We start from the raw sequence: 239,990 nt of genomic DNA, 5'->3' as shown, positions 1-239,990 counted from the left end.
ACAATGTAGATTCAACTGACAGTCCATTGAAAGACATCTTGGGATTAAATGAGCATGAAGACCAAATTGCCCTCTCACCCCAGAAAAGGGTGGTCCCTTGTAATCACACGAACACTTCATTGGCTAAGCAGTGTGACCAATCTTAAAATGAACCCTGTGGTAGCATCTGTAGGTTAATAGCAGCTCTTTGTCTCCGCTGCTTTCTGCCTTTAGTCTTTTCCCTGAATTCCATCACAAAAAGTTCTACAATTAAAAAATGTCCTGACAACCATTTTTTGTAAATTGACCTTAGCATCTAATCTTTCCTTATTCAACATGGGTGACAAAAATGTGAACTTCTCATGAATGAGCCAGCTGTCTAAATCTGTCACATAGCACGGTTTTATTACACTCTTCATAATCAGCAAGGCAAGAAAGTCGCTGAAGTATTTTAGCAACGTTTAAATATCTGACAGAGATAACATCTTTAACACTTTCTTCAATGAAATATATTTAAAAATAAACCCAACTTTAACTCTACTGTGACACTTTGTTTTCAACAACCAGCTGGGGAGATGTGATAGCTCTTTTCTCACTGCTTAGTGCCTTAAAAAATACCACAGATGGCACCTAAATTGGAGGTTCACAATAATATATACATGCCACAGTCATGCAGAGAACAGAAAACAATGCTATTGGAGTTTAGATCTTAATAATAATGAAAATTTAGTTTACTAGTGAAATCTGAAAATAAAAATTCAGTAAGAGCTAAGAATTAAATCCAGGCCTCATTCAAATCAACAGCAAAAACTCACATCGACTGTGCTGCACCCAGAAAATCAATTTCAAATTTAAGCAAAATTCTTTAGTTTATTTTTAAAAAAATCTGCTCTGAGTCATTCCATAAAAAATTCAAAATTAAGAAATAATCTAAGTGAAGGTTTGAGGGAGAGGGAGATAGTTTGTGAAACTGTTTTGATTCATTTTTAAATCATCTTTTATATTGTGTGAAAGCAGGCATCTGCATTAAGCCCACATGTTCATAGGAAGTCCCAGTGGAAAAGAAGTATTCTCATTTTTCAAAAAAAAAAAAAAAAAAAAAAAAAAAAAAAATCCTAGCTGCTTATTTATCAAAAGAAATTATACTATTAAAAAGAGTGAGCAAACCCCAGGCCTAGCCACCCAAGATGCTGATATAAAAAGGGCAACTGCAGTAATTGCCCTGAGAATTGGTATACAAAAAAAAAAAAAAGGGTCTGTAGAAAGCCTGTTGCCAGTTAGGTCATTCTGCAGCCATTCTCACACAACCTCCGAGAGTGTCCCAGAATAAAACTGAGCTTATAAATGAAACTAGATAAATGAGGCAATTAGATAAGGGCCTCCAGAAGGGATCTTATGTATGTGTTCAAGTTGTCTCTGTCTCTGTGTCTCTCTCCCCTAATCTTTTATTCCATTCATTTCTTCCTTTATTCAAAGATACTGCCTCTCTGTTCCCAACACATTGTACATTCTTTCAGCCTTTCTGCTGCTGAAGGAGAACAAACCTACCTGTTGCAAGAAACATGACTCTCCCTGATGCCTGCTAGTGTTAAACCCCTGCTTTATTATTTTGGGACAGGAAATTCATCTTTCTCTTTTTACATGCCTCTGGTCAGAAAGAAGGCATATTACGGGAATATAAGGAGAAACATCTTTACTCCATAGATAAGTAGGGAGACAAAAAGATGTTATGCAAAATCAGCTCCAAATCATTTCACTCCATTTCAGAAAAACAGTAAACTCATTTTTCTACTGTGTCCCATAAGAAATACTAACTCAAAACCTCCCCTTCTGGGAATAAATTTCTTCTGTTAACAGACAGGGACTCAGATCCAAACCCTTTTTACCTTTAAATCCTCACACGTTATTCTATTTCATGCAAACAGAGTGTAAGTTAGGTATAAATAAGAACATCAATTCTGTGTCACTGACAAGACCCCTCTGTTTATCTCCTTCTTTCACTCACTTGTCCACATTTAGTTTTGCAGCTTCTTCCTTTCTAGACCCACAGAAAACATCAGCAATCCCTGGTTGCTGCAGGTGCTTATTAATTTTGGAAGTGCCTGACAGATGTGTGCATCAACATCTTCCCAGCAGGCTGAGGCTTTTATCTTTTGGTCATTGCACAGAATGTTGTTATTTTATGGTGACTTCTAGCACTGTGTCTTAGCTGGGCATTTACAGTCCCGGAGTACCAGCCTCACACAGCTCAGGCACAAACAGACTGAAGCTGGAGGAAGGCAGAAATCCCTTCAGTCACTGTGCTTATCACAAATTTACCCATTGCAATCCAGAGATCAGGTGCCTTAACTGAAAACCAGAATGATAGCCCTCGCGTGATGAAATTTAGCTTTTCAGTACACATTTTCTCTAATTTGGCTTGAGAAACAAGGCCCTTTTCCTGTAAAATTATGCAAAATGGAGACACTGAAAATATGAACAAGTAATTCCACAGGTGTAAAGTTGCACTCTGGTGAAAATGAGTTTTCATACATCTAATTCTAATTGCATCCATGAAATAGGCATTTATAAGATTAGTTCTGCATGGAAAAATCAAGTCCAAAGACAGCCTGTTCTGCTAATTTCTCCTTAATCCCGTACATTCTTAAAAGACATTAATGCATTTTAATTTGCTATCCTTTATATTATCTGTGTACTATCCTTTCGATTATCTGTGTATCACTTTAATTAGGAATTTTGCCATTTTGATCTTTTGTCCAACTTAAAAGGTGCACTTTGTCTTGGAAAAAAACAGAAGGAAGCCAAGGGGTAAATAAAAACTAATTATTTTCATTTTGCAATATTTAAAAAAAATAAAATGTAACATACTCATAAAAAATGCAGCCAACCCTTTAAATTTATTTCAATTCAAATTTGCAGAAAATTTGTACCAAATAATCTGCATTCTGGCTACAAAAACCTGTTAAATAAATATTTCCCTAAGTAGTTTCAGGACAAAATGTTTCAGAAACACTAAAAAAAATTAAGACTTTTGCTGAAAAGTTTGTTGTTTCAACAACAGAGTTATTCAGTAAAATAAGGCACGTACTTTTTAGGATATAGGTGTGAAACCGCAGAAGCCACCTGAAAGCTTAGTACAGGATTACTTTAATCTTTGAGGACGTGACTCCAAGCCCATTGATGTCAGATGATAATCTCCTATTGACTTCATTAGTTACAGGATTAAGTCCTTAAAAGATATCCACTTAGCTGGCAGAAGATCTTAGCTTCAGACACCAGTGCACACATGACCTCTCCGTGTCTGCATCTGCAGCATTGCACCCATGTTTTGGGGAATAAGAGTGCAGCCCCAGCCCTGCAGGGAGCCCTACAGAGCTTTCCAGTCCTCCTGGCTTTCCTCATAGGTGTTGCCAGCATTTACACAAAATCTGCCTGGCTTCTTGATGCCCTTTACATGTCCAGCCATCAGCTGATGTGAAAGCCGAGTGAGTCTCCTGCTTCCCTGAGCTGTCAGTACTGAGAAGGTATCATCTAGTGATCATTCTGAGCTACAGACATTCACAAACATTGAATATTCTGGTTTATATGCAAATAATTTGTGTCTTTGCCTATTCTCTACTGCACACAGACAGGCTTCTATAAATGAAATTGTCAGACTTTCTTTCACAGACAGCAAGCATTACTTTACAGACATCACATTATTGGAGAAAAGATTTACTTCTACTGATAAAAAACAACTTTCCATCTGTTACACACTACCAAGAGGGTCCAGGGTATCATATAGTAAAGGTCCTTCTACGGTCTACGAGATTTTCTTACTTATTTTCATTTTGTGATGAAGTAAAAAATATTTTAAGTGAATAACTGCTTAAATTCCCAGGAAATTTCAGAAAGGCAGGATCAGCTAAAGCATGTGCATATACACAGTGGCAGTGCTCACAGTATTCTTGGAAAGAAGGCAGAGAGAGTTGGCTGCTTTGGAGACAGGATTTTTTATGTAGGATACATTTTACAGTAGGACAAAAGGCTGTTTTGCATCACAAGGCTGTAACAAACAACCCCATTTTCTGAATTTTCTTAGGAGAAGCTGCTAAAAAGAAAATGTTGTAAGCACTCAGAACTGGTGTGCAGAATGACCTTAATTCATATCAAGACATACTGAGACCAGAAACCACCTGGTATTAAGTCACCAGATGTAGCTTGTAGTGGTCTCCATTAGTACCAGGAGCAGTAACCCTACCCTGTGAATTATCCAGAAATGCTATTAGCTGTCCCCCACAAAATATACTGCAGAATTAAAACTTCAATTCCCCTTTGAGAACAATTAGATTGTAATGGGAGCCAAGCAGAAAAGGAAATAAAAAACTTCTGTCACTTGAGAACATTTCTGTAGTGGCATTCCCCTGTTCAACTAGTTTTATTTCATAGTAGCTGTCAGGTGCTGTATGTACGTTTGAAATCTGGGAAAATAGCTTAGAAAATATCACTCAAACTAGGTTTAAGCATCTTCTGTAAACTGAATTCTACTACTAAGCATATGCAGGCACCGATCTAGCTGGGAGCACACAAGTGATTTTAAGCATATGAGCCTCACTGAAGTCATGTGCTTAACATTATTAATATAATTAATGTTTTCTTGGTTTGAGACCTTACAAGTCTTTGCAAGTCTACCTACACAGACTCTCTATGCATTATGTGCATTTCTTTTTAGGGAGACAGCAGGACTGAAGTTCCCAACAAGAGAATTCAGTTGCTGTCTGTCACAAATTCTGCATAACCTGAAATAATTGCATCTTTGTGCCTCCACTTCCCATCCAAAAATTAGTGAAATCAATCCTGGTAAAAGCGCTTTGAGCTCTTCAGATGAAAAGTGCTATAAAAACTACAAATTATTATTATATTATTGAACACCATGTATGTATACACGCTATTATGTAATATATAATATATGTATAATGCATATAAATTCTAACAAATGTATTTGTGTAATATCTGAGAAATGGAACAGTTGTATCTGGAAGTGATAAATACATAGAGTTGGATTTATTGTTAATCTGTGGATTTAATGATTTTTTTTAGACAAAAGGATGTTTAAGTGTATAATTGCTTTTCTTAATTTAATATATTTATGTAAATGCATGCCTGAAGTTTTGATTAGATAGTTATTCTGTGTCCCTTAAGCTAATAAAATATATTAAACTTTATCTTACTATATAAGGTACACCTGCTGCTTTAATTTGTTTTTAATATTTTTATGAGTAAATACATAATTTAAAAATGCATAATTTAAAGTTCATTAAATTTTAATATTAATCAGCTCTTTGATCTTTGCAGTAAAAGAAAAACACCAGCCTTTTATATATTCTTTGAAATGTACACTAGTTTTATTTATATAAATTCTAAGATGCTTTCATAAAACGTGACTGAACACTGCTATTATTTTTGGAATGGGAAGTTTGGAATGGCATTCCCTGGACAGAAAATGAAGACATCCATGTTGAAAAGATACCTGCTGCATGGCAAGCAGCATGTGAGTGGACATGCAGCTGGAGCAAGGGGACAGGCTTTGGAAGTACAGATATCTTGGAGAATTAGTTCAGCAGCAGAGGGAGAAATGTTGGGGTCTTTTTTTTTGTTGTTTATTTCATATCTTCAGAGGAGCACGTCATCGAATCAACGTGTGTTAAATCCAGAGGTTCCATTTCCAGTGGTTTAAATGAGGGCCATAAAACATGGATGCAGTGTGGAATTCTTTCCTTTTCTTCCCATCTTAAGTAACAGGTTCTGTTCCATTGAACTCAACACCTGAGCACACACATGGGAGCAGGGCCAGCTCCATGGATCAGCCCTGTGGTTTATGATACAAGAGAACAGTTAACCACCACAACACATCAATGCAAGCTACACTTGCATCTGGGACAGCAAAAACCAGTTGGGACAGGGAGCTCTAAAGAGCCAAGGGCTTCTTCATACACTAAGTTTGCTTTAGTAAAGTGAAATGCTGTTGAATTAGTCTTGCACATTTAACTTAACTAAAGCCTTTATCCTGTCCTGTGTTTATTTCTTAAACTAAAGAATGAAGCATTACCAACTCTACGATATTGATGCTATCTCTATGTGTCAGATTGAAGCCAAAATAACCTTGAAATTTTCATGAAATTGTTTTTCCATTTTTCAGCTAGCTATACCATTAGTGATACGGGCTGGTGGCCAGCCAGAGAGCTAGGATCCAAGGAAAATTTGAACTTCACCCAAATTTGAGGATATTTGGAAACTGTATTTTATTTCAGCTTTTCTATGAATAAATACAGCAGTTGCAGCAATGTTCTTTTAAACACATTTTCTTGAAAATTTTCTTCATTTGAAGAACTGCTCAGAACAAGAAAACAGCTGAGAGATGGCAAATAAATAATGAAGAAATCCATGAGGATTGTTTTGATTTTTTAGTGGGACCTATATATTCATGTAGATAGTAAAATGAATTCTGTGGGTTTTGTACATAATTACAAGAAATACAGTGCAGCGTCTAGTTCTGGTGACATCATGAGTCACTGAGTTTATTCTTGTAATTTATTAAGACACTGTGAAAACCCACTGACATATTTATAAGCCTTGGAATTAACAGCTACCTTTCATTCCTTTTACAACACATAAGACATGAATTTTACATAGAGAGCTATATACACTCAGCTCTGTACAGCAGGTCTGTAATTCTACCTAGAGCTTCTGATGGTATCCTAGACCTGAAGGACCAAATTCTGAATCTGCTTTTGGATTTACCAAAGGAGGTGTCCTTGGCCTCTTGAACAACGCTTGTGTGGTCTGCCGAAAGTCATCAGAACTTTCAAAGGGAATTCCAAGACTAAATGCACAATTCAGGAGCATTTCATGTTAGTAATAAGGTTACTAGTAATATATTTAAGTATTTAATCACTATTCCCAAAATATATACTTTGAACAATCTTTTTATTGCCTTCTTTTTATTTCCACATACAGCTCTGTTCCTTAAGTCCTTGGTTTTTTATTTGTTTTCTTATGGATATGTTGCTTCTCCCTTCTATTGCACTAAATTCAGTACATATTTACAGGTGTTTCAAGGGACTGATTATGGCACAAGTGCTTTTTTCTCTTTTACTTTAATGAAAACACTAAGTAATGGATCAGCCCCTGGTTTAACTGTAAATTAAAAATTCACCACAAGTAAGTAGGGTAGAATCTTTAGGATGCCAAAGAATCATTTCGGTCTATGTGGTTGGATTTATTTATTTTGGGGGAAGGGTTGGTTTGAGTCATATTTGATGACATTTCTACAGATGACATATGTCTCTGGCAGAACTGGGCAAAGTGGGACATAGCTTTGGTTTGGGAAACCTCACTCAACAGTGGCTTCCTTGTTTGCTTGTTTTGGGGTGGTTTCTGGGGTTTTTTTTAAGTTCTTTTTTTGTTTATTTTTTTGTCTTTCAGAGCTAAGACTACACCTGGATTTTGCATGAATTCCAAAATTTTGGGCTAAAACAGTTGATTGAATGGCTCTAACACTGGTTCAGCATTCAATATTCAAAATCCAGATATTGTCAATGTTTCAGTCGTCTTCAACTCTTGCTTATCTTCCGTTAGCACAAATTCACTGATATCAGTGCTGTCAGGAGGCGAACCAGGCTCAGCAGTGGTTTTTCCTTTTCAATAATTTATCACTTTAAATACATTTCACTCAGAAGTATCTGACACATTGTCCCACAATGAAACTGGTGTCATTATCCTAGCACAGTTTGCTCCAGTTGCACACACTGGAGCCACTTCTACTTGTCTCAGCGTTCACCCTGCACGTCTGATTACTCAGATGTAGGCTGAGGGAGGGAATGTGGGAGCAGTATGCCTGCCCTTCGTTAGAACAGGAGGTGTGTTTTCCTTTCAGTATGAGAAAATTTGGATTCTGTGATAGATATAGATATAGATAGATAGATAGATAGATAGATAGATAGATAGATAGATAGATAGATATGCAAGCTATTTCCACTTCAGGGAAGGGGAGCATGCATGTGAAGCAAATGGCTGCCTTTGGTTCAGGAGATTTATAAAGAAGAGATCCAAACTGCACAAACCCTCCTGCAGTGGAATTCGTGCTTTCCTGGTCGGATGAATAGAACAGGTGCAGACACAGCTTTCAGGCCTTTAAACTACACCAAATAAATTACAGCCACAGAGCATGTTTAGCAATTTCAGGCAAACATTAGAAATGCAATGCCCATGGTGCAGATAAAGTGCTTATGAAAAAGGTGGACATAACATCTGTACTGGCACAGAACGCCTGTTCTAAAGTAATAGCTGCAAAATGCCTCCTATAAAGCATAAGACTGTTAGTACAGCTGCAGCTTTTAATAGCTATTGAATTTCTTGATCAGGGAAGCAGGTCCAGAGCAAGGGAAATGGACAAGTGAAACTATAAACTGCTATTTTACACCTATGAATGTAATATCAAATAAATGTGGCCGAACCCACTTTTATTTTTTTAAGAAATTCATCCCCAGAGAGCCTCGTGCTAGATCTTAGCTAGCAAGCCATCAGAAGGCACTTATGTCAGCCTAACCCTGAGGTTTCCAAGATGTAGAGCTGTGCAGCCTACACACGCACACATATATGTACCTCTTGCTTATTATATCTGTAACACAAACCTGCAGCCACACATGTTAATACCTCATGCATCATTTCTGCACTTACTCACAGCTATTTGGTTCTAGATAGATGCAAACAAGCAGTGAAAAGGTAAAACAATAGGCAGTTTTTAAGATGGTTCTGCAAGAAAAAATTGCAGCGAAGTGACTGAGTTGCACAGACTTCAGTATGGGCAACAGGATGCAACCAGTAAACTCATTACCATGTTAGCTTATTAAAATTATTCCAAAAAATACAGCTGTCTGGCATTTTCTCAGGTTTCTTATTTAAATACCTTAGTAGTAAGATGAATTCATGTCTAGGAGGCCCCTGTAAATTACTAGAATAATTTTTACTTTGCATTTATAATTACAGCTTTTTGTTCTGATGGGACTTCTAGGGAATTATCAGATTTTCAGTATACAGATAAACTGCATTTTAATATGTTTTAAGCTTATTGTCTTACAAATTCTTCATGCCTTCTATTAGCCTGGAAATGAAATCCCTCACATAATACTCAGGCAGCAGCGGTTGCTGAAACTGCAGATTCACCCAAAATTACCCCAGATGGAACATTCTGGATATGCACAGAATATTCTGACTTGGACCCACAAGGATCATCAAGTCTAACTCTTCAGGAAAAGGCCCATATGGGATTGAACCTACAGCCTTGGTGTTGATGTCTCCCAAACACAGATTAGACAGGACTGGTTTGGTTGTTTAGTTGTGTTTAGGACCACTTTTTCCTCCAAAAGACAGCAATTTTCAAGCTACATGCTATTAATATCTGCCCAAAGTGTGGCCCAAGCCTAAACCCTTCTGGGTAAACCCTTCTGAGTCCCAAAGAGCTTCATCTACCCAATTTCCAGTACTTCTTAAATATCCTGGCACCTGAACTCACTACGTTTCTTTTAATATGGCTTAATTTTTTTTTCTGGCTGGCATATATGCTCAGAAGTACCCGAACAATATGGAGATAGATAATTATCTCCTTCTAAAAGCAATACAACTGCCAAAGCTTGCTTGAGACCTTGGAGAATCCTGAAAAGTTAGTCATAGCCAGCACCTCAATTAACTTCATGGGTGGTGGTGCCAGTTTAATGATAAGAACACCACTAGGATTCACAAAGAGGTGGATCTAACTTCTGATTCCTTCCCAAGAAATTGTTTTGACTGTAGTCTTTCTGGTTGAATCCAAGGTAGAGTGAAGCCAGAAGTGATAAAAAGCAGTGGATCAAAAGAAGAGAAGGAAGAGTCAGAATCTTCTGGCCTAGAAATCTCCTTTGAAAGTGTGAATTAGCCCACTAAATTAGTCCTGCTAAGCAATTTAGATATACACACTCTAGGAAGCAAGACTGAGTGCCCCAGTGAGTGCTTCCAGGTGAGTCAAACTCCCTTTTCTTCCTCTGTGCTCTGCTTTTCCAAGTGGTCTGTTTGCAGCAGGCAGCATTGACAAGGCTGCCTCTTCCACACTTCTTCACTTAGCCCTCACTGGGGCAGAGCATCTCTGAAATCTCCAAGAGGTTTTGTAAAAGAATAAAGGGACAAAACTCAAAGTGTTTGTTTATATTCAGGGAATATTAAGGGATTTTTAAAATTATTACTATTTCACAAATCATAAAAGCCCCATTTCATAGCACAGGCAGAGCATCTCATCCACTCTAGTAAGAGCCCACCTGCAGTGCTGCATCCAGCTCTGGGGAGCCCAGCACAGGAAAGACAGAGAGCAGGCCCAGAGGAGGGACACAGACATCACTGGAGGGATGATTTTCCTATGAAGAAAGGATGAGAGAGCAGGGGTTGCTCAGACTGGAAAAGGAAAGGCTCTGGTAAGACCCTTGTGGAGTCTTTGAGTTCTTGAAGGGGACATGTAACAAGGATGGGAACCAACTGTTGAGCGCAGCCTGTTGTGACAGGAAAAGGGGCACTGGTTTCAAATGGAAGGAGGATTTCGATGAGATATAAGGAAGAAGTTTGTTTACAAAGAGGGTGATAAAACTCTGGCACAGGTTGCCTGGAGAAGTTGTGAATGCCCTATCCCTTGAAATGGTCAAAGCTGGGCAGGGCTCTGAGCAGCCTGATGCCGTTGAAGACATCCCTGCTCATTGCAGAGTGGTTGGGCTGGATGGCCTTTAAAGGTCCCTCCTAACCCAGACTATTCTGTGACTGTGATTTACAGAGTGGAGAAGACTAAACAGAAAAAGCACAAAGCCATCACACAAACAGTGCCAACATAAAAATTACCACCTGAGAGCTACAAATTTTTGGTTTTCAAAATCCACCTGCCAGAGGAAAGTCACAGAGGAGATCCAGATCTGTTGATGTCCACAGGAGCTCTGCCTGTCCTTTCAGAGGTGCCAGCACACCAACCCAAGAGCTTAAAATCTGATGAAGCTGAACAGAGACTTCAGCAAGACAAGTTCAGACAGCAATGGGCTTCAGTGGAGCACATGATTATCTCTGTGGTTTGAGCTTCAGTCCTCTGACAAATAAATACTCAAATGAAAAGCTCAAAAACAAAAGATTTGCCAAATTATGGCAATGAGATGTTAAAACCCCACAGGATTACATGAATCCTTTCATGCATCTTCTGAACAAGTAACAGAAAGCACTGAAGTGTTTTCTACATTAGAAAAGGAAATGAAAGTGAAGACAAGTGTTTGCTGAAGTTTTGAGTGACTACTGAGTAGAACAGAGGTCTGGGACACAGCTTTGAGTCAGCTGGAGTATGAGCAGGAGCCCAGTGATGGCATCAGAAAGTCTGTGGCACAAAGAGACATCCCAGGTAAGGCTGTGAAACTCTACAAGACTGTTTTAAGTGCAACCTGTATCCTAAAGTGCTTACAGACACCTCATTCAGAAATGTATTCTGCAGTCCCTGTTAACTGCAGCACAGGCACAGCAGAGGGCTCATCCTCAGTATCCTTACTCTGTTAAGCAGAACCTTTCAGGGATCAGAAAATGATCACTCAAATTAATAAGGATGAATTAATAATTCATATTAACCTTTTTATAAAGAGTAAAGAGAAGCAAATGAGATTCTGTACTCTGACTGTTTTGAAAGCTGCCTGCTCAGAAAGAGCTTTCTTTCAATTATCTGTAATGGGATTATTAGCACATTTTCCTCAGTAATATATATCTTAATAGAAATAGATAATGCTGATAAACTTTCCACAACAGCTATAAGAGACGAGCAATTTTAAACAAACTAATATTCTCTGCATTGCAAATATTTAGATTAACATAATCAGGGTAGTGATCAGCACTTCTGTAAAATGACAGTGCACTACAGGATTTTGTTTGAAGTAAATAAACTGTATTTTGCCCATACAAAATATTTTCACTGATTTCAATTAAGTGTAAAATTCTCCTGCATTTTCTGCCTCTGTTCCCTACACAGTTGTTATAAAACAACTGCTACATTGCATTTCAACCACACAGATAGGTTAACTATTAGTACTTACCTCCTGCTTTTTATGTGGTCACAAAAACATAAGGTTTGACCTTCTTTCTGTTGCTTCTTGGTGACCAAATATTTCAAGTATTATTTTGGCTACAGCACAGTTTTGCACACACAGCATGTGAGCTGCTTAGCACAAAAGAGAAAAGGGATCTGCAGGCCCAAATCCTGCCACCAAGTGAAAAGAAATGAAGTTTGATCCCAAAAATCAACCAATGTGCTGTATCAGATGTGCACACTTATGCCCACCAGTGTATTTAACTCAAAATTTTTGCATGCACAGAAATGATACTTATTTGTAAACTAGAGGATCTTTAATCATCAGCTATATAAGTACAAAATACACAGTTATTAAACTATATTAAAGCGATGCCTCAGAAATGTAGATGGTTCGACACATAAAGTCTAAGTATACATCTGGAAGGGGTAGTTCCATCTATCAAAAACTAAATATGTGTGAAAACATCTGGGAGTTGCTATTCAAACTGAAAAAATTACAAGACACATTGCAGAAGATGCTACCTGCAATGTCCCATTCTCAGCATCAACCAGCCATTACATCACAGACAAAAAATGAAAGAACATGGACCAGAGGGTTTCACATCCTAAAAAAAGATTAAGGCTCAAACTAATTTTTCAGCTTGCTTCTGTCAAGGAATGACTGTAAAAATTTCCAAGCAATATACAGGGGAATATTTGGATAACATGAATGGGATAAAACTCTGAGAAAAGGAATTAGAACCTGATTTTTTAAACCCTTTGCACAGAAAAATGATGTCTGAACAACCTAGAATGTCGGGCTTTTATTTCCTGATCCTGCAAATTGCCCTACTTGCCAGCTTTACAAGTATAAGCCATTGGAATGAACACAGAGCATCTGCTTATGGATTTTTAAATTTCACATATATGATATTTTCAGAATCATATCTTGACAATAAAGATTCTTTTCATTCCTGTCTTCCTATGATATAACATGACAACCTCTCCAAAGTTCAGGATACAAGAGTATCCTGAGTTATTCAGCAGAAATGTGTTTACATTTTTTTAGACATATCAGTCACTTGCAGTAGTTTTTTCTTTCTCTCTCTTGATTAGTACATACCCTAATGCCTCAGCAGCCCAAACATAAATGTGAATAGATAAGCTAAAACCTGGGAATTTCAAGAGCAGTGAAGTGCACGCTTTCACTTCTCCCCCTTTTAAAAGTGTCAAATGCTTCCTGACATGCTTGGGTCCATGGAAATGGAACATATTTTCTCATTACGTTAATTAATGGGTCTGCTTGGGTGGTATAATTCAGTATAAATTTCCTTTAGTATTCTGTCATACTTAAAAAGGATCTTATTTTTGTGATGTCTTTAAATTTTTATGACTTCTACTCTGTTTAGTCTGCGTGTAATCCTTCTTTTGAAACCTAATGTCCTAGAAAATCTGCAGGTTTCTCTCAAAACTGGCACACTCTGTAGTTTACAGTCATTTCTTTTTCTTGCCTTCTTAGAACTCCCTGCGAGTCCTTAAGGGGTAGTTCACAGCTCAGGGAATTTATGATTCCATCTTCCACGTGAACCCAAGCGCCGCAATGTATTAAAGCTGACAAGATGCCGTTCATTAATCTCTGAAATACAGCCAGGTGTGATGTAATGAGGAGAGGCTTCCAGCTCAGAGAAGCCCAGCACAGCTCCCAGCTCAGCTTGATGGTGGCTTTCTTTACCTCATCTGGGAGAAGAACTGCCTGGGTGGGGACTCTTCTGGAAGCGTAATTCCAGAAAAATGTGGTTTGGGGAAAACGAGACAGGGTAATCTCTTGCCGTGCCAGTGCTTCTCAAGCAGCTCAGCTTCTGCTTTCCTTTCATTTCCAGGTTAGAAGACTAACTTGGTCATGCTGTCATGAACCACAACTTCCCAAGGAAATGGTTTGATGGGCTGGAGGTACATTTTTATGTACGAAAAAAAAGGAGCATTTTAAACACTGGAGTCTCAGCTGGTGGAGAAAGTAACAGCAGAACACGGAGCAGCAAGTGCTACAGTTTACACACACATTCTCTCTTAATCAAAACAAAGCTTTAATTTGGTTGTGACAATTTACCTTTTTTTTTTTTTTTATGAACAATTTCATCATTTCGACGCAAAAAAAGGGTAAAATTAAACCAGAGCAAATATAAGGAAAAGCTCAATATTTCCACATCATTAATTCCAATCTCAAAATAAATTGATAAATGTTATTATCCAATTTTACTTCATTAACAGCACATGGGGAATATATATTGAGTAAAAGTAAGACTTTGAAACTCATCCCTGTCATGGCAACAGAAGAGACTTTGTGAATGAAACTCATACTCCTGAGTTGAAAAACAAACACAAAAGATGTGCTCCTTAAATATGGAAAGAAAGTGTGGAAATGAGTTTTTATACAGTCCATGATGTAGCATTTTGCATCCATTAAACTTTGAAATCCACATCCTAAAACACAAGTTAGGCCACTAAGTAGATTTGCTCTTTGCAAATCACAACCAAGTTGGTTATTGCAGCAGTGCAAATCTAGTTAATTTTCTGAGGTTACTTGATTTGATTAATTTTATGCAGCCACGAAGATAAATTTTAAGAACAAAGATAACTCTTACTATATCTACCCAGGGAACAAAAGACAGATCTTCTCAGAAACATAAGAATTTGGGCAACCTTTGTACTACCTTTTGAAACTTCTAGGAAAGAATGCAGAGCAAGACTAGCCCTGCATTTTCTTCTGACCATGGTAAAGTTATGAGGAGAAGGTTCCTTTTTCAGCTTGTCTTTCCAATTTTTTTTTTTTTTATTTGCTGTTATTATTGCTGTATTAAATTCTCTCCTGTTTATTTCAGATGAGACTCTTCCTAGCTCTTCCTGACCTTCTTATCCATGGACAAAGTGAAAAACACAGAACAGAATAGAAAAAATGTTTGTGGAACTGGAAACAGAGAGATCGGATAGCTGGGATTTCTATTCTAACATGCACAGACCCAGTCACTGAACACTGTCTTTAGAAGATAAATTACATCAGTAAATAGATAGGAGTACACTGGGATTAGTCTGCAGAAAACTATTGTACCCAAAATTTTAAATGTCTAAAGGATTTACTGTATTCATGCTCATGACATTCAACTATTTCTGGCAAATATTCTGGCAATTTACTTTCAGAACTGATCAGGCAGATACTGATGGACATTCCCATAAAATGAATAATGTATTTAACAAGAAACCAGATTTTTAGAATTGTTTTCATCCATTATATTGGAAAAATCTATTTTGGCTATGATGTCTATCAAGCTAAGTTTGAATATGATATCAAGTAACTACAGCTGATTAGTTGGGTGATTATCACAGAATCCCAGAACAGCTTGTGTTGGAAGAGACCTTAAAGATCATCCAGTTCCAACCTCTGTGCCATGAGCAGGGACACCTTCCACTAGACCAAGGTGCTCAGAGACCCATCCAGCCTGGCCTTGAACATTCCTTCAAGGAGATGGGATGGGTCATCCACAGCTTCTCTGGGCAACCTGTGCCAGTGCCTCACCACCCTCACAGCAAATAGTTTCTTCCTATTATCTAATCTAAACCTGCCTTATTTCAGTTTGAAGCCGTTCCCCCTCTGCCTGTCATTCCAGCCCTTTTGAAAAGTCCCTCTCCAGCCCTCTTGCAGCCTCCTTTAGGCATTGGAAGCTGCTCTGAGGCCCCTCTAGAGCCTTCTCTTCTCCAGGCTGAATAGCCCCAGCTCTTACCATTAATTTAACTATATATCTCTTATTTAACTACATTAATTGAATTAAACATATAAAAATATTTAATGACTCACTCCAACCACTTGAGAATATCTTAAATCTTCAGAATTACTTTGAACTCGCTCACAAAGAGAAGAAAAGGTGATGCACATCAAATTAAATATCCCACAAGAAGAATTAATTTAGCAACGGTCAAGGTATGTTGCAACTTCCTCAGTTAAGATTGCATTCCTGCCCTGAGTTAACATTACATCAATTCTGGATCAATTCCTGTCTTGCCACATAATTTGACACAAGAGTTCTTGTTTTTGCTAGAGGTGTGCCACCAATGCTTTATCCTGATCTGTCTCGGCCTATCCAGACTGTTCTCTATTGCAGGAAAGGCATTTGGCAAAGCAAGAAATGTTTCTTGTTAAATAAATATTTAAGAAAGCAATAATTGTGAAACAAAAGTACTCCAAATCTCACATAATATTCACCACATATGGATGCTTTTTTTTTCCCAGCTATAGCCAGATTTATCATATTTCAAGATTCTCTTGATGCCTGGCTTACAATCTTCACTTAATTGCTGAATCCTGTAGGGCTCTTTCTGTACTAAATCTACATTTTTATAAAAATTCACCCAAGCATGATGTACATCTGTGGTCAACCATTTCAGGTAAAGGTGGGCCCAAACTCACTAGTGAATTAGTTACTTAATCCCAGGCTGTGTAAAAACTTGGATCCATCATGAAAACAACTGGTAGAACAAATCAAGAATACATACTCATACTTCAGGAAAACATTAAACTGAAAATTTTGTCCACAAGAATGACAATTACAGAAACTGGCTGCAGCCTTAGCCTTGCAAATCAGGAACCATTTATGGTTTCAAGCTGAAAGAGAAAGCAGGTTTAGATTAGATATTAGGAAAACATTTTTGACTGTGAGGGTGGTGAGGCACTGGATCAGATTGCCCAGAGAAGCTGTGGCTGCCCCATCCTTGGAAGTGCTCAAGGCCCAGTTGGATGGGGCTTTGAGCAACCTGGTCTAATGGAAGGTGTCCCTGCCCATGGCAGGGGGCTGGAAATGGGTGATCTTTAAGGTCTCTTCCAACCCAAGCCATTCTGTGATTGATTCTGTGATTCCATTCCATTCCAAATGATACTGAAGGAATTTGAAGGCTTAGATTCCTTTTAATGTTTTAAAAACATTAAGATTTATTTATGCTTTTTGAGACATTTATCAAATTACTCACATAAGAAATAATGCAAGAGCTACTCTGAGCCAGGGTTTCCTCTCAAAAGTTCACCAATACATGGAGAATGAAATCTACAACTGGAATTTTGTCTTTCCACAGTCTTTATGCTTCCCCTGCAGCAAAATAATGTTCTGGCACCTGTGTATTTAACATCAACTATCTTAAAATAAATAATTAGTCAATAACTCAGAATATAATCAATCATTGTAACAATTTGGGCTACCAGTCAGGAAATGGTCTTGGAGACTGTCAGAAATACCCTTCATCACTTAAAAATGCAACTGTTATTCCAGATTCCAGAAGCAAAAAGACAAAAGCTCCGTGAATTCTAGGTCTCTTGCAAGAGCAAGTGACAAGAGTTCTAAAAATCCTTCCAATGCTACAGTTTTTGTAGTGCCATTGGCCAACAAACCTAAATCTCAGCTACAGACAGAAATTAAGCTTTAACTAATTACCTTTCAATAGCTACTAGAGCTGTTGTACAGATGCTTTATTCAGATAAATTAATAGCAAGTCAATGCTGCCTTCTGCACATAGAATCTGCTGTTAATACCAGAAATAAACAATATTCCCTAAGAGTATTGACATCAAAACTATTATCTCTTTTTTTTCTTCTTGGTGCTTGGCTAAAAGTTCTGGGCCAAATTTTATGTTCTAAAATTAAATGTATACGTTTATGTCACCTTCTACCCAAAGTTTTAGATAACTTCAAAAAGGTCAATAATTCTCTAAATATATAATGAATATTAGTTACATCTTACAGAAAAGGAAGCAAAAATAAAGCTGGCACAATGAATCTGATTTTTAATGCTGACTAGTCTAAGGTCTGGAAACAAACCATTTCTGTTACTGGAAGACTATGAATAAAGATTCGGAATAATACTCACTAGGTTCAAAAAATATACACTAAAATAGTGCTCAACACATGTGGAAAAAACACGATTGGTATTATCCAACAGCTACTTCTTTCTCTGCATTGTCTCAATCGTTACTCTGTCCTCAGTTCTGTAAGAGCATCCACCACTCACAGACATATTTTGTGGAACAACTTCTCTTTACCTGAAACAAACCCTGCTCTTTGCAGAAGCCTGTCCCGTTCCACTCTGCAGATTCCCCAGAGCACAAATGCATGACTTACAGAAAAAAGTTTGAGATATTTATTCATTTGTGCTGGCACACCTGACCACACTTCTCAGTAAGTTTAATACAAAAGTCCAGGTGAAGCAGAAGGCTTTTCCAAACATCTGTGGGAGTCTGTCATACCCATGCCCACAAACTATGTGCCCGTTGAGATATCCAAAAGCTGTCACGGTCTTTAAAAAGTCAGCCTCTCCTGAAACAGAATCCTTCTCTAAACAGAGTGGGAGGTTAACTGATTTCATTCTATCTGCTTCTATTCTTAGATTTTATCTTTTAATATTCATATCCTTGAGACCACCCATCAGCTAACCTGATTAACAAAACTTACTGCCCAGTTATCTGATCAACAATTGCAGTGAGGCAGAACTCCCTAAAAAGATGCATAAGGTAATTATTTAATTACATTCTTATATCATGGATAATTCAATTTAATTTTTTTAATCTAAATATTCAAAACAATATAGTGGATATAAGTTGATATTTAAGATGGTGGGACACTTTAGCGCTGAGATTTGATTCAACAAGATACTTAAAGCCAAGTAGGTCTACTCAGATTAGTTTTCAAATAGTAAGCCCCAAATTTCTTACCTTTAGAACCCAGTAAAAAAAAAAAAAAATCATTCTCTTTAAATTTTGAAAATGATGTGATATAAAAATAATTCCTATGCAATATACAAGATTTACTGAATGACCTAATGTTAAAGGAGAATGAGAGGACTATTTGTTGTGGGCTTGGTAGTGTTAATGTTAAAGTTTGATGATCTTAAGGGTCCTTTCCAATCTAAATGGTTTCATTATTCTATTTGTAAAAACTCTAAGGGGAAAACAAACCAAGAACCATTGTTGTATCTCTTTATCGTAGATTGCATGTGCCATTTGTTTCAAACAGATTCTAAATGAAGGAAAGCTAAAATGGAGCATTGCTAAAGTTCTATGAAGCCTCAGAATATTGTAAAGCAAAAGAGGTTTGCATTACAGATATTGAAATAGCTGACTTTTCCATTTGGACAGCATATTACAGTCCAAAGCATAGGAACACATTCTGAATGCATGGCTGCTCTGGAAGTGCACCTCTGTTGCAGGGAAGGAAATATGGGATTAATCACGTTTGCTCCAAGAGCAGGATTTATGACTTGTAAAAGCACAGAACACATGCTATATATTGATTAAAGGAAAAAAGGTCCATCCAGTTTCATTGAAGTGTTGTCAACACCATGTCACCAAGTCCCGAAAACGTGCCACCTAGTGGAGCCTGTGCCCACCTCCTGCAATCCAGGAGCAGCCAGATCTGCTCTGGTGCCTGGGAGAACTGCTCCATATTTTCCGTTCCTCCCACTGCAAACCACCCATCCTCCTCTGCCCTCCCTGCAAAACTTGCTCTGCTTGCAATTTAACCAGAAGATTTCTAGGGTATCTACTACTCGTGATTAAAAACACCTAAATAAACCCTGACCCAATGCCAAAATTAGTGGAGCACAGAAAATGTGCAAATAGGAAAAATCAAACACAGCATTTTCTCTGCTGTCTGCCTAAGAGTGGAACCTGCATGAGACATCATTCCAGTATAAAAAAAATTTTCCAATATGAGATATTCCTGATTCTTTTCCCCTTACCAGAAATAAAGGATTGAGATGATGAGGAGAGAGCTTTTCACTGCTAAACAGGAAGACAGACACATGCATAACCCACATCCCTGTGGAAAGAGCTGGGAAAATTAATCTGGAGACTAAAGAAGGCAGATGAGACCAAATAACATCCAACTTCAGCTACCTAGAAGAGAGTAACTTCTGAGTCTAAATTCTACATTAATATGTGATTTTCCACAGACAACCTTATTTTCCAAAGATCCCGAGCACTTCTGATGGCAATACTATAATTGCTCCTACAAATTTATAACACAAACCTAATCACCTCCACCTTTCACCAAAAACTGATTGAATTTTTTTCCTGAATTTAAATACTAAAATATGTAGATTCTTTCAATCTTATGTTATCATTAAAGAGTGGATTTTTTTTTTTATGAAGCATAATTGTATTAGTTACAGGAATTGTCCATGACAGAAGGCACTATGCCAGGACCCTAGCTTGTAGATTGGAAAGGTAAAATGCTTTCACCTTAGGCAGGTGCAAAGATTAATAAGTTATTCTATAATATCATGGCAGCTGCAAATTACTTAACTAGTCTAGTGAAGATTAATTTCCTTTGTTCCCACATTGTCAAATGGTGATTTTCTGGTGTTCTGGTCAAAGTATAAGCAGAGCCACAGTATTTCAGAATTTTGTGCAACTCAATTTTCTCTCATGAGAAACGACAGATTCCTCAAGTTTGTGTCAGCTGGGAAAAAAAAAATCTAATCTAAAATGAAGAGCCAATTTTAACGAGAAAGAATAATCAAATTAGTCATCACACCTCTAATGGTTTCTCCACAGATATATTCCCTGTGTTGCCCAGCACTGTCTATGCCCACAGCCAGCCTGTGCTGTGACACAGAGTTCCACTGCAGTGAGCCTGGACCAGAGCATCCACCAGGAATTAACGAGGGATGAGAAAAGCAACTGGTAACAGTTAAAGCAAGTGTTCACAGGCTGCTCTGAATGGGTTGCTCTGCATTCTTTTGCAATGAACAGGGAAAGCTGTGATTGGCTCCATATGACTGGCAAAGGTGATGAAAACATGACTTATGAGCAACCTGCCACGAAAAGTATTTATCTTGCGACATATGAGGTGTGCACGAGGAAAGATGCTGCTCTAGAGGCACATCACACAGTAGTTAAACACACCATTTAGTCAGGTGATTTTATAATCACCTCAATACTCATGTAAGCAAAGAACTCTTGCAGCCACAAGGCAATCACAGGTATCAGAGCTGTGAAGAAAGTAGTGGATTGTACTCAATTCCCGCTTATAGAAACAAATCCCTATTAAATAATCTCAGAGCTTGGAACCAGCACAACGTGCCAAACTAATGACACAGGTATGTATCCTACTTGGAGAAAGTGGCAGAACTTTCCAAGACAAAAGGAACAATCATGTTCGCTTCCTGCTGTGTGACACATTACCACAAAGATCTCCTCTTGGCTTCTTCTGCTCTTTTCCAATCTCTTGTAGTCTGGATTTCTCTTACTCATTGCAATCTTGGTTGTTTCCTCTTTCAAGTTAGCTTTCCAGATGTTGCTTACCCAATTTTTCCCTGCCACACAGCATCCTTTGCCTGAACTTCTCCACCATTCCTTTCTGTGTTTCCCCCCACTATTCAACTCACAATCTAAGTCAGGATTTTGAAACGTTGTAAATTACATTAATTGGCAGTCCTTTCCTGCAGCTGTGTGCATTTCTTAAGACCACATACTTATAGGGCTTGGGGGGGTGGTTCTTTTTTACCTTCTTTGGACACATTTTATACTAAACCAAATTGCACCTGGTTCCAGCACCATCTGAATAATCAGGCTGGTAACTTTCAGGGGTCCTAGCAGGGATAGGTTTATAATTATTTTGTTCAGTATTCAAATGGGAGAGAGTTGTACCAGCAACTTATGAGGAAAACTGGATTATGCAGAACGGGCTTGAATACTTCATGTTATCTTAGGTAGCTCATCTATTTTTTTCCTATGTGCTAAATGCAAAAAATACATTAATTAATAAAGGGCTTTAAAAAACATGAGTTATGAGGTTCCCTGTTAAAATGTGAGGCTGCATGACTATGGGCAAAGAGTTTTATTAGCCCTGCTAATAAGGAAAGTTTCTATTTTTATTTAGAATCAATTTAAGCCACATAACTTAGAAAATAATTATTTAGAAAATAATTTAGGTTACCTTAAAATTACGGTATTAATTTCCACAGTTCATTTTATAATATGGCCTCATAAATTGAAAACAAAATCCTGAAATTATTCAAAGAAAATATGAATAAAACCTACAAGTCAGACCACAGCACTCTGGTATGCCAAAGTAAAACCCTGAATCTGTCCAATATCTTTGATTCCTAACAAAATCATTCAAGAAAAGGTACTGTTTGTTTGCATATGCACTAGAAAATCAGTAAGGAAAAAGTAACTAGGAATAGAAAATTCAAGGGAAACACTTTGGGCTCAGACATTATTGTGACTTTTCCATTTAAAACTAGGGGAAAAAAAAACCCTAATTTTGTTGAAAAATGAAAAAGTCATCTATATATGTGATTTATAGATATAGCTGAATCAGAAAGCTCAAAACCACTGTAGTCTTTAGAAGACACATTCACTCTGACCTCCAATACCTCTTCCCCAGTAGAGTTGAGTCTAAAATCTCAATTGCAAATCCAAGACACACCTGGAGTCAGACAGGGAAACTAAAATTGCCTGCATCAGGTGTATCGTGATGTATCCTCCCCTGTTCAGTGATCAGTGATGGAAGTGAAGCCCTGCTCATTCCCACCTCTGTGTCCCTGTCCCTGCTGCCCTTTCCCTATACTTGCAGTACTCTGGCTCTCTCCTGTATCCTTTCCCCTCTTTCCTTCATCACTTTCTTCTCACCCAAATAATACAAATGGTAATTGAGCTCCAACAAATGCTGTTCCTTCAACGAGAGCACTAATGGTGGTCTCCATGCAGTTACCAATCTCCCCAAGGATTGGAGGAACAAGGTATCCCTTAAATGTCTCTCCTTCTGCCAAACAGATTTTAAATTAGTCAGTGTTTTTAAAAAATACCACATGTCAAATTGTGAATAGAGTGAAAAGTGTAGTAAGTAGTGACTGTCTTCATGCATAGAAAAATAAATTTCAAATACTTTCTGGCTGCATTTTAATTTCTGTTGGCGTTACTGGACACTGGAGGCTAAAGAGGTTGACAAATAGCTTTCTTTTCATGTCTAGTAGAAGAATGATGCCACCTACCCCAAATCCCGCAGCTCTGTGAGCTATGAGACTCTATTGGCAACTTTTGAATGGCAGCATACTGACCAATTTACAGATGAATACTAAAACTCATACAAAATAAAACAAGTTAATCTTATTTGTTTTCATCTGTTTTAGCAATAGATTCTGTTCACATTTCCTCCAAGAATATACATTATTAAATTAGGCCTATAAATACACTGTCAAAAGAAGTACACGTCACTGATTTAAATTTTCCTACACATTTTTTCTGTATCTTGCTGTGCTGCCAGGTTTCTAATACAGAGTTTCTGAAAACAAGGAGCTTGCTCAGGGTTTAAATTGATGAATATTTGAATGCAGTGAAGCTCCACAGCATTAGACCAGCAGGTCTGGTGATGCTGTGCACAAAATAATGTTCTTTAAAAGAAACCCTGTTACAATTAAATTAACGTGTAATAATAGAGAAATTACATGCATTTTTTTAGGATTACATACAAAACCCTGACAAGCCAAACTTATCTGAGGTTTGTCAGTGCCCCAACATGGCTTTACAATGATTCACCAGCCTGCTGGCCAATCTATAATGAATTAAGAGAGCTTCAGCTGCATCCAGGGTTCAAAACCACTTGGGTTCAATTATCTTCCAATCAACTAATAAAAATATAAATATTTTTATTTTTAAAAACAAACTTGCACTATCAATTGGGCTGTGTGGTTTAAATCAGCTATGGAATTTGGACAAAAAAATAAGAACCATTTTACATAGCCAGCTGCCCATCAAAAGTAATTTTGCAACTCAAAAATTTTCTGGCCAGACCTGCCTTTCAGACAGTTATAGATCCCAGTGGAGGCATGGGAAGACCAGAGTTCAAATTCAGTTTACTATGGCAGTTCTCCCAGCTCTGAATCTCAGCCATGTGACTGGCAATGCTTACTGTCACCACAGGGGAGTCTTAAAAGGGAAAAGTGGTAGCTCTGACATTCAAAGAAAAAGCAAATACTACCACACAAAACTCGTGTAAGAGTAGAATGTTTCTCAGTAGAATTTCAAGCTGTTTCTCAGCATTGTGCTGGTACCTCATTGTTGCTTCAGAATGACTGCAGACATGGAATAAATACTATTCACCCAGGAAAATGCATTAGTCACCTTATCTGCCTCACTGAGCACACCCTGAATAAAGTGGATACACCATGAGGAAAAGGTAGGAGACACAATAACTGCATCTACATCAGCAAACAGGGTTACTGGAGCCACTGCCCTACTGACAGAGCAGTCACTGGCAGCCTGGAGGACCTGACATCCTTGTACAAATATGCTTCTTGAGACTTTCTCTTTCAGCATTGCTTTAGTTTGGGGTTGTGGATAGAACAGCAGTAGACTACGGAGCAAGCACTCCTGGAGTACAAGTTTCTCTTGGAAGGAATCCAGGTTTTATCCTCTGGGACTTCACTGTGACACAAACCAAAAATGCAGCAAGTGGAGACTACTGCAAGGCTTGTTTCAAAAGCACATCCATGATCTGTAATGAACATGTACCTGAGGTTTAAAAGCATGGAAAAGTGTTCCAGGGAAACAAAACAGTACTTATTATGATCATCCTCAAATCAAAATTATTTATCATCACAGCAACATATCCAGGTAATGAATTTAATACTTCTGTGCCTATCTTAATGCAAATGCAATATTTGGAATGCATATGTGGCATTTGAAAATTTTTTTGCAAACTTTTCAAGTCCCTTCTTCCCAAATCCAACATTATACCTGTTCTAACTATCACTATTCTTTTGTATTTTTCACATTAATGGCAATTTAGTGAGACTTCTTTCACAGAATGACAGATTAGTTAGGGTTGGAAGGGACCTCTGGAGATCATCCAGTCCAAGCCCCCTGCCAAGGCAGAGGCACCTGGAGCAGGTGACACAGAAACACATCCAGGTGGGTTTGGAATGGCTCCAGAGAGGGAGACCCCACAACCTCCCTGGGCAGCTGTTCCAATGCTCTGCCACCCTCAATGTAAAGTTCTTCCTCAGGTTTAGGTGGAACTTGTTGTGTTTGGGTTTGTGGTCATTGCTCCTTGTCCTGTCACTGGGCAGCACTGAAAAGTGTCAGGCACTATCCTCTTGGCACCTGCCTTTGAGATATTGCTGTGCATGGTGAGATCCCTTCAGTCTTCTCCAAACTAAACAGGCCCAGCTCCCACAGCCTCTCCTCAGGAGATGCTCCAGCCCCCCCATCGTCTTTGTGGCCCTTCCCTGGAGCCCCTTGCCTTTCCTGTGCTGAGGAGCCCCGACACAGCATTCCAGGTGTGACCTCACTAGGGCTGAGGAGAGGGGCAGGATCACCTCCCCCATCCTGCTGGCCATGCTCTTCCTGCTGCTCCCCAGGATAGCAGTGTCCCTCCTGGCTGCGAGGACACTCTGCCAGCTCGTGGTCAACTTGTCATCCATCAGAAATCCCACATTCTTTCCTGCAGAAATGCTCTCTTTTTCTTTTCTTCTTCTTCTGTTAGTTTCTTTCAGTGAATTATGTATATTGCATTCAGCACCATGAACTTAAACATACAAACTACATGTTTATATCAATATAACTTGAGTATTGTTAATCAATCTGAAGTCAAATAAGAAAAGGGAGGCCAGGCATTGTAACTTACCCCTACAAAACATTTCTTATATCCCTATACTCCCAGAAGCAACCGTAACACAGAGGTTGAGAATTTTAAGGGACCAGACATAGACATAGCATCTCTTCACTATTGAGAATTTCACAGATGGGAAGTGACAGTAAATCTAAATTCAGGATACTGACATTAAGCTAGTCTATGTAAGTAGAGTACCTAAATCTGGCCAGTGCACAATAACAGCCAAGATGTGTATAAATGCTATTGTCATAGAAGCTTGTTGAGAAATCAAAATACAGCATAATAATGCACACAGAGTCGTTTGTGAGGAAAACCTGCGCAATTGTAGTTGATTTATATTTCAATATTTGAGGGAGTTAAGTATCCAACTTTCTATGCCAAAAACACATCAAATATGAGCAGATGGTCGAGACACTTATTTTGAGGAGCAGTTTTGAGGAACAGTCACCAGTACTGACCCAGTACTGACACAAACAACCTCTCTTTAGATGTCTTGGCTTTACTCATTTGTACAACTGGAAGTAATGACCTCTTCTCAGTTTTAGCATAATGGTGATTAAGCATTTAATCCAAACCTCTGGCAAGATAATAAGCATTGCTAATCACAGACTGGAGGAACAGGCTGACCCTGCAAAAAGAAACATTGTATTCTACCTCTTCTGTCACTTCTGAAAATCTGTAAACTCATAAATGCAGAGTCATAAACTATAATAGAAGATTACTGTTAGTGAACAAGAAAGATCCTTCCATCCAACAAATTATTGAGATTTTGTGCAGTTCTTTTCATTGCAAATTTTTCTCTGGATAATTTAAAAACAAATGGAAATAATGTTGTCATATAGCTGCCAATTTGTACAGCATACACACAGCTTTGAAAAACTTTCTCTGCAACTATCTTCAGCTTTGTAATTTTTCAATAATTCAGCATGATTCTCCACCAACAATAAAAATGTCACTGACACATCCCTTTGTAAAATGTGTCTCCAACTCTGTATTATAGTCAGTGACAGCTATGACAATATGGCTTTGGCATTTAAAGCATTTGGCATAGTTTTGCTATCAAAAGTGCACAGTGGAACAAAATGGTTCAAGAGTATCAAACAATGCAGGAATTTTTCATCTTTAGGTCGTGTGTGACCTCCAGTCAGGCCGTCCCTAGCTGGTGTGACAGTGACTCCCATAGAACAGATTGGTGTTTTAACAGTAACTATCAGGTAATCAACCATATCAGTAGAATTACTGCAATAGTTGCTAGCTTCTGTGAAAAAGCCAATCAAGAGTTCAAAAATCACATGAGCATTAAAAACCTACCAGACATTGTATTTTTTTCAAATTACTTTTATAATTTATTTTAAATCTTCCCTGCTGACGGCACTGCAGCTTAAGGACAAGAACATTGAAACTTGTTTCAACAAGCTAATTCCAGGGGGAGAAACAATTCTGTGGAGGTATCAGCGAGCACGCTATTTGGTTAATTATCCTGCCAAAAGGCCGAGTGATTAGCTTAGCTAAGTGCCAAACGTAGGGAACATTGTACAAACACTGCTAAGGGTGCTGAGCCAGTGCTGTGCAATCACCAGATTACAGGGCTGAACTGGGTTTGTGTGCCAAGGCTTTGGTACAGGGGTGGTTTCTGTGAGGAGCTGCTGTGTGATGCAACCAGTGCCAGCCTGGCTTTGGGATGAACCAGCTGCTGCCCAAGGCTGCCATGGTGGTAATGCCTCTGGGAGAATGTGTTTAAGAAGGGGAAAGAGCCACTGAGCAGGAGCAAACTGCAGCCAGAGAAGAGAGGAGTGAGAACATGTGAGAGGAGCAGCCCTGCAGACAGCCATGCCTTGAAGAAGGAGGGGCAGGAGGTGCTCCAGGTGCCAGAGCTGAGGTTCCCCTGCAGCCCATGGTGAGGCAGCTGTGCCCCTGCAGCCATGGAGGTCCACAGCCACGGAGAGATCCACCTGCAGCCCATGGAGAAACCCAACTGGAGCAGATGGGTGCCCGAAGGAAGACGTGACTTTGGGGCAAGGCTGCACTGGAGCAGGCTCCTGGCAGGACCTGTGCAGAGAGGAGCCCACGCTGCAGCAGGTTTCAGGCAGGACTTGTCACCTTGGGGACCCACACCGGAGCGGTTCTTGAAGAACTGCAGCTGGTAGGAAGGATTCAAGCTGGAGAACTGTCCCCTGTGGGAGGGACCCCACACTGAAGCAGAGGAAGACTGTGGGGATTCCATCCCTGAACAGGAAGGAGTGGCAGAGACACAGGAGTGCTATGAACAGTCTGCAATGCCCCTTCCCTGTCCCTCTGCACTGCTGGATGGAGGGGAAGCTGAGAATCAGAAATAAAGTTAAGCCCAAGACAGAAGGAAGGTTGGATTGAAGGTGTTTCTAAGATTTTATTTTACTTATCCTACTCTGATTTGCTTGTCAGTAAATTGAATTGACTAACACAAGCCTTATCTGTTTTGTCCGTGACAGCAGTGGGTGAGCGATCTCTCCCTGTCCTGATCACCATTCACCAACCTTTTGTTATATTTTCTGTCCCCTGTCCTGCTGATGGAGTGGCTTTGGTGGGCATCTGGCATCCACCTGGGATCAACCCACCAAAAGAGCCTAAATTCATATGCCAAATGTTGGAAAATTGGTCTACACAAGATACGTGCACAGAACAAAATAATGAAGTGAAGGACATAATTGCAATTGCTGAGTCAAACCTGTAGTCATACTTTTTAAAACCATTTCGGACACATATTTCTGATACATAGCTTGTAGATAAAATAATAATTAAGCTATTGCTCTCCCTGCATTATTGTCACTTATTTTTAAGACAGCTGCAGAATTTCTTTTCAAAGAGAAAAGCAGTGTGCCATTTTTACCCCTCAGATTGGGAAAGTTCTGATAAATATAACAAACACATCAAATGATTTTTTGCATGTTTTTCATCTAAATGAAATTTTCAACATACAAAAATTGCAAAATTTAGAAGGCAGTAGGTTCACTTGAAGACTTCTTCAAGTACTTCCTAGCTCCAGCTACTTGGATTCCATGTGGTACAAATTTTTATCTCTGATGAGATTATATTTCAGTGATAAAGCCTGGCAATTGCACTAAAAAAAAAAAAAAAAATACAGATAAGAATATATGTCACAAGATTGTAGCCCTCAGAAGGAATGGGACTATTATTCTACCACAAGTAGACAACTACCAATCTGATTGCAAAATAAATATTGCTGTTATTTTGAACAAATTAAAAATGGCCCACTGAAACTGATTTTTTAAAAAAAATTTTGTTAGGGTATTTTCTTTAAAGAAAAAATTATGTATAGAGAAAAAAAAAATTTCTTTCACAAGATATGAAGAGTATCTCATTCTCCACATTATTTTAGATTCTGTTTTTAATGGGCAAAAAAAAAATAGTTTATATAGAGTGTACTTAATATTCTTTTAGATTAGGAAAGTCCCTCCTTGGCATTGGGTCTTCCTAGTACAATTGCAACAGTTAAACTAAGCCTCCATGGGAGCAATCAGGCTCACCAAGTTATTCATAAAGGCAGGAAAGTCAAACTTGTTAAAAGGTTAACAAAGTTATAAGGAGGAGAATATATTCTGATTCATTCCCCTGGCTGCACCACAGCCAAAGGCACTGCTGTCCTCATGGGGAGAGTCAAAAGACACCAGGCTTATAAAAGCCCAGAGGGCTAAAAGTGGATAACAACCAAAAGTAATGGCTTGAAGCCATCAGTACATTTCCTTCATTTGCAAAAAGGACTTCAATATGTGCTTGAAATGCTTTGTTTTAATTTGTTAGCTGTTCTGCAAAGGTCTCTTGATAATACAGAGTTTTTCCACAATAAATGTTGGCCAGAACAAGTTTACTCTAGAGTTTTACTCTATCATTGAGCATTTACAAAATAAAATAAATTTTAAAAAGTCAGGTTGGCCAAATGCAAACCACAAATCAAAAAAACCACCAAGTAGAACCATCCTCCCTGCCAAAGCTTAATGTGACCTAATGGGAGAGCTGTAAGAGGTTAGAGTTGGTTTTTTATGTAGCTTCATGTAATATTTGGCAAACCAAACAGGCTGGGTCAGGACTCCTGATCCTTAAGCAAACATTTGATGTAATTTTTTTTTCACTTTTTCACTATAATAATACTCTGCATTCTGCCCTCCTATGACCTCAGCCCCTTTTCCCCAGGGTGGGTCGGATTTAGAACCTCCTTCTTCACTTACGAGTGCCATTTGAATCGCTCCCTTCCAGATGTGCTTCACCTCCACCCACACCAGGCCCTGCAGGTCCAGCGAAGTGCAGAGGGGGAAAGGAGCACAGGGAGAAGGAGCTGTGCCCTGGCAGCACATCAGTTGGCTCCCAGCTTCTGCCTGAGTTTATTATTCATAGCACTGGTGGGAGGGCAGGGGGCAGGGTGACTCACACAAACATCTTGTCTAAATTGAAAACCAACACCAACCCACACCCCTGCAGCCGAGCTGTGGTGGGTCACTGTGGTCAGCTCTGCTTCCAGGGGGTGTCTGGGCCTCAGGGATTTTCTGCTCCAGGCTGAGCAGGTCACTCAATATCACTGAAATGGGAGAGGACAGCAAGTTTCTCTTTCCCTCCAACCCCTTCAGAGAAGTGACCTCCACTGCCTGTTCTCTCTGAGAGAAGCTACTTAATGCTTGTCACAAAAGTCAGTGTGAAGTTACTCAAAATATTTTATAATTTGCAGGAAATACATAGAGGACAGTATAAACCCCCACCTCAGCACTCCAACTTAGTGCTACCCTAAAAATATATAAAATTAAATAACCATCTTAACCAGCGTCCATCCAAGTAGAGAAATTAATGTTATTTAACCTGAACTCCACAATATTTCAAATGCAAGTGGACAAGAAAATTATGGTCCTAACTACAGATTGAAAGAATAATGTAGTATGGCAGAAGTAGAGGCATTTTCTGTCAGGTACTGCTGTTGAGAAAACAGCAGTTTCGCTGTGTAGCATTCAATAGCAAAGTATTTGCCTAGCAAAGAAAGAGTTAACACATGTTCCAATGATATTTCAAACCAAAAATTCCAGTGTTTCTGCCACCATCAGAGAACCTAACAACCTCAGGATACGTGTGTGTCTTCAACAGTGATGATATGACTTCTCTCACTTGAGCTGCTGTCCAGTCTTTCACTGTGTAACAATTCTCTATCATCTCACCTTCTGCTTGCCCCTTTGTGCTATTTTTGATGAACAAATGCCTAATCCTGTTGTCAACACACCCTGCCCTGAAGAGGGTAAGGGCAAAGTAAAAAACTACAAAAACCCCTGCACCTGGGACAGATGCTCCAATGAACAGGGAGCTGGGATGGGGATCCATCAGCGCTAGCCCAGGGCTGCCAGGAAGCTGCTCGCTTGAGGAATGATAGGAAGCTCCTGGGATGCTCGAGGTTGTTTCAGCCACCTGGAGCAAAGCAAAGGCAGTGAGGACAATAGGGAATGTCCTGCCTGTGTGCTGTTGCAACTTCTACCTCCCAAGAGCTCCTTCCTGCCTGGGATCCACTAGGGAGGAGATGCCCCATGCTTCCTGCTCCAGAGTGCCACAGTGGCCCCAAGTGGTAAGGAAGGAAAACTTCAAGCAGGAACCTGCAAGTCTTCCCGCGGCAAAGCCAAATCCAGAATTGAAGGAATGTGTGACAAAGCTGCCAAAAGTGTGACACTTGGCAGCTCTCCCAGCTGCCTTCTACTACTTCCCTTCTAGCCCCCAAAGTATCTGTGATGTGAGTAAGGGGCACTCTTAAGTAGCTGTTGGCCCTTTCCCACTGCAACTGCTCGGAAGGACTCTTGGCTTCTTCAGGCGTCACTGGGTTAAGGTGGAGAATGTGGCTCCTGGGCCCTCTGCCCATTCCTATTCAGATGGTGGAAAGCAGCACAGGAGATGGCTGGCTCCTCCTGAATTGAGGAAAGCTTCTAGCAAAATTTGGCTCCTTTCACCTCAAAGCTACACAGAAGAAAATAAGGCAACAGCCAAAAATCTCTGCCCTTGCTTTCTCTGAACCCCGATGTCAATTGGAGTTAACTCCCACTGAGCTATATTCCAGCTAATGAGGGGAATATCTCACTCTGTTCGCATCTGTTCCCTGAGTTACAGACTGTGCCTTCTCAATCTTTTTTCAGTACCTTCAATCCTGGCACCTTGGAAGTGAGAAATGTTGGCTTTAGCTCTTTTCCTTGTAGGTAGGACACTTGCACTTCAATGAAGCCACAAAAGCCATAAGCATAGAGAAATCTCTCCAACCTCACCCTTGTTTATAAACTCTTTTCCTCTGGCTAAAATTAAATTAAGATTATTTGTTCTCAGTTTATATTGATATTTCTAATATTTCATCTCCAGAAGGGGTAAAAACCCATCAAATTACCAAAGCATTCCATATTAGGTTACACTCTCCATTAAACCGAATGTCTCGTTGACTCCTTTCCATGTAAGGATAATTGTGTTTCACTGGTTAGCATTAAAAAGCATAATTATGTGTCATTTTTTACCCCAAAAGCTGAGCTTTGTACAAATATGCAGGTATTCAACCAACACAGCTAGCTACAAACCAAGGGAAAAGTACTATTTGCACACACACAAAACAATTCACAGAGAAGCAGAATAAAAATGGAAATATATTACACCTAGGTTATCACAAGGATAATTTAATTATTCAAATTATAATTTCAGGTGGCACAGATATATACACACAATATTTATAAAATGCTCAAAATGTGTGAGCAACACTTTCATATCTAAATGATAATTTGGAGGGCACAGGCATGCAATTAATTATGCAATTATCCTGAGGAAAAAGCAGCACTGCATTGTTTCAAGTGAACTCTTGCAGTTCTTTGGAACATTCTATCATGCTACCCATCTGACATTACTGACCTGAATTTGAGATATCTGACATACAAAGTAGACACCATAGCTGGCTATTTTGTCATTTTTTACAGCACAGAAGATCCAGCCTGATGTAGGGATTTAGATTCTTAGCCCTCCTGAGTCATTGGCTAATTGTGTGAAATCAGCAAAGTCTATTAATCCCTGAAGTAACCCCTGCTGGTAAAAAACTACCTTTTGTGATCTCTGAATGAAATGTAAGATATTGCCATCACTTAGGTGACATGAGGAATTTAAAAATAAGTTTTAAAGCTGACAGAGCTATGTTAGGAAAACAACTTTTATATTTCCAAACTACAGACAGGTATTATAGAAGATAGAGATGAGACATACTGAGGCCCAAATCCCTTCTCTGATTATTCCTCAGGAATATGTAGGCCAAAGTAAGACCATTTGTTTTACATGACCAATGTCTTTGACAGTTGAACACTTCAAATTTAACTGTGTTTCAATATGGAATTTTTAACTGCATCTTGTCAGTGTGCTTTTAGTAGAAGTTGTCTTAACAGGGACCCATGAGGAATTTAGTTTAGTATGGAAGATAGTAATTTCTGCTGCAAAGTCCATTGAAGAATAGCTATGAAAAAAATACACCTTTCCTTTTCTAGAATTCTGGGGTTCCATTTGGGCCTGAATGCCAGAAACCAAATGTTCCTTTTCCTACTGTCATCCCTAAAGAAGCAATCATATTAAAAAAAAAAAAAAAAAAAAAAAAACACCACAGAATTTTAACTTCCTCCAATTTCTGTAAATGCAGCTACTTTCTATCTTCCTAAATTGAAAGACTTCACTCACTCAAAAGTTAAGTCTGCTCTTTTTTAAGATCATATCTCCATGTTTATCTCCCTCTCAGCAGCACAAGTTCTTTAGGAGCATAACTCCACCCAAACACTCAAGCTCTATTTTCTCATCTGCTTCTGCATCTCAGGGGCCATTTCTTTCTGAGAAGAATTTCAAAATGGAAAATTGCTTTTTTCAGTCAAGATCTGATGACTGAACCCTCCATACAGTGCTCAGAACATGGCAGGAAGTTGCCTTGCTTGAACTGGAAATTGGAAACTGGAAAGAGGGAATAATTTCCTTTATGTGTGCATCTCTTCCCTTGGTTCTCTTTGAAATACTTAATTTTAAGTTTTACACAGTAAGATTATTTTTAAATGTTGGCTTGAGGTTTTTTCTTTCACAAATTGAATTTCCTCCATTTTAAAAAGAACTAGATTTTTTTGAAGGAATGGGCTACTTGAGCACTGCCTTAATGCATAGGGAAGACTCTCCACTGGCCTGTACTCATGTCTCTCATGAGTTAGTGTCTGATATTCAGTGGCCTCCAATACAAACTTTATTGTATGGGTGAAAAGTAGCATATCAGCACACAGCAGAGATGCTCTCAAGAATTCAGTTTGCTTTAGAGCCCTGATAAACACCACGGTAATTTTCAAAAAGTTGCTACTTCACCACAAATCAAGGAGATAACCCCAAATGAGTACAGAAGCACTGGTCATCATCCCACAGCCTGCTGTGGTATCACAGCATGAGGGAGATAGGGACAGGGAACAACAATTCTTTACAAGTGTACAGAACTTTCAAATCTGCTTAAACACAGGGATTTTGTAGAACAGGATCAGTGAACTAAACCTGCTGTTCTACACATCCAAACAAAAGTAGTTCAGCGACACAGTGGTACCATAATTGCATCAGGGGGCCTGTCAGAAAATTATTGAATAGCTGAAGCATTAGGTATTTTAAAATTTATTATATTTTGTGACCAAACTGGCAACTGCAGAGGGGTTGGGACTATATTACAGTGCAATAAAAACCTCATAAAACATTTAAACAAACTCACACATCTGCAGAGAGATGGGAGGTATTATGTAATGCAAGTCATTGCTAAAGTCACCTCTCACCCTGTGAGCTGCTGCAGGAGCAATGTTCAGTATAAAGTACCTCTGTGGTTTCTCACTCTCTCCAACCCCCAAAACACACTCAAACACTCTCCTGCATGGATGTTATTTACAAAAAGGACACCCTGGGTTTTCCAAAAAAATTAAATTTAAAAAAAGTTGAAAATAAAAATGGAAAAAATCTGGAATTATTTTAGTTTCAAACAAACAAGTGTAGAGGCAAAGGAGATCCAAATCTCATTTCATCTTAATCCCCATACTAAGGAGGTCTTGGATACAGGTCTTTCCTTTAACTCATATCTAACAACCTCCAGAGGATTTCACTGGATTTAATAAAGAATATTCCATGGACAAATTCTTGACCTACTTCCTAGGCTGGCATTCCTATTGTGTTTGTTCTTAGAAAATTTAACAAGAGCTCTACAGCATTCCTTTTACAGATTGCCAGAGAGCTTATGTCTCAATTATATGCAAATGCAGATGATAATGTGTGAGGTAGGATCCACAATTTCACTCAGGGGACTACCTCAAAACCAGTCCAACAATCAACAATACTCCATCCAAACCACAAAAGACAATGAGAGATGAGTGCTTGGAATGTTTTAAAAAATTATGGCCGCCAAATTGTTTGAAGGCAGTCAGGAATGTATACTGAGTTCTCATTAGAGTTCCTCCCTGGCTCTCTCTTCACTGCAACATATTCAGATCAGCTCCCCAAAGACTCTTGATGAAATATTAAGTTACTGAGCTGGAAAAAACAAATATCTTCAAAGTTTCATTTCTTTCATTCTTGATTTTGTACTGACCTACTCTGAGACATGACACAACATGGGATAAGAACACTCTGCAATGCAAAACAGCATAACCACCACCTTTCCTACTATTGAAAATAGCATTATTTTTGCCAGCTGGAAGCTGAGAAGAAGCTTTGTAAAATGCTGAAATCCTTTGTAGCCTGGTGATTTATGTGAACAGATATTATCTTAGAATACTGAAAACTTCCATCCACTTTGTTGTTAACTTGTTTCTTTTCAGCTTTTATTTTCAAACTTAAAAATCACATTTTCAAGTATAAAGGTGCAGACCAACAGCATCTATAACCCAAACTCTTAGCAGTAAAACCACTCTAAGTAGCATTATATGCTTCATCTTCCTCTGGTAGCAGCACATCTTTAGTAAGAACATTCCAACACGGGATAAAGAGAAAGGGATGAATAAGTGGGAAAAAATTCTACCCGTAATGATGATTTCTAGGCTGCTGAATTGTTCCCAAAGTACAACTCAAACACAACAATCTCTTCCCAGTTTTAAAAACATTTCTCAGAGCTATCATGAGATAAAACTTATTTCAAAAAAAGCTGCCAAAGTCATCTAAACTCTAAATAACTTACCTACATCTCTCCCACATATTATTTGAATAATATATCAAGGGTAAATTTACACAGTGTCTCTTGTTTATCAACCTACCATAAAATCACTTTGTGATCATGGATTGGAGAAGTTTTGAACTTTTTAATATTTTAGAAGAGACCTTGAAAAGAGTTCCAGCTTTACCAGCTTATTTAATGAAACCAGCTTAGCTCTCCTATGAGACTCCTCCTCTTAAATCCCATATTGTGCAGCCCCACACAGTGTAATGGAAAGCTGTTCAGTGAAGCACAGAACACACTTGGCTTTGGGAAAAGACATCTATAGGGGATATTAGGGATACAAAGTCTCCATGACACCACAGAGTGGTGCGTGCAGCAGTGTTTAAGGAGGAGAGGCATTCACCTTATCTACTCTTGGACTTCTGACTGAAATCTTTTCAATGTCTGTGATTGGTAAAGCTCAAATTCTCCTCCTGTGGTTTTGAAAGATCAACATGCACTTCAAAATTACCGTATAAGACCTCATAAAACAAGCTCCTGGTCTTAGAATTTTGGGAGCTAGCCTAGCTGGACTCTGTAGGGAATGTGTTATCTGTGCTTAATCCTTTAGGCAGATCACTGCCAGTATGGTATCATTTAAATCCTTCTTCTTCTTCTTTCTTCTTTAAATTTAAGAATTTAAAATAGTTCAGGACTAGTCATAGTTTATAAGGGCATTCAAGGAACCACTGTGCTGGTTTGGGAGTACAAAAGCTCAGCACTACTGTTGCTATCTTTCCTAACCATCTCTTGGTATGGCTGCTAAGAGAGTGCTTTGTGTCAGTATTTTATGACTGTCTCTCAGCAGTCCTGCAGTTCCAAATTAGGCTTCTGTCCAAAAGGAAGGCTATGTGTACAAAACAAAAGCTTTAAATTATCTTTGCTGACATGAAAAGATCTGGAATGTCAGTGATGACTTGGATACATTCTAGGGTCCATGTAATTTTTTGAACAGAAAACTTTAAATATGTATATAGATGCACATTCTATAGCTCAGTATCAGAAAGTAGTCATGATGAATGTTTATGGGGAAAAAAAAATAAGAAACAGGCAAGTATAAATGATACTTCCTGGACACATTGTCCCACATCTAGCCATGTGCGACTTAAGAGAGTTTCTGGGCTATTCATGTTATCCTTCATCCTCTGAATTCAGCAGAGATCATGAATTTATGATGGTCCCAAAAAAGAAATATATTCAAATTAAATAAAGTTGTTTTTTAAAAAAAAAGATAAGTATAGTTCCAAACTTTCTACCCACAACTTAATTTAGAACCTGCTGTCTAGAAGAGTGTTTGCTTCAGTGTGAGGCAGACCAGCTCTAAAGGTTTGGGTAGCTGATGCACAACACAAATATTACAGCTTAATTAATTTTACAGTAATGTAAGTTCAAGTTACTTCAAAGAATTGCTAACATTCATAATAGACAACAATCATGGCATGTTTCATATCAATGGATAAAGTCGTATTTCATTAAAATGAAGTTAACTGCTCCTTGACTTCCACTTTCTATTGGAAAGGGGACTTTTTAAAACTTCCAGTGCAAGCTCAGTAAGTTCTTCATATCCCAAGTAAGTAAAATGGCATCTTTACTAAGGTTCCTCTGATGGAACTGTTTCTCTGTTTTTCTGATGTAGAAACAAACTCTTAACATTCTCCCAAAAGTGCAAAAGTACAAGTCATTTGATATTTGTGTACATTCTAAAATATTATTAACAAATATTTATCAATAAAAATTGAGTTTGTTTTTCTAGGGCAGACTATCAAGGAGTTTCGTCTTAGAGCAATGCACAAGCCAAAGTTTCACAGTAGCACAGTACTGAAAAATGTATAAATAGCATTTGTTAGTCATGAAACATCAGTGGCACTGCCAGAATTAAGAAAAAAAAACCCCAACCCTGAGAAGTAAAATGACATCACAGATAAAAAAAATACATAAATATTCAAGGAAAATGCACTTTTCTTTAAGGAGCTTAATCTCCATTAAGTGAAGGATTTTGCAGCTTATTAAGACTGCAGAACTCCTAAACACAGAGCACAGACTAGCTGCAGCTTTCTTTCACACTAAATAACACAAGCTACATATAGAAAATTGGTCAGCCATGGTTTTTATTGTGCACTAAAGAACAGAGAGAATCCAAGCTCAAATAACAGTGTCTTACTGTTAAAGCAAATGCCATTTACAAGACTGTGTTTTACTAAGTGTAGAAATCCCACAATGTAGTTTAAAGGCTATTTTACAGTATTCTTGGAGGAAATAAATCACTGTTCTCAGAAACAAGTCTTATTCCAGTGATGTGCAATAAGCAGCAGGACAATGCAAGACTGCTGTACCTGATGTCCTTGGTAAATCACAGTAATTCTGGGTCAGTCAGTGAAGATTCTTCAACAGATATAACAGTGTAAATCTAGTATCAACTATGACAAGTTTAGTCTAGCTTAATATTCCTTCAACTACATATGAACTGATAACTAAATTAGTACATATAAAATTAATATGCTTCTATAGGCATATACAAGAAGTGACAACTGGAGCTGATGACTTAAAGTGTCTTCAATCCTGTATTTCTATCATTACCCCTCAAAAAAAAAAGTTTTCATGACTGTGACTGTCAAATGAAATGTGACAATGTTGCTTTGTTTGTGAATCAGCAGTATTGATGAAAAATAGGAACAAATTTAATTATGAATTCTAATTTTTGGTCTGTCTGCTTGTTTGAGAACCAGGCAATTGGAAGGATGCTACAAAAATATTTTTGAAATTATATGGAGACTGATATTCCTTCACAGAGTATGGAAGGAAAGTAAGTATCCCATAAAATAACATACTAGTCTATTAAATTTTACAGCTTGAAAAAGCTTTAAAATACTAGATATTTCTATTGATGTTGCTAGTTGGATTTTTTTTTAATCACTTTCTTCCTTCATTTTCCACACAGTAGAAACATTAGAAATTCTAGGCTTAGTGACAGTATGTCAGAGGACATGTCCTCTTGGGAGAAAATGAGTTCTGGAGGCATCACCAGCTAAGTCTTACACTTTCAACAAGTGCTCATTACTCCAGTTCATCCAGATCCTGAATTCTGACCTGCCAGAGAACAGCACATCACACAACTGAGGAGGAGATGAAAATTCAGTTTTCAATTCAAAGTATTCAGTCTCAGCCCATGTACCAGCAGAAACTGGAGCTGTTTCACACAGCAGCTGGTGGCTGCTGTGCCTGTGTGCCCACACCACCTCAGTTTTCACAAATCTTACTGGAATTCAAGAGGTGAGGCAGGGGCCACTCTGGTACACACACACAGGAAGAATTAACTTCTATCTGGCTTCTATGCCTGCACAAATATGCCACAGTAGTAATTTTTTTGCAGCACTGGCAGCTTATCAGCAGGGCTAGTGCTTGGTGAGTGTGTAAGGAAAGTAACAGCTGGAAATTCTCCAGCTATTCATAATATTACTCCTCTGTCAGAGGAGGCCTGACTAAAGATTTGGAACAATTGTCTTGAAAGTGGACATGAGAAGTCTGCAACCACAGAAGCTTATCCAAAAAACAACTATGCTTCAAACATCATTGATATTAGATATACTCATAAATGAAGAAAATATAAGTCCACGTTGTGACTTCTTTATTCCTGTCAATTAGACTAAGAAGTATTGACACACCAGATTCTGGGTGGGTGATGTGGCTAAATCCCCACTGAATCCAGCCTTATCATCTCAGTCAGCCTGGTCTCCTGCAGCAAGAAAGTGGGATTTTTTAATTATTGAGAGACTTGTTCTATTTGTACATAAAAAATACAGGACAGATGATAAGTTGGTAAGTACAGGCTTATTTAGCCCATTTAGTCCAAGAAAAACCCATCCGCACAAAAAACTCTTCTAACAAGGGGCTTTAAAACTCTTAGTTGTGGATTAAATGGCTAACTGTATCCCCATTGCCCTTTAGAAACATGAGAAATCCAGGAAAAGAGGGTGGAGTAAGCTGAAAAGAAGCTAGTTACTCAAGAACAGTTTACACCAATTCAAAAGAAAAATTAGAATTCTTTCCAAAAACAGGGAGTTTAAGTGAAAGTCACAATCTGTGTTTAGACCATTTGTGCAGGATTTCATGTTGAGGAATGTATTTGTTTACTTTTCAGGAGAAGCAGCCATACTTACTGTAATCCCACAAATATAGGAACTCTATTAAAACACATTTCAGTAGCACAGCCTGGGAATTACCACTCCACAGTGCAATTTTGTACAGAGCCACATTACAATGGGGCTTTCCTTCTTCCCTTTGAACATTTCTTTCTCCTACAAGGAGGGCTGTGGGCACCATCCCCAAGATCCATCCTTAAGAAGGGCTTTCTGTGCTTAGGTTTCTGATCATTTATAGATGACATCTCACTTGTCACTTTAGTAACATCACGGCTCTAAATAAAGAAAGGGTCCAAATTTAAATTTGTTCTCCCTTTCCCAGAGCTTGCAAGACAACATCGAGCTTGAGTCTCAGTAAGCATAAAGATGTTGCCACAGAGAATCACAACTATATCACAGAAGGTATTCCCTGAAACAGCTGCCAAAGGTTTGTTGTTTTGCCAGCCAGTGGAAACCAGAGTTCCAGGCTATCTCAGTTCCCTTGGCAGTGTTTGGTGAGAGACTTCAGAAAAGTGTCCTCAAAGGGAACAAGTTGAGCATGGAGCCATGTAAGACTTGTCTACAGCAAATGCCTTGGAGATGGATTTGCTTTACTCCTGAAACTAGAATATGTTAACACAACACAAATAGAACTTCAGCCAGTAAACCTACACCAGCAGTGTGTGTGCTGTAGTTTCCAGCAGGGATACATCAGGACTGGGGTGCAGACACAGCCAGCCCAGAGCCTGAGATGGTGGTGCAGATGTGCTCCTAACCACCTCCCTCTGGACTGTGGAGGAAAGTGGAATTCCCTCTCCCTCACCCACCCACTACCCATGTGCATGGCCAGAGCTCACCAGCCTTTCTGATCCAGTGGTTTCAACCCACATCTACTGGGTTAGAAAGGATGCAAGAACAAGGAAAGTATAGGGAGGAAAACAGTTTATTGATTTTTCATGTTAAGCTGATCCACTTGAAGGAAATGTTCATCAGGCCAGCAGAGGGAAGAGAACACAAGTTTTCCTAATTCCTAAAGACATGCCCAAACAACCAGACTAGAGTATTTTCCTCTGCTCGTTCATAAACACACACACCAGTGACTCATAACAGCTAATTAAAATCAGATGTGGGTGATTCCATAGATAGCCAGAGGAAATGAACCAGTGAAAACACAGGTCCCATGGTTCTCTGGCATAGTCAGATAACAGAGTGGGCACTTGGAGATTTAAAAACTGTATTAAGAAATTAAAGATGACTTTTACTTAAGCCTTTAAAAGTTGACTTTGTGACCTAGGCCAGAGCTCACATAGACACAGGAATACATTAAATTCCTGGGGCTTCTCAGGGCTCAGAGGAGCCCAGGGAAAGACCACTGCAGGTTTTCTGGTACAGGTATCTCCTGGAATTTTGCACAGCTAAACTCCATTCCAAAAGATGGAGAAATTTATTCCTGTTGTTACACCTACTTTATACAACATTTCTGCCAAGTTCTAAGTTATCACAGGGGAAGAGAAAGCTTTAACTAAAGTACCTGAAGGGCCATCAAAAATCTAGTAAACAGAGCATTTTTCTGGCGTTCTTAGGTTCACCTCCCATGCACAAGTACACCTAAAAAAGAATCTCTGATCAATTGAACAAAATCAATGTGACATTAATAGAAACTCAGCTTTTTCCCATCTTCTGGAGGCAAAAGAGCATTGTCCCCTCTCTTCAAGACTGTCATAAACTAGACTGGCAATAGTCGGGCCTTCAGAGCATAAACGTTTAAGTATTTATGTTAAATATGTCAATATTGCTTTTATAATTACTTATATTTTTGTACTGCAGAACTTCTAATTTTCTTTCAGATTCTTATTTCCCATAAATAACTTTCTTACGTTATAAGCTTCATATGTGCTAACTAACAGAACAATGGGTGACTCGCTCCTTTTCTGTCACTAGATAAGGACAGATTCAGCATTTCATGTCAGGAGAGGAGTTGATTTAGTGCAATTTGCCAGCATCAATCCCTTGTCTTACTTGGAGTTTGCTATCATAGTCCCTGCCTCACCTTGTATCAGGATCTGGGAGATAGGTATAAGAGAAGGTATCATTTGTTAGCTTCCTGCCACACAGGGAATATTTTTCCCCCTGAAAACTCCTACTCCTAAGTGCTCTTTTTATTGAAAACCTCCTCAGCAGGATGGAAAATACAGTCTCAGGTTTTGGTACAGATTTGTTTCTTCAAGTTTTGACTGTACATCAGTTTTGATTGTCCATAAATGTCAAAACTAAGCACCTGTAACGTTCTGCACATTTTATACTCTCTGAACGTTTTGATTTCAGAAAATCTGACACCATTTTATGACATGTAATAGTTATTTCCAGAGCAATAAAAAGAATTTTATACTCAATAGCCACCACCTCTGATGCACGGAATAAGCCTTGAGCAAAATTAGGCCTCTGATATGTCAATACAATATATTAAGTAGAGATTAATGAGCTTGATCTTAGTTTTTAACTTAAATAATTGATGCACTTGCAACAGTCCTTTGAGACAGCTCTGACAAACACTGTGTGTATTATTCAATGTTAATTTTAGCTGCACTACTGACTTTCAGGAGACTGATTCTGTTAAACATATATGAGTAACAAAAAATGCAAACTGTCATTATTTAGATTAGTGTGCCAAGACTAAGCCGTTTTAAGCATAAGCTGAAGCATTCAGTATCACAATGCCTTCTGCATGGTCCTGCAAAGTGCTTTGGAAGACTTAGACACAAAATAATCACACAAATTCCAAAGTTGCAATTTGTGATTAGAAGCAAAGTGCTACAAAAACAGGAGTCTGATTTTGCCTCCCTATAATAAGAGGAAATGTGTGTCTTTAGGGAAGATTAAAAACTAAAAGTCTGCTGAGTTTCTTCACTGGTCATAAAAGTATTTCAACAACTATTTCAACTTTCTATTATTTTATATTACATTATAAATAACCTAAAAAAACCCACTGTGTTTGGAGGTTTAATGAATAAACCACTGTAGAAAGTGCTGTTCATCATCAAACATAATTTTCACTACACACATCTCCTGTAACTTCCTGTGTATCAGCCAGCATATTCGTTTAGTATTATTCACACAGAATTTTTTGAGAATGATAGAGCACAATGGTACCATGCTGTCTCATCCACTCATAGAGTTAATAAAATGTTAGTGTAGCCATTTTTAAAAAAACAAGTTTTAGTCCTAACCCTTTGAGTGGAAGTGTCCTCAAGCACACTGTCATTGACAAAACCCCCTGATTTTGAAAGTTATTTTTCTCTCGTTAGCAAAGTATAGCCTAACAGTGCCTTTACTGTAGTCTTGCATGAAAAATAATAATTTTTCTGTACTTTTCCTATGACACATTTATTTTCCTATATGCTTTTACTGGCTGGTGCAGCTGGCATGGCTTGACTGACAATGAGCCAGAAAGATGTTGAGTGTAGGGAAAACTCACAGCTCTCTCAGCTGCTGGCACAGGGGAGGGGAAGAGCACAGCAGAAGTGATGCATTCAAGCACAGCCCTGTGAGCTAGCATTCCCTGCCTGCCAGCTTGGGAACACTGCTGCCAGTGCATGCAAATGCATATTATCCACACCCCTGTAAACTAAGAGAAGGTGTTGGAAACTAACTGCACAGAAAAACATAGCAAAATGTCTTAAGTATTCATCAATTGTATGAGCAAGTGAGTGCTGTTATTTGAGCCCAGGATTTTAAGAGGAAGTCGATTTGCAAACTAAAATGTGCTATCATGCTTAAAACAAAACCCGGTAAGGATGTTTACATCACCTGTTGTGTTTTACTGTGGTTTGTTGCCAGAACAGAATTATAGCCCTGTTAGGACACCAATCTGATGTATTCTTATCATTTATGAGAACACCACTGGATCACAACACTGTAGTTGAGTCTTAGGGAGAGCACCTTAATAATTCTGTGTGGTGATAGAGTCTGTCAGGTGATACAATGCCAAAGGAAACAGTAAAGTTGGTGGTACTGAACAATAAATTTGTATGGCAACAAGTCATTTTAAATCTCCAGAGTCCCAGTTCACTACAAGCTGGGCATTAGTGATTTGAAGGTATCACTACCTATGATTTGAGTTTTAAGGCAACATTCAAAGAAATTTTATGAATTTTCATCTGCACATATGAAGAGGAGACACCAAAATATCTCTCTGGCAAACAGGTTCCTCTGATTTTTAAACAAATCTTAGTTAGGCACGTTCCTTCAGAAAAGTAAATTAGAAAATGTTCAGGAAGTGAAAACACATATTAAAGAATTATTATCATGCTTTGCAAAGAACAGAGGAAAATCTCATTTTCAGATGAGACAAAAATAGTTCTGAATCAGTGAAGTTGAATAAGAATGAATACGTGGTTCTTCTGACTTAAGAAAGCTCAGCAGACCTAATAATGACACAGGACAATATTATAGGTGATAGCACAAACATACAAGCAAGATGAGCTAATAATCCAGTCTGACAAATGCCCATAAATTCTTTTTCTTCTTAACTTCAGTGGAGCTCACTAAGGTATGAAATCCAGGACAAAAACAAAAGCATACTCTAATGAGAAGCAGATGCCAATTCAAAAAGAATTTATCTCAATAAATTCTAAAGTAGACATGCACAAAAAACACCTACATTAAAAGCACTTTCTTTCTGGAATCTGTGATGGCAGAAACCAAGATGAATATGACACTATCTGACTGGCCAAGGTTTAGTTGCAAACAGTGTTGACCAAAAAGTGCATCTAATAGAGTATAGCTAAGACCCAGTCCTGCATGGGTTTGAAAAGAAACGGCAGGGAGGAATACAAAGAGATCTTCTGCAAACACAATCAAATAGATACCAGAGCTACAAGTGGAAAAGCTTTAGAAACGACATTACTTGTGATATTTTTGAGAAGCGGGAAATGACAAATTCTGTGGCAAGGAGTTTATTTTAGTGGAACAGCAGTAAAAGGAATGACACAGTGGAAGCGTTTTGTGTGGTCCTGTTCATATTTTCACTGGATGGACAGAGTGCTGATTCCACCATAAGCTTTTATTAACAGCCAAATCCGACAAGATGTGATTTTAAGCTAAAATATATACATATATAATTGTTTATTATTTAAATTTCAAAACAAGCCTAGCATTCAGACTAAGAACTAAGCTCTTGCCAATTTTATAGTACATAACACTATGAAGGTTATGTATCAGTCTAAACATTTTCTCAGTGCACTGTGATGAGAAAACAGTTAGGGTCTTTTCCCCTCCTCCTTTTTAAACATACTTCTCCTCAAAATTTTGCTTTTTGGTGTTACTGAAATGCAATATTTAATTATCAAATCATAATGTTTCTACTCTCAGTTGGCTTTACATTCTACACAAGTTTTGCCAACAGCAAAATGCTGAAAAACTTAGTCACTGAAAAATGTGCAGCAACAAAAAAAATCCGTAAGGTCCATTTACTTCAACAACCTGTCCCTTACAGGAGCCCAGGGAAGTAACCACTGGGTTCCTTGATACTTTCAAGCACTTTCTAGTGCTTTAGAGGGTGCTCTGAACAGCAGAGAAAAATCTTCACCTTTGAGCCTAACACACACAACATTCCTTTTCCCACATTTGTTGTTCCCTGTAGTCATTTTGTTTCTCCAAATTCTTGTTTCCCTTACCCTTTCCAAGCAAAAGTTGTTTGCTCTTGTTAGGGCTTGATACCATCCTGCTCCTAGAAAGGCGCTGGTGTAGACCAATGCCAGCAAGCAATTCCCAAGGGAACAGTGGAAGAGGACAAGCATGTAGTGGTATTTCACACAGTACTCCAGAAATCTCCAACAATTTATGGTCTTTCTTTTGGATTTCATAATCTTCAAAGGATTCTTCTTCCATGAATTTGTTCAGTCCTGTCTAGAAACTATGAAAAAGCTTAAAATGTCCCCAACCTGCTTCAGCCAGATTTAAGCTACACAGCTTAAATACAGCTTTAAGAACAATATACTTTTATTTATTTTGAACTTCTGCTGAGATAACCTGATATCCTCTCATTTATGTACTGAAAAGACATAGGGAGGGGGAATCAAATCAATCTCTACTCACTCCACAGTATTCATGATTTTAATCTGTTCATTTAACAGTGCTCAGTTTTTAGCAGGCTGCTTTTGAACAGGTGTGTGAAACAAGGAATTACATTTAGAGAATGGATTTGTCTTGAGGTAGCAGCACTCCTTTCCATCCCAATTCACCCACCCTGATGGTAATAGGAGCTACCATGAACTAAGTGGGGAAAGATTTTCTATGCCTTAATTATCCACCAGGATGAACAGACTGGCTTGGGTTGTTTTTTTCTTTGGCTTGGATTGTTTTTTCCTTTGGTTGCTCTTATTTTGGGTTGAGCGCTTCAGGACCACCAGAGCACAAAAAGGCTCCATATGATCCAAATTGTCTTTGTCAAGTATTTTCTTGCCCTCAGCAGAGCTTTTGCATTTATGAGGTCGAGAGTAGAAACTCCTGGTAGCCCAGATGTGCGCTGGTATTTCAAGGCCGGTTACTTTGAGACAGTAAAGATGGTTGAAAGGTCTATCTAGCAAAGAGAAGCTTGCATGACAGAAAACTCTGGCTTTTGAACACTTTTGAATAGATTGAGCCTGTTACAGCCTCACACCAGGAATCAAGATCAAAAAAAGGCCTGCAGTAATGAAGGTATGCCTGGGTTGAAACCCAGTGGAAATCTAAGGGGAAGGGGGCAAGAAAGAAGAAAGAAAAGTTTAATAATGAGAGTTTGAAAAACAAGAGTGTGAATAAGCCTGGCTCACAGGAGCCAGGAGTTCAGGAGAACTGGGTAGGAGGAGTTACTCTACTCCTTTATTACCATACAGACTTCACACTGGGGAAGCACATCCACAGCAGGGTGCTGCAGACAGTGCGAGGCTAAAACCCTCTCAGAGCTCACCCTGGGTCTCTGCTACTCCAGAACAAATTCCGTCCTGGAAGCTATGAAAAAGCATAAAACAACAGAGATATTTTCAGTACAAATACCCTTGGCAGGCTGTACCAATAGAGAAAGATACTTCAACTAGACTGAGGAAGCAAATTATTTAAATTTATTTAAATTATTTAAAAATTATTTAAAAAGCTCCGAGTCTATAAACCCCAAATAAAAATAGCTATTCTAATATACTGAAGCTTAGCGAGTTTCTGTAGAGAATGAATTTTATACCAAGGGGGAAGGCCCACACAAAGTGACAAAGCACACTGCACAGAAGATGCTATTTGGTGAAATGTGAAACATTACCCAGGGTTCATTCCCTCACAAATCTCTTCCGAGTTTCTCAAAACTTAGCCAAATTGCAACTCTGTTAGCTGAAATTTCCCATACCAGCTGTCTGCCTCAGGCTCAATTTATTTTTGAAAACTCCAGCCAAAACTATTCAGCCATTTCAGAGAAATGCTCTCACAATCTTTTATTTGGAAACTCTTAGCACTCAAATGCTTTAGAGATTCTGAAATTAGATGGGAACAGAGAGAGAGTAGGAGATACACACAAACCATTTATGAAAGTCTGCCCAATTTTGGCCAAGCCTAAAAATGCACGCCCCACAGAACAATCCTGAACATGATCTGGTGTGAAGCTGCGGGGCAAAGTCAACCTTTTGCTGTAATAGGTGCTTTCAGGTATTGTATCCTTGGGCTGGGTTGAGTATTATAACCAAAAGCAGAAAAATCTCTCCCCTGTGCTCTCAGTAATCTCATAATCTGTGACTTCAGCAGGATGGGAAGAGAGCTGACAGGCAGAATATGTATTATGCAATGTGGGGAGGAAGCATGTGGTATTAGTTGGGACTAGCTGGGAAAGAAAGGAAAATATTCAGGATTAGTGGAGGGAAAATGGAAGATTAGGGGATTCGGAGGGAATATTGAGAAAATGAGTAGTGGGTGAGAAAATGTATGACTAAATAGGATACAAAATGCTGCCATGGTGACTGGGAAAGGGACAGAGACAGCGAGTTCTGGGGAAGAAAAATGGGGGTGAGGGGAAAAGTAAAGCCTAGGATGGAAAAGCGCTCAGACTTGGAGATGAGACTGGGGCCAGTTTGAAGACTGGTAGGAAGCAAGCACTGCAAATGAGCAAAGCAGGGTCCAGACACAATGACTTCTAGAGGAAAAAACAAAAAATTAAGGGCCACCAGAAGCCAGAGAGACTCCTTCTGCTATGTTATTTTGATTCACTGCTAAAACAACGTGGGGAAAAAAGAACACATAATCATATAAAAAAGGCAGCATAAATTACGGGAACAGGAGGATTGTACAAACTATTAACACAGATAAACCTGTCATTGCAAACTTCCCAAGACATGTATATCAATCTTTTTCTATTTAGTAAGCAAGAACTGACTGTCTCCTGGCTTGCGCTGCTCCACTGGTTTAATGAGGTTGCCTTTGCTTTATGTTAACAAGAGAACACAGTTAATTCTTCTATCTGGAAGAAATGAAAACTACAGTATCTGGAGGAAAGCAGTCTAAACAGCCATTTATATACTCAAAAATATTTCTGAGAGATCCAGGGATGACACAAACACTCTGTTGGTAAATATAACAGACAAATAATTTCCTGGTTTTTTCAGGTATATCCAGATGAACTTATCTCCTTTAAGAAGTAAAACTACTTGATAAAAAGCCTTCATAAAATATGAAAGTGAAGGAAACAAACAAAAAAAACCATCACAAAAGGAAGAATTAAAAGCAAATTGTTACTGCAGGTAGAAAAATTAGGTTAGGGAAGAAGTAAAAAAAAAAAAAAAAAAAAAAAAAACAACAAAACACCAAAAAACTAAAAGAAAAATTTTTTTTTATTACCTACCTCACTGCTTTATTGTAAGGCCTTCAAAAATACATTGAATAATCAGAGCATGGAAATACAGTAGGATTGGGAATGTGGCATACAGCAACATCTGAGCACATGTGCTCCCACTGAGATTTACATCTCTACCTATGAGGAAGGTTTAGAATAACTTGAGACTTTGTTGAGAAGCAACAAGAATATAAAGACTCCTATTTTTTCAATAAATTAATGCTAGAAAATCAAACAGAATGAAGACATACACAACTTGAACTGAGAGATGAGCTATCTCTGCTAGAAGATTAACAATAGCCTGGAAGCTTTTGGTAAGATTTCAGTTTAAACCTTTGTCTCACCAGTATTCCCAACGGTTTTCCAATGGAAAAATGCACCTTTAGAAAGTGCTGTAATTCTACCCTGTCAGCTGCCAAGTAATGGGAAATAGTACCAGACGGAACAGACAAAGAAGCATAACATCTGAAATATTTAAGATTAGTCTCAACCAGAAGTAGAATAAGCTTTAATACTGAGTACAAGAGGTCACAAGATCCTGGCCTAAAGTAGGTCATATATTAAAAATCACACTGATAAAGATAAAAACATTGTAAAAAATCAAAAATCACACCAAACAAAACATGAGGATTCAATTAAATACAATTAAAAGATTAGATTGTATGGGTTTATTTGTTCCTAATAGAAATTCTCTTCAGAGATGTGTGCCCCAGATTAAAGATTCCACTCTGAAGCATCAGAATGAACACCTCTTTATTTTATACCAATTTTCAAAGGCAACAGGAGAGCAAACTAAAGTAGTTGTGTAGACAAACAGGTAAGTCCTTGGCAAGAGTTCAGTAAGCTCACCTTTTATTTGAAATTTATAATCAGATTAAGCAAAGAGAGAAACACATTTTAAAGGAAATGCACAAATACAGAGAACAAGACAATTCCTGTCCCAAGGTGTTTTTTAATTAAAATGCCCAGACATTATTTTGTCATAAATTATTTGCTTGTCATGGTAGTGTTTTTGTAGGATAAATGAGACTTGTTTATAGAAGCTTTCCTCTCTGCTGCTTCACATTACAGATTATATGCCAGTACAAAAATATGGTAAATACTAAAATGAAACAGCCATTGGGAAATTTGTTTAGATCACTCTGCAAGCTAGACCTTGTCACCTACACGCTATCAGTCATATACTCAAGAATATTAAATATTCCAAAAGTGAAGTGTTGCAGATCTCTGATGTCTTCATCTTATACAAGGATTTTTTACCTTCTAATGGTAAAAGATTTTAACAGATTACATGTTCATGCTACATTGCATATGTATGGAATTTACTCCTAATTTTGTATACTGAAAGAAGCATTTGAGAAAGAAACTTCCAAAACTGCTCCAGGTTTGCCTCTCTTTATCTATACAACTGGGGAGTCACTGATCCCACTTAATTTCCTTAAATTAGAGTATTAAATATTGGCTAAACTGTTCCCCTACAGTTGTTTATAATTATTATTATAATCATATAGTTATTTATAATTAACAGCAGTAATTCACTTCATTGGGATCAGAGTTCAGGTATTTAATGTTTCCAGTGATCCCAAGCTTACTTTCTCACTTAATAGCTAATTACATCTGGATTATATCTTCTAGCTCCATCAAGTATTAGCATAATTTTCATTACTTGGGGTTGGGGTTTTTTTTTCCCCATTCTTCCATTAAACTAAACCATGCTAATACTGTTGACTGCTGCAAGAGAGGTTTATTCTTTGGTGCAAATGGAGAAACTGTCACAGGCAATTGTTAGGCTGACGTAAAACAGCTCGTTGAAATGTCAGCCTGGAGTTACAGCGAGTATATCACGTGAAGGATGATTTCAATTTGCTTCCATGAACAATGTTTAATGATGCTTTATGCAGCTTTATAAAAGCACCTTAACACCTTTCTGATCTAAACCAGAACACTTAAGTATTCCAAACCAACAGCAGACCACCCAATACCTTTGCCTAGAAGCCTCAGCAATCCCAGCTTTAGAGGGACATACTCTTAATATTATGAACATTTTAATTGCATTTAGATTTTTATCTCATACTCCAGCAAATATCTAATGCATTTAATTCAAGAAGTAATGTGGTAGTTAAATATGAAATAAACAGCTATTTTTGTATATACAAAGGAATGCAAAGCATTCTTGTAATCAATGCATCAATATTAATTAACCATTAACAGAGAATGACAAAACTTAGGAATAAGAGCACAAAGGTTACCAGGAATTAAACAAGTCAGGCTCTGAGAGCACAGCACTGTATTGCTTGATATAACCATGGGCCCTTCAGAGCCCAAACCTCTGCTTTGCCCATGCAGGCAAGCACATGCTGAGGTCAGTCTGGGTCATCCAGTGCTCCCAAAGAATTCAGATAGATTCTCCTAAAGCTGCAGAGCTTACTGGTAAATTCTGGAAAAATATCCACTAAAAAATTATCTCCATAATTCATTTACACAGCAAAACACAGTAGCACTATGATGACCATTTCTGCTTTCATTTAGGCCTTGGCAGAACAATGAACTCTTGTGTACTACTAAGCAGACCCATCTTAAAAATACAGTTTATAGAAAAACCCACTCACCCTTTTTGAAGGAAAGACACATATTTATGGTTGACAAATGGCTAAAGTCTTTGGAATTTCCTGAGAAGTTTACCAGAGTAGCTTCTGGCTCTCCTTTCTTTACAGGGTGTAGTACAATTCAGCTCTAATTACAAGGTCCAGTCTTATCACCCTGACTCACTTCAGGTGACATGAATTGCCTGAGCACCTGTTTCACCTGCAGTTTTTGAGTCCAGGCAATTACAACTACTGCTGGCTATTGCTGTGTGAAAGGTGGGGATTTGTCAGCCAATGACCTAATGCCTAGAGCTGTGACTTTTCCTATAAGGTGAGGCAACAATTTGCCTTCCAATCCTGGTAGCTCTCCATGGTCCTTCCGTCTCTTCCATCACTTCATCCATTATGCCCGAATTCATGAGGTTTTGCTATTCAGTACTGGCAATCTCAGTACCTGTCTCTCTCTAATATATAAACATATTTCAAGCCCAAATAATGTTTCAATTACTTCCTTTAAACTGTTTTAACACAGGCGAAGAAAAACAACTACCAACAGTAAGACTCACTTCAGGGAGGTAAGAACAAGCACCAAGGCTCAGCTGAAGACTTTCAGTGGTGCATCTATAGTCAGAGTGCTGGCAAAAGGATCTCCCATACAGACTAAACCAGAACAGCAGAACCCAAAATGCAGTTTAAACTTTTAAATGGAATTACATACAGAAATTGCATTACTGAAAAGCTTGCCTTTTTTCCAGATCATTATCTGAAAGTCAGCTTCACAGTGAAAAGAGAAGATAGACAGTGATGATATGGCTTCAACATCCATCTCTGCCAGAGATTCCCTAGTGAATTTAAACAAAACATAAATGTTTTGCTGTTCACCATTTTAGAAACCAGGAGCAGCAAATACCTCTTTTCTCCCTCTCCTGCCATCTGCCTTTTTTATTTACACAGTGGTGCTAAGAAGACACACAGACATGACTTAGTCAAAACACAGGTACAGTCCTTCATTTCAACAGGAGTTCAAGATCCTGGTGACTCAGTTACCTCCCTCTTCTTAGTGTCTGCAAAGGAAATAAGCTAAATTTGAATTAAAAGGAAAGTTTTTACACTTACACTGGGAACCAAATTTATTTTCTGTGAGGCAGAAAGGTCTAGTGACCTTCCAAGAAAAGGTTTAAAAACCCCTAAATTATTACTATTTGAAGTGATGAGTCAGATCACTGCCAAGTCATGATTTTTTAGGACAAATCCATCTTCCATTTTGTCTGTCATTTATTCCAGTATTACCTGTTCTACTTGATCTTTATCAAGTGCTTCTTATACAAGAGAAAAGGAGAAAGTGGTAAGATTCCAGGCAACTGCATGTCTGAAAACAATGAGCAAGGAAAAGAAGCAGCAGCTAAACACAACATATGTGTAAGTACCTTCCTGAATGACTTGGCAGCCCAGTTTGTTTATCCCAATTCAAATATTAAGTACCATATTCACACACAAAGGCAGCAACTTGCTTTATTTTCAGATACACTTATCTAGGATCTCATCACTTAAAAGTCAGCAGCCTTATGCAACCAAGTGCCAAAAGTGTTAAAAACCAAATGTACTTCCACAGATGTTAAAAACCAATGCAACGCAATGTATCTACAATTGCTACAAAACAACACAGAAAAGATTTCACATGGATTTAGAATGGCCACTGCACTTGTTTGCAAATAAGTACAGATTCCTTCCCCAACAGTAAAGTTTGACATAACCCAGCTTACCATGGGTATCATGGGTTCTTAAAATCACTTGAACACAATCTGTAATTTCAGAAGAGCAAGATAAGTAGTCAAGCTATATTTCAGCTTATTCAACGACACTGCCAGAAATAAAAATTCCAAATTTTTGACACAAATGTTGGCCACTATCCTGCATGAGCATCTATGTCCTGAAAAAAAAAATCAATAAAAGCTAGAATAGCTCTCTAAAGATCCAAAAATTATGCCTACTGATGGAAGGACAGAAATAAGAAGAACAGGACTGTTCCCAGCTGACAGGCTTGTTCCCAGCTTACTGGATAATGTTTGGCACAGAGCAGTATTAGTCTAGATATAACACTTGCAGAGTGACATGTATGAAAAGACAAATGTTACTGACCAAAGCACAAAATTACCAGAGAATTATCTGTGGTAGAATCCTTAAGTAGGAAACAGTGGCTTGAAGACGCAAAGCTAGGATGGATAACTGCCATCTTAACTGCTAGGAGAAAACCAGGGAAATTCCATGCCTAATAATCTCCCTTCTTAAAAACAATCCATAACTTAGCAAAAATAACTAGATAAATCCAGGAGAGGTATATCATTGGTTTTTTAAGCAGAACACTATGAAGTGGACATGAAAAGTACATTATTTGCTTTAATTAAGCGAACGGGAATATACAACTCCCTGACACTAGATAAGAAAATCCACAGAAGTGACAGACTGGGTGAAAGGCAAAAATTCAGCCAGCTTCTGCTGAACAGGAATTCTACACTTGATCCATCCTCTAGAGGGAAAGGTAAAGTTCCATTAAGGTCCTCCTGAAATGATTGAATTCACATTTAAATAGAAACCCCAAACTAGTCATGCACTTGTCTACAAGGTTTTTTAATCAGGAAACATCCAGTTTAATGACCCCCCTAAATACTGTGGAATTCAGCCACAGATAAAACTTTTCAGTAAACAACTTTATCAAGTATATAAAAAAATTTCAACAGTAAAATCTTCCTCCTTCTTCAATAACCTTCCCATTTTCCTCTATTTCACCTCCTTTCTCCTCTGCAGGATGATGCACCATTGTTTGATGAGCCTCCACTATTATTAGCCTTTCCTTGCTCACATACAAGAAGAGTGACAAAAGTTTTCCTTGGTTGAGATTAGTCTACATTGATGATCAATTGTCCTGGTGCTATGAGGAAGAATGGGTTTGATCAGAACCAAACACTTTAAAAGAAACCTTTGTACTTCAACAACGTCTTTTTCTAAAATCTACTCATTTTTTAAAAAGTTTAAATACCTAGTGATTAGATTATGAGACATTAGTAGAGGTGTTAAATATTCCTACTCACAGCAAGACAGTGCACACATTTTCCTTGCAATGCCCTTTATTTAAAACACACATTAAAAGAATTCTGTGCTCTGAACATGAGATTACTTGTGTTATACTCAAGTTCCCAGTACTTTAGAAGGTGCATTGGACTGCCACATTCATTCCTACGTGGCTGTAGGATGCCAGAGCGTTTCTAAATCACCTATTTTCAACACCTATCATGTTCTAGATGACCTACACTCAATGTATCTATATTAATGTATATACTAAGTTGAATAATTTGGAAAGGTTTGGTTTTCTCCATGTCAATATCATCTTCACTGCCTTATCAGTCACTTGAACAAGCTCCCCAGGAAAATGGTTATGACACCAAGCTTGTTACAGTTCAAGGAGCATCTGGACCACACTTAGTCATATGGAGTAGTTTTAGGTAGTTCTGCAAGAAGCAGCAAATTGGACTCAATGATATTTCCATGTCCCTTCCAACTGGAGATATATTGCAATTCTATTATTTACTTTGTAGTTATGAAGAAGGCTAAATCCATGCACACAGCCACTGAGCAGAAACAACCCTCTAGAGAAAAGGGTACAACTCATTAGCACAAGCAATACTGGGAAAATACTACTGGTAATGTCTTTAGATCATGTCCATTCAAGAAGAGGTGCAACTTTTTAAAGAGCCATTTTCAGGTAAAGGAATGAACTATTTCCATGCATGATCATTAGGGGAGGAAATCATCCCCCAAAACATCTGTATTATATCAAATAAATTATTGATTCCCACCCAGTCAAATACATTCTTTTAAGAGTGCCTGGATTGTTTTTTTTTTCTCTCAGAGAGTACAAGAGCACTCAGACTCCTAGAAAAAGAAACTAAATTACAGACTACAACATACTGTAACACAAGATTATCTTTATTTCAAAACTGTACAAAGTATAAACATAAAGATATAATTACACTGAAGTAAACCCTGCTCTTTAAGTATCTGTATACTTTAGCACTGATACCGTCATGAAAAAATATCTTTATTGTTCCTCATGAGGAAATTTTATCTGATGGAGCGATACATCATGAAATCAATTGTTGTACATCTGGGAAATTTACCAATGGAGCTCTCCTCCACAGGGGTGTACACTTTGATTTGCCTCATGTGAGTGTCTCTTCCATTCTGGTGATTCGCTAGAACAGCAATCTGGATCATAAAGGTGCGAATGGGCTTCTTGTGGGTATCTGTTAGAGGAACATGGATCCAGCCACTGGGTTCCACTAATTCCAGTTGCTGCCAAAAACAAGACAGAAGAGCAAAACATTCAGAAACAGTTCACATAATTCATATAAATTATCACATATTAAACCCATTTAATAAAGCAGTCTTGTTATTCAGATTTTAGTTACTTTTTCAAAATAATTTGAAATAAGAGAGTTGAATACTCATAGCTAATTTACTGCTCACGTAAATGTATACAAATTAATTTGGCTGTCTGCAGTTGTGTTTGCTTTTGCCTTTCAGAATCTATTCCTCATTTTGTGCCCTTAAAATAAAAATCAATATAACAGAATACAGACTTCAATATACATTTAAAAAAGTAAAAGTGTAGCATTTGTACCTTCTTACTGAAGAACAATGGTCAAACATGCCAAAATATGCATTGTACATTGTTTTATCTAGGCACTCTATACAGTACAATATACTAGAGTGACTTATGTAGGAAACCAAATGCACGCAAAGTTCTGGGTTTTCAGAAATTCCTTAGATTGTTGGGGGGCTGGGGAAGAGGAAAAGGAAAGTGACAGAGGGAAAAATAGAAGATACCTCAAACTTCATCTCATGTATCATGACCAATTAATAATTGCTGCACAGCCATTAAATCACATTCTAATCACATTTGACTTGCCTTTTATACAACATACACAGTGTGATATGATGACTTTTTCTTTCTCAATTTTAATCCTACACAAACCAATGTCAAGGCAAGCAAAGAACAGTATTTTTTTTTTAACTCTAAACCACATCACTGACACAAGAGACTGCTGAAATCACACTGGATGCAATGCAGAGCATGGTAATGCTTTTGTTTGAAACTAACTGCCCAACTTCAAAGCACAGCTCAAAACACACATGGAAGAGCACACAAGTAAATAGAAGTCCTGCGGGGGGGGAAAAGAAAACAAAACACAAAACAATTGTCCACCAGCAAGTGGATTCACACAGCTAAGCAAATAAGAGTGCTGTTCTTAGCAGCTGAGTTCCCCTAAGGAAGATGTATGTGCTTTGAGCAGCTCAAAATTCCCATCTTTCTCCCAAAAATACTGCATGGTACATCCTGTCAAATGCCTTGTTTATGCTGAAGCTTTCAAAAGACCCATCTGAGAGCTACTGGTTCAGAGTCAGCAGACAACAACCCTGAGAAAACAACCTAAGAAACAAGTAAAAAAGTTTGATGACTACTTTAGCTTAAAGTAGCAGAAAAAAAAATCTTTTACACCTCCACCTTAAAAAAAAGAACAAGGAAAAAACACCCAACAAATAACCACAACTCAAAACTCTCCACTGCTGCAGACTCTCCAACAAATTATTTCCAAAGCATTAAATTCACTAAACCTTAGCAGCAAATCATTTCACTCTCGGAGCTAGACATTTCCACAAACACACAGTCACTTATTTGTTGTAGCACTGTCCCTTTCAAAAAACTTTAATTTTTTTTTCCATAGGAAACTTTACGTCATGGCTGACTTTACAAGGGGATAAAAAATAGATGGCTTGTTGAAGCAGCTTTACAAAGGGGAAATTTATCATGGTGAGGTGGCAGTAAACAGCTTAAATAAGTATGCTTTCCATCTTCATAGTAAACAGAGGAGGAGGATCCTCCTAACACTTTATTCAACTACTATTAAGGTCAAGTGACTGTGATTTTGAAGAGAACTACAAGGCTATTGCTAATTAAACTAGCATTTTAATATTATTCTCAGTGTTTACAAATTTTGACTGCTAATTCAAAGTGGAAAATTTGAGTTCAAGAGCTAACATACTGAGACTCGTATGCTTAGATCAGTATGAAACAGATTAGTTAACACTAAGGAACTTTAAAAAAAAAAGGTAGAAAAGACAAAAGTATGGCATATTTCCCAATGTTCTGTTTCATCCCTGATCAAAGGAGGTGGTTCTATGTTCAATTTACAGCAAGTTATTTTCCAGTCCTGCTACAAAGGCAACAAGTTTCTCCCCAAGTCTTTCTACAGAGATGGGACAAGTCATTCCTTCACCTGTAAAACTGGCAACTGAGGCATTAGGTTAATCAGACTAAAAGGTTCTCTGGCTCCAGATGTCAGACTTCACATACTCTGAGCTGGTTTTTACTGTCGTAAGTGGAATACAGGATTTTACAGGAGGTTTAGCTCGCACTGAGTTCACTTGCAGTTCTGCATTTCTGCAAAGGGAGACAAGTTCTCAAGCTAGCCACAACACAGAGTCTGAGCAGCCACCTAGAACAGCCACTTGAGTGCCTCTTGCAGAAACACCAGGACTGAGCACAGACAGCACACAATTCATCAAGCACTACTGAACTGTCTTAGCCACAAAGACTTTTTTTTATTTCCCTAAATCTCAGCTTCCCTCACTCCACATTTTTCAACTTCCCTAACAGAATGAACAGATGAATACAGATGAATACACAACCTTTACTCATACAAATCCTGGACTCATCCTCAGAATAGGCCCCTTTCCCCATTCCAATCAAACAGTTGCCTCTTGGACAAAACACACAACACTTGTGATGAAGTTGGAGGCTAGAGTATAATAAATGCAAATGTCAGACTTCAATGTTTGAAAAAAGTGAGCTCTTGATTTCTGTCCTCTAACATTACCGTACTGACATTTGAGATTTTTTTTTTAATTGATGCTCACATAGTTCATTAAAACCTTGATACCCACTCAGGTACTGAGGTTTAAATGCAACAAAAGCAAAACGAACACTCAGTAGAAAAGGAAGTATTGTTTTGCCAGTATGATACACACATTTTCTGTGACCAAAGGAATGGTATAAACCAGACACACACACTCTCCCAAATTTTTCTCCTCCACATCTGTCATGCTCTTTCAGATGAGTGAAACATTTTCTTTTTCCAGAGGGCCCAGGTCCGTCACCAGGGAGAAGGAACAGGACATGGGAACAGGCAGGGGTGATACAAGACACAATGCTGCCCACTCCTAGCTCAATGTCAGCACCCAGACCCAGCCGTCACAACTCCTAGCAGAAGTGGGATGAAATATGCAGCTCTACTCTGCCTGGAGCATTCCCAGTGTGAACAGAATCTAAAGGAAGCTTACTGTGAAGTTTTAAGAAATTCCTATTAAGCCCATGCAAATGGCAATCTTTCAAAGCCTTGTAAACTGGTCTGGAAATTTGGGTGGATTTTTACAGGGAGGCAAAAGGCACATCCTCAACACAAAGGCTGAACTATTGCCAAATTTCAAATCCTTGGTTTAGAGCTTGGGGGCACTGGAGCATCAAAGAAGGACACCAGAATATTCTCACACAAGCAAAACAGCATACTTTTCACTAGCCTTGTTCTTGGAACAGAACTGCTTTGCCTGAAACTTTCAAAAAATTCAACCCAAAGCAGATATCTCGCATGGAAAAATCTGTCTGAACTGAACTTTGGCAAAAGTCAAAGTAACCAAGAGTTAAGCCTTAAAATGGAAAGGGTCACACAACCTTAAGTACAGGTGGCACTGGCAGCTCCACTCATAATAAAATACTATACTTGAAATCCATTTCAGCTGACTTTGCTCAAAGTCAAGCTTGTTCTTTAAAAGCACAGACCACTGTATATACATACAGACACACACACATGCAGATATATTTATATTTCACCTCAACTCTATAGCATCAGTTCACTGTGAGCAAATATCAGATTAAGTTGCCTCCCATATTTTTAATCTTATGCATATCATTAAGACTCGGTCATAGTAAAAAACTGTCTTCCAAGAAATTTTTCAAAATCAGCTTTATTACTAATCACCTGAGTAAAACTAAAAATTAAAAATTTCTTTCTGTCATGTGTTTTTCTAGAAAAGTCTTTTTTTCAAAGAAAAAAGAAAACATAAGAATGAATCAGTGCAAGCTAAGTATTGGTAACTCAGGACAGTTCCTGGAGCTCTAGACTAATCTTACTGTACAATATACTAAAAACCCAGGGTTTGTGGCTTTTTTTTATTTGCTTCTAATACTATAAATTTTGTGACAATTGGAAAACAAGAAGACCATGAAAGTCAAAATAAAAGAACAAAGGGATAAAAATTGAAATGGAAAAATCACTCACTTGTCTTCGCTGCTATTATACTCCAGCTCTTCTCCTGCTTTCTCTCTGTTGCTTTCTTATTTTTCCTGTCTTCTGCACACTACAGTTTTACCTATAGACGTATACTCCCAACTCCAGGAATCCACATTATTTGGAAAGCCAAAGGAAATTAATATTCTCAATGGAATTCTCCTCTCCAGCCTCTTTAACAGCCCTTTTTCTTCACTTTACTGTACAGTCCAGAGGTTCTAGAGAATTCCATACATATTTGGCAAGGCTACTATTGCAAGTAATGGGTGTCCTACCATAGGAGATGCAAACCACACAACAAAATAAAAATTAAAAAAAGAAAATAAGACCAAGGCAACTTGAGGCTACACTTCAGAGAGATGACTGAACACAAGACCAAAGCTTTTAGGAGGAAGCTTCTTCTACAATCATTAGCCTTCTTATAGGCTAGGAAGTTTTTTACCCAAAGAACACTTTTCCATAGTATTAATCCTACCTAAATTGAATATTGACCCCTTTTCCATACTTGGTGGTATTTTGTTTACATTCTGTGGTGTCTGCAAACGGCATAAAACTCTAACTGCTATTCCTACTAGGGTTACAAATGCAACCCAAGTTTTTGGCTGTATTTACAATAGGCTAACATCCTTGAGATAAGACTTGATTTTTCCTGCCCTTTAAAGGTATCTTTTGTGAGAGAGAAAAAAACTCACTGTAAGTAGTTTCACATTTAGTGTAATTACAAACACATCCCAGATTTATGCTAGACAGGGCTCCCAGCTCAGGGGAATAAATATATATAGGAAGAAAAAGCAGTTCATTTTCTCCCCCTGGGAAGCATGTGTAGAAGAGGACCTATGCACTGACAGAAAGCTGAGAATTCTTGCTGCCATCACAGCTTCAGCATGAAACATTATTTTGAGATGTTTGTACCTCATCAAATTTCCATTTCATCAACTTTACTACTAGATTCAAATGGCTGTGAAATCAAACAGCATTTAATTTTACTCCTACTTTTCTCATAAAACTGTTAAAGCTGTTTTTTGTTTTAGTGACTCAGCCAACTATGAAATTAAAAGTAGTGGCTAGATTCTTCTTCACACATATAATTTTGTCTCTCTATGTGCTTAGCTAGTTTTTACAATACAGTTATTATAAAAACCTAAGCTTTTCAAAGCAGTGTTCTCAATAAATAATGTATTCTTCCAAGCAGCAGATCATAAAACTAAGTTTCAGGGAAAAGAAATGCTATGTTCAGAAATTAAATATTTATCAGTACATTAACTTTCCCATGTAGGAAATGGATTTTTCCTGTTTAGCCATTGTTTTTCACAGCTATCCAAATATGTTTTCACAACAACTGGCAAGGAGAAAGAAGGCTGGCTTAACTTCCAAAATCATGTTTCCATAACGGCCATGTCCTACCATTTAGTTACCAGGACTGAGAATCTGTGTGCTTCTGCATAATTCCAAGTATTTGAACTGTCAACACACGAAGTAGCAGAGCTTGGGCTTCAGCCATCACTTCACTTAGGAAGGAAGAGAACCAGTTAATAGCAGTGATGCACCAGTTCCAACAGAAAAAATGAAGCACGTCCAAAAGAAACTTGGTGAGTTCCAAGTGAGCCAAAGGAGGGACACCACATTAGCAACTTAACAAGGAACACAGCAACAGGCTCAAAGGACCCACTGTGAACAGCACACTTGTGTGCTCGGATGAAGCAACGACCACCTAAGGAGGTGCCTCTGTGGTCTTAATCAGCCACCTCCTTAAACGGTCAAGAAATCTCATTTCAGTCCATTAGGCAAGAGAAGTTTTCCATTCTTTTAAACAGCAGTTCCTGAAGAGTCTAAAGGAGCACAGTCCATTCCCTCAGGAAGAATCAGCTGTGGATTTGGGTACACAGGGGATCAGTTGCAGAATAAGCTGTATCAGAGAGTGAAACTGCAAACACTAGAAGTTCCTATCTTTTAGTACCCTATTAGCTCTTTGTTAAAATAAAATGAAAGAAATGACCTTTGGGAAGACTGGGAAGGTTGAAAAGAGGTCCAAAAGATCCTTGCAAGAAGTTTTATAGAACCTTCTTCAGACTATTTTGCCCCAGTTTAAAACACTAAAAATTAATAAATGCCCAGGTGTTAGAAAGTTGTATGCAATTAAAAGAAAGACAACTACACATACAAACCAAGCTAAAAAGAATATGTAGAAAAGGACGAAAAGTAAATCTAGAAAAGCAAATCCTTGATGGGTCAAGGATGCTCAAATACAGAGTGTTATAATGCCTTTCTAAATTTCCTGTTTGGATTACCTGAGCAGCACAAATATGTTGGACAACATCAGTGGGTTGTGTCCCAATTCTGCTTTCTGAAGGGAGCAGATGATGCCAATTAAGCCATGTATGATGCAACCTAAACTTCATTTGGCAGAATGACTCACCAGCAAATTCATGAAATGGTCTCAGTGACTGGTCCATTTTGATATTCTTTAGAATTGGGTGTCCTGATTATCATTTCCCCATACAGTTAAAAAGGAACACTCTTATTTGGTTCTGCCAAGAAACCAACACAGTATCTTCTAAGATGCACACAGTTGATGCAGGCAGAATTTCAATATTACAACAGGAATAAAGTCAGGAAGAGCTGAGATTTAATCCATGGAATGGTTAACAGGGAAAGTCAGCTTTATGAATGCTCTCATAGGCTGTCTTTGAATTCTGCTGAAGTCAGATGAAGAACACATAAGAGGACAACAATCAAGTTTTAGACATGATGAGTGAGAGCCTTTGGTGAGTAAGAGCACACATATGCCTACAGTCAAATGGGGGAAATGGTGTACAGGGGCACACACTGCGGAATACCAAGAGCTTTAGGACATGGATTCACAGGAAAGCAGCTCTTTCAAAAGCACCAAGTGATGAAGAATCCCACATAATGATGCCTGCAAAAGGGTCAAGTCTGTGCTGAACTGCCCACATATAAAACTCCTGACAGATGAAGTCATGGATGGCCTGGACACGTGTGGAGGGGCCCCTGTCCGTGGTACTTAAACAACCACCACCCTGCCCATCACAGTCCCACCTCTGCATCTGCTCACAGCACCTGCATAGTCAGGTACATCCAGCCTGACAGACAAATAAATAGCCTGCCAAATGCTCAACCTCTGTGAAATTGTCAGCCACAACTGTCTGATTCAATTGCAATTTCAGAAAATATTGCCTGCTTGACTCCGGGTGGCAGGAAAAAAAAGCAAAAGGAAGGAAAAAAAAATGGACAACAGTCTTTGAATACCTCATTCTCTAGAATGTGGCTGAAAACAGCTCTTCATTCTAGAAAATTTACCTGCATAAACCATCAGGAATTTGTCACAGACTGTTTACCAGGAAAGTCTCTCTGAAAGAAACACTGTTCTCCCATTTGCTGTGTCATATGCACTTTTTTTTTAGTATGTTCTGTGAAGAACAAGAGATAGGAGCTCAACATTTATTACAAAAATACATACTTCAAGAGGCATATATTGCTTCAGAGAAGGACAAAAATGTTGAATAGTCTTGGACAGTCTGCTTTTCAGTCTCACATTTTTGAAGTCCTATTGTTAAGTGAGGTCATTTGAACTTTCACATAACACTTTGTGCTGGACACACCCACAAATTAAAACTTGTTAGAGAAGGATTGCTATGCTGTGTATGCTTTAAGTGGCAGTCATCCACTGGAACTTCAGGAAAAAATAAAGAACCTTCTCCTGGTCCCTTTGAAAAGCAGAATGATCCAACCAGCAAATACAGAATGGCAATGCAGTCTGGAATGGTGTTTCATATGTGCAAGTATGGAATTAAGGCCTAAAACTCCAAAGCAAACCTACTCACAGTAGTAAACTATCTAAGTTTAGTTTAGGTATCAGCTAAAAGAGATTCCATCTTAACAGGAATCTGCTCCTCCAGAAGGAATACTGACTCCAATTGAAATCAGCCACAACAGCTGTGAAATTTTGGATCTCTGATTTAAAGAAAAATGGGTATCATAACTCATTTAAGAAGCAATCAAGAATGGAGGAAGGGAAGGCAAATACATCCTAAGTGCAGTATTGTGGTAGCATTTCTCTTCACAGAGAAAAGCAAGGCACAACTTCCCAAGAATATTTTCTGGGAATCGCAGCAAGGAACCTCAGAGAAAGAAAAAACAATTCTTATCTCATTTGCTGCTCCTGTGTTGTGCCAAAGTAGAATGCAATATGGAGATTGTTTACCCAAAGTGATGGTGTTTTGTTTCCTTGGCCTATCAGGGCCAAGCACGTGTCCAGACTGTTGGTCAGCAGACAGTCACAAGATTTTGTCAGCAGTTGAGTGCTTGTGCACTTTCAGTTTAGATGTGGTGTAATATAGTATAGAATAATATAGTATAATAAAGTAATAGACTATAGTAATGCAGTGTGTAGTGCAATATAGTAATGTAGTGTAATATAGTATAGAATAATATAGTATAATAAAGTAATTAATTAGCCTTCTGATATTAATGTAATCCTCCTCATCATTCTTCCCTTCGACGTTGGGGTCTCCCTGCTAACACAATACAGCACTACTCTTCTGCAGGGACCTAATCTCACTGCACAGCTGCCACAATCCACAGGAATGCCATACCTTTGCAAGGGCACTGCAACTCTGAGAAGATTCCTGGTATCAGGGGAAATCCTTCACATCTACAGGAACGTGACTCCAGTATGAACCTGTTACCTCCCCTGAGCTTGGCAGACAGTACACTGAAGATGAAAAACCTACAAAAAAATTATTGGCTGACAGTATCAAAAAACAGGTAATGCTGCCCAAAACAAGCTTTCTGCCTCAGTTTGTCTGTTTCTGGTACCTAGGTTGGGTAAAGTTTTAGTTGCAGACATACTGGAACAGACTGCATTTGGACACTCTGGACTTAAAAATGAATGGCAGAAAATCCATAGTTTGCTGCATGTCTTTTCAAAGTTCCAGCATTATGAAAGAAGAATGAGGGACTTTTTAAATATTTTTTTTAAAACCAGGGTACTTTACAACTCAAATTATCAGTAGCTTAAGAGTATTATAGATGCAGATGTGAGAAAAGAAACAGTACATTTAAAAAACCAAAAACCAACCAAAAATTACTATAAAATAAATAGCCAACGCTGCATATTGCACATTTACAAACAATTGCAAATCTCCTTTAGTGAAAACAAATGTTTTATACTCTTAGGGAAGCACTTCAAATCGAAGTTTATCTCACTGCAATATTTCTTCATTTTACAGACAAGTAAGTAACTAAGGAGAAGTTCCCATGTGTACAAGGTAACTGTGTAGGGATACTTCTGAGTAGGAATCTGGCAGATGATGACCAACCTGCTTTTGAACCCAGTAACTCAGTAACTTTTACCTGATCAGAAGCTTGAGAAAAAAAAACAGCTGTCAAACATAACAAAAGCCACTACAACTTTCCATGTTCACTCAAACAAATAGTACCATCTGCATTCAGAAGTTTTTAGTCATAACACAAAATAGTGACAAAAGTATCAAAAAAAACCCCATCTGGTTAAGTATGTGGACTAAGGTTTTCATAACAACAGATATCGGGGACACAGTTTTTAAAAATTACTTAGGACAATACATTACTAGCACTTTTATTAATACATTACTAGCACTTTTATTTAAGTTTGTATCTTAGTCATAAATTTGAATTCTCACCCCCCAAACACTGAAAAGCTCTAAGATTTCCCTGTACTGAGATAGCAAAATCTTAGTCCTTCCCTTCAGAGCAGCATCCACCCAAAGGAAAGACATCACCTCCTACAACTTCCAGGTGAGTCAGGCTGCTCTCAGGGAAGAGAGTAGCACTTCATCTACTGAAGAGAGGCAGGGGAAACCAGCAATGAAAGAAGAGACTGCTACACAAAGGGACCAGAAACAGATTCAACTGGGGTAGTGGAACATTCTACTGCGAAGTCTGAACATATATTTAAAAAACTATTCTGACGCTCAGGTGAATTTGCATTACAAATGGAACTGCTGACTGAAGAATGGGACAAAGCAGCTGCCTTTTATGAAAGGCAACAGAACGCGCTGAACTTGATGATCTTAGAGGTCTTTTCCTACTTAAATGATTTTATGGTTAACACTACAGAATCTTCCAAGAAAGGGAGTGTAGACAGAATTTTCTATGAGCAAGAAACAACTGCTTTGAACAATGGCAGTATACAAGAGGACCTTAAGGCAAATAAAATGAACACATTAAAACCTAGAAGATGGCAAAGCATAAAGGGAGAAGTCCTATGATTTTTTTCAAACTATAACTGCTGGGTACAAGCAGGAATAATATAAATGTATACTATGGGTGCACTGCATAAATTGTTTGAAAATGGAAGTTAAGGCTGGAAAACATTTCTGGGAAATAACTAATTTTACAAAGGGGCAGAAATTTGCAAATTCAATGAAAACTGTATTGCAGATGTCTGCAGTTCCCATTTCTCCTACATACATAATGGAATGATACTATGTTTGTGTGAAAGTGCAAAAAAAAAAAAAAAAACCCAGGTCATAATTTACCTTGAAAATTGTTTAGCCATATCCAGGAAATATGTCTAGACATAGCTACAGTTAAATTATACAAAGCAGGTATTTGAAAAAAAAAAAAAATTGTGCAAGGAATATTAAAGATTTAAGTCCCTAAAAACCAGCCACACTGAGTTAATTCTCTATCAAACCATCTCAAATAACTTAGCGGCAATAACCTAGTGACCACATTTCATGCCGTGCACTTTGCATCCCAGAGAATGCAGAAAATTAATATGGGAAATGAACAAATGCAAAAAAAAATAATAATATCATGATATTTAAAGAAAGTCCATAGTAGTAGCAGCCAGCTGCTAGCTCTCAAGCACTCTTTATAGGTGAGGGGAAGAAAGTACATAAAAACCAAAAAAAATCTCATTCCTCTCACTGAGAAGGGCTATTACTACACATTGAAGAGAACTAGATTTCTGATCTGCTAGAAGACAAGCTCATAAAACTGCATGGCTCTAACTTTTCACCTGTTACACAAGACTGTAGTTCCTGAGCAACTTCATTTGTCAGGAAAAGACTGGAACAAATTATACCAAATTTGTTTGGTGCTACCAAATTAAAAAAACCCTACTCATTCTTTACTAGCAAGAGGACAAGTTGTTGATTTAAGACACAAAAAGCACTGGGATTAAGAGAAAGCATTTCTCCTGCTTTCAAAGGAGTGGCTTGTTTCTGAGAATTACAGAGGGTTACCTTTCCCAAAAATTAAGGAATTTAAAATCTCCGTAAATAGTCCACAAATCCTGCAGAAGTACAGCATGCAAACATTTCTGTGTCTGGATAAGGACTCCATGGATACCCAGTAAAGGCAAAGTAGGGTAAAACCTGATAAAACTTCAATATTACTCAAGTGTGTTGTAGCACACAATAAGCAAATGCAGAGTAGCATTTCACAGGATCCAGAGCGTAATGCTTAGCTTGAGGAATATTTACTCATTGGAAACAAATCCAAAAGACCGTTGTGAAAACTATTTTGTGCAAAGTTAAAATGCAATGCAGAGTCTCATCTCAGAAAGATCTCAAATTCATAAACATGTGTCACTGGAGATATATTTTCATACAAATGAACTTTAAAAGAGAAGAAATATATCTGTCAGAGGTTCAGCTGGATAGTTTTATGTGAGCCAGAATACACTTCCATAAATCTGCAAAGCTGGAATCAGAACTGTTGCCCAATGGAAGCATTTAATTTTACATCTCAACAGAATTTCTTTAATGTACTGGAACAAATGCAGCAGAGCTTTTATTTTTGCTTGTATTTTCTTACAAATCAATAAGAAGGCGTGTCCAAAGAAAACCCACAAGGCTTTTATCTCTTGTTTTATGTGGAGGTCAGACTTGAGACTCTGCTTCTTCTCATCTACATCAATTTTATTTCTAGACTTTTTTTCTGGGAGTCAAAGGTCCCTCAAGTTACCACTCACTCAAAAAATATACAATTTAAAAAGGTATTCAGTGGTGCTATGAACTGTCCCTTGCTGCAACGGCATTTCTGCTACAAACAGCATCTGGATTAGCCTTAGTGCTACATCCTACAGACCAAGAAAACGAGCTCTTCACCATCACTTGTGTAAGAATCAAAATAAAATTACATCCTAAGTAGGCTCCTGAAAAATGAGGGGGCAGTGGAAAACAAAGCATGAGAATAAGTTAATTAAAAACTTGTTTACCAGCAGGCCTGCTATGTCCTCTAGAGCTACTGTGGGGTGTCATCTTACTGCTTAGCAAAGTGCAGTCAACAACAAGCAGATGGAATTGGATTGCAAATCTATGTGACTTGCTGTACATCTACTGTGGCTACATATGCCCTCCTGCTTAATTTATTTCTGCTATGCAAGTAAATCTTTTAACTCCTCATGACAGTATAAAGAAATAGAAGAAAGCCCAGTAATTCCACAATAGAAGTTCCTACCCCAGCAGTGCCAGATTTACCAAAAGCTGATTTATGAAAACCTCTATTGCAAATGGTGACCATCATAATCACAACAGAGACCTGGTCAAGGAGAGGGAAGTCTGCTTCAAAATTTTACGACATCGTTTCTTCTGATACTGAATTGCAACTTTTTTTTGAAACAATGAAAAAATAAAACATGATTTGATTTTTACCTTGCTAAGTAACAGATTAATCTCAACTAAGAGAAACAAATCAGAGTTTTCTGCATTTGTTAGTAAAAATAATCCAAAATATCCTTCATACTCACAGTTGAATTTGATCTCTGACAAATACAGAGATAAACAATAATTTAAATAATAATTTAAATAATAATTTAGAAAGACGTATTAGGGGCTATGCCACATGATTCACTCTAATCTGTGACTGAAAACAGCATTCATAAAAAGCTTAAATAAAAACTGTATTTGATAACATTCCTTTGACGTGAGACATAAAACACTCCAGAATTCATTCTGAAATAAAATAGGACTGTTAGATAAACCTACTTTAGGAATTGGATGAAGACAGCTAGAGAGTACAGGCCCTCAAGCCAGACACATATGATACATTATTATTCTCACTCCACCCTCTCCTGTGTGTTCGCACGGAAAATGGAAAAAGCCTGGCAAAGGTTTTTCCGATTCAAACACATGATCTCGGTTATCTTATGACAGATTAAGACAGAGAACAGCCCTCAGAAAGAAATAAATTTATACTTCATATCTATAGAAACATTTCCACGCACTACTTGAGATAAGGAACAGGATAACACCACATTCAATCCCTTCCCACCCAATAAAACTTAGCAAAGAATTGAATGTAGACCCTGTGTAGCAGTGTTCTCATCAAAGCTACACACAGACATGTGATCCCTGACCAAAATAACATCACAGTAATCCCAGGAGCATGATCTCCCTCTGGAAAGAACTACCGTGGTGGCAGCTCTGAAGCAGCTGAGTCTTACAGTCCAGAACCCTGGATTTGTTCTAGATCTCTACCACCTGCCAGGTAGCATTTTCTTCTGAACACTGAGGATTGCTTTAATTTACCACATCAACAGAATTCCTTTCAGAACTACTTTCCTAGTGACACTGAATAATGTCAGCTTTCCACTAGAATGTTAGGCTTCAAAAAAAAAAAAAAAAAAAAAAGGCTGATGGTAATTATAAAATCCCCCCATATACCTAGACAGAATACACTTGTTCCTTTATTTCTACCTGAATTTATGGAAATTTTTGGTTGTTTCTTTTTAGTGCTGACCTGACAAATCATGGCACATCCAGTGCATTTAATGGATTTGTTTTGGGGTTTTTTTAATCCTAATTAATAGCAATACCTGATAACTTTGCCACAAGGCAGCATGTACTAGAAATAGCCAAGTGTGACTGCATTTGTACGGATGCAAATAAAGGTATTATAACATGAAAGCCACACGTACAGAGAATAATAAGTGATGGGCAAACTGGCTCCTAATTTCTTCTAAATTGGAGCCACTTCCTGCCTTCACCCAGCTGCCAAACTCCTGGTTTGGCACAGGGTGGTGAACACAGTCACAGGAGGTTTCCAGCTGCTGGTGCCTACAAGTTGTTCAAGTGAAACAGAAAATGAGGTGTGCTGTGCCAGCTGACCAGCACCAGTTGGGATGACAGCATAAAAGTTTCTTAGGTATCCAAGAAAATTCTGATTCCTTTCATATCTTTTCTTATGCTTAAACCAAATTAAATGTTGACTGCTAGCTTTACTCTTTGGAGGATTTTAATACTATGTTAGTAGCAGCACCCAGAGGGATCAGAACCAGTCTTGGGTTTGACCTTACTGCATGTGTTTAGCACTTCTTAATTTTTGAAAAGATCTAGTGCTCCCTCCAAGGATTACTCTTCACAGTTAAGTCTATGAAGACAATCAGGTAAATCAAAGATGATTGTTTATAATTCACTGACTTTATCCTCCCAATCGTATTTCACAGTGCAGAAAAAAAATTGCTTAAAGGCAAGAAGTTTCCCAGTGGTGAGCAACCTCTCCAGAATGAGGAAAGCAGGAATGAGTGAGCAGCATCTTACTGTCAGGTTTGACACAACTTTAAGGATGTTTTTTACATCCTTTAAGCAAAAGATGGTGGTGTGACTCCCACAACGTTTTCACATTTGGAATCCAAAACCAGAGGAGATCATTTTGGATTACTCAGGCCTAGGCAACTTATAGAATGGGAAAGAGCATGTTTATAGAATGTGGTAGGGTAGAAGAAGAAAAATGAGATCCAGAAACAGTTCTTTATTTAACAATTCCAATGCAGTATGCAGGGCCCTTTACTACAGAAAAATATAATTTCTCTTCCAAATACAGGTCTGCTCCACTTTTCCAAGATCTCCTTCCTAACATGCTGCCTTCTTGAGATCAAAGAAGCATCCTTTGTTTCACACACTTTCTTCAATGGTACCCACCTCCTTGCTCTGCTAAGTAACTGCAAGGTCAGATGTCTAGAGGCCACATCACCAAAACCCAATAAATGATACAGCCAGCCAACAAAGATTTTCATTTTCCCTAGTTCAAACCTTGAAACCTTATGTGACCAGGAACTCCTTCAAACACCCAAGTAAAAAGCTTCATTAAACAGTTTGCCTAGCAGGGTGTCCATCCTTCTGTCCAAGTGCAGAGAGATCAAACACAAGAGATAAAGTAGATGTTGCTACATGCTCCAGTTTGCAAGTGCACAGTATCACATGTTTTGTAAACCACAGTTCAAATTAATTCTGATCAGCTGAGGGGGTTCACGTGACTGAGCACCATGAAGATGTTCTAGATAAGCGTCACACTGACACCCACCATAAGCTGTAATGCTGGAGGCACTTGGATGTTTTAAAATGTTAACTAGACACCATATTTGCATCAAAAAAGGAGGAGGAAGGAAGGGAAGGGGTTAAATATTGAAGTAGGGATACCAACTACATGAGTGTCTTCTGTCATGCTGTCACCTCCCCCTCCATCCACCCACCTTATTCCTCACTCCCATGTTCAGTCTCAGAGAGACTGCTTAAATGAAGAGAAGAGCACCCAGATCTTTCTTGCTACGGTTTTTATGTTGCTAAATCCCTGCTTGCTTCTCTTACTTCTGAAACATTCATGATTATCTGCAAGAATTATCTAGTGAGCCTACACTGGTAAACTGCAATTAGAAATCCCTACAAACTTTGAAAAACCATTGACCAACAAGTATCCCAGTGCACTCTCCAAACATAGAACCTTTATTCCAACAGGAACTTCCAGTAAAAAATGATGTGTGAACAGCAGACACTGATGTTCACACAAGCTTACTGCATACAACCCAGCAGGCGATTTTTCTGGTTTTTTTGGATTATGCCCTGGAGGTGCTGGCACAATGGAATTTCAATACCATAACTGCTTGTTTCTCTGTGTGCCAGCCTCTGAAATAACAGGTAAAAATTAAAAAAAAATACACATAAAACAAACATTCTATTTTTTAAAATTACAGGAATCACAAAATGAAATGGTTTTAATTCTCTAGTTCAAACGATGTAATTTATAACCATGACACAAATAGAGAAGAAGCACAAAAGAAGGGATAATACAGAAATAACATAACGTTCCCAAGGTTCAGTTTACAAGGACCTCACACAAAGTTTTGTTTTTTTTTTCAACTCTTACTAGAAACAGTATTATTTGCTAAAAATGCAGTAGCTGCCAAAAGCTATGATCCATCTAAAGCAAACATGTTTAAGATGGAAATAGAGTGTTAATGCTGAAGAAAGACAAAATTGAGTATACAAGTTTTCTTTTTAAATTGTGGAAGCAACTGCAGTACAGAGTTAAGTTTGTTTTTCATCTTCCTGAGCAAAAATTGATTGCATTTGCAGATAAGCACCTAAATTAGAGAGAAGTGCATTAAGACAATAACAGAAGTAATCAAATTCCAAACTTTCTAATTAAACCTCTTTTTCCTGCAGAAGGTTATTGGGAATTCAACACTAGTCTTGGTTCACATGATAGAACAATGGGAAAATTTTCCGAATGGTTGAACGCTAACCCTGACAAGTGTGGAGAGCCAACTACAATACATTATATGGTAGCATAACCTGCCACCCACGTTGCTGAGAGAACAGCTTTCAAACACATGCACCGAGCTGTAAAACCACAAAATCCCTTATTACACATTGTCCCTTACTTAAGGTGAAATACACTATTCCCCCACGCCTCCTTTTACAAATCTTGGTGGGTTTTTTTAAACCTCCATCTCTGAAGTTTATTTAGCAGCTAACTAGACCATTTTTCAGACTTTATTTTCCAAATGCCATTTTTCCTGTTTTGTTTTCTAACCAAAATAAAATCATGTTTTTATAGTACACAGTGAAGCCCATTGTGTCTTTCACTGTTTTTTTTTTTTAATACTACTTCCACCTGTGTGACATTATCCAAACTTTTAAAAGGAAATGTCTGATATATGACTAATTCACTTGTGAAGACTTATTTCTGGAGTGAAATATTTTCCTTTTTTCAATGGGAAGATACATGACTCATCACTGGGTAAAGTAAAAAAAATGGTTCCATCGTGCTTTTTATTGGAAGATCAGATATTCTAATATTTATTGCCATTCTTTTCCACTGTTATGCAATCCAAATATATTCAAAAAGATAAACTGCCACAGCCTGTGTGGTTACAGACACTGGCATTCATGGAAGTCAACCATTGCTGCAGAATGACAAACACACTCCACCCTCATTACAACATGCTGTAGTTACCAGCCAAACACCTTTGCCTTTTCTGAAAAGGCTGCATTATAATAAAAGCAGACCAGCAAAACAAATTATACAGGGGGACCCAAGGGATGGTAAAAGTAGTAACAACTGGTAGAAAGCATAACTCTGAATATGGAAAGTGAGCTACTTAATGACTTGAGGAATGCATACAGCCTCACACTGCAAAAGGAGCCCACTGAAAACTGCTGGTATGTACAACTCTCTTGGTTAATGATTCCCCCCTCCTGCCCCCTCCCGCTGCACATGTCTGCTGCCTGAATCATTGCATTCCAAGATAGTTAGAGGATATACACAGTTTCTTCAGGGGTTTTCAGTTGCAACTTTGCTGGCAATGGTAATTTTATTTGCAAATGTTTCTATTCTACTGACAAGGTCAATTAGTCTAACGAACTATTGGTTGTTCTGTCTGATAGCTCTGTGTATTTATTCAAGCAAGCACTTTTATAACCCACAATTGAATGCAGACAGTTACCCTTGTAAACACGACTGTCCACTGGGATTTTCACTACATTCTGAGCATGTAAAAGGAAAACATGCTTTTCTTCCCTCGGCCTGATAGCACATAAGTTTGATTACAACTTGGAAATTTCAGGCAGTGAAGGGTATGGGGGCTAGGGTTTTAAATAGATATAATCTATGATCATATCTACATATCATCAATATACATATTTGGACCAATTCCTAGAAGCTAAAGAACACAGAAATTTGACTGATCACTCTAAGAGCTTTAAAAATTTGGTAATGTTATCAAAGGAAGAAAGATCAGCATATCTGCTGGCATTAAAAAGAAAAAGCCATGGTTTAAAAGAAACAAGTTATATGTAGCACTAAGGGCTAAAGGCTACAAAAAGTGCTTTCACAAAAGCCAGAAGCACAATTTGTGCATGTGTATGTGTGTGTGCATAAATCAGCTGCAGAAGTTGGTAGAGTTAAAAATAAAATTAGGAGAAAAAAGAAGACTATTCCACAGCTCCAGCTAGAACTTTTGTACATGAGCAGCATGGCCATGCCAGTGGCAAAATGTGCAAAGAGGAAAAATGACAGACCCTACTCTCACAGAACTTTTATTAACATATACATGTGTTCCCTTCACCATACAGGTTCCCTTTGTAACAGTATCTTCTTGTGAAAAAGAGATCTTTCATTTATACTCATTAGGAATGGTAAAGCAGTTGGCCTGTCAGTACACTGATCTCCATTTTTGAAGACTTCCCTGCATAAATCTTTCAGGTATATAGAGAAGGTAAGAAACTATCAAGGAAAATCAGCAGTTTTTCCCCTAACTAATACAATTACTACTCTACAACAGTAGTATTATACTACATACTTCAAAAGAGTGCTAGAGAATATGTTCACCAGAATTTGCAGTTGGTTTTCAATATAAAAAGTCTAAGCGTCTGGCTCCTTCCCCTCACACACAGGGCACTATGTGCAACCTGCTCATGTCCACCAGAGAATTTGTTTAAAGTATTGTAATTAGAATACAATAGCGAAAGCTGCATTAAAGCCAATTAAAAACTCCCCCATCATGCTGGAGGACAGTTTACTTACTTTGCACTGATAACACACAGTTTTAAAAATCTGAATGTTTAAGCCAATAGTACCAGAAAGATTTTTACAGAAGTAAAATATTTAAAAAACAAAGATTTGGGGGAAATCTTTGTAAATCCTCCTACGAGAACTTCATGCACAGAAAAGAGATGAAACGAGGTAATCAAACACTTGCTACAGGAAGAGAAGGTGGTGGTATGACCTAATTGTGGCCTTCCAGTACCTAAGGGAGCCTACAAAAAAGAGGAACAGAGACATTTTACAAGGGCATGTAATGATAGGACAAGGGGGAATGGTCTAAAACTAAGGTTTAGATTAGATATTAGCAAGAAATTCTTTACTGTGAGGGTGTTGATTTTCCAATTTCTTTTCTATAGTGGAATTTAAATGAATAATCATGAAAAAGGCTGTAAGTGCAAGAGAGGTTTTCACACATATGTAACACTCAGTGCTTCCACCAGTTCCTAGGCTCTCTGTACTTGAGCTCCCTTGAGGAAAGCTCTGTACTTCATCAACTTCCTGCCTTCCATAGAGCTGTTGCCACATTGTTTCACATGGCTTGTCCTCTGCTTCAGAGAGTAAAGTCAGACTGACAGAATTAAAAATACAGGGCCTCTTTAAGGTACCCTTGCCTAATTGAGCCCTTCTGGGGCAAGAAAAGGTTCCTTCATAGATTTGTTTCTGAATGCTCAGACACAAAAGAAAAAATATCTTTTGTATGCAACATGTACCACAGCAGAAAAACCATGTTTAGTTTTCCTCTAGAGAAGAGATGCTTATTTCTCTTAAAATATTACTTCATAACAAGATAAAAATGCTTAACAATTTTATAGTGTGTGGGCCAAAATAATTGTCCATTGTTCTACTAGCTCTAAAGTGGGCCTCCCTATTTGTATACACACACTTCATATGCATAAAAGGCTATTTCAATACCTGCACTTCTCATGACTGCACAGTAAGCTCTGCTCTGATGTCTTACCATTCTACAGTATCAAAGGGCAAGAAAATTGTAATCCTGTTCATAATTTCCACAGTTTGAAGCATATATTAGTTATTTCCATAAACATATGCACGATGAAAAGGTCATATCACCTACAGTGATGATGATATTGGCAAGGAACAGTGATGTTACATCATTTAATTTGCCTTCTTTTTGTAAAGATGAGTTCATATGAACATCTCAGCTGGGGATTCACAAAATATCCTCTGCTGGAAGGTGGAAATTTGTACAGAGTATAAATGGAAATAACCTTTTTTCTGAAATTTGATTCCTACCCATGACAAGGCTTAATAAGTAACCAATGCCAGTGGAGCATTCTACTCCCCTGCTTTGCAGATTTCCACTACCAGTAAACTTTAGATGTACGGAGCAGTGCATCTGTGTGCATCCTGATGAAACAAATCCATACTCGGCCATCATTAACAGCAAGATAACAATCAAAATTAACAACTGGTGTGATGATTGTGTTTACAGAACATCCTAGAGACAGACAGGAAAGACTGAAATTCAATAAAACTAAAGTTTACTCAGTCTTTTCAGTCATCAAGAGTAGTTTGCAGAAAGCAGACTGACTATTTTTAATTGACATTCTGAACCCAAGGAATAATTAGGGGTCAGAAATGCCTTTTTTCTTGAATGGAACACAGAACACAGAGGAATGGTTTCTAGCCGAAGTACCTGAAGCTTAGTCAGGAATCTAAAGGAGTAACAACTCAGTACTCCATGTTCAGTGGAAAGCAGTTTAAAATGCACCTTAGAGATGTTTGACTAGAGACTCACAAGAATACATTTTCTTGGTTGATTACCTCGCAACAGCCCTATGACGAGCCAGCATGTCCTCACTCCTTGGGATCTAAGTCTACTCCACGTACAGAAAACAGGTGAAGATTGCTCACTGCTGGATTTCAGAAAATGTCTGGCCAAGTCCAACTTCTTCACTACAGAGGAGTAAAGGCATTACAGTGGGGTCACTTCCTTAACTACCTCTTGGAAAAGCCTCCCAGCTTGGGCATTCCTCCAGTTGGTAATTCCCCTCTCTAGTGCATAATCTCTTCAAACAGTAAAGAAGGAGCCCTGTCCGTGGTGCTCAGCCACAGCCCCCTGCCACCAGGGAGGCTGCTGTGCTTGCACCCTGTTACAAAACACCAGGCAAGGCCAAAAGGGATAGAAGAGAAACTGAAAATAAACCAGAGAGCAGTCCAAGGGAAAAGCAAACAAACAAACAAACAAAAACTCCAAAAAAAAAACCCCGAAAACAAAGGCCTCATACTGCTGCAACAAAGATGTATTAAGATTAAAGGGCTTTCACCTGAGTCTATGTTAAGATCCTACTTTATAGGCTGACAGCAGAAAACATGGTTAACTACAAGGTGTGTGTATATATATTATATATGGATTGTGACTATACCCTGAAATATCACCTGCACTTAGCATCAAAACACTTAATCTCCTTACAGCAAAATGAATTGCTGAACATCTAAATGTTTTGGATACAAATGCAATAAACAGGTGAGCATCACCTGACAAGACCAGAGATCTCTCACAGACAGCATTTCACTCATATCCTTTGCAGTGAGTTATTTTCACATCATGAAAAAGTGTAATAACTTAAATCATATCCTGAGGAGTCTGGATGCTGTTCCAAAAACGTCTCTACAGACTATCTGGTTCGTCCATACTGTTTGTACCATCATGTGGGAAAACTCCATGACTGCAAATGAGAAAATATTTGCTCTCCAAGCTGTGATACAATGACACTTAAGTGCCATAGGAGAAGGCTGAGTGCACACACCTTAACTGCAGTGAGCAAGGGAATAATCCTGCCAGATTGCAAGGGCTGTTCTCACCCTTACAATGGGGTACAAATGAGGGGGAAGAAATCTTTTATTCTGAAAGTAAATTCATTTTAGGTTCCAAACAAGATATGCCTACATACAAACTAAAGCTGATCTTATATTTGTGACAAAGTTTAGCACAACAGCATATTGCATTGTGTTGAAAATTAGACCATTAGGAAAGATAACACATTCATTACACACTATGAGTTGGGCAAGCATCCATAAAAAAATATAAAATGCTTTAGCCTGATTTTCCACCCAGTTAATCAGTACTGAAGCCAATGGAATCACTGTATAATTAAGCAGATTTCTGTAAAGAGCTCATAACAGTTCACACTGCTTTAATAACCTCCCCATGTGTCAGAGAAGCTGAAGAAAGTTTCAAGACTGAAGGAAAATTCAAGAAACAGTATCAAGCAGTTTAGAAAATAAGAAAATTGACAGCAACATGTAACATCATGGTGATGACAGTCACAAGCATTTTACAGCACCAGAATATTGTATCTCATTAATAAGAAGTGTGACCATATTTTCTCCTCAGCTTGGAAGTAAAAAAAGCGCAAGAGCATGTGCTATGCATAAGAATTACTCTGTCATGCATCATATCATAGTCACATTCATGTACCATAAAAAATGCTAGTAACTTGTTTCATATAGAAGCACCATTTTTAACTACATACATTATGCATAGAATCCCGTGTTTGGCAAGAAAAGAGCTAAAGAAATACTGCCTGAGACACTGGAAAAAACTAACACACTTGTTATACATTTTATTGCTTTATAGATCTTTCATACATTAATCACACACATACCCTCAAGAGCAGGAGTTTACCACTGTATGAAAAACTTAAGTTAGGCAGCAAGATGTATAGTGCTGTACCAAGCATGACTACAAAAAGGAGACTAATCATTTAGTTATTGAAAGGGCAGATAAAAGTACAAAAATCAATGTGATCACTAAGGACAACAATGACATCTAGTGGATACTCGGAAAACTGACCCACAGCCTAACAGGTGAAAGGATCCAGCTGCCCTTCCTCAGATACTGTGCAGCTCCCAAATGGCTACCATACAATTAGGAAGATGGAACGAATTTACAGCTGATGAAAATCAAAATAACGTGATGATTTATTTCTTCCAAAAGAATATTTAATTAATTAAATTAAAGAAAAAGAAATCACATCAAGAGCTTTCCATTCAAGATTTAGGATAAAAGTGTAAGTCAAAATCTGAGAGAACATCACAAATCATTGAAAGGATGTAGATAGATACATAATGCTAACAGACATCTCTACTACACTATTTTTTACTCCCATAGCATCTACAGCTTTCTGCTTACAACTTCTTTGGACTTTGGTTTTCAGTCCCAACAATCCAAAGTGAAAAAAATGAAAACCCAGAAGTAAAAATTCAAGCCTCCATTTAGCACCACCCTTTTCTCATCATCCCAATCCTGTTACTGTAATACCTGCCATATAAGGGTGGTAAATTAAACCTTCCCAAAATACCAGCCAGTAACTGCTGAGCTCCAGAGAAGAGGAATTTGAAACATGAGGCTACCCTGACTCAGAATGAGCAAAGATACCTGCTTATAAGTAAGCCGATTAGTTTCCAAGGTGGACATCTACGAAGATCATGGATTATTTCAAACCTGCTTTTACTGTTAACCAAAAGGTAAGCAAAACCAAGCACTTAAAGCAATTCAAATCTTATCACAGTTCTGACTAGAAGCATCACCATAAAAAATACTGGATTTGATCTTTTTATAAACAAAACACTAACAAAACACGACAACTCTGTCTCAATTCAAAATCTTCAGCCAATCTGAAGAACTGAAAATTGGATTTTGCTTCATATTGTTAAAAAACCGCATCACATCCAAAATTTTTGCATCTCAGTGACTGTTGAGTGTTAAAAAGAAAAATATTAGAAACAATACTCAAAAGTAAAACTTAATTTATGAACATATTCAATTATAATGGTGTTTGGTAAAAAGTCTTATAAAAATAACAGAAACCAATCTACTAAATTTACAAGATAAAAACTAAAAAGCAAACATCAAAATAAATCCAGCAATTTTCCCCCTTCAAGCACAATGCCATATTTTACCTCCAAAAACCACTTCATTACATCAGATGTCTTAACAAGAGAGAACTGTTTTAAGACAGAATGCAAAGCATCATTGACCTACCCGGATTTCCTGGAGATTATGAAAATTATTTCCTACTCTGACAGAGATCTTGCTTGGAGTGTAACTTTCATCAGATTTGTAGTCTGCATAAATACATAAGGTCTTCACTGTTGTTTTTCTTCTGCAAGAAGCAACACAAGCTATGTAAGCATCATAAAGAAAAATATTCGGAATGAGTTTGTTGCTAGCTTGCAATAACTAAGGATTTAAATGTTCTGAAAATGAATATGTGTGCCTAGTGATTTATAAGAAACTTGCTGTTGAAGAACTAGGTGATTTTCCACATTACATTATGCACAGAGTTGATTTTCAACATTATCTTCTACTGCCTTCAGAAATGTCAGTATACCAAGAAACAGATACCAAATAAGCACTTGTAGATAATGAAGCTTAAGTTAGGCTTTTCAAATATGGGCTCTCTTATTAGACCACGGCCTTCTCGAACAAGTAAATAAAAAAGGGGGACAAACATCTCAAGTTCGGTTAAAGAAAAAGTACTGAAAGCATCCTATACAGGATGGAATATAAAAAGGTTTCTCAAACTCATTTGTTAGGTTACATAGGAGTCATCTACCCTCCCAATGACACTCAAAGACACAAAATCAGGACGTAAGTCACCTTACATGAGTAAATGTGATGCTGTCACAACTGGCATACCATTAAACATTCCTTTTCGTTACTTATTTAGACATTTAGTGATCAGAACATTTTAAAATCTCATTTTTTGAAATACTATATGACTTCTTACCAGCTGGATAACAGAACTAACCCAGTTACCCAGGGTTAGTTCTTGCACTTCCAGAATTCCTATCTTATTGAACAGTACAAAGTACCCTAACCCACAGGGAGTATATTTTAATACCTAAATTGAATGTTCACCAAATGAGGCTGTGATCCATCTGACTGCCAGTAAGTTTCTAGATTATCATCTCGTAACTGATCCACTCCAAACCCTAAGAAAAAGAAAACGTGATAATCTTGAACATCCCATTTCTGTGATACAAATGTAGCTCTTCTTCGACTGTTACAAATTAATGTCTCCCAAGTTATAACATATTAGGAAATATTTCCAGATATCCAAGGTGGACCTATGCTTTTCTGACATGAAACTGAAACAGGGGAATCTGCAGAAATTCAATACTGTTGAGGTCTGTGGGGAATTTCAAGTGGTTAAGTAGTAATTCACATTGGTTGTCAGAGTAATAATTAACAGTTAGACTTTTCCACATCTTGTGTAACTTAACTGCTGAACTAAAGAAAAATCATTAGCAGAGACCATTCATTATAAATTTTTAGCCAAATGTAACATTTTCTTTTCAAGTCATGTCCTGAAATATTTTTGCTTTTTCAAGTACTAGCTAGAACAGGCAATAGATGGCAAAACCAGTATTCCTAAAGGTTAATGCTATCACATTTGAAGAAGCAACTCCAGCTTTGTATTTTCTATCCCCTCATTATCCTTTTACTAATCACATCCTTTTATTGATTGTCCACACTAGCTGCAGTTCCAATACAGCAGCTGAAGTTTAATCTGCAATAAAAAAAAATTCCTTCAGCCTGTTTCAGCAACAAAACCACGAGATATTTTTTCTCACATATTCCAGGATTTCAGACCAAAGTCATTCAGCCTGAGCACAATACTGTGACATAAAGGGATCACTAACCCTTGCTGCAGCAAGACAGTTGATCAATTCCCAAGAGATATTTCTGAAATAGGAATTCAACCACCCCAAAGGGAAAGAATACATATTTTCAGATATTTTGAGCAGGTATCACTAACTGCCCCTCAGGACCACAGGTTCATTTTACTTGTAGGGTTTTAGGGCCACCCTGTAACAGTTGAGCCCACACAAAGTTTCAAAGCTCAGGCAGAACATTTAGGTCACCCAGCTGCACGGTCATCCTTAGTTAAAAATGGAAGACACCCAGACAAAATGCCAAAGCACAGAAACAATTTCACTGTGCTGGGTATGATTCTGCTCACATGGCTTAGTTTGTTCACCATGTAAATAAAAAAAAAAAATAAAGTTAGAGTTCTGTTTAGTTCATATCAGATAGTTCCTCATAGAAGGATTTCTGATACAGTTATAACTTTCATATTGTAGCACATATAGAGAAGGCCAACATTATTAGTAGTAACTACAGCCTACACTACAGCAGTTTTACTGCTGCGGATGTTTTCCTCCCAAAACATAAATGTGCGTTCAACTTTTTACATCATTGTTGTGATTTACCTGGCTTACAGGATGAAAGAGACCAAACTGCTTGTGAGCCTATTTCTCTAACAGTACCAGTCCTCTCTAACTGCTTTGGATCAGCACCAGGTGGGGTCTTGTTTGGGGTTGTCATTTCTAGTGAGAGAAAACAAGTAGTTAGTTGACATATTTTTAGCTTGATGGGAAAATTAAAGGATTTTGTTTGTTCACATAGTCAGTTTAATTCTTTGGCCTCACACTTTTATAATAGCCTGCAGAATTTGTGGTTTATACATACACACACATGCATTTTTGCATGTATGTAGAACATTTTATTCATATATATAAAGTAATAGGTATAAATATATAGCATATATATGTGCAATATATGTAAGGGGTTCCACATATGTGTAAATTTTGTGTCCTTAAGAACTCAATACATGCTTGCAACATTCATAAGACATACTTTACTTGCATCGTTGTAATTTATGCATATAGAGTTAGGATTTCAGAATTTGGTTATTACAGTTCTGTTTTTTAAAAAATTAAGATTGAGAATGTTAATTTAAAGGCTAGCAGTGCAACATCATTCTCTTCCACAGATACACTTAAAAGTTCTCTTAATCTACAAATTCAGAAACTAGAGCAAGAGATACTTCTCCCCTAAAATAGGAAATGGGAGTTTAAACAAACTGTATAATTTGTAGCAATTAGTTATAGCCACATTTATTCACAGACCATTTCCTGAACTTTACAACTTCATCTGGAATCATTAACTTGTGACTTGCATTGTTCAAGTAATCACACTCAGCCTCAACTCCCAGACTATCACCACATATACGACAACTTAATTAAGCTGCGTTTTGTAAAGTACAGAGCACTTGACTATTTCCTAGGAAGTAGCTTAAAATATTTTTTAAAAAACTCCAAAGAAATCTAAGTTCCACGAAAATAACTAAATTAAAGCTTAAAATTAAACATAGAGCACTAAAGAGTCAGAGAATTAGAGCTGACCTCCCATCCTTTGCTTACATGCATGACATCACATCATGCTCTGCTAATCTCAGAAAAACTCTTCCAGCGCCTCTCCCAGACAGCAAATAAGGGACTGAGAGGCTGGGACCCACAAGATCCATGCCTTACCCACTACAGAACTGACACCAGCCAAACACAACATTTTCTATGTACTAGTGACTCTGCAGCTAAAAAGTCCCACAGGAAATCTGACTTCTCTAGCGCAACAAACATTTTCTATTGGCCCTTGAGTATTTTCTTTCAATTTTGCAAACATAAGGCTTGACAGAGATATTTTATCTGCTTTCTCATATACAAGACTCCAGTCCCAACTACCATAAACAAAATCTGAAGAAATAATTGCACGTGTAGAAAAATCTAAATACTGACAAAACAGCGAATGTCACAAAAGGCTTCAGACAAAATCCTTGTTCAAACACCACTCTCTCAGAAGAGACAGCTGGACACTACACAGATAATCCTACAGATGTCATATATATATTCACAGACATATTAATGCCAATGTTATCTAAATAAAAAAACCTTGGAAAAAAATTACAAAACATTTACTTCACAGCTACTTGAAAAACAAACATTTTTCACAGAATCACAAAATGGTTTAAGTGGTGGAAGGGACCTTCAAAATTCATCTAGTCCACTCCCCATGCTGCACCAAAATTCAGTCTATGTTTGTTAAGCATTGGGGAGACTATTATCCCAGACTTGTGAATTTTAAAGCTCAAATGACCTTCTAATCCAAACTCTGAGCAGGTTTTTTTTTTACTTTTGTCACAGTCAACTAAGAGTGGTTGAGTTGCATTCATTTTAATTCTCACATTTACAGAGACACCAAAAATACTGTTCTTCTGACCACTAAAAATATATAGAGAAATTTCAACCTCACAAAATAAAGCTAACTTGTTCACCTGTAATTCAAGTGATCACATCTCAAAAACATCACAGAAAACATCTTTTGAATATTATCACCAGCAAGTCTTGACACGCTATTGACTTCAAGAGAAAATTACTGAAAAACTCCAAATCCCATCCTTAAGACACAAGGACTATGCAAACATCCCATCAAAACCCACCAAAATAAGGTAAACCGCAGAAATTGCATTGCTCAGTCAGATTACATCACAAACTTGATTATATATGCTTTTAGAAAAACATTACTAGAATTTTCAAAGTATGCAGAATACCTTAAGATAATGATGTTGAGCTTTCTTATAAGCTTCAGCACACAGAGCAAAGTTCTAAATAACTTAATAATGCAAGACTGCTATTGCACTGGTTCTCCAAAGTTGGAGGCATTACATTTTGGGGGTCTGAAATACACAGCAAGAAACACCATTCAAGTTCCCTACTGTTTTAAACTGAGTTTATTTCTTTTTATCTAACAGGAAAAGATTCTCAAACCTCACAATTTCAACTCCAAACCACTCCTGGCAAATAAATCAGCCATATATTGTGTACTAGTGATGAGAAAGACTGAAAATTTTCAATGATTGAACTAAATGAGTCAGATTTTCATGACAGAAGACCTGCTCAAGAACAATACATTCTGGATAGCTTTGCTGAAGCCCCCAGTACTCTCAGAACTTTAAAACCTGAAAGCTGATAGAAGTACTAATGAAAAATGATGTAGCAACAGGCCAGCTCACTCAAGTAACACTTCCAGACATTTTACTAGCAGAAGTGAAAGTACCTCATTTTAAATGAGACATCAATACTTAGCTCTAAAAGGAATTTAAGTCACCTAATACATTTTTTCTTTGCTTTTTTTAGGCTGTGTAAAAACAAAAAAAAATTTTAACACGGCCTTCTCCTTGACATGTGCTGAAAAATGGAAAGACACACTGCATCTTTAGAAGCATTGGCTGGAAACATCTCTGATTTTTCACTTCAGTTATTCCAAAGATCATTAACAGGCTGCTGTTTCCTTATTAACAGCATGAATATATGAACGTCTTCATTACATGATCAAGGCCACACTTTCATTTTGTCATTTTGCCCTCTGTGGTTTGCACATCCTTTGGTCAAGACAAAGCAGCAGCTTTTTCCCCCCTCCTTGAACTCTTTATCCCTCATCTTTCTCACGGAAGTTCTCTCTTTTCCAGAAAACATTCCAGCCCTGTAGCAGTCAATTGAAGATGTTTTAGCAAGCACAGTTTATGAAGAGAGCGAAATGGATTTAAATGGTTGGACAGTCTGCCTTCCCCAGCCAAAGCAGCCAGGTTGCTCTCAGGGTACCAGCAGGAGACACCTTTAAAAGCTGCACACCTGGAAGCAAACCCTTGTGTAAGCACACAACACACCCAAGACGAGACACTGAAGGATACATCATGGGCCTTTCCTACTAAAGCTCCATAAAAATCCAGGCTCAAGGAAACTTGCAGATTCCAAAGCAGTTTTCTCCTGTTAAAACTTGCAATTCCACCATGTTGTATGCACAGAACTATTAAAATACATACCAGTAAGGGCCCTTGAGAGACCTGACTGTGCCTGAGAGATGTCTGTCCAGACATTTACTTCTCCAGCAAAAGATTTCTGGACACCCAGCTTCAGGTTTCATCAACCTAAAAGCTAAAGATTTTCCTTTAGCATCCAAATCAAGTATCACCACCAAAAAACAAGCATCTCTTGATCTACAGAGAACTCAAAGACTTGTTAACCACTGGCCTTTACACAGCAACCCTTCTATTGATGTGAAGGCACTCATCAAATTTGCTCTAAGTTTCTTCTTTTCTAGAGTGTCTATGTCTTTCAAGCTCCCCTCACAAAGTTCAATAAACCTAACATTCTTGTGGAGTCTAAATATCCAGCACTATTGTTTAAAAAACATAACCAGACCATTTGAGCTAATGCCCTTTTCCATCAGAGTAATCACTTCCCTTGTCTTTATATTTACTCACACTTGTTAATGTGACAAAGCAACACCTGGGTAGTTGAAACAACATAATTCTCCATTAGTAATGGTTTTACTATGCATACAGTGCTGATATGCAGTATAAATGCCCAGTGTTTTTGGGATACTGTTTGCTGTTCACTGACACCCTTTCCACTAACCAGACCTTTGATTTTTTTATTCCTGTGTTCTCTTCCTCCCTCAGTTCCTGTGAACTGAGCTTAGTTACACTGATTTCCAACCTGCTACCAAGCTTCTCAAGGTGGTTTTTAATTCCAACCCTTAGCTGTACAGTGCTTGCAATCCTTTCAACTTTGTATTCCACATTGCAGGGAACAGTAAAAATACACTCAAGACTGAACTCTCCAGGAGCAATTTCATGACACCACTGTTAAAAAGTGAGTCATTTACAAGTCAGATTCAAAAGCTCTTAAAAAAAGATATTTAAAAATAATTATTTTTAGAGCATACTTCAGTAGCTTGAACAATGGTAGAAATCCTGTAAAACTCAAGGCAGACTCCTCATATTCCCCCCCCTTATTAAGTGCATTGGCTACTGAAAAAAAAAAAAGTTTAATCCAGACTACTCTCAACAAGCCACAACAGAGTATTTCCTGTGTGCACACTGATTTTGTCCTCTACTTACTGACAAATTCCCTTCCCAAACCATCTCCTCAGAATCATTCAGGAGATCAGAGATCATCTGGCTTTTCTCTCTCTCTTTTTTTTTTTCTTTTAAGAAGTAATACTCTGATTGCATTCCAATCATATAATTTTATTCAGTTTGAGCAAATATCTGACTACAGCCTTTCCAGGAATACTGAACAAAGGCTGCACTGACTACTTCAGCATTTTTACAACATCCTTAAGACTGTTTTTCTTGTTCTTAACAGAAGGGAATTTCATACCTAAGATTCCCTGATTTTCTTAACTGCATTACTCATTTTACTACTCATTTACAAGCTCTTGTCCCTGCTCTCATTTTCTTTGGCTGGACCCTTGCTCTTCCAAGGCCTTTAAAGATCTCAAGATATATCTGAACACCAGCCTCTCACTATGCTTCCTATTTTTTTTAATTAGACGGAAGAGTAAACATTAAATATTAAAATTACGAATGTTTAATTAATATTTAATAATTATAGTAAGCGTACAGCAGCACCCTATTTTAACTAGCTCACCTGTACATTTGATCCTTCAGATTATTCTCTCAAGCCAACTTTAATAAACTTATTTTTTTACCCTGCCTCCAGTGCACAGCTTTAAGCCCATTAGTTAAAATTAACAGACTTTCATTGTCAAAAATAATTTCATTAAAAGTAAAGACAAACAAAAGAACTATATTAGCAGTTTTATACATATATTCGTAATCAATCTAAAAAAAAAATTTTTTTAATATATTTTTGTGAAAGCCCAGACTTTCCAAAGTTACCTGGTAAGGCCACAAGCTGTTCCTTAAAGGAGATGAGCACATCTTTACAAGGAGTGTAAAGTGTAAATATTAGGTGGAAACCGTCGTGAAAACCAAGAGCAACCAGAGGATGAAGCCGCTTTGAAAAACCAATCGGTAGCCATCCCCCCACGACTTGTTTGTGGGGCTTTCAATCAACATTAATTATATTAGTTATAACTGCAACAATTATAAATAAACATAATGAAAATCAACCAGGTTTACAACCCTACATTGCGGCCGTGGCCCCCAGGCCTACAAACCGGTTTAGTATCGGAAATAAAGCAGCGGCACCTACTCACGGCACGGGCCCCGCCGGATCCCCAGCCCGGCTCCGCTCTCCGGCCGCGGGCGCGACGCGAGAGCCCCGCACGCACGGCGGGAGGCACCCGGCCGGGCAGCCCCGCACCCGGCGCGAACACGCCGCCTCAGCCAGCCGAGCTTCTGCCCAGCCTGGACCTTCCTCCTCCTCCTTCTCCTCCCCTCATGGCCCCAGCAGAACCGCAGCTCCCACCTTTGCCACCTGATGCCGCTGGGAACAGCCACAGCCGTCGCCGCAGCGGAGAAGCCGCAGTGCGCGCGCGCCGCCCCGCCCGCTCCCCCTCCGGGGTCGGGGCCGCCCCTCACACGACGCCGTGGGCGGGGCGGGGCCGGCGGGAGCGCCGTGTCCCGGCTCCTCCGGTGTGGGAGCGGGCCTGGGACGCGCTCGGTGCTGCGCATGGAGCCCGAGTTCCCGAGGTGGCTCCTGGAAACGCTTCCCCACGGGAAGCAAAGCGCGTAGTCCCAGTGTTTCAGATGCAGATGACGCGCTGCCCAGGGCAGGTAGAGGCCAGCAAGACCTAGGTGTCGTGGCACCCCTTGTGTGGGAGCAATCCGTGGGCACGATTGTTATTGGGGGTGGTATCCTTAGTGATGTGATGGGCTCCCGAAAAACAATGACAGTTCTTCCCGATGGGAATGAAAGCACGTAGTGGTCCAGGTGCAGAAGACACGCTGCCCAGGACAGGTAAAGGCTAGCAAGACCGTTCTATCGTGGTACCTTTCGCGTTGTATCAATCCCCGCATCCGATATTGGAGCTCCATTCCTAATGCCGAAACCGCGGTCGAGAAAGGGAATGGGAACGCCTTTCCTTGAGAAGGGAAGCAGCCGGTCTATCTGTTGCTGCTGCCCGTCACCACCTACCCAGCAGAGGCCAGCCAGACCCGGGAAGGCGCCGTGCCGACCCGGGAACTCCCCTCGCAGCGGGGCCACCACTCGCAGGGCGGGCTCTGGGAGCTCGGGCGCTCCGACCCGCCCCAGGAGGCTGCGCTCTCTACGCCCGGCCGCGCTCTAGGTCTCCATGGTGAGGAGGGCCGCCCTTCCTTCCCTTCTGTCCCTGGCGAGGGCCGCCCTTCCTTCCCTCCCCTCCTCTCCGTGGCGCCAGCCAGGCCCCGCCCCCCGGGCCCAACGGCCATCTTGGCCGGGTGGCGGCGGCGGCGCGAGCACGTTGCGCGCGCGGGATCACCGGACGCCGTTCCCCCGCCGTGGCGCGAGGGAGCCGCGCGCGTTCCCACCCCTGCTGCCCCCGGCCCCGCCGCACCCCCCTCACAGCTCCCGGTAGGTAACGCCGGGGGGGAATTCCTACCTTCCCGCACGGGAATGGAGGCGATAGGGAAGGGGCCCCGCTCCTCATGGTGTGCTGCCGGCCCGGCCTCCGCCGCTGCGCCCGGCCTGGGCGGCGACCTCGCCCCTGCCGCCGTGGGAGAAGGGTCGGCTCGACCGCGCCCCGCCCGGGCCTCAGGGCCGGAGGCTCCCGGGGATCGGGGCTCGCTGCCGGCGTGGGCACGGCCCGGGCCGGCACTGCCTGCACACGCGGTACGTCATCCCCGACGCCTCGGGTTTTGTGCCAGCCGGGGTCAGAGAGCGCCGTCGCTGCTGCCGCTCCCGGCCGCGGGTATGGCTTCCCTGTGGATACAGCGCGGGATCCTCGCCCGGCGGCGGTGGCCTGGCTCTGGGAAAGGGAACGCCGGCATTTTGCTCCTGTGAAAACGGGGAACTTCCTCCTCGTGATGGGGGGGAAGGCCGTATTTTGCCTTCTTTTGAGGGAAGCTGATATCCACGTGGGTGCTTGTGGGGCGGTGAGGAGATCAAGCCTTCCTGCAGGTGCGATAAGATAGCGGGGTAAGGCCCTTTTCTGCGAGGTGTGTGTGAAAACAAAAGAAGTCGGCAGGCCTTTTCTCAAGGATCATGGTGGTGTTTCCTGCCTGGAATGCACTTGGATACTTCACCTGCAAATTCCTGTGACAGTTTTCACTCCCTAATTTAAGTTTCCCTGCTGTGGTTCCTTCCATAAACTGCAGTCCTAAACCAGTGTTCATGAAATACTTTCATTAGTTTCATTCGATTGCTAATTTATGGGTTCGTTCTCACGCATTTCACTTCATGTTAAGGGGAAGCGTTAAAGATTGAGTGATAATTAATACTGCTCAGCACAAGCTAAACACACCCACTCGTTCTGCAGCGTCAGTATACTTGACCATATGCTTTCATGTTAACATATTTTCTTATTCATGTCGTGTCTTATGAGTAACAATGATTTAATACAGTAGGGAAATCTGGGGCATGTCTAAACTTTTTTTACATTGCCTCAGTTTCTAAAACAAATGTGAAAACCTTAAGCATAGACTAGTTCTTGTATCATTTACTGTTGTTTCTGCTTTGATACTTACAGATGTAGTGATCTCCCATATGCAGTTTGAAAACCTGTTTTACCTTTAATTTCAATTTTCTTTGGGTATTCTAGTTCTTGGCTTTATGGTGTGACTGTATATAGTCCATTGGCAATGGAATTGAGCGGCAATTCTTGAGCTTGTTTTCAATGGCAGTTGGAAATGCTGCTCATCCTCACTTCTTTCCACAGCATTTCTCTCTGAGGTTTGATGCAATGGAATTTTATAAAGTGTTCACTGGTTTTGTGCAAAGTAACTAAAGCATGGCACAGTTCTGAACCCAGACCTTGCATTCACATCTTTCATTGAATGGTCTCTGGTTTTGTTTCAGTCTTCAATTACTTATAATGTTTAAATTTTTCTTTGTTTAAGTCTGAAAAATTCAGTGCCATTACAAATCATTCTCAGTCATAATTGCCTTGACATAGTAAATTATCATTTAGCTCTAAAGCCTGTGAAAGAAATAAGTATTATTAATGCAAGCACATTGTACGTGTTCTACAGATTGTACATTGCTGTTGCCTTCTGTGACAGATAGTAAGGTTTGCATGTGAGCAACTGTTGGTTTTTTTTTTTTTTTTTTTTTTGTAATCTGGTGTGTCAGGGTGTGCAGCAGCTGTGTCAGACAGCCTAAGAATGCTGACCTAGAATGCTTGTGATAACATGTTTGGTGTCTTATTTTTAGACATGTTTCATTTTTTGTATTAAATTACATAATTGGACGTAATGGGCAGCTTTTGGCGTTAATGAATGATACTGACAGGGTTTTTACAATATTTTCTTTTTTCTTTAGCCAGCAGATTTTAGTCATTCTCTCCTTCCTTCACCTGTATTGCCAGTCCATTCTGGGAAGATTTTCTCCTGCCACACCATCATCATTCAATAACTCTAAACAGCTCTTTACCCAAGTAGCTAGTAGCAAATTAGTATTTTCATACTCTGTTTTTTATTCTGTTCTGCTTGATATGGAAAGGAGAAGCACAGTCATGAAGTCAAAAGCTTCTGAGTACCAGTTTCTCCTGCCCCTAAAGTGCTGACTGCACTGCTCGGTTACTGGTGTGCTGTACTGTTGCTGATCTGTGTTCAGTCTCCTGAGAGTTCTACATCTGTTCCTTGGAATCAGACCATCCTATTCCATATGTTAACTTAAATGCCCCTCAGCTAACTGGATGTAAATATGTAACTTGAGTTCACTCTGGTTTTGGACAGTTTATTTGTTTCTGAGTTCTAAGTAGATATTACTATTTTCTTTTGTGGACAGTTGTCATTGTAGGTATCAGCACAGTCCTGGAAATATTACAGAAGTTCCAGGAGTCACGATTCTTTTTTTTTCTGAAAATGGTTAAGACCAGTAGAGAGTTTTGAATAAACTGACACTTCTGTCACATAGATGGGAGCAGAGTGGGAGGAGTGCATGTCTTCATGCTGCTTCATTGCTTCTTTCCCTCTCCACATACTCTAATAAATGCTTAGTGTACCTGCTTAATTCACTGACCCCTTCAAAACTATTCACCACAGACAGGGCATTTTCATGTAAGTTAGAATGTAACTTACATGGGCATTTTCCCAAGTAAGTTAGCGTTAGAAAAATACCCAAACTTGGGCTGTTTCATTGCTTACCAACCACAGTCTGATTCAGCAGTGAATGTAAACTTCAGTCTGATTATTCCGCCAAGACTGTGGAAAGCTTGCTGAGGAACTTGGCAAGAGTTGCTTGTTTCAAGCCATATTTGCCTTTGGTGTCTGAGAGCAGCCCTGTCCCACTCTCCTGCTGTGGAGCTTCAGGCTAAACCCCGGCTGGAAAGGTGGGTGGCTGAGGGGAGATGTCAGGGCTGAACTTGGAGCAGGGTTTGGGGGGCTGCAAGGGCAGCCTGCTTGAGGCACAGCAGGTTTGCTTCTGGGGCAACCCGCAGAACTGGTTCACTGCTGTCTGCAGCTCAGGTGGAAGATCCACAGTACCTGTCTGCTCAGGGCTAGGAGAAAGGGCTGACCCCTGTTAGGCTCTTCCCTTGGGAAAACAGAGAGGGTATGATTCACCCCCAAATACTCTCTGCACTGTACATGGCAGGATTTTAGTGAAAGGCACTGGGATGTCTTCCCAAAGAATGTATCTTTATTTGAAGTAATGACAACATCCAGTATCTGTCCCCAAGAAAATTACCCTGAATAAAGCACCTTTATAGTCTTCAAAAATAAGGCTTTCAGTTTGTTGTTTCCTAATGTATTAAAGTGAGAACTGCAGACTCATTATTCCATGCCTGTTTGCCTGGTCTACGGATGCAATTTCAATGTTCAGCCCTACTTTGTCAATCTGGTCTGACAGTACAGAAGTGTTGAATCTCTTTTAATTTTTTTTCTTGTATTTAGTCATTTATTTGAAAACATCAGCTGTGTTAATAGGACTTTCTGGCTTAGGAAATTTAAAATAATAAAGGGAAAAAAAAGACATGTAAGTAGAAACTGCCACAATATGGTTGGCAGGGTGAGTAATAGTTACATTCATTAATAGGTGATGAAGAATATCTTTTGACATTAGTTTAAAAATACTTTGGAAACCGAATAAAGGAATAAGACGACCAGTTTTTAAAGGAACCACTTGAAATATTTGTACCTATGTTAGTAATGGATTTAAGGATACAATAACATTAGCTTTTCTGACCTTTGCTGTTGGATGTTCATCTTCCAGATATTGCAGTAGTATCTGGAGGATTCCTTCCAACTGAAGTTTATAGAAGGGTAGAATTTAACATGATAAATGTGCCATACACCCATTTTATTCTTGCTTCCATCATGAGTCTGCAAGTCACAACCTTTCTTCATCCAATAGCCGTATGTAGTAAATATAGTCTGTAGACCACTGCAGGATGCTTTTGTTTGGTGAAGCAAAGATGAGCTGGACATCTGAAAACAAACTTCCCTTCATTAGAAATGTTGGAATCCTTTGGATGCAGCTGCACCTTTGCACTTTGTGGAAATCTGAAGTATTTCCCGACACTATCCCAGTTATATCACTGAACTACTGATACTGCATTGAAATGATTTTGAACATGCATCATCTGTAGAGCTGCCATCCCTTTATTTAGTGAGATGGAAATGCTTTGTACTTTATGGCATTTGTTTTTACCAAAAAAAAAAAAAAAAAGTCATCTGCAATATCTTAAAATCTTCCAAGGGCCTCATAAGTCAGTTTGTCTTTGTTGTTCTGGAGCTGGAGGGAGTTGTCCTTAGGTGTGTCTTGTTCATAGGAAAATAAAAGTCATTACTATTGTTATTTTCATTATTGTGAGTGAATATAGTAAACGAAATAGAAATGTACCTTAAAACACATTCCACCTTTTTTTGTCTATCAAGTCTTAAATTTAAAATGCCCTGCCCTTCCCTCCATTTGCTGCAGCTGTATGAAGTCCCATTACAATCCAGTATTTGTCAATGTACATTACAAAGAGCAAAGAGGGGCTTAGAGAGAGGAGTACAAGTCACCATTTCACTTCTTAGCATGCATTTATTTGTGATTTCAGGAATATTTAATCACCTTGTACTCCACAGAATTACAGCATTTTTGAGGTTGGAAAAGACCTCCAAGATTATTGAGTCCAGCCATTAACCCTGTGCTGGCTCCTAGCCTGTGTCCTTGAGGGCCACATCTACATATCTTTTAAATGCCTCCAGGAATGGTGACTCAGCCACTTCCCTGAGCTGCCTGTTGCAATGCTTGTCCACCTTCCAGCAAACATTGTTTTCCTGACGTCCAATCTAAGCCTCCCCTGGTGAAACCTGAGGCTGTTTCCTCTTGTCCTGTCTCTTGTTATTTTGAAGTAGAGCCCCGTCCTCCTCCTTTCAGACAGTTGTAGGGAGTGAGAAGGGCTCTCTTGAGCCTCCCTTTCTGGACTTCACATCTGCAGCTCCCCCAGCTATTCCTCACACTGGTGCTCCAGACCCTTCCCCAACTCCACTGCCCTTCCTGGGCTCGCTGCAGCCCCTCAGTGACTTTCTTTAGCGAGGGGCCCAGAACAGGACACAGCACTCAAGGTGTGGCCCCACCAAGTCCAGGGGACAATCCCTGCCCCGCTCCTGCTGGCCACACTACTACTGATCCAGGCCAGGATGCCCTTGGCCTTCTTGGTGGCCTGGGCACATCTGGCTCATGTTCAGTCACTGTCACCAGCCACTCCCAGGTCCTTTTCCACCAGGCAATTTTCCTTACACTCTTCCCCAGCCTGTGGCTCTGCCTGGGGTCGTTATGACCCAGGAGCAGGACCCAGCACTTAGCCTTACTGATCCTCATGATCCCCATTGATCCAGCTTGGCCAGATCTCTTTGCAGAGCCTTTCTATGTTCTTTATAAAGAATTTTACTTATTTTTATTGAAACCTGTTATAGGTATTGATACCTTGTTAGGAAATGCAGAAGGTAACTGTAGTTATTCAGATACTAATGAAACTCAAGATTAAAGAATCAAACATCATCATGAATGTCTGCTCACATTGCCTGGTTTACTTTTTATATAATCAGTTACTAATTTTCACTTTGAAAACTGGTTTACATTTTACACTTTTAGTACAGAATATTGGCATACATTATAAATATGTAATATTAGAATATACATCGTAAATGTATATTCTAATCAAATCCTTGGAGTAATAGTTGTAGTCAGAATTTGACAGTGTGAAGAAGGGTGCTTTATACCAGGCAACTTGTAAAACTAAAGTTTGGAGTTTTCTAGATTCTTATGTTCTTACTACAGTGTGCTTTTTTGGAAACAAATCCAATTTCAGATAAATCACGATTTTATTTTTACTCTGGAAAAAGAGCAATGGGATGGAAAGATGATGTTAAAAATTTGTGCAGTTATCTACATATCAGTACCCCTGTTATTTGTATCTCTAACTTTGCTGTTTGCCATGTTGCTTAATGGAGGAAAAAAATAAAATAATTTTGCATTTTTCATCTCTGCACTCTGCTAGTAATAACTTAGGTTAGATATGTCTGTTCTCTGTGCTGTCAGTAACCTGGTCTCTTATGGTTTTTTTTTTCTTGAAGGTTTGGAAGACTCCCACTACTCCTTCTAATTGGTGTATGTGTTTAACCCTAAATTGTGCATTATGGCAGACAAATTAACAAGAATTGCTATAGTCAACCATGACAAATGTAAGCCAAAGAAATGTCGTCAGGAATGCAAGAAGAGTTGTCCCGTGGTTCGAATGGGTAAGAGATACAATTAACAAGGTATTGAAGCAATTGGAGACCTTTTAAATCAGTTATACTTGAAGGAATGAGCTTTTTGTAACTGATAGATTTTTGTGTATCATTCAAGCTTTTTTTTTTACAAAACCTTTAGAAATATCACTAAAAGCATGAACACTTTTTTGTAATAGTGACACTTTTCAAGCCTTTGGGTAATATGAAGCTTCAGTGAACGTTCATCAGTTACAAGTTCCTCTGTGGAATTTAGCAGGCAGGAATTCTGATTCACCAGAAACTTTACTGATCTTATCTTAATTTTTTTCACCAGGAAAACTTTGCATAGAGGTCACATCACAGAGCAAAATAGCATGGATTTCAGAAACACTTTGTATTGGTTGTGGTATTTGCATCAAGGTAAAAATTAAACTGCTTTATTTAAAGTGCTAATTATTCCTTATTTTGCTATTATATTTAGCAATGCATATTGTAACTTCAAAAAGCAGTTTTCTTTCCTGGACTAATCAGACCAAGTTAACTTACTGATTATAGAAAGTGAAGAAATGTGTCACTTGACTGAACTGGTTGGGTTGCAAGGTGTGGGTTTTGTTTGTGGCTTTGTTTCTGCTTGGCTTTGTTTGGGTTTTTTTGTTTGTGTCTGTAGACAATTAGCAGCAGAAAGATTTCTTTGAGAAAGGTGGAGAATATATGCAGTGTGCCTTATTTGTATTGTAGTCTTGACAGTCTAAATTGCAGACTACTAATTTGAAAAATGCGGTACAGAACTTCCTTGGCAGGTTGACTATGTAAAGGAAATTTGGTAGAGGTCCATTTAAAAATGTAAATGCATAGCTGGGTGCAGTACAAAACATAGACTTTTGTTAATAAAATGTGTGCACTAATAATCTATAATTTATTTCAATTCCAGAAATGTCCTTTTGGAGCCTTGTCAATTGTTAACTTACCTAGCAACCTGGAGAAAGAAACAACACATAGATACTGTGCCAATGCCTTCAAACTTCACAGGTATTTTATTTTTCTAATATCAAAGAGACAAAGAATCCAAGTTTTTGATAGTATAAACGTAGTGCACATCAAAGTGTTCTTAGTTCTTACCCAGTAGCTTCCTTTTAGAATGTTAATTACATTTTTCTTATTAAAAAGTATTATAATGAAATAAATTAGTGTTAGGGATTATTTTACAGAACCCCTGTTTAAAAACAGACTACCCTTAGGTATTTCTTATGCTCTTCTATTTTTAAGAAATTTTATATGATTTGGGTTACATATTTGCAAATTAACAGAGGCTGTAATAATCAGAAAGTCTGAAAATGGGTGGCAACATTTACTTGCCCACTAAATGTTGGTGTGTGGTGGCATAAATCTAACACAAACTTATCAATGTTTTGTACAGGTTGCCTATCCCTCGTCCAGGTGAAGTACTGGGATTGGTTGGAACCAATGGTATTGGAAAATCAACTGCCTTGAAAATTTTAGCAGGGAAACAGAAGCCAAATCTTGGAAAATATGATGTATGTATCAGCAATAAAATAGAGTTAGCATTTTAGATAGCTGTTTATTTTTTTGGACTGAATGTTTGTATCTGTGAATGTGATAGATTTGTGGGGATGTTGGCACTTTGACTATTGACAGCCAGTGACCTACATCACACAGGACCAGTAGTAGGTTATTGCTAACAAGGGCCTTCTTGCAAATTGTGTATGTCTCTCAAGAAAGATAAGGGTACTAATTGTAATTGTAACTCACAAAAAATAAAAATCAGAGGTAGGTTTCTTGAAGTGACACTTACGGGTTTGGGGTGGTTTTAATACCAGTCTTTAAAAAATGTCATGTTTTTCTCCCTGCATACTTTACGTGTTCCCATCAGGGATTTCCATTGCCCAAGTATTGAAGTTTCTTATAAGTTATCTTTGTTTTTATCTGAACAGCTCAAATGCCTATGAGCACTTACCATGTATCCTTGGACTATCTTAGGCATTTTTATCTTTGATTCTTTTGAGGATTTCTCATAAAGTATGTTGTTACTGTAAGTTGTGGTTGAAGATATTTCCCACTGTACAATTGAATACTGAGCTCTGAAAAATCCTTAGTTTCTTCATGTTGCTAGTTACTTGGCAATAAGACTTTTGACTTAAAAAAACTAGTAACTGCTGGAATTCATAATCCATTTTCCTATGTGTTTACTCCAAGTCAAACTGCAGCCAGTGAGCAAAATATTTTACAAGGGCTTCTTTACCTAGCACTACTCCAAAGAGTGAATACATTAGAGAAAAGGCATAAATAATAACTATTAGGACTTCTCTTACCAGTATTTCACATGTTACTTTCTTACCTTTAGATTGCACGGGGACATTTGAATTCTGGTGCACACTTTTGTCCTTCAAGAAGCACTTGTAAGAACAAGTGTGTGGACACTTTCTTCAGCAGTTTCTTTGCCTGAAAGAGTAAAGTTTTAAAAAACTGTTCATTCATGGCTGCTACCTAAAGCTGCAAAGAAATAGTCATTTCCCAGCTACATTTTACATTCTCTTTCCAGTTTTGTTTATATTATTTTGTGGACTTCTTGTTTCAGGTGGTAGTATTGCAGAAATAGCAAAACTTTTGACTTTCTGAATGTGTACTTAATTGAATTACCATGCTTCCAAAATCAGACTTTGCTATGAAGGAGCCATATCAGTATGACCACAGAAACACGTGGTATGAATTGAATCTTCCATGTTGCTTCTGCTCCAAAACTGATGAAGCATTTCCTCTGTGTATTTGCTTGGTTTGAAAATATGACTGTGTCAGTCTGATTCCATACTGTTTATCATCAAAGTAATTAACTCAGCACCCCTCAGAGTAGTACAGTGTGCAAGGGGGGACTTTTTCCTGGGCAATTGCTCTGAACAGTTCTTTTTATTTTCAATTTGTCATTTTTCCTTTGGTTTTTTGGTTTTTTTTCTTCTGTTTCCTTGGAAATGTTTGCTAGAAGCAGAGAAAATTACCAGATTTGTTGCATCTTCTGTGCTAGTTTGTGCTTTTATCATTCCAGTCCTTTTCCTTTGGATTAGCTGTATCGGATAGCTAATAAGTGTGGTTACACTAATCCATGCTGTCATTTTTCCCATGAAGTTGTTTTCGTTCAGTAGCTTCTTAGCTGTGCAAATTTTTTTTGAAGGTTAGTGAAACCTGGAAAAAGGAGGTCTCTAAACTTTGTTTTTAGAATGCTTTTGTGGATTTTTTGGTGTGTTCTCTTTAAAGCTTATTCTATTTGCCTTATTGATTGGAATTTGAAATTAGGGTTTCTTATTATGTTTTTAAATGGTATAAGTAAACCCAGGCTTTAATTTTGTCACAGGATCCACCTGACTGGCAAGAAATTTTGACTTACTTCCGAGGATCTGAATTACAGAATTATTTTACCAAGATCCTGGAAGATGACCTTAAAGCTATCATTAAACCTCAGTACGTGGACCAGATCCCTAAAGCTGCAAAGGTGAGACATTTCAGCTGGGAGCTTCTTCTGTAGTACTTCCTATGTGTTTAAAGGTTTTATTTAGCAACATAATTCAGAACTGTTTGAAATTTTTAATGTTGGTTGGGGTTTTTATTGTTTATCATGCAGGGAACAGTGGGATCAATTCTGGATAGGAAGGATGAAACTAAGACACAAACTGTTGTATGTCAGCAGCTTGGTAAGTAATTTTGTACAGTCAAATTTTAAAGTATTTGAGAAGCTCATATTTACTGAAACAATCAAGTTACCATAATATGATAGAACCTGTAAATTATACCACCTCAAAGATACAAAAAGTAAAGGTGCTTTAGTGTAAAGCCCAGGCCATGCTGTAATATAAATAACACAAATAATACTTTCTGGTGGCAGACTAGTTGATGCCTTCTAGTTCACAGATTCTAATGCAGTTTCTATTTCATAGTAGAAAGTGCTTATTTTTAAATCTGGAAAAATTCCACTTAACATCTGCTGCTCTTGCTTGCTCACAAATGTGGCAAAATCTGAGCATCCCCCTTTTTACACTGCATGTAAAAAATGTTATCCTAATATACCACACTCCCCCCAAAAGCTTGTATGTATCTAATTTTAGTGGGAATAACACTGACTTCTGAGATTAATACAATTAATAAGAACATCTGCATCGTCCAGCCCTAGTAATGTTTTGTAGGTGTTTTGTATTTAGTTGTAATTAAATTTAGTTGTTGCTAAATTCACAATGGGATTGTTTTTGGTAGAACTGGGTAGTGAAATGGCTGCCATTGTGTCACCAAGAATGTGGGCTTTGAGTCCCACTTAATTTATTAGTGACACAGCCTATTCCTGAAATGTGTTCATTAAGCTGCTTAGAAAATACCTGCTTCACCCATCTCCTGTAAGATTTGAGGAACTTGATTTTCCTGAAAATCAGAACTCTCCAGCCAAGTCTGACAAGAAGCACTTTCAGAACTAGTATGGTTTCTTTTTAGGGCCAGAAATCTTTACCAGTGTGGTGGAAGAAGAAATAGAAATGTAATCCTTCTTCGTGATAAGAAGCAGCCAGGCAGCTAATGCTGCAGAGAAGCCATAGCTTGCTATGACTTAGTATTAGCAGTATGATACTGATGCTGTATAAAGTGAATACTTGTTCTCCTTCTATTTTCTTTCCCTCTCTGTAGAATGTTTGCTATGTTTATACATGTTTCTGTAGGTAATAAAAATATGGATTGTTGTGTTGGTTATCACATACCTAAAATTAATCACTTATTTGCAGACTTAACACACCTGAAAGAAAGAAATGTTGAGGACCTTTCAGGAGGAGAACTTCAGAGATTTGCTTGTGCAGTTGTTTGCATTCAGAAGGCTGATATGTATGTTTAATTTACTTCTGTTACACATTGCTTCTAATAATCTGTCTCAGAATATGGTCCTCAAATTTACACTTATTCTTAACAATAATATTTTGTTTGAAATTTTGAAGTATATTTAAAAATTATTTAATATGTTAAAAATTATTTTTAAAAATATTGCCAGCTCATCAGCTGAAAGCCATTTTTACTTCATGTGTTATCTCTGGATTCTGTATACTTCTATTTACCCAAGTGGAAATAGCTGATTTCAGAAGCCAGTGTTAAATTTCAGCATCACAACCTCATAACCTCTCCCTAACCCCTCCTAAATGGATCCTGTTGGACAGCACACCTCCCTTAGCCTCTCTGAATGAGAAAGGTACAGCTGCTTCCCCACCTCTTAGAACTTGAGTCCCTCCTCTCCTGTCTTGCAAGCAGGAAATTACTGTCTAATCTTTGTTGTTTCCTGACTCCTTGGGACCAAGAAAGCAAGATCAGAAGAGTTACAGGGTTTTGGTTTTTCTTGCTTTCATGAATTTTTGGTTGGTTGGTTTTGTTGTGCTTGGGCTGCTGTTTTTTGGTTGGTTAGTGTGAATTTCAAGTAGGTTTCCTTGTTCAGTTTTCTCTTTTTGGAAAATGTCCTTCCAGTCTTCTAAAGTATTTTTGCACTTTTTAGTTCATATTAAATTTAGGGTAACTCAGAGTGAGTGCATGGGAATCCTAACTGTTGATTCTTGTAACTTTTGATAACTTTGTCATAACTTTTGGGAAAGTAATACTTAACTCACTTTCAAGTGGCAGTCTACAGAGAACAAAAGCAGGTGTGCACAATTCTCAGTTTTTGTCTCCCTTTCTCAGTTTAATGATTATTTTTTATTTCCATTTACTTAATGGTTGAAATGTTATTATTATGCTTGAATAAGTAGAAAGCTTGCATTCACTAAGACTTCACTCTTCCTTTTGGGATTAGCTTCATGTTTGATGAACCTTCCAGCTACTTGGATGTCAAGCAGCGCTTGAAGGCTGCCATTACTATTCGGTCCCTCATAAACCCTGACAGGTAAATACAAGCTTCAGATGATTTGCCAGACTGTAGTAATGCATGACTGCTTACAGAGGGAAGAAACATGCAGTCCATCCCCTCAGAAGTGTTCACTTCTCAGTATGGTACACTAACAGATGTTTCAGATATTCCAAGTCAGTAATATTCTATTCTTCTGCATTTTGGAAACTTATTTCCTGTAGTTTCTTGTCCTGTTTCAAAATTTTGTAATAAGGATGGGAAAATATTCGTGGTTATGTTTCACCTGAATATTGCTGTCTCATCCCTTTCTCACAAAGATTTTTATTTTCTTAAAATGTGCTAAATATTTTTCACTCAAATCAGTCAACATCCTTCCACTAATGTACATAAAGAAGCTGCCAGTTCACACTGAAGATGGACTTTAAATTTATCATTCTCGAGTTTATTGACAGTTTAAAAAATGCCTGTGAAAGATTTGAACTCTCTCCTTTTTTAGTATAAAGCGAAGAAACAATATTAACTAAAAATCATGTTGATAGCTCTTGTTTATGCAAGACTAGAGTAAGAAAAAAAAGAAAGAAAAATGTTTTGCATTGAGGTAAAAAAGCATCTCTCTGGCTTTGTTTTTCAGGTACATTATTGTTGTAGAGCATGATCTAAGTGTGTTAGATTATCTCTCTGACTTTATCTGCTGCCTGTATGGTGTGCCAAGTGCTTATGGTGTTGTTACCATGCCTTTCAGCGTAAGAGAAGGTAATTCTTGCTATATTTCTCTTCATAAACTTCCCCAAAAAAGACAGCAAAATGCCAGTTTTCTGCTATATAAACATGTCCTCTTCCTGTTACAGTTCAGCAATGAAAGAACTTTGTTTTTTTGCAGAATTTCTGTATTACATGATACTTAATTTGTAACTCAACCCAAAAGCCTTCATTTTCACTTGCTATGGACATAATTTTGATACTTGCAGGTGTTTTGTAAACAGTGGAGTTACACAAACGACCCTGTAAGTAGTAGAGAAAGGGCAGGAGAGAGGTTGCACAGTACAGAGGTACGTAGTGTTCAACTGAATTGACCCCACTTGTAGTACTGAGACTCAGTAAAAACTGGCTTTGAGAGAGTGAGCCTAACAGCAGGAGTTCCTTTAAACTCCACACACATCACTAACTGTGGGTTTTCAGGAAGAGCTGCTCCAGCCATTCTGTAGTTTAGTAAGGCTCTTCTTCATTCAATTTGCAGTGTGCACGCCTTAAAAGAGGAGGTCTTGTTGCTTCTTTTAACATAGCATTAAAAATCCAGCATTCTCATTATCTGAAAGGAATTTGCAGCCAGGAATTGAAATTCATCTTGTTTTACTTTGTTGCAGACCTCTTTTAATGATCTTTTTTCCTCCCATCACAGGCATAAATATTTTCCTAGATGGCTATGTTCCAACAGAAAATCTAAGGTTTCGAGATGCATCTCTGGTATTTAAAGTAGCTGAGACAGCTAATGAAGAAGAGGTTAAAAAGATGTGTATGTACAAATATCCAGGAATGAAAAAAAAGATGGGAGAATTTGAACTATCCATAGTAGCTGGAGAATTCACTGATTCTGAAATTATGGTGATGTTAGGGGAAAATGGTAAGTGCAGTTTATGCTGGAAACTGCTTCTCCAGCCCTGAATATGCTCCTAAAGCCCTTCTTCATTTTGGGAGCCCAGCTTCAAAATTACTATGTTTGAAACAGGCTGAGCTGCTTGTTTCCTAGTGAAGATATCACAGCATGATTCCCCTGACTAGGAAGAATGTGAAGTTAATGAGTGTTAACAGTGCCACCGTGTTTGTTACCTACTGTTTTAAAAACTTAGGTGGCAGTTTTAAGATACCTCTTAGTGCTACCTAGTGCTGGAAGATCATATAGGGATTCTCAAAAGAGTCTAATTTTAAAATGTATTCTTTATTAAATAGTCTTAGTTGTTGTTGTATCAGTGACTTGTTAGAGGTCTAAATTACTAAAAGTGATTAATGTGTAACTTGTATTTTATTTTATTTTAGGAACTGGCAAAACAACATTTATCCGAATGCTTGCAGGAAGACTTACACCCGATGAAGGAGGTAATTTGTTACACCCAAGCTGAAACCTATTCTAAAGATACTGGAAATTCTCTTGTTTACATTATTAATTTTGTCTTTTTATAGGTGAGGTCCCAGTCCTAAATGTCAGCTACAAACCACAGAAAATCAGCCCTAAATCTACGGTACGTTTCAGCCTTATTTATTAAGTACCGTGTTTGCTACAAAACAAACAGATAGAAATTACTTTGTGCCTATTTTATATCTGTATCTATTTAGATTTTTTTTTATTATTATTCTGTTTCTGCTCATTTTCTTGTGGAGCATAAAACTGTATGGCAACATTTTCCTTTTGCTAGGGAAGTGTCCGTCAGCTGCTGCATGAGAAGATTAGAGATGCCTATACACACCCCCAGTTTGTAACTGACGTGATGAAACCTCTTCAGATAGAAAACATCATTGACCAGGAGGTATTAATTGCTTGAATCAACATCCTCACTGTCTTAACTCTCAACCTGTACGTGAACTAAGCATGGCCTTGTTTCCCCCCGCCCCACCAGGTTCAGACACTGTCTGGTGGTGAGTTGCAGCGTGTGGCGTTAGCTCTTTGTCTGGGTAAACCTGCAGATGTGTATCTGATTGACGAGCCCTCAGCATATCTGGACTCTGAACAGCGTCTGATGGCTGCCAGAGTCATTAAACGGTGAGCGCACGTGCTGGGCAAGGAACTGAAATTTGCAGTAGTATTACACTGAATTCACATTACTCTCTCTTCTTTTCTTCTTTCCCCTCATTTCAGTTTCATTCTCCATGCTAAAAAAACAGCTTTTGTGGTAGAACATGATTTTATCATGGCTACATATCTTGCTGATCGTGTGATTGTTTTTGATGGCATTCCTTCCAAGAACACACTGGCAAACAGGTAAGAGGTTCGTTGGGATTACTAAGCAAGATTGTCATCCCTGCCTGTGGAAATTAAAGCTGCATCCAGGACTGTCCTGAGGGTTCTGACTTTTTTTTGAATCATGGAACAGAAAATGGGATTCATCCTTACCTACAGAGTTGGGGCAAGTTTGAGGAACATAACCAAACCCTCAAAACCAGACCAGCCTTAAGCAACTGCATGATGGCTAAATAACAATCAGAAGAGATCAAGGAATTAAAAAAGTACCAACTGTAAACTACCCTTCTGAAAATAACTTTCAGATGCATTAGAAGAAAGCAGTATCTGTATGCAGATGTATGTATATATATATATATATATACACATATATGTGTGTATATATATATATATATATGTATGGTACCTCTATGCAGATGTAGTGAAGGGCAAGTCTTGATGTCAGCATGCATTTTGCATTGTTTCATTCTTTCAGAGCTCTCCCTTTTGGTATCTACTTCTGTTCCTGTAAATAATTTCATGTAGATTACAGAGACTTTTTGATGAGCAGCCTTATCAGAAAACAGGCTTTTAGAACAGTGAGTACTTGGCACAAGCTAGATGAAGTAAACACATTGGTCTGCCATGGCAATCCCCTCCTACCCTGGCGGTATTCCTTCCAAGGACACATACGTTGGAATTCAAAAACCACAATCATTCACGAATATTGAAAAAGTTATGTAATGATCTTTGTTAGATTTTACTTATGGTGCAAGTGTTGGGTCTTTGTTTCCTTGAATGTAAATAAGTGTGCCAGCACACACATGTAGATACAAAATAAAAAGAAAGAAAAGGTCATAGCTGGAAGCCACAATGAGATACTACTCTCATCTTTCAGCAGCATTAGAGACAGGGATTGACTAAAAATGTAGCATGTTGTGCTACGTCAAACACTGCTCATATTTGCATTTCCAGACCTGAGTGAGCTCAGGATGGAGATCAAAGTTGCTTGTAATCATAGGATATAAAACTTCTGAAAATACAGCTAAAATATTTTTCTGTCTCAACAGTCCACAGACTCTTTTGGCTGGAATGAATAAGTTTTTATCTCAGCTTGAAATCACTTTTAGAAGAGACCCCAACAATTACAGACCAAGAATAAACAAACTCAATTCCATCAAGGTAAGAGAGGAGCACCTTTGCAGTACAGGAGCCATGACTGTTTGATACAAAACCAGATTTTAAAATATGAAGCAAAAAGAAGATTAACAGGGTAGTTCTGCTGTGCTGGAAAAACAGCATGTGAAACTGGTAAGAGTAATAAGGGAAGCAGAAAGGAGTTTAGATAAGTGTATTTTATTTCAGTTATGTTCAAGTCTGCCAAAGACTGCTTCAAGTAATGGTGACCTTTTTTCTTTTCCCAAGGATGTGGAACAAAAGAAGAGTGGAAACTACTTCTTCCTGGATGACTAAATATTGAGTCCCAGCATCTAGACATGCATATTGGAATCTAAACAGCTGTGATGAAATGGCTCAGATCAGGTTTTAGAACAATTAATCTTTTGGAGCTTAAAATCTCTTGCTGCATTTAACATCTGAGACAGTAGCAGTAAACATCCTAGTCTGAGTAAAACTGCCACTTTCTATATTTTGGTGACACAGCCCTATTTTCAGTGTAATAATTTCAAAATAGACCACGTTGAAATTGTGCAAATGGGTCTCCTGATTTTTCAAAATTGAAGGGAGGTTTTCAATTCAATATATCCTACTCATGTACCAAGTACTGACTGAACTTCCTCATTTTAAAATAAATCTTTGAAGGTGTTTTCTGTATAAGAGGGAAGTTTACTAAGAATGTCATGATACAAGAGTGACTCCTCTTTTAAAAAGGTTGACTCTCTGGCTGAGGGTTTCAAAAATAAAATACCCACCTAACTTGTGACACTGCAGAATTTCTTCAATTACTAATTCAGAAGTGTATATGTTTATATGATGTCACACACCCTTTTCCCACACTGAAGGTAGCTACACCTTTTTTTAATCATCTGTCCCTGTGCATGTTCTCAGACCTAGTGAGATGAAAATAAGCAGTGAAATAATCCTAAAGAATATGAACATTCTTTCCATCTATCCAACTCACTCTTCCATTAAGTTTTTATATGGCTAAGATGCAGGAATTACTTTTTCATAAAGTAAAAAGCTTTGATCCTTACTATGACAAAAAAAAATTAAAGAAACCTTTTAAAAACTTACTTCCCTAGACAATAAGGTCCTTCAGGGAACCACAAGGAAAATTTAAAGGTTCCTGCTTACTTAAGCAGACATGTAAAAAAGAACTTTTAGCTGTGTCTTAAAAGGAAGGAAGGGTATTTTCCATTCAACAGTTTTCGTCCTTCATTGGCATGTGAAAAACATGATGAGAAAACATGGCTTTGTTCCTTGTTTAAATTTTTGCCTCAGAAGCTACAGAAAGGAGTGGAGGTAATCTGTGGGTTTTTGCCATTCTGTGTGTTAGCAACATGGTTATTTCATGACCTTGGCAGTACTGAGCATTCTATACACACTGCCTCCCTCTGTCTTGTGACAGCAATGCCCCTGTACTACAGCAGCAGAGGGACTCTGAAGAAGTGCAGGTGCTGAGTACAGCCTTACACAACTGCACTGGTCAGACAAAAACTTCCGAAGACTGACTAAACTTGTTCTCCTCTGCACAGCTTACTCCCTTTGGACTGGAGTTGTGCAGTCTTCTCTGAATCAGTTGTAATAAGGATAAGATAAAGATGTGGTTCAGCTGTGTCACAGCTGGTTCTATGCTGAATATTACATATATTAACAGGAGGATCCTGCAATCTAAAACATCTTGCCACAGGCCAGAGGTTGGGCCAATCAATCTACTACTACTCCTTCAGCAAGAGAGGAAACCAGACTTACTTGATCAGCATCAGAGAAGATACACCTACACCTTCCCATCCTTCACTGTCCTAGAGTAGCAAGGCATTGTAGGCCCAGGTGAAAGAAGTTGTTTTTTAAATGCACATTCTAAAAGCATATCCCTCCCAGTTACTGCCATGCCTCTCTTCCCCAGTGTTTCCCAACAGATTTCTGTAAGGAAGTATTTACTGGCTTCATTCTTACAACAAAACACGTGATGAACTACCTGCTCTAGGACATGAATGACATAGAATGATAAGTTCAGTGACTGCTGCACAAATTTGGGATTGAGCTAAAAATTCACCAGTAAACTCAACAAGCGGCCTTCTATGATTTTGAAAGGAGTTGAAATACGCAGAGAATCACAATGGTAACAACTAAATCCCTCAGTGCTTGCTTCATTCCCAACCTGAAAAAGTGAAGATTGCCTCTTTTGAAATCCTGAATGAAAAAGTATTTAGATTAAAAAAAGAAAAATCAAAAAGCCTCCAGCATGACTCCTAGCCCTATGAACAAAGACTCCAAATGGCTTCTTTTTGTTTGCTGCCTGCCATATGCTGTTCATCATTCTGCTGCTTACTACAATTGGCCCTTTAAGAACAACATTTCATTTAATGCCATTGCAACAGGTTTAAATACATACATATAATTTAGAAAGCAAGTGAAAAGACAAAACATTTATTTCAATTAGGGTTTTATACATAGCATGCATCTGAAAACAAACTTTTTATCATATAACTATCACTCTGGTTTCTGCACCAAGGGTGTACAATCTCAGACACAATGAATGGGTACCGTCACCTACACTACTGTATACAGAGATATAAAAATATACACAACAGTTCAATTTTACAGAGCAACAGAGCTGAGTGAATACTGTGCACACTGCACTCTCCGAGCCTGGACAGCTGAACATCCAGACTGCAAAGGCAACAGGAACACTGCGGAGATCATAACTGGGCTCAGAAGAAACAGCATCAGAACTCTGACACAGTGTAAAAATATAAGGCAGAAGCCACTTTCTTCTGAATTGTAGGGAAGAGCAGAGCACACTGAGACTCTCCATTCTTGCTTTTAAAAGTAGTTCCAGCAAGGAGTTGTACATGCAAAACATCAACAGTGCAACAACAAAAGAATACTGAACAGTAGCTCAATCGTACAAACTTAAAAAAATGTAACATGTACTTTATGCATCTCCTCACAAAATATCTAGGATTTGTCAGTGCATTAGTGTTAAAGTGGCATTAAAAAAACTTCTGCTATTATAACAGATGCAGAATTATTTTGGAAATGCATAGCATCTACATTTTTATTGTCTTTGTAATTATTCAGTTGGCATAGGCACCATTCTAGTCACACCAGTATTAAGAAGAATTCATGGTGGAAACAGCCATTCTTATCAGTTCATACACAGGTATTCTTGACTGCTTGTCTTGATTTTGATTTCAACAAATAAATGCTTTTTAAAATTCAAAAATATACCCTATGATTATGAAAAGAACTATATACAACATACCTAAGACACAGGGTTAGCTGGCTGCCATACGTGTAACACACAAGAGAAACATTCAAGTTTGACAGATATTTTTTCTTTTTGAGATGAAAGGCCTTTGGGTTGGAAGCATATCAGAGACAACAGTGCAGTAGGCTGAGAATTCCTTTAGCTCAGTTCAGAACTAAGGCATTGTATGATAAAATATACATTTATATTTGGTGCAATGTTACTGTCAATTTTAGAATCTAAATCACATCTAATGCTGTCATTTGTCACTCTAGGAAACGCACATACCCATCTTCTATCACAAACGGAAACCTTTGTGGGGAAAAAAATTATCAAACACTAAGCCTATTTTTTTTTTCTAATTTGACATTGAAGAAAAACTGCTAAGCCAAACAAACTCTAGAATCCCCCCAAGAACCCTATGGTAGGACTTGACATCCTCCTAGTCTTTACTTGCCAAAAATTAGCCCAAAATTAAACATCATTGAACTTCACTAAAAAGAAATTATGATTTTAAACTGCTACTTCAAATTACTTTTTGCTTAAATTTTCCAATTATCCACTCATTTTATGCTTGCTGCCCCCTCTGATTATCTCCCAGTGTTGCCCTTCTCCTGTCGTTCCTATACGGCTGCCCTCTAAAGTTTCTCTGATACTGGTAGCCGTCATCTCTGCTTCTGCTGGGTGGTCCTTTCCAGGCCTCCTCATTTCTTTGGAACTGGTATCCTCCCCTGCTGGAATAACCCCTGTCAGGTCTGGGCCTTCTGCCTCCTCCATAAGTCTGGTTATAGAACTGCTTGGATCTACCACTCCTCAGCATGTCGGAAACCTCAGTGTCATCTTCAGAGCTCTCCTCCCTCGTTCTCTGGGCCCTGCTTTCCATCTGCACATTCCCCATGCCCTTGGACTCTCTCCCTTTAGGAGGCCTCTCCTTCCGGCTGGGAGTGCCGGGTTTCAGTTCGTTTTTGGGAGGTTCTGCCAGCAGTAGCTGCGTGCTTGGCCCTGCCGCTGGCCTCTCTGGGCCCTGTGTCTGTGGAGGGCGATGCTGCTGCCCGGCTGTTTTCTGCTTAGGAGCAGCCGAAGGACACGTTTGCTCCAGCTGAGGTGCCCTGGCCGAAGTGTCTTTCGGGGTCCCTGCAGCAGCCACTGGGAATGGGACGGTGTTGGAGCCGCCGCTGTTGGTCTTCTGGAGCTGCTCCGCACAGTTCACTCCAGGAACTGGAGGGCTGCATTCTTTGCCCACGTACATGCTGGCAGAGGTGCCACCTGCTGCCTCTTTGTCCTCAGGAGACAAGACAAGATTAGGTCTCGCTACTGAATTCTCAATGAAACCCTGAACTGGGTACCCATACCAGAAGTGAGGAAAGAAAGGAGGTGCTATTGGAACAGCTCCTAGAAAGTGATTGTGTCCAAAGGGCGGCTGTGGGAACACATTTTTCCCTCTCAGGGACTCCTCGTAGTTCGCATGAAGAGCTTGCACTGGATTCTCCGGTTCGACACAGACCTGTCCTTGACTTTCCGTCACCTGAGCTGAAGGTATGATCAGAGGCAGTGATGGAGATCTGTCAACTTGTGGAATCTGACCATTGGATCTGGCCTCGGTCTGGACAGCAAAGTGCCTGTTTGGTCGTGCAGTTTCATTTTCGTTCTGAGCAGGAGCAGCCTCCTGGAACCAGGGGTTGTGTGGATACACAGGAAGGGACACGTTTGGGTACATTCTACAAGCAGCTAAATAGGCCTGGTGCAGGGGGTAAAGGTAAGAATGGGGTGCCCACATGGGACAACTGTATGCCTGCAAGACAGCAGGGAAAAAAAAATTTAAATCAGTTATTTGGTCTTTTCAGTGTTCAGAGAGACATAAAAGCACATCAGTCATTTACTATTTCAAAACAGTTAATTATAGGAGATAAAAGTGAATTTTCTTTACAGTGACTGCCCTCAATTCTAAATCATATGACTCTAGGATGGTGTTCTTATTTTTTGTTTTCCTTCCAAATGCAGTTAAAATGGGCAACAGTTATGACCAGTAAGAAAACTTAGTAACAATTTCTATATGGTTAAAGACTTAAAAGCTTGACTTGGTAAGTCATACTCTAGCTATGTGTTTGAAGAGAAACATATCAAACTAATTTTCCAGAATCACACTTACTAATTGGCAATTTCTTCTACTAGACCTCACTTTGCAAAGGCCACTACACTGAAGTTGTCCACCTCAGGTGTTCACCACCTCAGGTGACCCTTTCCCTTTTCTCTACCTCCACATTAATAAACTGGACTCTGTAGAAACAGTTCCTGGAGAAAACCATCCTGGAAAACCTATGCAGACCTCTGCAGGAGCCCCTTCCCTCTTGATGTGCAGTGAAAGGGTGTGGGCAGGGCAGGGTTTGGAGCAGAGCAGCAGACAATGCAGAGGGTATTTCCTGGGCCTGCTGTACCCTGTGACACCAGCAGAGCAGCACAGCCACTAGAACGTGGGCTGGGACCAGCAGATGGTGCTGAAGCACCAAACGACAGGCGAGAACCTAAATAACCCACAGCAGCAGTAAGGAGAGTCCCAAGCATGTCAGCTGTTTAAATGCATTGTGGCGACACTTGATAATTAATGACTTAGGGATTTCTTATTAAGCACAGAGATTTATATTAGGCAGAGGTATCAAATTTGCATTGGAAACTGTGCTGAATATTCCCTCTTTCCATGCCCAGAAATGAAAGAATATCATTGCTATGGCCAAAGTCCCATGAAATAAGCCCAAGAGCTCTCAGCACCTTGCCCCAAGTAGTTTGCCTGACAGAAGGAATAAGAAGGTAAAAAAGGAACATTTTTTTGTACAGAAGGGAGGAAGAAAGCCAACAACTTTGCCTTGCCAAGCAATGGAAGATGTTGGGATTTGGCTAAGCCTCTTTCCCAACCACACACACAGAGTTGCACCCCATTTACACAAACACACTACTATAATTACTGAAAAGGTAGAATACTATTATCAGTAACCTGAGCAGAAAGAACAGACACACAGGGTACTTAAGGGAATGTCCCCAGGGAAAGATTTTGGGATCTGCACTGCAGTGGCTTTGCCAGTACACAGCCAGGTTTGAAGTCTGAAGGCATTTTCTCATTCCCTATGCATGTCATCCAAAAAAAAACATCTTCACATTCACAATTTATCTGTGACTTTGTAAAGCACAATTTGCTGGCTGTGCAGCCACAGTTGGAAGCCAATCGGTCTCACTATGCTACTGACACGAATTTGATTTCTGCTGACTTGAAGTGCACTGTGGACAACTGCTGGAATCTCAGTTAACAGAAGAAAAAATAAGGAAGTATTTGAAAGTGAAAGATGGATTTGAAATCTGCAGCAACAAATTTTGTGCACTCTGAGTACCAACAATTATTTACAAGCGATTTTTGTAAAATCAAAACAAAATGAAAACATAAGGAAGTTTGAAGAGTTACCTTCACACCAAGATTGAAGAAAAATCTAAGAATATTCTTATCTAAAAAAAAAAAGGAAGAGTATTTATAAGGACCTAAAATATTTCATCTGATTAAAAAACTGCATGAAGTTCCGTTTCAGTAGAGAACACCAGTACTAAGTTACTACTTGCATGTCTTCAATTGATTAGTTGGGGTTTTTTGCCACAGTAAGGTATCTAGAACACAACAGCAGTTTAAATTTCAGTTTTAACAGTCTGTGAACTTCTAGTTTTTAAAGAAACAGTTCACTAAACAAACAAACACCACTGAGCAGTCAGACATGAGATGTTCTTTATGGACATACCTTGCATTCATAGTATGCCAAAATCTGTATTTTCCCAGATCAGTAAGGAAATGCTCAACAGCTTCCAAACTTTTAAATGACATGAGCAAACCTATTACTCTGACAGGAGCAGTTCTCCAAAGGTAATTCTTTACATGTACAAAACCTCAAGTTATGATGGGGTAAGCTAAGAACTACAAAATGATCCTACCAGATTTCCAGGTGTAACCACTTGAAACAGTCACAATGTTGGCAATGCAAACTAGAGTTACAACTCTATTCAACATTCTCTCCCACATCTTAAATAATGGAATGACAACTATCGGATCCTTGGACAAAGAACGACAACAGGACCAAAAAAAGTTGTGTTTATCTACATTTTAAGAAAAGAAGAACTATGAGAAAAAATGGTGTCAAATGCAGACTTCTCACCTTTAGGTAAGTCTTCCCCAGTACCGCACAGGGAGTAAGGAGGTGCAACGGCTCTTTCTCCCTTTTCATTAAAAGGGAATCCAGGGTATAGCGGATCCTGGTAGGGATTCAGAGTCTGAGGCAAAGGCATTAAAGGCTGGTTAACTGCTTGTAGCCACACAGGAACTCCAGCACCTGAAGCAGATGTTACCTGAGCCTGTGATACAATAGAGTCAGGTCCTGTTGCTGGTCCTGGCATCAGGGAAGAAGCAGGTATTTGGGTTGGAATACCTAGAGGGAAAAAACCCAAAATAGATACATATATATGTATAGAAATAGAACAGGTATCAATGCATGTCTATAGATATGTATATTTAGATAAATAATCACAAACCAAAAGACATCAGAAAAGCAGGATTCAAAATGCAGAGAATAGTTTTCAGAAAGAATGAAACAATTTAGCTAAGCTTTCCAGAAATAGCTAAAGTGCTCCCGTGTTTCTTTTTTAAAATTATGAATGCCAGAAGGAAATAGGAAGGAGATAAAAATGGGGAAACTGAAACTTTCATGTGAATCCCTGGAGTTCTCATTCTGACTTGTCATTTAGAGTCAACTCTGAATCTGAGCTTAGATCAACTGGGCTGCACATCTTCTGTCACAGACACAGTCAAGTGAGACAGGATTGTGACTGTCTCATGTGAACAAAGCAGGCTGATCTGAGAGCTGGTTCTTGTACAGAAACAGCAGTTGAGAGAAAATGCAGCACCTGATCTAATGAGCACTACCGATTCTAAGCTAACTTCACAGACCACAAGATATGCACAGCACACCAAAACCCATTACACTGGCTTTGCAGCTCAGGTCTAAATGGATCTCATTAGTTTCATGCATACAAGCCCCAAGCTGAGTCCTCAGGAGTCAACCAAGGAGGCTTTTGTTACATGGGACACACAGCACAAACACTTACCAGGTTTCAACATGCTGACAATATGTTCTACCTTAAGCAGATCCTCAAAACTCAATGCTATCCCACTCAAGAGGAAAAACAGCCAATTAAGTACACAACACTCTTGTACCTTCAGGTTGGGAGTCAAGCAAACTGTACATACAAGCAATCAAAGATCTGTCAAAACTCTCACTAGTTTTCAGCAGTGAGAAACTACATTCCTATGAATGCCTGCCTTTGGAATGTGAAATTATACGAGAAGTGTCTCCTGGGGGCATCTTCAACTTAGTAAGAGAGTTAAAGTGTTTTCCAGGTTTAGTAATTTCTGATTTATGTTAGTATTTCTGCAAACCTGCTGGTCCATATGTTGCTGGCTCACTTGGCCAAGCTGGCACAATGGCTGGTACAGAAGGCACTGCTGGAGGTAAATGCACCTCAGAGAAGACTGGAGAGGGTGTTGGAGTTACGCTCGGCAAGCACTCGGTCAGGTTCTGTAAAAACAAACAAATCTGAATCCCGTCATGGCTGGTGACCCTGCTGACTCAGCCTTATCTGGACTACCACCATCCCCACAGGGAAGTACTAACTAGGAACATACCCAAAGAGACCTCAGCTGCATCACTGTGCTGAGAGATCTGCTCTGAGCTCTGTCCAGCCATGCCAGTACCACAAAGCCACCAGAGCTGGAATCACCTCCTCAAGCTTTACATTTAACTATCTCCCACCCAAAATAAAAGCCACCCTCACAAGCAATTACCAATAACCTCAGAGAAAGTTGAAAAGGAAAAGCTAAAGAATTTAAAGGGAAAAGCACAGTTACCTTGATAGAAAGATATGAAATAACCCCTCTCTCAGAAAATAATAGATTTACTTTTCTATCAAGGTTTTCCTTTTACAATCTTTATGCTGGACATAACAGATTCCTAACTGTAAATATGAAATTTTAGCATTATCACATAGAAATGACTGTGTAATTAAAAGCCAGTATTGTAATACATACGTGGCTGTGATGAAGCTCCCCTTTGTCTGAAGTCTCCTGACTGGAAAACTTTGAAATCAAACAAACATTTCTTACTTGCTCAGCAAGAATCGGAGAATCTGTTTTAACTTGTTCCAAAGGAGATGAAGCTTTTGGATAACTCTCATCTTGACTATTCTTCTAAAGCAAAGTTAGAAACAACATACACAGCTAGTCTAATAGTAAGATTAACTTTACAAAGAGTTATTCACAAACAGTAAACCACACTCCATACAAAGTGGGCTAAGCACCCATCACATATTATACTAGTGTGACATTTTGCTCATTGAAAGGACAGCAAAGGTTAAAAGCCAACAAGAGGCCATAAATCTTCACTGAACTTCAGAGCTCATGGTCTGTTAGCACAACAGCTATTAGCAAACATCAAATCTTCTGTGGTCCCATTATACTGGAAGTACAGACTGTACTAAGCAATTACAAATCCAGATTTGTAAGTGCTCTCAATAGCCCAGGTTTGAGGACTCTGATTGCAGAGAAAGACTAAGTATAGGTTACAGGGCTGAGGAAAGCTGACAGAAATACAAGCCTCCAGCCTTAGGAGTATTTCACTAAAAGCTGTAAAGCAGCAGCAGCAATCACAGCTCTAAAGGCAGCTATTGCTCTGCTAATCATGTATCAGAGAAGCAATAACATTTAAAACAAAATTTGGTCTTTTCTTTAAGATTACCTCAGATGAATTTGGCTCAAGCTTCTGACTTAAGTGGATCTGCCTGGAATTTGACTCTGCAACACCAAGACATAACCTAGTAAATGAACCATTACACCACTTATGGCTATCACAACTTAAGCCAGTTAGTTTGTCTTTCCAAAATTAAACTTTCAAAACTAAACCTATATCTTAGTAGATATTACTTCAGAAAACTTAAATTTCTATTTTTACCAAAGATCAAAGCATCCTAAAACAAACAGTTATTCAGGCAGTAACAGAGCAGCTACTTCAACCTGGGTTCTGCAAGGTCTACAGGAGCTCTTTACTGATGTTTGGAAGTCATTTCAGTGATGCCTGGGGAAAGCAGGAATGAAATGCAGCTGTCCCTTTAAATATATTCATCCTAAATTGCTCCTAATGAAACAAAAGCTTGTACTTTGCTTAAAGGGAAAGTGCTCTGCTTGGCATTTTCATATTCAAGTGTTAAGGTAAAAGAAGCTCAAAGTCTTGTCTACTTTTGACTGATTAAAAAAAAAGTTTAGAATGTTGCAGTGCATTAAAAGATCTAAAAAAGTTTTCAGACTGCTGCACAAAATTTCATTCCTCAAGCACCAGCAAACACTTTGGTGGGGAAGACAGTGTTAAAAAACAGTCGTGACATAAAAAGATCAGAAAAATTTCTTCACATTCTGGCTTATGTTCAGACCTGGCTACCACTGCTTGTCAATCACACTCATGCCCAGATGATCAGTAGTAGATACAGACTTTTTAAATGCCTGTTATATACTCTGTCACAACTAGACAGCAGTATAAATGGAAACAGTATTGATTTTGAGAATTACTGCCAAATCCTCAAGCAGCAATAGGAATCCCTAAACACTCAGAAGGAAGTATACTTGATTCCCACAGGATTGTTAACCAAGTTTCACAAGAGGCAATGCAAATCTGAGTGTCACAAAAAGCAGAGAAAGCTGGACGTGCCATGCCCTTCAGCCAAATTCAGCATGACAGTGGAGCCTTCACTTTCTCTCCAGCTTTCTCTACGTGAACATTCCTTAAAAAACGTCAACATGCCTTAAAAAATTCCTTTGCAATTAGCAGAGATTTACTAACTACCTCCTCCTGGCACCTACAGCTTTCTTCTATTACTGCCATGTTCCACTTCCTCACAGAGGAGGAAAAGCTTTAAGTTCAGGAAGAGAAGCTGAAGTGTTGTAACCGACTGGGGGGAGAGAGAAAACCCAAACAAAATTTTGACCATGTGACAAAGCTTTCTACTGTAAACAGGTTTGTTTTTCCAACCCTTCTGTACCCTTCTTCTCCCCTTCCTGTACCATGGCATGCTAATTCCTAACCATGCCACACTTTTACCTGCTTCATAAATTACTCTTAAGGCTCCTCCCACTGGCACTTTCTACCATACACTCTAGAATTTCAAAAAGGATCTAATTTAGGGTAGCTCTGATAAAGTCTTTTAGTTCTTCTCATTTCTCTTCCCATTTACTACAAAAATTCCAGCCAGGAGTCTACTCTCTCAGTACATTTCCCTGCTTTGTGAATGTGGCTTTCTTCACATCCACACCCTTGCTACCTCCAGCCCAGTTTAGTTTGGCATTGCTACTTAGGATAACTTTCCCCTCATTGCCTAAACAGATGCCCCATCTTGAATAAATTCAGATGCTGAATTTAATGAGCAAATAAAAAAAACCCAGCCACTATCTAAACCCATTTAGTTTTACCTTTCTCCTTCTGCTCTTCCACCTCTGCTGTCCACTTGCTGTTTCTTCTTTCACTATTTGAGAACTTTTTCTGGTTTACATTATCCACAGTCTGTGTAGCAGCCTGACAGACTAACTGGTTCTGAAGAAGTTGACAAAAGCAGAAATATCACTTTATATAATCAGTCCAGTGACACTTTAGCATCATCTGCTATGATACTATTATGCATTCATGACAAATAATATTTACTTATGTGATAGGCAGAAAGGGGAAGGGGGGGAGTCTGTCTCAGTATCCTGCAGATTCAACCCCTCTTTCTCATTCATTGCTACATTTTGCCTAGTGCCCTTTAAGAGCATTCATGTCACTAGCTGATGTGACAAAATCTGTTTAACTCAGACATTAAATCACATCCTCCTCCTGCAGGTGAGCAAACACAGCAAACTGTTACTGCTCAGGACAGAACAACCTCTGTCCCTTAGGCTTCAGTCTTTCTCCTAATCATTCTTCCCAACCTTGTTCTTGTTTCTCTTTGCCCTAGGAGTTAAACCCAAAAAGCCCCACACATCTCTAGAACAAACCTGTGTGGAGAATAGCTCTTTACCCACAGGATCTGCTCACTTCCCTGGATGTACTGGGACTCCCACCCACTTTCACTAAAGTTGCATCAATAGAATGATCTCTCCAAAATCCTACAAATACAGATGCTCATGTGTCTCCCATATTTACACACCTAAAGCACTGTGTGGTGGACATTCAATTATTCCCAGGATAAACTACTACATGTATTTTCTTATCTTTAACATATAAAGCATTGGAGATACCTGTACTTCTAATTACAAAGCGAGTACAAAATGAATATCCCTGATTTTTGAATTGCAGTGTGATTCAAGGACAGCAAACCAATGGCTAATGAAAGGCTCACAGACAAGTATGGAAAGTGCACTGCTAATTACAAGGAATCCAGCATACATTGCAAAGAGCAGGAAAAGCTTGTTCATCCCGCTGCTGGATCTCATACAGGGAACGAGACTCCTCTATGGCCTGCTTCTCCCTGCGCTCCTCTGGAGACAGCCCAAAGTAGTTACAGTCCCTGCTGCCGTGGCTCTGCTCCTCGCTTCGCTCGCGCTCCGCTTTCCTGCGCACCGAAAAAGGAAGAGGATTGCTCGGACTAAGAAATCTGCATCAAACCCAACACAAACTCGTGGCTTTCAGGAGAAAGGACTAAGATATAAGTATGGAAACAGAAACTCTGCTGCAGCAGCCCAAGGAATCAGAAAGTCACTACCAACAAATGCAGGCAAAACACTCTTTTAATACTCCTTTCAAATGTTAAGTCAGAACACAAAGCAGTCCCCTATGACAGGTTCAGCAGAAGCTCAGGGAAGATCTTAGCCATGCCCAAGAAGCACTTGCAGCATTATTTCAGCCCCAGCCAAAAAGAAAAACAACTACAACATAAACCACACTAACATCCACTTCCCAAGAAAAAAAAAGTGGCTTTGTAGGCAGATTCTGCCATGGACACAAAAAAAAAAAAAAAAAAATTCTTCCCATGCTTGTGTGTATTCTTTAGGACTTGGGACAATTCCTAAGCATTCAATGGCAATGTATTTCAAAAGAGTATGCTAGAAGCATCTGAAGCCGGTAGCTGGGCTTCCAGAAGCTCAGTTAAGAGTTCAAGCCAGGGAAAATGCTGTTTGCAGTTTTACCTTGCAGACTGGGAAGGATTCCTGCCCGGAGCTTTTTGCTCAGTTGAGGTCTGATGAGGTTGGGACCCAGAACACAAGAACTGGTGCTGCCTGGTTCCCACAGTATGCTGAAGTCGAGGAGGTAGTGCTGACTGGGGTTTGATTGACTTGCTCTGATTCTTTGGCCCTCTGCACTCTGCATCTGTGAAAACAACGTGAAAACAGGTAAGACTTTTGCTTTACTCATTTTTTTAAGCTCTTTGGGACAAAACATCTCACAAAGAAGATTCTACCACACAAAGACAGGTACAGTCCTACCAGGCTGAGCATTCTGCCCCCACGTTGGGTAAAACTTCTTTATCTTCTTCCCTGGCACAGTGTTCCAGCCCTCCATAGGAGAGGTCTGTGGAAGAGGTTTAAGGCTCTTCAGTGAGACAGCATGCCTACAAAACAAGGAATTATGGAGGGAATAATCTCTTAAAAGACCAGACTGGGGCTTGCATAAATTAATACCACATGTTCACTAATACTGACAGATCTTCCCACTTTTGAGAACATTGTTTTCAATGTTCTTTGCCTTTATGATTACACTCAAGCAATGTGTAGAACAGCAAACCATTTTTTATTCCTTTTTACATGAAACTAGTAAGTTGACACAAACTTATCCAGTAAAGAACGATCAGCCATTTGTGAAGTGCCTTCAGGGCAGACAGAAAAAGAAAATGATCCCAAAAAGCAATATACTTAGATAAAAGCAATACTTAGATAAATTTATTATCAATGCTGCAATAGGTGCCAAGATTGAAAGATGTTACACTGATGGTGTATATCCCAGAACAAATACTGCCTTTTTAATTGAGGATGCTAGAGATGGTCCAAGCAACTGTTTACATTATTTGAAAGGTTATTTATTTATATATTTTTTCTATAGTAATATAATATTATAATACAGAACTATAATAATGTAATCTCTTCTATATTAATAAAATAATGTAAATATATAACTAGTATAATATATTATATATATACATTATTCAAACAGATTAAATTCCAATTTAAAAAGGATTCAAACTGCAAGATACTCTTCAGATCTCATCATTCTTTTTAATGGTGATCAAATGGGCATCTTTCTCATTTGCCTTGACTGAAAGTGTTCCCTCTTCCCGAACTACAATCAGTGTGGGGTTTTTTGACCCAGAAGTCACAGGCCTTCTCAAACTGCTCTCTCCGTGCTCCCTCTCCAACAAACAAAAAACCCCACCCCACACAACCAAAACCATCAAATCCACAAACCAACATCAACTTCAAACACTCTTTTGTCCCAGGTAGGGCAAAGATGATGCTGAGCTAAAGAGCAACTTGGCACTCTCTGTGAAAATCAGGCAGAGCTACTCAAGCACCAGAGGAGCTCAGTGCTTTAGTGTACCTTTCAATACAAAAAGTTTGTCACAAATTTAGCATCTATTAAGTCCAAGCAACACCTTATTAGCCCAGTGTCAATCTGTTTAGGAATTAATCTTGTGCACAAAAATTAAAACACTACTGATGTAATTACTATTCCACTCTGCAAGTAATACCCAGACTACTTGGGACTACAGAAAGAAATGTGAAATGATAAACAATTTCTCCTTTTTTAAATAGTATGATGCTTTTTTAACAAATCTGTGGTAGTACTGCTCCAAGTAAAGAAACAGATACATTTCAGGGACTGAAGTTAACTCTGAACCAAAGTAATGCCTTCTTCAGTTTGGTGCTCCCTTCCAAAAGAGATTAAGCACTCACTTTGCTCCAAGCTCTTCTACAAATACAACAACTGGCCCATTCTCTGAAAAAACTTCTTGAATATGGGCATTATAAAATTTCCCATTATGGTCTAAGCGCACCTGTAAAGAACAAGAGTAAGAAAAAAAAGTGGATTAGCTCCAAAGATGACTGTGAGAGGAGCTAACTCTTTAAAATATCGACAATTAGAAACAGAAATTTTCCTCTGGGCAACAGAAGACCTGAGAAATATACATCACAGTTTAATAAATCAATCAAAAGCCAGTCTTTAACCCCTATTTCTTCTTCAAAATGAAATAAAAATACTATTAAAACAAACACACACACAACACTAAACAAACAGCTTGCTGAGAAACCCTACTTAACGAAATATGCTTTTCAAAACCACATGAGAAAGTTAAAAGCAACGAGTGCAGCCAGGCTTTTCAGCTTTACTGAAAACACTCTCTCTCACAATAAAACTCAAAGCTTTTCCCTATTAAAATCCACTTCACTTCAGTGAAACATAGTCTAATTAGGAACATAACGAACACCAATTACTTCAGGAGTTATTCTTCAGAGGGCTTTTTTAAGAACAATCAAAAGAAGTTGTTTAGACATGACATTACTGTTAGTTGTCTGACTGACATTCTATGTTCTTAAAATTCTTCTGTTGAATAAAAAAATTAATTTCTTAATGTTTCACTACAGTATTCAGCTTTACAGTTGTATTAATTTGGTCTAACTCTAATTTTCACTATTCACTTCATGTTTTCTTCCCATGGTTTTATACTATATATTTACTGTATTGCCACATACAGAGAAAATTTGACAGATAGAGTATGTCATTACCAGAATGTTTTCTTCTAATAATATCTGTAAATAAATACTACACAAGACAGCCTTAGGGTCTTAAATGCACATTTTAAGTCTGTACTATTAAGCAACAAATAATCAACTTGGCATTAGGTTGGTTTGGTTTGGGGGCCAGGGGGTTGAGGGCTTGTGGCTTTGTAGAGTATTTTGTTGCTGGGGTTTTTTTTAGGTTTGGAGACGTGTTTTCCCTGCAGTTTAGTCACTATGGTTGATTCCATTGCACAAATAAAAAAGTACAAACTGAAAGAGCCCCTGTGCTGCATGATTAACCCAACTGAATATTTTGCCATTAATATTAATAACTTTAATAGATGGTCAAATGTCCTAGAAAGAAACACATTTAGCCGAATACCACCAGTTTAATTAACACACTTAAGGAGACTAGTCTGCAAATTTAGAATTTAATGGCAAACCTTGATTCTTCTTAAGCAGCAACGCTTAATACAAATCTTAACAGAATTTGAAGACCAATTGTGTAACACGCTTGCAACACCCTGAGAGGAAGAACTTCCCAACACTTTGGGACCTGCAGTAACTAAAGCAAGCTGTACTTCATTACTTGGAAGTACTGAGATTTTTATCAAAGCTAATATACAAAGTGTAATCACTATTTCCAGTGTCAAACACAAACACATGGATATACAGTTCCATGTCTAACTTTGAGGCTTCCAGTCATCTTACTACATACACTCTTGGAGTTAACCTTGTGAATTTTTAATGGAGCAAAATTGCACTGATCAGTTGTAAGTTATGCTGTAAGTCATGAACACTGTCAACAATTAAAGAACAAGTACATCCTCAGCTGAAGACACAAGCCCAGGGTATTTATAAAGCAGCAATATCAAAATAGTTAACAAGGAGGGAAAATGGACATCTTGAGCAAAATGTTAATGTGTCTATAAACTGCAATTCAATATTACTTACTTTACATTTATCTCCAATGGAGTATTGCATGCCAGCAGCAATAGAAAAATCTTGTTTTTGCTGATCTGTAAATACAGAAGCAGTAATATACTGTTAGTATAAATATACCACAAGGATTACTTTCTTGATGCAGTAAAAATACAAACCAGGTGTTCAGGCCCCAAATCTACCCACTGAGCCATGTGAGGAAAACCAAACTAAAAACCCAAGCTGCCACTTGCATCAGCTCTTCAGGAGGGCTTCACTTCACACAACTTGCAAAAGCTGCACCTTTGAAGTATTCTGTTACTCACCCCATTTGGATCGGAGCCAAACATCATATTCAACGTTTCTGTAAACCAAGGGATCAAGTGACTTCAGAACCTTTTTAGGCAACACCAACGAGGTGGGATTCCCATTGCTCTCAAGGTGCTGCATGGAACAGAACAAAGTACTAAAAGGTCAACTACACAGACATGTCCAGCTTTGCATATTTCAAGCACATTGTTCAAGCCTTGTACTGAAACACAGAAATGTTGAAAATATATAGAGAATAAAGAGCTTTGAAAAAAATAATTGTGTTCTTTTAACCATGTCTGAACAAATCTAAGAACTAAGCAGCACTAAAAAGGACACTTACCCACCTCTGAGCACATCAAAAATATACATTACTTTCCAAAGAAACAGGTAATTTTTAGGATATTACATGTTAGGAAAGCTATTAACTCAAGAGTCTCTCATGAACATTAAAATTAAAGATATAGCCAATACAAGTTATTAGAAAGAAAATAAATCTCAATGGATAAATACCTTGTTGCCAGAAAGAGACTTCATTCCATTCACATCACTAACTGTTGTAGCTTTACTTCTGTAATAGGACAGAGGCAAGTTATGTTTTCATAATGAATTACATCATTACTAAGCCCTGAAAATCAGGTAAGACACATATAAAGAGGACAAAAATAGTGATACTGCCATTCTCTATATATTTTCTTGACAACAAGCATATCACAGAATATCTTCTTTTGAAGTGAAAAAGATGCCTAAAACAAAAACTGTAGTTTTCTTTGATAAAGAAGTAAAATTTTGGGTTTAAGTACAAATTTTAGGAAGTCCATCTTATGTGTGCTTTGTTGTAATTTAGAGGGGAAAAAAAAAAAGGGGAGTGGAAGATCAGGCAAACAAAAGTCCTCTTAAAATTTTTGCAACTACATGAGGAAAACCTTACAAAGGAAGACATAAAAAAACCCCTCAAAACCAAAACCTACTCCATTAGTTAAGTTCCATCAGGCATTATAATTTACTCTTATTTTCTGCACCTGACATCACCAGAAAAAAACTTTCCACAGACAAAGTTCCAAGTATTTTTCCTACAACAGTTGTAGGCAACTGTCAGCATTAACTTCTCCTAAAACTATTGCACTTAATAACAACATAATTCAAAAGTTTATATTCAGAAAATGAAAAGAATCTTCTGGAAAACTAGCTTATGAAACATGCTGAAAACAACTTTAGGACAAGCAAAAGATTTAGGACTTCATAAACTCAGCAAAGTGTCTGTAATTTGTGTTAACTGGGTCAAGAGTCACATACACACACACCAGCCCCTGCATTACAGGACATATGGTTTAAATCAAAAACATTGAGTTCCACAGTCTCCAGTGAGCACATGACCTTATTTCCAAAGGTGCTAAGGAGGTTAGCAGGATATTTTCTTAGGAATCCCAAAGATACAGGGTAAGGCTACTGCATTTGAATCCCAGGAAAGCTCCAAGAACAGAAAGGAATAAAGATTTCCATTAGCTGACATTTAGCTATAATAATTGTTTCCTCAGGCAGAAATACTTTGTATTTTAATTGGCAACATTCCCTAGCATTTTTTTTCCAAACACGAAAATAAGCTAATCCCTTTCCCAGAATTTTTTTTTTTTCTGCGATGATTTCCATTATCTTTCTTTCTGTTGTTTTTAACCTGTGGGAGAAACCAGCTCCCAACAGCTCAAAGAACTTCTTCTGCTACATGCCACACAGCAGAGCCCTAGGGAAGGACAATCAGTGGGAGGAGGGGACATGATCCACTGATGCAGCATCAACTCTGCAGTTCCAGTGGAATTTCATCCAAGCCAGTTAAGAAGCTTATTAAACAGAAGAAAAACTGCCAATATATAAGTGCAAAAACAGCACTGTGAATGACTGACTGTGCAAAAGGAGTCGGGTCAAAATCTCAAAGCTTGATGGAGCAGCCAGCAAAAAGAATATAAACCCACTTCTTTATGATCCAGATCAAAATGGAGCATGTATGTCTCCATCAGCTTCACCTCAAGCAGGTACTCCAGGCCCCAGATGTGGAAGCCACACAAGTTGGATCAGATTCCTGTAACTCTACCCAGCTGCAGAGTAAGCCAAGTCATTCTCACAGAGACTGGCACACTGACAGCTCTCCCAGGGAATTCTGTTACTCTAAACAGGAAGAGGCACACGTTGCAATGGCAATAATCCATTATGTAAAGAGACTCAAAGATAGACTGCAGGAGGAACAGAGGAAGGCCAGAAGCCTGTCCTTAGGTAAGTGAAGATAACATACTGCATTCTTCCACACTTCTAACTCTACCTCTTTGTCCTTCTTTCCTTAGTAATTTTTAAATGTTTTCAACCCTGACTATTGGATTCTACTACCCACCAGAAATTCAGAAAATTCATTTAACATGTGTTCACAGGCAACTTTTCAATTTCATTTACCTGTAGTTGTCATCTTCCGAATCCGAAGCAGACACTTCACTGCTCCCATTACTTTCCTCTGTCACACCAACAGCACTAAGTTCTGCCATGATTTTCTTTACATCCATATCAAACACCTTCTCATAGAGCAACTCATACAGCAGAGCTGGGGGAGAGAAGGAGAAAGTGAAAGAGCAAAATCAGTTACCAGCTAAATCAGTTTTTATTCCACCATTTCAGATAGTAATCACACAGTCATTGACAACTCACACTGAAAACCAAGCTACTGAAAATGACTAAAATAAACTTCCATACAGAGCCTTTTCCTGAAACCTAACAATGACAGCTTCAACATTTTTGGTAAAAACATGTTTTTAACAAACAGCTTGATACTTACACTGGCACAGAGCAGCCTTCTCTGCATACTCTATGGGATACACAATATCATAGTGGTTTCCATTTGAGAAGCACAGCAATACCTATCAAAAAAAATCACACGGATATTTTCGGCTTAGCATCTCAATTTTTTGTACGCACTGCCTTTAATTCAATTTAAGGCACCCATGTGCTTTGTTATCTTTCAGGATCTCAATGTATCAATAAAACAATCAAAATGTTTGGTGGATGCCCTTTAAACGAAACTGAATTTGAACAAAAGCCAAAAGAAAATTTAAGACAGAGATTGGTGCCTTGAAAATTGATTTTTACGGAATTTTATATTAGTAGGAAGATATGCCACACCCTAAATACATCCCATCTATTTAAAAAGAAGTGTTACATGTATTAACAGCACAACTACCTTAAACATGTACAAAATAAACTGCTAAAACTGAATTCTCAGAACTTTTCATTGGGTTGAATAATCAAAGTCACACGCAACTACTTGCTGTTTATAAAGTAGTCTTTTTTTTTTTTTTTTTACCTTATCAGAAAAGCCATTTTCAGTTACACGTGAAGGAGAAGCATTTGGCTCCTGGTATATTATGAAATCTTTCCTGGAAAAAAAAAAAAAAAAAAAAGTAACAGTGAAGAATTTATTTTAAAAGTAGTATCAATAAAAATTTGAGCATTGAAGTCAAATTCAAGGGAGGAATATAACCACAGAAAACACATAGTGGTTTCTCTGCTATAAGCAATCTCTATTGTGATTTTAAACTTAAATATTTTCTCTCCCTCCCTTTCATCCATGATGTTCTCTTAGAGTTCTTTGTTTAACAGCCTGTCACCTCCTTCAAATTCTTTCTCACATAGGCAAAAATGTTATCAGTAAACTTTGTACAACTACTCAGAAAAAGCAATTCTGAAAGGAAAAGAAGACCCACGCACTTCAGGGAGCAAAGAAAAATTTACTAGATAACCAACCTATATTTGTGAGAGGTCTGAGGAGTGAAAGGGAAATCAAACCTATTTGTACTGGATCTTATCCTATGCCTGAAAAGTCTGAAAGCCACTTACTGGAACAGAACAGGAAATTCTTACTTCCCTTAAGTCTGCCAGCACACAGGAGAGGGAGCAGCTCTTTTCCCCTACCTCCACCATTATTCCTACTTTCCCTGACTCTAAATTGCCTTTTCAATAGAAGCCTGTCTTCCCAAAACAAGCACAGCAGTAACTACTCTTGTGTGCTCACCTCTGCAGTGAAATACTACATAAGAGTTGCATCTGTGCCACAAAACCCTCCTTTCAATGGACATTTAAAAAACCCACTGTTATTAACCAGGATTTGTCTCTTCATTTATCAGCTGTGGCCCTGGATACCAGTGTGGCACGACTGCAAAATAAACTCCTCCTGCTTATGAGAATACATTTCTCATGGCCAGAAATACAACAGATCATGACCATCCAGTTTCTGATGTGATTAAGCACCCAATTCTGCTGACTTAAATTGAGTTATATCCCTCTACAGTCTGGCTCAGTGTAACCATCAGACCTTCTCACCAAGCCTCTTGAGCCAAGCTTTGCTCTGATTTTCAGCTGAGTCGCCCCCATCCATACAGGACATGCAACTCTGAGCTGGCCCATTCACCCCACAAAATACAAAGATAGAATTCCATATAATTTCCCACAAGTAGCACTCCAAGTGCCCAAAGGTAATATTTGACTAGTCTGAGTCTTTCCTCTTATCAGCTGTCTCATCAATAGACAAAGCCATTAATTTACAGTAAACATTTTGAAATCCTGAATTTTTAATGAGTTTATAAACAGCAGATAGTGAAGATGCTGTGGATTACTCACTCCCTTGCACAATAATTAGAAAGCAGTTATAAATACTCAGCACATTGTTTCTCACTACTTTGTGAAGAAAGATTTAGTATATAGGAAATGGGTACAGCTCACATATGAGCAACAGGGTTAGTACTAAAGCCTTGGTGAGTACCAGGAAGAAAAGCAATTTTAACAGAAAAACTAGGATATTAAAATTAACAAAGTACAAACTGTATGAGATTACCCACTACTAGCTGTGCAGATGACATACATGGCATTCTTGCAAACTCATTTTTCTATTTTTATTTAATCTACTGACAGTTGCAATTCTCAAATATATTTATAATTTTACAGAGGATTATGATATGGTGTAACATAATTCTATCTTTGCTGTTCCAAATGATTTACTAACAAAACAACAGAAATTATCTCAGTAAACCATACTGAAAGGTTTTCTTACTTGTACATAAGAGAAAGGGCACTTATTTCTACTTGTCCAACCCATTCCTGTATTGAAAACAAAAGAAAATTAAGTTCAAACCAATACACAATTATACCTCCTCATAAGCAGATCAAGAGATGCAAGAAATCATTGTTGAAAATAAATATATGAACACTGAATCTGGAGTTCAGCAACACATAAAAACACAATTCCCCAAATCATTTTACAGTAGAGAGTACATACATAAAACTATATATTCATGTAATTCAAAGACGTAATCAAAAATACTTCAGAGGAAAAAAATCCAATTAGCCATCAGCTTCAACAAAAGTACTTGCTTTCTATCATAAATCTAACATACCTGTGGATTTTCCAAACTTTTTAAATAATCTTCAAATGGCCCCTCTATGAACTGTATTAAAAAAAAAAACAAAAACAAAAACAAAAAAACCAGCAGTAATTAGTCATTTTTACTAGTGCAGCATATGGAATCCCCAACCTGTGACCCTCTGTACCAATGGGAATGTACCACTGGAAATGGAAATCTCCCCTGCCCTCACAAAGCTCACAATGTAAATACAAAGGGATGTCGAGATGAAGGAACGAACAAACACACCGAAAATAACCACATGAACAGCTTTCAAAATCATCACACAAGTAAAATAAACTAAACAACACCCCCACCCCACACCCCCCCCAAAAAAAAAGAAACTCAGCAGCCAAATGGGGAATCTGGAAGAAAGCAGAGATGATGTGATGTACATGTTTATGGGCAATTTATCTAAGGCATGCAGAGCATCACTGAAGAGAGAATTGTAGACTTGAACTCAAACATCTTGTTAAATAAACAGCAATGGACAATCAGAAACAGGAGTCCCATTTCTGTAGCACAGAAGCAGTGGTAAGATCTAGTACAGCCAACTCACACAGCACTTTTTCCTCTGTTCTGTATCACCTCAAACTGTTTTTACTTTCAGCAAAGGATGCAAACAATCAGATTACACTTCAAGTGCCAGCCCAAGAAAGTGATCCTTCAACTGCACTCCCTAACACATGAGGGGGCCAAACTCACATTTGCCAAGAGGAGAGAAAGATGCTGCAGTAGCTGAGACATCTTAACTTCGAAGTGTTTCAGCCATACAGCCCACAGAGAGGCTGCTTTTAAAAATTGCTCTTTAGTCACTATCTGCTTGATTTACCTGAGATAAAGGTCCACAGAGGTGCAAACCAAGAAGGAAATCTCTTCATGAACTTGAGCGACAAGCTAGATGGCCTCTTTACCCACAGTGATTGAGAAACAAGATAATAAGGAGAACTGAGTGGAGCAGTGTGATTAAAAGTTCTGCTTTAGCCATTTGGAAGTGAGAAGGACTATCAAGCCTGACCCAAATTTTTAGTTTACATAGAAGTAATCAGGTATGAAATTAAAAAAGGTGGATCATCCAAATATGATCACAGACAGCAGTTACTTTTTGTGTCAAAATTAAATTACATGAAGATAATGCACAGAGGAAGAAAGGAAGGACACCACGAAGTTCTCATAGGAAACTGTAGAGTTAGAGAATGAATGTAACACAGCAGCAATTCAAGATAACACTGCAAGAGAGGCTGAGGATGGAAATGAAGATGGTGGCTACACTCCTGAAGTCTTGGTTACAACAGTATCAGCAGAAAGAAAGACACAAATTTAAGCTGAAATTATAACAATAGGCAGAGAGAAGAGGAACTCCAGGAAGCACCACCATGTCAATAGAGCATGAGGAGGCAGCAAGTAAACAGCTGAACCAGAAGATTAGGGAAAGAGGCATTTGTTGTTTATGTTGTTTGGGTTTTTTGAAGAGAGACAACTGGTGTATTCCAGACAGAAAACACAAAGCAGGGTGAGAGACAGAGGCAGCAAAGGAGATCAGCAGAGCTGAAGCGAAGTACCCGTGGGAGGAAGAACACTGGGAAATGAGAACAAATATGAAACACCTACTCTCACAAGGAACTTTTAAAAAGACTTTTCAGAAGGACAGCAAAGATGGACAGAGGACAGGTCATACCTTGGGATAATGTCTGAGAGGGAAAAAAACCACTGGGACCTGGAGTTTGGGTGAGGGAGACCAATACAATACTAAAACCAGCTAGGGCTAATAGAGCAGTGATGGGAAACAGCAATATGGGTAACAACACACACTTAAGAGTCAAAAAGGGCATGGAACTTCAAAACACTACACAATGGAAAAAGAGAACAAAAGTAGAGAAGCAGATATTGGAATGAGTGGGGCAATTCTGGAAAGAAATGGATTAAAAAGTCAGCAGTGAAAAAATCAAGTAAGGAGAGAGGCATCCAAGAGTTAGAAACAACCAGATGGAGTCAAGTCAGAGCAGCACTGTCCCAGAGAGATCTGCTGTATTTTATATCATTAATTTGTGGTAACTTCCACATTTACGTGATCACTCACATTAGAGCTGAGGATACTACGTCAGAAATTACAGCACAAAGACACACCCTTACTCCTGCTTTCTTTCTCTTCCCTATGCCAGCGCATACCAAAAACAGTCTTTGTATTTTGGGTCTGGGTAAATTTAGAACAGAAAAAGAGAAAAATAATCTTCTAGTAGCAAATCCTTACACATACTCACTCCCCTTCTGTCTGTCCTGGAAATCAGAACAGTATATAGACTAGAACCCATACAAACAGAAGCACCATTATTAATAAATGATCTATTTGAAAGGAAGAAAAAAAAGGAATTTGTAATGTTAACACCGACAGCATTGACCAAGTGTAATAAATATCAAAATATTTTACATCTATGGTTGATGAAAAGCTTAGTTACAGATGCTTTGGGAAAAATAAACCTACAGTGCCAATGCATAATAAACTGCAGACCCTGAAAAAAAAATCACTAATCTGATCAGTCAAATCCCTTATATACTGGAAAAGCAATTAATTAGCACAAGAACATTTTACAACTTTTATTAAAGTAGGCATTTTACTAAACTAAAATCCTGATTATAGTAGCTTCACTATAGACTATTGAAGATTAAGTTTGCTTTTCTTTCTTCATGAGCATTAAAAACTTCTCCCACACCACATCAGTCCAAGGAATACACAAGTCTCTCCAGGCTTATGAAAATGAGTTACTACCACATATGTGCTAATTAACTTAAATAGCACCAACTGGCATTTAGCTATGATGAAAATTACCACAAACATAGGGAAGTATAGAATATACCAAAGTGGAAGGAATAAAGTAACTTTTCTTAAATACTGGCCAAGAAAACAAAAATACTTACTGCTTCAAATTTCTCCCTATTTTTCCGAAGATAGTCTACACAAGCCATCCTAACATCAATGTGCCGAGACTGAGAGTGCAACACCTACAAAGGGAGAAAAGGAACAAGGTGACATTGGATCTCAGGAGTTTTGATGACAGGCCACAAATAATTAATGACTGCTGTCTAAATACAGGCTTGGAAATACTCTAGTTTTATTTTAAAGAATATTTAATATGCATACTCATTCAGCAGCAAAATCTTCAGGCAAGTCAAACCTCAATTACTTAATAAAAAATTAAGTAACTGCAGAATTCACAGGTTTGCTAAATTCAAACCTTCAATTTTATGAGGATCTATGAAGCAAATGAAAAGCATTTATTGTTAATCTTTAACTGCCTCCTTTGTAAAGCACTTCAGTTAATTGAAGGAAGTTACAGCAGGAATGGATGAGGAAGCCACCTACCAACATGCATTCATTCAAACGAAATCCAACTAAGTCCCACAGTGCATGTTTACCTTCTCTTCAAGAGGCCTGCTGGCCAAACACTTTTTTAGAAGACAGGAATTCAGTCCCTAAATATGACACCTGCATTCTACCTCCTGTTCAAATCTTTACTGGAAAACTATTACTCTCATCACACGTTACAAGCTATCCCAGTACAAGGTAGGGAAGTTCCAGACAATTTAAGCTGCAGTGTCTCTTGCAGTCCTTACAAACCACCCTAAAAATAAATCACTTTCAAATTCAGTTTTTCTGAATGAAGAGTACATAGATGAGACCAAATTTGCAGATAAACACTTAATAACTCTGAATTAAAGACCTTACTTTCTTAAAAGCCATTTCTAACCTAAATGACTCCATAACAAGAATGGGATGCTAAAAACATAATACCTGAAAAAAATTCTATCAGCCCTGAAGTGTAAGAGAAACTTCCTGTGTATTCATTAAAAAGTAGAATAGCAATATATATTATGTATATATCTATTTCCTTGAGATTAAAAAAACGCCCACCACAATCAATAGTGTTTGCCTGCCTGAACTTACCAATTCAGTGGGGAAAGGAATTTTTTTTTAAAAAGTAATCTGTGTATAATTAGCACAGGAATCTGGGTTCCCACAATCAGAAGCACCAGAGCTCCCACTGCTGTTTGCTTGTACTTAAGACAAGATGACGCTGTCGCTTTTTTCCTTTAACACTAACAGTGGAATGGGGGAGGGGAATTCAACAGGAAGAACAGAAAATAAATTACTCACTTTCTCTAATTTTACAGTGAACTAATTAACAAAACTAAGAACATGGCTTTTCAGCTCTAAATTCCTTTTCCTAGACAATCTCATACCCAGCAGCTGTATTTCGATGTTGAGATCTCACACTGCAAAAAGCTCTGAGGAGGCGGTGGAAGGTCAAAACAGATAAGGATTTCTTGGTGGCAGGAGGCAGCTGAGCACACAGAACTTCTCTCACCTCGCGAGGTGGAAATTATTTTTTTAAAGTCACGTTTTTCACTGGCACACGACTGCATAAGCTTAACCTATACCTGTCTGCGTTTTAACACTAATTACCACCCACTAATGAGATCCACTTCCCATGCTTTCGTGAGAAGGAGCTTTGTTTATGTAACCAGTTACCTGCTCGGCCACAGCCCTGAAAAGGCAGGAGCCATCCTTGGCCACTTTCTTCCTGTACAAGCCCTGAGATCGCAGGTAGCGGTCCATGGACGTGTCCCCGGGGGCGTCCCTGCCGCTGCCGGGATGGCTCTGCTCCCCTCCGCCGGCCCTGCCCGCCGCATCCATGTTCACCGCGGAGAACGCCGCACCCCTCCTAGTCCCACATGGCGAGGAGAAGCCGCGGTGCAGCTCCGGGGCCGGGCACAGGTGCAGCAGCCGGAGCGGGGGGCAGCGCTGGCCCGCCGGCAGCCGCAGGAGCAGGAGCGGGAGCGGCAGGAACAGCAGCAGCCGGCTTCACGTTGTCCACTCGCATGTGGGGAGCGCCGAGGGAAGCGGCAAAGTTTCCTGCGCAGCCCGGACTCGCAGCTCCGTCACTGCCGCGGCTCCCCGGCTGCTGCGGAGGGCCGGGGACAGCTCCGGCGGCTCCCGGTGCCGGGGGGAGCGGGCGCGTCCCGGGCGCGCAGCCGGCCTGCGGACGGAAAACAAAAGGGAAAGGAAGGACACGTGCGGCCCGCCGGGAGGGAGGGAGGGAGAGGCGGAGGGCGCAAACAGGAGCGTAACCTGGCGCTTATTTTCACTTTCAGCCCGGGCGCTGCTGGGAGCCGTAGTCCCGGAGGAGGAGGAAGCAGGAGGAGGCGGACACAGCGCCCGGGGCCGGGCTGTCAGCCTTGCTCCCGGCCAGGATCATTCCATTGCTTCTTAGTTTAAAACCAGCACCGGGGGGGGGGGGGGGGGGTGAAAAACAGCATTAACCCGGTAGTGTGCGCTCGCAGCCCACAAAGCCAGATGTATCCTGGGCTGAATCCAAAGTAGCGTGGGCAGCAGGGCAAGTGGGGGATTGTCTCCCCCTTTATTCCCCTCCGCTGAAACCCCACCTGGAATATTGTGTCCAGCTCTGGTGCTCCCAGCATAAGGAGAACACGGAACTGTTGGAGCAAGTCCAGAGGAGTCCCACGAATGGGACTGGGGCACCTCCCCTACAAAGACAGGCTGAGAAAGTTTGGGCTGCTCAGCCTGGAGAAGGCTGCATGGCAATCATACAACAAACTTCCAGTATCTGAAGGAGACCTAACAGGAAGCAGAAGAGGGACTTGAAACTGTAATGATGGGACAAGAAATAACAGGTTCAAACTCAAAGGGTGGAAATATAGGTTAGATATCAGGAAGAAATTCTTACTGTGAGAGTGGTGAGACACTGGAGCAGGTTGCCCTGGGAAGCTGTGAATGCCCCATCCCTGAAAGTGTCCAAGGCCAGGTTGGATAAGGCCTTGGACAACCTGGTGTAGTGGGAGGTAACCCTACACAGGGAAGTGGAGTTGGGACTAGATGATCTTTAAGGTCCATTCCAACCCCTTCATGTTCTATGATTTTGTCTGAAACCTAATCCACAGTATGTGGGCTATGTGTGTTTAGTTAGGCTTTGTTTGGTTTGGGGTTTCCCCTCAACAAATGAAATTGTAAGATTATTTTTTAACTCTATACATTTGCAGGAAAGAAGATGAAAATAAAACAGAGATAGTAAAAGAGGGCTTGATTGAAAAGGAGATTTTTAAAAGCCACAGCCATTCAATACTTTTAATGTATTACTTTTCTTGTATGCCACTCCTAGTTTTAAGAAGCCCAAACGTTCGTATCACAATTGCATGATTAAATTTTGCTCGGCATTGTAAACGGGGCTTAGAAGGTTTTGATGCACAAAATGTGACAAGAAAGGATGCTCTTCAAACTTGTAAGGCAACTTGAATGGAAATGCTGATTTTTACTTTCAGCTGACAGTAATAAGCCTAAGGAGGGTGCTGACTTGAGATCCCTAAGTAATAATAGTAAGTAACTTATTAAACAAACACAAGTTTACAAGCCAGCCCAAGTCTAGTGCTCCACCAGCATCACACCATCTTTCCTAACAGAAGCTCAGGTTTGCCAGAAAGGAGAAAGAAACAAATGCCAGTTCCTGATATCTTTGTATCTGTAGACAAGGAGAACAGAAAGTGAAAGAAGTGAAAGCAAAGCTCTACCCGCAGCCAAGCCTCCAAGACACAGTAAGGCAGCACGGGGATGGATGTTTTAGACAAGGTAGGGGATAAAAATACCAGCAAGAGGCTGGAGAGAAAGCTCCAACTTCTCCCCAGAATATGGGAAATCTAACAAGACTGAACTATAAACAGTTGCTGCCACTGACTCATCTACCACATTCACTCAAGGAACTCAGGGTAGCAGAGGCCTGCATGTGAGAGCTGCTTCTTCTGTAGATAAAAGTAATTTGGAAAGATGCTTTTGAGACCTATCAAACTGTTGACCAGTCACAGACTTTCTTAGGAATATCCTAAGAAAGGATATTTTTTTACTTACTCTATTTGTCATGTTTAGAGGCAATACTATGCTCTAATATTTAACAAATCTGTCTTCTCACATATTTCAGCCTTTTGTCATTGTGATTCTATAGGCTGGTGAGGGGAAGGGCAAATGCCTTTCATCACATCTGTTAGACTCAAGAATGCCTATACACACCAGGCCATTCAGTATGTGACAGGATGTAAATGTGGTTCTGATAAGTGAATACACAGAAAATTAGAGCATTAAAGTTGTCTAGTTGTCAGTGTGCTAAAATCCTGCTCTTCCTGCAATCAGCCCCTAAGCTGATCAAATGATGATGACCCACAGAGTTTTTTCCAAGTGCTGCTATACAAGAATCAATGCATTTCTAAAGAGATTTAGCTCTCGATGAAGAAAGCTACTCCGTACACATATTTGCTAAGATTCAAGGAGACATGCACCCACCCAAAGGCACCTCAGCACTAAAATAAATGCTCCATCAAGATAAGAATGACCAAATAATAACTCACGAGTTCTTACAGATGTTCTAACTAGAGTTCCTGCAGATGCTCTAATTAGAGTTAATACAGATGTTCTAATTAGCCGGCAGCTTTATTAACACTTTCGACCCGTACTTGCACCACGTGCATCAGCTCCAGCCACGAGTTTCTCCTCTCACTGCCCCTACCCTGAATCAGCCCAGGAAGCTGACTCAAGCTGAAAAAATTTTTTCAGGGGGAAAAAAAAAAAATCTAACTTTATCTTTAGACCAAGATTGGTTTTGTGATCCAGGTCACGGCCTGCCTGTCCCAACACCTGGGCCAGCAACCTTGGCGAGAGCAGCCCGGCGTTCCCCCGCCTCGCGCGCCCTTTCCCGGTTCGCCACGCGCCTTCTCCCACCCGCAGCTCGGGCACGGGCGGCTCGGCGGGGCAGGCCGGGGACAGACACCGGGGCAGGGGTGGACCCCCGGCCTCCCGGAGCCGCGGCCGCTGCCCCGCCGTGCCCTGCCCGCCCCCCCCGGCACCGCCGCCGCCGGGGCCGCACTCCCGCTGCCGCCAGCCCATGGCACTTACCGGCCTCCTATTCTCCTCCCCACGGGAGACGCTGGCAGTGGCGGCAACACCTCACGCTCCTCGCCCCGCCGTGGCCCCGGTACTTCAATCTCCCGCGGCGGCCGCTCCGCCCGCTTCGCTCCCGGTGATGCGCCCGCTGCCAGCCCCGTCCCGTCCCGCCCTCCCGCCGCGCCGATCTCCCCCCGCCCGCTGTTGGTTTGTCCCGCCGGCCACACCTGCGGCTCGCACCATTCGCCGCGCGGGGGGCCGCCGAAGGGGGGAAGAGGAGGGTGGGGAGCGCGCCCGGGCCCCGGGGCAGTGAGCGGGATGTAGCGCTGGGATGCTGGGCTGGGATCCGCCCTGTTCGGCTCGGGAGAGCCGGATGGTGCCGCGGCGAGCGGCAATCGCCTCATGTCGTCCTCACCCGCAAGGCGCGCAGTGGTACAGCCTAGGAACCTTTCCTTCCCCTCACCCAGCAGGTCCCAGCGAGGGGCGGGAAGTGCCATGTGCCAGCGCTTCCCTGCGCTGTGCGGCCCGGCCGGAGCGCCCCGCTCCACCTGCGGGGCGCCACGCGAAACGTTTCTAAGCGGGTTCCTGGCGAGTCCATTTTTTTCTTAGTGAGGTAGCAGCCCGGGGAATAGGTGTGGGAAAGGACAGGGGACACCGGCGTCACGCTGGCCGCAGGGATCACGCCACAGCCACACGGTTTGGAGGGACATCCCAAGCCTTGCGGCTTGGAGGGATCGCCCCTCAGCCACACGGGGGGATCACCCCACGGCCACGCAGGTTGGAGGGGACATGCCACGGCCACACAGGTTGGAGGGGACATCCCACGGCCACACAGGTTGGGGGAATCACCCCTCAGCCGCACGGGTTGGAGGGCACATCCCACAGCTGGTTGTGCTGCCAGGAGGAGAAGCTGGTGCCCTCGGTACGTGTGTGCTGGCGCAGTAATTGTGTATATTTCTAGAATGTGACCCATATACAAAGTGTATTCTCATATTCCGTTGGTATTCCTCGGAAATGCTCTAGCAGACATGAAGAAATACGTGAAATGCTTGTAAAGAAACAGTGGGAAGGTTCTGAGTAGAGTAAGCAAGTGTGTAGCAAATTCAAATTCGATTTCTTTTTCTCCTGACTAAAAAGCTTATTCAGGCTGGAAGCTCAAAAGCAGCATGGCCAGCAGGGCAAGGGAGGGAATTCTGCCCCTCTGCTCTGGTGAGAACCCACCTGCAGTGCTGCATCAGCTCTGGGGTCCCCAGCATTAAAAGGGTGTGGAACTGTTGGAGCGAGTCCAGAGGAGGACCGTGGACAAGCTCAGAGGATTGGAGCACCTCTCCTATCAAGACAGGCTGAGAGGATTGGGTTTTTCAGCCTGGAGAAGGTTCTGGGGAGACCTTACCTGCAGCCATTCAGTACCTAAAAGGCGCTACAAGAGAGCTGCACAGGGTTTTTTTTACAAGGGCCTGTAGCAATAGAACAAGGGGACATGGCTTTAAACTGAAAGAGGGTAGGTTTATATTAGACACTAGGAAGAAATTCTTTACTCTGGGGATGGTGAGGTGCTGGCAGAAGTTCCCTAGAGAAGATGTGGATGCCCCATCCCTGGAATTGTTCAAGGCTATGTTTGGTGGGACTCCAAGCAACCTGATCCAGTGGAAGGTGTCCCTGCCTGTGGCAGAGGTGCTGGAACTAGAACCCCTTCCAACCCAAACTGTTCTATGATTCTGTGAGTCAGCTGTCCTGGCCAAGCTTTCCATGCACTTCCTCACTGACAGAGCATGAGACACTGAAAAGTCCTTGACTAAGGGTAAGCACTACTTAGCAACAACCAAAACATCAGAGTATTTTTCTCATACTGTATCCAAAACAGAGCACCGTACCAACTACTTAAAAAAAAGTGAAATCTATCCCAGCCAAAACCAGGACATCATGGCAGAGGTGTTGGAACTAGGTGATCTTCAAGGTCACTTTCAACCCAAACCATTCCATTATTCTGTGATTCTCTGACCAGCACTCAAACACATGATCAAGCCAAAGAGTTTAGGGGGCATTAATAAATAAATACTTCAAGCTAGCTAGCATGAATATTAATAGTGGTGATAAAGCCTAATGCTTAAGGGAACACAGTTTTAAAAAATAAGAGGGTGATCTGGTTATAAAAAAATATTTTAAGTTGCCTATTTGCTTAGTAGTCCATGGTGAAATTTGTGTCCTGTCAAACCCCAGCCTGAGAGACAAAGAATGTTGGAGTTTGAGTTGTCCCAACCTCTTCTGAACTGAATCTGAACAGCCTGTTAAAAGTTTTAGTTTAATTCTTCCATGATACCATTTTATTCATGGATATCTGTGTGTGGACAAACTTGGATTTAATTCTGCTGATGAAGACTAGGCCTGGGTTTCATGTCCCTCAGGCAGAATAGAGGTTCAGTTATAGCAGAATATAGTAATGGTTGCATTATTCCTGCATGCTATTTATAGCTGCCTGCATCTTTGTGCTTTATGTGTGAGCCAAAGGTTGTACACTCCCAGGATCTGCATTCCTTCAGTGTGTCTCAGGGAACTACAAAAAATGCAGTATGCTTGACTTTGAAATAATCATTCCTTAAAAATTTAGTAATCATGTAACATCTTTCCTTCTGGAGAGCTCTGGTCAAGGCCAGAATTTTAAAATATTTAATGCCACATCAGATTCAAGGTGCTCAACATTCAGCTGGGCAGCACCCAAAAAGTGATGGGCTGATGGCATGGGCAGCAGCTTAGTATCTCTGCACAACACAGCAAGCAAAAGAAGGGCTGGTATGAGTTTGTGGAATGAATTCCTGTGGGAACAACTAATTAATGCTGTCCCACATAGAATGAAAAAGACAGGATAAAAGGGCTGCATGTGACACGAGGGTCACACTTCTTAGTTATACCAGAAGTATTATTTATGCTGCTGTGAAAGGTCTGTCTTCAGATTCTGGGCAGAATATCCCATTGCAGTCTCTAATTTGGGGAAGAACATTTTCCTTGGTTGGATTTCTTTTTTTTTTTTTTTAGACAAATGGTTACTATTCAGTATAACACAAATGACAAAAAGCATGTTGTGGTAAAAGCTGTTCCTTTCACCCTTGAGGGAACACTTCATAAACTGTCTTGAAGATGTTGGTCTGAAGATTTGTAAAGTCAAGAGCTGAGGCAAGAAGGTATTTGAGATAAACTGAGGCTTTTAAAAGCTTTCAGAACTCATGAATGGTGGTACTATAAGCACAGAAGGAAGATGGCAGAACCGTATCAATTTAAAACAGCATTTTTTGTGGTGTAAAGATAGAACATGAGTAGCTGGCTGTGAACTGGGGGGCTATCACTTTGGGTAATGTGAACGGGTGGTACATTGTACTAAAAAAGTACTATTTTCACAGTTTCTTTATGCTACCAGAGCTTTGTATAGGGTTTGCGTGGCAAGGTTTTGGCAGAGGAGGGCCACAGGGGTGGCTTCTGCAAGAGGCTGCCAGGAGCTTCCCACACGTCCACGGGAACCAATGCCATAACCCTGTTTGCAGAAGTAACTGTGTGACTGCAGCTAGAAAAAGCCAGGAGTCTGGCAGCAGTGTTTGCAGAAAAAATATTTCCTGTAGCTTGGAATGAGTAAACAGTAATACTTTGGAGGAGTGCTTTAAATCAGTCACCATGAAAATTAGTCCTAAGCCAGTGAACAGAAATGTTTGATTTAAATGGTTGTTTATATTAAGTTACAGTTGTATTGTGTCTTAAAGACTGATTTTTCACTGTTTGGTAACCATTAAAATGTGCTGATTATGGTCTTCATGCATAATTTACCATTTCTTTTTGCTAGCAAAGAGGATGTGGTATAGTTACATACATCTGAGACATTTCAGATTTTAACATAACATCTTAATTTGTACATACATTTCACTGTTTGGGAAGATGAGGACTGTTTAATTTCTTTTTTTTTCCCTTAGGTAGTTGTTACACATTTACTTGTGGTTCATCCCAAACTCCTAGTGGATAAATATAGGATTTGAAAGAAAATAATGAAGAAAAAAACCCTCTTTATAGTTGCTTTTAGTTGAATAAAATAAATGTATTTGATCCTTCTTCTTAAGGAGATTCACTAAATATGTTTTGCCTTGAAAAAGCTTTTAGTAAAAAATGGAAGTATACTTGCAGGAAGAGCACGTGATTTGTTTGATCTCTCAGTCATTCTAGTGTGTAGAACTAGTAGAGATCATCCTGCATCTCTTTATGTATTTATGGATGGAAATAATGAAAAAAAATATCAGCAGAGGTAATCCATTTAAGTGAGCTGGTTGAATGAACAGAGGTGAAGGAAATACTGCCACCTTGCTTGCAGAAAAAGATGCTTGTCAGAAACTGGTTCAAACACTTCAGCAAACCAAGATTAATCCTTCAGCAGCTTGAACAGAAAGTCCATACTGATTGATTTTATTTTTATTATTTTATTTTAGAGACCCAGAGAAGTTACCAGGGAAGAACCATTTTTTTGCCTTACATTTAAATCAGGCACAAAATCAGAATCTTCCAGAATCCAGGTACGTTTCTTCATGTGTATGGAGGCTCTATGTGATTGGAGGACCCTGTCTTTTAACAAGGCAGGAAAAAATATCATTCAAATATATAAATCTCTAATATTGCAGCAGAATATTTATACTTTGAAGTGTTTTGGAAGGGGCAGCAATTCATAGCACTATCAACTTTGTTTAAAATAAGTGCAAGTGCATGAAATTATATTCATTAATAAAATCAGCATAAGTCATGTTAGTAATAGACCTCTAGCGGTAAATAGAAAAAAATACAAAGAGATGGACTTTGTAGGAGTCAATCTTGCTGAGTACTAAGATTTTTTTTTCTTTTTGGCATTCCAGCTCTAACCTTCTGTCGCCCCTGCCGTTTTTAGCCCCAGAACAAGTGAAAATGTGTGGCGTGTAGGGGCAGTGGTTTTCCTGCGGCTGACAAGCCGGGGCTTGTAGTTCAGCTTTTGGTCGTTAGATGCCGGCAGCTCCCCGGGCATTTCGGGCTCTGGGTTTTCTGACGTGTTCAAGTGTGAGGAGACAGCACAGCAGGCACTTCGGACTGGTGTTTTGGTAGTGGAACACAGGCAGTGCACTCCATGCATGCTGTCCGACTCCAAAAAAACCCAAACCTAATCTCCCTCCCCTTCCCCAAAAATCTCCAACAAAACAAACCAGAACCACACCACAACAGAAAAAGGGGTTTTTGACTGAAAATGAAGGGTGCAGCCCAGCTCCGGAACACAGGGCTAAATAATGTCCATTTCTCTGAGCTCAGTCTGTCCCCAGCCATTGTGCTACAGCAGCTCTGAGGTGTAAATAAAGCAGCAGGGCATTGCCAGGTTGTTCTCCCATTTGTTCTGCCTCTGCCAGCTGAGCACAGGCACAGAAATGCACTCTTTTGTTGGCTTGATGCCACGACAGGCTCTTTGTATGCATTAGTGGCTCCCTGTGCCGTGGCAAGGTCAAGTCCTACTGTTGATGTATGCAGGGACAGAACTGCAGTATCTGTTTGTGATTAGAATTATGCAAAGGAGTGCCACTGACAGCACACTGCTTTGCTGAAAATACCTCTATGATCCTAGGTTCTGTCAGTGACTGCCAGCAATGCTCTTTGAAACTGTAGGTTTCCCACATGCTGTGTTGCATTTCAGTGGGATGCAGGCCTTCTGCACTTGAATGTTTTCAAGTGCAACATTCACATGCATTTTGTGTAAGAGTATTAATTCAGCTGATGGTGACACTTAGGGGCATTTAAACTGTGTAAGCCTCTACTGCAGAATATTTTCAGTGACAAGCCAAATTAACTAATAATGCATTAACTGAAAAGGAAAACAATTAAGTAAGGCTGCCATAGTTAACAATGTGCAGTTCCTCCTTAACTGCAGACCTTTTAAGCCTCTTTTTCATCTCAGTCTCAAAGCACAGAGCCTCTTGAACAAGAGCTTCCCTATCCATTTTGTAGATGAGGAAACTGGAAAAACAAAGTTTGATGATATGTACATGATCATGCAGGAAGTGTCTGATACATCTGGAAATGAAGCCTGGGTGGGTTCCCAATCTCTATTCTCGTGCCTTCACTGCCACATTGATTTTTCCATTTGCTGTACAGCTTTTTATGGTAATAGTGATGTTGCTGTTTTTCACAAGACAGTCTGAGCTGGTGTCCAGACTAGAACAATGGCCATGACAACTGTTTTCTCTTTGATAAAGTACCATAAAATGCACAGTGCTTTCAGGCAAGCACATGTGTCAGCAAAGAATGCAATGCCTGTTCCTTGACTTAAAAGTTTCTTTTTTGAGCATGGGGTTCAGACTTCACAGGATGCTACTCCATGGACTTCCATTGGTTTTTTCTGAAGTCAGTGAGGCTGTAGCTATATAAGTGAAGTCTGAATTTTGCCTTCTAGTTTCAAAGTAAGCATTTAATAATCAAGTAGACATCACAGTGTATTTTATGCTGGCTTTTAACTCAATGATATGCAGCACTGCAGCTGAGAAGGCTTTCATTGCAGCTATGTCTCAGCTTGACTTGTAAGGTTGCTAAAGGAATGTCTTGTTCTCGTGCCATATTTGTCTTGCTCTTTTTTTTTTTTTTTTTTTTTTTTTTTTTTTTTTTTTTTTTTTTTTTTTTTTGTAATTTGTTTGCTTTAGAGAACAGAACCAGACATAAGCATCTGTTTCTGAATTAGGTTGGGTATTTTGGGGGGTATTTGGGGGTGTTTTCACCCAGTGTTACAGATGGTTTCACTAAAGAACATAACAGTTAACTGAGAAGCCCAAGGTGATTCAGTGAACTGATGAAACTCCCTGAAAATGTTAAACTCTTCTGGCTCCTTGTCTTTTAAACTTGTCTAGCCACTAAATCATATTGGCTCCCAAATGAAACGAAACTTTGGGAACTGGAAGTCACTTTTCATGCTGTTTAATTGCCATTCTTATGTGGGAAAATTAGTGTAAAAATCCTGCCTGGGAATGCTAGCAAAATTGTTTTCATAATGTTAAACAAACTCTTTGCATCAAATAATTTGTTATCTGTTGACAGTAATTCACACAGGGTATACGCAGAAGTTGAGCATGTTTTACTGGACCAAAGCAGGAGTGTGTGAGGTGATGTTGTGTTGATCTGCCCAGCAGAAAACAGATGCTGTTTTAGAAAAAGACAACAGTTCTGCCAGTGTAAAAACAAAGGGGAAGAATTCTCTCAGAAAGCATCTTTTCTTGTATAATGATTTTAAAAGACAAATATTTCCAGTTACTCTAAATTTTTCTTTCCAAGTATTATTCAGAGACTTTCTTCTCTCTATGCTTTTTTCCTTTCCCATTCTTTCTGTTCCAGTTTGGAAAGTGTTATGATGACCATGACAATTTGAGGCAGTAAGTGAGGAAAGGTTTGTGAGGAGAATCGGCTATTAGACTGATAGAGTGGTAAAAAATGACCATACTTTAAGGCACGGTGTGATCTGAGGAAAGATTTGTTTGTTCAGTATCTTATCTGTGTTTGTTACTGTGTCACCTGATGTAATAACAGGGAAAAAACTCAAAACCTTGACTTCTTTTTTCCATTTGTCTGTCCAATTTCTCTGCCCATCCTCTGTTTTCAACACCGAAAACAAATGGTGAAAACAAGTGGAGACAAAATATGGAGAAATTTGAAGAGAAAGGGAATGCTAAAACTTTTTTCTTATTTATTCACAGCAGGAGGGGCTTGTTTCCTTTTGGGAGAGGGAGATGATTTCTAATAGCAAAACATTACTTAAAAACAAATGAAAAAATGCTACTGCATTAATGAATTTTGCATATAAATTTATGTAAGACAAAACCCATTAACTGAAAATATATATCTCAATTTAAATTTCTTTTCAGTTTCTTAAAATACAAACTGTTTTATGTAAATGCTTCTCTAAAATGCTCTAAATGCTTCTTCTTTATGAAAATCTTTCCTGATTTGCTAATAAAGGGAAGATAAAGTGATATACTCCAAGATGGAATGACGTAGCTATTGCATAATCAACTATTCCAGGATAACAATTCTTGCTTGGATAGGCTTTTCCAGAATAAAAAATCGGTTTACTCCAAAATAATAAATATTTTTCCAAAGTAGAATTACTCTTCACTGATTAAGTTCTTATGTGCTGAAATAAACTACTTACCTGAGAATAGGTGTATACAAACAACCCCTTTGTAACAAATATTTTAGTTAGTTTTTCTGGGGCAGCTGAGGTAAGATGTCGGCATCCCAAGGTTTTCAAACAAGGGGAAATTATGTAAGTTTTGACTGAAACAAGTACCTACCTAGCTCATTGTATCATTCCTAACTCACCGAGACATGCAGTATGGAATTTCAGAAGAACAATAATTGGGAGATATTTCTTTACAACAAAATATTATGGTTCAGGTAGAGATTGCTTGACTTTTTTGTTCAGTAACATTCACATTCCATTCTCTTCAACACTATCTTATTTACTCTAGCAACAAACTCAGCTGATGTGTTTGGCTGGTACTGTTCACTTCTGCTCTGAGTCTTGGCCACTGGAATTTTTAACATTTCTAAAGGGATTTCCAGGGGTTACAGACTCAGGAACCTTCCTGCTGACCAGCAGACCATCATCTCATCCAGATATTAGTCCAGTGCTCAGGCAGCAGAGTGGTGACTGGGAGGGAGACAGATAGTGTCTTCTCCTGCTAGATTAATCACATAATTGTCTGTCAAATTACTCAACTTTCCTCCACTGACACTGGAACTGAGACTGTCTCTATTTCTGCCAAAGAGTATTCCCCTATCTTTGGCTATATTTTAAGCTTTTCCAACTTGTGCAGGCTATCTCTGCCTATTATTTTTCTGACATCATACATTTTGCTGTCAGTAATCCTGCAACACACAAATAATTTGTTTTTTATGTCTGTAATTTATGCTCCAGAGTTGAGTAAATTGCTGCAGTTCAGACCCAATCCAAAGTCTAATTAAGTCACTGGAAGCATTCCAGTTGACTTCACTAGGCTTTACATCAGGCCCATAAGTAGTACTTGCCTGCCACTGAGTCAGAACTTATAAAAGACAAACAAAGCAGATCACTTTTTTACCATTCTTAGTCAGAAAATGCCAAGGTAAGAAAAAACAGTAAAAAAGAATCAGACTGTAGTTTAAATTGCAACTCTTTCAGCTGCTAGTCCTAAATAGTGCTTCATTCAATTAAAAAAAAAATTAAAAGCTATTTAAGCATCACTACATTAAAGGATTTTTGAAAAAAATTCTGGGTTTTTTCTTGTATTTTAATTGCCAATTTAGTGGATTCTACATCATGCTAACATGAGTAGAGCTCTTGTGATTGCTAAATGTTACTTTTATTTTCAAAGTCTCATTTTATATGTTGTGGGCATCAAAGTGCTGCAGGTAACACCAAATGTGTGACTCACTTGATGAACAAGAAAAATTGAATAGATAAGTATTTATTATTTCCTCTACTGAATCCAGGTTGCAGTGTGAGAAACAGGCACTCTTGCTCTTCCTAGTAATGCTAACAATTGTGCAAACTTTAAACCTCTCTTGAAGAAACTGAACTTGAAATGTTTAAAAGAAAAAGCCCACCACACTGATTTTTTCCCCAAGGGTGCAGCAGATTCTGTAAGGTAAACAAGATGTAGCACTGTGCTGTGGGTGCAGGTGGCTAATTAGTGCTCATCCCTGTCTTTAATCCCAGGGGAAAGGAGAGAACCTTTTAAATCTCTCTATCAAAAATGGATGTAGTCAAGCTTGAAAGGAGGCCATGACAAGCTGACTGTGGAAGCTGTGTGAACAGTTAATTCAATTAGATCTTTAATGCAAATATCTTTGGAATACAGTTACATTTGCATATCCCTCAGCTAGGACTTAAGTCAACATTTTTAGTACATTTTTCAGCATCCACTGAAATTAAATTAGTGAAATATTTGTGAAATGTAACTTCAGCATCTAGAAAACAACAGATTAAAATAACATTTATTAAATAAATTAAAAAGAAGATTAACTGAGTTTTAGGGTGCCAGGGAAGAATCTGAAGAACCTGCCAGAATCCAAAAAGCTGGATTCTCACTATTCTAAACAGGTCATAGAAAGTCAGATTCACAGATTTAATTAGGTATCTCATTTCCTTTGGGCTTCTTAGTGTTGTTATAAGGATCTGGTTCCTAGCTTTGCAGCTCTCGGTTCTGTGGATGTTTCTCTCAGCATGTCCTCAAACATAGGAATTAAAGGGGAGGGGAGGAGGAGAGCTTTTAATGTTGGATCAGCTCTCTGCTCTGGTTTGTTACTCAGCTCTACAGACAATCGCAGTAGAACAAACAGGGCGTGGGCACAGGCGTGGAAGTGATCAGGGATGAGGAAAGGGGGCTGGAAGCACTTAGCTCTGCCCATGTGAGAAGTGGCCTTGGAACCGGAGAGCCTCATTTCCTCAGGCCTCATCTTCACCACAAAGTTTTCCAAGCAAAGTTGCCTCGTGTTCCCACACGAGTTTGTAAGCTGGCAAAACATAACCCTTACTCTGGGTGAAACTTTCCACACCACAGCAGCCCGCAGCCACCTGCTCATGACAAAGCAGCAGTGGCATCCAGGAGCTCCTACCCCAGCTCATAGCAAACATTTTTTAAACTGTCATTTTTTATATAGGGGTGCATATCTCACAGGTCTTCTGAGCAAAGCGTTCTGGTTATATAGATAATACTATTGCTATTTTGTCCCATTTTTCTATGGAAGTGAGCCCTTTGCAGTCAGATTGTTTGTTACTGGTAGTACACTGTAATAATCTTTAAATGCTTTCTATCAAGAAAATCTTCCATTTAAAGACAACTTGTAAATAATAGTTATCAAGTATGAAATACCCAAGTTTTAAAAAAAGAGAAAATATTTTCTATTCCATTCACATCTGGGAATGAGAGGAACAAGACAAAAAAAGGGATTTTCTCTCTGTGAGCAGGTTTCCAGAATCTAGTTTCATTTCATCTGGGAGACTTGTCTGTTGGTGTTGTAGCACTTACGCTGTGTGTTGACTGATACTGCATTGCTTGGTAACTGTACAGGAAAAACAATATAGTACAGAAGCAGAAACACCTGCAGTAAACCAGCTTTGACCACACAACAGCAGGAAATCCTTGTGAATGCAACAAGTGCATGAGGTAGATACCATAGCAAAGAAGCCAAAACCAGGATAAATATTTTGTGCTGATTTCCTTAAGCATGGTACTTGGATCAGTTGCACTCTCCTGTGTTTAAGCCAACAACATGTTTCTTTTCTATGAACACTGACAGTGGCATGTGGTTATGCAAAGAGCTCCTCACCAGAGAAAGCAGAGGAACTGAGTGAAAAGTCTGTTCCTGTTTCTCACCTCAATGTTCAATCAAATACACTAAATGGAGAGAATGGGTTTTATTTTTAAAACTTTATTAGCTGTCTGAATAATGTCTGCTGCACAAATAGGATGACTGTTTGCATTTTGAAATTTGTTTTGTTTTTGTTTTTTTTTTTGCCACATCAGTTCAGTTCTAGAAATGCTCACTAAGATTTGCACAGGAGCATTCTAAGTCCTCACAATATCCTTATTTAGTGGAAATTGGAAAAACTAGGCCACAACATACAAATGCGTATGTATGTACTAATACAGGCTAGGCTAAGGCTTTTACAAACTTTTGATAGTAATTCTCATTCTAATGGCAGGTGCTGAGAACTGTGTGGAACAACAGTCCAGTTTGGAAAAATAAGACCAAAATATGCATAATTTCAAAATTAGGAAAACTTCTGCTCTTGATTTACCTTATTACTCTTCTTTATGTAGTAGTATCAGTAAACACACTATTGTGGCAAATTTTATCCCAATCATAATGAATGTAGTTCTCTCCTCATCCTTTACTATAGCTATATAAACCATTATTATCAAAGGCACAAAAAAAGCTAAGAAATCTTTTCATATTTCTTCATTGACTCTATCCTCATCAAAATATGTTATTGCTGCAGTCAGAATATAATTTTCCCTGAGATCGTAATTTACAGCAATTTTGAGTTTAAGACTTCTTTTACATACTGTTCAGATTGGCCCTTTATTTCAACTAAAAGCCCTCATTCTGTGATTCTGTGATCATATAGACTTAAAAACCTTTTTCTTAAAAACTTCTAAAAATCCTCTAGAAATTACAATAGCTACTGTTGCTAGATATGGGATATAACACTATGGAATAGCTATTTTATATGAAGAAAAGAGAAACAATGAAGAAGCAATTCAACCCTGCAGCACTAGCCCTTCTTTACTACCAAATAAATCTTTACATATACTTTCAAACACTACTTCTATCTAGACTCTGCAAAATTTGAAAATAATGCAACTTTAGACTGAGAAATGTTGTCCCTGTCAGCTGTAGTGAGAATAATGTACAGGAAAAGGTGATGTAATGATCATATCACTTACATTATTCTCTCCCTAATGAATAATCTTCCACACTAAGAATGAGCTCACTTACTATTACTGGAGCCACATCTGTAGGCCACAGCACACTGCTGAATGTAGCAGAGTTTGGATGCTGTGTAATCTGCCTGTAGCTAACACTTTCCATTAGAATTGCAAAACCATTATATGTACTACATATGGAGTAAATTTTTCTCATGAGGAATCGGACAGAATCAAAGAAACAAAGCTTTTATTCGCAGCAGTTGTACTTGGGATTCACACACTTCCTTAGCACAGCTATGTCTTTCTTTGAAAACCAGTCCCAGACTATTATTAGTTTGAAACATCTAAAACGTGATGAATGTTTTCTCTTCTTGTTTCAGCCAGAGCTCACATGATTAGTATAGTAGTCTAAGTTTGATTTCAAACTAAGGATAGAAAGTCTGCTCTATTTCCATTCCTATTCCTGTTTGTACCTTCAATGCAGACAGTCTGTGTGCTCAGTTGTGCAACTGTGTAACTGACTTATGTAATGTGCTTTCTGTAAATGATGAATCATATTCTTTTTTATACCTGGTAATATGAGTACAGCTGGGAGTCAATTTGGAACTCAAGAAATAACATAATTAGAGCCACTGAGTAATGTAATTCAGTATTACAAATGTCTTGAATACACAAGCTTTTATTAATATTAATGAAGCAGGAATGGACAAAGAAGAATACAGTGTATGTAGAAAGTCTAAAATAAATAGTCTGTCCCATAGAATAGGCACATTCCCTTATGCTATTCTCCTCATGTATCTAATGTAGTCATTGCACTGGGGTGGAAAGAATACTGGGAACATTTTAGGCTCCAATTCAGGAAAGGGTTAAGCATGTGCTTAAAATGACATGTGTTTCTATGTGTTTTGCTGAGTGTAGTATTAGGAGCAGAACATAACAGACCAGATTCCCTTTTTGTGCTGGCAAGTGTGTGTGTCTGTGGTAGCAGTGTTTCTATGGGTAACTATTGATTTCTCATTTAAGTAGGAATAAAGTTTTCTCATTTCAGTGTTTTGACTCTGTACTCATAAAATTGGTTAGAGAAGTCAATTTTCATAAAAATTTTTGAACTAAAAATATATCAAGGATTTCAAATGAAACTTGAAAACCATTTCTCTTCCAAATATGGTCCTAGTAGTGGGATCTTCCCCCTTAGCTGTCATCACAAATCCCATCTAGACTTACATGTGTGTGCCCCCAAGTACACAGGCACACCCTTGTGTAAGCAGTAATTACACCATTTCAGATTTGAGAAGTTTACCTCCAGAGGTAGCGATGGCCCCTCAGGCTGCCCCATACTGACACTGATGTCCCCACTGTCACAAGAACTGACCCAGCTCCCAGCCCACCTCGACTCCTCCGTAGCATTCAGGCTCCTGGTGTTCCCTCGCAGAACGAGCCTGTGCTGTCTCTGTGAGCTCAGGTGAAGTCAGTGAGCTGCTGGCCTGATCTGTGGCCCAGATATGCAGCTCTGTGGAGAGTCCTTCCCAGGTGACTCCTGCTGGAAGCTGGGCAGCTTGTCACATTTGTGCTGAGGTCTGCGCCAGCCTCAGGACTTGCCCGGCTGGACTGTGCTAATAGAAAAGTTCCCTGTTTGGATTCATCCTAGGAGGTACCATAGCTCCTTGAGGATTGCCTGTTATCTGTCCCTGTGGTTATCTGTGGGAATGAAGCACCAACAACTGGCCTTAGTGGAAGCTGGGCCACTCACTGTGAGAAGGACATTGAGGGGCTGGAGTGAGTTCAGAGAAGGGCAGTGGAGCTGGTGAAGGGTCTGGAGCACAGGTCTCATGAGGAGCAGCTGAGGGAGCTGAGGATGGTTAGCCTGGAGAAGAGGAGGCTCAGGGATGACCTTTTCAGTCTCTGCAAGTGCCTGAGAGGAGTTTGGAGCCAGGTGGGAGTTGGCATTTTCTCCCAGGTAACAAGCGACAAGACAGCCTCAGGGTGTGCCGGAGGAGGCTGAGATTGGACATTAGGAAGAATTTCTTCCCCAGAAGGGTGGTGGCAGTGGTTCAGGCGGTGGAACAGGCTGCCCAGGGAAGTAGTGGAAGTGTCCCTGGAAGTGTTCAAAAAATATATGGTTGTGCCACTTAGGGTCATGGTTTAGTGGTGGACTTGGCAGTTCTGGCTTAACAGTGGGACTCGATGATCTTAGAGGCCTTTTGCAGCATTATCAATTCTGTGATTCTATCATCCTGTGTGTAGAAATTCTCATTTGCTTACTAAAATTTGAACTGGACTCATTGCAATGAAGGGACATTTTGTCTTCCTCTCTTATGCTTAACTGAACATCTTTCTTCTATCACTTCCATCACAAAACATTTTAAACTTTAATTTTTGAGATTTTCTAGATTTACTAATTGGAGCCTACAATGCTTGCCTTGACACATTTCATAAACATTTTTTATGTTCTGTTTCTATTAGCTCTCTTTCTCCTAGCTGTCTCCTCACCATTTCCTTTGAGAGGCATCAAGATTGTTCCTCTGCCCTATTTCAAGACCTAAATAATTCTACAAAATTAATGCATGATGTCAAGTATGGGTAGAAATAAGCCATTATGTCCCTCATCACTATATTAGTCATTGATTTATTCAGCTCACTCTCAACCTTCATACAAATATATCACATCTTATAAAATTTCTGTCTGTTGCTATTTTTAGTGGATAAACATCAGCCAACAAAATAAACACTTTCATTCCATAGTATGAGATAGGATGGAGGAAAATATATTTGGTTACTCCTATTTATTTCAGTTGTCCAAATGGGTTTTTTTTTCTCACCGTTTGTGTCTAGTCTTTGCCTGTATAGACATATTTCTATAAATTGACCTGGAACAGGTCAGTTTTATTCTGTGCACTGCAACAACAAGTGAAAGCATCGGCCCCTACGCTGACAAGCCAGTGAGTAATTTTCCCCTCTCTCAGCCTGCAAAATATTCAGATATTGTGAAAATACAGAAAATATATGTGTATTTTTTGATTACAATATATTTTTTCAGAGAATGTGAAATTTCTATAATTGCAGCTATGGGCACAGTAAAACAAGAGTACAGACAATTCCAGTTTGCACAAAGTGAATGGAAGTTTGTTTCCCAGAGTGCAGCAGGTAAGGAAAACACATAAAACCTCTTTGTTGAAAAGGGATGATGTTTCCACATCTCTTACAAAAAGCACTTGTTTTGTAGGTTTTCTTAGTTCCACTAAAAAAATCAGGCCTGAGAAGGGTGAATTGAATGCAAAATAGAAATAAAACTCTTTACTGTAAAAAAAAATAGTATGGGGGCAGAAGTAGAGTGTCCCGAGACACTGGTCAGTCTGCCTTTGTACCCTTCAGTCCTGCTTCAGCATTTACTGCCATGCCTCATTTCCTTTTTCAAAGCTGCAGCAATCCTTGAAAGGGATTTTTTTTTTTCCGTCTTTGGTTTGAAATTTTTGAGTCAATGCTTAAGAAACTGGTGAATGAATCGCAGGAACCATGATGAGGATGTGCTTCTTTAGGAGCATCTGACACTGAAGTATCTGCCATGCACCCTGCAGTTAGTTGCCTGTTTAGGAGACTGCTTACTGCCTCTTATACTACATAGTAAAAGGCAGTCCAAAAAAGAATATAAGTCATTGGAATTCTGGTGTTGCTGTAAAAAGATAAGTTCTTTCAAGCATAAAAATTATGAGTTCAACTGGATTTTTTTTCCCTGTAAGAATCCAGATTAAATTAGTTTCTGAAGTAAATCTAAATGGTTTTGTTTGAAAATCAGATTGAAAACCTCAACATCTTGCATGATTTAAGTGCTTTCTTGTTTCATTTGTGTTTGACATACCACAAGAGTCAGACACTTTTGTGTTTGTGTTTCAGTGAACACAGTACTCAGGATAAATCAGTATTTACACATGAAGCATCTTCACAGTTAATGTTGAAAGGCAGCTACTTCTGGGCTTAATTGTGGGTACTGGTTATCAGTGCAAAACCATGGGACAGCTAGGAGAGAAGTGAGGTTCAGCTCAATGGTTACCCAGTTACCCAGGCCAGATTTTCCCTATTCATCTTCTTTTCAATCACAGAGTGCTACAAGATGTCTCTTTTCCTGGTACGGAACCAGCTGTATCCTGCTTACATGCATGGTATCCACTAGGCCAGGACACAAGGGATACAGTGTCCAGCTCAATCATGCAACAGTATTTGCCATAAGGAAACTGAAACTCCTCAGAGAGAGAAACACGATTTTCCCAACCATCTCTCTAGGGTGCCTGAGAAGCATTTCAAATCATCCCACTGTGTTTTCTCTGTCCAGTATGGACTTCTTAACCCAATGCCACTATTGGGAATATACAAGAAGATAAATTCTAACAAGCAAAATAGCAAACACTTAATAAGATATTTCACAACAACCAAACAACACACTGCATATCATTCTACGAGCTAAAAATCATCACATTTCTAATTTCAATTATTTTTTTCAAATTGTGCAATAATACAAGAATAAATTTGATTTCCAAATGAAGTAGCTTATTAGAACAGCTGGTTTCACACACAAAAGTTGTGAATATTAGCTTTGAGTGAATATTAGCTTTGAGTTCTACTTTTTCCAATGCTTTGAGATTCATGACTAATGTATGATTTGTAGAGAGGATGTTTTGTAGATTTTATTTAGCCTAATGTATAAATTTGTGATTGATTCTTAAGTTCACTACTGGTAAGCATCTATTTGCCATCTTTGAGAACAAATGTTTCAAGTATCAGAAAATTAGCTGTAATTTTAGCTATATGATACATGGCTAAACCCGATACACCAAAAATACAAATATTGTAGCTACTGTTAAAATTCCCTGTATTACAGATAAGTAATCTGGTGTGCTTTTCTATTTATATGATGCATTCTGATAATTGGAAACTTAAATATATACATTTCAGTCATTTTTTTCATTTCATGTTCCCTTTGTTGTAACTCTGCTTCTGACTGAGAAAGGATTTTTGAAGCCAATAGCACTAAAATCCATGCAGCTACTGAAAATATTCTCCTCTCTCCAGCTGCAAAGCTTGCTGCCTGGTGCCAGAGAATTAATAAATCATGTAAAAGGGACAGTTAAGGAACAATTTGACAGCTTAGGAAGCACTGTCAGCCCCTCTGCCCATGGGTTCCCTATTGATGTCTGCTCCAGTGGCCCAGCTCAGCACTCTCACCGGATGTGATCAGCCGCATTTCCCACTCGGGGCAGTGGGGACACAGAGAGCCCATTCATCCCTCTGCACCGTGCATGGGCAACTCCCACCCCCCCAGGCAGCTCAGAGCCCCATCTGGTAGCCATTCAGATCATGTGAGCCCAAATATTATTTGAAACTACTTCTTTCTGCTTTCACTAGGCCCCATTGTTGTGATGAGACATCACAGCTGATGTGAAGCCCAGAACTTATTTCATAGTACAGCATTAGCAGCAAACAGTATTGTGAACTTCTTCCAGCCTGCTCAGAAGCTTAGAGCATGCTTGAATGTGGAAATTGCCAAATTTCATCAAAAGTTTAAATAAATTGATAGATTTAAGTATATGTAATATAATTTATTTCAAAAACATCTAGGAAAGGAACTGGATAATTATTAACCACTTTGGTTACCATCATCAAAGATAGCTGGCAGTGAAAGGCATCTAAATTGTAGTTCTGTCCTGGTGTTTAATGGGTTACACCAGAGTAGGAGCAGGATAAATATTTCCATCCCTGGGCAGCAGTACCTTTCACCTCTCATTTTACAAGTTGGCATTATAGATGACAATTACTGCATTATAGATTACAGTAAATGGGAGGAGCTAAGCAGATTTTCCAGATACTTCTCTGTCACTGCCTGTGAATTATGCTGCATTATGTCGTATTTAAACTTACTTACGTAATACCAAGTTCCCCCTAATTTTACTCAATTTGTCAATGAGATTGCTGTAGAATAGATCTGAAAACGGGAAACATATGGTATAATCAGAAGAGAAATGAGTCATATTTGCTGCCCTGAGGTCTAGCCTGACCTATTGACACCATACACTCAAAGATCTTAATTAGCTGGTCAATTGTAAAGTGCATCTCTTGGTACATGTGGAGTCTTCAGCTGTGTACAAAAAAAAAAGGATTACATCAGTCTGATTTGGTTATGAAATCAAAGGGTAGGATTTTTAAGTAAGAACTTTAACTAAAGGTTAACTAGAATTACTTGGATTTAAAAAATGAGACTTTATAAATACAGAGATAATTATAGTAGTCTTATGTGAAGTCTGAGAAACAAATGCCTTCTTTAAAAAAAAAAAAGGTGAATTGAGGACCAGAAATTAAGGTTCACCAATTCAGAATTTATCTACCTTAGATCTTGCATCTAAACACAGGAAAATCTTCAGCTCTCCAAGTCCACTATAGGTAATAGTAGTCTCCTTATAGACAAGGAAAGCCCTAGTCTACTTGCATAAATGCCGAGAAAAAGGTCCTGAAATGGGTAACATGAATTCAGAGCTGCCACCACCAAGTTTCTTCAGCAAAACTCCTGACTTTAATTAATTCCCTGAACACAAACTCAACAAGTCTGCTTTTCACTGAGGCAGATCTTGAGCTTAGAAGTGTCCTGTTATCAGATGCAGCTCAATGCAATAGAAAACCAGTAAAAAGGTACAGAGTTTGCATCAAAACGAAATCAAAAGCTCTTAGGATGGTATTCCAATATAGCCAACTCCCCGTCTCAATTTTGATGTCAAATTTGCTTAATTCAACCCTATCCCAATCCTAAAGTGCATATGATTTCCCATGGTGCTTCAGTATATGACTCAGTCTTGCATATTTAAAGACTTTTAAGGCAGGATTAAGAACTGGCTGGCTCTTAGACTTCAAATATACAAGAGTGTTTCAGAGCACTCTACTGAACTGCTGTGAAACTTCAAGCACAGCTAAACCCTTTACACTTCACTACTGCTGGTGCACTTAATAATAAGCCACCAGAATCCTCAAGTCTGGTGCCAGGATCACTTCACTAACCTAAACTCAGGGCTGGTGCCAAAAGGAAAGATCCTACTCTGCGTGAAGGTATGCATTTCCACAGCTTCCCTCAGGCTTGACATAGGCATTAGAGCAGCCAGGAAACAGGCCAGATGACAAAATGGATGTGGCTTAAAACTGTCTCACTAGAAGAGAAGAATCCATCACAAAAAAAAAAAAAAAAAAAAAAAAAAAAAAAAAAAAAAAAAAAAAAAAAAAAAAAAGTGAGCTGGAGTAGAATCCTTTCTGTATCATATAATGATCATGTGGGCTTTTTAAGAGACAAGCTGGAAATCTTCCTGGCAAAAAAGGACCTGTGGGTGCTCAACAACCCCTGACCATGAACCAGCTGTGCCCAGGCGGCCAGGAAGGCCAAGGGCATCCTGGCCTGGATCAGCAACAGTCTGGCTAGCAGGAGCGGGGCAGGGATTGTCCCCCTGGACTGGGCCCTGGGGAGGCCTCACCTCAAGCTCTGTGTCCTGTTCTGGGCTCCTCACTAAAGAAAGTCACTGAGGGGCTGGAGTGAGCCCAGAGAAGGGCAGTGGAGCTGGGGAAGGGTCCGGAGCACTGGTCTGATAAGGAGGGAAGTCACGGAAGTCCCCTAACTGTGTGGAACAATGAGCAATGGCATGTGAATAGATTCTTTTTTTGAGAATGTTGTTGCAACATAAATTTGTTTTAAAAGGCACTGTAAATAAAAGAATATTATGCAGAGACCTATAAAAGTATAATTCACAGGACAAATGTTTCAATTGAGTTAATGTAAAAAATAATCTGCAATATTAGGTCATAAATGAAAATGAACATATAGACACTTTTGTCTCCAACTACTCCCAACACCAGAATATGAGACACTTTGGCAGAGGCCTATACGAAGAATAATCTCTCCTCCAAAAAGCTCAAGATAGTGATAGTGGGAATCCTACAATCCAACAGTGGGAACAGACTCATCAGTATTTGTATGGGCACGCACAAAGTCTGTCTGTGCTAAGCTTGGCTGAAGCCACTGCTATGAGTCACTCACAAATTTAAACAAAAAGTGTTGTGGAAGATTAAACAGAGACTGAATAAGGAGTTCACAGTCTTCACCATGTGTATTTAAGATCCTGTTCATTTTACTACAGATTGACAACATGAACAAAACAAGGGAGCATTTAACAAGTGTTGAAGAAAAATGCCTTCAGTGTTCCAAGTTTTGCCTCATTCTCCCTTCTACTCCTTGCAGCAAACTGAAGGCATCTAAAATAATTTGTTTAAAATAAGTGTTTTCTCATCAAAAACTTTCTTCATATTTCACCAGCTATGTTGATGTAGTAGAGAACAAAATTTAAGATGTGTTATTTGGAATTATTATTGACAAATATTTTGAAAATTTAGGTCCCTTGCCATCTTTCTTCCTTACTGAAGAAAGCAGAATATTGAGCAGGGGTATCTCCATGTTTGTCAGTGGAAGGGCAGTAAGATGGAGGACTTCTGTCTATATAAACCAAAGAGGTAGAAAGCAATAACAAGTGATACAATAGCTGTTATTCTGTTACTTTGCCAGTGTGTGCTGGTAGTTTCAGAAGGATGCAGAAAAAAAGGGATTGATTCTTCACCCTTTCTGTTCTGGTTTTATAGATCCTTGATGTTCAAGGCCTGGCACTCATTTTTCATAAATGGAGGCTTTCTAGGTATCTAGAATAGATAAAAAATAACTACAGTTTAATATACTAGAAAAAGGATCCTATCTTCTTTGCCTTTTAGGTGACTGTCTAGTTAAGTTGGTACTTACACAGTGGATGTTTGTCAGTTGCCCCTCTGGAAGTAACAAATGCAGGAGATCGTTCCATTATCTTGTAAATTAAATTACATTCTAGTTAGCTGAGATATGACACCACCAGTGTACTGCAGCACATAATTCAATCTGATTTCGTTTTTCTCATCTTTGTGTGCCACTTGTAAAATCCAGCTGTATTGCCAAGCTCTTCAAACACATTTCCAGCAGCAACATGAGCTGAACAAGAGCCTCTCATTCCTTGACAGACTCCTCAGGCAGCTGCGTGGGTGGCTTTGGAGTTTCTTTGTGGTCTTTCATGTGGCTGAGTTGCTGATGGGCTGTTTTGTCTGCTTTGCCCTCCTGGGTATCAGTTCCCTTTGATTTTGAGGAATTTACACATCTTTATCCATCTGAGAATATAATTCTGGGTAAAACTCTTCTAAATTATGCAGAATCTACTTCTTTGTTAGAAAAGTGTATCTTCTAATCCACGACCTGGATTACAGTGGGACTGCATAAAACCTCAAAATGTGACATTGAACATTTGATTTAAATTATTTATTTATCCATTTTTAACAATAGCCATCCTTATGACAACCTGATTATAGTTTATGAAATATCAACAAACAGGAAATAGAAATTAAATGCTTTCCTATGAAGTTTCTCAAGCTAAATTTTATGACTGCTGCATCCAAACAAATCATATGTTTAAAAGATGTTGTGTAGAAACTGGATGGCACTGAATTGTGATTTTAAACAAACTTCTTTTTTTTTTTTTTTGACTGGCTGCAGCTCCTGTCTGTTTAGGGGCACTGTTCCTCTCTACCTGGCTGCAAAATAGTACCATATGTAATAACATTCCCTCTTGCATTTGCTACTTCCCTACACATAATAGATAACACAGAATTAAATATGCCAGTAAAGATTTTTTTAAAATAGTTAAGATTAGTCCTGGGCTCCTGAAAATCTTGGCTTTGAACTGCTGAAGTGTGACAAACTGTTAGATGTAAAACCTTGGAGTGTTTGTCACCACCTGATAGCCTGTTACCGCTTGTTACTGAGCTGGGCACTGTTTTTTTCCCTGAGGGTGGCTGTTTGTCAGGGAAGCTTTATCACAGCAGGGTTCCTGACACAACAATGTTTACCGTGTAGCAGGAACAAATAAGTACTCCTGGCATCTGCAGATAAATATGGAGAACGTGAACAGCGATGACAGAAGGAGAATGTATTTATGATAGCTCAGCTAATTAGTATGATTAAATTAGAAACAGATGGGATAAACTGCAGCATACAGTCTAGTATTTTTTCTTGACTGTGAGTTATTTTAGTTCACAAGATATTCTGGGTGAAGTGGAAGAAGCCTCTAGACTGAACAAAGCACACTGTTGTGGTAAGTAGGATGGCATAGTAAATCTTTTTACCACTAAGTCCTAGGCTATATTGTTCTAAGTCTTTATGATCTAGCGATACAGGAAGCTCTCTGACAATAGAAATGGTAGCAGTGAGCATGAGAATATGTTTATTTCTCCATGATAGACTTACTCTTTTTCATTGGCAAAACTTTATTTTGGAGCTCTGTTAAAATTATGATCCCATAAAGTGGTTTTATATTCCAAGCATAAATTTTCAATATACTGTTTTTTAAAAAAGAAAAAGTCACAGTAAAATAAAAAGCCCTACAGAACTGATACTGTAAATGAGTATATAACACGTCTCTGTCATATCAGTGACAGAGCTGGTTCTGTCCATCCATTAACTGCATAAACTGGAATTCATTGAAAGGGTTGCAGCAAAAAAAGTGGGTTGCAGGTCTGCTTTGATGTGCCAGTGAAGCCAAGGCTTATCTCTGTCCATTTCACACCATGGAAAAGTTTGTCTGGTTAAGGAGAGTACAGGTGAGAGCTACCTAGAGATGTCTGGGGCAATGCTGGCCCACGGGAAGCAGGCAAAGCTAAGGTGAGAATTGTGTCTGTTTCTGTCACAGATGATAGAGAACTGCCACCTTTGTTCTCCATGGGAGTAGTTTGACCTTTTGACCAAATCTATCAACCAAATCCATGATAAAACACTCTTGAGCTGAGCGTGGTTATTATAATTTGCTGCGTGGTAGGCATGGTCTCTTTTCCTTTCATGGAGCAGTGTAGAGAGCAGGGAGGAAAAATGGGATCCAGAACTCATTTCTCTGTGTGAAAGTGCCTCTCAGTGCTTCGTCTGATAAATAAATCAGTTTGCACTTTGTCCATCCACCTTGTAGAAGGGAAGTGCCTTGAGCCACTCTCTGGGCCTAAAAGAGGTGAGGCATGGATGAGAAAAACAGACTCATCAGCTGCTACATCAAAAAATGGAAAGGAATTAGCAGAAATTTTATACTACAGTGGTTCTGTCTGTATTGATGATAATTTCACTATCTACCATACAGACTGTTAAGAGAATATTGCTTTTCAGTAATGGTACAAGGCAATTGGATTTGGATCTGTCAAATCATGGCTACATGAGATATCCAAACACACCATCTGAGTCTGAATTTTTCAATCTGTTGTGGTGTTTTTTCAGGCAGATGTTGTAAATGATCTATAAAAATATTAAAGGCAGGCAAAAAATCCCTTATGGTAGTTTTAGTGTGATGTGGAATCCACACAGACTTGCTCACACAGACACTGAAACTGATATGACTCAGCAAAGATCCTGAAGTAACTTGAAATTATTTTCTGCTGCCATTTGCCCACTTCTTGGCTTACAGCCTCAGCCACACATCTTATTAGCTTCCCAGAAATCTGTGAAGTATAGAGCTCTGATGCTTTCCTTCAGCCACAATGAGACGTGAGTGCTTTAACCATTAGTCTCCTTTAGCACACCAAATAAATACGGTCTAGTGAATTTGAATTAGGAGACTTGTCAATATAGAACTGCAGAACCTTGGCAGTTTAGAAGTAAAATTCCTATCATGCTCATAAAGGAACTTCAAGGAAGCCAAAATTTTGCTTTGTCTTTTAAATAAACTTGTCTGTATCACTGGTGAGTTATCAAGTGTTGCTTATTGAATGCATAAAATACTGTCTCCAGTTATGGTAAAACATGCACACTATTTTAATCAATATTGAAAGTGGTTATCGAGAGGATTTTGACTGTATCTGCTGACAGATAAATGTGCATGAATAATGTACACAGATATGCTTTTACTGCTCTGCCAGCTTTCTCTTCTGTAAGCATAGATGCAGCTAATACCAAGTAGCTGTACAGAAAGCAGGTTTTTGCTCCTATTGTCCTGAATTGCTTGTATATAAAAATCTAAAAAGCACAGTCCAAATCATGGTCTTCTACTCAGCAGCTACATCAGTGGGGCCATATTGTTGAGGAACTGAGTTAGAGCTCTGTGATAAAATAACACTAATTTGTTTCCAGCCTGATACCTGCCAGCACATGAAGTGGGTGATAGCTGGTGATGATCTGCTATGAAAAATCAAATTCCCTTCCCCTCTGTCCTCACAGTGAATTGCTGACAGGCTTTCTTGATGCTCTCCTTAAAGCAGAAAAGCTGCAAGTATTTTAAAAAAACACTTATTCTTGAGGGAAAATAGATTCTGAAAAGCAGGGAGTCTGTGAGCATAAGGCTGCTATTTGGAAGCAGTTTGCCTCACCGTCTGTGTGCGTCCCAGCAGTGTGAGGAGAGGCAGGCTGCTGTGTGTCAGCAGTTTACCTCATCAGGAACCCAATCCCAGGGGCTATTTATTGGCCTCACTTTCACAGCAGTGGTCAGGACACGAGTCTCAGCACTTTTTATAGTTTTGGGTGGAAGGACAGAGCTGCTGCTGTAAGGGAAGCCCAGTAAGTATCTCTGAAACAATCTCTTATCTCTATAAAGTGTCTCTTAAAGCTTAAGTTTTAAGGAAGTTGAGCCCTTTACACATGAGCACGAGGTAATTTTTTTTTTTTTTTCTCGCATCAGGGGACAGACTGTGTTAGAGGAAAGATGTAGCTGGAGTCTAGGAGAGTGCAAAGTGCTTTCGTCTTTATAATTGAGGTCTACTGGTTAGGAAAAAGGAGGTTGTGGTAGTGCTGCTTACTAAATATGCCCCCCTCAAGGATATCAGTCTAATATTTTTCTTCAAAATTTTCTTTTTTATTTTTTTATTTATGACAGACCTTCCAGGTGTCCTTAACAAAACAGACAATTTCCTTGCTTTCCCTTCTTGTTTCTGTGATGGTGACTACATCAGAGCTCTTGTGTGATAATTACTGAGATTTGAACATGGCTAGAGATTAAGTTTATTCATGTGCTTGGAGTAGATTATTCTTTGGGAAAATGACAATATTTGAGCTAACTGGCAAGTATATTATTGTTGCTTGTAACACACCTGGTAAACTAAATATACCTGTGTGGGTTACTTCATTCAGGATGAGAGAACATAGCCTCAAGCTGCACCTGGGGAGATTCAGGTTGGACATCAGGTGGAATTTCTTCACAGAAAGAGTGGTTAAACTTTAGAATAAACTGCCCAGGGATGTGGTGCAATCACCATCCCTGGAGCTGTTTAAGAAAAGTGCCACAGTCTGGTAGACGTGGTGGTGTTCAGAGGTTTAACTCAATTATCTCAGAGGTCTTTTCCAACCTAATAGATTCTGAAATTCTCAGATTCTTTATTGTAGGCTGCTACTCTGAAAAAAGACTATGAAAATACAACTTGAAGGAATTCTGTGATAAAGGCACTATCTTGCAAGTCAGTCTTGGCTAACAGGAGAAAATCAAGAGCTTACTTTAGTGAGTGAGACAAATTACTGGAATTCATAACAGAAGGAGCACTTGGGTTAAGCCAGCATTCGCTGTATATAGAAGTCACTCAGAAAAGATGCATCCATACACTTCCTTTCTTATAACTGATGTCAAACAGTCTGCTGTGTACTAAAGGATGTCTATTTAGCCATGAAGGCCTAGCTCAGCCTTTCCAACACCTAGAAGGTTTATCCCATCAGGATGCCTGTGTTAGGTACCCAGACCCTGGGTGGTGTCACTGGAGAACCAGAGCTCTGAGCAGTCACTTTGGTGACCGTGTGAGTGGAACCTGCATGTGATGGGGAGCACTTGCTCAGCCCCCTGCTTAACACCACTGCTGCTGTGTCAAGTCTTAGAGAGATCACAAGCCAAACACATTTTGGCTAGCAATACCACCTTTTCCATACAACTAAACTTCTTCTACCCCTTTTTTTGTACTTAGTCTACATCTCTTAGAAACTGAATTTTCTATGGAGTTTCTCTATTTTGCAAACGTAATGTTTGTTGCACCTGCAACTAACGTTTAGATGTATCATAGATCTGGGTGTATGTTATCTGTGGTTGTAAAACTTCCTTTCTCTAGGTACTACATAGTCTTGGGGTCTTTTTTCCCATCTGAATACAGTAATATATCACTCTTCAGCTCACCTGCTCTCTATATGCCATGTACATATGTTCTCAGTTTTCTTCAAAGGGACTGACTGCCTTTTCCAGTGCTCTGCAAGTCAAGAGATACAGGGATAAGTGAAGGCTGATGAGTTACACAATATGCAATAACATTTCTTCCCAACTCCTCTTTCAGTGGCTTCCAGCTCTACTCAGATAATCAATGTATAACAAATCTTGTAAAAATACTAACACTGGTAATGTAATTTTTGAGATTTAGAGCCAATGCTCAGCCTAAGGTAGCTTGAGGCAGTAGTACGCAGTTCCTTAGGTACACTTCCCAGCTATCAGTATCCTTTCTTAATGTTAATTTTTACATAATTGCTTAAGAATGACAATATACAATTACTTAAGAATAACAGTATACAATAAACACTGAAGTGTTTATTACAAAAAGAACTTCACTGAGGAGAGAGCTACACTGACAAGTCTGGAAACAACCAGAAATACAGACTTCTGTTTCATATGGTAAAAAATTTTCATTTAAAGCAGAATACCTAAGAATTTTCTTAAAACAGTACCTAAGTCCTGTATAGACTGAAATATCATAAAGTGGCTGCAAGAAAGATTTTAGTAGAAAAGATTACTAGCAATTGCTATTCCTATGGCTGCATTAAACTGAAAACAAAGTCTAGTGACTTTTTAAATTGTTTGGAATCAGAAGGGCCAAGGTCTCCTCTTATCCTCTGAAAAAGCAATTTCAAAGAATATTTATCATAATGAAAAAAAAATATATATATGTATGGTTAGGAGTTCTGCATGACACAGCTAAATGACTTGACAGCTATTTCTGTCTCTGGATGTGTGCTTCTGATACCACTTCTCACTTTCAATAATTGCACAAATAAGGTTTGGATTATTCTGCACCTTATTCAGCTCAAGTGAAAGGTAAGCTGCAGACAGGATTTACATCCATAAAGATTGTAGGGTTTATTTCTCTCCCTTTTAAAAAAATTCCCTTGCTATCAGTGATGCCAAGTCAGAAAACAATATGAATCTGAGTATAAACTTTAGCATTTTAAATCTAATGTCATTAGCTCCAGTTGATCTCAGGCAGGTTTTTTTAATTATTTGCTCAATAGGAGACGAAGTTCTTAGCTACATTAGGATTAATATGCTTTTCACTCTGAGCTTTTCTAAGCAGTTAATCCTGTGCAAAATCCACTTTCACACTCCTGATAGCTCTTTTTTTGTTGTTATTGGTTTTTTGGGGGTTTGTGTTGGTTTTTTTGTTTTGTTTTTTTCTTTCTTTTTTGTAAGAGCTTTTTGACATTATTTCATTTGTGCATCTAAAAATATTGGAATGCCTGGTTGGCTATTACAGGTTTAACCTTACTGCTGAGTTTGGTTATGTGCCACAGGTAATGGAAACAATATAACCATTCCAGTGTTTTAAAGTTAAAGCTTAGCACCTTTGAAGATGTTCCCAAGTCCAGAGGAGTTTATTCCTAGCTGTGGCATTGGCATCTGCTACTACCTTTTGTCTTTATTTCATTTTTTCAAAACCAGTGAATGCAAATATTTGTGAAAGAGATGAAACTTGTTTGATAGTCACAGAAATTTTGGTATGAATACATCTGTGGCCTCTGAGAAGAACATATATATATATAGAACAACTTAAGCATATAGATTCTTTATGACAGGTATTTTTCTGTTTGTTTTATCACTTCAACCCTTAACTTAATCATGTGGCTTTTAAAACTCATTAGTCCAAAATGTTCACTTTCCTGAATAAGCAGTAAAAAATTTTGTTATGTCCCAACTAAAACTGATAACTGTAGTAGTGATAAGCTCTCTAACAATATTGATATTTTAATTGATGCTGATAGGATTCAAGGCCAACACACAACAATGACTTTGCAAACTTCTCCAGATATTTCTGTACATGGACCTTGTACAGGCACAGATGGTTCCCCTTTAATTGTTGATAACAGTCTAGATCAGCCTCCCTATTTGCAGATTCACAAAACGTTCCTTATGGCAGTACAGCTATCTGCCCAGCAAACTTTCATTTGCTGGTTTTAATTCCTTATCTCTCCATGACCCTCTGGAAGCCACCCAGAGACATCTTGAATTCCACAAGTTCCAGCATTTTTGTGGCTCAGCAGCTGAAAATTGTTCAAGATTCTAGGCCTATTCAGGGACCTGCTGAAAAAACTGTCAGAAAGATTAAGTGATCTTGAAAATCTGTACTCTTTCACACATGCACACAATCACTTTTATTTTCAGTATAAAACATTAATGAAAATTTATAAAAGTTTTATTAATTCTTTAGTTGGTTAAAATATGAAGAGGAAAATCTATGAATGCTTTCCATCTTATGTGCTCTTGGTTTTAATCTGCATTTAAAATGAATAGATTTTAAGAAGGGCTTTCATGTTTTTGAAGAAGTTGAAATAAAATTCTGCTAACATAAAGGAAAATACTTCATACTGCTCTAGCCTGTGTTGGGATTTGAGAGGCTGAAACCATGATTTTCCCACAGATTTTGAAGTGACCCGGACAGCAATAAAACTGCCTATGGCTCTGAAAATCATGCTGTCGTTGGCCAGAATAGCTCTTCAGAATAATTGTGCATATGTGAACTGTCATCCAAAATAAATCAATGATTTTGTGTAATAAAAATGTCACAGTAGGGAGTCATTCCAGGCTTACACCACCATTCCAGAATAGCTGCACTATTTGCTTTTCCTGTGCAGTCCTGCAGTGTTGTCCATGCTTTGCCCATGTTTTATTGCCTTGCCTGATTAAAGGCTTCTACTTGCTTGCATAAAGTAAATTTTAAAAGGAAGAAATGTATTAATGCAAATCCCCAATCTCTTTGTGCTAGCAACAAATATTAGCTCAAAGCCTGGATCATTTAAAAACAGTGACATTCTGGAAAGGTTCTTCTCACCGCCACCATCACATACAGTGACACTATTTTTTATTAAGCACGTATCAATTATGTGGAGAATGGTTTGGGGAGAAGGGACTTAAAGATTTTCTAGTTCCACCCACCCCTGTCGTGGGCAGGGAGGCTGCCTATTAGATTAGGTTTCTCAGAGCCCCCATCCAACACCTGAACATTTCCAGGGATGGGGCATCCACAGTTCTCTGGGCAACCTCTTCCAGTGACACAGCACCCTCTGAGTAAAGAATTTCCTCCTACATCCCATCTAAATCTCTGCTCTTTTAGTGTAAAACCATTCCCCCATCCTAATGTAAAAAGTTGCTCTCCATCTGTTTTACAAGTCCCCTTTTAGATACTGGAAGGCTGCAGTGAGATCACCCTGGAGCCTTCTCCATGCTGAACAGCCCCAGCTCTCAGCCCATCTTCACAGGAGCGGTGCTCCAGCCCTCTGATAACCTTCATCACCTTCCTCTTGACTCACTCCAAGAGGTTCATGGCCTTCTGATGTTGGGGGACCCAGAGCTGGCCACAGCTTATGACGCAGACTCTGGACAGTGTTGCTAAAACTAGAGGTTGGTGAAGAGCTAGGAAGTAATTTAGAACACAGTTAGAGTACCTGAATATAAGAACTGCTCACCTGAAGACAGATGAATCTGTGTAGCCTAACTTCCATTTTGGAGTGGCAGTGGGCAGTCAGAAATGCTTAGGATAAAGACAGTAAGCCAACAGATAGTACTCCCTGCTTGTTAACTATCTGAGCTTGTGTGCCATCACATTCAAAAGGAGCTGGAAATTCGGGTGACCCTTGCATCAGTGTACTAGAGCATTCCAAACAGTTCATCCCCGTTGCCCCATTCAGATGTCAGGTCAGGGTATGATGTGCCAGGACAAACAGTCATTGCGGACTGGATTTGGAAATTCTGTCAGACAGCTGGTGTGCCAAGGCCAAGCGGAACCTGGTAAGATAAACCTGCCTGTTCAAGGTCAAAACCCAGGAAAACAAGGACTCTGTTATGTAGGCCAAGCAGTGGAATGAGATGGGCTGGTCTGGGGAGGTATTCAGGTTTCCACTCGGTTTGCATCTTGTTGTTTGACAGAATGTCCAAGAATGTGCAAGGTCTGACTGAGTTTTGTTTTTCTCATAGTCTCAGGACAATATCTGTAAAGGAGGACTCTGTGGATTCCCAGATGTTTAATAATTTTATGCTTCTGCCTTTCCCTGACACATACCTGATAGGCATACATAGCGAAATATTTTCAGAGTGTTTGCCCTGTGTGCATTCCCTTTCTGCATAAAACTTTGTAGAACCTAACTGCCTTGAGATCTCTGTGCTTTATCAAATCCAGCCGCATGGATGTGAAAGGTATTCAGGTTGACAGAAAGATGAGCAGGGAGGCACTGGGATCATAATGATTTTATTTCCATTAGGACAAAAACTAAAGAGAAATTTTATTAGTTATTCTTAAGAAGTTTAGTAACCTTTCAACTTTCCAAAACTCGTAATGATAAAGGGAAAATTTCGTATGTATTAATGCAGCAGGTCTGTTCTTTACCTTCTCCAAAATGGGCCTTGTCGCAAAATAATTGCAGCTTACATGAGGAGAGTGGTTCAGCCTGAAACCAGAATTCCTTCACTGTGCTAAAACAAAGAGCTTCCATTCTCAGAGTTTAGTAACCCCAGGGAGGGGAGAGATGTATTATTGCTGAGGTGGGAGGTATCAGGATTCCAGCAAGCTGCTGCTCATCTGGAGTACACTCACTCTGTGTGCCTCCCATTGATTCCTCTGTTGTACTTAAATCCTAGGAGTCACAGTGCTGTTGTGTGCAGTTAACAAAGATATAATAAAAAAACATGCTCTGAGGTGCTGGTAGTGCTTTTCAAGGTGTCACTGTCAGTGTCTGTTTATTTAAGAGAAGTAGCTGCATGACTTTAATTTGTAATTTGGGCAAGAAAAAATGCAGTCTGGAAGACATCTCTAGAAAGCTGTCAATCCTAGTCTTTTTTTAGCCATATAGGTATCTTTTTCATGTATTATTGATTAGATCATATTGGTCTTCAAACTGGATGTGCTGCTGTGGAAGCTTTTTCCATCTGACAGCAAAATCATTACAACTAGCATCACAGCTATTACCTTTGCTGGTAGTCAAAGTAAGAAGATAAAGTATCAGCTGCAAGTAAAGGCTAGCATTTTGTAGGTTGCCAAAGCCTGTGACTGCCTATCCTCTCCAGTTTGTGAGGCCTGGAAGATGAAAGACATTTTAAAATACTTCTGGTCTTTTTCCTTATGAAGAGTGCCTTGAAAATATAGCATAATTTTAAAAAAAATCACTAAATCACTCAGGTGGAAGACTGGTCACAGATTTTTCTGAGATTTAATAGGTTATTTGTGGTTCTCTGTCAGAACTTAGATCTGGAGAGAAAAACATACCTGTATGCCACAGAGTTTGCTGGGAAGGCAATCTGTGATGCTATCAACCAGAGCAAGAGGCTGTGGCAAACTCCTTAATAGGTATTAGGAAGGATAATCTGAGTATAACACAAGGTGTAGCTTAACCAGGTGGAGCAGAGAGCACTGATAGTAACTACCTGGCTGGCCTATGTAATATAGGTCCAACATTCAAAGGACCTAAAATTGCATTATGTGTTGCATTGTGGTGTGATGGTATCACTGCTTACAAGGTTCTCTTGTTCCAAACAGCATTACAGGATAGGAAAGCTGGATCTTCTACAATGGAAAAAAGTTAAGGTTTCAGAACCTGTTTTATGTATTGGCAAATTCTGTAGGCATTACACCTCTGGAAGATTTAGGGCAAAAATGCAAAGTGCTTCTTTCTGGCAATAGGGAAAGTTCTTTCAGTACCAAGCTTTTATTCTGAAACCAGGTATAAGCAGACACATTAAGAACAGCTCATCATCTGTGATGTGCAGGCTCCTTTTTACAGACAGAGATCTTTCCCTGGTGTCTGTGCAACTCATACCTGCAGGGACTCTGACCAGCTCCACATTGCTGCTCATGCAACTACAGGCTGCTCATAGCTGACATGCTAACACTCAGCTGTAGCTGTTTTTTTTCTGAGCCAGAGTATCTGCAGGCATTACAGGTGAATTAACCAGCATTCTGCTCCGTGGGTCCATCTTGCCATCAGTGTTGTTGCTGTCGCTGTATCTTTGCTTGTCTGGCTGCTTCTACAAAAGATGCCTTTTAATAGTGTTGGCAGCTAAATGTTGGGAATTTGATAGCCAAACGCTGAGATGCCAAAACAGTGATTGAAAATGTCCATTCTAATCCCAGGACAGTGTCCTAGCATCAGTGTAGTACTGAAAGGTTGCTGAAAGCCCTAGACCTTCCTTTGGCCACACTTTGTTGTCTCTTGAATTTCTTTAAAGTGCCGTCCATTGTTTTCTGCCAGTCACTCTTGATGAAGTGTTTTCCTCATTAGCAAAGCAACCATATATGTAATCCTGCCTGATTTACAAGAGAAGATACACAGCAGCCTGGAGCTGAAGCTGCTCCACTCCTGGCATGACTCAGAAGCAACAACATGAGTGGTGCTACCAATGTACAGTCAAAACTGCTGGTAGAGGCAGCACTGAAAGTGTTTGGGGCCTGTTTCAAAACAGTTGTGGTCAAATGGCAGGGAAAGGGTAGAGCAGAGAAATTAGCCTTCACATGTAAAACTACAGCTGAAGACAGATACCAGTACCTGCTGTGGATCTGAAAGTACTGAAGGCAGAGGAATGCATTTATGTTGTGGACAACATCAACTATAAATCTTAATTGTCTGTAGCATTTAATAGTCTAGAATTCAGCTCAACATGTAGGCAGCATCACCTCACCTTTCACTGCTGTTAGCTCAGGCCCTGACTTGTTTGGAGAATTGTCATTTGAAAATATTATGTATGCCAGTAATTATGCCAAACTGTTCTGTCAGTGGAGTGGATCAAGCAGTCAAAATGATGCAGCGTTTACAAAGTGCTTAGTTTCTCATTTGCTTACTACAGCGTATGAATAAACATTAAGCCGTGGTTGACTCCGAAGGAAAACTTTCCCACAAATTCTTAGCGCTTCTAACCTATATTTGGGAAAGATATTTAAAAATCACTGGTGGTGTGCAGCTCCAGCTCTGGGGACACACTGCATTTGGAAAGTGTTTATTGGGCTGGGACATGATTCTTCGCTCTGTTTCCAGTTCAGGATCCCGACGTGTCTCAGGCTTTGCTGACAAAAAAGGGTTTCCTTCCAACAGCACTGTGGGAAAAACACAGCTCCATTTGAATATTGTCTGTATGACAGCTTCCTCAGGCTCTGCAGCTGACAGCAATCCTGATTAAGGGTTACACGTTCAAAAAAATCTCACAGTAGGCAAGGCCCTGCTGACTTATTAAAGTTACTCACATGATGACTACAAAATCAACAGTTGTTTTTCCCGTATAAAGACCTGTTTGAAAAAAGGTCTTCAGGAAGAATTGTTTAAATACAAAATAAGTATTGGAATTTTTTTTAAGAAGCTGCCACTCAATTCACACTAGAACAAAGTCGGAATCATTCATTCAAGGATTTCTTCTTTTTCAATGGAACATTAGGTAGATTAACAAAACAAAAGCATTCATAGCTCAACGTCCTTGCTGCCCGTTGTAGCTTTTGAACAAACCCATTGCTGAGTTTTCCCTTTGGACCTTTTTCCCCTAGACTGATTAGCCAGTGTTTGTTGTCTGTAGTTTTGTAATTTCCACTTCTTGGGAGAAATGTAAATTAAGACAACTTCATTATCTCAGAGCTTTGTATTTCCGTGAAAAAAAGGCAAAAGGTTTACTGTTAAGGCTATGTGTGAAAAGCCACCTTCTCATATGTAAAGAGCTCAGCCGTTTGTCTTTGTTTTGATGTGGGTGTGGATTAAGCGTTTAACAAAAAGTGTTGGTAAAGTTCACACTACTTAATGCTTTTGTGAAAGCTTGCTTACATACAAACTTTCTAAAATAAAACATAATTCAAGGCTTCTCAATAAACAAACTTATTTTAATTCCTTCTTTAACTCATTGATACTCACCTGGGAGCCTTTGCTCAATTTCAATACTGTCTACATCAAAAAGACGTCCTATCTTTCATATGGGAAATCTTGGATGATTTTCCCATCCCTAACATTTGTTCTAATAAAAGACATTACCTCTTCCGGCAAACCTTGGTTTATAATATTGCAAAGCATAGCAGAAATAGATGGTATTCAAGAGGTTATTACAGAGAGATTTTTGAATAAGAGTCTGAAAAGATCAGAACTTTTTTAGAGAGGGAACCAAATATCTAGCAGATGTATATTTAAAAAAATTTAAAAGCAGAAAGGAAATAAATCTGGTTTCATTGCATCAGTTTATAGCCTAGTGACCAGAATGAGGTTCGTGTTAACTGTATTTCTGTTGCATTGAAAATGAAGTTTGTTAATTTTACTTTGATACAGTACAGCATTACGCTGCTTTTTTTTTTTTTTTTTTTTTCCTTAATATAAGGGATTTTAAGGGATTAATAGCTTTACCAGGAAACTTCGGTGATTTGAAAACTCCCCAGGGAAAGTTTTACTTCCATTTCTTTTGCAGTCAGGTTAAAGTCACTTCCTACATCTGCGTGGTTATACCATTCGTGCATGACAAACATGGGCAGGTCATCATGATTTCTAATTAGGACATGTTTTGGGGACCCAGGAAGATCTTATTTTCCAACACCAACTCTGCAACTGATTTAATGAATAATTGTGGGCAAATAATTTGGTCTTTCTACTTCAGTTGCTGCATTTATAACATCTCACCTCAGGAATAACATCCAATGAGGCTGTGTGTGAGTTTTGATCAATATAAGAATGTTCCTTACGTTAAAAAAGGATTAAAATTTATCTCACAGATATCACAGGCAATATCATTATATACTGCAAACATTTTTGAATGTCAATGGACTGAGACATGGGAATATATTCTGAGCTAGAATGGTAAGGAGTTGACAATTTTCTTGTGGGTTTTTTGTCTTTAATAGGAGAGCCAAGCTTGTCTTACTCACACTTTTGATATCAATGTGGCTGCTGTCTTGTAGGATGGGATTGGTGACTTGCAGAGTAAGAGTTGTGAAGTGTTGCCCTAGAAGGGTAACTTTCTGCAGGATGCAACAGAATTCTGTGATTTCTAGCAATGCTAGTGGCAGTTATGGGGGAAAATATTGTCATAGGGCTGGAAAATAGGGGCATATGCTATTCATTTTGACTTAATTTTTTTTTTTCAGTTAATATCTATTATTTCTAACAAGAAATAATATTCCATAGTTCTTTGCTTTAAAAATCGACTTACTGGGGAAATGGGTATAGTCTGTTCAGGTTTTCCTTGTTCACCAGGATAAACCTATCTACCTAATTGCATTCCACAGCATCCAAACTCTAGCATTGATTGAAAAAAGCCCCCAGACAAACAACAAACTTCTCTTTGCAACTAGATTATCCTAAAGCATTTAAAATGCATCTTTGTAGAGCCTAGTAAAGCAAACACTTCACCCGGTTAGTAGTTATCATGAGTAATTAATTGTTAACAGTGTTCTCAGGAAAAGCGTGACATTCTGTTAATGTTCTGCAAGAACACAGAAATACAACCAAGGGAGAAGTTTGTTGGGAGCATCACAAAGATAGCTGACACAGAACTAGAGGAGATTGTAAAGTGGGAGAAAAGGAAGGAAGATTAATTAATGATACATTTCCTGGCATTTACCTTTATGGTTTCAAATCTTGTGGTAGCATCTCTCCTCCAACCCATGAAGAAATATAGGAGTCTGACTCCTGTAAATTTAGTGAATTTGTAACAAAGATGTGTTCTGTAGATGACATTTTTTGTTAAAAGCAGTGTTTCTCTTGAGTTTTCAGAAGCAATTGCCTTTTCCAGATGGGTGATTTCCATTTCATGTAACCCAGTACAGAATTACTATTTTGCTGGCTTAGTGAAAACTCTGTAGTAACTGAAAGTAATACTCCTGTTTAGTTTTTCTGATTCTGAGTGGGACCTTTTTAAAAGGATATTCTTCTACTAATAAAAGGGAAATTATTATGACAAAGTGATATAAATCTCCTAGATAAAAGTGCCAGGCCACTGTCTGGCTAAGGGCACCAATGCATATTCCCAGCAGGGCACTGGTATTATGTGTATTTCAGTCTTGCACCTCTTTTGGGCCAGGGTATCACCTCTCCAGGGAGGTCTGCCTAATATTTGAAGAAGCTTTAAAAAGGGAGAAAAAATAATATGCGTGTTCTGGGAGAGGAGAGAAGTGGAAAGAGAGAAGAGGGAAAGGCATGACTGGAGAAGGAATGGCAGTAGATAGCACAGTAAGTTGAAACTGGGAAATTATGTGGCTCACAGAAAAAGCCTTTGCTTTCAAGAGCGTCCAAACCACTGCCTCCTTCTCCTCCTCGGTGCCCTTCCCTCTGCTGGCCCAGGGTGAGCCAGGCTGCTGCCACGGCAGCCCGGTGGTTCTCCCTTTGCTGCCCGAGCCCAGGCTCACCGGTTTGGGCACGGCCCTCTGGAAGGCAGCTCTGAAGGGCAAGGCTGCAGGGCAGGAGGTGCTTGTCTCAGGAGGCGCCTTAGCAAGCAGAAGGTGCAGGTGTTAGGGAAATGAAGGAAGGGCCCGGAGGCAGTGCTTTGATGAGGCTCTGAGGAGTGCAGAGAACCAGCTGGAGATGCTGGGGGCTCCTGCTGGAACACGGGCAGCAGGATTGCCTGGATGAAGCCTGCACATACTCTGCTATATATTTTTTCATGCGAAGATTTGGGGCAGGGGGAACAGAAGGTGGGCACTGTTTCACTTGAAAAACTGGAGCACCTGGGTTGGGACAGGCAAGAAAGTGAAGATAGGAGTAAATGGGAATGAAACAAAGAAGGATGACAAAAGGACTGAAAATGCCTACAATACTTTAAAAAAACAAATAGGAGTTGGAAAACTTCCCAAAGCTGGGAAGTTACTTAAACTGGTTGTTTCTTAAACATTGTATCAGCCTTGAACTTTCTCTTGCTTTAGCAGCTTGTGAAGACTGTTCTGGGAAGCAAGGCTGAAGGTAACGACACCACCTCGAATGAAAAGTGGAACATCTCTCTGGCTAGCTGGTGATGGAAAAATTTCCTGTGTCTTTGTTTCTCTAAAAATTATGTCGGGTCATTTTAAGTATTTAATCATAAAACCTTCCATGTAAACAATGTGTCCTGCTGTCCAATATTAGCAATGGCTTTGTCTTGATTGCAAGGTTGTCCTTCAGTGACATGAAAGGATTAGGACAGACACCCTCCTTCTTGTGAGGCAGCTCAGTAAACAAATGCAGTTCTTTGGAATACCTGACAAGATCTGCATTTGTGTTACTTAGATCAAATATCCCCCCTGCCTCAGTGGGCTACTGTGGTGTGGGAGGAACAGTCAGTGGCAGGAGCAGAGGAAAACTTAATGCCAATGTTTCTGTAAAATCCACATAGTTCTTTGAAGCTGTATCATTTAGGATCCTGTTCTACAGTGGCTTTGTTAGAATATTTACAAGTTCCTTAAAATTCTTCCCTCTTACTGACATCAGTTTGAATTTGCAAATTGCTTTTCTCACCTTCACTGATCACTTTCTAATACCTGCCTGAGGATGCAAAAGCATGACTCAGTGGATTATCACCTGTTTATTGGTAAAGTCAGCATATGAGCCTCTCAACACTCTTCAACTGTGCTTGTCTAGACTTGGATAAAATCTTAATTTTTGAGAACATGTTAGCTAGCTTCAGCCTAATCATCTAAATCCCATGACCATGCTAATGAAATTGCCCAGTCAGTATCAGAAATTAAGACCATTTTACAGTTCACTCACTAACAAGCAACAAGATAACCACTCTATTATTGTGCTTAAGGCAAAACTTGACTAGTTTGGGGCATGTGATAAAAAGGGGGAGTCCTACATCTTAATGGGCTCTGGACAGTAGAAAGATAATTATTGGAAACTAACTCCACACTTCCATGGCCCTCAAATGTGTTGTGCTCATACTTTTGAATCACTTCTGATCTAAACTGCCTGCTGTTACATTCTTTGTTCAGAGTATTTGCCCAGCAAAAGTCTAGACACCTCCTTTCTATGCTTGGATCCCTTTCTGCTCAATTGGTGATTTGAACTGGCCTAGGAAAAGGGTCTGACAAGCTCCGAGGAGTGCAGCTGGTAAGCAGAGTGATCATGCTGCTGTGAGAAGACTGGGGAGGCCAGGTGAGCAGCAGTGGTGAGCTCTGAACTTCATTTCCACCAACTGAACATTTTTAGAGGGTTTAACAAAGCAAAGAATTTTGACAGCAGTGGAATCCACAGATGAGTTGAGCACTCTAAGACCTTCTCCTAAACTGAACCCTATTCACATGGGTCATTAAAAGGCAGTTGAGTTGCTGCTTTGCTTGCCTGGTCATCTTGATTTGGCTTTAATATGTTTTAAGTTCCATTGAACTTTTTTCTTCAGAGGGACAGAAATCAAGGTAACTCCAAATATTATTAAACTGTGGCACCAAAATGAGACATTGCTCACAGTTAATTGGCCAGGTCTGTGACTTTATCTCCTGCCTACTCCTGAAATAGTTAACGGTGTTGACATGTAAATTATCTTTACTCTTTGTTTAATAAAGAGCAGAAGTTGTTTCTTCCAAACAGGTACAGTCCACCCAATGAACCATTACACAAATACCCCAAGACTTGCTCCCAGCTACTTGGTTGCTTAATTACATACCCCACCTCTTCCTTATCAGACCAGGAACCCTATTTCATCAGCAGCAGAACTGTCACAGACACAACATAGCCAGCAGCGTTCCTCGGATAACTGCAATCCCTTCACCTCACACACGCTGCCAAGACACTGCTGGCCAACTCATCTCGTCAGGGGACATGGCTCTCACAGTGAGCACACCAGTGCTAGGCAGAATCTGCCTACCACAGTGCAGATTTCACCAGGGCTGGGATATTTGGGCATGGCAGAATTGCCATCTCCAAGGCTCACACATTTTCCAGTCTTATTTGTCAGCCCAGCAACCCCAGTAATCAAAACTGACAACAGCAATGGGAAAGAACCTCTGACACTATTTTGCTTCTGTATCCGTCCCAGTCAGGTGAACAGCTACCTGCCTTTGGGCTCCTTTGCTGCTTCTGGAGCCAGTTTAACTGGTTTGCATCTGGCATGGTCTGCTCTGCCAAAGCCAATAGTGCCTGGGGCACCCAAGACAGCCTGTTGTGCTTGTTGGTAGTGCAGAGGGTGCTTTGCTCTTGCTCAGTAGCTTTTCTGTTCCATGCTGGATGATCTTCTTAAGAAGGTTGCTACACATTTGGATGTCATCGATTGTTTTGTGACTGGGTGAGTTCTGGAACTGTTTTAAACCTCAGCTTGGTCAAAAATACAAAATGCTTGCATAAATAATGAAGTGGACGGAGAATTTCTGTTTCTAAAAGCTATCTGCTATTATAGACTTTAACACAGAAATCAAATTGCCTGTGTTCTGGCACAATGCAGGAAGATGCTCAAGGATGGGAATATGCCAGGAGGAAGCAAAAAGAACAGTGGGGATTTCTGTAGAGAAAATATCTGCAAATATCTGTTCAACTATGGCCTCAGTCAGGTGAGCATATCACAGTCAGATGAGCATATCACACTATCTGTGTAGCTTTGCTGTGAACCAGAGAAGGGAATTAAGTGCCTTTAGTTATTTTTATTTCTTACAGCTTGATTAGGTTCCTTATTCCCATTCCCAGGCACAGCTGTGCACACTAGCACAAGGGGAAGGATGCTGTAAATGAAATTTGGGCAGGTATAAACTCTGTGTATGTGTGCAGGGGGAAATTGTAGTGTTCAGCTACACAACAAACCACTACTACTGCTGAAGATAGTGCCCTGGTAGTGCCCGAGGCACTACCTCCCCTCAACAATAAAAGGGGGCAGCTGGAATATTTTTTTTGTGCCTGATTTTGGATATCCACTTTGCAGCATAGTCCCACAAAATGGCAAAGCTGAAGGAACAGGATGCAGCAGCTTGAAGTTGGGACAAACAGAAGGGGGATGCTGGGAGTTCCTGCAGCCTCAGTGTCTGCACAGGGAACCACAGCCTTGGGACTTCTGGCAAGCTGATGAAGTAATTTATGTGAAGGCTTGGACAGTAACTCAGCACAAATGAAGTTGTAGGTGTAATGATGTTTTGAATCAAAACAAACTAGTTCAAAATTTAAATCAATAGCAAGTGCTTAAAGCTATCATTCAGGAGAGAACTACTACTGGCATAATGGTCCACAGTTTTGAAATGCAGATCAGCAAACCTCTCTGAAGGCCATTTGTTGGGCTTCCTGTGAAAGTATATGTGGTTCCTGAGATAGGGCTTTAATGCAAAATGTGTATCAGCATATTCTTAACTGTAGGTATGTGAAGTCTTGTTTACCTGCATGGTTGAAATGAGACATAGGATGTTGTTTCACAATACTTTTACCTGACATAAGCCAGCACTGCTGCCCAAAATAGTGCAAGAGTGGAATTAGAAGGTCCAGTTGAGCCAAACTAACAGGTCATTGCTGCTGAAGGGGGGAGATTCTTCTATCCTTCTCCTCAGCCTGTCTCCCTGCCTGCTGGCCATGCACTCCTTCCACTTCTCTTGCCCTGGCTCTGTATTCCTCTGTTCCTTTCTCGAGCTGTTCCCGCTCCACTGCAGTTAAAACACATCAGCAGTTGTCCATGGTTTAGTGAGCTGAGCTGGCTCACTGCAAGGTCACTTGGACTTTAGGGATGCACAAGCAAGAAGGACCTGGCTCCACAGCTGCAGACAGGTGCAAAGGAGAGAGGGAAGGAGGGTGTGGGACTGATGTTTTTGGCAGCAGCAAGCCATTAAATCGGCTTGGCTGCCTCTTCTAGCTGGAAGCAGAGCTAACCCTGCTGCAGTCCCACACAGCTCTTGGTTTTGTCTCCCCCCCCCACCTCCCTCCTTGTGCCAGCACCAGCATTTGCACAGCCAGCCGATGAACTGTGCCAGGCTCCAAAGCCAAACCAGCCAAGCAATTGCTCAGCTTAACCAAGATCAGCGTCACAGATGAATGGCAAGGGGGCAGGAAGAGTGGGGCATGGGAGTGGAGGGAAGATACTCTGGGGTTTTATTTCAGCAGCAGAGGCTGCTTAAGGTGTTGGTGAAAGTACATCCCTGCAGGCCTGCTGCTGTGGTTAAGCCCTAGAAAATGAGACATCACCGAGTTTCCAGAGCGGATTTGCATGAAGCTCAGAGGGTAAAGGCAGTGGATTCCTCTGCTTCACATTTTGTTCCCTGACTTCTTCCAGAGGGTAACTTGACCCAGTTATCCATGTCAGGCAACCCCAAATTTCTCCTCCTGTTAAAATCACCCTATGATTTAGTAAGGAGTGTGGAAATGAATCACCTTGTCAAACAAATGGAAAAAAATACACCGCCTTTCACTTTTTTTAACAACGTCTTAACTGTTTGTTTGCTAGATATTTGCTTTAAAACATAATAACTGTTATTACTGCTGAGACAAACCCAGTGCAATGCCAAAAGCTAAACTGGATTCACTGTCGACTTTGCATTTTTAAATTCCAGTTACCCAGGCTGTCTGTTTTCAGTTCCAAATCATCACAAAACAACCAGTTTTATCTTCTCAAGAAATGTTGGATTTACTTGAAAGAACTTCATAGATATTAAGAGGTTGTTGGATGTGTTTTAGTGTTGGCTGTAATGGCTGAAGCTTAAAAGCTTGAATTTTAGATTACACTAGTCTAAGGAGGCTAGAGCCAAAAATGGAAAAGCTGGAGTGGCTTTGGGAGTGTAGCCCGCACATTGGCTGCAGGGCTGAATGCACAATCACACTTTTCCTCAAGAACAGCCCTGATAAGCTGCCCCACAGAATGCTCATGATGTGGCTTGGAGGAGGAATGGTGCAAGAGCTGGGCCCCTGAAAGGAACATCTGTATGGCTGTAACCTGCGGGGATGTGTTGGTGGGCTGCAGGGAGAGGCAGTGGTGGTGATGAGGAGGGTGTGAGGCTATGCTGAGGCTGCCACCAAACACCCCCTTCAGGGAAACCTCACCTCCAGCTGTGGCCTTGTTTACATGTTTTTAGGGCAACTGCTTTTTTATTTATGATTGGGAAAAAAATCCCTCACTTTTCCACATTGCAGCATCTTTACTGCATTGCTTGCACATTTAGAAAGCTCTTTATTATTTGCTTTATGCCAGTGTTTAGCTGGCTGTTTGTTATTAACTAGGTATGCTATCTTAATGTGCAGAAATTTTCTTTTATCTATTTTCTTTCTACCTGTGAAAGTAAATTGAGCTTCTTCTGCAACTGAAATTTGCTTTCTGTATACATGTATACACAAGCAACTTCAGTGTTCATGGGGAAAAAAGAAGGGTCAAGCAAAAGATGAATAAAATTAATTTAAAAATCTGAATTCACTTTGGATTTATAATTTTTTTTTTTTTTTGTGCTGCAATTATGCTTCTGAGTTCCCTTGCTCTAAGTAATCTGCTCCCTTAATTAAATGTGTGTGTTTTCAAATTAACCCTTGGAATGACAGGCTAGATGAGATCAGAGTATTTTAAAGATGTATTTTCTGAGAGTCAGAGCCATAGGTACCACCAAATGCAAGAAATTATTATAAATCAGTTAAAACTTGGGGTGAGTAAATCCAAATCCAAAATACTCATTCCATGAGCATTCCATTTAGCGTCAGCTTGAGCCAGGTTGGCTATGTACACAGATTTTTAGCACACTGTAAAATGCTTTTAGGAACAGGCCATCTTTGGACAAAAGTCCACTAACTGGTAAGAAGCAAGAATGGAAGAACTTTTTCACTCCAGAAAGAAATATCAGGAGACAGGCCCATATTATCACATTACTCATGATAATGATGAACATCATATTTCATGGTATTAGAGATATTTTAAAAGCATCTCTTTCAAAGCAGCAGCTCTTTTTTCAGTCATCTAAACCAATCTTGCTGCTGCAGCCCTTCCTTTGCACTAGTGCTGACATCTGTCTGAGCTGCCCTGTTATGCTCGTCCAGCAGAAAGTAAATTCAATAGTTTTCTGCTACATAAGGAGTATCTCTACTACTCCTAACATGTCACCACTACTTTTGCTTACCTGGTGTCTATAATCCCCTTCTCAATTCTTCTTGCTATATGAAAATGTTATTTGGACAAGTGAAAATGGTTTTAAACTAAAAGAAAAGAAATTTAGATTAGATGTTTGGAAGAAATTCTTTACTGTGAGGGTGTTGAGGCACTGGCACAGGTTGCCCAGAGAAGCTGTGGATGCTCCATCCCTGGAGTGTTCAACGCCAGGTTGAATGGGGCTCTGAGCAGCCTGATCCAGTGGGAGCTGTCCCTGCCCATGGCTGGGGGGTTGGAATGAGATGATCTTTAAGGTCCTTTCCAGCCCAAGCTATTCTATGAATCTGTGATTGCTATGATTCTATTATTCCATTCCATAACGTTCAAGTTATATTGGTGGCTCTCCAGAGGAAATCACATGGCATTTCTTCATCTTGCCCAATGACTATAAATTAAAATTTACTTTTTTTTTTTTTGTTTATATTTGTTGATGCATATATTTGTTTGATATTGATTACCTATTTATGACTTTGTGCTCTTAAATCTCTTGATGCAAATTGCATCAATTTGCACTGTCCATTTGAAATTTCACCTACTTTTTAAATCTAAATATAGTTTTATACTACAATAAAAATAAAAAGGAATACAAATATTTTATGAATTAAAAGTTTCACTATTCAAAATGTGTTATTGCATTTTTATTTGGTTGACCTTTTTTATACACGCTCAGAACATAATTTAAGAACAACTCCCATATTTTACAATCATGGGGCAATAACATACAAATACCCCACTGACACCTGAAAATTTAGATCCATATTATTCAAGACTGTTATACTTCAGGGATTTTAGTACTTTGTGTCATGCATGCTGCTGAAATAAAGGCATGTTACACCTATGCAATTTCATCACCTTGTCATTTAGACTGGACCATAACAGAACCTGAGATGATGCAGGCGGGGAAAATACAACATACCACTCATTTCACTAACTCACATGCAACATGCTGAAAAGTGTTGTTGCTCCTTGTGAATAACCCTGTCATACCCATTTCTACTAAGGCTTCACAGCCCAGTCCTTGGAAGTTGCTGGAGAGGCTGAAAATTATGAAGAATTATGAAAATGCTATATGAACTAAACTGTGAATCTCTCTGTCCTCTCTCAATCTGTTCCCACTGTTGCTTTCCCTCACACATGGTGTTGTAAGGCAATTAATATAAATTGAGATTATTCATTTTGCTCATCCCAGAAGTATGAAGTTTCATGTATGTATGCCAAACTTATTGTCTCATATATACTGTAGTTCATGTTTATCCATGTTTGGTAGTTTCAGAGAGTTCATCAGAGGAAAATAGATGTAGTTTTTCCATTGCACAGTGGAGCAGACACAACGTTAGTCCAACATTATACCTGTGTCCTATTGTAATATCTTTGTCAGTTTAAAGACTCTAAGTCCCTCTGGGAGTGTCACAAATCCATATAATGTCCCTCAGTGCTACATTTTTGTGTTTCTATCTCTGATTTAGTAGACAGATGTGAAAAAGCATATGATGCCAGATAACTCCCTAGTAACTACACAGCTGCAGATGTTGAAGAGAGCAAGTTGTTCTGGCTAAGGTCAATATTAATTTGTGCTCAGGACTTTCCTTCCAGACATGCCATTTTTTGATGGTATATCTTACTGGTATTTTGGGCTGATCCCTCCCACATTGATCAAACTGTTTCCCCATCTGTGGCCTCTTCTAGCATGAAGTTGCTTTTCCTGGGCAAGGAGAGTAGTCTTAATTCACAGACAAAAGCAAGACTGGGTTAAAAAAGTTGAGACAGCAGAATAGCGAGGCTTTATGATCTTTTATATCTACGAGAGTTTGCAAAACCTGTTTCCTCTCTGCCTTCATCTTGTTATTTCTGCTCAAAAGGGCAAAACAATCAACAGAAAATAAATTCTAGTTTTCTTTTGCCACTGGCCAAATTTTGAACACTCATGTCTTCTCTTCCCTTTGATCCATCTAAAATTCTTACCAAATTCCCATTCTGCTATGACCCCAGGTTTGTCAGGACCACGTGTTGAACTGATTGATGTAAACGGATAGTACAAAGTGAAAGAGCTGCTTTGCAGTCAATTGGCATTAGCTAGTGGTCATTCACAGTAGGGTAATGTGGTTGCATAGTGCTTTAAAATTTGGGGTGGGCTGGGTAACGATGCAGTTTAAAAGCTATTTTTAAACCATAAACTTATCTTGTTTAGCTTGGACAACTGCCTTTCCCATAAAATAAAAAGTTAGTTTTAATTTTTAAAGCATATTTTAAAAGACTCTATGTTAGTGAAGGTAATTCAAAAGTCTGAAAGTCCCTTTTGGCATCCTTCTGAGTTTAGTAAGAGCCTTCCCACCATTGTCAAACATCACTGGGTGTTGAAAAAGCACAAGCATCCCACCTTCAGTGGGAAGGCTTGAAACACAATGTGGAATGTTGCAGGCATCTGCCTTTTTGCTGTCCACCAGTCAGCAAAGTTACAGAGCTGCCCTAACCCGACACTTTTAACACTTCTTACTAGTTCCAGCTCAGTATCACAGTCATGAAGCTGAAGAGCTTCAGCTCAGCTTGGAGCATGGAGCAGGAGCAATTTTCATCTGCGCATCACAGGTTGTGTAGCTGCACCTACAAAAGATCACCCCACACACACATTGTCCAGTGTTGAACGGATCTACCAGATTAGGTCAGTGTCCCAGCAAATAGTCTACTGCCTCTGGAAGTAGAGCAAGAGGAATTCGTTTGGGAAGGAATTGATTCAGGTTTGGAAGAGTACCAAAAGAAATGTCATAATCTACTGGAGCAGGCTAAGAATGGTACCAGTGCTCTAGTTTCCTTGGTATATTACACAGAAATTAATTGTGCCTTGAGATGAATACCTGTCTGTGAAATCTATGTCCTAAAACTTTCTTCACCTGGCACATAAACACCAGGTTCCTCACAGGAGAATCTCAGTATTGGCCCATGATCACGACTGGGAACAGACTTTTAATTGGAGCTGTAGCAACAGGACAAGGGACAAAGGTCTTAAACTAAAAGAGGGTAGGTTCAGACTTCTAGATATATGGAAGACATTTTTATGGGGGCAGTAGAACACTGGGAAGGGCTGCTCAAAGAGGTGGTGGATGCCCCATCCCTGGAAAAATCCAAGGTCAGGCTGGATGGGGCTCTGTACAATCTGATCTGGTTGGAGATGTCATTGCTGGGGGGTTGATGTACCTGATCTTTAAATGCTCCTTCCAACCCAGTCCATTCTGTGATTCTGTGATTCTGTGACTTGTGTCACAACACACAGCATTGTGGTGTTCATGCCTGGTGATGGAAACAGCTATTTTTTTTCTGCTCCTTACCAATTTCGCCTTCAGGTTTTCCTCCATGTGCAACAAAGGTTCAGTGTTTGCATTTAAGGCAGTGCCAGAGAATTTTTTTTTCCTTCCTTGTAGCCACTTGCACTGGAAACTAAGAGATAAAGTCAGAGGAAAAATGTATGGTCTCAAGGGAAAACAACAACAACAACAAAACATTGGTTTTGCAAAATTAATATCTGGGGGAAAATATGAGTAGACTGTTATTGTTTGTAATTCAGTGACCAGGGATCTGGCCAAAGCATGCCATGGTCCCCCTCAGCTAGTGTGCCTGTGTTTCTCCCCCTGTGGTGGAAGGCAAGGTGGGACCCTGATGAATGAATGCATCTCTCTCACTCAGATAAGGCTGTAATGTAGCTGGCTTGCACACCCAGGAGTCTGGGAGCATTCTGGGTGCTTAAGTTAAGGTATAGTTACTGTGATCTTTAGTAACAATAAACCAGCATGCTAACTGAGTGGGTTAAGTGTGGTTGTAACCTTTTGCATTCTTTGGACTTTGGTGTTTATCTGGTATTTGTGCTATCAGATACACATTTAAGACACTCCCTAGATCCTGGTTTTGTTAGTGTGTCTCTACTGCTTATGCCAGTGGTTGTGTTCTATTCTGAGAGGTGTTACTTTGTCAATATACACTGTCCCTTAAAATCACTCTTATTTATTGCCTACAGTACACATGTAATACCCATCTCGAGCAATTTGCAGATGATCTCTTGGAAATGCTGCCAAAATTCCAGGAAGGCTTCATGATGGCTCCCTTTACTTGCTGGGTAGAGTGTTTAATGGCAAGCTCATTTCATAAATGCTTGCCATGTTTGTTCAGCTGTGCACCTGCTTTGGAAAGAAATTTGCAGTGGTGCCTGGTGCTGCCCTCACAAGACAGGGCAGGCTAACCCCAGGAGCAGGATCACACCCGGCAGCAGAAATTCCAGTCACCAGGTTTTGCAGATGCCAGATCCTAAGCTTCAGCTCTCCAGCACTGAGCTGCAGTGTGCCATGGATCTCATGCCAGAATCAAGGTTGCCTGTTCAGAGTATAGACATGTCTTTCATGTTTGAAATTATGTCTAAGGAAGAACCGGAGATAAGATGGATATTGGCAAAGGGAGAGAGGAGAAAGGAATTTCTACACTTATTAGTCATGTTATTGAAGAAAGAGGGAAGATTTTATCGTGCCTGTCTTGCTGAAAGCAAGGCTCTGGGTTCACAAGATTGCTGGCTAGAGTGTGTAACTACTTTCCTACAGGTTGATGCTCGAAGGTTACCACTGCTTTCCTCACAAAAAAGGGAAAAAAGTTCTGTCAGCAGGGTGTGTGCTGCATGTTGCCTCTGTAGGCACGGCCAGTAGGGGAGAATGAAGCTGGCATTTTTTCTAACCTTACTAAAATGTGTGTGTGGTGGGGAGGAACCCGGGACTAATCCCCGCAGGGATGGAAGGAGAGCTATGGAATGCCCGCTCTGCTGGCCCAGCCGGATGAAAGGGCTGAAGTCCTCCCAGCTACCCACAGCTTGGTAAACAGGTACCTGCTGATTAAAGCACTTATCAAAAACGAAATAAAGACGAATGGTGTGAAGAGAACTACAGCATTCCTACCTATGGAAATCCCTTTAATGGACAAAAAGAAAAGACTGACTGACTAATGGGTTTTACTGTTTCACTGGTGAGAGGAGCATGGTCCCTTTAAGAGCCTTGGCCTCCTTTTCTAAACGCTGTTGCTGAGCTGTGCCCCACCCCTGCATAAGCAACACCTGCATACCTGCAGGGTACTGTCTTCTTGATAGCTTGTACACCTTAATAATACCTGGTGGTGGAGTGGTCTAGGTTTGGGATGTTTCTCTATCCAGCCTGTTAATGTAAGGACGCTGAGGTAGCATCTGCCAGATCCCCGGTGATGTAATAACACACAGTGCTCCTAATATCCTTTTTACAGCATTTGTGTTCATGGTAGCCACCGAGCTGATGAGTTTTAAAAGGAAAAAAAGGCACACAAAGGCGCGTCCCTCCAAGATAAACTCATATGGCAAATCCTAGCAAGCAAAATACAAAACAATTCCAGATGATGTGTGAGCTGTGCACCACAGTTTTCTCATCAAACCAATAGTGTTCCAGTTTCTCAGCGCTGACTGACTGCTTATGACATACGTTAAGCTGAACTGGGGTATGTGCAATTGCTCTGGATACAGAAATGCATAACATGTCCAGGAATCCTCAAAGCACAGATCCTATGTGGTCTGAGGAAGCCTGATGGATTTTAAGGAGGAATGAGGCATTTGGGAGTGATAGAATATTTGAGGCTTCCAGAAATCTTTCTTCAGCATGCTGTATATATGTGCATCACTCTGAGAAGAAATGGCTAATTTGCAGAAGAAATGTAAATGGAGTCAATAAGATAGTCTTTTGACAGAATTAATGAAATCTTGATTGTGTGGGAAGGAGGGAGAGAAAGAACAAAAAGTTAGGGGTGAGATCAGGGAGGTAAACAGACACAGAAAAGTAGTTCCAGAGCATAAACAAAATGTAAGCTGCAGAAAGAGACATAGAAGAAACAAATGTGGGGCTTACTGGGTTAGGACAACAAGAGTCAGGGAGATGGTTGGCAGGGAAAAAACCCAAGCCATGTGCATGCCCACCAGAAAGAGCTGCCCAAATATTAGCCGTGCTCTCCAGGACCAAAGAGCAAGTGCAGTGTTTCAGTGCGTGTTTGTATAGCGTATAACACATGCAATTTCACTCCTGATTACTAGTAAAAGACAGTGTATACGCAATCAAGAATTATCACATAAAAGCCCCAGTAGGAAACACAAGACAAGAGGTTGGCAAACCGCTGGCTGACCTAGTCTGTCACTCCTTGTTTTGTTCCCAGTTACTCATTGTAGAACTAATTAGTGGCAAATTGCAGAACTGAGGTCATTAAGACTTAGAACTCCTTGCATCTTCCCCACCTAATTTTAAAACCAACTAGAGTGCTTTGGTGTTTTCTTTCTGTAGGCAATGCCACTGCATTCAAACCACCCAACCCCCCCCCACCCACCTTATTTTGGCATTTGCACATGGTCACTGCCGTTAGTAGGGCTTCTTTAAACTCAACACACTGGCTGCAGACCTCCCAGTGCAGACACACCACTGTTCTTTCCTCTGGACCCTAGAGTCATTCCCTGGAATAGGCAGGAGCAGTACCCAGATTCTGCCCCTCATGCTTCACATCAAAAGGACCTTACCTGGCTGTAGATGGAAAACTGAGCTACACTAGGAAAAACTTCCAGGATGACAGACAGCTCTGGAAAATCCAATCAGCTTTAAAGAGAAACACTGCATTCAGCTGTCTCCGTACTGATAATGAGCATTTACAATCCTGAGATCCTAACAACTGCACCATGCAGGGGTAATTGTCTGTTATAAATGGCACCAGAGTAAGGAGGAGAGCAGTGATCTGTCCTTAACGTGATTATACACCACAAACCAACGATAAGGCAGGCATTGCTCCTCTGATTCACTTTTAGCAAAGATGAATGACCATAAGGCAAAGAAAAACAAAAGTCAAAACAAAGCACATAATATGGGGATGCTTTGCAGACTAAAAAAATCTAGAAATTAATTCTTTTGTAGACTGATAAAATCATAGAGAGAATGCAAGCTTCATAAATTAATTTTGGCCTTAGCATTCACTCTGCAGCATCCTGCACCAAACAGCATGCAGGAGGTGTTCTGCTGAGAGGGCAGTTGGAGAGCAGAATGGGTCCTGACCACTTGAAATTACCTAAATCCTTGAGGATCATATTTCTGTTTAGCCCATCTTATAATTTCAGTGTCCTGGCTAAATTTCAGTTTGATTTGTTACATTCTGACTACCTAATTTCCCAAGTAACATACTTGTCATCATCTTTGATTATTTGGAGATAAGAACTTGCATGGTTTTTTTGAGAATAATAGTTATCCATAAAATTCTGCTATAATACTATATTTTTCAAGTAAAGAAAAAGATACAGAATTGAAACCAAGGAGCTGAAAATCATTATAAAAATTAAACCACATTAGACCAGCGTCTGGGGAAATGAGTTAAGGTAAAGATTGTTAGGTGGGAGTGTGAATGGATGGGAAATGTGAATGTAAAGGAAAAGGAATGTATCTGTAAAGCAACAGATTATATAATTTGCTTTATTTTGCATGTGTCTTGCTCAAAAGTTCTCATGGTCTTTGCAGTCTTAGAGAAATTTAAATTTCTTGAGTCTGGTGCCCCAGTATTGAAAAGCTTTAAAATGGGATTTTGCGGAGAGAAGGCTAGCAGGTTGTACTAGGATCACAGAAACCAAACAAGCTCCTTTTCTCCATTTATGTTGCCTCTGAAAATGTCATGTCCACAAGCAAAGACAAGCATGATTTATTTAATTAATCACAAGGCATGACTGTAATTTTATTTCTGGTCTGAAAAATGAGAAATGTGGTTCCAGCAGTACAGTGCCCCTTCTGCATAACAGACCAGGGACCTGTTTGGGTACCTCAGACGTCTGGGAATCTAGCCTAAAATTGGGACTGTGCCTTGGGAGCTCTGTCAGATGAATCCTAAATCTGAATCCTAAACTGTTTCTTACAGTATCCATGTTTTCCCTAGAGTGTATCTCATCTGAACACTGACCAACCTTGACCTATTTTGTGCAAGATTTGATTAGATCACAGTGCAAGCCTGCAGGCCATAAATTGCAATCCTCCATCTGGTTGCTCTCTGACAAGTGAATGTGGTCCATCAGCAGTGTCTGCCAGGTGCTGCAGCCTTGGGCACATGAGCAGGGTTGGAGTAGCTATAGGGTCCCCCAAAATCCTGTCAAGTTCTGTGCAAATGGACATGGTAGTGGCTGGACCAGCTGTGCACTGGCTGTGAGGCCTCTTTGACTACAGGTTTTCAGACAGAATAAGGCACCACTGCTACCCCTTGCTACGTGCAGTTTTCTTCTGGGGCCTTCTGTGGTAATGTTTATTCTGAATGTTTGATCTTTGTCTGTAAAAATATGGTACTTTTAGACATCCAGATAAAATGCTTCACACTAAAAGCTACTCTGTCTGAAGAGTGGGCCTTATATTTTTTTTGAAATGTGAAATGTGAGCCTTATTTTTTTTTTCATTTTCACCCCTTTCTAAAGAGCTACTGACTGTGGTATTTAAAGCCATGTAGACCTTTCCCTTCTCTCTGACACCTCCAACAACAGCAGGATCTCTGGATGTGCACTGGATGCTTTGGTCCTTTAAACTATATTATTAGTGGACCGAGATCATCACTTGTAATTCAAGTTGCCCAGTACCTCCCCCATTGAGACTATATTGATTTTACGTGTTTAGAACATCATCAAACATTAATTGTACTTGGTGTGTGCTTTGGGCAGAGTATATGTAGAAAGTGTCAGTGAAACAGCTTAAGTGTATCTGAAAAGAGGATAAAAATAATGCATTTATTTGTCAGGGCTGAAAATACTAGAGGTTTGTTTTTTTGTTTTTTTTTTTTTTTTTTTTTTTTTTTTTTTTGGGTTTTTTTTGGTTTTTTTTTTTTTTTTTTTTGAGAAGCTCTAATGCTCCTGTTCACTCAATAAGAGAGCTTAAATTTGCCAGGGAAAGGAAAGATGAGGGATGAGCTGTGTTGAGGATGAGCAGTGAGTTGCAAGACAGTCTTAGTTTTGCAACTAAATATTGCAAAACCAGTGTTTGTAATGGGTAGCACCAGCATGAACCTGGGGAGAAAACAAAATAATTTCCCATTATTTGACCACTATTTGTTCTGTTCACTGAATAAGACAGGGTCTTTAGGAAGGAACATAAATGAGCACTCAATTAAAGACAGATACCAGGATGCACTCAAACTGAATTCTTAACTAAGATTATACTAGCAGCGCTAATTTGGATTGGTTAAAACTTTCAAGTGTTTAACTTATTTTTTTTAAAAAATTTACTTATACAGAGGATTGACCAATGTGATTTATGTAACATTTTATGAAATGTGGAGAGTTTTTATTTAAAAGCTGCTTAAGCCTGTTTGTCAAAAATTTGACAATTTTGGGTGAAGCAAGAAAATAGTGGCATTTAAAATTGGTCTAAAAGCTTTTGTCATGTGGGCAACCTTTTGCAACACTTTGTGGGACTGCCAGGTTGTCTGAAACCTGCAAGGTAATTTCCTCCTCAAAGCGCAAACGGAAACTAATGCAACACACATACATTCATTGTCGGGGTTGTCTGCTATTGAGAACTCACTAAGAGCCCATTGCCTTGTGATGACTAATTAAATCTGATTTACTTACTCTCCAAAGTTCAGTTTCTTCCACACCTTAAGCAAAGAGCAAAGGAAGACTCTGGAGAACATGGGAAAGGAAAAAAACCCATGGGAATGCAGGCATACCCAGTGCTGAGCTATCAGCTTCTTTTAAGCCAGCTAAGAATAACTATCTTTTGAAGAGTCAATTAATAATTTTTGTTGGGGTCCTTGCAATTCTTTGGCCTCTGGTTGGTTCATGAACAGCAGAAGAGCCACAGGTTTCTTTTCTGTTTACCATGTAGTGCAATGTCCAACAGCTGCCTTTTCTAATATGCAGTGATCATATCAGCTCACAGAATTTCTCAGTCCTGTCACACATTCTCCTTGTCTTTTGTTATTCACCAGTGACCCCTATGCATATGGTTAGTGCAGTTCTAAAAACATCTTTGCAGTTATGCTCAAAATTAAAGTATTTTTTCCTTGGTTAAAAAAAAAGGCTTGCTTAGTCTATCACTAAGTTTCATAACCACCTTAAGCTGGCTGAAGTCAACAACACAATCAAAAAGATAAGTTTCACCCTTCCTTCTACCTCAGTCCTGCCTCTGCACAAGATCAGCACAAGGATTTGGACAACCACATAACGAGCCAGATCAGGAAACTGATCCAAATTAAAAATTAGCTTGGCCCCTGAAACATTTGCTCTCCCCAGCCATCTGAGTTCCCCAGGCCTGTTCAGCTCACAGCTGCACAACAACTGTGCCAGCACCGAGCGGGTGGGTGACACGGGGTTAGGGCTGAGCAGCCCTTGTGGAGGAGGGAGGGTGGGACTGTTTCACTACTGACTTACTCAGCCAAGAGTGACACTGAGCTCAGGCAACCTGACTTAGAATTCAGAGCCTTTTCCTTTTATGTTTTTAATCATTATATAAAATGGGCAGAGTATTTTGTCACAAAACACCAACAAAACATGGAAGTGAAGGGATGCATTTAGATGCAGTATGTGTCATTTCGTTAGTCTTACAGTGGTGTGATGTAGTGATCTCCTGTTTGGGTATAGATAAGACAGACCCCTCTATTGAGACAATTACCATGGTTTTTCCAGCCTTCACACATTGCCACAAGCAGCCCTCTCCAAGGCTCCTTATCCCATGGATGCTAGTGCAGCTGTGTGACCATGGCAGTCCTGAATCCTGCACAGCAAGCTGTAGCACACAGCCACTCGCACAGCCCAGGCATTTGGACCTGCTTGTTCAGCCACTGCAACTGAGGGACCAAGAAATAACACCTCAGGATTGCCAAACCACCTTTGATTTCTTTTCTCATAGAGTTATTAGCTTTAATTTTGTCTCTGCCACCTGTCTGAATAAATTTTAATATATCATTCTCTGGTGGTTTTCGCAACAAGATGTAACTGGGACAAGGACTGTAAGAACTTGAAAACAGTAATTAAAGTGGGAGATAAGATTAATCTTAGCGGTGTCTTCCAAGAAACCAGCAATAGAGCTAGGTTTTTCCAGTTATGTAAGTCTTTTTAAGCTGAATGACTGAAGAGAAATTTAATTTTCAAAGAACCAATAATGTTTGATTGCACCGAGTCCATTATCCCTTGCTGAGGTGATAGCCAGGAGAAAGTGAAACTACCTTCAAAAGCTTCTACGTGCATTCAGGCAAGATCCAAAGGGAGAATTCCATTCTCTATAAAGTACAATACTGGTGCAGTGCAGTGGGCAGGAATCCTGTGCTTTGTGGAAGCACGTGATGAGCTGTCAGAACAGAGGGCAACCTCCCTTCTTTACCAGAAATGTAACATTGTTAGAGCAAAGTCCTTACATCCGAGTCTGATGAGAAAACAACCAAAGGAGATAAGGGAGTGCCCTGTTTAATACTTTGTTTCAGTCCAAACATTTTGGAATCGTAACTTTTAATAAGGGTCTTGGCAGCTTTAGCTGGGCACATTAATCTTAAGAAAGTAATGAATTTAGGTCTGATTCCCATCATCCCAATGGTGGAAAAGATGAATGACTACTCAATCTGATCAAAGACCTTTCTGGTATCTGCAGATAGATTTATGGCAGAAGTCTTATTTAATATAACAGAGGTATACATGTAATAACCTTGTAAAATTATCAAGTTCCACATTTATTCTATATGAATGCCACTTAATCATGGTGGGCCAGTTTAGGAAGAACTTCTGAGAGTGAAATTGATTCTTTGTTCTTTTACCTATGACAGTGAGTCAGAACACTAAGGCAGGTCCCAAGCAGATATTTGACTCTATATAGAGTCAAACTCATGCAGGGCTTATTCTAGAAAATGGCCAGACACCCCACAGCTGGACTACTGAGAGCCCTCAAGTCACAAGTGCTGCCTTCAAGGCCTTTCACAACTTAGTTCCTTTCTTCCTGGGCTTGTAGTGTGGCTATACAGGACCCTGTATCCAGATGGGCTTGGAAAACCATATGCAGTGCTGCACAGTTATGATGACCTGCTAAAAAAGCTCCTTACCTTCTCCCACATGCTGGCTTCTGCCTGAGGCACCTTTCCCAAATAGATCTATGTAGTTGCTAAGCAGTCTGCATATCCTATGTTAATAATGCTGAGGTGGGAGGCTTGTTTAATACCTCACCTACTCAAAGATGAAGCAGACAAGCCATGAAGGATAGAGGGTGATAAATTTTATTAGCCAGCCCAAGAAAGAAGGAAATAATGAAATTCAGTATCCTTAGGAAGCTACTATTCTTCTTGAGAGAACTGCCTCTTCTCTCTGAAATATTGTTATTTTCCCATGCTAGGGTAACAGTGTAATGGCTGAAAAGAAAATTACTACAGTGATTTTAATGTAAATAATAAGTCGCCTGTTTGATATAATTTAATTATTTAATTATCCATGAAACTCTTTAATTTCTGGCAGAAACCTGGTGTACATGAAGGTGAAGCAAAGTTACTGACTTTGGAGCTAAACTGTCTCCAGAAGACACTCTCCATCCCTGGAACGTCTTGATTAAGACAGATGAAACCTGGCTGAAGTTAATAAGAAATACCAAATCATAACCTACATACAAACTTGGATTTTGGAGGAAGATCAAAAGCCAATAGTTCTTGTAGCCACAGCATTAGTAGTAGTACTATTTCTTAAATACTTGTTACATAATAGAATAGTATAAAATATGCAGCATAATGAATGTCTTTTAACACCCAGCCTTCTGATAATCGGTTTCCGAGACACAGATTTTAAAGGCGATTGGGCAGCTGTTTGGTGAGATGTCACAAAGTGTCTGTGAGATTAAAGTTTCCTTTGAGAATCATATTAGACATTTATCTGTGTAAGTGCCCCAACTCCATTAAAATTCAGGTTCACAGGCCTTATGACTGATGGTGCCATCAGATTGTGCACGTAATCTGATGAAAAGCCAGGCAGTTTACAGAAGGAATGGTTCTTCTCTTTCTTCATTGCCCCAGCCTCACAGCCTGTTTTGCTTGCACTAGTTTGAATGATCATGTAGTTGCAGAGCAAAAAGAGAAAAAAAACATTCTCTGTTGCCTCTTGAGATAGCACAGTTATTCAGCCCAGTGCAGAGGCGCATCAAGGTTGATACCCAGGTGTACATACCTCTCTGATCTCCTTTTTTCAGTTTTCTTATGTTATTCAGAAAAGGCAGGAAGAAGTTAATGATTCAGGGTATTGAAGTAGCCAAGGGAGTTAGAAGTGGTGAGTGTGCAGTAGAACACTGCTGATACTGCTCACCCACAGAGTAATGGGTCTGGACAGTCAGCTCTGCCTGCACATCCTAAAGCAGGGGGCAGACTTGAAATTTTGTTCTGGCCAGTGTGCCAGAACAGCCCAGCCAGGGAAGCCTCGAGGCAGATCTGCCCAGGGCACACTGTTTCTGCCTTGTCTGCTGGCCTTCTTCGCACACCACTGCTCTTTCTGCAGCCAGGCTACCCAGCCCTCTCCAGGACAACCACTCTGGTTATTAAACATCAGAGAAAGACTCTCCTAGGCTGTTTCATAGCCTTTTTTAGGGAAAGCAGCATATTAATGTGATCCTCCCCAAGCCTCAACATAAGTAGAAAATAATTTAATTCTCTCATGCCAAAGCCAACCAACTGGTCAACCCTAACAACAACAACAAAAGCAGTAAAAACGTGGTTTTAACAAGACACCTGACAAACTGCAGTGCTTCCCTAATTATCTCCTTGTCATATCTGTTTAGTGTGAATCATGAATTGATGCTTCAGCAACCAGGATCCAGTGGATGGAGCTTGTGCCTGCCAAGTCAGGGTGCAGAGCAGAGCTCAGGCCTTTTCCATGTATTTCTCTGTGTGAGACCGGATCATCGAGGCTGCCAAGCTTTCGGGGCAGATATTACTGCTGCATCCTCTGCTCTTGATCCAGGACACCTGGATCCAGATTCAGCACTACCACAGTACAAAAGCCAGTATCAGTTTCATGTTTCTTCTGTATCTTGCTTGCAAATGTCTTCATTACGCTGCCAAAAATTAAAGACCTTTCAGTTTGTCTTGAGATAAACTTTACCAGTTGTATTTGCAATCCCGTGCTGCACTGTATCTGTGATTGCACATAAAAAGAAAAGTTTAATTGCTAAGTGTAGTTGTGTACAGTGCAAGCACAAAATACACATTAAAGCTGATTACCGAAGTTCATTCATCTTGAATCATTCAAGGTTCAAAATTTAAGTAGTAAAAGAGTAATTTTATTCCAGTCTTTCCCCATCAATATTATGGTATCATCCTGTCTGGGAGTTCCTCTACTATTATTGTAGCATAATACCTAACAGTATTCAAACAGTACAATTCACCTGTTTGCAATTTATGTGATATTTATGTGGCATTTATGTGGCAAAGAAATGGATGAATTTTAGATTATGAAGTTAGAAAGAAGCGCTGATACCCTCAGAGGCATAGACCTGGGTATTTTTTACTGCTGCTCCTTCTGTGACCTCGGGCAAGCCATTCCAGTACTTTGTGTTCAGACTCACAATGCACCTGGGTGGGCAGGACAACTGTTCACCTGGGAAAACTCTCAGGGCCTTAAATGCTCTAGACCTCAGTGTTGCTGATTTTAAAATGAGTTTAAAGTCACACCAGAACTGCCTATACATGTGAAAATTTACTGGCCTAAGCACAGGGTTATGATTATGCGTATAGATGTATCAGAATATTTTGCCACGTAGAAACATCTTGCACTTGTTGCTTCAAATCTCCTTCCAGGAATGATGACTGGGTAAAAGCCAAAGTATTTGTTAAAGAATCAGTTTCAGTTCAATCTTCTTGCGCAACACTTACCTGACTACTGTAAAGATCCTGCGAGCAGGCAGGAGAGGCTCGCAGTCCCACATGTGGGATCCAAACTGTCAGCCAGTTCCACTTTGGAGCTCACACTTGCAGTCCAAATGGAGTTCAAGTCAGAGGGACAGTGGTGTGAGGCTTCATTACTGTGGCTCTGACTGCACAAGAAGCCTCACGCCCTGTAATGGCTTTACTGGCATGAGTGAGGACTAAGTGCAGCAACACCTATGGGCAGGAGGATGTCCACGTGTAAAACACCTGGGGCTAGAGAGTGCTCTGTCATTGAGGTATTACAGCAATTACTTCAGTATTAAGACTAGAACAAGTCAAGGCTGAATCGCCTGTGGCAAGCGGCAGGACATAATCCTGTTCCATCAGGAACTGACTTTAACTCAAAGTCCCACAGCATCCGCCGCTCTCCCCGAAGCTCCGCTGCCGGAGCTCCCCAGCCGCTCCAGCGGGGCAGAAACTCCCTTTAAGTCGCAGTGAGGGTGTCGGAGGGGGCTCCCACCCAGGGTGGGGGTCGGGCTGTGGGTTAGGGCACACAGCGGCCGTGCCGTGCCGTGCCGTGCCGTGCCGGGGCCGCTCTCCGGCGGCCGGCGCAGCGCTCCCAGCGGGACCCGGCGGCGCGGCGGCGGGGGCGGGAATTTGGGGAGGATCCCTGGCCGGGCCGGTGCGTGTGTGTATGTGAGTGTGTGTGTGAGTGTGCCGGTGAGCGGCGCGGGGCGGCTCCGGCCGCCTGACGCCAGCCGGGCCACATCCATCCCGATCCCGATCCTGGCGCGGAGGAGCTGCCTGCTGGCCGCCCGACACCGCCCGCCAGCCGGTAACAACTTCGCGTCCCCCCGCGCCTCTGCCCGCTCACTGCCCCGGGGCCGGGCGGCTGTGCCCGCGCATCCTCCTCCTCCTCCTCCTCCCCCCGGTCCTTGCCCGGCGCTGCGCGGTGCTCCCCGGCGGGGCGCGGCGGGAGCGGCTCCGGGCAGCGCTGCGCTCCCGCTCTCCGCCCTCCCGGCATGATGGCGTCCCTGCGGCGGCCCGGCGAGGACCGCTCCCGGCTCCAACTTGGTGGGTAGGTGCCGCGCCGGGCCCGGCGGGCGGCAGAGCCCTTCCCTGCCGGGAAGCCGCCGTCCTGCGGCTCCTCCCCGGCCCCGGCCCCATCGTGGCTCGCGGGGACGCGGCGGAGCCCCGCCGGCCGGGGCAGGGGCCGCCTTTGTGTGTGCGGGAGCAGCCCCTCGCCTCCCGCCTCGGCCCGGCCGCGTCCCTCTCCCTCTAATTTATTTTCTTTCTTCTTTTTTCCCCCTTCCTTTCTTTCCGCAGCCCCTTCCCCTCCAGTGTTTTGTTTTTTTTTTTTTTTTTTTTTTTTTTGGTTTCTTTTTTTTCCTCCCCTCCCCTTCTTTTTTCTTTAATGACAAATCTGTGCTTAGAGGTCAAGGAAAGTTCACTTTTTTTTTTTCTTTTCCCTGTTAGAGGGTTTGGATGCTTGAGATTTTCCCCCTCTTCGGTATAGTTGCTTCATATACTCGCACAGCCAAATAATCTTATCCTGAATATAGATCTTTAAAGCTTATTAAAATTTACTGGCGTGGAAATATTCAGTCATGCGTTCGAAACGATCTGGGCCAAATACTGACTTTTTTTTTTTTTTTTTTTTTTTTTTTTTTTTTTTAATATAAACTGAAGTCAGAGGGAGTTTTGACCGAGGCAGGGTTGCTGTGATTGCTCTTTTGTTAGTAGATCAATCTGAAGAAGGTACGTGGTCCGACCTTACAGTTTGCTTTTACAGTATCTGGATAACAACAGCTTATTCTGAAAATTAATAATTGTTTTGGTGTATTTTAGGATAACATGATGCTCACTGCATGCCTACAGTTTTATTTGGGGAAGTATTTTCAACAGAAGTTAATAACAACAGTATTGTTAGAGCCAGATGGGGAGGAGTAAAAGTAGATGTGTATTTCAGATACAGGCAAATGGAAAAGATCATTGCCTGAAACATGTCAGTGTTTAATGGATGTCAGTATTCAAAGATACTGCACCTTAAAACTAACAGGCTTCTTAGGAAAGAGCTGTCATAGCTGATAGTTTGAATCTGTTTTGCACGCAGAGGGGAAGTCAGAAAAAGAAAACTTGTTTAAAAATTTTTCTTCCAATAGTTACATGTATTTTTAAGCAGCATTCAGGAGTAAGAATAAAAATTGTAGCTTATCCAGCCCACGGAGAACACTTTTCTTTGCAGGTGTGTGTCTGTAATTCTTCATGTGGCTGACTGCATGCACCTTGTCATGTCAAACAATAGGAACAAATCATGTGAGGGAACCTAAGTTTGGCTTATTTTTTTCTTTTACTTGTGAGTAATGACTTGGCTGAATTATGGGATGTGAGTTTTTTAGTTGCAGCTGATTAATACTTAATTTCCTCCTTAAACCAGAGAGCAGTGCTGTGAAGCTTTTTCAAGGTTCTCATTGGATTTTAGTGCAGGTTTTGAGTGCTCTCTTCTCTGTTGTGACTGGAAGAACATCAGTATGGAAATGAGAGCGATCTGGCCCTTTTTGGAGTCTTTGCTGTGGTCTTAGGGCTGAAGTCTTGCCATTTACTTCAGACTGTAAGTAGGCACTTGAGAGAAATTTCCCTTGATTTGGGTGATCCAGAAGGCTTCCACAGCTACGAGAAATGATCAGTTCAAGGCATGATCAGGTTACCCTAAGGGTAGGGATTTGTCCTTGCATCTGTTTTGACCCCATTACCATTGGGTATGTAATCAAATACATTTTTTTCCTACTCTGTTCTGTTCAGCTTGCTTTTTTGTGTACCCTTGAAGATGTGATGATCTGATACATTTGAGAGAAGTGACCGAGTAAATAGATGGAGATCTTTCTGTTTTCATATAAATAGTAACTATCAAATCAAAGATTTGAAAATTGATGAGTTTGGTGTTTGCTTTTCCTCTGTAGTTTGAAAACAGAAGTTAAGAGTTGAACATGAAGAAAAACAATACAAAGGGTAATAAGAGTGCTACTTGTGTTTCTGAGTACTGGGAAATTATTCAGATGAAACTATGAATTTGTTTGCTATAAAGATTTAAATTTTAAAAATGAAGAGGTTATGACTGTTTGGTTTTTTTTTGTTTTTTTTTTTTTTTTTTTTAATTTAAATTAAAGCATGAATGCACTGGATATTACATATTGCCAGTATTCTGCTCTGTGCAGCCCAAGCTGTGTGCGTGAAATATCATTTGAGTAGTCTTACAAGCTTAATGGAGGCATCATCTCAGCTTTATAAATAATGTAAGTTGTGTATAATGTGGAGTCCCCAGAGACTGCAGAGAAAGCATCATTACCAGCCTTTTCAACCTGCTGGAGATCTTAAATTGATTTACAGCACTGAACTGGTGCAAAATGATACATCAGGATGACACAGGGTCAACCTGTAAAAGTCTATGATGTGAGCCTGTTAGTTCAGTCATCATAATTAAACCATATTATGAGGGCAGCAAAGCAAGTGTCTGTGGCATGTCCCATTGTGCTTCAGATACGGCTGGTTTAAGAATCAAATAAAGAGAGCACCGTGTGTATTATTTAAGTTATGCAAAAAGTAGTTGGAATTAAACTTTGTGGCCCTGTGAATAGTAAAAGCTGAACCAATTTTGGTTGACTCTCAATCTCTTCCTTGCAGTCATTAGGAGATGAAATAGATGAGGGCATGTGCAGCTACGGGATGTATGAGTGGGGAAGTGGCTGTGAGTGAATCTCTGAAATTTATACATCTTTTCTCAAGGATCAGCTAGACTTTACCTGCAGACTGTGCTATCAGATATCAAAGGAACAAACAGGCAAACAAGCCAATTGTTTGGCTTTTTTCCCCTGAGTATTTCTGTCCTATTGAAGTTTGTACCTGCCTGTTGAAACATTTCTGAAGATCTGAGTTTTTATATAAGACAGAGCATTTTAGTCATTTCTTGAACTATACAGCCCAACTTCTAGAACAGAGACTGTAATTTTGAATATGAGTTGGCATAGGTCACTTTTCTTAGTGAAGACAACTGAAGCTTCAGATTTGTGTTTTCCTCTAACAGCCTTAGAAAATAGCATGCCACAGCTAGTAAAATGTTTGCTAAGTACTCAGCATCTTAGGTCTTGCTGTTTCTGCTGCTAAAATCACTATGATGTGTTTTGGGAAAAATCCTGCAAAAACGACTTTTTTTTTTTTCTTCTTTCTGCTAGTCATTGTGCTGCTTGGGGATTTGAGACTTTTGCATTTGTTAGTGTTTAAACCAACCCCTCATACCTGAAGTGGTGTGAGTTTTTAATCTCCTGAGGTTCTCCCAGCCCAGAAAGAAACGTACCTTATTTTTAGTCATAAATATAAGTAAAAAAATAATTTTGAGGCATGCAAGTGAAAGCAGACAAAATAAATGGTCACTAGTGGTTAGAGATTTATTAGTCTCCAGGTTCAGTTGCACCTCAAGAGTATGTGCTTTAGCTAAGGTGCTTTTTGAGTGGCAGATAAAAGAATTAAAGCTCACTTTGGAGTGCAGTGGCTTTTAAAATGTGGATGTGGAGCTGTCTTCTGCTGTGTCGGTGCAGATGAAGAAACTACTGTATTGCAGAGAGAGCCATAAAATCTGTGAAAATGAAAGTCAGATTGCACAAATTGCTTTATGGTCAATGAAGTGATCTTACCGATGTGTGGGGGGTTTGTTTTTTGTTGGTTTTGTTTCTGGTTATTTTTTTAAATTTCTGGTTTAGGTTTTCATGACAAACTCAGCTCAGTTTTGCTTTCAGAGTGGGGAAAGGTCTGTTCTGCCCATAAAAACTTCACTGTTTTTCCCTGTATCAACAGCAGACTAATGTTCTTCCACTGGCCTTTCTTCTGTGTAGTAAAAATGGAACCAGTCTTAATAATTAAAAGATGATATGCAGTTGCTGGAAGTTGTCCTTTGAAATGTACTGAGTGGAGAATTCTAGTTTAAAATATAAACCCCAGCTTGGCAATGTTTGAAATGCTGGTGACTTACAGGCATTTTGCAGTTCTCAAGCTATTTTGCTCAAGCTGTAGAACAGCAGAGGCAATTTTTATATTAGATTGGAGGATTTTGCTTGGGATGGGAAGGAAGTTATTGTAAATTGATATTTTTAAAGTTTTAGTGTTGCATCCCTGCGGTCTGGGGTATAACTATTTCCATTAGAATGTTGCTACTCTTCAAGATTTGAAATAACCAGAGAAAATGTTGGATTGGGCCTTCTATGGAGGGCTTTACAGAGGGTGGATTCAGGGGTGAGGACACCCTTGGCTAATGGCTGCCACAAAGATCCCTATCCTCCTCCTCAGACAAATGGTAATTTGCATTACAGAAGCTTTTCGGGTAGCTGTGTATTTGAGTGGGGGATGCCCCACGTGTTTTTTAAGGGGATAGAGAAGGCAGACATTTCATAAAGTATGCTGATTTCAAGGAATGAAAACGTTTTCTAGAATGACCCCACATCACACAGGATTCTCTCTCTGAATCCATTTGTCATCTGCTTGTGCTGGCACTGGAAGTTCCTCCCAGCTTAATGGGACCAAAGGTTGAGCACAGTACTCCTGATCAGACTGTGGGAGGTCGAGTGTTCCACGCGTGAAACGCCAAACTCCGTTGAGCTGCGGAGATGGGTCTGTTTGTATTATTTTTTTATTTTGGGAAAGGTGAAAGGATGTGTCAGGAATTGTGGCAGTGGGATTGCTCTGGTAGAAGGGTTGTGAGGCTGTAGTGCTACACAGCAGCTCGCTTAGCCATCATTAGATTCCAAAGGGTTTTCTGCAAGCACGGATTGCTTTGCTCAGTTGTACTCTTCTGGTGACTGATGCCTTGGGAGACTGTGTAGAAGCTGAGTTTAGATCAAGAGTTGAAGCTTTTTTCTTCCTGTCTCTAGATTTTCCAGTGTAGGGAAGCTGACCAATAGAGCTATTCTGGAGACTTGCACAATTTTGTTGTTATAACATAATTCTGTAATTGTTCTGGACTACGTTACTTTTATTCCAATATGTGTTATCCACTCAGGAGAGTGACATTTGAAAAGATGTCACCAGTCTCTCCCATTTGGTTCTTCCCTCATTCTTTCTCCAGCATGCACAGGCAAAGTCTAGAGTACAAGGAGAAAAACAAATTATTTTTAAACATGTCTTTATATAAGTCATTATATTTAGGCACTGTTCAAAGCAGTACCATCCAAACCCAACTATTATGTTGAGTTGGCATGTAAGCAAATGATTAATGTGGTTCACCAGTGATTTCTGAAGCATTATTTCATATTTCTGTACTTAAAAAGGGAACTCTTCCCAACATGGCAGCAGATGAGACTGTCTAAGCCAGTGTAGACAGTCTGAATTATAGCACTTAATGGTATTCAGAAGTATATCACTTGTTGCATGTTTTTGTCATTAAAACTACTAAAATGCCAATCCACATCAAAGTGATCTATGGGCTATCAATCCAATATTGGGTAACTTGAAAATAAGATACCCATTAAAATTTTTTGCAGTGCTGAAGTGATTATAGGCAGAATCATGAGCGTTTTCACTGTCTCGTTGTGTCTTTCCACATGGGTGTAAGAATCTCATCTACCCTCCAGTTTTGACTGATGGACTTGCTTCCTTCAGTACTTGGAACTTGTTTGAGGGGAAGCTGAAAATATAGATTTTGTCTCAATGCAGATTTCATCCCCGAGTAGAACTTGGATTTCAGAGTTTGCAGCATTACAGAGTTTCTTCTACAGAGGTGGCAAGACTGCTGTACATGTTTAAGGACATGTCTAATTAGATGAAAGCAAAAAAAGCATACATGCACACACTTGACACTTCTGTAGCAGGTTGAGAAGTTTCCCGTGAGTTCAGAGAATCGTGTGTGTTCAGATTGATTGGTGCATGCAGTGACTATAGTTGATGATCCCTTTACTTGGTTTTCTTTCTCACTTTGTTCAGCACTGCAAACTGGTATCTCATTCTTCTGTGTTGACACGAAAGATTAAATTAGAGATATTTTTCTTGTAAATAATTTCAGACTTGTGATTTCAAGCATTTTAAGGCATTGAAAATGATACCAGCATTCTGTCTGGTGTAGCATGTTGAAACCAGGGCATGAGACTCTTGAAGATGTTTTAGTCTGACAGTGGTGTGTATATGGATCCTTCAAGTGGATAGGTATGCTATATGGGTGTGTGCACAAATAAAATAATAGTCACTGCTGTTGAAAGTTAAATTGTTTGGATCAGATAAAGGTAGGCTACACCTATATATAGTTGAGAAGAAACTTTAAATTTATCGAGGTCTGTGTATGTAATAACTATTTATATATAAATACTTAAATGCCATTTAAAAGCTTAAAATCAGTTTTGGTTAAAGGTGAAGTAAATAACTCGAGAATCATGTTGCAACAAATTGTATCTTCCCCTTAAATGTGTTCCTAAGGGTGATAGGAGGAGGAAACATCTGCTGTTTGGTCAGATGCTGTTAATGAGCTGCATGTTTGATTTCATTCTGCCAGTGTATTTCACCTTTGTATCTGTTAGGTTTCATTTGAATATTGACGTGGGAGGAATTAATCAAGTGCCCTTGTTGTCTTACATGCATCTTACTAGTAAAGACTTCAATTCAACTGATCTGTTGAGGGAAAAATATGTAGCTTGTAACAGGACATATTTTCTGTGGCAGGGGAGAGAGGGCTCCCAAAATTTTGCCAAGATAAACATGGTAGTATGTGTTAGAGTGAGCATAGAAGGTGGTGTGGAACTGTCATCTCCTGCTCTTTCAGTTGATGCTTTAATTCTCTGGGGTGTCCCTGTGATTTATCCAGAATTATATCCTGAAGAATAGCAAAAAATGTATGGGTTGAGTTTTTTTGTTCTCCATTGTTTTTTAACTCCTTGTCCTTTTCTTTCTAGCCCTCCCAAGATGTTGTAAAACAAACTCTCCTAGTGGTTTGGTAGGACAAAATAGTTGGCAGAACACCCTTGCTCACTGTTGGCCAGTTGTCTTTTTTCCAAGGGTTTCCGAGCTGTCTTACATGAAGCAAGAAATTTACTTTCAAGTTAGGCCACACACTAGCACCTGCTTAGGAATGTAGATTCTGCTCCCAGGTCCTGAAAGGCTACTAAAACTGACTCATCAATAAAACACAGTCCTGTTTGATGAAGAGTCTTTCTTTTGGTACCTAAATGCTCTGGTGTGAAATTTAACATATTTTTACCATTGTTATGGTTTCTGGGCTGAAATATGCTTTGGGGAAGATGGGTTTGGATTTATTTTAATCTAGGAAGGGCTTTATTGAGGTTAGTAAAACTACAAACTACAATATGATTTTTTTTTTCTGTTGACTTAATTCCACATGTAATAAAATAATCCATGCTGCCTTTGAAGATAGGCTGGGAGACAAACAGGATGTCAACATGACAGGGCTTAGTCATGGTTGCTTAAGGTATCTGGTGCTATAGTGATGAGCATGGGATGGGAACCTCTGTAGATCAGAATCTTCCAGTAGCTCACACGCAGTGAAAAATCAGGTGGAAAAGTGGCTTCTTACCAGGCCTGTATGTGAAGCAAGGTGACGGTGATGAGAACTTGTGTTTTAATTGAACAGAGCCTTACATGAAGCCAAACTTCAAGAGTACAAGCATGAAGGGAGGAGGAGTGAGGCAGTTCAGAAGGCTTCTGGATTCTCTGAAGTGGTCAAAATTGGGGAGGAAGCAGCTTTCTTGTGTGTCTGCCTCTGCACAGCAAGCAGAGCTCAGTCCCTTCCTCAGTGTAGTAGCTGTTGTAGTTGTGCCAAGGCAAGTGGAGTTCTATCCAGTTTTCTTGAACCAGTTGCTTTTCTAAAGTGTGTCCAAATTAATTGTCAGGTGGTTGTTTTGAGAACTTCACAGAATCACAGATTAGGTGAGATTGGAAGGAACCTCTGGATGTCACCTGGTCCAGCCCCCTGCTCAATCATGGCCATATAGGTTGCCCAGGACCATATTTGGATGACTTTTGTTTTTCCAGTTGTGTGACAACTGTTCTATTGTTTTGTCCCAACAGTGAATAAAGTAGATTTGAAATTTATTTCAACCTCAAAAGACCTGCCAACATGTACATGATGACTTCAGGGATTGCTACATGCATAATGCCATTACACTGCTTAATTTCAAATGTGTGGTAGTATTCCAGGAATCCCAAACACATCTAAAGCATGTGCTTGCTTCCCTGTACAGGGTGCGAAGAGGGAGATGGGAGGGACAGAGACCCAACTTGAGTGGCTTTACTGAAGTCTTACATGAGTCTCCAACATTCAAGACCAGAATTTCACCTGCCTTCACAAAGTCTCTTGTTCTTTGCTCTTGTCAGACACTTCTTTTTCTTTTATCACCAAGAAGATAGATAGATAGATAGATAGATAGATAGAACGAACAGACTTTGGTTATGTCGTTATCTTAGTTCTGCTAATTGCCTGGTAAATGTGGTGATGAGGTATACTAATCTGAAAATGTGAATTTTGACCTTGCTGAATGTCTTGAAACAGCTGACTTACATATAGGTTGCCATCTTGACTGTTGCAGTTGCCTGTTCTGCATTTTTGCCTGCTGCTGGCTTTACAGTCTGGCATATTTAATAACAGGCCCTTTATTATCCATGCTAGCTAGTGTCAGTGTTAAGTGCTTTCTCTTGGATGTAGTAGCCAAAGGAAAGTCTTTGTCTTTATTAGCTTAAAACTTAGGATAATGCAATTACAGTTTCTGTAATGTGTCGTATTATATTTCATGTGGAAAATATTTTACAAATGCTCTTGGGTTAAAACTCTGCAGTGTGTGGTATTTTTGGATAGATGGATATGAAATTGCTCTTTTTTCCCCAAGTTTGCAGTGTAGTTCCTAGAGCAGAAGGCAGTAGCAGTGGAGGGGGGTTGAATTTCTTGCTGGAGTGTTTGGTTATTCAGAACCAGCCAAGGCAGGGCTCCTTGCTCTGGGGATGAGAGCACGTTTTGCAAATCAGCTGAAGTACTCGTGTCTGAATGTGAGCTCGTCTTTGACCTGGATGTCACTTAAAATTTGAGGGTGGCTGCTCCTGAGATGGAAAGAACTCTTAAGAGCTGGGTTTCTCTCAGTCCCAGCCATCAATTTTTTCGCATAGGCCGCCTGGGTGACTTTGGAGCTCTGAGCTGATCCCACAGAAGGTGATTTTTGGTTTATGTTGGTTCTGCCAGGTTAGGAGGATGAACTGACTGGCAGGTAGAGGGGAAGTTATGTTGCAGTAGCAAGGCTGGCACAGGGGAGTAAAGGGAAACGTTTTCTCTCTGGGTGGGAGCGAGCCCTTGGGGCTGCTCATTGCCTTGTGGACCTGTGACCTTGCTGGCCCAAGGCAGCTGCTGGAGGTAGCCAGCCAGGCACAGGAGTGCTGTAGCACTCCCAGATGAAGACTTCCTTAAAGTGCTTGCCAAGGAAAGGTCTAATTTACAGGGTTTTTTTCCCAGATACTTATGTTGGTGATTAGCGGGGAGAGACTTGACTGCCAGCAGTTACGTCAGCCACAAAGCCCCAGTGTAGCTCCATTGGCAGGAAAACGACAGTGATTAATGGTGCAGGGTCTTTTATGGGGGGCGAGGGAGGACGGATGGAGAGCAGCAGCACTTGAACAGGCTTTCCTGGTCAAGTGTTGTTTTGCTAGTATGAACTGCAAGCTGTCTTAAGAGATGTTTTTCTAGTTTAATGCAACTGCATGAGCAGAACACATCTAGTGCATGTCCTGTGTGAGACAGGACAAGTGTTTTTCCTCAGGAGGAAAAGAATGTCCAAGTTTAACTTCTTGGTAGAAGAAACTTTATTTTCCTCTTTAGAGGATGAAATAACTTGAAACAATTGGCAAACTGGGTACGGTTAGCAGCATTATTAAGAAATCAGAGAAAAGGCAAATACTAAATCCACTAAAAACCCTTCTGTAAAGGCAGATTGGTGTTACCAGAAATCGCTGCCAGTGATGACATTTAGGACACCTGTAGCTGGTCTGTGCTGTGGGCCAGTGCAGTGCTTGTAGCTTTCCTGGGTTCTGCACCACTGCATAAATCACTTTCAAATTTTTGGCTTTTGATCCACTTTTCTCAAAAGAAATTTAGAAAGCAGTTGTTCTGGTGCTATATGATAAATATGTGTAAAAGCCCTTACTCATTTTTGTTCCTTGCATCTTTGTGGTATATTTCTTAACTTTAAGGAATTAGACTATCTACAGATTTAAAATACAAACTGTAGGTATTTCCGTAGTAGCAGGAGCTACTACTTTTCCTAGTGCTGGAACGAGGTACTCACTGAATTCCCTTGTAGCCTTCTGCTGTGCTGGGGAACTCTCCAGAACATGGGAATCTGACTGTAACATCTTTCTCATTTTTATCTCTGGCTTGGCTAGAGGCTTCTTTGCAGAAAGCATCAGTGTAACTGGCATAAATGCTCCAGGGCTATTTACTGCAGTTGGCTGGATATCTGTTCCCCTTGCCCTTCTCCCCACCAGTTTATCAGGAATGACTCTTGCTCATGGACAGATCCAATGCATCTCCTGTGGTTTGAGCAGAGAGCAGTTGAGAAGTGGCAGTGCTGGTGGCAGGCTGCTTTGGCTCGTCTGATATTCCTGATTTTTTCCATCACACCTTTGCCTACTTTCTTGCTTTCACTGATTTGGGACATGAGGACTCTGTCTTCCAGGCCAGCCAGAAGTCAGGGTTGTTTGAGTCTAAAGACGTCTTATCTTGGGAGCTGGGGAGTGCTGGTTTCAGCCCCAGAATTAAAGACATCTATGGAATAGCTAAAAGACAAGGAGTCTGAAATCTTTGTGTGTTCTTTCCTTGCCCTAGCATGTAGCCTAGAAGTAAGTAGTCTTGGCAAGCGACTTTGGAACTGGGAGTTCTTCTGTCCATCTTCAGTACCAGGCCAGCTGTGACTGTTTGTGCAGTAGCAGGCAGCAGTGGAAAATTTGGAAGTGTTATGGCTGTTTTAAGCTAGCCTGCTGCTGACCTTGCAGAGCACGGGGTGTTTGGAAAATGCTGTGTTTTGGTGTCTCAGCTGTAAGAGACTTGCAACTTTGCAAAACCTGACTTTTGAAACTTCAAACTGGTCTCAAAAAATTATGCTGGAGTGATTAATAGGTTGTCTTATTGCCATATGCAGTCATACAAGCTCTGTTAAGAAGAAAAGCTTGCAGATAAGGGAAGGGTACTGAGTAATTCTTTATGTGGCTTGGTTCCTCTTCCAAAAGTCATGAAAAGCTTACAGATAACCAGGGAGTCAGACAGATTACAGCCCTTTTCTCTTGTTATAAAACCTCTGTATTCCCAGTAAGCAGTGTAGGAGGATATCTCCCACTTCCTTTCAGGCTATGCTGTTCCCAACTGCTGTATTAACTATCAGTTCCTATCTGTGGGTTGAAGCCTTTGTACAGAACGCTCCAAAGCCTTGATCTCAGGAATATGAGAAAACAGTTTGACGTGAGATTCTGCAGATGTTCTGGCACAGGGCTCTGACAGCTGCTTTTGCCTCATCCCACAGTTTTTTGGATCTTTCTGACTCCTCATGAATGTCTGCACCCTTGTTTTGCCCTTTTGGGAGGGGAAAGGTGTCTGTGATTTCTGGGTCTGTTTTTGGGGTAGACATGCTCAGAGTTGTACCTCAGCTGCAGGTAAAGGCTGCAATCAACCCTTTCTGTGTGTTTGTGGGTGTATTTTGAACTTTGTTTACCCAAAGTGTCCTTGACTTGGTCTCAAGAGGATCCCTGGTTTGTATTTGCCTGTAAATCGTATACTTTAAAGAGCTTAATTGTCTCGTGTGGAAGCTGAAGGGGCATCTATAAACACTGTGATCTTCCATTTTTAAAGGGTCTGTGACTTAGGATGGCTTGATAAGGAACCAAGGAACTGCCAGGGAGTATGGCTTTGATGGGGTTGTGCAGCTGCTCCTCAGTGTCTGAGGACCTGGAGCCCACTGGGCTTTGTGTCATCTGAAGTCCAGTCCTGGTTTTCTGTGGGTCACTCGTGGCATGCTGTAATTAAATAATATTTCATTGAACCATGGAAGTCTGGCAAATATTGGTGTTTGTGTCTGAGTTGTATAAACTTGGCTTGGAAAGCTTTGTCATCTTTTAACACTTTCTCTGTTCAGAGTGGTAGTTGTGAATTGCAGGGTGCTTGATGAAATTCAACATGGACATTTTAAAGACATGAAGGTACAGTGTTTTAAAAGTTGTTTAAAGGCAAAAAATAGCTCTTTAGTTTTTACAGATAAGGCAAAAACCAGGAAAGCTGGAAGAATCCTTTAAAATGAGGAAAGCTGGAGGAATCCTTTAAAAAAGTAAAGCATGCATCTCATGAAATGCATTAAAATGTCTTCAGCACTGGCAAACTGACTGTTCTTATTTAAGGTGCATAAATGGTGGGTGGAAGACTAATTTGTGGAAAGATTTATTTAATTTAACAGCATTACTTTTTTTGGTTTAATTTTCATCAGTTTGTTCTGCTTTGCTGAGGCTTGACCCAGTAACTCTGTTATTAGTGAATAAGTAATTTTTCTTCTCAGTTTTTGTCATCTTTTGATTTGGTGAAGGATTCTGCTTTAAAGCTGGGGATTTTGAGTTGTAATTTAACATCTTTACTTAATCTCTGATAAATGAGGTCCGGGTCATAGTCTTTAGAAGTGGTTTAATGCAGCTGATGTAACTGTATTGGTGCAGGCTCTCGGTGAAATGAATCATTTGTAGGAGCAGTGACTTGCCTCAGCTGAGCCTAACTGGAGTGCATTTGATGGGGTTCCCCTCCTTAAAATGGACCCTGTTGGAGCACTGCTCTGCCTGGGGCTGACAGACCCCTTTTTAAATTCATGCAGTCTGTGCTAGACTGTCCTGTTCTCTGAAGAGAAAACACATCTTGCATTTTATGAGCTTCACTCAAAAATTTTGATGCCTGAGTGGTGATGGGCATTTTTCTTTCTTTTCTGATTTAAAGGTTTTCCTTTATGCTGCAGATGTATGTTTTAACTGCCTAAAAAAAACCCTGAAAGTGGCATGTCAGTAAATTTTTCGCATCTCACCTGTGAAGGAAGTTCCTCCCACCCTGTGCTGATGAATTGGAGGGAAATGCTTTTTTCAGCTGATAAAAAGAAATAAAATTCCGTGCCCTTCCCAAAGGAGGAATTCAACAATTGGACAAGTGATGTGGGACCATGTGTTGGTTTGTAAAAGGATATAGTTTGTAAAGATGTTTCCTTTGATGCCTGTGATGAATATGGATGTGTTTCCCTTGGAGAGGGTTTTGATTAAATTATGCAATTAGAGCTGACCAGACAGATCTAAATATAGGAAGAGGTTTCAGTTATCCTGCCTTTGTGTGTATTAACACACCCACACAGATGTGTGTTTGTTATTGTTGTAAACAACACCTGTTTTCTAAAGACAGTTCAAAAAGTCAGGAAAGGGAATGGTCTTTGTGGAAAAAGGGAGTTACACAGGAGTTTTATGATGAAAGGAAAAAAAAAAATCTGTTTTCCCCAGATTTTTCACCTTTTAGAAAAGGTCGCCTAACTTACTTTGATAGGTGAGTGTTCACAAAGCCATGGCCAGTGCTGCAGACTGGTCTTAGAGTTTCTCCTGCATTTTTCAGGACTTGGCCTGTGTCATCTAACAATGCTGAGATCCTTGGCTGCTCCTGTACTCCTGAGTGCTCTTAGTGTCCTGGTGGGGCAATGTGTGGAGTTTAAGTACAACACAGCACAAATGAAATGGATAAACCTGCCCCAAAGATGCACAATGAAATCCCACTCTGATAGCTGGTAATTCATAATGTCTCTTGACAACTATTTCTTTGGATATGTTTTTCTTCTGAATGTCTTGTCATAGACTGAGGATTTCTTTAAGAGGCCTTTAGCTTGGAGACAGTGAAGAATGAAGAGTCTCTTCCTGCATAGCATTGAGGAAAAAAAAACCCAACACCTTATGAGCACTATTCTGGCAAGTTTTGTGATTCGCAGCCTTGTATTCATCATATAGGTTATTTTAGTGAAGTTCATATTTTACAATCCCATCTGTGCCAGAGTTTTGACTGAATCATCAAGTTACAGTTCCTTCCTGACCTTGGTTGAAGTACTAGGCTGCGGTTTTAGAGATAATCTTTGAAAGCGCATCCGATTCAGTCCAACTGCTCGCCGACACCAGAAGGGATTTATGCGCACCTGGGTGGATGTTTTGATCTATCCTACTTGTACTAGCCCTGCTGTGCACCAGGCTTACCCAGCTTCCTGAACAACTATCTTGGCAAACTTGGTTTTAGTTTTTTCCTGTAGTCTTGGCGATATAAAATAAGTATAAAATAAGCACGGCAAGGAGACCAGCAGGCGGTAAAGGAGGAGCTGGTGTTTTGTGACTGTGGAATCGCACATGCATCTGAATGCAGGAATGAGTAAAATTCAGCAGTGTGTTTCTCATCTCTGGTGAAAAAGGCAGGGTTTGAGGATCTGGTGATCACTTAAGAGGCTGTATTGTGTTAGTGTTTTTTGTAAACATGGTGGAGATAAAACATATGAAGGATATGGTGTTTAAATTTGTTTTCAGGAGTATGGTTTTCAGTAGGTCAAAACAGTTGCAAAGGTATTGGGAAGAATTTTTCTAAACCAGGACAAGGGCAGATCCAATTGTTGATGCATGTCTGTTAAAACTCAGAAAGAACCTTTGCCATGTTCTTTTCTCACAATGATATACTTGCTTAGAAAGACTTCTGTGCTTAGAAATACTTCTCTGAGTTATATTTTAACACAGGATTTGGTATCTAATGTGTATGGAAAGCGGATATTTTTTTTGGAGAAGCAACAGTGAAATTACCATAAATCGGACAAATCTGGTGCCTTCAAATCCAGAAAACCTGTAAGAATTTGCTGTTTTCTTACTTCTGCTATCATGATAGTTGAGACTTCAAGGGCAAGGAGCAGTGCCTTGTCTGCCAGAAGCCAAGTGGGGAGGCGGGCAGAGGAGAAGCTGCAGTTCACTGTAGAAACTGGCCGAACGCTGCGTTCTTGGTTTGAACTTTGGGGAGCACTGGGGAGGAGCTGGCAGATCCTGATAATGTAAGGTTATCACTTCATGCTCTGGACTAACAGGGTAATGGGCTTTTTGGGTTTTTGTTGCCCTCTTCCCTTCCACTGGTAAATCCTACATTGCCCCTACAGTTTCATTTTGGTCTCCACGAGTCTGCTGAACTAAAGGGTGCTTGTGGGTGTCTGACAGGATTTTCCCCATGAGCTGTACAGTGATACATGGGAGATTTTCTTGGAAGGGCAGTCCCTCAGCCAAATAGCTCGACGGATGGCCCAAGAGGAGTTCTGACAGAATGGGTATTTTGGGCTGTAACAGAGGTTACTTCACAGAACATGCTGCAGATACCCATCCTCCTGGCCCTTGCTAGGTCCAAGTAAGGAAGGGAGTCCAGTACAGTGTCAGGAAAAACCCTGCCTGCTCTGTTAGGTATGATGAGGTATTTTCAACACCAGTGTGTTCCTCTTTCCTTGAATGATATGTTGTATATCAGAACACAGGATCACATATTTCAGTGGTTTTTTTTAATTATTTCTACCATGCCAAGAGAACATAAAAGAGTTAATTTTTTTTCTTTTTCTTCTTGTCGTTTTCCAAACCTGTGAAGGAAGCCAAGTCAGGTTCTGTACAAGCTCTCTAATGAGTTCTACAGCACTCTGATGTGAAACGTGCTTTCTTTTTGCATGTGTGTTGTAATGTTACTGAGGTTTCTACCAGGTTTAGTGCATTTTTTCAAGCTGAGCAAGATCTGATCTTCTGCCATAAGAAGGTGCAAAGAAAGAATTTGTTGACTAAAAGAAGAGTAATTCAGCTGAAGACTCCAGACTTTCTGTTTCACAAATCACATTGCTTGAAAAAAGAAATTGAAACTTTTTGCTACTTGCTCCAAGAATAGGGAGCTAGATTAAGTTAGTGCACAATATGTTGTTACACATTCTAGCATTGCAGCTGCTTAGACTTCATGCCTTTTAGTAATACATGGAAACTGTATTTATTCCTGCTGGAATAAAGAGACAGCTCCCTGCCTTCTATGTCAAAATCTGTTTGGGTTTGTTTCTTTTTTAAAAAAGGTCTAAATATCGTACTGATTACATGAGTTGCTGAAAATATATGTCTCTCAGAGAGGGTAAATATTTTTAAAGAAACAAATTAAAATCTCTCTGCTTGTTATTTCTTTATAGTGTTACTAAGTAGTGGATGCTGGGAAGAGGTACGTTGACTAAGATAAATTAAATTTTTAAAATGTAGTCATAGACTAGACAGTTTTCACTATAAACAATTATCCTCACTGTGGTTCCTGCCCATTTTTATGTCTAACTGTGCTAAGTATATATTAAAAATATTTAATAGGATCCTTTTTGCCTGCATCACTGAGCCTGTAATACAAATAATGAAATTAGTAGAAGAGTTAGAGTTATTTCTTGTTTGCCTGAAACTTGGGTTAGAAGTTGTTTTCCTCCCCCATCCACCCCTCTGGGAGTGGATCATCTAATTGTCCAAACCCTTTCTCCACCCATCAAAAACAGTCATTTATGCAAAGTGGGACAGTTTCCTATGGGATCTCCTGTGGGAATTTGAAAGCACTCTCATTGAATATTTTAATGTCTGCTTCATGTTGCTGATGGAGTAACTATTTTTTCTTTGAGGGCTAGAAAAATAGGACTTCAGTCTTAGGCATTTTCCTAAATATGTTTGTTTAAATACAAGGCTGGCTGAACAGATATATATATATATATAAATATAACTCTCATTTTTTTATAGGCTGCGTACAGGTTTGTGTGTTAATCCAAAGATTACAAAAAAGACAACAGCAGTGAAGGAAGACAAATAAAACAACATCAGGATTTGAAAGGAGTTTGTTGATTCCGACACATCCATCAGCAGACAGAGCACATAGTAAAAAGTGCATGGGCTTGGATGTGTAGAGAGCGTCTGATAAGTGGGTAACAACTCCATTTCCTTTAAACTGATGCCAGATGCCTTTTGGAGAGTGTTCGGTTGTTTGGCCCAGGTTTCTGTTTCATCCCTGCCTCATGAATCAACAGACCCTTCCAGGGCTGTTGGTCACTTAACTGCTGGAAATACTAACTCCCACTTTCCCAGAAGGGCACGTGGATTTGGGGAAGAAACACGCAGACTGTGTCATCTGCTGACTCGTGGTTTAATCTTTATTTTGCACTTCCAGCTGATAAGACCACTTTGTGCAGAAGTAATACAGGAAATGATGCAGTGCAGAAACCAAGAGTGGCAGAAAGGGAAATGGAATGTACTGGCAAGGGCTCAACCCTGCAGACAACCTCTCTGCTTCTTGGAAACAAAAATCTCCACATACATTGTGGTTTGGGTTTTATTTGTTTGGTTTTGCTGTTGTTTTTTTCTTTGTCTGTTTGTTTGTTTTTTGGGTTTATTTAAGCTTAATATTGGTTTTGGAGCTTAGAGAAACTAGTGTACAGCAGCCTGTGAGTTTTGTCCCCCTTCCCTTATCTTGCTGCTTGTTCAGGGCTTGGGGTGTGCTTCGCCTTTGTTTTGGAGGCAGCACTGCAGCAGGAATCCCTGGCTGGAGGCTGGTGCCCAGCTGGGTCCTGCTGAGTTATTTCCAAGCTCACCTCCAAGCACTGTGCCTAATGCTGTTCCTCCTGCTCCCAGCAGCTGTTGCCACAGAGATGCCACCATAGCTTTGATGGTGAGGGTGAAACTTGTTTTGGAGTGCATGATTGTGGGAGTGGAATATGTGTGTGCTGCAGGATTTGATCCAAAAACTTCAGAGAATCTGTTCCTTTGGTCTGACTGCTTGGGGCTGCATCTGAGTGTCGTCTCAGTCTGTGCAGAGCCCGTGTCCTAACCCGTGTTAGGGCTGTATTTTCAGGCACTGGTATGAACATACAGCCTTAACAGACAGGACTTTTCCTTTTTCACAGCAAGTAGCTGGGGGAAAAATGGGTCAGACCTAGGTAAAACCACATCTGCAAACACTGTCAATGTTGAATGAAGCTCGGGTCGAAATGTAGACTTTGTACTTCCTCCTTTATTAGAGCCTCAACTCAAGTCTTTTAAATGTCTTTTGTTTAATTCAAATGGAAGGGAAGGAGAAAGCTTTACTTGATAAACTACTGGAACTTGTAACTTTTGTGCGTGGAACTTGTATATTTTGTTTGAAAAAAGATACTTAGAATATTGATTGAGATACAGACTATATATGAAGTGGGAATAACTCAGTAAGAAACATTTAAAGCACATGCACTGGGATTCTGGTAATTCAGTTCTTAAATTAGCACAGCATTTTAATAGAGCACTTTACAGTGCATGTAAGGATAAAGTATACCTGGAGTACAGTCAGTGACAGTAATGGAGTTTCAGTTCATTTAACAGTATAGCACATGCCCATGTAACAAAACAAATTCTTAAATTTGCCCCAGGCTCATGCAAATCTTCCCTTGCATTGACATTATTTCAAATACTGTTCTTAGCATAAAAGAAATGGGATGTACCAGTTTGAAGTGTAGGTAGATGTGGCCTGTGTCTTAGTCTGTAATCATTATTCACATAAATGTAGTTTCTGCAGTCAGCCTAATAAAACTGAACCTCTGCAATTAGGTAACTGTTCTAGTGACAAGTTAATTTGGATCAAGTAGATGGTTTTCAGCTTAAAATTCTTCAAATATAGTGGTATACTATGAAACCACTGTAGTGTATGACAGTCAAGAGGGTAAGTGTGCCATGGCATTTGCAGTTTTAAGGTCTACAATCTTTTCTTGGTACAGCTGTGAAATCCTGTGTGACGTGGGTGTGCTGACACCTTCTATTCGCTGTGTGTATAGATTGCTGGTTGGTTGGGTGTTTTTTGTGTTGTTCTGATGGCAACAAAAACATTCATATCCTTTTCCCCTTCCCCCTTCCTCTGCAACCTGTTGGTATCCAGTCCAGGATATGTTTCCTGTCTTGTCTGTCTATTTGAAAATCAGTGGTGTGGTGCTCTTTGTCTCATTTCCCCACTGCTGCCAGTCCTGGGTCTCTTCTGTTTCCCTTGCCAGAGCCTTTTGCCTGCTCCCAGCCTGGACAAGGACAAAACCTGATGCTCACTGTTGGGACTCCTTCAGATGTGGCATTCCTCCCCTTCTTGACCCATCTCTTCAGTCCCATTCCTTGTCTCCCAGCTTGAGGACTACTGTGCTGTCTAAAATCCTCTTATCTGGACTTCCTTGTCCTTCCCACTCCTTCATGAGTCCTTGAGTATATCAGGCAGACATTGCAGCACGAAGGGTCAGTGGATAATCAGTGAAGTTCGTGATAGCTTTCCCTTACGGGCAGCTCAGGAGCTCAGAGGGCTCTTGGGTGGGGTGGGCAGATGCAGTTTTCTTTCTCATGTAAGTGAGTGAGGAATAAGATATTTCTTTCCAGTTTCACTTTTTTCTTTCTTTTTTGTTTTGTTTTGTTTGTTTTTTGATTTGTTCCTCACAGTAGGTAAAACTGAACTGGTTTGGTTTGGTTTTTTTTCCCAGATTAAGTTATGCTCAGATCTAGTGCAGTGATTTTTGAACTTCAGGCCTGGCAGTTTTGGAGAGAGCTGGGCAGCACATTGCTGTTGAGGAATATTGCTTCCAGCTGCTCTCTGAAATAAATAATAAAAAAAGCACTGGTGATCCTGCACTGTTTCTTTGGGATGTTTTGCTGGTTAAGGTTGCAACATCTGACAGGCAGATTGTACTCACACTTAATAGTGAAAAATTTAAATTGAGGGACTGTTTTAGGCTAGATTTAACATTTCTAATATAGAGATGTACTGGGCTCAGCAGCAGGTCCTGCTGCTTAAATTTTCATCAGATGTGCCTTGAGTCCAGTCCTGGAGGTTGTCGGCATTTGTTGTTTTTTTGTTGGTTGTGTTTTGACCACACCACTCTTCTGGGTTGAGGTGGGGGATATTTTTAACTGCTGTATGTTAACTTGAAAGGTAAAATCCTTTTTTTTTTTTTTCTCTTTCTAATACTCTCCTTTAGGTTGTCAACCAGAAGGATTTAGAATAATGAGAAGGTTGTGACCATCAAGGGGGGATGTCAGCGCTGCCTTCCTGGCGCTGGAGGATTGAAAAAGAGAAAGGACCAGAGCTGTTTGATCCAGGCTGCTTTTGACTGCTGCCTCAATCTGCTGTACCCTGGTGGTGGTGGAAGAACAGGGCAGTCATTCCTGCTTGGTTCTGTGGTATCATCACAGCAGGGTCACCATGAATGTAACAAGTTTATTCTCCTTCACCAGCCCAGCAGTGAAGAGGCTGTTGGGGTGGAAGCAAGGGGATGAAGAAGAGAAGTGGGCAGAGAAAGCTGTTGATGCATTAGTGAAAAAACTGAAGAAGAAAAAAGGTGCTATGGAGGAGCTGGAAAAAGCACTAAGCTGTCCTGGTCAGCCCAGCAACTGTGTCACAATTCCTCGTTCCTTGGATGGCCGGCTGCAGGTGTCGCACCGGAAAGGGCTCCCGCACGTCATTTACTGCAGAGTGTGGCGCTGGCCGGACCTGCAGAGCCATCACGAACTGAAACCTCTGGAGTGCTGTGAGTTCCCCTTTGGTTCAAAACAGAAGGAGGTTTGCATCAATCCCTACCACTACAAGCGGGTGGAAAGTCCTGGTAGGTTCTTCCTTGTTTGTACCTTTACACCTTATCTGAACAATGCAAAGTGTGGCAATTAATTATGTGACTCATCGGCTTAAATAAGCAAAAGTGGCTGTTTGCACATGTCAGATTCTTCCTCTGCAGTTTATCTGGATGTAAGCATTAATTAGCCGCTCTCCCTTTTACAGGGGTGAATGCTTCACTTGTGTAGATCACTACACAGAGGTAGTCTTAGTATGTCTCTCAGGCTGCTGGGCCTGGTATCATCTGGCAATGTTGGTACCCACTACCCCTCAGTTAATTTGTTGTTTACTCAACCGTGCAAATCTGTGATTTTGTATGAAGCATTGCAGGCTAACATAAGGATTTATTTGCATTGTCTGTACTTGAAAACCATTCTGACACACAGAAGTACTAATACCACTAGTATTAGTAGTAGTAGTATTTTCAACTTATTATTTCACTTTATCACTTCAGTTTCTTCATCCTACAGAAAATAATACTTTTTATACTGTCTCTCACAATTATTGCCTTTTAAAAAGATTTTGAGTTTAGACAGCAGGTTATAATCCTCTCAATTTGAATTTTGATAGCACTGTTTGATTGTATGTGAAATTCTACTGCCAGCCATTCTGCAAACACAGTTTGCTTACCTGTTCCCAACTGCATCACTTCTTTTCTTAAGGTGCCACTCATTCTCTGTCCAGTCTCCTCTTCAAGGGCCAAACCTCTTTTTGATAACTCTGTGCTTAATTTCACTCATGCAAGTTTATTATCAGGGAATACTTCCAGGGACTGAGGTGAACTGTGCTTGGATGTGTCATCACTAGTCTCCAGCTGTTTGTGAGGGTGTACAGGGACAGCTGCAGAAATGCACTGCAGGCATGGGTGGACTTCCCTGGTTTAAGTATGGGAAGTCCATCAGTGTTAGCCATTTCATAAGCTCTGCAGCTGTCTGTAGAGTGGCCAGGATACACAGAACCATCATGGAAATGAGGTTGTTGCAAGATTGTTTTGCTGCGGATGGAAATTGCATTTGTCTTGGATCTGCAATGCACAGTGCATATCTTGATGTTAAATACTTCCCTTTGCTGTGTTAGTATTAACTTGGAAATCATCGCAGATGCGATACCCATAATGTGCAGCAGCTTGAACAAAGGAACTAGTCTCTGGAAAAACAGCTCTGAAAAGATTTAAAATAAAAATAAAAGTCTCAACAATTTCATGTTAAGTACAAGAGGGATAATAAAATAGTCATGTACTTCTACTGCTAGTTGTGTGCATATGTCTGGGTTGATTGCTTGCATTCAGTATTCCAAAAGACTGAAAATGAAGATTCCTGAAACACCTCTCTTTCTATCTGACTGGGCAACAGCTGGGCTCTTACTGTAATGCCAGAATATGTGTTCTAACTCATTTTGCTTTAGTATTGAAAACAGCTGCTGAGTTTGAGAACATTGTCATATGGACCATTCATGTCACATTTAAAACTAGGTATTGTAAATATCCTGTCACTTCACAGAATCACTTAGGTTGGAAAAGACCTCTGAGATGACTGAGTCCAGCCTTTGACCAGACACGATCATGTCAACCAGACCATGGCACTGAGTGCCACATCCAGTCTTTCCTTAAACACCTTCAGGGATGGTGACTCCACCACCTCCCTGAGCAGCCCATTCCTACATCTGATCAACCTTCCTGTGGAGGAATTCTTCCTAACATCCAACCTAAACCTCCCCATGTACAGCTGGGGACTCTGTCCATATTCTGTGTTCACTTCAATGAGTTATGTAAGACAGAATAAAACTTTCAAAAAATGTCTAACTAAAATGTACGTTTTTGGCTGGGTATGTAATGTAGGAGGGGTTTGTGTTTAGTCAGCCACAGATTGTTTTGAGGCCTATTGCATGGAGCTGAGTGAGAAAACAGCTTTTGGAAACAGGGGGTAGCTGAGGTTCCATTTGGCTTGGAGAGCTGTGCTCCATAACTTCTGACTTCTCTTTTCCTGTCCCTTTCTTGTTCTTAGTGTCCTCCAAACATGGTCTTCATTTTGTGACAGTCACTCCCAAATTCTACTAACCATTTTTTTCCCATTTTTGCCAGGACATTAAAACACCATTATTGTCACATAAGTGCTTACACTTTGAGATTAATGGGTAGTGGGAATTCATGCATGAGTCACCATTTACAACAATCTATGGACTCGAGCAGATATCAAGCTTTGTGTTTCCCAGAAGGCTTAGACATGTGCTTTCTCTTGACAAAGCAGAATTGGAAACTCAGATTATACTGTATATGATACATGTTTTGTGTGCAAGATACGTCTTGAAGCTCTGGCTCTGCTTGACAGCCTGGTCTCTGTTTAACTGTTTTGTGCAGAACCAGTTACTGGAGATCTGAAGGGTATGACCCATGCATGAGATGGCAACTATCCCTTCATTCTTCTGCTGATTGCTGTGTGATTTGTTTCAGTGTTGTGTAAGGTTTGAGGAATGGATTAGTGGTAAATTCTCAAATATATAAAGTAAGGTAATGCTCTTTGTTGGGAAATCAGTGCTGTGGATACATCTCAGTTTCCACAGTGCCAGAGGCAGGAATGGATTTTCTACCTTGACACCTTATTCCATCCTCACTGTTTAGCCTGTGAAGATAAGCTTGGAAAGCATGAGAACTGGCACTCTGTGGTGTGTCTGCCAGCTACAAAACTACACCTGAATCCAAGTGAGATTTTCCTGTTAGCCAACCTGGGTAGGAACAGGTTGTAAACAGTGAGAGGCAGCAGAAAACTATCAGCAGTCTCAGAGAGGGAATCTCCCAGTGGCCCTGCACACGGAGGGGAACCTGGCAGGCACGAGGGTGTGACGTGATAGCACCATGCTCATGCCTGACCTGGCCAGGAGGCTCTGCACAGGCACGGGGGGGGCCTGTCTGATCCAAGAAAACTAAACTCACAGAAAACTGCTTTTTGGCACAGTTAACTAGGCAAGCTCAGTGCCCTCAGCTTGCTCACGTGGAACCAGATGGGGTCACAACAGCAGGGGGACGCAGGCTGGAGGTGAGGAAGGTGGCCTTCCTGTGACACTGTGACACTTTCAGCCTGGAAGCAGCAGGCTGAGCTGATGGAGCTGCACTCCGTGGTGGGGGGCACGGGCTGCTCCTGCTGCATGTGTTGTGCAAACCCACAGTTCCCTTGTGCTGAACCAGATCACAGGCACTTTTCCCCTCCCTGCTGTGTTATCTTTCAGGCTGATCAGGGCAGCACAGGGGCTTTCATTCTGGCTGCAGGAACATCTGTACCAACACAGCCCTGTGGAGGACATCTGTGAAGGAGTGGAGGTGGAGGGACATGAGAGGAGAAAGTAGAGGCTTGTTGCTGGGGGTGGGAATGCAACCTTGCACTTTGAGTGCCAGGAAGAAATATCTCCCCAAGATGGGTTAAAGTAGCTCACTGCTGCTGCTCCCTGGGTCTGTTGTGTGCAGAATTATTTCTGGAGCAGGGTAGTTAATGGCTGTCAGATTTCTCCCTTGGCAAGGCAAAGCAAAGCTTTTAATTAAGTAGAGCAAGGTCTGAATTTGATGCCTCTTAAAAATTGGCTTAGCTGAACTTAGCTGAACTGGTGTGCTTGCTTGGCTGAATCTGCAGCTTCTCCTCAGTTTTATTTTTTGGTTTAGATTGTTTGGATTGTCCTTAAGTATGATCAAGACTTGCTAAATAATTAGGTCTACTGCATACACAGAGGCTGGGAGGAAAAAGCCTGACACAATGTTTCTCATCCCTCTGAAAATGCCACAAATGGCCTGTCAGGGTTTGCTGGAGAATGTGTCCCTCCTGAGACACTTCCTTCCAGTCTCTTATTCCTTGCGTTTCTGTGGAAATACAGTCTCTGCTGCCTGCCTCTGTCCTCAGTTATGGCAATGGGACCAGATGAAAGCTATCATCCAGAATTTTAGGGGAAGAAAAGGCCTGGATCCTGTTTGCTCTAACAGCAAAACAAAAGGAATGGAATACGGAACAGGGAGGATGAAGAGGTGCCGAAATTGCCACTACTATTAAAAATAATAATAATAAGTCACACCTCTAATGTGGCTTTAGGGGAGGAGGTTTAGTTCTTTTGCCTTAGCTAAAGGGGAAGGAAGGAAGATGAAGAAACTGAATATTTAATTTTCTTAAAGTGCTAGTGAATACCAGCTCTCCTCCATTCTGATGCAGATTTGTGTTTGCCTCTACTGTGTGTTTGCCCCGTTGACCTGCTAGATTCTGACTTTATAATATGTTACAAAGTAGGCAAAAGAGAAATTAACTTTATTTTCATGTTTAACATGTGGAAGTGGTTGAAGGTGCTGTGTTTCTGTAGATGGCTATCCCCCATTTTTTTGCAATTACCAATAAAACATAGATAAAAAGGGCTGAATGGTTTTCCTCTGTTAATCTTCTCTTCTTCAGAGAGCTGGCTTTACAAAGCTGATGGTGCCAGTGTTCCAGCCAAACTGGGGGCAACCAGCTGGCTTTTTGGTGATGCAGACAAATACAGTGTCATAACAGTTGAATTTTCACAGCTGAAAACTGTGATGTTCCTTTCAATGATAACCATGAATTCAAAGTGTGTGTCTGCTTCAGCAAGCTTGTTGCTGGCTGGAAACATTTTACCTGCATGTACAGCTGCTTTTTGCCACAAGAACAGGCCAGGTCCCCAGGCTCTGGGGAGAGTGGTAGGTGTGTCATGCTGCTTTTGCTCTTGGTGTGGACTCTCTGCCTATGACTTTAACATGATTATTTTCATACTTGTCTTTGATCTCCTCTGCTTTTTGCTCTCAGTGAGGCTGTGAAAGGCAACACACCTACTGCAGGCTCCCACAGAACCAGGCCTGGTGGAGGATAACGTCAACAGTGCCAGGCATCTGGGAGAAGGGGAGAGGAGGGGGAGGAGTGGAAAAGGCAAATGGGAAGCTGAGCTGGGGTGTAAGGGAGGGCAAAATTGCTGCGTCCCTTCAGAGTTAATATGCAGAACCAAGTTACAAAAATCCTTGCTCCTGTATGGTTCCCATAGCAGGATTTCTGCACCTCTGCAGGCTGGGGGTGAGGGAGCAGAGTGTCATCCCTGAGAAATTTTGCTGTGCAGCCATGTGTGCACTTGGGTGTGACTTTAAAAATAGCATTGCTACAACAGGTGGGCACAATTATAGGATGGTTCCCCAAAATAGCAAAAGCAACTGTCAGTTTGCTTGGCAAGCAGAATAAAACTTCCTTTATTTTGGCTTTGCAGAATTCAGTTCTAAAATTCCCTACCAGAGCCGAGCTGGGGGAGAGGAATTGAAGTGAGGAGGTGGAAGAAGAGAATGGTCGAACAGCAGGGCTTTCCTTGTCTAGCCTCACCACGTGTCAGAAAAAGAAACTGCAGTAGAGGGATAAAAGTTGTCAAGAAAGATATGTTTCTGTCGTATTCTGTGTGTGTTTTCTTTCTTCAAAATTAACCAGACACAGATGTTCCTTCTGATTTGAAAGACCAGACTTCCAAGTTTTAACCTACTCAGTAGGATGGTGACTGTGGCTTTGGTACAGGTAATTTGAACTCTGGTCAGTGTAAATGTCTGTGAGTTAATACACACTGTCACTGTGACTGCTCCTCCACCAAATCTGCTTACAAGAACTGCCTCACTAATGTGCATACAATTAGTACTAAATTCTGAAATTGACCTTGGCAAATGTCAGTTTAATCAGAATGGCAGCTTATCAGAGCATCCGCAAATAAAATCTAATGTTAGCTGAATATTGTAATGCAGGAAATGTCCTAATATTACTTGTCAAATGCATTTGGACCAGATGTCTGATGTAAAAGCAAAGTCACTAAAGTAGCAACTGTTTTGCTTTTTTTTTTTTTTTAAAGACATACAGTCTTCATTTGTAACTACACAAAATGATAAAGCAAGCTGTGGGGTCTCCCAAAACTGCAAAATAAAATTAAGAGTTGAGAAAACAAGACAGCTGTCAGCTTTCTCCTGGAGTAGAAAGTTTGTCTTTTTGTCACCCAGAACAGATTGCTGAATAGCTACAATTACTAGAACAGAGATTTGGACGGAAAGTCTCAAAGACTGGCATTTCTCCTTCTGAGAAACCAGCAAAGCAAAGCTGTGATACCATAGCTGAGGGTTCTTGGAAGAGCTTTAAGTAGTTCGATCCTCAGAGATTGCTTTTGACAAAATGCTTATTAATTTTATATTTTTAACCAAGAACAACTCAGGCAACATGAGAATACCTAATGACATGAAAAGTTTTCTCTCCACCCAGTGTTTTACTGTTTACAAGCAAGATCTTGGCAAGGCCTGGCAGTCAGAATGCTGCAGTGAATCCCTGGTGCTGCAGAGAGCAGCACGTTCAGCTGTGTTGCTACCTGCTCTGTTCCCACCGTGGGACTGGAGTGCTCATCAGGATGCCACAGCCAGCTTCAGCTGCTGTGACCTCAAAGGCAGGAAATTAAGCTGGGAGTCTTCAGGAGGCTTCAAATTTATTAGTTTAACACTGCTGCTGTCTTTTGTTGCTTTTGTTTTTTTTTTCTTTCCTTCTCCTAACTCTTCCTTTTTGTTGCAATTTAGTCTTTGCAGGATTTTCCTATTTCCAGATAGCTTGAACTTTTGTTTTAGGATTTTCTTCCTTCCCAACCTGCAGTTCTGTTTTTCTGGCAAAACATACGTGGCTTTGCATAAATGCAGATGAAAATACAGCTGTTTAATGCTTGGAAATTAAAGCACTCTGACTAATGATAGTGTTGTCAGGTCTTCATTAGCACTGAGGGCCCTGTTGTGGAACAAACCCTTTTACAGAACATATGTCAGCCAAGGCATGGTTTTTAAGTGTAGCTTATATTTTTCTTTTTTCAATTGCTTATATTTTTCTTTTTTCATTTATTTTATAAATATTTTTTTACAGAAGAAGCACAATCTACTTTGGCAAGGAAAGTGGATTAAAATCTGCTTTCTTGTATGTGGCCCCTTGTATTTCCTTACGTGGTCTTTCAATTTCCATACGTGGAAAGATATCTACCCAAATTTTCACATAACATGCAAAGGGTGTGGAAAAAATGAGCCCTTGAGGGAAGCTAGCTGTCATCTGGGCCTTGTGTAAAATAATCAAAATCCATCTGGATAGAAAATATGCTTCTTTGAAAGTACAGCAGGTCCTTTGGATTGGATTAGTTTGAGGTTTTTCATAGAGAAACTTAAAAAAAAAAGAAGTTATGTTCATAAATTGGATACTTTCTGTGTTTGCTAAAATCATTATCTCTGGAATGTGAAAATAGAACAAAAAAGAAAAGTAAGAAGATCTTTATTTAGGATAGCACAGCTGTTAGTTTTCTGAAGAAGAACAGGATGACATGCTGGAGATAAAAAGAGTAGAGATCAGTTAGTTTCTTCAAAGGCCACTATTACATTTTCATAAAAGCATTTCTTCCTTGGTGTGGTTAGTCAGAACATTTATCTGAACAGCCAGGTTGCCTTTGGTCTGTCTTCTGTATTTTTGGCATTCTTGCCTCCTAGATGAAATAGCCCTGTGGGTTAAATTGCCCTGTAGCTCTAATTTCTTTTATATAGCTCCTCTTGTTTGGTGCAGGCATACTTGGTCTTATTTGCATGGTAAAAACAAGCTCCCCAATTCCCAGGCTGGCTTGACAGACATGGGATCTCAGCTGCAGTTCCATAAACATACCCAGTCTGCTTCCTGGGGGTTTATCCCCCTCTTCCTTACTAGTAACCTTACTGGCAGTAGTCCTGTGTTAACTCTCAACTGCAGGTCCACATCGATAGAAAAACCTGGGAGCAAAATTTAGCCACAATGTAGCACATAAAACCTTTTAATCTGGTGTTTGAAGAATTACAGAAATCAAGCTGTCGGATGACTTGTGGTTCCACTCCATTAACTTTAATGAGGTTGAGTTGGCAAATCTGTTGCAGCAGCTTTTTAAGACAACAGTGTATTCAATATTACATTTCCTTTAAATATATGCTGATGATGCTGATGTTAAAAAAAAAAAAAAAGAAAGAAAATTAATTTTTTATTGTATCAGTGTTCCCTTCCGCTGAAGAGGAAGGGAGGAATTGTGTTTGCAAATGGTCAGAGCCACATCCTGCGGAGATCTGCACAGCAAAGATGTGCACTGCTTCGTTATTCCATAGCAACAGGTGTGCTGGCTTAGCACCGAATAACTCTCTCATGCTCTCTCCCCTTCAATTATACCTCTTCCTGGAGCTGGCAGCTGCAGCAGAGATCAGCCTCCTCCCCTGCTGGACTGAGCCTCAGTAATTTGTTATTCCATGTGGCTGAGGTCTGCAACCTGACCAGAAGCTCAGCGCCTTACACAGGGGTGAGGGGAGCAAGAAGGGTGTGCTTCCCCCTTGATGGTTTGAACTCCTGGCAGCCTTCCATGCTCCAAAGGGCCCAGTCCCTGCTCGTGTCTTTACTCCTGAGTGAGCAGCACTCAAATTAACTCCTTTGTGGCTCCACTAGGAGCAGCTTACCTGCAAAAAAGCCGGGAGCTGCAGAGAGATTGGGTTCTGGCAGTGACTTGGAGTTGGACTAACTGGAGCACTGCAGTCTCTGTCCTACCTGATGTGGCCTTTCAGGGCTTTTCCTCCTCATTGAATGTTTTGTGTATGCAGGGAGGATGTGAATTAGGGGCAGCACTTAATATAAATTCTGCAGTGATGTTTTTGAGACTATTTGTGTTGTATCAATACCAGTTGTATTCTTTTTCCCCCTTTTCCATGTGCATTTTGAAATAGTTGGCATTTAATCACTTGAGGTAGGCGGAGTTGGATAAAAAGGATGGGTTTGCATGAAGGACACCTGGGAAAAGGAGACTTGTTTTTATCTCAAGTCCTAAATTTTTCCAGTGGTTCTGTCCAACAGGAGAAAACATGTATATATACCTTGGGAAAATCTGGCACTGCATTAATTTAATTACAGAAAACATGCAGAAAATATCCTGTTCTCCTGCTGTTTTAAAATGCTGTAAATCATTTGGCTTCCTCTGATGTCATGTGTGTCATTGTTTAATGTGAGGTAGAGGATGGGAAAGGTAGGTGATGTACTTTCTGCACAAATTAACACCATAAAAGTTAATGGTTTGACCTTCATCCACAGGAAGGGAAGAGATAGGAAAGCTGTGTTTTTAATGCTTAGAAAAGTAAGGAAGAATCATAAAGACAGGAAAGGGAAAATACATTTTAACACATTATCTCATTGTTAATTTTTTCACTGATAATTTATTAGCTCAGCAAATGTTGACTATGACAATTAAATAGTACTTGACCTAGCTGCAAAAGGACTCCTTGGTTTAACAGAACAAGCTTAATTCTGAGAAACCCTAATATTCAGAGAGCTTGGCTCTGACATGTTGAGGATGAGGGATTTGTGATGTCCACCTGAGTGCTGAGTAACTTTTTTTTAACAGCCTTTTCCAGTGGCATGTCAGAATGGTTGTGCTGGAGCAAGAAACAGTCTGCACAGCTGGGGGAGATGCAGCTTCTCCTGGGGTGTTTTGTAGTTGAGAACTTCCTTGGAATGGCAGATGGATGTGTTTTGTTTCAGAAGACATCATAATTAGGAACTTTGCCTATGCCTTGTAAAGTGGAGTTGGGTTTTTTGACATCTAAACAAATCTACTTAAGGGTGACATCTGCCTCAAATATTTGCGATCTCTTTGGAATCTCAGTGAAATTGCTCTAAGAAATTGAGAGATCAGATTACATGCTTAAAACCTGCTTCTGCTTGGGCACCCTAAATTTCAGTAATAAGGGTTTGGGGCTTTTTCAGTGTATGTTCAGTGAAGATTTCTGGGATCCGACTGCTCCTGCATTAATGCCACTAGCAGGCAAAAATTACTCTCTTAGGCATGTGCAAAAAAAAAAATCTGAGCCGGGGAAACCTACTTCTTTTCTTTTTAGTTAATCTATGACTTTAGGAATAGAGAGTAAGATTTTAGTGTGACATTCATTTATATCCCTTTTAAGCATGAACCTAGACCTCAGACCTGGTCTATGTGTCGAGTGGTTATCCTGATACTCTTGGACTCTAGGACACTAAAGTAAATACCTGAGTGCTGCTTCTGTAACAGCAAAGTGCTGGAAGAGTAAAGATGCCCCAGTGTCCTGGAAGAACCTGTTTGTCGTGTGAAGAAAATGTTTGGTGGTTTTTTTTTTGTTTTGTTTTTTGGTTTTTTTTTTTTTTTTTTTGGCAATTAGTTTGTAATTCAGGCTTTTAATAAAGCAGCTGTCTCCAAAACACCTTTCTTAATCTGAATGATAGAAATGTCTGTGTAGGCTTGTTGACTGCACATGCTCCTGTTCCTCTTCTGGGTGCCCAGGTTTGAGGCCAGAGCAGGAGTCTCATGGAGAGGAGGCAGTAGTCCTGGCTTGTTTTTCCTGGGTTTTGTTGGGTTTTTGGCACCCTCTCTTGAAGGCAGACTGTCTGGGGGGGGGCGGGGGGGGGGGGGGGGGGGTGTGTGTGTGTGGTGTTTGTTCCAGTTCTGCTCAGACATGGAGTTGGGAAATGGATGTTAAAAGGGGGAAGATGTGAAGAGGACTTGCTTTTTTATTTCTCTTCCACTACATTGTGCGTGGGCCTCCCTCTCCCTGACCTTGTCTCTCCTCTCCTATCCATCACCCAAAAATTTCTGTGGAAAGAAGAGCTTTTAATCTTTCAGTTAGCTTGGACTTTGCTGTGAGGAATACAAAGATAGAAGCTGAGGAACTGGAAAAAGAATTGATTCTTTTATCTTAGTGTATCTGGTATCATGTTCATGTTCCTGGTTTGAAAGAGACCTCTGTTTCACAGCTGAGAAGGCTTCAGAAGTGTGGTGAGACTCGTAGTTTCTGATGTTTCTCTGATCACATAGTGGCACATAGTTGCAGCTCAATCGCTGCTCAGTTGGTTTTTTGAACTAGATCATTTTGTTTAAATTGCCCAGTTTGTAAACTGACTTGAAGAGTTAATAACTGTTTTAATAGAAACTTGTAAGAACATAGTCTAGATTAAAAATAAAATTACAGCTGTTGGGACCAGACTGAGTTCAAGGCTTATTAGTATTTTCTTCAGAAAAAAAAAATGTTCTTATTAGCTAGGGTTTGGGTTACAGGCCATTAGGTGATTAGTCAGATGACAAGTGCAGCAGGAGGAACTGCATGTCAGCATTGTCAGGCTCTTCTCAGCACCTCTTCGTGCGAGTGAGACTGAAACACAGAACTGTGGTTTGTTCTTGGCTCTTCTTCACTGGCCCTCTGTGAAAACAGGCTCCCATCTGGCAAACCAGGGAGCTGCGGATTTGAGCTGTGCAATAACCGGATGTGAGGGAAAGAAAGAGTTCTTGCTTGGACATGTGCTTCTAGGTTTGACTACCTTGTTTCTGAGGCTCATGCAGATATGCTGGGGCGGGGGAACAATGTGGGTGTTTTTCCCCTGTACACCTTTTTGGTTGGTGCTTTGTGTGAGGAGATGCGAATCTTGACTCCATGTTTCAGAACGCTGGTTTATTATATTATTATATATATTATATTAAAATGATATACTAAAACTATATTAAAAGAATAGAGAGAAAAGGATTCATCAGAAAGCTAAAAAGAACAGGAATGAAATTAATAACTAAGGCTCCTGACTCCTAGAGAGTCCAAGCCAGCTGACTGTGATTGGCCATTAATTAGAAACAACCAACATGCACCAGTCACCTGTTGCATTCCACAGCAGCAGATAGTTATTGTTTGCATTTCTTTCCTGAGGCTCCTCAGCCTCAGGAAAAAAAATCCTAGCAAAGGATTTTTCATAAAATATCATGGCTACACACCTTCAGGACTGAGTCTCTAACGCTGTGGCTTTTCTCTCTTTCTCCCTTTCCAGTTCTTCCCCCGGTGCTGGTTCCGAGGCACAGCGAGTACAACCCCCAGCACAGCCTCTTGGCGCAGTTCCGCAACCTGGGGCAGAACGAGCCCCACATGCCGCACAACGCCACCTTCCCGGACTCTTTCCAGCAGCCCAACAGCCACCCGTTCCCCCAGTCGCCCAGCAGCAGCTACCCTAACTCTCCTGGGAGCAGCAGTAGCACCTACCCGCATTCTCCAGCCAGCTCAGACCCGGGAAGTCCTTTCCAGATGCCAGGTACAGTCAGCTTCCCTTGAGAAGGGAGAAGGTGGTTGGACATCACTGCTGTCATGGACTTTTTTGCTCAATAACACCAAATGATCAGCCAGCACTTGTGTTTAATAGCAAGCTAACAGATATAAGGTAATAAAGAGTATAGAATCTCTTGGTGTGGTAATATTGAAGGCTTTAATATTGTGCCTCTTTCAAACACTTAAAACATTACAGTAGAACTCTTGTGAGGTGTGGGGAGGGATCCAAAATGTTTTGGGGACTGGTTCAGCAGTTTAGCCCACAAAGTGTAGCGTTCAATGCACCAGAAGTGTGGTACTAGAGATCATCCTTGCTTATGATCATAAGTTCAGCACAAGGCTTTGGTTCTGCAGAAAAGGGATATTTCTCAAGGTCATCACGTTATTGCTACTTGATACACAATTTCTTCTCAGAGTGGTGTAATTCCAAGAAGCTTCAACTGAAAAACAGGCCCTTAAAATAACTCTTCAGGCTGTTTTACTACCTACAGTCAGAGAAGAGCCTTCCTTTGTTGACTGTTGTGTGTAGAAAATTCCGTGAAACTACCTTTTTTGCTCTTTACATGCAGCGGGATAAAAATACTGCAGAAGCAATCTGTGGTGGATTTCTTGATCTAAATGCTGGGAGAAGGATGCAGTACAAATGCTTATTACTGATGTTTGCCTGTTTCCTTCTGGGGCTAAGGGGAGGGTATGTGTAAACAAAGCAGCAGATTTGTGAAAATCTGTTTCCTGTTACATATCATGAAATTAATATCCATAGATTTATTCTCTTGCTAATTGTTGCAAATTTTTCTCTTGTGAGTGAAAACTACTGAATTTGCTGGAAGGAAGGAAAGAGTTTGTATTGGCTTTTCTAAAAAATGTGAGAATTTGCTGTGAAACCAGCTGTCTTTTTTTTCTTTTTTTTTTTTTTTTTTAACATGATTGCTGTGGTTGGGGCCCTTCCAACAGAGATAAAGACCTAACAAGGTCTTCCTGAATGCTGGCTTGTGGAAGTTCACTTGGTCTTTGAAGGTCTGTTCTGCCCACATGCCCTTAAATGTTGGCAGCTGCAGTGAAGAAATTGAGTTAGAGCAGAGGTCAGGATACTGATGTCCTTGATGCTTAGCCCTGGACAGTTGTCCATCTTGCACTAATGGGGAAAGAGGCTGACATCTGGAAACTACAAAAACAAAGGGGCAAAGCAGTTAGCTTTGAAAACTTTCTAGATACTGCTTAATTTGCTGCCCGTGGCCTTGGAATCTTGTGCATGACCAACGTCATGTTTGCACACACACAAGCATTTAAGGCTTAGTAGAACATGAGACTCAAAATCCAGTGCAGTTTTATAAGCTTTTAATGCAACCCTGTTGCCCTCTCTGTCTTTCTCTGCTGCTTTCTCATCCAGCTGAATGTGTTCAAGTAACAGAATTAGCCAGGCACCTGCCAGTATTAGATGTACAATAAAAAATACCTGTTAAACAATAAGTTAGTTAGTCAATTTCATGAACATAGGTTTTCTTTAAAAATACATTAAAAAAAAAAAAACCCGAACAAAACCACCACTCCACAAAAAAAAACAAAACAAAAACAAAAACAAAAACAAAAAAACCAAACAAACAAAACAAAAAAAAAAACCAAAAAAAAAAAACCCCAAGCTTGCAGAGCACTCTCCTGCCTTCTGTTGATGCTCATTTGGTTTTCAGAGTTTTGGAATCCCCTGTGATTATTTGCTGTGGTAGTTTGCAATCCATACTCTCAGTAATGGAAATAAATGTGAGATGAGCAGCAGCAGAGACATCACAGTGGTAATCTAATCCCAGTTTTTGCAGCAAAAACTTGCAGGGATCAGGCAAGGGTTTCTAGCTCTTGGATGTACCTCTGTGCAATTGATCTGGAGGAAGGTGTCCTCTGGTCTCTTGGGAAATGGTGACATTGGCAACTTCCTGCAGCTTGTAGGAAATCTTTTGGGAAGCTTTCCCAGGAGTGGAATAGGCAGCTGAAGGGCAGCTGGCTGGGACACTTCAAACAGAGCTGAACAGCCACATGTTAATTAATGAGTGTGGGCTTTGTGCATGGGCTCCTGTGCTGGTGATGCAGCTGTGAATGGGACGGGACAGAAACACTGACAGAGAAATTCCAGACCCATAAGGCCACTTTTGTAGGATGTGGGTTCCTGAACACTTTCTACTATTCCCAGTCTAGGGAAACAGAGCTAATACTTTGGACTGACAATGATGAGACCCTGGATATAGCTGGGATGTTTAAATAATTTGCTGGTAGAATTGTGTTGGAAACAGAAAAGCTTCTGTTCACTTCTAACATATTCAGTATCTACTGCTGGCTGGGCCCTGAGACCTCTTTGTGCCCTGATGTTTGTATGGCACTTTCAGCCTGCAGAACTGTGGGTTGGAAACACAGCTGAGCCTTCTTTTGTGGCTTTATGTGGGGGTGAAGTGACTTGTTTTTATTGCAGTTGTGCTTAATATACACAGTAATTCTTTGCTTTCCTTATTCGAGGTCCATGATTGCTTTTTCAGACTTTTGGTGGGTGGAAGTTTATCGCTGAGTCAGGCTGGAAGCTTTTCCAGGCTCAAACTGTTTATGTGGATATGTAGATATGCTTTAAAGAGAGGAAAGGATTCATGTATCTGCCTTTTCTATATTTAGCTGATACTCCCCCGCCCACTTACCTGCCTCCGGAAGATCCGATGACACACGATACCTCCCAGCCCATGGATACCAACATGATGGCACCTGCAATTCCCCCTGACGTGCACAGAGGAGGTAAGAACTCTTCCTTCATGTTTTCTGCTCACTTCTTAAGAGTTTCCAGAACTTAGGAGTAATAACTGAGTTTTAATTTTGGATGGATGTTGTTCATGAAAATTTTTGTCTGTGGAAAAGAAAAAAAAGGGCCATGTAATTTTTCGTCTGTTGTTGTAAGGGATGAAATAGTAAAGCTGGAGGTTATTTATAAATGTAAATATTTAAGAGAGGAATCTATCCCATGACTCTTTAGAAATGTAAAATATATGGGGTTTATTACTTTCTTTATCCCAGCCAACTCAAAGACCAAAGCAATTTTATGTTTTCTATTGGGAACTTCCACTAATCTCTGAATGGAAAGAACTCCTCTGAGGCTGCAGAATACAGAGTAATCTGCCCGAGGTGTGGCATTGCTAGAGACTTTAAAATTCTGTATGAAGTAAAGGCCTATTGCTTCAGGTACTGTGACACAGACATCTTTTTACACATTGCTTGTTAAAGCCGCAGCAGCGGCTGTGGCTGCTGAGCAAAGGATTCAGTGCATTCATCATCACATTGTGAGAAATGACCCTTCAGAGAACACTTCAGCTTACACACTTGTGGCCCATGCCAGGAAAGAGCAGCAAGCTGGATGCTGTGCCAGAACGATTATCAAGATCACAAGCGCATGAACAATTGAACTGTTGTGTTTTGGATTTTTTGGTGTTGGTGGGATTTTTTTGGGTTTTGGGGTTGTTTGTTTTGTTTTGTTTTTTTTTTTGGTTTTTTTTTTGGTACTTGTTTTGCTGCTAAGCTCAATGTCTGGTTTCAGGTAGTATATCTGCCCTCTTAGCACAATTTGGATGGCTTTTGTGTTAGCCCATTTAGTCTCTGCTTGGAGTGAGTTTTGCGTGTGATAAACTCAATCTGTAGCACTTCAGTTTTTGCTGATCACACAGACTATACTTGGAGGGTATGAGCAGTTTGCAGGAATTTTGGGCCAGAAATTTACTGCCCCCAAATACATTTATCAAACTTTATGCCTAACTGCAGACCTCTGCATGTGTGTCTCTCTCCCAAAATGTGTATTACAGAATTCCTCTAACACATGAGAGATGATAAAGAAAAGAGGGTTTACATTTTTCTTCTTGCTCTTTATCATTCAGCCATTTCAAAATAAAAATTGTCTACTGATATTTTTCCCTTCTAGTAGTTTAGTACAATGGATTTTCCTCTCTGTCCCTTCATTAAAAAGAAAGACTTTTGGTGCCTTCACATACTTTTTATTCACATACGTATGCTGTGATAGCGCGACTTAAAAAAAAATCTTCTGCAGGTTGTAGAAGAAAAGATTTTACTGTGAACTTACTGCACCATTTTTGTTGCAAACTTTGTAGAAGTATGTTCTTCGTGGTGATTTGTTAGTCTTAAGAGATTTGATTTAACAAGCTGCATCCTGTCAATGAAGTTGGGTAATTTCCATTGTTGGCCCATGCGGGGAATAGAGAGACTCAACGCACCTGCTCTGCATGACTTAAAGCAAATGTAAGGAAGTCAGTGTGAAATCTGTGTGAGAGAGATATGATTAATTCTGTAAGAATGGCCAGCTGGCAAGATTTCTTCCTGACTTTGAGAACTGGGGCAAAGCTGCAGCTTTGATAATTGCTGGCATCTTTATGGGAATTAAAAATGTAGCAACCTCTTACTAATAATTAAAGACTATTTTTTATTCTTTTTTTTTTTTTCCTTTTCAACAGTGATGTGAAGAGATAGAAAGTGCCAGATTATCAGGAAAGATCGGCTTTTTACCAGTGTTTTTAAGCAAGTTTTTAGGAGTAAACACTATGCTCAAAAGTTTTGTCACAGTGATGTAGGATGTGTTATTCTGCTCTTGATTATTTGCCACCTTTTGTATCTACTGTGTAGTTAGTGCTGGTTTGAAGGGGACTTCTGTTTTTTTGTTTTGGTAACAGAAACTCGTAGTGGTGTGATCTGTGAACAGAGGAAAATATGAACACTAATCTTAGTTGATTGATATCAGTAAAATTTTGGAGCTGGGAGAAGGAAACTTCTGGCCAGAAAAAACAAGTTTTCCCATAATACCAGTCTGATTTTCATTTTAGCACTTTTCCCTGTAGTGGGATCTGCAAAGTTGGTGTTTCAGCAGCAAGTCCAACTTTTCTAGTCTTAGTAGTGAAATAGTGACCTTCATTTAAAAGAAGGCACACATAAAGCAACCACAACCCCTCAGTAGCCTCCTTTTATTTGGATCTGCTTCATGTATGTTCTGCAGACAAATATCAATCTCTCTTGGGTTTTTTGAAGTCTCCTACTGTTCTCCCAAAAAACCCAAAGGAGAAAGATTTGGTCATGCTCTGAATGCTGGAAGATTGATCTGCTGACTGTATATTTAAGCTGCCTTGGTGTACTTCTTTGTAAAGTGAGAAATGGTCTTTGATGCAGTCGTGTGATGCTGTTTCTTCCTGTTGCTGTACAAATTTGCAGTAAGCAAACAGGTGACTTGTAGTTAGTAAAATGAACTGAAGTAAAAATCCATCTACTGAATAGGAAAGAAAGCTGAGTTGTACAGTTACGGCATTTCTCTGCTGTCTGGGCCTGCAGTGTAGCATGTTGTAAGAAAACGGCGCAAGGATATTGGGGCACTGCTTGGGATGTGCCCCGGAGCTTTCTATACTTTTCTGTTCATACCTAGTGCCAGTCTTTGTCTCCTCTGAGTCTTGAGTTGAAATTCTTTTACTCTATGTAGCCGGGTTAGGACTCTTTTCTCCTCGAGCCTGTGTTCCAGCGCTGTTAGGCTGTAAGGTGTAGTGGTGTGATGTCATGGTTTGCCTCAGATACCCCGGGTTTCTCTCTGAAGATTCCTTCCTCAATCCTCAAAGGAGAGGTGTGTCAATCACCTCTCCTTTCCCCACCCTGACCCCTGCTGAGTACTGTCTGTCAATCCTGGAATTCCAGAAGGGCATGGAGTGATTGGGCAGATTCAAAAGATGCCCCCACCCCTGGGGGGCATTGAGCCATCCAGGTGTCCTTTGTCCCTTGAGACCTCCTCTCCTGTACCTGGTCAGTGGCCCCCGTATTCCTTCCCTCCCCCTCTTCCCCGGGTAAAAGGGTGAGCAGACTACACACAGTCAGCAGTTCTGTTGGAGCTGTTGCTAGATTAAGAGGCCTGTGGGCCAGAATAACAACTCTGGATTGAAACCCTCCATCAGAACCGACTCCTTCCTTCACCTTTGCCTTAAAGCTTCTCTGGCACAGGAAAACCTGAGTGGTGGACCTCTACGAGAGGAAGCTCCATCCCACCTCCACCGGAGCTCCAGCATGCCCGGACTTGTCTCTACGTGCCCAGCTGCGACTCGTAGCTCGCCAGAGGTGTCTCTGGGGTGAAACTCCACAGTTGCTGCTATTTGGTTCAGCAGCAGGGGCCAGACAAGCTAAGGCACATCCCATCTACAATATTGGCAAATGCCAATAGTAAGGTTTCTGTTGTGTCTTTCCAGATGTCCAGGCCGTTGCTTATGAAGAGCCGAAGCACTGGTGCTCCATCGTCTACTACGAGCTGAACAACCGTGTGGGGGAGGCGTTCCATGCGTCCTCCACCAGCATCCTGGTGGATGGCTTCACTGACCCCTCCAACAACAAGAACAGGTTCTGCCTGGGGCTGCTCTCCAACGTCAACCGCAACTCCACCATTGAGAACACGAGGCGGCACATTGGCAAAGGTGAGTTTGGGATCTGGCCATCCATTCTGGGTGGGGGTGGTGTTTCCTGAGACATGACAACCTGGGCTACTTCCCTCAAGAGTAAACTGCTCTTCCTTAGAATGTGGGAGAAGTGCTTGTGTTGGTAAACATATAATTTTCTGGCCTAGTCTTATAAACAAAGTATTGTTCCTACCTGGTTTGTAATTACAGGAAGCTTTTACCCTTAATCAATTTTTAGTTGCCTGAAGGCTATTGAAATCTAAATTAGAGGTTAAGGCAGTTTGTCTAATGAAATGTCTTGATTTATCTTGATTATTGCTGTATATGGAAATCCAAATTGTGGTTCTTGGCACCAAATGTTTTAGCTAGTTTAGCTTAGTTCTAACGTAAATTAGCTATCCTAACATGTATTTTGGGAGATAACCTGCTAAAACAGTTTATTCCAAATGCATTTTTCACAGGCTGGTGATTCCTTCAGTGGGAATTTTGTGCTTCCCTTCTGTGTCTGTGACAGTCTTGCAAAAGAGAAACTCTTCACCTTTATACCTGACTAATACAGTCCTCTTTTCTGAGAACTCACCTGTAATGCAAATGGCCGGCAAAGCTGACGTTGTCCCCTGCAGTGGGGCCATTCCTGCAAGGCACATTTTTTAGGTATTTACATTTTTAGTAAACTGTAAATTTTCTGAGACAGTTGAGGGTTCAGCATGCCCAAGCAGTGGGGTAGATGTGCCAGTTCATGAAGTGGAGGAAAGAGCTGAAGCTGAAGAGAACTGTCAGATCCTCAAGTCTGAGCCCCCAGTCTGGAGAGCTTTTCTCTTCATGAGAATTTGTGCCGCTCTCAGTAGTGCACACCTGTGTTGTGCCACTCAAGTGTTAATATTTCTTCCTTCTTTTCCTCCCCATCCATCTTCCCAAGTATCAGGATATTTATTTAACACCTCATTCATTTTTCCTGTTAGGAGTAACCCAGCTGCAGGCAGAGTTCTGCTGAAGCACTTAACTGCGTGTGTACCAAAGCAGAGCGTGGGAGAGACAAGGATGCAGTTCAATAAGTAAATGTGTACAAGTAACGGTGATGTAGAACTGTTAGTCTTTGAGAAAGGAAGAGTAAATCCCAAACTTGAAGACATAGCCATAAATGTTTTTGCAGATCAGGTGGGAGTATGTATCTACCCACACAGTCAGTGGCAAAATCTTACATGACAGAGCACAGTCAAGGCTTTCCTACTGGACTGCAGTCAAGTTTTCTAATTCTCCATGTTCACCTCTGTGATTTGTGACACTGTGGGAGGTGAAAGGTTTAAGTAACAAATAAACCATTTTTAAACACAGAAGGTAAATTTTCTTGCTTTCTCAAAACCTTTAGAATTGACTCCTATGACACAAAGGTTCTCTGTATGTTACTTTTTTGGGGCTTTGCTGCTGTGGATGACAGGTGAAGGAGCAGGAACTAGATGGGGAGAGGACTGTAAAATTGGTGTGTACCCTCATTTGGCAGATAGGTCTGAGGAATACAAAGGCCTTTTTTTTCCCACCTAGCTTTCTGGAATTAAAGCTAGCTGACAAAACTCAGGCTACCCAAATTAGCATTCAAGACTTTTCCAGAGAATCGAGCTTGGGGCTGCTTCAGTATCTAGAAATGATGCAGCAGGTTTCTGCTCTCTCTGCTTTCATTCCCAGTTACTGCTTCACTTAAATATAATGAGAAAAAGTTCAAGTGGTCAGGTTGTCCAATGGAAGGCATCAAAACTACTGTGCTTGCTAGTTTGGTGTTGTTGAATATACAACATGCAGATTCCCTGTACGTACATACATACATACATGCATACATACATACATACTCTTCTTTCAGATTGCCTGCTGATGAAAGAGAAAAGTAAGAATGAAGACAGATGATACTCTGATATGTAATTAAGGTTTATCTCTTTGAACAGAAGCCTATCTCTGTGGAGACAGAGCATGAAAACAGACACAGAGTGTGAATTTTGCACCTTCTCCTCGCAGGTGTCCATCTCTACTACGTTGGAGGGGAAGTGTACGCTGAATGTTTGAGCGACAGCAGCATCTTTGTGCAAAGTCGGAACTGCAACTACCACCACGGGTTCCATCCCACCACGGTCTGCAAAATCCCCAGTGGCTGCAGTCTGAAGATTTTCAATAACCAAGAGTTTGCTCAGCTCCTGGCTCAGTCCGTGAACCATGGCTTTGAGACGGTGTATGAGCTTACTAAGATGTGCACTCTCCGGATGAGTTTTGTAAAGGTATGTGGGCAATTTGCTTGAGATTATTTTGTAAGTAAAGTAAATTATTTTTGTTTAGTGCAGTGATTTTGAATGGTTCAGTAAGTCCTTTCAATGACCTCTTAATGGCTGTTGAATTTTAAGGATGGAATTGCTTGTTAAGTCTAAGACAGATCTTAGTGAAATGAAGTATTTGTGGACAGAAAACCATCTAACCCACATACTTAGAAAGCTTGAGGTGACTTACAGAAGATACTTCTTCACATAAGTCCTCTAAATCTTGACCAGCAACTCCCAAATTAGGAGTGCAGTCATCATTTAGAATAATATGCATACCCTTCTATTCTAGGAAGGCATGCAAGGTCAGGATTTGTGATGTGGCTGTTGTGTGAGTGTCAACATAGGAACTGATATGAAAGGGCTGGTCCTTAAATGAAAGTAATCAAATGAAGACGGTGATATGCTGCAGTCCTTTCCATGATGGGAGGATGAGAGCTTTCAGATGTGTTAAGACAGGGGTTCCTAAAATGGAATAGGCTGTTTACAGCTCTGCATCCTATGGAGTTGTAGGGCAGTATTGCCTAAACAGTCACACAGGACCTCTTGCGTACTGGAAGTTGCACTGCACAGTGTTCAGAGCTGCTGCCAGCTGTGCTGGGAGCTGGGAAATCCCTTTCTTAGGGATTAATACAGAGCAGAGCAAACTGTACCTGCAGATGTCATAGTCTTCTCTTCAGACCTGCCCCAAAAGTGGTTCATTTAAAAAACAATTTTGAATGCTTTTAAATATCTCTTCATATCTTTGGCAATTACTGTAACAGAATCAGGTATGAACTGAAACAAAACGTGTCTTAAGTAGAGGAACAGCCTGATGGGGGATAACCATGCCTTGTTCTCCAAGGAGAAATGCTACTGACTTACTGCTCGGTTTATCATCCCCATCCTGAGAATGATACTTCAATTTTTGTCAGACAGATGCCTCACGCCCATTTCCACATCAGTCATATCACTTAATCTTTTAATTTTTTAATCTTTTTGGCAGCATTTCCACCCAGTTTGTTCTATTTTCAGTCTTGGCAGAGAAGATTTGAATATCCCCCTCTTCTGAGGCTTTATAGGGACCTCAAGCAGCTGGCAGTGATGTATGGGGAAATTTTGCACTGCTACAAGTTATGTCCTTAAAGACTTCCATTCCAAGAGATCTGAAATTATACTTTTCCACATTTATGATTTTTTTTAGCTTCTGATTTATTTGTTGAAATATGATAGTAGTTGGTGGGTGCTATGGGTGCTGTGCCACCCTGCTGATAATGAGTGTTGAAAGCTATTTTGGTAAGAAGTACACTTTTCTTGTATTTAGTATTATAATATAAAGTGATTTGTTTTTTCTTTCCCCACTTATGATTCTGTTTCCAGGGTTGGGGAGCTGAATATCATCGCCAGGATGTAACGAGCACTCCATGCTGGATAGAGATACATCTCCATGGTCCCCTTCAGTGGCTGGATAAAGTACTTACTCAGATGGGCTCTCCTCATAATCCTATTTCTTCAGTGTCTTAAAAGGTCCCAAGCTCCTGCGTTTTGGAAACAGTTGAGCCTTGCATGTACTTGAAAGATGTATGAGTCAGACACACATTTTTATTTTTTTTCCCCCCCTCAGCTGGCAACAGCTGAAAAAGAGCCATGAAAACACTTGACTTCTGTGACCAACTGCTGGGTTCAGAAAACAAAGATAAATAAACCCCTTTGACGTACTGTTGGTATAAAGAATTTTAGTTTACATTGTAATGTACTGTTGTGGAGTTGATTTACAGGGCTTAGTACAAGAGGGACAACAGAGCCAAAGCCAAACTCAGTGTGCTGGACAGAATTCCTGAAGGATTTTTCTGCAGCCGTCACTCTTAAGGTTCTCCTTCCTTACATTCAGCACTCACTGGTTTCCCCCACGTCCTCTGGAGCTAAGAGTGGATGTTGGCCAAGTCTGCTTTTTGCAGCCTCTCTTCAGTACTTCTTGGAAACATTACACTGATGGTTGCTGTTCTCTTTAAAAGTAAAAGCAAGCATAAGGTTTAATCTCAATAACTGTGTGCTATCTCTGAAATTGTGTCCTGACTATACTGCTGTAAGAATGTTAGGTATGTTCTTTTGCTAAATGTATGTATGGTGTATTTGAAAGTTTAGAAATGAATTAGATTTAGACCATAAAGGAATTAGGAATATTTGAATGGGGGGAGGTGGGAGTGGGAGGGGAAAATGACAGCTGAAATGTAGACTATATTGTAAACATAGCTTGTTAGTTTAAACTGAGATCTGAATTTTGTTGTGCATTTTGTTTCATAGTGGCTTCATCTTGTTGGTTCTGATTATGTTTGCCTCTTCCTTTTCCCCCAAAGCAACTGTGCAGCTTCTTTTACCCATGAAGAGGACAAAATTATTAAGTACTGCAGTTTGAAGGCTGTAGCTCTATGTATTTCAAGACAAATTTGTACAGAGTGCTCTTTAACTACTGAGCAGTTTTATACACTTTATGTAACAAAAGTAGGCTTTTAATTTTGTGAGAGAATCTTGTTTTGCCAAACCTAGTAACTGTTAATTGTCTGGAGGACTTCAGTATCCCTGTGGGGGTCTATTTCAAACGTTAAAAAATATATATATTTTAAATTTTTTTTTGTTTGGTTTATTTTCTTCTCTTTGCTCTTTTATATTCATGTAAGCTGTAGTACTTTCAAGTACTTTTATTCCAAAACTAGTGGGTCCTCTTTACTGGAAATTTTGAATAAAACCTGTTGTTACTGCTTTCATTTGATTAAAACCTTGTCTTGTCCACTTCTTAGCAGACTCTTAACAAACCAGATAAAGGTGTGGTCTTGGAGGAGGAACAACTAGAAATGAAGACGTGCTGAGCTTAGACATAATGATTAGTACAGGTTAGTAGCCCTGCTAAACTCAGGAGCAAGGGGAGGCTGAGCAGCAGAGCTCAGTGTGTGTTCA

At 39.9% G+C, this 239,990-nt stretch overlaps 4 protein-coding genes and 1 long non-coding RNA gene across 24 annotated transcripts; 3 read left to right on the top strand and 2 right to left on the bottom strand.

The window, feature by feature from the left end:
* Positions 1-55,463: 55,463 nt before the first annotated feature.
* Positions 55,464-89,064, bottom strand: ANAPC10 (anaphase promoting complex subunit 10). Of its 7 annotated transcripts, XM_041489246.1 has the most exons (6): positions 87,608-87,815; positions 85,429-85,540; positions 81,980-82,096; positions 80,608-80,698; positions 79,746-79,866; positions 55,464-55,850 (listed from the first exon to the last, which is right to left on the bottom strand). In XM_041489246.1, the coding sequence occupies exons 3-6, from the start codon at positions 82,092-82,094 to the stop codon at positions 55,620-55,622; spliced, it is 558 nt and encodes a 185-aa protein (XP_041345180.1). In that variant the 5' UTR covers positions 82,095-82,096; positions 85,429-85,540; positions 87,608-87,815; the 3' UTR covers positions 55,464-55,619. The 7 variants fall into 7 exon arrangements, with proteins under 7 accessions (XP_041345180.1, XP_041345182.1, XP_041345183.1 ...); XM_041489248.1 differs by lacking the exons at positions 85,429-85,540; positions 87,608-87,815 and adding an exon at positions 88,935-89,064; XM_041489249.1 differs by lacking the exons at positions 85,429-85,540; positions 87,608-87,815 and adding an exon at positions 88,493-88,690.
* ABCE1 (ATP binding cassette subfamily E member 1) lies at positions 88,741-105,942 on the top strand. Its single transcript, XM_041489243.1, has 18 exons — positions 88,741-88,906; positions 95,059-95,223; positions 95,531-95,616; positions 96,128-96,225; positions 96,614-96,731; positions 98,561-98,698; positions 98,828-98,897; positions 99,969-100,065; positions 101,015-101,104; positions 101,700-101,821; positions 102,468-102,689; positions 103,103-103,162; positions 103,247-103,305; positions 103,480-103,590; positions 103,681-103,823; positions 103,920-104,042; positions 105,071-105,182; positions 105,426-105,942. Exons 2-18 carry the CDS (start codon positions 95,121-95,123, stop codon positions 105,471-105,473), a joined length of 1,800 nt encoding a protein of 599 aa, XP_041345177.1. The 5' UTR covers positions 88,741-88,906; positions 95,059-95,120; the 3' UTR covers positions 105,474-105,942.
* A 1,651-nt stretch (positions 105,943-107,593) lies between these two features.
* OTUD4 (OTU deubiquitinase 4) lies at positions 107,594-136,057 on the bottom strand. Of its 8 annotated transcripts, none has more exons than XM_041489238.1 (23): positions 135,869-136,057; positions 132,443-132,950; positions 130,831-130,914; positions 127,909-127,959; positions 127,566-127,612; positions 125,823-125,895; positions 125,298-125,379; positions 124,922-125,066; positions 122,993-123,050; positions 122,497-122,614; positions 122,204-122,268; positions 120,425-120,525; positions 118,961-119,085; positions 118,664-118,844; positions 117,924-118,089; positions 116,972-117,092; positions 115,251-115,306; positions 114,545-114,703; positions 113,897-114,035; positions 112,810-112,889; positions 112,620-112,734; positions 111,884-111,924; positions 107,594-110,224 (listed from the first exon to the last, which is right to left on the bottom strand). In XM_041489238.1, exons 2-23 carry the CDS (start codon positions 132,605-132,607, stop codon positions 109,001-109,003), a joined length of 3,396 nt encoding a protein of 1,131 aa, XP_041345172.1. In that variant the 5' UTR covers positions 132,608-132,950; positions 135,869-136,057; the 3' UTR covers positions 107,594-109,000. The 8 variants fall into 8 exon arrangements, with proteins under 8 accessions (XP_041345172.1, XP_041345174.1, XP_041345168.1 ...); XM_041489240.1 differs by having other exon boundaries at positions 112,620-112,716; XM_041489234.1 differs by having other exon boundaries at positions 112,620-112,889.
* Positions 136,058-136,348: 291 nt separating this feature from the next.
* On the top strand, positions 136,349-173,591 carry LOC121365242. Its single transcript, XR_005956976.1, has 3 exons — positions 136,349-136,778; positions 140,320-140,403; positions 173,464-173,591. It is a non-coding gene; the product is annotated as an uncharacterized LOC121365242 (long non-coding RNA).
* A 21,555-nt stretch (positions 173,592-195,146) lies between these two features.
* On the top strand, positions 195,147-239,635 carry SMAD1 (SMAD family member 1). Of its 7 annotated transcripts, XM_041489267.1 has the most exons (8): positions 195,156-195,309; positions 196,164-196,232; positions 215,540-216,163; positions 228,033-228,290; positions 230,957-231,073; positions 234,553-234,774; positions 236,764-237,020; positions 238,416-239,635. In XM_041489267.1, the coding sequence occupies exons 3-8, from the start codon at positions 215,764-215,766 to the stop codon at positions 238,557-238,559; spliced, it is 1,398 nt and encodes a 465-aa protein (XP_041345201.1). In that variant the 5' UTR covers positions 195,156-195,309; positions 196,164-196,232; positions 215,540-215,763; the 3' UTR covers positions 238,560-239,635. The 7 variants fall into 7 exon arrangements, with proteins under 7 accessions (XP_041345198.1, XP_041345201.1, XP_041345199.1 ...); XM_041489264.1 differs by lacking the exon at positions 196,164-196,232 and having other exon boundaries at positions 195,147-195,309; XM_041489265.1 differs by lacking the exons at positions 195,156-195,309; positions 196,164-196,232 and adding an exon at positions 195,330-195,548.
* The last annotated feature ends 355 nt before the right edge of the window (positions 239,636-239,990 follow it).

Source organism: Pyrgilauda ruficollis, unplaced genomic scaffold (assembly GCF_017590135.1).
Source record: "Pyrgilauda ruficollis isolate IOZ18807 unplaced genomic scaffold, ASM1759013v1 scaffold91, whole genome shotgun sequence".
Lineage (NCBI taxonomy): Eukaryota > Metazoa > Chordata > Aves > Passeriformes > Passeridae > Pyrgilauda > Pyrgilauda ruficollis.
This window is presented reverse-complemented; position numbering and strand designations above follow the sequence as displayed.

Bases quoted from the DNA above. Each gene is read 5' to 3' on its own strand.
- ANAPC10 (XM_041489248.1), bottom strand. From the start codon at position 82,094: ATGACAACCCCAAACAAGACCCCACCTGGTGCTGATCCAAAGCAGTTA. The intron at 79,867-80,607 runs GTATTAAAATAT...TGCTTCTTGCAG, and splicing joins TTGGTGAACATTCAATTTAG to AAGAAAAACAACAGTGAAGA. The intron at 55,851-79,745 runs GTAGGTCAATGA...TGTTTTTGGCAG, and splicing joins ATAATCTCCAGGAAATCCGG to CAACTGGAATTAGTGGAACC.
- ABCE1 (XM_041489243.1), top strand. From the start codon at position 95,121: ATGGCAGACAAATTAACAAGAATTGCTATAGTCAACCATGACAAATGT. The intron at 101,822-102,467 runs GTAATTCTTGCT...CTCCCATCACAG, and splicing joins GCCTTTCAGCGTAAGAGAAG to GCATAAATATTTTCCTAGAT. The intron at 103,824-103,919 runs GTGAGCGCACGT...CCCTCATTTCAG, and splicing joins GCTGCCAGAGTCATTAAACG to TTTCATTCTCCATGCTAAAA.
- OTUD4 (XM_041489234.1), bottom strand. From the start codon at position 132,607: ATGGATGCGGCGGGCAGGGCCGGCGGAGGGGAGCAGAGCCATCCCGGC. The intron at 127,613-127,908 runs GTATGTTAGATT...TTTTCAATACAG, and splicing joins AAAGTTTGGAAAATCCACAG to GAATGGGTTGGACAAGTAGA. The intron at 114,704-115,250 runs GTAATCTTAAAG...ACTTTGCTTTAG, and splicing joins TTGAGCCAAATTCATCTGAG to AAGAATAGTCAAGATGAGAG.
- SMAD1 (XM_041489264.1), top strand. From the start codon at position 215,764: ATGAATGTAACAAGTTTATTCTCCTTCACCAGCCCAGCAGTGAAGAGG. The intron at 228,291-230,956 runs GTACAGTCAGCT...TTCTATATTTAG, and splicing joins AAGTCCTTTCCAGATGCCAG to CTGATACTCCCCCGCCCACT. The intron at 234,775-236,763 runs GTGAGTTTGGGA...TTCTCCTCGCAG, and splicing joins GAGGCGGCACATTGGCAAAG to GTGTCCATCTCTACTACGTT.